This window comes from Lolium perenne, chromosome 5 (genome assembly GCF_019359855.2).
Source record: "Lolium perenne isolate Kyuss_39 chromosome 5, Kyuss_2.0, whole genome shotgun sequence".
In the NCBI taxonomy this organism is placed as follows: Eukaryota; Viridiplantae; Streptophyta; class Magnoliopsida; order Poales; family Poaceae; genus Lolium; species Lolium perenne.
Window position 1 is genome coordinate 230,594,573 of NC_067248.2, and position 288,358 is coordinate 230,882,930.

The 288,358-nt window shown below is 43.9% G+C and overlaps 10 protein-coding genes and 1 pseudogene across 14 annotated transcripts; 5 read left to right on the top strand and 6 right to left on the bottom strand.

Annotated features, from left to right (window-relative positions):
* Positions 1-6,067: 6,067 nt before the first annotated feature.
* LOC127302192 (uncharacterized) lies at positions 6,068-107,280 on the bottom strand. 4 transcript variants are annotated; one of them, XR_011745623.1, is made up of 23 exons: positions 106,969-107,280; positions 105,898-106,279; positions 105,147-105,263; positions 104,854-104,936; positions 103,811-103,957; positions 103,571-103,719; positions 103,358-103,488; positions 103,144-103,266; positions 101,373-101,446; positions 99,423-100,007; positions 99,151-99,262; positions 98,927-99,064; positions 96,202-96,498; positions 95,846-96,116; positions 94,563-95,755; positions 94,083-94,482; positions 93,067-93,986; positions 92,896-92,961; positions 92,657-92,782; positions 91,885-92,129; positions 90,288-91,800; positions 89,193-89,321; positions 88,908-89,084 (listed from the first exon to the last, which is right to left on the bottom strand). XR_011745623.1 is itself a non-coding variant. In XM_051332592.2 (22 exons), the coding sequence occupies exons 1-21, from the start codon at positions 107,094-107,096 to the stop codon at positions 90,303-90,305; spliced, it is 7,185 nt and encodes a 2,394-aa protein (XP_051188552.1). In that variant the 5' UTR covers positions 107,097-107,280; the 3' UTR covers positions 6,068-6,149; positions 90,288-90,302. The 4 variants fall into 4 exon arrangements, 3 of the variants coding, with proteins under 3 accessions (XP_051188552.1, XP_051188550.1, XP_051188553.1); XM_051332592.2 differs by lacking the exons at positions 88,908-89,084; positions 89,193-89,321 and adding an exon at positions 6,068-6,149; XM_051332590.2 differs by having other exon boundaries at positions 88,908-89,321.
* On the top strand, positions 87,525-88,204 carry LOC127302193 (uncharacterized). Its single transcript, XM_051332594.2, has 2 exons — positions 87,525-87,670; positions 87,807-88,204. Exon 2 carries the CDS (start codon positions 87,819-87,821, stop codon positions 88,038-88,040), a length of 222 nt encoding a protein of 73 aa, XP_051188554.1. The 5' UTR covers positions 87,525-87,670; positions 87,807-87,818; the 3' UTR covers positions 88,041-88,204.
* Positions 107,281-109,021: 1,741 nt separating the features above from the next.
* On the top strand, positions 109,022-112,384 carry LOC127302194 (uncharacterized). Its single transcript, XM_051332596.2, has 8 exons — positions 109,022-109,342; positions 109,536-109,629; positions 109,871-109,990; positions 110,075-110,123; positions 110,786-110,885; positions 110,988-111,049; positions 111,149-111,210; positions 112,039-112,384. Exons 1-8 carry the CDS (start codon positions 109,179-109,181, stop codon positions 112,144-112,146), a joined length of 759 nt encoding a protein of 252 aa, XP_051188556.1. The 5' UTR covers positions 109,022-109,178; the 3' UTR covers positions 112,147-112,384.
* A 296-nt stretch (positions 112,385-112,680) lies between these two features.
* On the bottom strand, positions 112,681-114,132 carry LOC127298270 (senescence-specific cysteine protease SAG12). Its single transcript, XM_051328173.2, has 3 exons — positions 113,731-114,132; positions 113,529-113,637; positions 112,681-113,437 (listed from the first exon to the last, which is right to left on the bottom strand). Exons 1-3 carry the CDS (start codon positions 114,064-114,066, stop codon positions 112,833-112,835), a joined length of 1,050 nt encoding a protein of 349 aa, XP_051184133.1. The 5' UTR covers positions 114,067-114,132; the 3' UTR covers positions 112,681-112,832.
* A 2,525-nt stretch (positions 114,133-116,657) lies between these two features.
* LOC139831763 (uncharacterized) lies at positions 116,658-117,134 on the top strand. Its single transcript, XM_071821089.1, has one exon. The coding sequence runs from the start codon at positions 116,658-116,660 to the stop codon at positions 117,132-117,134; it is 477 nt and encodes a 158-aa protein (XP_071677190.1).
* Positions 117,135-123,169: 6,035 nt separating this feature from the next.
* LOC127302195 (probable RNA-dependent RNA polymerase 1) lies at positions 123,170-126,570 on the bottom strand. Its single transcript, XM_051332597.1, has one exon. It carries the CDS (start codon positions 126,555-126,557, stop codon positions 123,246-123,248), a length of 3,312 nt encoding a protein of 1,103 aa, XP_051188557.1. The 5' UTR covers positions 126,558-126,570; the 3' UTR covers positions 123,170-123,245.
* On the top strand, positions 123,567-128,228 carry LOC127302198 (uncharacterized; annotated as a pseudogene).
* A 124-nt stretch (positions 128,229-128,352) lies between these two features.
* LOC127302196 (ruBisCO large subunit-binding protein subunit alpha) lies at positions 128,353-136,076 on the bottom strand. Of its 2 annotated transcripts, none has more exons than XM_051332598.2 (8): positions 135,575-136,076; positions 131,946-132,067; positions 131,661-131,868; positions 130,816-130,961; positions 130,367-130,673; positions 129,788-130,038; positions 129,402-129,602; positions 128,353-129,042 (listed from the first exon to the last, which is right to left on the bottom strand). In XM_051332598.2, the coding sequence occupies exons 1-8, from the start codon at positions 135,801-135,803 to the stop codon at positions 128,734-128,736; spliced, it is 1,773 nt and encodes a 590-aa protein (XP_051188558.1). In that variant the 5' UTR covers positions 135,804-136,076; the 3' UTR covers positions 128,353-128,733. The 2 variants fall into 2 exon arrangements, with proteins under 2 accessions (XP_051188558.1, XP_051188560.1); XM_051332600.2 differs by having other exon boundaries at positions 131,946-132,078; positions 135,575-135,708.
* A 2,006-nt stretch (positions 136,077-138,082) lies between these two features.
* LOC127302197 (uncharacterized) lies at positions 138,083-141,102 on the top strand. Its single transcript, XM_051332601.2, has 2 exons — positions 138,083-138,280; positions 138,694-141,102. The coding sequence occupies exons 1-2, from the start codon at positions 138,214-138,216 to the stop codon at positions 139,650-139,652; spliced, it is 1,026 nt and encodes a 341-aa protein (XP_051188561.1). The 5' UTR covers positions 138,083-138,213; the 3' UTR covers positions 139,653-141,102.
* Positions 141,103-207,518: 66,416 nt separating this feature from the next.
* LOC127304169 (uncharacterized) lies at positions 207,519-209,659 on the bottom strand. Its single transcript, XM_071821090.1, has 5 exons — positions 209,477-209,659; positions 209,015-209,383; positions 208,719-208,934; positions 208,573-208,650; positions 207,519-207,866 (listed from the first exon to the last, which is right to left on the bottom strand). The coding sequence occupies exons 1-5, from the start codon at positions 209,603-209,605 to the stop codon at positions 207,519-207,521; spliced, it is 1,140 nt and encodes a 379-aa protein (XP_071677191.1). The 5' UTR covers positions 209,606-209,659.
* A 29,551-nt stretch (positions 209,660-239,210) lies between these two features.
* LOC127304170 (uncharacterized) lies at positions 239,211-241,270 on the bottom strand. Its single transcript, XM_051334870.2, has 4 exons — positions 241,187-241,270; positions 240,149-241,000; positions 239,905-240,042; positions 239,211-239,785 (listed from the first exon to the last, which is right to left on the bottom strand). The coding sequence occupies exons 2-4, from the start codon at positions 240,971-240,973 to the stop codon at positions 239,408-239,410; spliced, it is 1,341 nt and encodes a 446-aa protein (XP_051190830.2). The 5' UTR covers positions 240,974-241,000; positions 241,187-241,270; the 3' UTR covers positions 239,211-239,407.
* Between the last annotated feature and the right edge of the window lie 47,088 nt (positions 241,271-288,358).

Genomic DNA, 288,358 nt, shown 5'->3' on the forward strand with positions numbered 1-288,358 from the left:
TGGTTTGGAATGGACAAAGCATCTCAAATATGTTTCTAGGCATTGGTTCAGACGCTCTGTTTGACCGTCCGTTTGGGGGTGATAGGAGGAGCTCATGTTCATAGTTGTCTCGGCCAGCTTGAAAAGATTTTGCCAGAAGCTGCTCACAAAATTTTTGTCTCTATCGGATATGAGTACCTTGGGCATGCTGTGCAGCCTGTAGACGTTGTCCATATACAGTTGCGCCACTGAAGCTGCTGTGAAGGGATGGCGTAGGGGAATGAAATGGCCAAACTTCGAGAATTTGTCCACGACCACTAATATAGTGTCAAACTTGCCAGATTTTGGAAGTCCCTCGATGAAGTCCAAGCCGACAGAGTGCCAAGCTTCCGGAAGAATGGGTAGGGGTTGTAGTTTGCCTGGGTACTTGTTGTGCTCACTTTTTGCCTGTTGACAAATGCTACATTGATGAACAAATTGGTACACCATCTGTTTCATTGCTGGCCATGAAAACATTTGGTTGACTTTCTGATAAGTTACTAATGGTCCAGAATGGCCACCCAACCCACTGTGGTGTAAGGCGGTAAGGACTGCCTGTTGTGCCTCCACATGGTTGCCCAGCCAAATTTTCCCTTTGTGTCTGATGATTCCATCAACTAATGAGAATCCTTGGTCATTTGTCTTGCTTATGCTGAGTTCAGTATATAGCTTTTTTGTCTTCTCATCTTTTGTGTACCACTCTGTCACCACTTCCATCCACTTGGGCGTAACTATTGAGACTGCATTCACCTCTTGTGGTCTGCGAGATAGAGAGTCTGCCGCCGTGTTTGTGATACCCTTTTTGTATATTATCTTGTACTGGAGCCCCATTAGCCTAAAAAATGCCTTCTGTTGGATCATGGTGTTGAATTTGTGCTCACCTAGTTGCGTCAAACTTTTTTGGTCAGTGTGGATCACAAATGTGCCATGTTGCAAATATGGTTTCCACTTCTCAATTGCTAGCAGTATCGCTAGACATTCCTTGTCATAAATCGACAATGCCTGATTTTTTGGCCCCAACGCCCTGCTGAGGAAAGCCAAGGGGTGGCCCTTCTGCATCAGGACGGCGCCCACTCCAGTTGCACATGCATCCGTTTCCAGGACGAATTCTTGAGAGAAATCTGGTAGCGCCAGTACCGGTGCTTGCACTAAGGCTTTCTTCAATGTGACAAAGGCATCATTGGTTAGTGGAGACCAAACGAACGCTGTGTTTTTCTTGAGCAGATTTGTCAATGGCCGTCAGATAACCCCAAACTGTCTAATGAATTTTCTGTAGTACCCCGCCAACCCCAGAAATCCACGGAGTTGTTTGATGTTGGAAGGCCGTGACCACTGTTGGACTGCTTCGATTTTGGCCGGATCCGTGGCTACCCCTGCTGCGCTGATTATGTGCCCAAGGTACTCCAATGACTTTTGTGCAAAGGAACACTTGCTGCGCTTCAAGAAAAGGTGGTTCTGTTCTAGGACTTGAAACACCTGTCTTAGGTGCTGAACATGCTCCTCTAGGTTTTTACTGTATACCAACACATCATCCACAAACACCAGTACAAATTTTCGAATAACATGCGCAAACAGAGTGTTCATGGCTGCCTGGAAGGTTGCCGGCGCTGAGGTGAGTCCGAATGGCATCACCCTGAACTCAAAATGCCCATTGTGTGTCTTAAAGGCAGTCTTCGGCTCATCAGTTTCTTTCATTCGAATCTGGTGATATCCAGAGCGTAGGTCCAGTTTGCTGAAGAATTGAGCACCAGCCAATTCATCAAGGAGTTCGTCGACGATCGGCATTGGATAGCGGTCCTTGACCGTCACTGCATTTAGTCGACGGTAGTCCACACAGAATCTCCAAGTCCCATCTTTTTTCTTTACTAGCAACACTGGGGACGCAAATGGACTCTGACTTGGTTTAATGATGCCATGTGCCATCATTTCCTTTACCTGTCGTTCGATTTCATCCTTCTGCTGAGGGGGGTACCTGTAGGGTTTCAGGTTAACAGGTTGCACCCCTTGCATGAGTTCAATGTTGTGATCGAAGGAGCGATATGGTGGCAGTTTGGTTGGTGTTGCAAAGCTGGCCTCATTGTCTTTAAGTAGCTGCTCTATTTCATCAGGCAATGCAGTAGGCTCATAAGATTCTCCCACTGGACATAGATGTATAACCTGATCCAATGCCCCTTGCGCCATCAGCTTTTCCATTTCATCAGCTGATATGATGTCGCAACTCTGGACCTTGTCTCTTATCCCCCTCAGTGTGATTCTTTTGCCTCTGTGTTTGAACCTCATTTTCTTGTTCGGCCAATCGACTCACATCTTGCCACATGCATCGAGCCAGTCCATGCCCAGTATGAGGTCATAGCATGGAACTGAAAACACACGGAAGCTGTCCAAGAAGTTGCTACCTTGACAGTTCCATTCCAGCTTCTCGACTGCTGTTGTTATCCTTGTCTTCCCGCCGTCATCCACTTGCACGGTTACTGGATCAACTTCAGTTGTGACCAAACCTAGCAGCTCGACAGTGGTGCTGTTAATGAAACTTCCACAACTACCACTGTCAACCAGGATTAACACCTGTTTCCCCTTAATGGTGCCCTGCAACCGTATACTTTTCCTGTGAGATGTGCCAGCCAAGGCAAAATGAGATATATGCATGAAGGATTCATCGCTGCTGCTTGCTGATTTGCACTCTTGGTCACTCTCTACACTGGATACCTGGAGCACCTCCATGAGTTCTTCTATCACGTGTAGTGGAACATTCTTGTTGCATTTGTGGCCCGGTGTAAACTTATCCCCACATTTGAAACACTCATTACGAGATCGCCTCTGTGCCTTCGGGGTCTGGAGTTTTTCATTCCATGGGGCTTTACTGGCAGATTGCTCTTCCTTCTTTTTGTCAGCGTCATCTGGTGCGTGTGCTAACATGCCCTTCCCTGGGAATCCTGTTTTACTGAAGCGGTTCCTGTTATCATACCGTGCTCTGGTATTGTTGTATGGTCTGTCTTCATCAAGCAGCTCCTCTTGTTTCTCTGCCAAAGCTTAAGCAGCATCCACCGTTCGAGGTTGGTGTAATTTGATGGCTCTTTTGATGTCATACCTCAACCCATTGACAAATTTGGTGACGAAGAACGCCTCATCATAGTGCTTATTATGGACTAACACTTGGTGCCGAATTGTCTCAAATTTCTGATAATACTTCTCCACTGTGTGTGTTTGCTTGCAACGTTCCAAAGCCTCCAAGTACTTGTGGTGTTTGTCTCGACCAAATTTTGTGTTTATAGCCACGCACAGTTCTTCCCATCCATCCACATCGTGTTCTGCCTCATACGTCTGCAGCCACAATGCTGCATTGCCAACAAAATGCATAGTGGCAAAGCTCGCCCACGTCTCATGATCCACTGAGTACAGGTCGAAATATTCTTCACACACCTTCTTCCACCACTTGGGATTTTCGCCATCAAACTTGGGGAATTCTGTCTTAGGGGGTCGCGATCGATAGCTACCTCCCCTCGAACTCGGGTATCCACTGTCCTCCAACGTTCCCATGTCGTCTCCCAGGTCAAAGTTCACAGGCGTCTGCGGAAAGCCTCGTCGATGAGCTATGGTACGACTTGGAAGAACAACTTTCAGAGAGGCAACCGATTTTCCCATGTCCTGAGTCTCCATATCCACCGCCGGTGTTCGCAATTCCTCTCCTGTCTCCTTCTCCGCCTCCAACACCGTGACTCGCTGCCCTACTGCATCTAAGCTTGCTCGCAGGACCTTCAGAGAGTCATCCACTTGCGGCACCCACGCCCTGAGTTGCTTGAGCGTTTCGTTGATTGCCTTGAGTGTTGTTGTTGTCTCCGCGCTCTGCTTCTGCAATTCTTCTCCTTGCTTCTTCAGCGCCGCTAGATCCGCTTGCGCCGTCTGCATCGTCGGCTCTGGTCCCCACACCGCCGCACCAGGAACAAGAGTCAACCACCGCCGAAGACCATCGCCGCCGATGGCACACTGGTCCACCGCCAGGCTGGAATTTTACCGCTCTCGGGGATGTTCGAAAGCAACCGCCCGCCACCGTGGTACCTGTGCCCGAACAGTCTACCACCGCCAACTCGCCCTTGGATCGCCGCCAGAACACCAGATCGCGAGATCGGCGTCCAGATTTCCTCTCTCTCTCTCTCCTTTTTCGTAGTGGCCGCCGCAGATCCGAAGATCGTCGGCTCTGATACCAAGTGTGATATTACTCACCCACAGATGTTCCAGAACTCAAGGATTCGATACAATTCCAGGCGTCACGACATCGATCAGGAATCACGAGCCATGCTCGGAAGAGGGAGGAGAGAAGATCCGCTCGGGATGTGTTTAGTTCTTTACAAAATCATTCAATGCCTACCCGATGGCTGGTTCGACCCCTTGTACACGCCAGCTTCTCTTGGGTCGAGATGGCTACTGGGCCTCCATCTTTCTTGCCAGGTGGCCCAGCCTGATGGACTGACGGTGGTCAGTCCTTCTTTTCTCCTTCAACGGGCAAATCCTATTCTCCGCTTATAGCGGGACGGATCCGGCGCTCCGCACAGGGAAAGTTTTTTCTGGGCCGGCCCATTTAGCGAAGGCAGTGCTTTTCTCCGGTTTTTATTCTGTTTAGGTGGGTTTCTCTGTTTTTTCTTCCGGTTTTCGCTGGTTTTTCGATTTTTGTCAGTTTTTAAAACTTTTTTCAAATTTGAATTTTACAACTTTTTGAAGTTTTTAAATCCGAACATATTTCAATTTTCGAACATTTTCGAATTTTGAACATTTTTGAAATTGGAACATTTTTTGTTTAGAACAATTTTTAGATTTGAACATTTTTTAAATTCGAATATTTTCCAGTTTCAAATTTTGTAATGTTCGAATATTTTTTAAGATTTGAACAATTATGGTGGGCACGAATCTCGAGGAATAAATGAACGGTGACGGAAACACCCACACCCATGCGTGGGTGTACAAAAGTATTTCCGCAATTTTAAAATCTGAACAATTTTTTAAATCAAACCAAATTTTAAATTTGAATATTTTCAAAAATTTTGAACGTTTTTCAGAACTGAACATTTTTATTATTTTTTTTCTAGTTTGATATTTTCAAGTTTGAACAATTTTCAAACTTGAACAATTTTAAAAATAAACATTTTTCGAATTTGAACATTTTTGGTTCTGAACAATTTTCTAGTTTGAACATTTTTTGAATTTGATATTTTTCGAAATCTGAATATTTTTTCGAATTTGTACAGTTTTCAAATTTAAACATGTATTTAAAATAGAAACCAGAAAGGAAACCGACGGACCAGCATCCCAGCGATCGAGTCACGAAACAGGTTCTGCTGGTGCGATCACGTATGTAATGGGCCTAGCCCAGATCAAGTTGGCTTTAGCGATATGGTCGGATCGCATCGCTTAAAGCGATGTATAGGAGCTCCCCCTTCAACGCCATCTCCAGGTGTGTAGTCGTGACAAAAATGAGCATAGTAAGCTCTCGTGCAAGGGACCACCTTTACACGTGCTCCTAAGCAAATACTTCGTACGAGTATAATATATGTGAATAAAGAGATAGAGAGAAGGTTGTAAAAAGTAAGTTTTTGCATATAAGTGACTAAAGATGATGGCAGGTTCATATAGCCATCAAGTGGCTAGTACTAAGTATTCTCTGCCTACGGACGCCACGCTATGCTAGCCAACCGAACACTACAAAATGATGATGGGATTCCAAGATGGTAACTATGCAAGACATGTGATACCCATTTCATTTCTTGGATCATTTCTAAGGACACCAACCCATGTAGTTCTGTCATTGTAAAAATATTTACAGGGCAAAATCAATTTGCACTTCTACGAGTAGTATCTTCAAAGCTAGACCAAAATAATCTGATCACCTCCTAGACGGTCCTTCAACTTCCTGTATCCAAATCGATGCTCAGGGAAGATCCAAAATACCTACCTATGTCACAGTAGTTCCTAGCTCGCAAAATCAGTTGATGTGTCGCTTAATTTGGAGACTCGCAGTTCAAGTATCGCTACTGCTTTGCAGCACATAACAACAGTCATATACTATTCATGAGATCAGCCAATCAGCATGTTAAAAGCTGCCAAGGATATGTTGGGCAGAAAAAATTGTCTGCTGCCACCTGTACGGTTAACAATATTAGCTTCAGTAAAAGTCAATAGCATCTAGTATGTCTCTATTATAGTAAAATGAGTATGTGACTATACACAATCATGACTGTACACAATAGATGATGGGAGTGCAAATATGTTATGCCGAACAGAACTAGAAGCATCTATTGGCACTGTCATTATGAAAAACTCCTATACACCGACAAAACAAAGGAACAAGATTTTAAGACTAACTAAACTGCAACAGTCTATAAGATCACTCAAGCCTTCAATTAATGTACATCACCCGAGACTACTATGCATACACTGCACAGGGTTTACATGAATGCAACCAAAAAATAATGTTTTTTTAAGTATGTACACAAAATCATGATTCAATCTTCAGCATTCAAGCCAGTATCAGACGTTCAGGGTTTATGTCACACTAACACAGATGTACAGACCATTGCCAGAAAGGCAATGCGTAAGCAATTAAACTATTAAGAAAGCCTTAATAGCCATTATGTGACAGTGTGACATACTGAGGCCTGAAGGTTAGTGGACCCAGTACGTAAGCAATATCCAACTAAGCAGGAGCTTGAAAAGCTAGTGTTGCTACATGTGATGTAGTTTTGAACTATTTATACAGCACAGAATACTTTGATGGACACCCTTCTAGATTAAAGTAGTATGTACTCGCAAACAAATAACCACTGTTGTGTTTTTTTGTTATGGAAAACAAAAGGCGGTAAGAACTTGCCTTTGCTACATGGTCTCATTTTTGTTTCTTCTTAGGACACTTTGAGGAAGGCTTACTTGATATGATATAAGAGCTGAAGAAAGTAAGGATTCAACGTCCTCCCTTTGACGCTTCCTTGCAGCAACTTGATGATTTTGACTAGTTACAGTTAGGTTCGGAGCTTGGCTTTTCGTGAGATCCCGTATATGGCTACTTGCTTCATCAAAATGTGATGTAACTGAGGGATCAACTTGATTAGAATTCCCAGATCTTAGTTGCTCCGTAAACTTCCTTGTCCCTTAGACCTTACTAGTCATTTTCTTCATATCAGGGACTGTTGGTGGACGGGTACCACTGTTCTTATTCGCTAATTCTGAAAGTGCATCATGTTTAACCAAGGAATTCTCTTGATTTGAATTACCGAGTCTTGCTTTTTTCAGAAAACTTCCTTGCTCCTTTACCCTTTTGTATCAACTTCTGCATATCCTGGTGTGCTGATGGAGAATCACCATCCTTCTTGGCCACTGATTTAAAGTTGGAATCATGTTTTGATGAACCCTTAATGGTTCCCATATCACTGCTTTGGTTGATGATCTTTTTGTCTTTATTATGTACTCTCACCTTGGAATTCTCGGGTGCACCTTGCTTAAATAAGGCCTTATCAGTTTCCATACCAACATTCTCCTTAACATGCTTATGTGATTCGATCCCTTTGCCATCTGACATCAGAACCATCATGAGGATCCCCTGCTGCCAACCTTTTAGCAAGCGACTTCTTTTCTACTCCTTGCTTTCTCATCACTGAGTCTTGACCAATATCTTGTTTCAATGAGCCCTTTGTAGCTTTCATATCTTCACTCTGCATTGCTGGTTCATTATCTTTGCTGGATTTTCGCATGGTGGAGTCTTGAGCTTTAGGATTCTTTCGATCCAAGCGTGATGCTTGTTTTGAATGATCCTCGCGTGAATGTTTACCTTCCTTTTATGTAGTCCTGTCAGCATGTCCCACATGTTCTTTACGGAGCTGTGCATGGAATGCCTGTGAGTTTGCCATACCAGCCTTTTCATTTTCCTTCTGCTGCTGAAGGTGACTATTATGGTAGCTATGAGTGGTACCGTGAACTTTTTCAAAGATCAGACCATAGGGCCTCTGAACTGAGATGAACATATTCCGTTCTTTAGCATTCTGTATTAAGGAAGCCCAATGTGAATTGGTCTGCAATGTTCTTGCATTTCCAACTATCCATAGAGAGAACCTGGCACGTGTTACCGCAACATTCATATGCCTAACATCTGCAACAAACCCAATGCTACGAGCTTCACCAGTGTGATGTCTATCACCTGAGGAGTTGGACGCTCTAACAGTTGACAACAGCAAGATGTCAACTTCCCTACCTTGAAATCCATCCACGGTATTGATTTCCATGTCAGCAACAATCTCAGGCCCAAAGAAAGGAGTGAACCTCGAACGCAGCAAGGAGATTCTACTCCTGTATGGAGTTATGATCCCTATCTTTCTACAGGAGAATTCTGCTAGATACCTTCACAAAGCAAGTACAAAGCGTCAGATACCTGCAAAATAAGATCACTAAAGTAGGTGGTGAAAGTAAAGATAATACTCTTACTTGTTCTTTAAATATGACAGTATTTCAAGAGCTGCATCAGCTTCAAACTGATTACAGAGTGATTGTGCAGCAGCGTTTGTTCCACCACGCTCACGACCATCAGTAATATCAAAGAACATGTATGGACCAAGACAACTGTGATATGGAACGGAGCAGATTTTTCAGCCTTTTGAGCACCATCGAGCAATTTATTTTCATAGAAATGCAAGCATGGGAATCTGCTAATGTCAGGGTGCATCCGGTACTGCAGGCAACAAAAATAAATAAGGAGAAATTAGCATACAGCCTACACAGTTCAGAGCTTTTCTAGCATGCAAATCTACTAATCCATTAAGCAATACATATTGCATAAAACCCACAGAGATTGTTCCTTGTAATCTCTTTTAGGCATTACTTTTCACGCAAAAAATCATAAACCATCACCGATTTCTTGTAGCCATTACTTTTCACGCAAAAACTAGATTTCGGTGAATGCATTATTTATCACCCCTTTAACAATTATCAACTCTCTTTAGCATTCCTTTTCTTTTAGGAAATATAGTTCGGGATATAGTTTTGGTAATTTGAAACGGCCCAAAAGTGGTATAATTTGTTGGAGATATGCCCAAGAGGCAATATAAAATGGTTATTATAATATCTTTGTGTTTATGATAAATGTTTGCATACCATGCTATAATTTTATTAACCGAAACATTGATACATGTGTGTTATGTAAACATTGATATAGCATGGTATGCAAACATTTATCATAAACACAAAGATATTATAATAACCATTTTATATTGTGTAAATGGGTGGTTATAAAGATGGGATTAAGTATGCAAGATTAAGTTAGCCTCTTCTTGGAATTTGGATCACAATATAACAAACTCCACCTTGAGACAAATTCCTTGTAGCATGAACTTCAACAATCACCTGAATCAACAAAGAAAACACTTGCTGGCGCCAATAGCCACTTGGACTAAACAGTTATACCAACCAAGTTTGAGCAAAGCTCAAACTTGGACACAGGGACAGGCTTAGTCACATATCAGCATGATTATCATGAGTACTAATCTTGCATACCTTCACTTTACCTTTCGCTCGGCCCAAGCCTACCGGCGACGGGCCTCGCTCCGCTCTTCAGAAGTTAGCGTCTTCTTGGAATTTGGATCACAATATAACAATAACTAGCTTGTTGATTAATAGATGATCATGGTTTCGTGATCATGACCATTGGATGTTATTAATAACAAGGTTATGTCATTGGATGAATGATATAATGGACACATACCCAAATAAGCGTAGCATAAGATCAAGTCATTAAGTTCAATTTGCTATAAGCTTTCGATACATAGTTACCTAGTCCTTCGACCATGAGATCATGTAAATCACTTACACCTGAAGGATTCTTTGATTACATCAAACTTCATTGCGTAAATGGGTGGTTATAAAGATGGGATTAAGTGTTCGGAAAGTGTGAGTTGAGGCATATGGATCAATAGTGGGATTTGTCGATCCCGATGACGGATCGATACACTCTGGGCCCTCTCGGTGGAATGTCGTCTAATTAGCTTGCAAGAATGTGACTGGTTCACAAGAGATGACATACCACGGAACGAGTAAAGAGTACTTGTCGGAAACGGGGTTGAACTAGGTATGGAGATACCGATGATCGAACCTCGAACAAGTAAAGTATCGTGTGACAAAGGGAATCGGTATCGTATGTAAATGGTTCAATCGATCACTAAGTTATCGTTGAATGTGTGGGAGCCATTATGGATCTCTAGATCCCGCTATTGGTTATTGGTCGGAGAGGAGCCTCGACCATGTCTGCATAGTTCACGAACCGTAGGGTGACGCGCTTAATGTTCGATGTCGCACAAATAGATTCGGAATATGAGATGGAGACCGAAGTTTGTTCGGAGTCTCGGATGGGATCCAGGACATCACGAGGAGGTCCGGAATGGTCCGGAGAATAAGATTCATATAAGGGAAGTTGATTTCTAGGTTTCGGAAAAGTTCGAGATTTTTCCGGTGATAGACCGGAAGGTTCTAGAAGGTTCCGGAGGGGTCCACCATGGGGCCCACGACCTAAGGGGGCCCACATGGGCCAAGGGCGTGCTGCCAAGCCCTAATGGGCCAGGCGCACCAAGCCTCAAAGGCTCGGGCCGGCCACCCCTAGGGTTTCCCCAAAAACCCTAGGGGGGTCAACTTGGGGGGGAAGTTTTCCTCCCTTTCCCCATCTTGGCCGCCGGCCAAGGGCTTGGAGGAGGGGCCAAGCCACCCCTGGCCGCACCCCCCTATATAAAGAGGGGAGGGGGCAGGCGCGCATCCCTCCCTCATCCCTTGTGCTCTGGCACCTCTCTCTCCCACCGATACGTTGCTCCGGTTAGGCGAAGCCCTGCAGCTTTTCTCCTCCACCACGACCACCATGCCGTCGTGCTGCTGGGATTCCGAGGAGATCTACCACACCTCCGTTGCCTGCTGGAACGGGGAGAGGATGGGCTTCATCGACACCGTACGCACGACCGAGTACGGAAGTGCTGCCGGATTGTACCACGAACGATCGACTACATCAACAACGAGATTAATCTCGTAGGTTTTGGAATCTTCGAGGGTTAGTCTCGTGTATCTTCTCGTTTCTTCGATCTTGGTAGATTAGATCTTGCTTCTTCCTAGATTGGATCTTGGTTTTTTTCATGTTCACGGTAGAAATTTTTTGTTTTCCATGCAACGAACCCATCTAACAATTGTCAACTTTCTTTAGCATATTTGGGGGATTTTGGTGAATGCATTATTTGTGGGATTTTGGTGAATGCATTATTTGTCATGGCCCAAAAGTGGTATATTTGGCATATTTGGGGGATTCGGTGAATGGATTATTTATCACCCACAAATATGGTGAATGCATTGGATCTTTGGTAATTGAGGCATACATATTTGTGGGATTTTGGTGAATGCATTATTTGTCACCCATCTAACAATTGTCAACTACCTTTAGCATTTATTTTCTTTTAGAGAATATAGTTTTGGTAATTTGAAATGGCCCAAAAGTGGTATAATTTTAGTACAAACATGAGACATACATATTTGGCATATTTGGGGGATTTCGATGAATGGATTATTTATCACCCCTCTAAGAATTATCAACTTTCTTTATCATTCGTTTTCTTTTAGGGAATATAGTTTGGGATATAGTTTTGGTTATTTGAAACGTCCCAAAAGTGGTATAATTTCTTCAGGATCTGAAAACAACAACGTGAACCCTAAATCCCAAATTCAAAGGAATACCAAGAAAATTGAGAGAAAATTGAGCAATTGGATCGAGATCTAATCTTATCCTCCTCTCTATATGGCAAGCTCTCGCATGCAAGGAACTCACGTCCACGGTTGCCGTTGTCATCCGTCTTGAAGATCGACCGCTTCAGAGGCTCCTGGCGTGGTGATACGTCTCAAACGTATCTATAATTTCTTATGTTACATGCTACTTTTATGATGATACTCACATGTTTTATACACACTTTATGTCATTATTATGCATTTTCCGGCACTAACCTATTAACGAGATGCCGAAGAGCCAGTTGTTGTTTTCTGCTGTTTTTGGTTTCAGAAATCCTACAAAGGAAATATTCTCGCAATTGGACGAAATCAACGCCCAGAGTCTTATTTTTCCACAGAGCTTCCAGAAGACCGAAGAGGATAAAAAGTGGGGCCACGAGGTGGCGACACACCAAGGCGGCGCTGCCAAGGAGGGGCCCGCGCCGCCCTAGTGTGTGGGCCCCTCGTGACTCCTCCAACCCTACCCTTCCACCTACTTATACCCTCTGTCGCGAAAACCCCTGTACCGAGAGCCACGATACGGAAAACCTTCCACAGACGCAGCCGCCGCCAATCCCATCTCGGGGGATTCAGGAGATCACCTCCGACACCCTGCCGGAGAGGGGAATCATCTCCCGGAGGACTCTTCATCACCATGATCGCCTCCGGATTGATGTGTGAGTAGTTCATCCTTGGACTATGGGTCCATAGCAGTAGCTAGATGGTTGTCTTCTCCTAATTGTGCTATCATGTTAGATCTTGTGAGCTGCCTATCATGATCAAGATCATCTATTTGTAATGCTACATGTTGTGTTTGTTGGGATCCAATGAATATGGAATACTATGTCAAGTTGATTATCAAACTATCATATATGTGTTGTTTATGTTCTTGCATGCTCTCCGTTGCTAGTAGAGGCTCTGGCCAAGTTGATACTTGTGACTCCAAGAGGGAGTATTTATGCTCGATAGTGGGTTCATGCCTCCATTGAATCTGGGACAGTGACAGAAAGTTCTAAGGTTGTGGATGTGATGTTGCCACTAGGGATAAAACATCGATGCTTTGTCTAAGGATATTTGTGTTGATTACATTACGCACCATTGATACGCGTACAGCACGCGTCCGTTGGGAACCCCAAGAGGAAGGTGTGATGCGTACAGCGGCAAGTTTTCCCTCAGTAAGAAACCAAGGTTTATCGAACCAATAGGAGCCAAGAAGCACGCTGAAGGTTGATGGCGGCGGAGTGTAGTGCGGCGCAACACCAGGGATTCCGGCGCCAACGTGGAACCTGCACAACACAACCAAATTACTTTGCCCCAACGTGACAGTGAGGTTGTCAATCTCACCGGCTTGTTGTAACAAAGGATTAGATGTATAGTGTGGATGATGATGTTTGCAGAAAACAGTAGAACGAGTATTGCAGTTGATTGTATTCGATGTAAAAGAATGGACCGGGGTCCACAGTTCACTAGAGGTGTCTCTCCCATAAGATAAATAGCATGTTGGGTGGAAATTGACAAATAAAGAGGGCATGACCATGCACATACATGTTATGATGAGTATTGTGAGATTTAATTAGGCATTACGACAAAGTACATAGACCGCTATCCAGTATGCATCTATACCTATAAAGTCCACCTTCAGGTTATCATCCGAACCCCCTCCAGTATTAAGTTGCAAACAACAGACAGTTGCATTAAGTATGGTGCGTAATGTAATCAACAAATATATCCTTAGACATAGCATTGATGTTTTATCCCTAGTGGCAACAGCACATCCACAACCTTAGAACTTTCTGTCACTGTCCCAGATTTAATGGAGGCATGAACCCACTATCGAGCATAAATACTCCCTCTTGGAGTTACAAGCAAAAACTTGGCCAGAGCCTCTACTAGCAACGGAGAGCATGCAAGATCATAAACAACACATAGATGATAGATTGATAATCAACATAGCATAGTATTTATTATTCATCGGATCCCAACAAACGCAACATGTAGCATTACAGATAGATGATCTTGATCATGTTAGGCAGCTCACAAGATCCAACAATGATAGCACAATTAGCAGAAGACGACCATCTAGCTACTGCTATGGACCCATAGTCCAGGGGTGAACTACTCACACATCACTCCGGAGGCGACCATGGCGGTGAAGAGTCCTACGGGAGATGATTCCCCTCTCCGGCAGGGTGCCGGAGGCGATCTCCTGAATCCCCCGAGATGGGATTGGCGGCGGCGGCGTCTCTGGAAGGTTTCCGTATCGTGGCTCTCGGTACTGGAACTATTATCGACGAAGGCTTAAGTAGGCGGAAGGGTAGGTCAGGGGCGCCACGAGGGGCCCACACAACAGGCCGGCGCGGCCAGGGCTTGGGCCGCGCCGCCCTAGTGTGGCGTCGCCTCGTCGCCCCACTTCGTATCTCCCCCAGTGTTCTGGAAGCTTCGTGGAAAAATAAGATCCTGGGCGTTGATTTCGTCCAATTCCGAGAATATTTCCTTACTAGGATTTCTGAAACCAAAAACAGCAGAAAACAGCAACTGGCTCTTCGGCATCTTGTTAATAGGTTAGTGCCGGAAAATGCATAAATATGACATAAAATATGTATAAAACATGTGAGTATCATCATAAAAGTAGCATGGAACATAAGAAATTATCGATACGTTGGAGACATATCAGCATCCCCAAGCTTAGTTCCTACTCGTCCCGAGTAGGTAAACGATAACAAAGATAATTTCTGAAGTGACATGCCATCATAATCTTGATCATACTATTGTAAGCACATGTAATGAATGTAGCGATTCGAAGCAATGGTAAATATAATGAGTAAACAGTTGAATCATATAGCAAAGACTTTTCATGAATAGTACTTTCAAGACAAGCATCAATAAGTCTTGCATAAGAGTTAACTCATAAAACAATAAATTCAAAGTAAAGGTATTGAAGCAACACAAAGGAAGATTAAGTTTCAGCGGTTGCTTTCAACTTGTAACATGTATATCTCATGGATAGTTGTCAATGCAAAGTAATATAATAAGTGCAATATGCAAGTATGTAAGAATCAATGCACAGTTCACACAAGTGTTTGCTTCTTAAGATGGAGAGAAATGGGTAAACTGACTCAACACAAAAGTAGAAGAAAGGCCCTTCGCGGAGGGAAGCATCGATTGCTATGTTTGTGCTAGAGCTTTTATTTTGAAAACAAGAAACAATTTTGTCAACGGTAGTAATAAAGCATATGTGTTATGTAAATTATATCCTACAAGTTGCAAGCCTCATGTATAGTATACCAATAGTGCCCGCACCTTGTCCTAATTAGCTCGGATTACCTGCATTATCACCGCAATACATATGTTTTAACCAAGTATCACAAAGGGGTACCTCTATGCCGCCTGTACAAAGGTCTAAGGAGAAAGCTCGCATTGGATTTCTCGCTTTTGATTATTCTCAACTTAGACATCCATACCGGGACAACATAGACAACAGATAATGGACTCCTCTTTAATGCTTAAGCATTCAACAATAATTAATATTCTCATATGAGATTGAGGATATTTGTCCAAAACTGAAACTTCCACCATGGATCATGGCTTTAGTTAGCGGCCCAATGTTCTTCTCTAACAATATGCATGCTCAAACCATTCAACTCATGGTAAATCGCCCTTACTTCAGACAAGACGAACATGCATAGCAACTCACATGATATTCAACAAAGGGTAGTTGATGGCGTCCCCAGGAACATGGTTATCGCTCAACAAGCAACTTATAAGAGATAAGATGCATAAGTACATATTCAATACCACAATAGTTTTTAGGCTATTTGTCCCATGAGCTATATATTGCAAAGATAAAGAATAGAAACTTTAAAGGTAGCACTCAAGCAATTTACTTTGAAATGGCGGATAAATACCATGTAGTAGGTAGGTATGGTGGACACAAGTGGCATAGTGTTTGGCTCAAGGATTTTGGATGCATGAAAAGTATTCCCTCTCGATACAAGGCTTAGGCTAGCAAGGTTGTTTGAAACAAACACAAGTATGAACCGGTACAGCAAAACTCACATAAAAGACATATTGTAAGCATTATAAGACTCTACACCGTCTTCCTTGTTGTTCGCCCCTTACTAGAAAATATCTAGACCTTAGAGAGACCAATCATGCAAACCAAATTTTAGCAAGCTCTATGTATTTCTTCACTAATAGGTGCAAAGTATATGATGCAAGAGCTTAAACATTTGCACAACAATTGCAAAGTATCAAATTATTCAAGACATTATACCAATTACCACATGTAGCATTTCCCGTTTCCAACCATATAACAATTTAACGAAGCAGTTCAACCTTCGCCATGAACATTATGAGTAAAGCCTAAGGACATATTTGTCCATATGCAACAGCGGAGCGTGTCTCTCTCCCACACAATGAATGCTAGGATCCAACTTTATTAAAAAAAACAAAAACAAAAACATACAGACGCTCCAAGCAAAGTACATAAGATGTGATGGAATAAAAATATAGTTTCACTAGAGGAACCTGATAATGTTGTCGATGAAGAAGGAGATGCCTTGGGCATCCCCAAGCTTAGACGCTTGAGTTTTCTTGAAATATGCAGGGATGAACCACCGGGGCATCCCCAAGCTTAGAGCTTTCACTCTCCTTGATCATATTGTATCATCCTCCTCTCTTGATCCTTGAAAACTTCCTCCACACCAAACTCAAAACAACTCATTAGAGGATTAGTGCATAATCAAAATCCACATGTTCAGAGGTGACATAATCATTCTTAACACTTCTGGACATTGCACAAAGCTACTGAAAGTTAATGGAATAGAAAAATCCATCAAGCATAGAAAAACAGGCAATGCGAAATAAAAGGCAGAATCTGTCAAAACAGAACAGTCCGTAAAGACGAATTTCTAAGAGGCAACAGACTTTCTCAAATTAAAATGCTAAAATTGAATGAAAGTTGCGTACATATCTGAGGATCACTCACGTAAATTTGCAGAATTTTCGAAGTTACCTACAGAGAATTCAGCCCAGATTCATGACAGCAAGAAATCTGTTTCTGCGCAGTAATCCAAATCTAGTATGAACCTTACTATCAAAGACTTTACTTGGCACAATAATGCAACAAAACTAAGATAAGGAGAGGTTGCTACAGTAGTAACAACTTCCAAGACTCAAATATAAAACAAAAGTGCTATAGTAAAATCGTGGGTTGTCTCCCATAAGCGCTTTTCTTTAACGCCTTTCAGCTAGGCGCAGAAAGTGTGTATCAAGTAACATCAAGCGACGAAGCATCAACATCATAATTTTTTCTAATGATAGAATCAAAAGGTAACTTCATTCTCTTTCTAGAGAAGTGTTCCATACCTTTCTTGAGAGGAAATTGATATTTAATATTACCTTCCTTCATATCAATAATAGCACCAACAGTTCGAAGACAAGGTCTTCCCAATATAATGGGACAAGATGCATTGCATTCAATATCCAAGACAACAAAATCAACGGGGACAAGGTTATTGTTAATAGTAATGCGAACATTATCAACTCTCCCCAAAGGTTTCTTTGTAGAGTTATCAGCAAGATTAACATCCAAATAACAATTTTCAATGGTGGCAAGTCAAGCATATTATAGATTTTTCTAGGCATAACGGAAATACTTGCACCAAGATCACATAAAGCATTACAATCAAAGTCATTGACCTTCATCTTAATGATGGGCTCCCAACCATCCTCTAACTTCCTAGGAATAGAAGCTTCACGTTCTAATTTCTCTTCTCTAGCTTTTATGAGAGCATTTGTAATATGTTTTGTAAAGGCCAAATTTATAGCACTAGCATTAGGACTCTTAGCAAGTTTTTGTAAGAACTTTATAACTTCAGAGATGTGGCAATCATCAAAGTCCAAACCATTATAATCTAAAGCAATGGGATCATTATCCCCAACATTAGAAAAAATTTCAGCACAGTTTCAATAGTTTTAGAAGTTTCAGGCAGTTTTTCACGCTTTGCATTAGAAGTGGAAACATTGCCAACACCAATTCTTTTACCATTAATAGTAGGAGGTGCAGCAACATGTGGAGCATTAGCATTACTAGTGGTGGTAATAGTCCAAACTTTAGCTATATTGTCTTCTTTAGCATTTTCTTCTTTTTCCCACCTAGCACGCAATTCGGCATCAATCTTATATTCTCATTAATTCTAACTTGGATGGCGTTTGCTGTAGCAAATGACTTAATATCATTATTTTCATTAGGCATAACTTTCGATTTCAAAAGATCAACATCAGCAGCAAGACTATCGACTTTAGAAGCAAGTATATCAATTTTCCCAAGCTTTTCTTCAACAGATTTGTTAAAAGCAGTTTGTGTACTAATAAATTCTTTAAGCATGGCTTCAAGTCCAGGGGGTGTATTCCTATTATTGTTGTAAGAATTTCCATAAGAATTACCATAACCGTTACCATTATTATAAGGATATGGCCTATAGTTGTTACTAGAATTGTTCCAATAAGCATTGTTGTTGAAATTATTATTTTTAATGAAGTTCACATCAACATGTTCTTCTTGAACAACCAATGAAGCTAACGGAACATTATTAGGATCAACATTAGTCCTACCATTCACAAGCATAGACATAATAGCATCAATCTTATCACTCAAGGAGGAGGTTTCTTCGACAGAATTTACCTTCTTACCTTGTGGAGCTCTTTCTGTGTGCCATTCAGAGTAATTAATCATCATATTATCAAGAAGCTTTGTTGTGTCGCCTAGAGTGATGGACATAAAGGTACCTCCAGCAGCTGAATCCAATAAGTTCCGCGAAGAAAAATTCAGTCCTGCATAAAAGGTTTGGATGATCATCCAAGTAGTCAGTCCATGGGTTGGGCAATTTTTAACCAAAGATTTCATTCTTTCCCATGCTTGGGCAACATGCTCAGTATCCAATTGCTTAAAATTCATTATGCTACTTCTCAAAGATATAATTTTAGCAGGAGGATAATATCTACCAATAAAAGCATCCTTGCATTTAATCCATGAATCAATACTATTCTTAGGCATAGATAGCAACCAATCTTTAGCTCTTCCTCTTAATGAGAAAGGAAATAATTTTAATTTTATAATGTCACCATCTACATCCTTATACTTTTGCATTTCACATAGTTCAACAAAATTATTAAGATGAGCAGCAGCATCATCAGAACTAACACCAGAAAATTGCTCTCTCATAACAAGATTCAGTAAAGCAGGTTTAATTTCAAAGAATTTTGCTGTAGTAGCAGGTGGAGCAATAGGTGTGCATAAGAAATCATTATTATTTGTGGTTGTGAAGTCACACAACTTAGTATTTTCAGGAGTACCCATTTTAGCAACAGTAAATAAAGCAAACTAGATAAAGTAAATGCAAGTAACTAAATTTTTTGTGTTTTTAATATGGCAAACAAGATAGCAAATAAAGTAAAACTAGCAACTAATTTTTTTATATTTTGATATAATGCAGCAAACAAAGTACTAAATAAAATAAAGTAAGACAAAAAAAAAGTAAAGAGATTGGAGGTGGAGACTCCCCTTGCAGCGTGTCTTGATCTCCCCGGCAACGGCGCCAGAAAAAGAGCTTGATACGCGTACAGCACGCGTCCGTTGGGAACCCCAAGAGGAAGGTGTGATGCGTACAGCGGCAAGTTTTCCCTCAGTAAGAAACCAAGGTTTATCGAACCAGTAGGAGCCAAGAAGCACGTTGAAGGTTGATGGCGGCGGAGTGTAGTGCGGCGCAACACCAGGGATTCCGGCGCCAACGTGGAACCTGCACAACACAACCAAATTACTTTGCCCCAACGTGACAGTGAGGTTGTCAATCTCACCAGCTTGCTGTAACAAAGGATTAGATGTATAGTGTGGATGATGATGTTTGCAGAAAACAGTAGAACGAGTATTGCAGTTGATTGTATTCGATATAAAAGAATGGACAGGGTCCACAGTTCACTAGAGGTGTCTCTCCCATAAGATAAATAGCATGTTGGGTGAACAAATTACAGTTGGGCAATTGACAAATAAAGAGGGCATGACCATGCACATACATGTTATGATGAGTATTGTGAGATTTAATTGGGCATTACGACAAAGTACATAGACCGCTATCCAGCATGCATCTATGCCTAAAAAGTCCACCTTCAGGTTATCATCCGAACCCCCTCCAGTATTAAGTTGCAAACAACAGACAATTGCATTAAGTATGGTGTGTAATGTAATCAACAAATATATCCTTAGACATAGCATTGATATTGTATCCCTAGTGGCAACAGCACATCCACAATCTTAGAACTTTCTGTCACTGTCCCAGATTTAATGGAGGCATGAACCCACTATCGAGCATAAATACTCCCTCTTGGAGTTACAAGCAAAAACTTGGCCAGAGCCTCTACTAGCAACGGAGAGCATGCAAGATCATAAACAACACATAGATGATAGATTGATAATCAACATAGCATAGTATTCATTATTCATCGGATCCCAACAAACGCAACATGTAGCATTACAGATAGATGATCTTGATCATGTTAGGCAGCTCACAAGATCCAACAATGATAGCACAATTAGGAGAAGACAACCATCTAGCTACTGCTATGGACCCATAGTCCAGGGGTGAACTACTCACACATCACTCCGGAGGCGACCATGGCGGTGAAGAGTCCTCCGGGAGATGATTCCCCTCTCCGGCAGGGTGCCGGAGGCGATCTCCTGAATCCCCCGAGATGGGATTGGCGGCGGCGGCGTCTCTGGAAGGTTTTCCGTATCGTGGCTCTCGGTACTGGAACTATTATCGACGAAGGCTTAAGTAGGCGGAAGGGTAGGTCAGGGGGCGCCACGAGGGGCCCACACAACAGGCCGGCGCGGCCAGGGCTTGGGCCGCGCCGCCCTAGTGTGGCGTCGCCTCGTCGCCCCACTTCGTATCTCCCCCGGTGTTCTGGAAGCTTCGTGGAAAAATAAGATCCTGGGCGTTGATTTCGTCCAATTCCGAGAATATTTCCTTACTAGGATTTCTGAAACCAAAAACAGCAGAAAACAGCAACTGGCTCTTCGGCATCTTGTTAATAGGTTAGTGCCGGAAAATGCATAAATATGACATAAAATATGTATAAAACATGTGAGTATCATCATAAAAGTAGCATGGAACATAAGAAATTATCGATACGTTGGAGACGTATCAACCATATAATGCAATTGTCTGTTGTTTGCAACTTAATACTGGAAGGGGTGCGGATGCTAACCTGAAGGTGGACTTTTTAGGCATAGATGCATGCTAGATAGCGGTCTATGTACTTTGTCGTAATGCCCTGATTAAATCTCATAGTAGTCATCGTGATATGTATGTGCATTGTTATGCCCTCTCTATTTGTCAATTGCCCAACTGTAATTTGTTCACCCAACATGCTATTTCTTATTGGAGAGACACCACTAGTGAACTGTGGACCCCAGTCCATTCTTTTACATCTGAATACAATCTACTGAAAACATTGTTCTTTACTGTTCTTCGCAAACAAACATCATCTTCCACACTATACATTTAATCATTTGTTTACAGCAAGCCGGTGAGATTGACAACCTCACTGTTACATTGGGGCAAAGTATTTTGGTTGTGTTGTGCAGGTTCCACGTTGGCGCCGGAATCTCTGGTGTTGCGCCGCACTACACTCCGTCACCAACGACCTTCATGTGATCCTTGACTCCTACTGGTTCGATAAACCTTGGTTTCTTACTGAGGGAAAACTTGCTGCTGTACGCATCACACCTTCCTCTTGGGGTTCTCAACGGACGTGTGATTTACGCGTATCAATCTCTTTTTCTGGCGCCGTTGCCGGGGAGATCAAGATACGCTGCAAGGGGAGTCTCTCCCACATCCAATCTCTTTACTTTGTTTTTGTCTTGCTTTACTTTATTTTATTTACTATCTTGTTTGTGTTCTCCATATTAAAAATACAAAAAAATAGTTACTTGCTTTACTTTATTTACTGTCTTGTTTGCGTTCACCGCATTAAAAAACACAAAAAAAAAATTACTTGCATTTACCTTATTTACCTTTTGCTTATTTCATCATGTTTCCTCCTAAGTTCACTCTGAAAGATATACCGGTAGGACGAGGGTCTATCATTGGAAGAGATAATATAGAAGATTTTTTCACTCATGTTAGTACGGTTGAAGATTTTGAAGATAGACACTTGGTAGAACTTGCTCCTACTTATCAAATTGCTGCTGCTTCTTTAGTACACATGTTAGAAGCTAGATTTGTTAATCTTAACCCCGTAATGCAACATATGTTTCTTACACTCTGTGATATGGAAGAAGGAGAAAAGAAAGATTTTGTCTTAGAAACCCTCCTTAAAGAATTTGGTGACGTAGCAAGAGAAGCTAGAAAATTCTTTATTAAATATAAGATGCTTGGCTTATATACCAACTTTGCTAGTACTCTTGAAAAAATGGAAAAAGATAGATTAAAGTACACTAATAAAATTAATTATGAGGGGGAGATTAAAACATCAATACCATGCAAGCTCTTAGGAATGTGCGAGGCACTAGAAAAGAATTTTGATTGGATTATTCCTGAAAATTTGTTTGATGAGAATAGAAATCCTAAGAGTAATGAAAAAGGAGCTTCTGAAACTTACATAGATAGGATACAATGCATAGTTGATAAAACTCCGAACCCCTCTGTTAATGCTTCATCTCTTGATAATACTTGATTCACACTTTCTGCGCCTAGCTGAAAGGCGTTAAAGAAATGCGCTTATGGGAGACAACCCATTATTTTACTTCTGCACTTTTGTTTTATATTTGAGTCTTGGAAGTTGTTACTACTGTAGAAACCTCTCCTTATCTTTATTTTAATGCATTGTTGTGCCAAGTAAAGTCTTTGATAGTAGGGTTGATACTAGATTTGGATTACTGCGCAGAAACAGATTTCTTACTATCACGAAATTGAGCAGCCCCGTCTGTAGATAATTTAGACAAATCTACCTATTTACGTGTGTGATCCTCAGATATGTACGCAACTTTCATTCAATTTGAGCTTTTCATCTGAGCAAGTTAAGTGCCCCAGAAAAATTCGTCTTTACGGACTGTTCTGTTTTGACAGATTCTGCCTTTTATTTCGCATTGCCTGTTTTGCTATGTTTGATGGATTTCTTTGTTCCATTAACTTTCAGTAGCTTTGTGCAATGTCCAGAAGTGTTAAGAATGATTATGTCACCTCTGAATATGTGAATTTTTGATTATGCACTAACCCTCTAATGAGTTTGTTTTGAGTTTGGTGTGGAGGAAGTTTTCAAGGGTCAAGAGAGGAGGATGATACAATATGATCAAGAAGAGTGAAAATTCTAAGCTTGGGGATGCCCCCGTGGTTCATCCCTGCATATTTTAAGAAGACTCAAGCATATAAGCTTGGGGATGCCCAAGGCATCCCTTCTTCATCGACAACTTATCAGGTCACCTCTAGTGAAACTATATTTTTATTCCGTCACATCTTATGTGCTTTACTTGGAGCATCTGTATGTTTTTGTTTTTGTTTTTGTTTGAATAAAATCGGATCCTAGCCTTCTTTGTGTGGGAGAGAGACACGCTCCGCTGTTGCATATGAACACAGGTGTTCTTAGCTTTACTTTTAATGTTCATGGCGAAGGTTGAAACTGCTTCGTTCATCATTATATGGTTGGAAACAGAAAATGCTTCATGTGGTAATTGGTATAATGTCTCGAATAATTTGATACTTGGCAATTGTTGTGCTCATATAGATCATGTTTAAGCTCTTGCATCATGTACTTTGCACCTATTAATGAAGAACTACATAGAGCTTGTTAAAATTTGGTTTGCATGATTGGTCTCTCTAGAGTCTAGATATTTTCTGGTGAGGTGTTTGAACAACAAGGAAGACAATGTAGAGTCTTATAATGCTTGCAATATGTTCTTATGTAAGTTTTGATGTACCGGTTCATACTTGTGTTTGCTTCAAACAACCTTGCTAGCCTAAGCCTTGTATTGAGAAGGAATACTTCTCGTGCATCCAAAATCCTTGAGCCAAAAACTATGCCATTTGTGTCCACCATACCTACCTACTACATGGTATTTCTCTGCCATTCCAAAGTAAATTACTTGAGTGCTACCTTTAAAATTCCATTCTTTGTCTTTGCAATATATAGCTCATGGGAAACTAGCTTATAAACTATTGTGGTATTGAATATGTACTTATGTATCTTATTTCTTATAAGTTGCTTTGTTGAGCGGTAATCATGTTTCTGGGGACGCCATCAACTATTACACCTTTGTTGAATATCATGTGAGTTGCTATGCATGTTCGTCTTGTCTGAAGTAAGGGTGATTTATCATGATCAAATGGTTTGAGTATGCATATTGTTAGAGAAGAACATTGGGCCGCTAACTAAAGCCATGATCCATGGTGGAAGTTTCAGTTTGGACAACAATCCTCAATCTCTTATGAGAATATTATATGTTGTTGAATGCTTATGCATTAAAGAGGAGTCCATTATCTGTTGTCTATGTTGTCCCGGTATGGATGTCTAAGTTGAGAATAATCAAAAGCGAGAAATCCAATGCGAACTTTCTCCTTAGACCTTTGTACAGGCGGCATAGAGGTACCCCTTTGTGACACTTGGTTGAAACATATATTATGCAATGATAATCCATGTAAATCCAAGCTAATTAGGACAAGGTGCGGGCACTATTGGTAATCTATGCATGAGGCTTGCAACTTATAGGATGTCTTATACATAACACATATGCTTTATTACTACCGTTGACAAAATTGTTTCTATGTTTTCAAAATAAAAGCTCTAGCACAAATATAGTAATCCATGCTTCCCTCTGCGAAGGGCCTTTCTTTTACCTTTATGTTGAGTCAGTCTACCTACTTCTTTCTATCTTAGAAGCAAACACTTGTGCCAACTGTGTGCATTGATTCCTACATACTTGCTTATTTGCATTCATCATATTACTTTGTGTTGACAATTATCCATGAGATATACATGTTGAAGTTGAAAGCAACTGCTAAAACTTATATCTTCCTTTGTGTTGCTTCAAAGCTTTCTACTATGAATCTATTGCTTTATGAGTTAACTCTTATGCAAGTCTTATTGATGCTTGTCTTGAAAGTACTATTCATGAAAAGTCTTTGTTATATGGTTCAGTTGTTTACTCATTGTCTTTACCATTGCTTCGAATCACTGCATTCATCTCATATGCTTTACAATAGTATTGATCAAGATTATGATAGCATGTCACTTCAGAAATTATCTTTGTTATCGTTTACCTACTCGAGGGCGAGTAGGAACTAAGCTTGGGGATGCTTGATACGTCTCAAACGTATCTATAATTTCTTATGTTCCATGCTACTTTTATGATGATACTCACATGTTTTATACACACTTTATGTCATTATTATGCATTTTCCGGCACTAACCTATTGATGAGATGCCGAAGAGCCAGTTGTTGTTTTCTGCTGTTTTTGGTTTCAGAAATCCTACAAAGGAAATATTCTCGGAATTGGACGAAATCAACGCCCAGAGTCTTATTTTTCCACGGAGCTTCCAGAAGACCGAAGAGGATACGAAGTGGGGCCACGAGGTGGCGACACACCAAGGCGGCGCGGCCAAGGAGGGGCACGCGCCGCCCTAGTGTGTGGGCCCCTCGTGACTCCTCCAACCCTACCCTTCCGCCTACTTATAGCCTCCGTCGCGAAAACCCCTGTACCGAGAGCCACGATACGGAAAACCTTCTAGAGACGCAGCCGCCGCCAATCCCATCTCGGGGGATTCAGGAGATCACCTCCGGCACCCTGCCGGAGAGGGGAATCATCTCCCAGAGGACTCTTCATCACCATGATCGCCTCCGGATTGATGTGTGAGTAGTTCATCCTTGGACTATGGGTCCATAGTAGTAGCTAGATGGTTGTCTTCTCCTAATTGTGCTATCATGTTAGATCTTGTGAGCTGCCTATCATGATCAAGATCATCTATTTGTAATGCTACATGTTGTGTTTGTTGGGATCCGATGAATATGAAATACTATGTCAAGTTGATTATCAATCTATCATATATGTGTTGTTTATGTTCTTGCATGCTCTCCGTTGCTAGTAGAGGCTCTGGCCAAGTTGATACTTGTGACTCCAAGAGGGAGTATTTATGCTCGATAGTGGGTTCATGCCTCCATTGAATCTGGGACAGTGACAGAAAGTTCTAAGATTGTGATGTGCTGTTGCCACTAGGGATAAAACATCGATGCTTTGTCTAAGGATATTTGTGTTGATTACATTACGCACCATACTTAATGAAATTGTCTGTTGTTTGCAACTTAATACTGGAAGGGGTGCGGATGCTAACCCGAAGGTGGACTTTTTAGGCATAGATGCATGCTGGATAGCGGTCTATGTACTTTGTCGTAATGCCCTGATTAAATCTCATAGTAGTCATCGTGATATGTATGTGCATTGTTATGCCATCTCTATTTGTCAATTGCCCAACTATAATTTGTTCACCCAACATGCTATTTCTTATTGGAGAGACACCACTAGTGAACTGTGGACCCCAGTCCATTCTTTTACATCTGAATACAATCTACTGCAAATATTGTTCTTTACTGTTCTTCGCAAACAAACATCATCTTCCACACTATACATTTAATCCTTTGTTTACAGCAAGCCGGTGAGATTTACAACCTCACTATTACGTTGGGGCAAAGTATTTTGATTGTGTTGTGCAGGTTCCACGTTGGCGCCGGAATCCCTGGTGTTGCGCCGCACTACACTCCGTCACCAACGACCTTCACGTGATCCTTGACTCCTACTGGTTCGATAAACCTTGGTTTCTTACTGAGGGAAAACTTGCTGTTGTACGCATCACACCTTCCTCTTGGGGTTCCCAACGGACGTGTGCTTTACGCGTATCACGTGGGTAGTTAGGGCATCTTGTCAAAGGCACAGGTCTATACTGCGGCCATGAAGAACGGAAGGTCGAAGAGAAACTAGACATCACCCGCCTGCCAGAGAAGGGCTACCGCTGGCGGAGAAGAAGAACAATGGGGCGCGGGAAAAGAAAGGGGAAGCAATGGCACGGGCACGGACTTGGGGCTGGTTCGGGCTCCCATTTTGCAACGAAAACCTGGGAGGAGTCCCAAGTGGACTCCCCCTATGGGGGCCGGCCACCCCCCCCCCCCCCCCCCACATGGAAGGGGGGAATCCCACCCCAAGTGGGATTCCCACCTTGGGTAGGTTTCCCTATCACATGGAAGGTTTTGGGTTCGGGTCTTATTCGGAGACTTGTAGTCCAACACTTGGGGCTTCCACCTATATGATGAGGGGCCAAGGGGAGGGGGCCGGCCACCCAAGAACCACCAAGGTGGCCGCACCCCTTAGTGGCCGGCGCCCCCCTCTCCCAAACCCTAGCGGCCTCTCTCCTCCACCACATCCCGCACGCTTAGCGAAGCTCCGCCGGATTTCTCCACCACCACCGACACCACGCCGTCGTGCTGTCGGATTCAAGAGGAGCTACTACTTCCGCTGCCCGCTGGAACGGGAGGTGGACGTCGTCTTCATCAACAACCGAACGTGTGACCGAGTACGGAGGTGCTGCCCGTTCGTGGCGCCGTGATCAAGATCTTCTACGCGCTTTTGCAAGCGGCAAGTGAACGTCTACCGCAGCAACAAGAGCCTCATCTTGTAGGCTTTGGAATCTCTTCAAGGGTGAGACTCGATAATCCCCTCGTTGCTACCGTCTTCTAGATTGCATCTTGGCTTGGATTGCGTGTTCGCGGTAGGAAATTTTTTGTTTTCTATGCAACGTTATCCTACAGTGGTATCAGAGCCGTGTCTATGCATAGATGGTTGCACGAGTAGAACACAATGGTCTTGTGGGCGTTGATGCTCTTGTTATCTTTAGTTTGAGTACTTTGCATCTTTGTGGCATAGTGGGATGAAGCGGCTCGGACTAACTTTACATGACCGCGTTCATGAGACTTGTTCCTCGTTCGACATGCAACTTGTATTGCATAAGAGGCTTTGCGGGTGTCTGTCTCTCCTACTATAGTGAAGATTCAATTTACTCTTCTATTGAAAACATTAGTATCAACGTTGTGGTTCATGTTCGTAGGTAGATTAGATCTCTCTCGAAAACCCTAAACCACGTAAAATATGCAAACCAAATTAGAGACGTCTAACTTGTTTTTGCAGGGTTTGGTGATGTGATATGGCCATAATGTGATGATGAATATGTATGAGATGATCATTATTGTATTGTGGCAACCGGCAGGAGCCTTATGGTTGTCTTTAAATTTCATGTTGAGTAGTATTTCAAAGTAGTTGTAATAGTTGCTACATGGAGGACAATCATGAAGACGGCGCCATTGACCTTGACGCTACGCCGACAATGATGGAGATCATGCCCGAAGATGATGGAGATCATGTCCGTGCTTTGGAGATGAAGATCAAAGGCGCAAAGACAAAAGGGCCATATCATATCACATATGAACTGCATGTGATGTTAATCCTTTTATGCATCTTATTTTGCTTAGATCGCGACGGTAGCATTATAAGATGATCCCTCACTAAAATCTCAAGATAATAAAGTGTTCATCCTTAGTAGCACCGTTGCCAAGACTTGTCGTTTCGAAGCATCTCGTGATGATCGGGTGTGATAGAATCAACAAGTGCATACAACGGGTGCAAGACAGTTTTGCACATGCGGATACTAAGGTGGCCTTGACGAGCCTAGCATGTACAGACATGGTCTCGGAACACGTGATACCGAAAGGTAGAGCATGAATCATATGGTTGATATGATGAACACTTTGAGTGTTCGCCATTGAAATCACACCTTGTCTCGTGATGATCGGACTTAGGTGCGGTGGATTTGGTTCGTGTGATCACTAAGACAATGCGAGGGATATTGTTTTGAGTGGGAGTTCACCTAGATTTTTAATTATGTTGAATTAAAATTTGAACTCAATTTGTCATAAACTTAGTCTAAACTTTTGCAAATATATGTTGTAGAGATGGCGTCCCCAATCAATTTTAACCAGTTCCTAGAGAAAGAAAAACTTAAGAGCAACGGTAGCAACTTCACCGACTGGTTCCGTCATGTGAGGATCTTCCTCTCTGGCGGAAATCTGCAATATGTGCTTGATGCACCGCTAGGTGACCCTCCTGCAGAAACTGAAACCGATGAAGTAAAAGCTGTTTACGAGACTCGGAAAACTCGGTACTCTCAAGTTCAGTGTGCCATCCTGTGCATTATGGAATCCGATCTTAAAAAAAGTTTTGAGCACCACGATCCTCATGAGTTGATGAAAGAGCTGAAAGCTATTTTTGAGACTCATGCGGCCGTGGAGTGCTATGAAGCATCGAAACATTTCTTCAGCTGTATGATGGAAGAAGGCAGCTCCGTTAGTGAGCACATGCTCGCCATGACCGGGCATGCGAAGAAACTCAGTGACTTGGGAATAGTGATTCCTAACGGCATCGAGGATTAATCGTGTCCTTCAATCACTGCCACCAAGTTACAAGAACTTTGTGATGAACTACAATATGCAGAACATGAACAAGGAGTTACCTGAACTCTTTGGCATGCTAAAAGCTGCTGAGATTGAGATCAAGAAAGAGCACCAAGTGTTGATGGTCAACAAGACCACCAGTTTCAAGAAACAGGGCAAGTCTAAGGGGAAATTCAAGAAGGGTGGCAAGAAAGGTGCCACGCCTCCTATGAAACCTAAGAACGGCCCTAAGCCTGATGCTGAGTGCTATTACTGCAAGGAGAAGGGACACTGGAAGCGTAATTGCTCCAAGTATCTGGCTGATCTGAAGAGCGGCCTTGTCAAGAAGAAGAAAGAAGGTATATCTGATATACATGTTATAGATGTTTATCTCACTGGTTCTCGTTCTAGTACCTGGGTATTTGATACTGGTTCGGTTGCTCATATTTGTAACTCGAAACAGGAACTAAAGAATAAACGAAGACTACTGAAAGATGAAGTGACGATGCGCGTTGGAAACGGATCCAAAGTCGATGTGATCGCTGTCGGCACACTTCCTCTACATCTACCTTCGGGATTAGTTTTAAGCCTAAATAATTGTTATTTTGTACCCGCGTTGAGCATGAACATTATATCTGGATCTTGTTTGATGCAAGACGGTTATTCATTCAAGTCTGAGAATAATGGTTGTTCTATTTTTATGAATAATATCTTTTATGGTCGAGCACCTGAAAAGAATGGCTTATTTCTGTTAGATCTCGATAGTAGTGATACGCATATACATAACATTGATGCTAAGCGAATTAAATTGAATGATAATTCTACTTATATGTGGCACTGTCGTCTTGGTCACATTGGAGTGAAACGCATGAAGAAACTCCATACCGATGGATTACTTGAATCACTTGACTTTGAGTCACTTGATAGATGCGAAGCATGTCTAATGGGAAAAATGAATAAGACTCCATTTTTCTGGTATGATGGAGCGAGCTACTGACTTATTGGAAATCATACATACCGATGTGTGCGGACCAATGAGTGTAGCATCGCGCGGTGGTTATCGTTATGTTCTAACCTTCACAGATGATCTGAGTAGATATGGGTATATCTATTTCATGAAACATAAATCCGAAACTTTCGAGAAGTTTAAGGAACTCCAAAGTGAAGTAGAAAATCAACGTAACAAGAAGATTAAATTTCTATGATCTGATCGTGGAGGTGAATATCTGAGTTATGAGTTTGGCATGCATTTAAAGAAATGCGGAATACTTTCACAATTGACACCGCCGGGAACACCACAACGAAACGGTGTGTCCGAACGTCGTAATCGAACTCTCTTAGATATGGTTCGTTCTATGATGTCTCTAACTGATTTGCCGTTATCATTTTGGAGTTATGCATTAGAGACAGCTGCATTCACTTTAAATAGAGCACCATCAAAATCCGTAGAAACGACACCGTATGAATTATGGTTTAATAAGAAACCTAAGCTGTTGATACGTCTCCGACGTATCCATAATTTCTGTCGTTCCATGCTTGTTTTATGACAATACTTACATGTTTTGCTTGCACTTTATGATGATTTCATGCATTTTCCGGAACTAACCTATTAACAAGATGCCACAGTGCCAGTTCCTGTTTTCTGCTGTTTTTGGTTCCAGAAAGGCTGTTCGGGCAATATTCTCGGAATTGGACGAAATCAACGCCAAACCTCCTATTTTTCCCGGAAGCATCCAGAACACCAAAGAAGAGTCGGAGATGGGCCAGGGGGCCACCACACCACATGGCGGCGCGGGCCAGACCCTGGCCCTGCCGGCCTAGGGTGTGGCGCCCCCAGGTGCCCCCCTGCGCCGCCTCTTCGCCTATAAAATCCCTTTCGACCTAAAAACGCAGTACCAATTGACGAAACTCCAGAAAAGTTACTGTGGCGCCGCCGCCATCGCGAAACTCCAATTCGGGGGACAGAAGTCTCTGTCCCGGCACCCTGCCGGGACGGGGAAGTGCCCCGGAAGCCATCTCCATCAACGCCATCGCCTCCGCCATGCTCCGTGAGTAGTTCCCCCATGGACTACGGGTTCTAGCAGTAGCTATGTCGGTATACTCTCCCCCATGTACTTCAATACAATGGTCTCATGAGCTGCCTTACATGATTGAGATTCATCTGATGTAATCGGTGTTGTGTTTGTTGGGATCTGATGGATGATACATTATGATTAGTCTATCTATAAAGTTTGTGAAGTTATTGTTGCTGCAATCTTGTTATGCTTAATGCTTGTCACTAGGGCCCGAGTGGCATGATCTTAGATTTGAGCTCTATACTTATTGCTTAGATTGTATCTACAAGTTGTATGCACATGTCACTGTCCGGAACCAAAGGCCCCGAAGTGACAGAAATCGGGACAACCGGAGGGGATGGTAGTGATGTGAGGATCACATGTTTTCACGGTGTGTTAATGCTTTGCTCCGGTACTCTATTAAAAGGAGTACCTTAATATCCAGTAGTTTCCCTTGAGGCCTGGCTGCCACCGGCTGGTAGGACAATAGATGTTGTGCAAGTTTCTCATTGCGAGCACGTACGACTATATATGGAAAACATGCCTACATAATTAATAAGCCTGATGTTCTGTCTTAATGCTTTGATTCCTATCAATTGCCCAACTGTAATTTGTTCACCCAACACTTGTCACTTATTGGAGAGTTACCACTAGTGTAGATCGCTGGGAACCCCGATCCATCTCTCATCATTATATACTTGTTCTACATGTCATTGGAAGTAGTATCAACTATTTTCCGGTGCCATTGCTCTCATATTGCTATTACTGCTGCTGTGTTATCACATTACTGCTCTCATATTACTGCTACTTTCACATCACCCCTGTTGCTAGTGCTTTTCCAGGTGCAGTTGAATTGACAACTCAGTTGTTAAGGCTTATAAGTATTCTTTACCTCCCCTTGTGTTGAATCAATAAATTTGGGTTATACTACCCTCGAAGACTGTTGCGATCCCCTATACTTGTGGGCTCTGTTGGACAAGGCGACGCCTAGGCACCGCTTAAGCACGCTTATGCCCTAGGCGATGGACAAACGCCTCGCCTAGGGTATAAGCGGAAGTCTAGGCAGTGTAACCAAGAAATTATCTTCCACAATAAGAAATCACGTCATACTTAATGATCGAGCTAGATGAGCATTATTATAAAGGTAGTTAATACAAATTTACACATTTACATGCTGTAAATTAATGTTTATTCATATATAATAACAAATATACACACTTGATGGTATAAACTATGCCCGCCTAGGATGCGCCTAGGCCGCTTAAGCATCGCCTAGGCACTAGGCGAATGCCAAACGTCTCGCTTACGCCTAGCGCTTTTTCCAACCTTGCTTGTGGGTCATCAGCTGTCGTTCCTGAAAGTTTGGGGTTGCGAAGCCTATGTAAAAAAGTTACAACCGGACAAGCTAGAACCCAAAGCGGAGAAATGCGTCTTCATAGGATACCCTAAGGAAACTATAGGGTATACTTTCTATCACAGATCCGAAGGCAAAATCTTTGTTGCTAAGAACGGAACCTTTCTTGAGAAAGAATTTCTCACTAAAGAAGTGACTGGAAGAAAAGTAGAACTCGATGAGATTGATGAATCTATACTCGTTGATCAGAGTAGCGCAGTACCGGAAGTTGTACCTGTACCGCCTACACCGGCAACAGAGGAAGCTAATGATAATGATCATGAAACTTCGAACGAGGAAACTACTGAACCTCGCAGATCAACAAGGGAACGTACCACTCCTGATTGGTATGATCCTTGTCTAAATGTCATGATTGTGGATAACAATGATGAGGACCCTGCGACGTATGAAGAAGCGATGATGAGCCCAGATTTCAACAAATGGCAAGAAGCCATGAAATCCGAAATGAGATCCATGTATGATAACAAAGTATGGACTTTGGTAGACTTACCTGATAGCCGCAAGGCTGTCGAGAATAAATGGATCTTCAAGAGAAAAACAGATGCTGATGGTAATATTACTGTCTATAAAGCTCGACTTGTCGCAAAGGGTTTCCGACAAATTCAAGGAGTTGACTACGATGAGACTTTCTCACCTGTAGCGAAGCTAAAATCTGTGAGGATTTTGTTAGCAATAGCTGCATTTTTCGATTATGAGATTTGGCAGATGGATGTCAAAACGGCGTTCCTTAATGGAGACATTGAGGAAGAGTTGTATATGGTACAACCCAAAGGTTTTGTCGATCCTAAAAATGCTAACAAAGTATGCAAACTTCAGCGTTCAATCTATGGACTGAAGCAAGCATCAAGAAGTTGGAACCGACGCTTTGATAAGGTGATCAAAGACTTCGGGTTTATACAGTGTCATGGAGAGGCCTGTATTTACAAGAAAGTGAGTGGGAGCTCTGTAGCATTCCTGATATTATATGTAGATGACATATTATTGATCGGGAATGATATAGAACTATTAAGCAGTGTAAAAGGTTATTTGAATAATAGTTTTTCAATGAAAGACCTTGGTGAAGCATCGCATATATTAGGCATCAAGATTTATAGAGATAGATCAAGACGCCTAATAGGGCTATCACAGAGTACATACCTGGACAAGATTCTAAAGAAGTTTAGAATGGACGAAAGTAAGAAAGGGTTCTTACCTATGTTACCAGGCAAGGTCTTGAGTAAGACTCAAGGACCGGCTACGGCAGAAGAAAGAGAAAGGATGAGTAATATCCCCTATGCCTCGGCAGTAGGATCTATCATGTATGCCATGCTATGTACTAGACCGGATATAGCACATGCTGTTAGTTTGACTAGCGGATATCAAAGTGATCCAGGAATGGAACACTGGACAGCGGTCAAGAATATCCTGAAGTACTTGAAAAGAACTAAGGATATGTTTCTTTGTTATGGAGGTGACCAAGAGCTTGTTGTAAACGGTTACACCGATGCAAGTTGGAACACTGATCCTGATGACTCTAAGTCACAGTCTGGGTACGTGTTTATATTGAATGGTGCTGCAGTAAGCTGGGCAAGCTCGAAGCAGTGCACGGTGGCGAAGTCTTCAACAGAATCAGAGTACATAGCGGCTTCAGAGGCTTCATCAAAAGCGGTATGGATGAAGAGGTTCATTGTAGAGCTCGGTGTGGTTCCTAGTCAAGGAGATATGCCCTAGAGGCAATAATAAAGTGGTTATTATTTATATCTTTATGTTTATGATAAATGTTTATATATCATGCTATAATTGTATTAACCGAAACATTAGTACATGTGTGATATGTAGACAACAAGAAGTCCCTAGTATGCCTCTTAAACTAGCTTGTTGATTAATGGATGATTAGTTTCATAATCATGAACATTGGATGTTATTAATAACAAGGTTATATCATTATATGAATGATGTAATGGACACACCCAATTAAGCGTAGCATAAGATCTCGTCATTAAGTTATTTGCTATAAGCTTTCGATACATAGTTACCTAGTCCTTATGACCATGAGATCATGTAAATCACTTATACCGGAAAGGTACTTTGATTACATCAAACGCCACTGCGTAAATGGGTGGTTATAAAGGTGGGATTAAGTATCCGGAAAGTATGAGTTGAGGCATATGGATCAACAGTGGGATTTGTCCATCCCGATGACGGATAGATATACTCTGGGCCCTCTCGGTGGAATGTCGTCTAATGTCTTGCAAGCATCTGAATAAGTTCATAAGAGACCACATACCACGGTACGAGTAAAGAGTACTTGTCAGGAGACGAGGTTGAACAAGGTATAGAGTGATACCGATGATCAAACCTCGGACAAGTAAAATATTGCGTGACAAAGGGAATTGGTATCGTATGTGAATGGTTCATTCGATCACTAAAGTCATCGTTGAATATGTGGGAGCCATTATGGATCTCCAGATCCCGCTATTGGTTATTGGTCGGAGTGAGTACTCAACCATGTCCACATAGTTCACGAACCGTAGGGTGACACACTTAAAGTTGGATGTTGAAATGGTAGTACTTGAATATGGAATGGAGTTTGAATATTTGTTCGGAGTCCCGGATGAGATCCCGGACATCACGAGGAGTTCCGGAATGGTCCGGAGAATAAGATTCATATATAGGAAGTCATATTCCAAGTTTGGAAATGATCCGGTGCATTTATGGCAGGTTCTAGAAGGTTCTAGAAAAGTCCGGAAGAATGGCACTTTGGAAAGTGGAGTCCCAAAGAGACTCCACTTGCATGACCAGCCAACCCTAAAGGGGAGGAGTCCAAGGTGGACTCCCCTAGGGTGGCCGGCCAACCCACCTCAAGGAAAGGTGGGAATCCCACCTTGGGTGGGACTCCCTCCTTGAGTAGGTTTCCCACATATGGGAGGTTTTAGTGTTGGGGTCTTATTCGAAGACTTGGACTAGAACTCTTGGGGCTTCCACCTATATAATGAGGGGCATAGAGAGGGGGCTGAACACTTCAAGCCTCAGCCTTGGCCGCACCCCTTAGAGGGCCGGCGCCCAACCCCCCTCTCTCCCCAAACCCTAGCGGTCTCTCTCCTCCACCACATCCCGCACGCTTAAGCGAAGCTCCGCCGGATTTCTCCACCACCACCGACACCACGCCGTCGTGCTGTCGGATTCAAGAGGAGCTACTACTTCCGCTGCCCGCTGGAACGGGGAGGTGGACGTCGTCTTCATCAACAACCGAACGTGTGACCGAGCACGGAGGTGCTGCCCGTTCGTGGCGCTCTAAGCGATCGTGATCAAGATCTTCTACGCGCTTTTGCAAGCGGCAAGTGATCGTCTACCGCAGCAATAAGAGCCTACTCTTATAGGCTTTGGAATCTCTTCAAGGGTTAGTCTTGATCATCCCCTCGTTGCTACCGTCTTCTAGATTGCATCTTGGCTTGGATTGCGTGTTCGCGATAGGAAAATTTTTGTTTTCTATGCAACGTTTTCCTACAGTGGTATCAGAGCCGTGTCTATGCATAGATGGTTGCACGAGTAGAACACAATGGTTTTGTGGGCGTTGATGCTCTTGTTATCTTTAGTTGGAGTACTTTGCATCTTTGTGGCATAGTGGGATGAAGCGGCTCGGACTAACTTTACATGACCGCGTTCATGAGACTTGTTCCTCGTTCGACATGCAACTTGTATTGCATAAGAGGCTTTGCGGGTGTCTGTCTCTCCTACTATAGTGAAGATTCAATTTACTCTTCTATTGACAACACTAGTATCACCGTTGTGGTTCATGTTCGTAGGTAGATTAGATCTTACACGAAAACCCTAAACCACGTAAAATATGCAAACCAAATTAGAGACGTCTAACTTGTTTTTGCAGGGTTTGGTGATGTGATATGGCCATGATATGATGATGAATATGTATGAGATGATCATTATTGTATTGTGGCAACCGGCAGGAGCCTTATGGTTGTCTTTAATTTTCATGTTGAGTAGTATTTCAAAGTAGTTGTAATAGTTGCTACATGAGGTGAACAACCATGAAGACGGCGCCATGAACCTTGACGCTACGCCGACGATGATGGAAATCATGCCCGTTGATGATGGAGATCATGCCCGTGCTTTGGAGATGAAGATCAAAGGCGCAAAGACAAAAGGGCCATATCATATCACATATGAACTGCATGTGATGTTAATCCTTTATGCATCTTATTTTGCTTAGATCGCGACGGTAGCATTATAAGATGATCCCTCACATTAATATCAAGATAATAAAGTGTTCTCCCTCGTATGCACCGTTGTAACAGTTAAATCGCTTCAAAGCATCTCGTGATGATCGGATGTGATAGATTCAACGATTCACATACAACGGGTGTAAGCCATGTTGCACACGTGGAATACTTGGGTTTACTTGACGAGCCTAGCATGTACAGACATGGCCTCGGGACAACGGAAACCGAAAGGTTGAACACGAGTCATATGGATGATATGATCAACATGTTGATGTTCACCATTGAAGCTACATCATCTCACGTGATGATCGGTTTTGGTGTAGTGGATTTGGATCGTGTACCACTTAACAACTATGAGGGATGTTGTATTAAGTGGGAGTTCATTAGTAATTAGATTAAAACATGAACTAATTATCATAAACATAGTCTGAGTAGTATTTTGAATTAATTTTGTAGTATTGGCATCCGTTTTCTACCATGCGCTAGTCTTGTTATTGAGATAGAAATACTGTTAAAATCTGACAAGAAACTTTACGGATTGGTACCGTATTGTGAAAGAATCAAGAATTGATTAAGTCCTATTGCAAACTTTTAGTAAACCTCACATTGTTGATTCAAAGAGCTATGTTTTCAATTAGTACCTAAAGTTATCTTGTCTCCGTCAAACTTGAAGTTCAAATTTGTTTGAAAAGTAAGGAGCTGAAAATTTAGTTTTCAGAAATAATCAAGGTATGAGATATATGTGATATCTAAGACCTTATTACAAGATAATAGAATATAATTTGGTGAGACTACATAAACTCATAAGTTTTATGGGAATGTATGAAGGTTGAAGACGCCAAAGGCCACAATCCTCCAACTATTGGGGCACTAACAATATTCGCATATCCATGAAGTGACCATCCTTAATATGCACCGTTATTAAGACTCGTCGTTTCGAAGCATCACGTGATGATCGGGTGTGATAGATTCTACGAGTGCATACAACGGGTGCAAGCTAGATTTGCACATGCAAATACCAAGGTTAAAACTTTACGAGCCTAGCATGTACAGACATGGTCTCGGAAAGTCGTCATGATATGATGGATAAAATTATGAGTGAAATTGTTCATCATATTACAAAGTTACTAATAGTGAAATCTGGAACACTTGTCATATGATGATCAACTTCAAAGTAAGAACCTCAAGGTTATTGGTATTTGACCAACAAACCGAGAAGTTATTGAAGTTGATATGTTTCTCTGAATAATGAGGAAAGCTAAAAGAGAAACTGCAAAAGATATTTTGGCAAAAAGAAAAAGAAAAGACTAGAAAGTCTAGCTCAGGTGTATATAAATGATATACATGTTATGGTTGTATTTCTAGTTAAGTCACACTATGAAATTCTTGGGTATTAGTACTATATTGGTTGGTATGAAGTGTCATACAAAACAACGCAATACAAGAATACAATGGCCTAAGTGACTGACAAGGAATATGATAAGAATGTTCGCCTGGAACAAAATAAAGTGTTATTATGTTCGTCGTTAGCATTCTATCTAGCCCTTAGAATTTATAATAAAAAACTTAATAATTGTTATTTTGCTCTGGTCAAATGAAAACAATGAGTTGTTCAAATTATGACATTACTCCATATACGATGGATAAGTTATTATAAATCTTAATGGTGAAACACACATACATAACACTGACGCTAAAATGCCATAAGGCAAATGATTTGAATTCCACTTATTTGTGGAACCGCCATTTAGGTCATGTTAGAAAGGAACGCATGAAGGAACTCCATGCAAATGGATTTTTGGAGTCATTTGATTTTTGAATCATTTGGCGCTTGCAAATCTTTTCTAAAGAGAATGATTAAAATACCGTTCATAGGCCAAAAGTAGAACGGACAACTAACTTAGTGGAAAAATACATGATGATGTATGTGGTTCACTGGGCATAGTTGTGTGCGGGAGATTCTTCTACTTCATGAAAACTTTCAACAATGAATTGAGTATATATATGTGGATATATTCAATAAGGAAGAAGTTTGAAACATTTGAATGGATTCAAATAAATTTCAGTATGAAGTGGAAATCATCGTAATAGAAATCAAATATCTATGATTGGATCATGGTGGAAATATTTGAATTACGAGTTTTAGCGAGCATCTAAGAGAGTTATGAAATTGTTCTACAACTTACGTTTCTTGGAGTATCATAGTGATGATGAAGTATCCAAGAGATATATCCAAATTTTGTTGGATCAATGATGAGATAAAATATTGATGCCATTATATTTTTGTGGATTATGCTTTAGTGACTACCGCTTTTACACTGAATAGAGCATCATCATGATCCGTTGAATTGACACCATACAAGTTATGGCATGGGTATAAACCCTAATAGTCAACCAAAATCGGATGAATGTCTTTGTTGGTTATCCCAGAGATTTAATTGGGAATTCTTCCCACGAGACAAAGACAAAAGTGTTTGTCAATGTTTCTTATTTCCGAGAAATTGTTTCGAGTGAAGTATTTGAGTGGGAGGACAATATAATTTGATAAGGTTTATGAACCTAAGCATAATGATCAGAGTAGCGCAGCATCGGAATTGGTTTCGGAAGCGGCCACGACGATCATGGCTCTCATGACTACAAAGTGTTTTAGCCATGGAGATCGAAGTACATATTGAACCTTGTAGGTATGGTTTACTTTGTGATCAAATAAATGATTTGTGGACAAAGGATTGATTTTGAACAATGATAAACCAACTACAAACAAAGAAGTTATGATGGGCCCTGACTTCGTTAAAATGGCTATACGCCATAAAATCCAAGATAGATGAATACTTTTTAAAAGTAAATGGATCTATGAAATTGATGGACTTGGATGAAATATCCTTGAAGAAGCTCAACTTATTGAAAAGTTGTTTACGACAAAGTTCAAAGAGTTGACTACGATAAGATTAGATCTTCCGTAGCAATGCTTACAGTCTATGTGGATTATTCTAGTAATCACTACATATTTCTTTTATGAGATATGTTAGTAGGATGGCAAAATACACTACTTAACAGAAGTGTATATTAAAGGTGTATACTAGATACAAACCAAGAGTTTTGCTGGTCCGTGAAATACTAGATAGGTATATGAACTTCAATTGGATGAAGTGAGTATTACGGAGTTGGAATCTTCACCAGATGAAATAGTCAAAGAGTTTTTGATTTCATCAGAGACGATGAAGAGGCTTGCGTTTGCAAGAAATTAAGTGGGAGCGCTGAGACATATTTATAATACTTATGTAGATGACATATAGTTGGTTATAAATGATGAAATTATATACTTGATTAAAAGGTTTCATTGAAAATTAAACTTCAATGAAAGGATATGGACTGAAACAAATTTAGTGTCAAGATCTATGAAGATAGATTGAAACACATAAATAAGTTTAAGTCAAAGTACATAGAATAGATATTGAAATGGTTCAATATAGAAATATTAAGAAAATATTCTTGTCATGTTAAAGTTTTAACAAGACTTGAGTGTATCTGACACTCAATGAGTAAAAACACATGAGTGATTATAGATCACGAATAATATGTACACAATCAGATATCATGTGCTATAAAGTGTTATGAGCATATACCAGAATGATTCATATGATGATCATTGGACGACAGTAAGAATTTCCTTGAGTACTTTAGAAGAACTAAGGATATATATATATTTTTGTATGAAGAAATGACAAACAAATCGCTGTAAGGTGTTACACCGATATTGGTTTTGTCACATATAAAATATAATTTCAAATCTCAAATTAGACTAAGTGTTGTTTAAAAGGTAGCACAATGAGCTAGAAGTTGTCTATGCTAGATTTAGAAGAGTTCTAAATATTGTGACGGATTCTACAAAAGAAGGCAGAATATGTCATTGTTTTGACAAATGACAAAGGATGTTAAAGTCAAGAGGTTCTTTGAGAACTTGGTGTAGTTCCGACAGAGTCAGAATTTTGAAGCTATATTGTGTGTGACAATATTAGTGACATATTTCAGACAGCGGAATTAAGGTTCCACCAGAAGATCAAACATATTTAATGCCGACTCATTTGGAAATGAGTAATGCGTTGAGACGCAAATGAATTACAAAATACATACGTTTCTGAGCGTGTCAGATCTGTTGACTAAAAACCTCTCCCATGAGCAATACATGATAAAACACCGGAAGGCCAAGGTGTTATATCTTTACAAATGTAAACTAGATTATTGACTCTAGTGCAAGTGGGAGACTGAAGGAGATATGCCCTAGAGGCAATAATAAAGTGGTTATTATTTATATCTTTATGTTTATGATAAATGTTTATATATCATGCTATAATTGTATTAACCGAAACATTAGTACATGTGTGATATGTAGACAACAAGAAGTCCCTAGTATGCCTCTTAAACTAGCTTGTTGATTAATGGATGATTAGTTTCATAATCATGAACATTGGATGTTATTAATAACAAGGTTATATCATTATATGAATGATGTAATGGACACACCCAATTAAGCGTAGCATAAGATCTCGTCATTAAGTTATTTGCTATAAGCTTTCGATACATAGTTACCTAGTCCTTATGACCATGAGATCATGTAAATCACTTATACCGGAAAGGTACTTTGATTACATCAAACGCCACTGCGTAAATGGGTGGTTATAAAGGTGGGATTAAGTATCCGGAAAGTATGAGTTGAGGCATATGGATCAACAGTGGGATTTGTCCATCCCGATGACGGATAGATATACTCTGGGCCCTCTCGGTGGAATGTCGTCTAATGTCTTGCAAGCATATGAATAAGTTCATAAGAGACCACATACCACGGTACGAGTAAAGAGTACTTGTCAGGAGACGAGGTTGAACAAGGTATAGAGTGATACCGATGATCAAACCTCGGACAAGTAAAATATCGCGTGACAAAGGGAATTGGTATCGTATGTGAATGGTTCATTCGATCACTAAAGTCATCGTTGAATATGTGGGAGCCATTATGGATCTCCAGATCCCGCTATTGGTTATTGGTCGGAGTGAGTACTCAACCATGTCCACATAGTTCACGAACCGTAGGGTGACACACTTAAAGTTGGATGTTGAAATGGTAGTACTTGAATATGGAATGGAGTTCGAATATTTGTTCGGAGTCCGGATGAGATCCCGGACATCACGAGGAGTTCCGGAATGGTCCGGAGAATAAGATTCATATATAGGAAGTCATATTCCAAGTTTGGAAATGATCCGGTGCATTTATGGCAGGTTCTAGAAGGTTCTAGAAAAGTCCGGAAGAATGGCACTTTGGAAAGTGGAGTCCCAAAGAGACTCCACTTGCATGACCAGCCAACCCTAAAGGGGAGGAGTCCAAGGTGGACTCCCCTAGGGTGGCCGGCCAACCCACCTCAAGGAAAGGTGGGAATCCCACCTTGGGTGGGACTCCTCCTTGAGTAGGTTTCCCACATATGGGAGGTTTTAGTGTTGGGGTCTTATTCGAAGACTTGGACTAGAACTCTTGGGGCTTCCACCTATATAATGAGGGGCATAGAGAGGGGGCTGAACACTTCAAGCCTCAGCCTTGGCCGCACCCCTTAGAGGGCCGGCGCCCAACCCCCTCTCTCCCCAAACCCTAGCGGTCTCTCTCCTCCACCACATCCCGCACGCTTAAGCGAAGCTCCGCCGGATTTCTCCACCACCACCGACACCACGCCGTCGTGCTGTCGGATTCAAGAGGAGCTACTACTTCCGCTGCCCGCTGGAACGGGGAGGTGGACGTCGTCTTCATCAACAACCGAACGTGTGACCGAGTACGGAGGTGCTGCCCGTTCGTGGCGCCTAAGCGATCGTGATCAAGATCTTCTACGCGCTTTTGCAAGCGGCAAGTGATCGTCTACCGCAGCAATAAGAGCCTACTCTTATAGGCTTTGGAATCTCTTCAAGGGTTAGTCTTGATCATCCCCTCGTTGCTACCGTCTTCTAGATTGCATCTTGGCTTGGATTGCGTGTTCGCGATAGGAAAATTTTTGTTTTCTATGCAACGTTTTCCTACAGTGGTATCAGAGCCGTGTCTATGCATAGATGGTTGCACGAGTAGAACACAATGGTTTTGTGGGCGTTGATGCTCTTGTTATCTTTAGTTGGAGTACTTTGCATCTTTGTGGCATAGTGGGATGAAGCGGCTCGGACTAACTTTACATGACCGCGTTCATGAGACTTGTTCCTCGTTCGACATGCAACTTGTATTGCATAAGAGGCTTTGCGGGTGTCTGTCTCTCCTACTATAGTGAAGATTCAATTTACTCTTCTATTGACAACACTAGTATCACCGTTGTGGTTCATGTTCGTAGGTAGATTAGATCTTACACGAAAACCCTAAACCACGTAAAATATGCAAACCAAATTAGAGACGTCTAACTTGTTTTTGCAGGGTTTGGTGATGTGATATGGCCATGATATGATGATGAATATGTATGAGATGATCATTATTGTATTGTGGCAACCGGCAGGAGCCTTATGGTTGTCTTTAATTTTCATGTTGAGTAGTATTTCAAAGTAGTTGTAATAGTTGCTACATGAGGTGAACAACCATGAAGACGGCGCCATGAACCTTGACGCTACGCCGACGATGATGGAGATCATGCCCGTTGATGATGGAGATCATGCCCGTGCTTTGGAGATGAAGATCAAAGGCGCAAAGACAAAAGGGCCATATCATATCACATATGAACTGCATGTGATGTTAATCCTTTATGCATCTTATTTTGCTTAGATCGCGACGATAGCATTATAAGATGATCCCTCACATTAATATCAAGATAATAAAGTGTTCTCCCCTCGTATGCACCGTTGTAACAGTTCGTCGTTTCAAAGCATCTCGTGATGATCGGATGTGATAGATTCAACGATTCACATACAACGGGTGTAAGCCATGTTGCACACGTGGAATACTTGGGTTTACTTGACGAGCCTAGCATGTACAGACATGGCCTCGGGACAACGGAAACCGAAAGGTTGAACACGAGTCATATGGATGATATGATCAACATGTTGATGTTCACCATTGAAGCTACATCATCTCACGTGATGATCGGTTTTGGTGTAGTGGATTTGGATCGTGTACCACTTAACAACTATGAGGGATGTTGTATTAAGTGGGAGTTCATTAGTAATTAGATTAAAACATGAACTAATTATCATAAACATAGTCTGAGTAGTATTTTGAATTAATTTTGTAGTATTGGCATCCGTTTTCTACCATGCGCTAGTCTTGTTATTGAGATACAAATACTGTTAAAATCTGACAAGAAACTTTACGGATTGGTACCGTATTGTGAAAGAATCAAGAATTGATTAAGTCCTATTGCAAACTTTTAGTAAACCTCACATTGTTGATTCAAAGAGCTATGTTTTCAATTAGTACCTAAAGTTATCTTGTCTCCGTCAAACTTGAAGTTCAAATTTGTTTGAAAAGTAAGGAGCTGAAAATTTAGTTTTCAGAAATAATCAAGGTATGAGATATATGTGATATCTAAGACCTTATTACAAGATAATAGAATATAATTTGGTGAGACTACATAAACTCATAAGTTTTATGGGAATGTATGAAGGTTGAAGACGCCAGGCGTCACAATCCTCCAACTATTGGGGCACTAACAATATTCGCATATCCATGAAGTGACCATCCTTAATATGCACCGTTATTAAGACTCGTCGTTTCGAAGCATCACGTGATGATCGGGTGTGATAGATTCTACGAGTGCATACAACGGGTGCAAGCTAGATTTGCACATGCAAATACCAAGGTTAAAACTTTACGAGCCTAGCATGTACAGACATGGTCTCGGAAAGTCGTCATGATATGATGGATAAAATTATGAGTGAAATTGTTCATCATATTACAAAGTTACTAATAGTGAAATCTGGAACACTTGTCATATGATGATCAACTTCAAAGTAAGAACCTCAAGGTTATTGGTATTTGACCAACAAACCGAGAAGTTATTGAAGTTGATATGTTTCTCTGAATAATGAGGAAAGCTAAAAGAGAAACTGCAAAAGATATTTTGGCAAAAAGAAAAAGAAAAGACTAGAAAGTCTAGCTCAGGTGTATATAAATGATATACATGTTATGGTTGTATTTCTAGTTAAGTCACACTATGAAATTCTTGGGTATTAGTACTATATTGGTTGGTATGAAGTGTCATACAAAACAACGCAATACAAGAATACAATGGCCTAAGTGACTGACAAGGAATATGATAAGAATGTTCGCCTGGAACAAAATAAAGTGTTATTATGTTCGTCGTTAGCATTCTATCTAGCCCTTAGAATTTATAATAAAAATCTTAATAATTGTTATTTTGCTCCAAGTGGAGTCCCAAGTGGGGGAGGAGTCCCAAGTGCACTCCCCCTATGGGGGCCGGCCACCCCCCCCCCCCCCCCCCCCCACACACATGGAAGGGGGGAATCCCACCCCAAGTGGGATTCCCACCTTGGGTAGGTTTCCCTATCACATGGAAGGTTTTGGGTTCGGGTCTTATTCGGAGACTTGTAGTCCAACACTTGGGGCTTCCACCTATATAATGAGGGGCCAAGGGGAGGGGGCCGGCCACCCAAGAACCACCAAGGTGGCCGCACCCCTTAGTGGTCGGCGCCCCCCTCTCCCAAACCCTAGCGGCCTCTCTCCTCCACCACATCCCGCACGCTTAGCGAAGCTCCGTCGGATTTCTCCACCACCACCGACACCACGCCGTCGTGCTGTCGGATTCAAGAGGAGCTACTACTTCTGCTGCCCGCTGGAACGGGAGGTGGACGTCGTCTTCATCAACAACCGAACGTGTGACCGAGTACGGAGGTGCTGCCCGTTCGTGGCGCCGTGATCAAGATCTTCTACGCGCTTTTGCAAGCGGCAAGTGAACGTCTACCGCAGCAACAAGAGCCTCATCTTGTAGGCTTTGGAATCTCTTCAAGGGTGAGACTCGATAATCCCCTCGTTGCTACCGTCTTCTAGATTGCATCTTGGCTTGGATTGCGTGTTCACGGTAGGAAAATTTTTATTTTCTATGCAACGTTATCCTACAAAGTTATCCTACAAAGAGAACATGGCAACTCAGAGGAGCCGAGATCTAGTCGAGCACTCCATGTTTGCGGTACCAGTCGCAAGTTGCTGCACGCCGACACCATCCTCTCTCAGTACGCAAGTGAAGCAGAGCGAAGTGGGATGCTGGTAACTGATGTCGCTCATCCCTGAGCCTCCTGGAAATACGCCAATAATGCTACACTTGCGGAAGAAAGTTACGAAATTCACTTACGGGCACATGCGTTGCATCAATCAATTGGGTAGATACAACGTGGTGGATCCAAGAGAATTCAGCGCAAAGAAAAAACTGCAGGCCACGTATGTCCGTAAGAAAATTTCCATAACCATCGTCCCTCCTCTACCTCCCATTTTCCTCTGTTCTTCCTCACCGAGCCCACCACCGAGAGAGTTCGCCGGAGAGGACCGAGACGGCCCCGACGATCCACGCCACCACAGCCTCGACCGGCGCGCCAGGAGCGTCGCCTAGGTCGACTCCTTGCTTGACTGTACGGTACACGGAGCCGAAGCAGCTAGATTGACGCCACGGACGACGGCCACGACGACCGCGCGCCACGGTGACCGCCGCGCTTTGCTTCCTCTCCCGGCGCCGTCAACCGTCCCCGGTGTTAGCCAAATAAACCTGATCAGCTCCATGACAAAGTGTGTGTGTGCGTCCGGGCGCGGAGGCATGCGTGTGTTCGTGAATTCAGTTAGCTGTTAGGGAGTTAGAGCATCCCCACTCGTTGGCGCTCCCCACGCCCAAATCCGGCGAAATTTTCGTCCGGATTGGATGAAGTTTTGGCGTGGGGAGCGCTAGTTTCCCAGCCGCGTGCCCAGGCGAAGTCGACGATGCGAATTTAAAAAACGGAAACTTGACAAACTTCGGCTAAAATTCGGGTGAATATAGACTAAATTTAATGATATTTAGACTAAAACGGGCGGAGTTCATACATAGAGGCCGAATTCGACTATATTTCGAATTCGGCTAGGGGAATTCAAACGCTAATTTTAAAACACGGCGCTCTACATGCCCATACGGCGGTAGAACACCGTGTAGTCGTCGCCGCCGTCGTCGGAGCCGTCGTCCTCGACCTTCGGCACCTTCGGCTGCGCGGCCTGGCTGCTGCTGCCCTGGCCGGCGTCTCCCCACCCCGGGGATGGCTTGTACCAGTCGTCGTCGGAGGACTCGAGGTCGACGACGGGGACAGCGACGCCGGATGGAGGTGTCGCAGGACGGCGGTACCGCGCGACATCGTCGTTGGCGGTTGGAGCGGCGCGGGCGGCGAGTTGGCGTGCGGCGGCCAGGTCCAGCAGCCGCCGCTGCTGCTCCGCCTCCTGGCGCTGCCGCCGCGCCGGCGGCCCAGTGCGGCGTCGTCCGCGCGCTTCTCCTCCTCCATGTCGGCAAGCGACCTGGCGATCGCCTCCGCCATCGCGGCCTCCTCCGCGCGCTTCGCCTCCTCCTCGGCGAGCTGGCTTGCGGCGGCCTCTTTCTTCGTCTTCTTCCGGCCGCTCTGCGGCGCGGAAGGCTGTTCTCGGATGACGAGGGCGCCGCTGCTGCGCCCTCTGGTCGCCGGCGGAGACGCCGGCTCCTTCTTGACGCGCACCGGCGTCGAAGGCGACGTCGCCTCCTCCCTCTTCACCGGCGCCAAGGATGACCTTGACGCCGATCCGGAAGACGACGAGCTGGCAGCCATGCGCCGTGGCTGCCAGACGCTTCCCCGACGGCGGCTCGCCGATGCCCTCGATGCCGATAGAGGGGGCATCGTGAGCACCGGGGAGTTGCCGCCCTCGATGTGCTCGATGACGGCCTCGAGTGTCCGGCCCGGCGCGCCCCACCACCGTCGGCGGCCCGCGGCGTTGTTGCGCGCAGGCGGAGGCGGCGGGCCGTCGTAGGCCGCCAGATCCCGCTCCCTCGGCTGGTGGTAGTAGGAGTTCCACCGCGTGTAGTTGTCGGGGTGGTGGCGCGGGTCGGCGCGCTCCTCGTCGGTCATCGTCATCCTCGCCTCCTCGATGGCGACGTCGAGGGCATGGCCCCGCGGCGGCGGCGGGATTGGAACGCCGCCAGCACTTAGCCGCCAGCCGCCTCCGGGAGGCCTCGTGTCCGGCGGGCAGGGGTACCCCGCCTGGTGGAGGAGGTGCCCCTCCCACGCGTGGAGAGACCGGCGGGCGAAGCCGTTGTTGGCTGCGCCGTCGTCGTCGTAGAACGCCATCTTGAGAGTAGAGGGAGAATGGAGGGAGAGTGGAGCACGGGGTACGCCTCGCGGCGAGCGGACCGGCGTATATAGGCGTGGCTGGCGCGGGGATTAAATGCCGCGTGGATCGCGGCGAGCTGACCGGCGGCAGCCTTTAGTGCGCGCGGAAGACGATGCGTGCGCGGAAGACGAAGACATTAACTCGCCGCGTGGCCGGCGAATGCATGCCGGCGGCAGGCTTTTACAGCGCGCGGAAGACGACGACATTAACTCGCCGCGTGGCCGGCGAATGCAGACCGGCGGCAGGCTTTTACAGCGCGCGGAAGACGATGCGATGAGGACGACGATCGGTTTCTCTCGCCGACAAGTTGGGGCCACCAGACGCGCGGGAAGTTTCCTCGCCGTTTCGCGCGCTGCTTTCGTCCGAGTCCTCGAGCGCCCCCGGGGGCCGCGGGCGTGGGATCGCCGGATGAATTTAGGCCCAAATCCGGACGAAAACGAGGAACCGGGGGCGCGACTGGACCGAATTTCGCCGTCCGGATGGAAAAAACGCTCGCCGGGGGCCTGTTCGGGGGGACGAGTGGAGATGCTCTTAGTCAGCTGCTGCCGTCCTTCGCGTTAGAGCGCGTCGTGCGCGCGGCCCGGCCAAGCGGATCGTGGGCGTGTTGATGCGCGTCCTGGGCGAGCGGATCACGTACAGAGAAGGTGGGCAGTGTGCGTGCGTGTGCCCAGCGGAAAAAAATCCTATGAGACCGGGTCTATTTTCTCACCATGGTAGACCCATCTTAGAAGCTGACAGCTGTTTCGTCCGAATCTCGATGCAACTTGAAACCTTTCTTCCTGGAGACGCCTGGAGACCTTCGTCTCCACCACCAGTTTCAGACGAGGAAGAGGTCTGAGACCAAACCGGCACAAGGGACGATGGCCCATGACTGGGTCAAAACAACTTGCTTCTCCCTTGGGAACATCGTGTAGGATGTTAGACAAGAAAAGACATGGAGGAATCGCGTCACGGTAATAGCAACGGGGATTAGATGTAGATGGGAGTCAATTTGATAAATCTCTAATCTTAATCGAAAAAGGGAATTCATGTGTTTGGTCATCTGGGTAAAATCAAAGAGCATAAGAATTAATTTTCACTGCTGCCCTCGCATCTGGAGGAAGCACGTAAGTGCAGCCGGCCATCGGTTCTCCGCTCATGTAGGCTCTCTCCGGCAGTTAGGTGATCGCGACCTAGCTGTGATGGAGCTTTGCAGGACTGCAAAGACAGAGATCTGCGCTCACATCTTTCGTGATGGGTCACTTCAGAGCATGCCGGCCGCGGCTGCTCCAAGATGGGTCGAACCACGATAAGATTGATTTAGTTTAGGCGTTGCGAGGAAGAAGGTACCAGTTACTCCAAGATTAATTAGTGTGCACACGTGTCGTTGGCTTAGGTGGGTCTATCCTGATGAGAAAATAGACCCGGTCTCATAGGATTTTTTTCCGTGCCCAGCTGGGTATAAAAGCCTGATCAATTGTAATCGTTGATGTAGCTGCTGGTACGAGCCAGCTGAATAAAAGAAATAGTAGGGTGTTGGTGCGCCCGTGGCGGCGTTCATCGCCGGCCGGAGAAAAACTTTTGTGTTCATCTCTTTCTTCGATCCACCTCCGTCTGTGCGAGAGAGAGCACCGGCGTTTGTCGCCGGAGGGCTGGTTCGGTGTGTGTCGCCGAGGCCAGCCCCAACACCCGGGCCCTTCCGCTGCGCCACCAACCTCGCGGTGATCTCAGCATCCGTCGTGGATCTTCTTGTTTCCGTTTCCGTCGCCGTAGCATCGCCCCCGTCCCCGTCCGAGCGCACGCGTCTGGCATGGCCACGTCATGCTCGAGCTCGACCACGCGCACGAGCCCGCTTGCTTCCTCAACCGCGCCCTTACGTGCGTTCTGCCGCACCGCGGGAACGCCGGCGCTCCGCTTCTAGATACTCGCCGTAGCAGTTTTGCTCCTCCGCTGTACCACGTCGCCATGGCCGGCGACGCACCAAGCTAGCGCGTGCAGGCAGTCGCTCCGGCTGCTCAGGTTGCCGCGCGCAGGCCCCTACGCCGCATCCGCGCGACACCCGCACATCAAGACCACGAAGTGCCGCCGACCTTTGTCACCGGTGCTGTCCGTCGGCGCCGTTCGCTGCGTCGGTCGTGACTCTCTGTCGTCGCGCCTGGAAATACCTCAACTGGCCGCGTGACTGATCGATATCATAAGTCGATGGTAGCCTCGCTTGTTAGCCGCTTGATTCACTTCCAGTAAACAGAAGATCAAATCCCAGGGGATTCGTACGCCCATCTTTTCCTTTTTCTTTTTCTTCCAGTCTCTTGTTTCAGTGTTCAGAACACTGTCCTCTGTTTCAGTTTCAGAAAAACTTGCAATCGGCTTCTGCTGTTCAAAAGCCGGTGCACCCATTTCCTAGCATCAAACATGCAGCAGCACCACTGGTTGGATTGGAATCGCTCTCCTTTCCCCAGCTAGACTCTAGCTCAAACCCCAACTCACCAGCCGTCTCCTAGTTTAACTGTAGCTAAAATATGCTCAACACAAATTTATTTTGAACAAATAATCTGTGTTTTGAATTTAAAAAAAATCTGTGGAACTTTAACGCACCGTCTTTTCCATTTTTGTCAAATAAAAATTGGACCAAATAATTAAGCCTAAACCCTAGCTCAAACCCCACCTGTACCTTTTATTGTTTCTCTGTTTTAAATTTCAAGAAAGTCACCCACTTTTTCCTAGTTTAGTTTTATCTAAAATATGCTCAACACAAATTTATTTTGAACCAATAATATGTGTTTTTAATTCAGGAAATGTGTGGAACTATAACGCAATATATGTTAAACTTTCGTTAAAAAAATTGGACCAAATAATTAACCCTAAAACCTAGCTCAAACCCAACCCGACCCATAAGTTGTAGCTTTTGTTGTTTCTCTGTTTTAAATTTCAAGGAACTCACCAGCCTTCTTCTATTTTAGTTTTAGCTAAAATATGCTCAACACAAATTTAGTTTGAACAAATTATTTGTGTTTTGAATTCAGGAAAATGAGTGGAACACACCATCTGGTGCACTTTTGTCAAATAAAATTGGACTAAATAATTATCACTACAAATAATTTGCGTTTTGAATTCAAGAAAATGTGTGGAACTTTAATGCACCGTCTTTGGACCAAATAATTAACCCCAAACCTAGCTCAAACCCCACCCGAGGCAGAAGTTGTACCTTTTGTTATTTCTCTGCTTTAAATTTCAAGAAAAACTCACCATCCTTCTACTAGTTTAATTTTACTAAATGTCTACTCAACAAAAATTATTTTGAACAAATTATCTGTGTTTTGAGTTCGGGAAAATGTGTGGAACTATAACACACCGTCTATTCCACTTTTGTCAAATAACATTAGATTCAATAGTTAACCCTCAACCCTAGCTCAAACCCCACCCGAGATAGAAGTTTTACCTTTTGTTGTTCATCTGTTTTAAATTTCAAGAAACTTGCCTGCATTCTTCTAGTTTAGTTTTAGGTAAAATATGCTAAACACAATTTTTTTTTTGAGCGGGAGAACATCATATATTACTCAAAGGCAGAGATACAAAGTCTTTTACAGCTATCTCCTGAATATCAGGTGGGATGGGATCCATCCACACTTTGCTTTCACCAGATTTCCTAGCTAGAGCTGCAATATCATGTGCTACTCTGTTGGCCGTTCTCCCTATTTTAACTACCTTACAAGCAGGGATCAAAAGAGACACGCTCTCTATGTTATTGTAGACAACACAGGCTCTGGAATGTTTCCCTCTATTTCTGTGAACATGATGAGGACATCCCTACCACACTACTACCTCCATCATTACAAAATGAAGATGAACCTGCTGTGAAGTTCAAGTCCAATGAAGTTAGGATTGGACCTATTACAAGGGCTCGTGCGAAGCTACTTAAACAACAGGTGAACTTGTTCTAAACGATACTTTGATTGATGAGAACTTTATACTACCTAAGTCCTGTTACTTATGTATAATCAGGTACGAAGAGGAGACAAGCATTGCACGAGGAGGAGAGGAGCAGCTGGACGTGAAGATGGACGTGAAGTTGGACATGAAGATACCCCATGGACGCGCGAGGGAGGAGCGGGAGGCATGCGCGAGAGAGGAAGACGAAGTCCAGGCCGGCCCAGCATCCGGTCAGACCGGCCCCCACGCCGGCGCGCCCGGTCTCTGGCCCGATCCAACCGGGCGGTCCGCCGGATCCACCCCGGCGCCAACCGGGCGATCCACTGATGCCAACCGGGCGGGGTACTGAGCCACACGTCCCGCACCCGGTTGCCACCCGGTCACAGGCCCGGTTTGAACCGGCCTGCCCGGTCCCAGGCCCGGTCGACCGGCCCCCAGACCGGCCGTGTCCGAGTCTGTGTCGACCAGATCTATTCTGGGTCGGTTATTTTCGTACTTTTTCGACCTGAGATCGTCCCGAACGCCTATATAAGTGCCCAGGACGCCCCCAAAGTTGCTTTAGACCACGTTTAAGATAAACTCTAGTGCTTAGTTGTTTGCTCTGCAAAACTATTGAATCCCCTACACCATATTGCTTGATTTGGTGTAGATCTGAAAGTCTTGTGTAATCTGTTGTTCAATTGGGAATTAGAAGGTTGCAACTTACCGCTTCGTGGTCGGCGGCTACGTGCGCAAGTGTGTAGAGTTGCGAATATCTTGCAGGGTTGAGAGCTGTTGCATTGGCGACAGGGACCAATCGAGAGATCTCGTTGCGTCATACAAGTTATCATCCACTTCATCAAGTTATCTCCGCTGTGTTCATCGCGTGACCATCATCACCACCGTTGCTTACTGAGAAGATCGGCCACCCCTTATCAGAACATTTGACACTGCATTGGCGCAGTCCGACTCCACCGAATTTGGCTCCAAATTGTTGTCAATCGCAAGCATCAGGCCCTCCAAGATAGCGCAAGCTTTTTCTTCCTCAGGGTCTTGGCATTTCTCAATCACTTTTCTAGATGCCACAACAATCTGGCCCTAGTGGTTCCTCACCACTGCTCCCACAGCAGCCTCCCCAGAAACATGGCAGTACGAGGCATCAACATTCACCTTTATAGCACCCATCGGAGGAGGTTGCCACCTGATGATCTCCTTTACAAAAGTCATGTCATTGATAACACTAACATCATTAGTTTTGATAAAATAATCATCAGTACGGTTACCTTTTTCCTTGTCATTGTCCACCTCATTGTGTACAATATCACAATAGCTTTGGAGAAAAGCCACAGAGTTGGCAATAGTTTCATCTCCTTTGCCATGAGTGATATTGCATCTCAGGTGCCACGAACGCCAGAGCAACAGCAACTCCCTATCTCTTTGCTTCAGGTTACATTTAGACAGTAGAACTTGCAACCAATCAGGACCAGAATAAAGAAAATTGTACTCCCCCGGAAGGTCCCAATAGCTCCTCATGGCATATCTAAGGGTCCGTGGTTTTGAGCAGTCCACGATAGCATGATGGCTATTTTCCTCCGCTCTTCCGCAAATGCTGCAAGTGCTGTCAGTTTGTAGAGTTCTTCTAAATTTGTTCTTTTTGGTTGGAAGATTATCACAGGCAGCCCGCCAGCCAAAGATTTTGACTTTGCTAGGAACTTTAGCATTCCGTATAGGTTTCCAAGATAGTCTGGTGTTGTCTGGTCTGGTACTGCTTCCTGCCCTCCACCTCACGCCATGGTTTGAATTATATGCTAGCATGTATGCACTTTTTACAGAGAAGATCCCCGTTCTCTCATAGTGCGACGCAAAGAAGTCGTCACACTTCTCCTTTGGAAGTTTCAAGTTTAAGATCCAATCTGCGTCCCTGGGAAAGCAAACTCTCTTAACACAAATTTGTTTTGAAGAAATAATATGTGTTTAAGATCCAATATGCTGCAAGTGCTCAACACAAATTTGTTTTGAAGAAATAATATGTTTTGAATTCAGAAAAATGTGTGGAACTTCAATGCACCGTATACTCCACTTTTGTCAAATAAAAATAACACTAAATAATTAACCACAAACCCTAGGTCAAACCCCACATGAGGCAGAAGTTGTACCTTTTTATGATTTAATTTGAAGAAACTCACCAGCATTCTCCTAGTTTAGTTTTCGCTAAGTTATCCTGAACATAAATTTGTCTTGTGCGCCGCTGCTTCCCTCCTCTGCCTCCATTTTTCCTCTGTTCTTCCTCGCCCAGAGGGTTCGCCGGAGAAGACCGTGACGGCTCTGACGATCCACGCCACCACAGCCTCGTCCGGCACGCTAGGAGCTTCGCCTAGGTCGACTCCTTCCTCTACTTCACGGTAAACGGATCCGGAGCGGCTAGATTGACGCCACGGACGACGGCTACGACGCCCGCGCGCCACAGTGACCACCGCGCTCTGCTTCCCCGACCCCGAGCCCTTACGCTGCGCCACCAACCTCGCGGTGGCCTCGCGGTGGCTACGCCAATCATTTCATTTTCCTTTTCTTTCAGTGTTCAGAACACTGTCCTCTGTTTCAGTTTCAGTATAACTTGCAATCGGCTTCTGCTGTTTAAAAGCATGTGCACCACATCTTCTAACATGAACACGCAGCAACACCACTGCCCCTTTTCCTAGTCGACCCTAGCTAAAACCCCATTTGAGGCAGAAGGTGCAACCTTCTGTTGTTTCTCTGTTTTAAATTTCAAGAAGCTCACGAGCCTTCTCCCAGTTTAGTTTCGGCTAAAATTTGCTCAACACAAATTCGTTTTGAACAAATAATCTGTGTTTCCAATTCAGGAAAATGAGTGGAACTTCAACCGACCATCTGTTCCACTTTTGTCAGACAAAAATTGGACTGAATAATTAAATGGTTTTCTACATTAGCAAAACTTGCAAATTTCATAACACCTTTTCTAAAAATCCAAATGCAAGAAATAATATATCATGTTCGATCATAAAATGCGAGGAACCCAAATATTAAATTGTCATGCATCATGGATCACTTCTCTGTCCTGTACAAATCGATTTACCACTTGAATTAAAATGTTATGTGAGAGCATTTTTTGTATTCTTGCTATTTTAAATGCCCCGCTTAATTTTGTTAAGCATGGACCCTCTTGCACATCACATGTCATGCATCATATTGTGGCATTTCAGTATCTTGTATTGATTGGGCACTTTCAATTCTTGTATATGTGTTTTTTCTTCTTGTATATGTGTTTTTTTCTTCCCGATGGACGCTGGTTTTGAGAAGAGCGAGCCGGAGTATGACCACCTACCCTTCGAAGGATTGTCTCAGCATGTAAGTAAAGCAGAGTGAGGGTCATTGAAGCCTCTCCTCTGAACCTCTACCCTCGCCGTGCAGACAGGGAAGAGGGCGAGTTCCAGCCTCCTCCCGCTGCCTAAAGATGGCTACGTCCTTACTTTCTCCTTCTTAATACATAACATGCAGCTCTCCTGCATGATTCTCGAAGATAAAAAAACAACAAAAAAAACAGGGGACATTTGCCTGTTCATCCAGGACCCCGCGGCAAACACACAAGGGATAAAAAAAGATGGAACAAGGTGCAATCCACATTACGGACCAACACGGATATAAGAAGTTACTCGCCAGTATGTGGCGAGGAACAGGCAGAGAGAGACACCTATCAGAGACACAAAAAGAATGGCTCGTGCTAGCAGTAAAATAAGCTAAACAAAAAAATCGAATTGAGGAGCTCCAAGCTCCCGATTTCATTTAAATGAGACCAAAATGTCAGAGTTATAGCTACATCCACTTTTTTTTCCAGAATCTTCCAGTACCTACACCTTGGAGCTATATCGTCTCCCAATAGTGGCAATGTTCTTCTAAATCCCAATTGTACTGTGTTTCGCAAAAAAAAAAAACAAAAAAAAAAAAAGAAGGCACCGAATTGCGGGAATTCCCCCCTTTGCAAAAGGGTGTTGAAATTGGTGAATCACCTCTTTATAAATTGTAGGGATACCATCCGGCTTTGAGGTTTCATAGTATCTTCCTGAACCATGGTGTTTATCTTACATGTATGAAGTTAGCTGAAGCGATGGCCGCCGGCGGCGTTGAGGTTGTGAAGAAGAACAAGATTATTATTTTCTGCGCTCTGGCAGTTGTGGTGGCCCTATTGATGGCCACACAAGCAGCGGCAACAGCGGGCAACCGAGGCACAGCACGCCGACTCTATAGCTTCGTGTCGTGTCATTATTAGTTCATAGTATCTCCCTAAACCATGTGTTCATACCTTACATATATGAAGTCAGCTGAAGCGATAGGCGGCGTTGAGCTTGTGAAGAAGATCAAGATTATTATTTTATGTGCTCTCGCGGTCGTGGTAGCCCTGCTGATGGCCACGCAAGCAACGGCAACGGAGGGCAACCGAGACGCAGCACACCGACTCCCGCAGATCTGGAAGTGCCAGTATCCCAACTGCAACTGTCGTACTTGCTCGATACGGGCCCAAAAAGACAGCTGCACCGAATGTCAAATGGGGGACACGAGGGTAGATGGTCTAACACCCGAGGCAAGCTGGACTTGCAGGAAGTAATGTCAGGAATATCGTTGGCCATGTTCTGAGAACTTCGCTATTATGCTCTCATCAGCTAAATAGTCTTTTAAGATCTCCTAAATTTCTCTATCCTCTCCTCTTCAAATAGGAAAACCAATTTCTAAAAAAGTTCTTACGGTAATGATCAGAAAACCCTTGAAAGCGATAATGTACACCTAGTGGCCTTTGTCACACACATCTAAATTGTTTTCATTGTTGGGAATTTCTTAACAATAGTCATTTCTTTGCTGGAAAATATAAAAAGTACTATTCATTGGCACTTCATTGAATACCTCATATCCATAAAGGCAACACCACATCCCCTTGATGTACTATCGGAGGAGTTGGAGGGAGTACGACTTCACTGAGGGGTGAGTAGTAGCATCGCTCGGGTCCATCTTTGTCACCAAGAAGCGATAATGTTTGTCAAATACACTTGTCAGAAGTCTACTAGATGACAACGCAAACCACCGTGGGAGAGTGGCACTAGTAGTGCGGTTTCAAAACATCTTCATCGACCCAACTCGCGAGGTGCGGATCCTCATTACTCATCCATCGACCTTTCAAACCTCGGATCCATATGAAACCCCCATAGAGTGTCATGCCAATAGTTCAATTTAAACTCAAGAAACTTCTATAAACTATTTTACATAATGATACAAGGGAAATCTCTATTAAGATACTTTCTAGAACATACACATTAGATATCGTATTTATGACTATTAAAATTATGATTTAATAGCCAAAAAGATTACACGAGGCGTGCAATTTTTGCACATTTACTGACATTTGGTTCCAAGATATTCTTAAGGACTAAAGTCTATGAAAGATACAACTAACCATAATTCTGGTTACAAAATCATTCGATTTTTCCTGCAACATAAATCTATCTTCAAAACGCTACAATTAATATTGTGACACTTTGTATGTTGTTTAGTATACTAACGTAGTACTATGGAAAATATGATTGTTAAGAATGTAGTAAGATAAAAATATGTTAGAAAGAAGTATAAAAGTTCAAAGTGTAACTCCTCCGACCTCCGCCACCGCCGTGGCTGCGGAGGTGGGGACCCACGAGCGGCTGCCATTGGCTCCGGGAAAAATGGAGGTTGATGGGTAGCTGAGAATATTTTCCTTCGAAATGCGCGATTCAGGTGTCCAGCGGCGTTGGTTGTGGATGAAAATTGTTTCATTTTATTTTACCAGAATTGGAGCCTCTATCCATTTATTCACTTGACCCAGAAAAGTAAATCCTAACTTTTATTCCATAAAAAAGAAATTGATTTTTTTACGAGATGCTATTTTTTCCATTCACCCAGGTTAGGTGGGCCATTGAGATGGGCCCGGTCAGGGAAGGCTGGGCTCTGGCCCATTCGTGTATCACTGCATGAGGGTTAACTGTGTTGTTTGGAAAAAGTTAACCGTGTGCAACTATCATCACTGCATTAGCGCTAACAATAGGAAGGCTGCACGGACGATCACTTGTATTATTGTGAAATCTTCAATGGTGTACAATGCACGCATGGCTAGAGGCTGGTGAAGTCACTCACCGCTCGAGGATTGCAATACCAGCCATCCATTTTGCCGTCTTTGCAGTCAAGAACCTCAAACGGCACGGTATGTCATGATCATTTGTCTGTATGCAAGAGAAATATGATGTTCTACACTAGCAACTGAAGATCAGGAATAGTGTACTTTTGGGGTGTGCCTTGATCCCCAAAAGAAAAAGAAAGACCAACGGTCAGCATGCCAATGACACTGGGATTTCGACACCTCTGGCTTGAGCGTAAAGGCAGGATCTTCGGCAACGTTGCACATCAATCTAGTGTGGTAAGCAGGCGAATCAAAGAAGAGGCACAACTTGTCGAGAAGACACACGGTAGAAGCGGGAACCGAGAGAGTGATCACCTACCGCAATCCTTTGTACATATTAAACAAGAAGGCTTGAGATGAGATCGACTTTGAATTAATGAAGAAATCAATCTGCTAGGAGGAATACATTACAATGAAAGCACACAGATAGCAACACAAGGGCACAAAAGATGCAAGCAAAACTACACTGTGAAGTTCGCTTGCATCCATAAGAGAGTTATGTCTTTTGTTGCGCGAGAGCAGCACCGAGATTATCTAGAACCAACAGTCCTCATTTGCACCGCAAGCTGATGCCACTGGGTCCCATATTGCCTTGAGGGGAGGGATGCATCTGCTGATAGAAGTTCGATAATTACAAGTAAGATTTGGTGTAAGTAAAATCTATTTACACGATTTAATTTCATTGTCGTGACTATTCACACAATAAGTTGTTCCATTGAGATTACATGTCTTAACCTTTAATCCAAAATAGCGGACGTAGGTTGTACTAGAGACTAATGGAAATTGCTCTTCCACATGCGTGCTCAGCGCCTTGTGAGCATAGGATTATTTATAGCTTTTGGAACTGCCAAGACTTCTACATATTGGTTACTTGGCCGTGCGTTTTGTCTGAGTTAGATTGCTAATTCGTGTTAATTAATTCGTAAAGTGAAAGAATCTGTATTTATTCAACCCCACCTTGTGAACTCCACTTCGACCCTACACTTTTCAGTACTAATACTTTTTTGCACCATTCAACGAGAAATTAAATATGGATCTTGTAATAATTTGTTGACTGGGCTAGGAAACTAAGGTTATCTCCTATGTTTAGGTGTACTTATTTAGAGCATCTCATAAAACCTCACTCCTAAAAACATGTAATTGGAAGAAGTGAGAAAATGTATCGGTATTCCAGATAACTATGAACGTATAGCACAAAGAGAAAACTGTAGTTTCTATGTTGCCCAACTGACTATGAATCTATGAACTCAATGTTCTATCTATGAAGCAAACCATACATAATTAAAATAACTATTGCAATTGAATAATAAATAAATTTATCAAACAAATAACATAGTTCATCACCATATAACCATTAAATAGATAAGTTCAACAAACAAATTAATTGTTGCCATGTTGATGACGGCTACTAGCAACGCCAAAAAGATCTTGATACGTTGGGACTCCAAGTGCAGAGTGTTGTATCAAGGGAGTATCTTCCCCACAAGGGTGACTCGAGGGTTTATATCGAACTCTTGGGGAACTGGATGGAAGAGTATCCTCTTCTCTCTTCTTCAAGCAATCCTGCAAGTAAATGACTTGTGTCCACAACTCCACCGTGTGGTTGTCAAGCACAAAGTTTCGCGTAAGTAAATAACACAAGTAGTAATAAAACAAGTAGAAACTAAACTAGATAAAATAAGTAAGTAAATTTTTTAAAGAGATTGATTATTTTTGGTGTTTTGGATGCAAATAAGAAAAGTAAATATTTTGTATGTTTGGATTAAAATAGTGTTGCAAATAGAAAACAATGTAAAAGCAATATAAAGGTGTTTCTTATGATAAAAAGTGGACCGGGGTTCATGTATTCACTTGACTATTATCTCGTAAAGTTATGGTGCACAAAAAGCAATTCATCAATGAGATATGAAGGTACAGATAATATTACATGTAAGATCATAATTAAATGGGCATCACGTCCTAACATAAAAATGATGCAACGCACCTCTTTTATGCTCCACAAGAAAGAAACTTCATCAATCCTATATTAAGAATTAACAGAGCTTAGCAATAATTACTTTTGACATGAAGTTTGAATATCAAATATGCTACCTTGAACAAACAAGGTCATCATTGTTGTCACATAATGAACATAGCATATGCATTCACTTTATCCCTAGTGAGGTAGCAAAAGAAAGGCAAAGCCATAATAGATCATGAACATATTGTCACTATCCAATCACTAAAACCATGATACTCCATCTAACAGACACATCACCCCACACACGCTCTTGCATAGATGTTGGATCAGAACATAAACTTAAGAACGAGGTACATAATATGCATCTATCAATACATCTCACAATATAATAAGATCAAATCTCATAAAATAATATCATAGAACAAGGATCCACCACATAGGTATTACAAATATGACTATAATCATGATAGGCAGCTCATATGGCACTAAGTACTATGAAGAACATGAGAGAAATAGATCAATCTACTACCACAACGCCGTAGTACAGAGGTGGACTAATCCCTCTTGGTCATGGTGATGATGATGAAGACGTTGGAAAAGGTGGAGATCCCTCCGGCGATGATCCTGGTGTAAGAGCAAAATTCACACCCCAAGTTTTGTGTGTTTGATGACAACAGTTGAGTAATCTCACCGTGTGCCTTGAGTATCATTGTTAGATTTGCAAGTACACGGTGACCTTGCCGGACGCGTCAAGATCGGAAGACTGAAGCGTAGTTGATAGGTTTTCTGGTTTTGTGTGTGTTTAGCGAGGTAACAAAGTTGGAGAGAAAAAGGGAAGAAAACCAGATTTAGCCAGGCCGGTACTACCGGTATCTGTAGCGGTAGTACCGCTACCCCTATAGGTACCGCTGTCGGTACCGCTCTGAGTCTGCGCTGATTCGCCCTCCAGAAACACGCTGCGGTACCCCTGCAGTACCTGGAGCGGTAGTACCGCTCACGAGCGGTAGTACCGCTCAAGGTACCGCTTAGGTACCGTAACCGAGTTACGGTCGTACCGCTCAGGTACCGCCCTGGTACCGCTCTGGATCCAGTAAGGTCTGGACCCTATTGCAGTACCTCAAGCGGTACCTCGTGCGGTAGTACCGCTCTGTGTCCTTTGACCAGATCTGGATCGAATTCGAACTCAGAGCGGTAGTACCGCTTACCCCAAAGCGGTAGTACCGCTTAGGCCAAATCTGGACATAACGGTTGGATTTGGAGGAGCCTATTTAAGGGCCCCTTCTTCCCCAACACGATTTTATCTCTTCCCCCTCTCTCTCCTCCATTGTTGCTGAGCTTAATCCTTGAGGATCTCCTTCCCCATCCAACCAATCTTGCCCAAACTTTGAGGATAGGTGGAGGAGACCCCGATCTATAGTTCTACCAAGAGAGATTTCACAAATATTAGCTATTCCTTAGTGGATCTTGGTGGTAGGGTTCCTTTGGTGGATCTTGGAGAAGAGTTCCTTTGGTGGAGCATTGGAGAGTTCCTTTGGTGGAGCATTGGAGAGTTCCTTTGGTGGAGCATTGGAAGAGTTCCTATGGTGGAGCATTGGTGATGGGTTCCTATGGTGGAGCATTGGAGATGTGCAGCTATGGAGTCTAGCTTGGTGATGTACTAGATCCATAGGGTGTTGGGAGCATCCTTGTGTGTGGAGCTCGTCCCAACCTTGTGAAGGAATCACCGCCTCGACCGGTGCCTTAGTGGAAGAGGGAGAGAACCTCCGTGGAGCTCTCTCGAGGAAGAAGGTGAGGCATTCCTTCGTGGTGTGGCCGCCTAGTCTCTTGTGTGAGACTAGCACCTCCTCAACGCAGACGTACTTCCTTTAGTGGAAGGAACTGCGGGAAACAAACCTCGACTCGCCTCGCGCCCCCCGGTTGTCTCGCTCCTTACTCTCGTTATCTTATTGATTCCTTTACTTGTTGCACTCGTCCGATATTCATTGTAGGATCACCCACATTGCTAAAAGTCACACCTTTACCTTCCGTTGCATAAAACTTGAAAAAGACTAAAACTTGCCGTAGCGCCATTCACCCCCCCCCCCCCCTCTTGTTCGCTACGATCCATTCAAGTGGTATCAGAGCAAGGTTTTCTTGCTCGGGCTTTACCGCCTAAGAAATGGCCGAACAAGAGGCGGGTAAGAATGGGTCACCTTCCCTTGTGCCACCCGCTCCATCATCGCCCATCGATTCCACGACGGCTACGTTGGATGACCTCAAGAAATTGGAGTCATCCATCGTTGCCCAAATGAAGGCGATGATGATGGAGTTGGTTGTACAAGAACCAAACCCTCCACCAAAAGCAAGTGCCGAGGATCCGCCACCAAAATCTAACCCCTTCCTCTTGTTGATTTTGTCGCGGAAGCGACAAAAGATCCACAAAAGGAAGGGCTTGGGGATACCAGCACTTCAACAAAAGGGAAGGATGATGACACACCGGTTGAGGAACGTCAAGGGAGTTATCATGCGGTGCCACCACCAAATGATTACACCATCAACGTTCCAATACCGATGCCGCATATCTTGTCGCATGGTTCACCACCGTCTCTTCAGTCAAACAACTTTGAGAATTGGCAATTTTTAATGCGTTCACATGTGCGCAGCGCTTCTACCGAGCTTTGGCGTATCATTGAGGAGGGCTATTCACCACGAGATCCCAAGAAATTGACGAGGAGAGATGTGGTGGATGACCAACTCAACGCCACCGCCATCAACATGATTCATATGGCCATCACCCCCAAGGACCACGCTCATATCCGCTCGCTCAAGACCGCCAAGGAAGCATGGGACAAACTTGAGAAGCTCTTCCTCGGCAATGCAAGCATCCAAAGCTCTCGTTTTGATGAAGTGAACAACATGGCCGACAATTTCGTCATGATTGAAGGAGAGACCCCCGAAGAAATGTATCGGCGCCTCATCGCTCTTGCCGTACAAATGCAAGATCTTGGAGCAACGTTCGTGGATGACCATTGGATCAAGCGCAAGTTCTACAACGCTCTCCTCCCTTATGAGGAAGTGAAGTTGACGGCCATCCGCCAAAATGCCTCCTTCCGTGCTATGACATCCGATGAAGTCCTTAGCGAAGTCATCGCTTTGGACATCTCCAAGAAGAATGCGGAGGATCTTGTTGCTCGCGCCCACAACTCCCGCAAGCCCAACCTTGCATTGAAGATGAAGGTGCATGAAGCTAGTGAAAGTGATGAGGATCCCGTTGAGTGGGGTTCGGATGATCTCAAGCTCAACTACCATGAGCACATGGCTCTCGCCGCCAAGAAGTTTTGGGATGGAAACATGTCCCGAAACACAAGACCAAGAAGATCACGTGATTCTCCAAGTAGACTCTCCAAGAGCCCAAGAGAAGGGACAAAGGGAAGAACATGCTACAATCGCGGTGACAAGAATCATTTTGTCGCGGATTGTATGTTTGAGAGAAGAGAAGATCATGGTGGAAGGCTTATCCCAAAGGATAGGTACAAGCCACTCTCCAAAGGATTCTCCAAGTTCTCCCCAAGATCCGATGACGACAAGGTCTCCTCCAACAAGAAGCCTAAAGCCTTCATCATTCAAGAAGAGTACTCCTCCGATGAAGATGGAGAGCATGAGGACAAGCGCTCCAACAAGGAAGGAGAGGGAGTGGCCGCCATCGCCATTTCCACTCCCTCTACCTCCCTCTTTGACTCTCCTAATGAGAACCTTGTCACCAACAATGCACGTTGCCTCATGGCAAAGGTATCCACAGAGGTAAAATCCCCTTCCAAACCATCATCTTCGACTAATGCCTCACATTTTGATGATGCCACTAGTCTCACCGTTAAACGTGAGATTATGGGTTTGGATTCCTTGGATTCTTTTCTCACTAACATGAAGGGGGGCACCAAGATTCATGTTGGGGCTCTCTTAGCCCAACTTGGTGCGGCACAAGATCTTATTGAGAAGAGGGAGAAGTTGGAAAGGGAAGCGGCCTTTGAGCTTGCCAATCTCAAGGAGGAGCTTGATGATGAACGGAATCTTCGCATGTCTCTTGAAGCTTGTGTCATTGTTCTTGAAGACAAGAATGAAGCTATTGTTTCACGTCTCACCAAGGATCGAGACCATGCTCTTGAGTTGGTTGGTGACCTCAAGAAGAAGATGCTCTCGCTCGAAGAAGCCAACAAAGGAAAAGATGATGAAGACCCCGATTCTTCCCATGATGAGCTTGTGGATCAAGTTACTTCCTTGAGGAGGCACAATGCTCTCCTCTTGGAAGTCAATGCTCTTCAAGAAGAATCATTGGATGAGTACTATCGCTTGTTCAAAGAGAAGACCTGATGTTGCAACCATGAAGAAGAAATTTCCGCTCTTGAGATCACCAAGGCCAAGCTATTGAGTTTGAGTAGAAAGCAAGAAGAGTAGTTGGTGGAGTATATCCGTATGAGCATGGAGAAGGATACGTGTTGTGATCATGAGGAGCAAATAGCCGCCTTGAAGAGAAGGGAAGCCAAGCTCATGGAGATCAACTCCATGCAAGAAGAAACCTTGAAGGAGTACTTTCCTTTGAGCAAGGACTGTGCATGTTGCACTCATGAAAGTGACATTGCCAAGATGGAGAATGACAAGCGCATGCTCATGAAGATGAACGCTCTCCAAGAAGAAGCTTTGATGGAACACTTCCGGGTGAACAAGGCAAAGGAGGTCCAAGTGTTTGATAGTTGCCATCCACACCCGGAGCATGAAGATGAAGTCAATCGCTTGAAGGCCAAGGTTGATAGACTCCAAGTTCAAGCCAAGTACTTGGAAGGAATCATTGAAGCAAAAGATGGAGCCAAAGAAGGCTCGTGCAATGAAGGAGGAGTAGCTACCAAGCCAAAGAGAAAGAGGAAGAGGAGGACCAAGAAGAAGATGAACAAGAAGAACATGGAGACCAACCGCGAAGGGAGCAATGCTAGCTCAAGAAGGGATGGAGTACCCAACTCCGCCTCGACGGGTTTCGCCGGCTCTAACAACCCTTCTCATGTTCTTTTTGTTGATTACTATGGACATATTCGTGCTCGCTTTATTGGTCCTCAAAAGGACAATGTTGATTGGACTATTTGGGTTCCCAAACCCCTTGTTACTAACATGCTAGGACCCATTGAAAAATGGGTACCTAAATCCAAGACTTGATTCCTTGTAGGACTATGCTTCCGGTGGCGCTAAATGGGTGGTTGATAGTGGAGCCACAAGTCATATGACCGGAAGCAAGGATATTGTTGTCGACCTCGTGCCTTCTCTCTCTACCGTTTCATATGGCGACAACACGTGCTCTAAGGTATTGGGTCTTGGCAAGGTGGTGGTAACACCCGACATCTCACTTGTGAATGTCCTCCTTGTCGAGACCCTTGGTTACAACTTACTCTCCGTTCATCAAATTGCTCGTATGGGACTATGCACATTCTTTGATGAACATATGGTGGTCCTCTTGTGGAGCAAGACACTCAATGTAGCTTTTGTTGGATATGTAGAGAACGGTTTGTATGTTGTTGATTTCTCCGGAAAGACAACGTCTTCCGCTCTTTGCCTATTCGCCAAAGGTGACAAGGGTTGGTTATGGCATCGCCGACTAGCCCATGTCAACATGAGGACTTTGCAAAGTCTCCACAAGGGTGGCCACATTCTCGGACTAAAAGAAGATGTCTCTTTTTGCAAGGATCGTGTTTGTAGGGCTTGCGTACAAGGAAAAATGCATGGAGCTCCTCACAAGGCCAAGACTATCATCTCTACCACAAGATGCTTGGAGCTCCTATATGTTGATCTCTTTGGTCCACCATCTCATGAAAGTCTTGGAGGAAAGAAGTATTGCCTCGTCATCGTTGATGACTATTCACGCTATTGTTGGGTATTCTTCTTCAAGTACAAGAGTGAGACTCAACGGACCATGATGGAGTTTGCCAACCAAGTTCAACGCAAGTACGACAACAAGATTCTCGCAATAAGGAGCGACAATGGAACGGAGTTCAAGAACTACACATTGGATGACTTTCTCGGCGAGGAAGGAATCGAACACCAATACTCCACGCCATATACTCCCCAACAAAATGGGGTCGCCAAAAGGAAGAATCGAACCTTGATCGAAGCCGCTCGAACCATGATGATGGAATACAAGTCCAACTACAATTTTTGGGCGGAAGCTATCTCTACCGCTTGCCATGCTACTAATCGCCTCTACTTTCGCAAAGGTCTTGAGAAGACACCATATGAGATCCTCACCGGCAACAAGCCTAATGTGTCATACTTCAAGGTCTTCGGATGAAAATGCTACATACTTGTCAAGGACACGCGCCTATCCAAGTTTGATTCAAGAGCTCAAGAAGGAATTTTCGTTGGCTATGCTATGGATTCTCACGCCTATAGAGTCTTCAACAAGTCAAGTGGACGTGTTGTAGAATCTTGTGATGTGACGTTCGATGAAGATGAAAGATCTTTGGAGGAGCGAAGTGCTTCTTGTGAGAAAGGAGATGCAATTCCCCCGGATACCATAGGAAGGATGGGTGTTGGCATTCGCTTACCTCAAACGCTACCTTCTATGAGTACCGGGGAAGGACCAAGTTCCACCCAAGTGGAGCCATCTACACCACAAGTCCAAGCTTCTTCCGTTGATCTAACAAATGCAAGTCAACCTCTACAACAACCTCAAGTTCAACCTCAACCTCAAGATCAACCTCGACATCTACAACAATAATCAAGTCCAAGTTCACCTCAACAAGTTCAAGAACAACATACACCGCAAGCTCGTCTACCTCAACACCCAACATCAAGTGACCAAGGTCAAGCTTCAAGTTCTTCTCCGAGTGGTTCGGGGATAGTCTTCATGGACAATAATATTCCATATACCCCCGAGCCATCCGGATCTCATGACAAAGTTGCCTATTTCAACGACAATGGAGGTCAAGGCGAGGACCTAAACCGTGATGAAGGCCAAGAGGACTCTCAAGAACCATCTCCTCAAGCCGTCACTCGCCGTGAAGATCCTACTACAAGACACTTGCGTCTCAAGTCTCATTCCTTGCATAACATCATTGGTGATCTAAAGCGAAATGTTACCACTCGGAGGCAACTTGCAAACTTTTGTGCACACCACGCCTTTGTCTCTAAAGTGGAACCACTCAAAGTTGATGATGCTCTCAAAGATCCCGATTGGTTGAATGCAATGCAAGAGGAACTCAACAACTTCACAAGGAATGATGTATGGACTCTCATGAAGCGACCCGATCATTGCCGCAATGTTATCGGCACCAAGTGGATCTTCAAGAACAAGCAAGATGAAAGTGGCACGGTCATCCACAACAAAGCAAGATTGGTGGCACAAGGCTATTCTCAAGTCGAAGGCGTGGACTTTGGTGAAACCTTTGCACCCGTTGCAAGGCTCAAGTCCATCCGTATCCTTTTGGCCTTTGCCTCACATCATGGCTTTAAGTTGCAACAAATGGATGTTAAGAGTGCTTTTCTTAATGGTCCTCTACATGAGGAAGTATATGTGAAGCAACCCCCGGGGTTCGAGGACCCCCATTTCCCGGACCATGTCTTCAAGCTCAAAAAGGCCCTATATGGTCTCAAACAAGCTCCTAGAGCTTGGTATGAGCATCTCAAGGAGTTGCTTGAAGACCGTGGTTTCGAAGTGGGGAAAATCGATTCCACTCTTTTTACTAAGAAGGTCAATGGGGAGCTTTTCGTATGCCAACTCTATGTAGATGACATCATATTTGGCTCTACTAACACAAAATTCAATGATGAGTTTGCTATGTTGATGACAAATAGGTTTGAAATGTCAATGATGGGTGAACTCAAGTACTTTCTTGGGTTCGAGATCAAGCAAATGCAACACGGCACCTTCATCAATCAAGCGAAGTATCTCCAAGACATGCTCAAGCGCTTTGATATGAAGGGTGCCAAGGGGATTGGAACTCCGATGCAACTCAAGTGTCAACTCACTCTTGACGAGGCCGACAAGGCGGTGGATACCAAGCTCTACCGTTCGATGATAGGCACGCATGGACATAGGGGGAGTGCGGTTTGAATCCATTGAGCTATCACTCCCCCCATAATGCATAAAGAAATCCAAAACATTTGCTATTTGTCAATTAAGTGACTTATGAGCTTCATGTTGAGTTGTAGTCCGTGAGTCCTAGATACATCTACGCGACCTCACAACTACTATACTCTTACACGGTGGTTTCGGCCACCAACACCCCCTCTTTGAGGGTTTTTCGGTTCTTCTTGACCTTGTTTTGTCTTTCTTCTTTGCTTTCTTCTTCGTGTTTTAAGAACCTCTATCAAGCTTGTTTTCTCGTGATTTTTGCAAGCTTGGTTGTATGTTCTTTTTCTCCATCTCTCTAGTTTCGTTACCCTCCTTTTTGGTGTTCCGATGCCAAAGGGGGAGAAGTTCCTAGGTGGATGGAGACCTTTGTTGTTTGTAGCCGTTTGGTGCTAGTTGCTTATCTTGTCTTATGGCTACATCAACAACCCTATGGAGGCATCTTATTGTGAGTTTGGGTATTCTCAAGGCTATGGTATGATAACTTCACCCAAATCTCCGTATATGATCTTATGTTGCCTCCATATTGTGCATATGCCTCTTGAACATGTCATCTATCTATGTTGCATATGTGCTTGGTTTGTAAAAACTAGGGGGAGTGATGTCTCTATAACATGTGTATTTGTATTCAAATACATATTCATAATATGCACATGTGTAGGGGAAGCTCCGTCGAGTTTTTGCAAATCTAATGTTCTCATCATAATATCATATGTTATTGTCTACTCTTGTGTTGTCATCAAACACCGAAAAGGGGGAGATTGTAAGAGCAAAATTCACACCCCAAGTTTTGTGTGTTTGACGACAACACTTGAGTAATCTCACTGTGTGCCTTGAGTATCATTGTTAGATTTGCAAGTACACGGTGACCTCGCCGGACGCGTCAAGATCGGAAGACTGAAGCATAGTTGATAGGTTTTCTGGTTTTGTGTGTGTTTAGCGAGGTAACAAAGTTGGAGAGAAAAAAGGGAAGAAAACCAGATTTAGCCAGGCCGGTACTACTGGTATCTGTAGCGGTAGTACCGCTACCCCTATAGGTACCGCGGTCGGTACCGCTCTGAGTCTGCGCTGATTCGCCCTCCAGAAACACGCTGTGGTACCCCTGCAGTACCTGGAGCGGTAGTACCGCTCACGAGCGGTAGTACCGCTCAAGGTACCGCTTAGGTACCGTAACCGAGTTACGGTCGTACCGCTCAGGTACCGCCCTGGTACCGCTCTGGATCCAGTAAGGTCTGGACCCTATTGCGGTACCTCGAGCGGTACCTCGTGCGGTAGTACCGCTCTGTGTCCTTTGACCAGATCTGGATCGAATTCGAACTCAAAGCGGTAGTACCGCTTACCCCAAAGCGGTAGTACCGCTTAGGCCAAATCTGGACATAACGGTTGGATTTGGAGGAGCCTATTTAAGGGCCCCTTCTTCCCCAACACGATTTTATCTCTTCCCCCTCTCTCTCCTCCATTGTTGCTGAGCTTAATCCTTGAGGATCTCCTTCCCCATCCAACCAATCTTGCCCAAACTTTGAGGATAGGTGGAGGAGACCCCGATCTATAGTTCTACCAAGAGAGATTTCACAAATACTAGCTATTCCTTAGTGGGTCTTGGTGGTAGGGTTCCTTTGGTGGATCTTGGAGAAGAGTTCCTTTGGTGGAGCATTGGAGAGTTCCTTTGGTGGAGCATTGGAGAGTTCCTTTGGTGGAGCATTGGAAGAGTTCATATGGTGGAGCATTGGTGATGGGTTCCTATGGTGGAGCATTGGAGATGTGCAGCTATGGAGTCTAGCTTGGTGATGTACTAGATCCATAGGGTGTTGGGAGCATCCTTGTGTGTGGAGCTCGCCCCAACCTTGTGAAGGAATCACCGCCTCGACCGGTGTCTTAGTGGAAGAGGGAGAGCACCTCCCTGGAGCTCTCTCGAGGAAGAAGGTGAGGCCTTCCTTCGTGGTGTGGCCGCCTAGTCTCTTGTGTGAGACTAGCACCTCCTCAACGCAGACGTACTTCCCTTAGTGGAAGGAACTGCGGGAAACAAACCTCGACTCGCCTCGCGCCCCCCGGTTGTCTCGCTCCTTACTCTCGTTATCTTGTTGATTCCTTTACTTGTTGCACTCGTCCGATATTCATTGTAGGATCACCCCCATTGCTAAAATTCACACCTTTACCTTCCGTTGCATAAAACTTGAAAAAGACTAAAACTTGCCGTAGCGCCATTCACCCCCCCCCCCCCCCCCCCCCTCTTGTTCGCTACGATCCATTCACCTGGTGGAGTTTACCCCTCCATTCTTCTCTGCAGCAGCCTTCGTTTTGGTGTTTCTGTCTTTCTGCGGCACTCTCCTCCCGAGATCTCTTCGGGATCATATATATAGTGGTTTTTAGGAAAAAAAAAATACGTCGGTTCGCGAAAGAATTGGAGCAAAAGGGCAATCGACGGCTGGAAGAGGGTGGGTGGCGCGGCCAGACTTCCAGGCCGCGTCACCTGGTCTCTTTTTGCCGTCAGGCCTCTCCAGGTGAGCTTCCAGAGCCCATGTTGTTCTCCCCGATGAAAAAATGATGCTCCAAAAACCTCAGGTCCATTTGACTCCGTATAGGTCTCTGAAGGTGAAAAATACGCGAAATAGGGTTTTCCTGTTCTGCAGGGTTATAAACTAAATAAAGAGAATTATTGGTAAATGCTCATAAATCAATGTAAAACATGGTATTATCATCATATATGTTGTAAATATGTGGAAATTCAATATGATAAAGGATAAAATTTATGTATGCATTTTACATGCATCACATGTATCTTCCAAATCTCCTGAATCAAGTAATCTTGGAGTCCACTATGCATCTCATGGTTCTCGATCTCTTGGTCGCCTGGAGAAACTTATGGGTTCTAGCTTCATCAGTTCATTTTAGCTAAATTCTTCTCCCATAACTCGTAAACATATGGAAATTGTTGGCCACACTCATCTTCTATAATCATGTTATGTGATTATAGCGTCTATCATCCTTCCCAAAGTTTTCTCATCCCAGAATTTAGCTGATCCTAGCACAACGACAAACCGAGATTGTAAAACCCCAAAGGCTTGATCCACATCTGCCCTACATGTAGCTTGCGTTGTAGTGAAGTGAACATTCTTTGTATGCAGTTGTGGTTGATCACTTGACGACCTAACCTCGAGCCATCGTGTTTCTTCTTCGTTGTTTCCGCTTGGATCAATGCAATTACTGCAAGACCCTCCTCATCATCAAACTCCTCATCCGATGATGAATCATCGAAAAATTATTACCAAAGCAAATTCATGTACACAAAGAAACAAAAAATTAACTTGGAGGCAGCAAATCAAACACACTATGGGTGACGGAGGTGACGCGACGTGCCGATGATATAGCAAGCAGAACAGGGCTGCGCTTACCTCTAGCATTCCCCTAAAGAAGTCATGGATTACTTCTGCGGCCAGACAATGCCTTTGAGCACCGGCGAAGTACCGGGGGGTGGCATCCCGGTGATGAGATAGAGAGATGGTAACCAAGAGGAAGGAGTGAATAGTTTGTCAACGCGGTGCCCAGCACGTACGCACATACAAACCCACGCGTACTCATCGACCGTAGCCCACACTTAGGACGACCTGCGCGCGTACGTACTCAGCTAGCTAATACGGAGGTGATCGACCAAGGCCAATCGATTGGAAATGCGTGTACATACTCAGCTAGCTGACCAAGACCAATGCCAATCTATCGGAAATAGCTAACTAGCTTAGTGATCAACTAGCTATCGGCACCACGCGTTAACTCGAATAAAAGCAGTTACACACAGAAACACGACTACAGTAAAGTACGAGTACAACTTAGGGAACGTCTAATTCCAGTTGCGTACAAAGTATAAGTACAGTTATAGAGTTGCGTATGAAGCATAAATACAGTTACATACACAAGCGAGTACAAACATAGTTGCACACGCAAGCGAGTACATATACAAAAATACAGTTGCACAAACGAGCGAGTACACGTATGCACACACGAGCAACTACATGTACATAATTACAGTCGCGCACACGAGAAAGTACTCGTACAGAAGTACAGTCACGCCACGAGCAGATACAGGTATAGAAATACGATCGTGCACACGAGCAAATAAAGGTACAATCGCACACACGAGCAAGTACAGTAACCGTGTAAAAGAGAAAAACTGCACCAAATACACTAAAACAGAATTAATTACCAGTTTAAGCACGAGTACAGTTAGTTACGCACCACGAGTACAACCATACTAGTATTAGAAGTACGAAAAAATATCTCAAAACCTATCAACATGGGATCTAGTTTGAATTAAGATCTCAAACGTGAGGGTTTTAAAATTGAAGAATATTCGTAATTTGGACTTATGTTTCTCAGGATCATATTTCTTTTTGAAAAAAAAACGAATCTAAAAAATATAGGAAAAACTGAGACAGCCCACCCTCCACCTATACTTCTCTCTCCTTCCTCATCCTCTCATTGCTTCCCCTTACGACACGTGACGGACAAGGAGACCACTTCCAGGAAATTTTCTAGCACCATAGCGCGCCACTTGTCGTGTGCGGACCGAGTTCCTTTCCTTTCGTGAAGGTCGCCTTTTTTGTAGAAAATTCATTTTTCTAAAATATTTTTGAGCAAAACATTATTTGAATAGAAAATTTTGTGAGCAAAAAAAATTTGAACAAAAAACAATTGAGCAAAAAGAATTGAACAATTTTTTTTGCTGAATACTTTTTGAACAAAAATAATTTTGAGAGAAAAAATTTGAACAACTTTTTTCACATTTTAAATTTTGTTAAGTTCCATTTTATGTTCAAATTCAAGAAGAAAAATTGAACTTGGGAACATGGGGGTTTGAACTCAAATCTAAAATGGAGGAAGGCATAGGCAATGAACCTAGGCCAACCCAACAGACCATGGTGGCAAGGGCGGGCGAAGCGACGTTCGCTCCCGCACCGAAGCGATGAGTAGGGATCCCCATGTTTCTTCCCCGAAAATAAAAACTCCCGCTTCCATTATGGAAGGTTCGGGACATGGAGCGACGCCCGAGTCGTCACCGTGATGATGATATCCGGACTCGCCATCCCTGACGCGATGGCCAGGGATCTCACGATGGCGGAGGGCGCCACTCCCCGCCTCGCTGTTGTGCACTGCACACTCCGCGCCAGCAGGACTCCCGATGCACGCTGCACACTACGCGCCAGCGCGGCTCCCCACCTCGTCGTTGTGCCCTACCCGCTGACGATGGGTGTATCACGACACAGCTCTAGGTATGCTCTCCCCTAAAACCTTCTTTAATTACTTCTTCCTGTTGTAATTCGGGTTATGCCCTATGTATTTTTGTCGAGATGCAAGCGTTGCCCAGTTGGTTGTTGCTGGAAATAGGATTTGCAGTAGATTATTGTTAACAAATAAAATCTCATACCGAGGTGAACCTGTAATTTTTATACTTCTTTCTAACATATTATTAACTTCCCACATTTTTAACTATTATATCTTTCACATAACTTTGTTAGCATACTTAACAATATACAAATTGTCACAATATTAATTGCATTGCTTTGAAGATACATTTTATGTTGTAAAAAATTGAATGTACTTTGTAACCAAAATTACATTAGTTTCATATCTTTCATATACATTGGTCATTAAAAATATCATATCTCGAACGAAATTTCATAATTTTAAAAAAAAATGCCTGCTAATTTTTTTTGGATATTGAATTGTCATTTTAATATTTATAAATAATATATCTAATGTGTATGTTGTAACAAGTATCTTAATAGAGGTTTGCAGTGTATCATTATATAAAATAGTTTATCGAATCTTCTTGAGTTTAAGTTGAACGGTTGGCAAATTCTTTTCTTGCCTTGCGCTTCAAAATAGGCTTTAGACGTAGAATCATTCCGAGCCGAGGAGGTGGATACATTGTTGTTTGTGCCCTATTTGCAAGAGAAGTACAGAAGGCCTCCGACCTCTATGTGAGTTGTTCCTTACACCACTCGATTATGGGCTCTCATCAAGGATTGGTTGGGTTTTCACATGCTTCACACCACTCATATCGCACCGGGACATGCACGGGTTCTTCTTCCTCCTCTCTCTTTCTCTCTTTCTTCCTCCACAGACGCTACTCGAGTTTATCAGCTCCTCACACCCGATTTTTCCCAGATTTGAGCCGTTTTTTCCAGCAAAACTTCACCATTTAGCTAGTAGGAGATAGGGGGGTTTAGTGTTTGTAGGCGATTTGGTGGTGTTGTTTTGTAGAAATGGTGTTGAAATGGTGGAGCTTGGTGATGGTGTAAGCTTAGATGTGTGGTGGTGGTGGCGGTGTTGCTGACGTTTGGAAGATTCTAGGTCATTCTACAGAGAGGCTCCTCACGCTTCAATGGTAAACCCTAATCCTCACCTATTACTGTTAATTGTGTATGGTTATGCAGGCACATGGAGTTGGTTAGTTAGGTTTTTGTATACTCGTGCGGTGTATTAGTTATAATTTTAAGTTAATATGTTAGTTGTTGACGCGTACCAAGTTTTTTAGGCCAGCAGAGATGTCTAATATAGTGAAGTTTTTTTTTTAATTTGGGTACTGTCAGATCAAATGAGATGGGAGTTGACCTGAGTGAGTTTAAGTTCGTAGAGATGGATTTGAATGCCCCTAAAATATGGATGATGTAGCATTTGAATGACTGGTTGCCAGCATGCTTCCGGCTTAATCCTGAAGTATACATTGTGGGTGTGCATGCATTGTGGATTAAGTCAACGGCAAACATTTATTGGTATATGAGGCAAGTGGATGAGACCTCTCTAAGTTAGTGAACTGGTAAAAAGGGTGTGAGAAGAGAGGAACTCACCTTGTTGCCTTAGTGCTTCCCATGGTGAAGGAGGTCACTTCTCCTGAAGAAGTTCATGGTCGAGGAGGTGGTTACGAATCAGGGCAGAGCAGTCAGGCACATGCTGGCGGTGGTGGTTACGAGTCAGGATAATGGATTCAGGCACACGGTGGAGGCGTTGGTGGCTTCAACGGCTTGGGTCGTACGTTGATGAGTGGGGTAGTGCGACAACACAAGTCTAGCCTCATCATGAGAAATTTGATCTAGTAGAGGTACATGATAGCCACACAACTGAGCATCATCCTGGCGTGTGACCCGGAGGAGTTTTGTGCACGGACTATGCATGAAATGTATCCGAGTCAGTCCACAACGGCCTCTCGACAGCATGCGATACTTACTTTCTATTTATCCAATATACCGAGCACTTACATCATAATAAATAATAACATGATTTTGCACGCTCACTTGACAGCCGATCTTCATGAATACCTTGGTAGATACTTGCTTTCCCTATCCACCGGGCATTTTCTGCCACGGGAGAACATGTGTCCTGGGTGAGGCGTTTGGATAAGAATCTATGAGGAATCTACGCGGCTATCATGTGTAACCGTACTTTGGACGTCGTTGATGCATGTAAAATACATACATGAAATTTGTCCTATATCATATTGGATTTTCACATATTTGCAACATATATGATGATAATACCATGTTTTACATTGATTTATGGGGATTTACCAATTATCCTCTTTATTTGGTTTATAATCATGCAGAATAGGAAAATCATGTTTTGTGTATTTTTCGCTTTCAGAGACCTATACGGAGTCAAATTGACCTGGGATTTTTGGAGTGTCACTTATTCATCGCGAGAAGCACCCTAGAGCTTTGGAGGTTGCCTGGATGGGCCTGAGGCCCGAAAGACCTCAGGTGGCACGCCCAGCAAGGTAGGGCACGCCACCCAAGGTCTTTCGACCGTCGATCATCCAATTGCCCTGATTCTTTCGCCCACCGATGTATTTTGACCTAAAATCTCTATATGTATATGGTCCCGAAGAGTTCTCGGGAGGAGAGCGCCGCACAAACTTAGAAACACGAAAACGGAGGCTGCTGTAGAGAAGATTGGAGGGGGAAACTCCACCGAGATCACCGCCGGAGGGATCTCTACCTTCTCCAATGTCTTCATCATAATCACCATGATCAAGGGATAGTAGTCCACTGATGTCTACGCAAACTTCTATTCTTGTAGACAGTGTTGGGCTTCCAAGTGCTAAGGTTGGTAGAACAGCAACAAGTTTCCCTTAAGTGGATCACCTAAGGTTTATTGAACTCAGGGAGGTAGAGGTCAGAGGTATACCTCTCAAGCAACTCTGCAATTAAGATACAAGAAGTATCTTGTGTCCCCAACACACCCAATACACTTGTCAGATGTATAGGTGCACTAGTTTAGCGAAGAGATAGTAAAATGCAAGTGATATGGATGAATATGAGTGGTAATAACAATCCGAAATAAATATGGAAGCAAGTAAACATGCAGTAAATAGTAAATAAACGGTGAATCGATGTTTGGAAACAAGGTCTAGATATCATACTTTCACTAGTGGCCACTCTCAACAATGATATCATAAAGGAATATAAATATAAGCACTTCACTGTGCTACTCTGAACTACTCTCCGGTTCGATAACGAACACTAATTCACCGCGTAAGGCTACAAAAGCAAACCTTAAAGATGTATTCCCAAGTACTAATCAACACCTCACGTTGTCACTTTGAGAATTCATAGGAGGTACTAACACACCGCAATTTGATAGAGACATCCAACTCAAATCATAATTCAGTGAACAAGTATTCTGTGAAATATAGCCTAAGAGACCCACATGGTGCACACACTGTCACCTTTACACACGTGGGATAAGGAGTCTCCGGAGATCACATAAGTAAAATTCACTTAACTAGCATAACGACATCTAGATTACAAAGCTCGTGATCACATAAAGATCACATCATGGGAGACAGAGATAAACCACAAATCTACCGGTAGAGCCCTCGGCCCGGGGGAGAACTCCTCCCTCCTCATCATGGGAGTCAGCAACGGTGATGGAAATGGTGGTGGAGTCGATGGAGATGGCTCCGGGGGAAATTCCCCATCCTGATAGGGTGCCGGAACAGAGAGTTCTCTCCCTCGGATCTTTTCTGCGATGGCGGCGGAGCTACGGAACTTTTCGTGGATGGAGGCCGATTGATTTAGGGTTTTTGCATCGGGAGCTTTATATAGGCGGAAGGGCGAGGTCAGTGGAGGCCTGGTGGCCCCAGACCACCCCTAGGCGTGGGCTAGGGCCAGGCCGCGCCTAGGCATGGTCTGGCCACCCTGTGGCCCCCCTTCGTCTCTCCTCCAGACTTCGTCTTCGTTACAGAAAAATAAGATCTTTGGCTTTTGTTTCGTCCAATTCCGAGAATATTTCCTGTGCAACTTTTCTGAAATACAAAACAAGAGAAAACAGGAAAATGGCACTATGGCATCTTTTTAATAGGTTAGTTCTGGAAAATACATGAAAGTGCCACAAAGTGTGAACAAAACATATAGCAATTAGTGTAAAATAAGCATGGAGCATCAAAAATTATAGATACCTTTGTGACGTATTAAGCATCCTCAAGCTTAACTCCTGCTCGTCCTCGAGTAGGTAAGTGATAACAAAACAATTTTTGATGTGACATGAAGCCAACACAATCTTGATCAAGCATGTAATTGTAAGCTGGAATCAAAGTACTCTAAACATAGGCATGATAGATATAATTCTTAACAATAGAACTTAGCAACTATGTTATAATCATGAGAAGTAACTCAAACAAAGGATCATGAATAATAGTGCATTGAAAGCAATTGTTTGTTTAGGAGCATAGAGTAAACAAAACAAAGTGGTACTCAACATGTCCTTTATTGAATAGCAAAACATAAATGCTAGGACACCTTTAAAGTTAAAATGGTGACTAGATACAAGTAATTGAAGAACAAGCAATAGCACAATCATGAATCAATCAATAATAATTTTGGGACTATGCACATTGCACTAAGAACGACAACTATGCACTCTTAATTGGTGCATAAAGTAGAAGATGAAGACTCAACATAAAAGTAAAAGAGAGACTCTTTGCAGAGTAAGCAAGATTAACAACAAGTTTTACAAACCTTCCAAAAAAGTATGGTATTCATTAGCTTTTACCTCTCATTGCCCCTATCATAAGCATCTTGAATGGTTAAAGTTAATGTGAGGCAATATGAGATATATGCTTGACAAATCACAAGTTGAAAATCTCATGCCCCTTGAATACGAGTACCTAAACCTCATGCTACTCAACTTAGGTCCCAAATAAGTTCTTGTCATTATAAGTATATACATGTATCTTTGAGAACCGCCAACGGGGTACCTCTTGCCCAAAGATATGGAAGCATAACAATACCAAAATGACAGGACAAACAGACAATGAGCATCTCGGCAATTTATTATTTACTATGGGTATAGCTTTTTATTGAAAATGCTTCATAGAATGCTCACTATGGTTCACTGTAAATTTCCACCATGAATGATGCATGGTTTAGATTAGCGGCCCAGGCGTTTCTCTAACTCATATACAAACTCCATGAACTTACAAGTTTCTATTTTATTTCTCACCGCTAGGCATCCATAAGCAAAAGAACATGACATCAATTAAATATGAATAAGTGCAATGTCAAAAGCATTCCCCATGAAAGCATGGTTATGCTAACTCCCAACTTGCAATTTGCAAACATATAAACTTCATAAGATAGTCACAATGATAAAATTTATTAAGTGCAAGAAAGTAAATATGCCATCAAGTTCGTGAGAGCTTAGCTGACAAATTTTCTCATGCCAAAATTTAATTTTGAAGATAAAAGCATGATGAATATACTTGAAATAGAAATAATGCTACTAGGTAGATATGGTGGACACAATTGGTAAACTTTGATTTATGGTGGTTGGATGCACGAGTAGAGTTCATACTCAATACAGGCGAAAGCTAGCAAAAGACTGGGAGCAACCAACTAAGAGAGCAATAATGGTCATAATCATGCAACGTGACAAAACATTATCAATCAAAGCATAAAGTGATATTATAAGTCAAAAGCTAACTGATCATAGAGGCTTTAGTTGACTGGTTATAGTCATAACATTGTATAAGCATGCGCCAAGTCAACCCAATAAAGCATCAAAGGAGAATACCACAATATTATGCTTTTATGATAGAAACAACACATGATTCTTTCAATGACACATTATGCACTCTCAGCTATTTGAGACAATTCATGCTACAAAAATAAATACTAAGCATATGACAAGAATAACATTCAACATGACATGCCAAAGTCTATGCCACAGTCTAGACAAACTTCATTTTGCATCATTATAGTCATGAAATATTTTACTCGTATCCAACACCAATCAACTTATTTGAAATAGCACTCAGAGATGAAAAACAATATGGACCATAGATCTAATCATACATAAATAAATAATACTAACGAGCTCTGAACAAAATTCGAGTGAAAGAACAAGAGCTAAACGCAGTACTAGAAAACTCGCATAACAATAACAGCGAAAACTAGAGCGTCCTATGCAATTAAAACGGAGTGTGTCTCTCTCCGAAATAAATATGCATGGATCCAACCATATGATACAGAAAACAAGACAAAACTAAACTAAAAACAAAAAATAAAGACTCTCCAAGAATAACACATATCATATGAAACAATAAAAATATAGCGCATAGAAAGATGAGTTGTTGCTTTGTTGATGAAGAGGGGATGCCTTGGGCATCCCCAAGCTTTAACGCTTGTACCTCTTGAATGTTTCTTGGGGTGCAGGGGCATCCCCAAGCTTGAGCTTTTGTCCATTCTTCATCTCATCACATCATTGTTCTCTCCCTACACTTGAAAACTTCCTTCATACAAAACTTCACACCATTCTTATTAACAGCATTAGTACAATCAAAATAATAAATCCACTTGGGTTCAGTTCTAACATATATCAAACACATATCAAAGAATTATCTACTGTAGCAATCTCTTAAAAAAGCTCTTTGGTCAAAAGAACTCAAAAAGAAAGAGATTAAGATATAAATGCAAATAGTGCCAGATATCTGTCAAAACAAAACAGCGGGTAAAGATCAATTTTTCCGAAAATCCTCTGTTGCTCATCTCGAAAAGTGGTCAACTAAAGAAAGTTATATAATATCCCGGGCATATGCATAAAAATGGCAGCTCAAAATTACGGTCTGGCTATTTATACGAATTTTTATGGTGACAGCACAGAATCTGTTTTCAGGACAGCAACTTCCCCAAATCTTACTTTCTTCCTATTAGAGACTATTCTTGGCACAAAAACGAAGTAAAACTGGTAAGGAGAGGTTATTATAGAGGTAATAACTTCCAAGACTCAATAAAAAGGAAAATTACAGTAATAAACATGGGTTATCTCCCAAGAGTGCTTTTATTTATGTAGGGATTCGTAGCATAGAAAACAAAAAAAAATCCTACCGCGAGAACGCAATCCAAGCCAAGAACTAGAAGATGGTAGCAACGAGGGGATAAATGAGACTAACCCTTGAAGATTTCCAAAGCCTACGAGATTAGATCTCGTTGTTGCAGAAGACGATCACTTGCCGCTTTCAAAAGCGCGTAGAAGATCTTGACGGTGCCACAATCGGGCAGCACCTCCGTACTCGGTCACACGTTCGGTGTTGATGAAGACGACGTCCTTCTCCCCGTTGCAGCAGGCAGCGGAAGTAGTAGATCCTCCTTGAATCCCGGAAGCACGACGGCGTGGTGGCGGTGTCGATGGAGATCTCCGGCGGAGCTTCGCTAAGCGTATGTGGGAGAAGTGGAGGAGGAGGGGCGGCTAGGGTTTGGGGAGAGGAGGTGGCCGACCACTATGGGGTGCGGCCAAGCTATGGCTTGAGGTGGCCGGCCCCCTCCCCTTGCTCCTCATTATATAGGTGGAACCCCCAAGTGTTGGACTACAAGTCTTCGAATAAGACCCAAACCCAAAACCTTCCATGTGTAGGGAAACCTACCCAAGGTGGGATTCCCACTTGAGATGGGATTCCCACCTTTCCATGAGGGGGGGTGGCCGGCCACCTTTGGTGGAGTCCACCTGGGACTCCACCCCCTAGGGCTGGCCGGCCATGGGACTCCGCCTTCCATAGTGATTTCTTCCGGACTTTTCTAGAACCTTCTAGAACCTTCCATAAATGCACCGGATCATTTTCAAACTTATAAAATGACTTCCTATATATGAATCTTATTCTCCGGACCATTCCGGAACTCCTCGTGATGTCCTGGATCTCATCCGAGACTCCGAATAAAACTTCGAACTCCATTCCATATTCAATGTCTACTAATACGACATCAAACCTTAAGTGTGTCACCCTACGGTTCGCGGACTATGTAGACATGGTTGAGACCTCTCTCCGACCAATAACCAATAGCGGGATCTGGAGATCCATAATGGCTCCCACATATTCAACGATGACTTAGTGATCGAATGAACCATTCACATACGATACCGATTCCCTTTGTCACGCGATATTTTACTTGTCCGAGGTTTGATCATCGGTATCTATACCTTGTTCAACCTCGTCTCCTGACAAGTACTCTTTACTCGTACTGTGGTATGTGGTCTCTTATGAACCATTCATATGCTTGCAAGCTATTTAGACGACATTCCACCGAGAGGGCCCAGAGTATATCTATCCGTCATCGGGATGGACAAATCCCACTGTTGATCCATATGCATCAACTCATACTTTCCGGATACTTAATCCCACCTTTATAACCACTCATTTACGAAATGGTGTTTGATGTAATCAAAGTACCTTTCCGGTATAAGTGATTTACATGATCTCATGGTCGAAAGGACTAGGTAACTATGTATCGAAAGCTTATAGCAAATAATTTAATGACGTGATCTTATGCTACGCTTAATTGGGTGTGTCCATTACATCATTCATATAATGACATAACCTTGTTATTAATAACATCCAATGTTCATGATCATGAAACTATGATCATCTATTAATCAACAAGCTAGTTATACAAGAGGCTTACTAGGGACTCATTGTTGTTTACATAACACACATGTATCAATGTTTCGGTTAATACAATTATAGCATGGTATATAAACATTTATCATAAACACAAAGATATATAATAACCACTTTTATTACTGCTTCTTGGGCATATCTCCAACAATTTAACGCCTTTCAGCTAGGCTCAGTAATCTGAGAAGATGCTCACATAAGAAATATGAATTAAAGCTAAAGAGAGCATCAAGGAGCAAACATGAAACTCATTTAAGTCTAACTCACTTCATATGCATAGGAATCTTTTACACAAATAAACCCACAAGAAACAAAGTGACAAGCATAGGAAGATAAACAAGAGTAACTTCAAAACTTTCAGCATATAGAAGGTCTTTTAGTAACATAAAAACTTCTACAACCATATTTTCCTCTCTCATAATAACTTTCAGTAGCATCATGAATAAACTCAACAATATAACTATCACATAAAACATTCTTATCATGAGTTGCATGCACAAAATAATTATCACTCCCCACATAAGCATAGTCATTCTTATTAATTGTAGTGGAAGAAAATTCAATAAAATAGCTATCATTACTATTCTCATCGTCATAATCATCAAATATAGGAGGCATATAGTAATCATAATTAATTTTCTCCTCAATAGTAGGTGGACTGAAAATAACAGAATCATCATTGTAATCATAATATATTGGAGGCATAGTATCATCATAGCTAATTTCCTTCTACAAAGCTGGGAACTAAAAAGAGCATTATCATAAAAACTAGCTTCCTCAAGCTTAGACTTTTCCATAGCATTGGAAATAATGGTGTTCAAAGAATTCATACTAATAAAATTGCTACTAGCATGCAAGTAAAGTTCCATATGTTTTTTAATTTTCTCTTCAAACACCTCATGTCCTAACTCAAGATAAATACTATAAAGCTCTCTAATTTTTTGTTGTTTTCCATTAAGCCCAACTAGTGAAAATAAAAACAAGAAATAAAAAGATATAATTGCAGAATCAAAAGAAAATAACTTCGAGAACTCACCAGCAACTAAAACACTTAGAAGCCAGAGGATGTGAGTACCTTTTACCTTACCTCCCTGGTAACGGCGCCAGAAAAGAGCTTGATGTCTACGCACGCATCTATTCTTGTAGAAAGTGTTAGGCCTCCAAGTGCAGAGGTTTGTAGAACAGCAGCAAGTTTCCCTTAAGTGGATCACCCAAGGTTTATCGAACTCAGGGAGGTAGAGGTCCAAGGTATTCCTCTCAAGCAACCCTGCAATTAAGATACAAGAAGTCTCTTGTGTTCCCAACACACCCAATACACTTGTCAGATGTATAGGTGCACTAGTTCGGCGAAGAGATAGTAATATGCAAGTGATATGGATGAATATGAGCAGTAATAATAATCTGAAATAAATATGGCAGCAAGTAAACATGCAGCAAAACTGTAAATAAACGGTGATTTGATGTTTGGAAGTAAGACCTAGGGATCATTTGACTAGACCGGTGAGCACCAGCCCGTCCGGCGGTGGAACCGTTTGATTAGACCTGGCGCTGGTTTGGCAGAAAAGCCCTCAAACAACAAGTTTCACCAAACTCTATACTCTATCCACTTTTGTGTGATGGCATTATGAGGTGGTAGAATGTGCATGTCGTGTAGGCAACAACCACATCGAGCTCATCGAGATTATTCCTCCTAATAGTGTGGTGTTTCGCATGAGACACAAGCATAACAGAGAGAAACTAAACCAAAACGAAACACTGACACTTCTCTTCTTTGTCGAATCAAGGGTCTCCTTTCACCTTTCAACAAGGTCGGGGAACTAGAACTTGTTTATACACTCGATGAATAGCATCAGTCCACAACTTAGCTATTGTGTCATCATTAGCCAAAATATAGGATAAGGGTAAAATACCCTTACAATATATCCTTTTTGGTTTCTTGGTAGGTGCTTCACAAAAAAACACTTTTAGCGCTCCAAAATTTTAAAAAATGGTTTTCTTCTGCCAAGACGATGAAAACCCCCAACATTAACATTGTTTGCCATACCAAGAGGCACACATGTGCATAATATGGGGTCACTTGAACAAACGATGCCATAGTTTAGGTCATGACCTAGTTCATTTGGCTTGAAAGCCATGAAACTTCGTACATGGTAGCTCATTTCTTAGAAGGTTTTTCTCTAATATTTTAGATACTCCAAGTTTGCTATTTTCCTAGCAACTAGGTCACATAAGATGATAGGGGTTGAATGTTTAAAAACTCTTTATGTATCTATGATAAATTAGATATTCGTGAACCTAAAAGTAATTTTAAAAAAAATATCGTGAGCAAACTAGAAAGTACATGTAGTTCAAATTTGACCCACTTCCAACTAAATCGGCAACTATTTGTCTTTTTGGTGAGAGGTACATAAAAATCTTTTAAGGTGCAACCAGTTGGTGATTTGTACATACAATATGGTCTAGTATTCTTTCAAATTTGGGTGGTCCAATTTTGGAATGGTTTCTTGGTAGGTGCTTCACAAAAAAACGATTTTTTGGTGCTTAGAAAACAAATAAAAAAATTGTGCAAAGATAATAGAAACCCCAAAATTAACATTGCTTGCCATCCCAACAAGCACACGTGTGCCCAATATGGAGTCAGTTCGACAAATTATGTCATGGTTTAGGTCATGACCTAGCTAATTTGGCTTGAAACCCATATAAGTACATGGTAGCTCATTTTTTAGAAGATTTTTCTAGAATATTTTCGATACTCCATGTTTTATTTTTTCCTAGCAACTAGATCACATAAGATGACACCATGTGAAGGTTGTACTTTTTTTGAATTACTTGTGCTTGATACAAAATATGGCCAAAAAGGCCGACATGAACTTTCTTACCATGGTTGAATTTTTAAAAACTCTGTGTGTATCTATACACCTGCTCCTCCAAATTTTGAGAGCATTGGCTACCTGAGAGTTTTGATGTGCACCTTCTTAATGTGGTTAGTCGATCTCCTTGGATGGTTCCACCCCATCAACGCAATTTCCTTGAATCTCTTTATAGCTCTGTTTGAGCAGCTGGATGGTGGAAGCAAGAGGTGGAGTGGTAAGTATCTACCGCATCGACGATGATGAGTCTCGGCGGCGTAGCACAGCGGGGCCTCGGTGACGGACACGGCGTGATGGGCTCGCGCACGGTGGGGGTGTTCTCTGGCACCATGGCGGCATCCAAGGCATTCCTAGAAAATTCTATGTTGATCTTTGCTTTGAAGATGGACTAGCGGCTGATAACAGTGACGGTTTCGGAAGAGGGTGCATGAGGTGCTCGTCGAGAGTGTGCTAGGCCGGTTGTGTGCTTTTGTTTTCACCATAGGGCGACCTGTTGATGCCCCCGGTAATTAGCTGGTGGGGCGTTGTTTGTGTTTTTAGGGCATAAGACCCTGACGGTATGTTCTTCACCATTGCCAGGTTTGTAAATGTTGAATTCTGGCTTTGGACTTTGCGATGCATGCTTTTGGTAGATCTTTATTGAGTAAAATCTAAATATAAGTCGTATGCATCTATTTGATGCAGAGACCAAGGGCTAACCTCCTTTCCAAAATAAAAAAAATCTATACAATATATGCATATTTAGATAAATTTGGGACAAGTAATTTAAGAGAGGGAGTAGTTCCGTTGAACCGGAAACTAAACATTGATCTTGTAATTTCGTTGATTGGGTGAGGAGACGATGGACAGCCCTATAAGAGCATCTTCGGCAGTGGCTCTAATATTTGACGGTGTAAAAGTCGTTTGCGGCACGCTTATTTTGGATACAGCGCGCGGCGTCGGTGCTAGCTTCGCCGGGTGCTGTAAACCGCCCCGCCAAAATACAGCGCTAAAGTCATCCTTTTGCAGATGCGCTAAAATGCCGCGCCAAAAACAACATTTTCAGAGAATTGCATAATGTAATAGATCAAACACAATGTAAAAATAAACTAGAAATATAAATATATTGCAAAGTTGAACTCACATTTGCTACAACCAAATTTATTAAAAAACTAGACTATTCTATTTTGAATCCCAGTCGAAGTCGGAGGACTCCGGTGTTGTCGATGACACCGGAGTCGACGTCCAATTGAAGGAGGAGGACGAAGACTGGACGGTGACCGTCGACGGGCTGGCGCCATTCTTCTTATCCTCTTCCTCCTGGTGGCCTTCTCCTCCTTTTCCTTCATCGCCGCCTGCTTCGCCCTCCTCTCCTCCCGGTCTGCCTTCTTCGTCGCCTTCTGCGCCTCCTTGGCCTCTTCCTTCTCGGCGTAGAAGGCTTCCATCGCGGCGACGTCCTCCGGGAATTGGCGCGCTCGTCGCGCTCCGCGATGACGAGGCACTGCTCGAGCTCGCGCTGGCACTGCCTCGCCTCGCGCGTGATGGCCGGCGGCGCGGCGCGAGGGCTTCCGCCTGCTATCGTGTCCACTCGTCGTCAAAGTTCATCGAACGGCGGGAACGGCCGAGGTGCCAGGCGACCGCGTCGTACGCGCGCACCGCCTCGTGCGTGTATGTCCCGAGCCCGATGCGCTCGTCGCCGCTCCGGATCTCGGCGTAGAAGGTGTCGTTCGGCCGTGCACGGACGCCGCGGTAGCCGAAGCTCGAGCGGCGGCGGGGAGGCATCGTCGGCAGGGAGGCGGAGCGTGGCGGGAGCGCCGCACGGAGCGAGGTGAAGCGACGCACGGCTGAAAGTTCCGGACGGTTGGGTGCGTACGCCGCATTTTATAGCGCGCGCTGGAAGGGGTGCAGGAGATTAAATATAGCGCGCATGCTCCCGCGCTGCATTTCGACGGTTTTTTTAGCGTGCGTGTTGGAGATGCTCTAGTAGGAAAAGGTGGTGCGATGTGTAGGTGGTGACTAGGCCTACCTCTCGCTCTGTTTTACGAACGAGAATATGAGATCCAAGGCCAAGTTGATGGTTCGTACTATGATTGGATACACACAAAAGGTATTATGTCGGTACTAGGCGCGCGACTGCAGGTCCTGCGGCTCGAGTCCCATTCACACGAGGAACACGTCGGATGCCATGGAATTATCAGGCTAACAAACGCACTATGAATTGGATCCAGTGTCCGGTGCGTGAATCTATACAGCATATATCGTGGACTGGTTTTCCGGCCAATGGTTTTCCCCTCCATCGGTCTTCTATAAATAAGAGCCCTCCCTTCTTCTTATGGCACCAGCAGCAAAGGAGAGCTACCGCCAATCATCGATCAGTTGCGCTAGTAAACAGTCTGATTGGTAAGGCATTGCTGCTTATCTTTTATCATGTGCCATTCATCATACGTTTTGAGGGCAACATATCCTACAGCTTCGTGTCATTGTTAGTTCATAGTATCTCCCTAAACCACGATGTTCATATCTTATGTGCATGTAGCCAGCTGAAGCGATGGCTACCGGCGGCGTGGAGCTTGTGAAGAAGAACAAGATGGCTATTTTCTGCGCTCTGGCAGTCGTGATGGCCCTGCTGATGGCCACACAAGCAGCGGCAACGGCAGGCAACCAAGGCGCAGCACGCCGACTCCTGCAGATCTGGAAGTGCCAGTATCGCAACTGCAACTGCCGTACCTGCTCGATATTTAATTGGGCGTGTTGCAGCGCCTGCTGCTGATAAGAAGAAAAGGTTACATGTGGTTGCTACGTTGTTTTAGCAGTCGTCGTCTTCATCCCACGTCGTACGTTCTGATGACAATAATTCAGATTTCCTATCAACCCTCAGTGTACTGTACGTACTCATGCTTGAATAATAACCGTTTCCTGTGCCGTTTTTGTGGACGTTCCATTGTCCTTATTAATAGAACGAATCACGCGTTTACCACTAAACTATACCCGCTACATGTAGATTATGATATAAACAGTACCCTTTGTCAAGCATATCCAAAGGTTAATGACACTGAGCCGTTGTTATTTCTACTTGGATCGCTGGCCTTTACTTTAGATTTAGATAGCCCCTCCCCTCTGGTATATAAAATACTTACATCTTTTCTTACCATGCCAATAGCTTCTGAATCAAATGTATGTATTTCAATTAGGATCCTGCCGTTTCTTCTTTCTGGCCGCTGTTGTTGTTGGTATCTTTTTTTCTCATGCTGGATCTTATACTCAGTCAGGGCGGTTTGTTCCATGAGATGAGAAGTCTCGCTCAGTTGTAGACTTGTAGTTGACCTATTTTTTGACTTCGTAGTCTGATAGTTTCCATGAGATTCGTAGGATAGACGTGAAAAAGTGAGCATAGTAAGCTCCCGTGCAAGCGACCACCTTTACACGTGCTCCTAAGCAAATACGAGTACAATATATGTGAATAAAGAGATAGAGAGAAGGTCGTAAAAATAAGTTTTTGCATTTAAGTGACTAGAGATGATGGCAGGTTCAAAGAGCCATCAAGTGGCTAGTACTAAGTATTCTCTGCCTACGGACGCCAACGCTATACTAGCCAACCGAAGACTACAAAATGATGATGGGATTCCAAGCTGGTCACTATGCAAGACACGTGATACCCATTTCATTTCTTGGACAATTTCTAAGGACACCAACCCATGTAGTTCTGTCATTGTACAAATATTTACAGGGCAAAATCAATTTGCACTTCTACGAGTAGTATCTTCAAAGCTAGACCAAAATAATCTGATCACCTCCTAGACGGTCCTTCAACTTCCTGTATCCAAATCGATGGTCAGGGAAGAAGATCCAAAATACCTACATATATCACAGTAGTTCCTATCTCGCAAAATCAGTTGATGTGTCGCTTAATTTGGAGACTCACAGTTCAAGTATCGCTACTGCTTTGCAGCACATCACAACAGTCAATAGCATATACTATTCATGAGATCAGCCAATCAGCATGTTAAAGCTGCCAAGGATATGTTGGGCAGAAAAAATTGTCTCCTGCCACCTGTACAGTTAACAATATTAGCTTCAGTAAAAGTCAATAGCATCTAGTATAACATCTCTATTATAGTAAAATGAGGATGGGGAAATACACAATCATGACTGTACACAATAGATGATGGGAGTGCAAATATGTTATGCCGAACAGAACTAGAAGCATCTATTGGCACTGTCATTATGAAAAACTCCTATACACCGACAAAACAAAGGAACAAGATTTTAAGACTAACTAAACTGCAACAGTCTACAAGATCACTCAAGCCTTCAATTAAAGTATATCACCCAAGACTACTATGCATACACTGCACAGGGTTTACATGAATGCAACCAAAAATAATGTTCTTTTTAAGTATGTACACAAAATCATGATTCAATCTTCAGTATTCAAGCCAGTATCAGACGTTCAGGGTAAATCACACTAACACGGAGGTACAGACCATTGCCAGAAAGGCAATGCGTAAGCAATTAAACTACTACCTCCATACCGGTTTACAGGGCAATTACGCATTTCGAGAAAAAAGTTTTACTACAAATTTAATCAACAAAATATAAGATATATGCTTAAAAAATTATATCATTGGATTCATATTCAAAAGAAGTTTCCAATGGTATAATTTTTTAATATATATCTTATATTTAATTGACCAAATTATTAGTCAAAGTTTTTTCTCGAAAAGCGTAATTGCCCTCTAATCCGGTATGGAGGGAGTATTAAGAAAGCCTTAATAGTCATTATGTGACAGTGTGACATACTGAGGCCTGAAGGTTAGTGGACCCAGTACGTAAGCAATATCCAACTAAGCAGGAGCTTGCAAAGCTAATGTTGCGACAGGTGATGTAGTTTTGAACTATTTATACAGCACAGAATACGTTGATGGATACCCTTCTAGATTAAAGTAGTATGTACTTGCAAGAAAATAACCACTGTTGTGTTTTTTGTTATGGAAAACAAAAGGCGGTAAGAACTTGCCTTTGCTACATGGTCTCATTTTTGTTTCTTCTTAGGACACTTTGAGGAAGGCTTATTTGATGATATAAGAGCTGAAGAAAGTAAGGATTCAACGTCCTCCCTTTGACGCTTCCTTGCAGCAATTTGATGATTTTGACTAGTTACAGTTAGGTTCGGAGCTTGGCTTTTCGTGAGATCCCGTATATGGCTACCTGCTTCATCAAAATATGATGTAACTGAGGGGTCAACTTGATTAGAGTTCCCAGATCTTGGTTGCTCCGTAAACTTCCTTGTCCCTTTGACCTTACTAGTCATTTTCTTCATACCAGGGATTGTTGGTGGACAGGTACCACTGTTCTTATTCGCTAATTCCAAAAGTGCATCATGTTTAACCAAGGAATTCTCTTGATTTGAATTACAGAGTCTTGGTTTTTCAGAAAACTTCATTGTTCCTTTAGCCTTTTGTATCAACTTCTGCATATCCTGGTGTGCTGATGGAGAATCACCATCCTTCTTGGCCACTGATTTAAAGTTGGAATCATGTTTTGATGAACCCTTGATGGTTCCCATATCACTGCTTTGGTTGATGATCTTTTTGTCTTTATTATGTACTCTCACCTTGGAATTCTCGGGTGCACCTTGCTTAAATAAGGCCTTATCAGTTTCCATACCAACAGTCTCCTTAACATGCTTATGTGATTCCCTTTGCCATCTGACATCAGAACCATCATGAGGATCCTCTGCTGCCAACCTTTTAGCAAGCGACTTCTTTTCTACTCCTTGCTTTCTCATCACTGAGTCCTGACCACTATCTTGTTTCAATGAACCCTTTGTAGCTTTCATATCTTCACTCTGCATTGCCGGTTCATTATCTTGGCTGGGTTTTCGCATGGTGGAATCTTGAAATTTAGGATTCTTTCGATCCCAGCGTGATGCTCGTTTTGAATGATCCTCGCGTAAATGTTTACCTTCCTTTTCTGTAGTCCTGTCAGCATGTCCCACATGTTCTTTACGGAGTTGTGCATGGAATGCCTGTGAGTTTGCCGTACCAGCCTTTTCATTTTCCTTCTGTTGCTGAAGGTGACTATTATGGTAGCTATGAGTGGTACCATGGACTTTTTCAAAGATCAGACCATAGGGCCTCTGAACTGAGATGAACATATTCCGTTCTTTAGCATTCTGTATTAAGGAAGCCCAATGTGAATTGGTCTGCAATGTTCTTGCATTTCCAACTATCCATAGAGAGAACCTGGCACGTGTTAGCGCAACATTCATACGCCTAACATCTGCAACAAACCCAATGCTACGAGCTTCACCAGTGTGATGTCTATCACCTGAGGAGTTGGACGCTCTAACAGTTGACAACAGCAAAATGTCAACTTCCCGACCTTGAAATCCATCCACGGTATTGATTTCCATCTCAGCAACAATCTCAGGCCCAAAGAAAGAAGTGAACCTCGAACGCAGCAAGGAGAGTTGACTCCTGTATGGAGTTATGATCCCTATCTTTCTACAGGAGAATTCTGCTGGATACCTTCACAAAGCAAGTACAAAGCATCAGATACCTGCAAAATAAGATCACTAAAGTAGGTGGCGAAAGTAAAGATAATACTCTTACCTGTTCTTTAAATATGACAGTATTTCAAGAGCTGCATCAGCTTCAAACTGATTACAGAGTGATTGTGCAGCAGCGTTTGTTCCACCACGCTCACGACCATCAGTAATATCAAAGAACATGTATGGACCAAGACAACTGTGATTATGGAACGGAGCAGATTTTTCAGCCTTTTGAGCACCATCGAGCAATTTATTTTCATAGAAATGCAAGGATGGGAATCTGCTAATGTCAGGGTGCATCCGGTACTGCAGACAACAAAAATAAATAAGGAGAAATTAGCATGCAGCCTACACAGTTCAGAGCTCTTCTAGCATGCAAATCTACTAATCCATTAAGCAGTACATATTGCAGAAAACCCAAAGAAATTGTTATTGTAATCATGTTAATAAGCTTGCTACCATTCTCGTATAATTACATAACTGGAAACAGACCATTTTTATCCCATAAAACTAATAAAATGATGGGAAACAAAAAAAAAAATCAGGAAGTACAACATAGTTTGCCATATCCAGGGAACTAATAACATGGTCTACTTCAGTGCCAGTGAGACAAAATAATGAAGTTATGAATCTCAATAGCAGAAGTAATCCTGAAGTTCTGAGAACCAAAATGCTAAAGATCCAAACAACATATAAACAAATTTGAACAGATTATGATTGACTTCTAAATTTTAACATCTTTAACTCCACTGTCACTTTCTACAGTTTCCTTTGAACAACCAAACCAACTGCCAAAAGATTATAGAGACAGCATATGCATGACTTATGCTAACCTGTTTAGTGAGCATAATAACTGGGTAACCAGCTCTTTGAAGGCGTTCAAACATGCTGCACTCATAAAGAAACTTACTAGCCAATCCAGACATCACAGTAGCAGGTAGCTGCTTTGGGTCACCAACCTTCAAAAGAGACATTACTAAGTATACTGTATACGAGCTAGCACCAAAATGTTGCTTCGAGGTGTTGCTCAAAAATATTGTGTAATCAGATATATTAAAAGAGAGCACGCTACCATTATGCACTTGGTTCCTTTCGACTTGAGTAACTGAAGTGGAATCAAAGTTGCAGGCTCAAGAGCCTGTAGAGGAGTAAACCAAAGCTTATTGTTCAGCAAATAAAAATGAAATACAAAATTAGCTTGATTTCAAATATAACAGTTAGTACTTATAGAGGGAGACCATACCTGTGCAGCTTCATCAATAACAACAACATCAAACAAAGCTTGCTCAGAGAAATTCCCATATTTTTTAGCTGAAGCAGTTTCCGAGCAAACTCCATAAATATCACCTCCGCACCCACTGAGTGTTGTCACAACAATTTCTGCTTCTCCGAGAATTGACTTCCTTACCTTGTGCTTAAGAGACTTGTTTTCATCAGCTATTTTTTTTTCACGTGCATGTGCAGTGGCAAGTTCTGCCGAAACTGCCCTTTTCTGTGTATATAAGATATTGAGCTTTGCACCAATTGCTTCATCAGAAACTTCATCCGCCTCATCTTCATCAGGCACAGAAGAGCAGTTTTCTGTTTCATCACCCTCAACTAGTTTTCGCCTTGACTCATAATATCTAATTTTGTCTACAACCTTCTCCAATCTAGCCCTAAGTGAGCCAGACGATTCGGCATCAGATGAAATGTTGGCTTCATTCTTGGCCATTAACTCATCTGACAACCTTTGTTCAACAAGTGTGTCAATAAAGTAAGGGATTGAATTAGAATGAACTGTCTTTGCATTACCGACCCTCACTATATATGGTCTATACAGCTTTCCTTCAGCATCATACAATCCATCACTAAGTCTTGACAAAAGTTCATCAACTGCCGCATTTGACTGCGCACATACTAGAGCTCTTCCTCTTGAAAGGCTTCCTTTTGATAGCCGTTCTGTCCTAGGGTTTTCTCTCTGTGAATCATTTATCTGTTGTTTAGCAAGGGCAGCATCCTGCCAAGCTCTAGCTATTGCAGCAGTTTGACTAATCTTTGTTCTTGGCTTGGTAAACTCAGCACTAGCTAGGGATTCATTTCTTGGTAAGTTGTAAGAGTTGTCGGCATGTACAGAAAGCAATGCACTCACTATCGCAACAATGGTTTTGGTTTTACCCGTACCTGCAGGGAACACAAGCATAAAATTTCATTTCTTTTGTTCTGGTGGCTAGACTTGCTACAATATAAGGACAAAGATCAGGATCGGGAAGAACAAACCTGGAGGGCCCTGAATAAGAGACAGATCACATTTTGTTTTAGAGCCTGTTGATCCAATGGCAATACTTACAGCTTGGAGCTGGCTTTCATTGTATGATGACTTCAATACTTTCCGCATGGGGAGTGTAAGTTTGTCGAGATACACTTTTCCACATTCATGATTGGTTGCAGCACGTGAAACAGGATTCAAAATTACTGCAAGCACTGGGATATCACTTAATGATGAGAGAGCGCTGAACTCTCGGATTTGAGGAGTCATGCTCATAACCCGATTCAAGAACCATTTACTTCTTTCAACAAGAAGGCGTCTCACTTTATTTAGACGTGGATTATCATTAGAGAGAAAGAACTTTATTACAATAATTAATGCCTTGTTTTTATCAAACTCACGCCGATCCACCTAAAAACAGTAAATACATTAGGAAAGACTTACAGAGTTAGATTATGAGATCACTGGAGCATCATGGGCAACAGTATTACCTTTCCAAGCACATGCACCTGCTGTCCCGTGCTTTTCAATGGATCCTTGGTAAGCAGTATCAAATCATTCTCTGTACACCCTTTAGATTTGACAGATGCTGTGTTCTCAGCGCGGCCACGAACAACAAGAAATTCATCAACTCTCTCAACTGAGAGTATAGATATAGAACCGCATGTCATATCTTCAGCAGGGGTTTCTACATAAGCATTCTGCAACTGAGCTTTGAACTCCTCTATAACAAGTGGCTGGAAAATCTCAACATACTGAGCTTGTGAATCAAAGCATACAGGTATTTCTTTTAAAGCAGGTTTCTTTATCTCAGAAGATGATAGCCCAACAACAGCAAAGTAATCCATTTCCAAGATATTCTTAAACCAGCTGTCCAATTTAGGAGGGTTAAATCGTCGAATATTAGTATCCGGTCTGCCATACGCCTGTCTCCTTTCCGCAGGTAACTGAAGTTGAACTACTTGCCTTTTAGGAAGTACTATGGTAGACTTTGTTACACGAATTTGTGGCCTTCTGTAATTATCAAGCGCATGCTCCAAGGGGTCATCTTCATCATCAGATATATCTCTGAAAATTGACTTAAACTTGCATGTACTCGATGACGGATTCGGACGCGGTGGTTGAGAAGTGGCACTAACAGATGATTTCTTATTTGGTAAAAAGGAAGCATTATTTGTATTGACTGCAACATTTGGCGTCTTCGTTCCACCTAATCCTTTTGAGGCAGCAAGTGTGCTTCTGTTTTCCATCAATACAGGTCTAGAGGAGGCACTAATATCACTATGTATCTGATGTTTTGAAGACACATGTCTATCTTCAAATGGCATTCTTTGTTCAGAAGGATTTTTCAACAGTTCTGAAGCCGTGAATCTGTCATTCTCCTTTACTGACGATAAAACCTCCTCACCAATCACATCACCTGTAGGCAAATTGTCTTCGCTGTCTGAAAGGACAATTATGTGTTCAACGTCTGACCCATGAGAGGGCTTCATGATCTCAAGATTGTCACGGCCAGTATGTCTCTTGAAATCTGTGTGACCAATCAGAGAAGGGATACTAGCAGTAGAATTTGTGGGGGTTTGTAGACTGACGGCAACCCTCCTTTCAGCTACTGTGGGAGCCTTGAATACCGCAAGATTAAGATTTGAAATTCTCCCTCTAAGATCATCCATATCAATTACATCTGAAAGGAAGATATATAAGTTATTAGCAAACATTTTGTGGAACTTCTAAAATATGTGCAGAATTCAATTTAAAAAATTGAAGTTCTAACCATGTGAAACGATATCACTAAGATCTTCAATGTAGCGTTGAATGGTGCCACTATGTGAATCCTTCAGTATTTTAAACAAAGATAGCATGCACTGTTTCCAGTGTCTGCTGATCACAAGCAGAGATGATTTCCCCCAGTTAATCAAGTGAAAAAGCCATGTGATGTCATTAGGGTCGGGAACCATTGTCGTCATACTGAATGGTTGAGTGCAATATGAATTGACTCTCTCATAGACTAGGGGAAGCAACTCAAGCACTCGAACGCAGGATATCTGAAACAAAACTGCAGATATGAAGTGGGAAGAAACAAAGATACGACTACTGATGCTGAAAGAAATTACAGCAGTACAGATGTACCTGACATTGTTTGGTATTTATTAGCTCCTCTCCCTTTCTCAGGCAAGTGGAAACAAAAGGCCAGAGAGTTACAGAAAGCAAAGTGCTGAATTTCTCCCAGGAAATAATGTCTACAGCATGTACTGATGGGGCTACTGGTAAATTTGAAAATGGTTGACGCAAGAAACCACCTTCAGAAGGTTTTGTTGGCTGTTGAACTGAAGGCTGTTGAGCAATATCCTCCTTTACTAATTTACATATGACAAAAAACAAGTGATGTAGACTATGAAAATCTGCCAAAAGTGACTGCCTTTGAACCTGGAATCCCAAAGAAGGCATATTGTGACTATTTTCAATTATGACAGAAAATATCGAGAGAATAGAGTGAACGGCTTAAGGGAAAAGTTAACATGTTCCCTCAATCATCAAAAATGAAAAACTATATCCCTTCAGAACTTTGAAAAATTAAGACACTTTAAAACATCAAGTAAATGTTAGCATGTACTTCAAACTAAGGTTCGGTTTCCTGCCGCAGTATTCACCAATCACCATTACTTTTACAGCTTTTTTTTCCATGCTTTTTCTCGAACACGCACCTAAATGTGTGTTGTTTTGTATTACAAGAAAATGTCAAAGATGACGCCAAATTTCCCTGGGATTTCAAATGTTCATATAATTAAGTTTATTTTAAATTCAAAAGTAAATGTTTGTATTTCACTAGTAGTTTACTCAAGTTCTATGTCATACTAATTCACTCTGAAGCTTTCGTTCATTGGTAGCTTGCTGTCATGCTCGTAGGTTTGCATGATCCAACTTGTCAGGCTGAGACAAAAAAAAAGGCTAGAAAAGGAGTGTACGGACAACCACCAACTTATAAGTAGGGAAAAAATTAAGTATTCTGTAGCAGTGCCCAGAACTGCCTCATCTTTTGGTCCAGCAAGAAACGGTCTTCTGCAAATTAAGGATAAGAGATACTAGAATACAGGGACACTTTGGGGACATCTGATACTAGAGTACAGGTTTTGGCATGGTAAAAAGGTACAGGTTTTGTGAATATGTAGTGCGACATTAAGTTCCATAACCCACACCATGTGATCTCTTTGTCGTGTCTTGCAAGACTTTGTTCTTGTAAATGGTGGCCATATGGATGTGTGCATCTGAAGTTGGCTGCTGTTTTGACTTTTGACAGCCATGACGAGTTGGAGCACAAAAGTTAGTTACCAATCTCCAGTTTTCACAGAGATCTGTACTACAATGACATCCCTTCCTGAACTATTTGATCAAACTATTCAAATCAGCAAAGATCTGACTGGAGTTTCCCTCAGGTCTCCTGAGACGTTCCTTTGGGCGACTCAAAAGCCGACGGAACTATCTAAAAGATCCTCAACCACAGCGCCCCAATCCGCAGTGCCGCCGGCGGGGCCTCCCACCACAGCCTCAGCACCTGTCTATTGTTCTAGAGATCAGCTTATCATCTCTCAGTCTCATATTCATCGGTGACTGGAAATGGTGGCTCCCATCCCCTACATGGAAGCTTGTGACTCTTGCCAGCCTGCCTCTCCATAGCTGCCAAGGTCAGATTCCCCTTGGATCCACACCCCCTTCTTGGTGGCTTGGGACTAGGTCAGTAATCCAGCTTTGGTGTCCTGGAGGCCACAAGGTGCTGTTGTTTGCTCTCTCCCTATGTGTTGTTGGCTTTCAGGGGGCGTGATGACTTCGTTAAAAGAACGTTCTACACAACGTCTCCTGCCCATATCCAGTTGATCCTTCCTGTTTCTCATCTACCTAGGGCTAGGTCTGCTTCCGAATCTCCCCGCCTCTCCTTAGGGGTATGTTTAGAGGTTGGCCCAGGCTGACATGGAGTTGTGGACATGGTATAGGGGTGCTGGCCAGCCATCATGAAGCGACCACCTACCCTATGCTCGGCCTCCTTTAAAGTTCTTCGTGAAGTCCTTGTTGTGCTGTTTGGGCGCGCGCCGTGGGTCAGGTTGAACAGACCGAACGTCAAGGACGGAGGTGCCGTGAGCAGGCTGAGCTACTTCATCCTCTTAAGTGTGGTCCTACTAGCAGTACAGACTTCTCCTAGGTCCTTTCGTGCTGGTGGCTATCGCCCCTGTGATACTCATGCAGTCATCATGGTAATGGTAAGAGCTCACATTGAGCTATGGTGTTGTAGCTGATGGCGAGCATTTGTGGTGGATGGCTGAACTCTATGCCTGCATTTGTGTGTTTACTATTCTAGGTCTTAACTAGCCAGCGCTTCGATGTCAGTTCCTTGGTGATAGTGAGGATGGTCTTGGTGAGGATAACGATGGTCGCTTATTCACCTTTGGCATGCTCTTTGGTATGGTTGCTGTTGAGTTGTAAGTCTTTCTTTGGTCGTCTTTTTTTGTTGATGTCACCGCTGGTGGCATTGTAATTGTGGTGCTATCTTGCAGTTTATTCTTCTAATACAAAATGATGCACTTAGGTGCATCATTCAAGAAAAAAATATCAAAGATGATGCGTATGAGAACCATAAATATGAAATATGCGTAAAATCTACGCAGTCGTTTACAGAAAAAACAATAGGTTTGTAGAATATATGCTGTTTATGGTTGCTACCGTGTGGCAACTCATAATATTCAATACAAATTTGAAATTTAATCAATAGCTACTAAAAGCCAGGAACAGCCGGGAAGCAACCATGCAAAATATGAACTAATTCCAGTGACTAACAAATAACATAATGAAATAAAAACCTTACCAGTTGCACTGCATATCTTAAACCCACGAAAACAGCAGACAGTGAAGATGCACTCGAGCACAGAAATTGAAGTCCAGAAGTCAAACCCCGAGCTTGGGATACATGTTCCATGACAGCCCTCCCAGCTTGCCGTACACTCTACATCAATTACAGTGATGAGTAATACACTAATGGTAAATGCTTATGTGTAGGGATAGGATGGAAAACAATGGAAATACTCATACATCATTGTGATCTACTAGTGCCAAAATCAAGCTTTCTGACATCATTGGTTCCCATGTCCATTGCTTTTGAAGACCACATTGCTCAATTTGCATGATGACATGAATTGCAAATCTATAAGATATTAATTTAATGTAAGTATGATATACAGGAGAAATTTTGGACATAAGGTTTGCAATCAGTAAAGATATGGCATGGCGAGATCTTGACATAGTTCAAGAACAAAAACTCAGATCGCAAGGGATGAAACAGTGAACAATCAAATGGAACGAACCTTTTAAATATTCTCATTAGCAGGGTACCAAATTTTGACACCTTGAGAGTATTGATGCAATCCTTCCCACCACCACCATCATCAGCACCATTTGGAACTTGCCATGAAAACGTTGAAGAGATTTCTCCAGCATGGGATGATAACCAATCATTCACAGGCACTGAGGGCTCCATAGCTAACCCGGGCTCTAAAACAGAAATATGAGATAGAGCCCAAAACACTGCTTTCGAAAAAGCTATAGGCAGTTTAGAGGGTTCCAACTGAACCATCACAAGATACCATAATAAAGGGACACATGTCCAATCCTTGCATCCCTGGAACGTCAACTTGTTCAGGACACTGAAATCATTCCAACAACCATACTCCTTTTCCACAGTATCATCAACAAAAGGCAATTCATCATCATCGTCGATGAATATGACAGAGCTTCTTGCATCACCTTTTGAGGTGGACTCATACTTCAGTTTGAAGGAAATCAAGGCAGAAGCGTCAGAAACTATGAGAATATTGATGAGATCAAATGCAGGTTGCCGCAGAGAACTATGCAAGGATGTATCCTTCAATGAACATATCAAAGATGGTCCCCTGTTCAAAAAAAATGAAGATCAGAGGCAACAAATGGAAAAATAAAACTGACCTTAAAATAGGTAAATAAAGAGCAGAAATCAGAAGCAGCCTGCTAGAAATAAGCTAATGATACTTCTCCTATTTTATTAATTAGAGAGAGCAATGACATTGAGGAAGTGCACACAATTTCAAACAGCAATTTTTTACCAGCAAGTAAAATTCCATGGTTCTGAATTCTGCTAACATATAAAATGTCATGCCCAACAGAACCAATTAAAATCGTAAGGACCAGCTTAACTGTAGTCCGTGAAAAAAGAATTGTTAAGACCAAAATACAGTGCAACCATGCAATCTATAGCCAACGGGCAAACAAGCCATCCACATCAGTCTAGAACTTAAGGCACCAGTTTAATCTGACCAGTCACAGATCCTGGAAGACAGAGAGCGTCATTCACTTGGCAACAGTAGTGCTGAGAGTGAAGTCTAGGGGATTGGGGTAGTTACCCATCTAGGCCCTGTTCGGATTGGGGGCAATTTTTGTGTGGTATTTGGTATTTAATTGGGTTTTGACCTAAATACCGAGGCCTGCATAAATATTACCCCTAACCCAAACAGGAACTAAGAGAGTTTTGACAAATTTGTGGTATCTGAGGCTAAATTAGAGAAGAGCTTTTCCAGACTAGCATTACATTCATGTTTGTAGGAATTGCCAGCAAGGTCACTGTCTTTAACTATTGATTAACAATAATCTTCAATGCATACTGGTGGCGATAGTGTGCTCACCTTCAGGCGTCACGACTCTGCCAAACGATTTGGATAAGTACAGGTATGGGTGGATTGATATGGGCACAAATATGATATTTTTGAACATGTGGTACAATTGCTTTTATTCTGTAACAAGTTACAACGTGTGGGCATTCTGCTATTTATTTGAGATTTGGCAGACCGCAGATGTAGGAAAGATTTTTATAAGCTTAACTGCCATCAGTACATGATATGTTAGAACCAAGGTTAGCTATGATAGAACAATACATGAACATAATACTCAGCACAGCAGAAACATACTTCAAAGCACAAGAAATTCTATAAACAACCGGTGCATAGCAGAGGCATATATGCACATATACTTACAAAATATTCTAGTTCTATAGCAACAATTAAGGTGAACTCTTATACATGGTATCACGCCCTCAACCTCATAATAAGCAATCTAATGAGCAAGGATACCGACTCATGGACTAGTCATGACTAGTCGACGTTTTGGGTTGGAACACAGGTACCGACTCATAGACTAGTCGAGCGACTAATCTTGGCTAGTCAAGCGACTCTTAATCCTTGCTAATGAGTATAATATTGTCAAGATAAACAACATTTGGTCATTACCACATATGGGCGCATTCCGAGGCTGGGCAAGGAGGGCTCATTGTGTAGCCTCTTTGCACAATAAGAAGAGCAATCTGGACAGAAATAGGCAAAAGGTATCAATAGTGTTGCACTAACAATAACCAAAATTACGTCCAATCAATGAAATTCAGAACTGTTAAGAAATGTAGTTATTGGCTTGATTTTCTTTTCATATGGCTATTGATGATACAGCTAACAGCTAAACACTATAAGCCTATAAGGGTATTATATCAAAATCCTGTAGCAGCATGGCATCACCATTTCTCAGAATCCCAAAAATATGTGTACAGCTGTAAATGCATAGCATAAAAGCTCTATGTTCTATTTGGTGGCCTATTCTGACATTAATCGATGTTGTTTCTACTATGATTTGTTCTAGGCACTGAAAGCAGCGTTTTCTTCTATGTTAGAATGTATTGCTGGTAATCTCAAAAATACATTCCAAAAATCATGCATGAATTTGTATGAAGATCTCATGTAAATGGAGATTGATTTAATTACAAAGTTTACAAAATAAACGGCACGCATTCTGGTACTATGTATAGCATGTACACATTATCTACAATTAACTCAGCGAACCACAACTAAGAAGCACTAAATCAATTTAGAAAACAGTAAACTTGCCAGCATAGGTAGCATGGCCTGCACAAATCTGAAAACGACTTAGATGGCTCCTACAACTATCAGTTTACCATGACACAAGAAATTGTAGAACTGTTTTGAGGGGAAAACTGTAGGGAAGACCCCGACAATATAATGTGAGGCGCGAACACATCCCAAGGTTTATGTTTGACCAGCAATTAGACCAATCTAATGCAAATTATGTGATACAAAAGTGATGTCATCGGAAAATGCTTCTGAATGCAAGTCTGATGATATGGTTTTCACATAAGCCCGCATTTCATCAGTCTAATTGTTGGTCAAAAGCCTGTCTCTTACATTTTGCAAGAGGGGGTAATATTATAAGAAGATAAGAAAGTGCATATAAGGTGAAGGGACAGTGGATGTACAAAGAAAATACATGCAAGTGATGAGCACCATTGAGGAGTGTTGCAGACTCCTTAAGTCTAAGAGATTGAATATGAATCTCTTTTCTAGATGGTGCAACCAAGATCTAATACTAGCAGGAATATTGTTTAAGATATGTGCACTCCTTAGGATCCAAATATAAATCTAAGCACATTTCCTGGATTATCACTTGGTCTCCATTGAATGCCAATCTGATCCAGCAATTGTAGAACTACTGAAAATGGTTTGTCGCTAGGATTCTAAGCAAACATGTCATATCTAGTTCATGTGGAATAGTTCTTCCTATGGTGGATGGGTAGGGGTCACTAAGCCCATCAAAAATAAAATAAAAAAGGCTACAAAGACACTTCTAATGATCCTTTTGACCACGTGCTTCACTACTAAATGCAGTGAATTCTACAAAATGTGGTGAATTCCATGGACCCAACAGGCTCAGTTACAAATATGACCAGCTGTAAATCATACTTCACTTGTATCCAAAATCACTCACTCTAGGTCTTCCAAAAGAAAAGAATGAATTATCTAGCTGTTTGTTCCATTTTTACAGATTAGTACTACGAGTTTAAAACAAATACAATATCACGAATAGCCAAAAGTCTCAAACAGGCGATACTTGATAGCCAGCAAAATAATTTGGTGATACATGAAGATAAGTTTGTGAGAGCGTTTACATGGTATTTTGAATAACTAAAAAGGTAAGGAGACACCAAAATAACCTAACCTTCGTAGCATTTTTTCTCATCAGAGCACTGAAGTTACTACTCCGAGTTACTTGATGAAGAAGAAAATACAGTATGTTCCTCCGTTGCTTTTCATGTTCACCATCTTGTAGCGCTTCAAGGGACTGCATAGTGCACATAAGAATTAACTTCCATAGTTCATTAAGATTTGGAAGATGAGAGGGTCGCTTCATAGAAAAAGGGCATCAGACATGCCTGAAGAAATGGGAGGAAGAGATCGAATATTTCTTTGTGACTTTTCTCAACTCGAGTGTGAAAACACTGACCCAATAATGTGTTCCGCATAACACTAGGTGATAGTGTTGTTCTCAACCAAAGTTTGCAGCCTAAAACAAAAAGTGTGTAAGTATGCAGATATGAAAGCTAATCATACTCATAGGACATCAGAAACTCAATGATCACACTCACCAAGCATTTCAAAAGATGCTTTGAGACAACTAACAGCACATGATAGATCAGATCCGTCATCACTGACATTGTTAAGCACAATATTCAGGAAGATAGAGTATTTCTCCAAGATTCCATCTTCAAAAGCCGGCGCCTCAAGAAACCCAAGGCTGCAAAGACAGGCAACATATTAACAGGTGTGATGTCTCTGATATATGAAAACATAAGAAGTCATGCAATTCATGTGTTAAACTTACATACAATGATTTAAATCCAAGCCATACATCTGCCCTTTTGAGCTGCACCCTAGGTCTTGAAGATTCTGAAGTAGATGGAAGAGCTTCAGCATCCAAGAACTCGATATATTTTTGCAGCAAGGGTTGCAATGGTTCCAAGTCAACCGCTTTCCTGCAAATGATCAGTTAAACAATTAAATGTGATAGTTTATAGTTATTATTTTACTGAAACTGGACAAGGTTATACCAAACCCAATATGCTTATCCTGAAAGAATAATTAGAGCACTTGGTCAAAGCCCACTACTCGTGTTGAGTTAAGCTGGTGAGGACATGTCCTACTACCGATTTCATCAAACGAATCTTAATTAGATTAATAGAATTAAACTTGCTAGGCTGTTGAAGGCTTGAGCAACAGAGATGAAAGTAGGAATGGTCAAATGGATGTGATATTTTTTTTAGTGTTAACGCGGGAAAGTGTATGTCCAAATTCCAAAAGATAGTAAGCATTGGGATTTTGGAGAACAGAAGACAGCTCGAAATCTAATGATATATCATCTAATATATGATATATAATACATATGGTCGTACCAAGATATCCTGAAAAAACAACATTTGGTCGCTCTACGCCTCTACCATTTGTCTTAAATATTCTGACGAGCTAAGAATATACAATTAACATGAAACAAGGAGATTAGCTTTATGTAGCTTAGTTTTACTGTTAGCCCGTTAGGTAACCAGCACTTTTTAGAATAGAATTCGAGTTTAGACAGTAAATAGAAGATATGTATCAACAAAGGCACTTGTACAAGATACTCACCTTAATATGGCCAATACATTGCTTTGGCATGTTACAATATTCATATAGAGATGGCTGGTACCACTTGAGGGATACAGATTTCAAGACTATAAGTGTAAGGTTTATTAACTATGACAAAGCCAAAAAGGATTGTCAACCACAGGCTTCATAGCTCTCCATACAGTCTATTACTTTGCTTAGTTAAACCGTACATTGCACAGTTTGTAACTTAAGTGATTCAAAATGAACAGGAAAGTGGAAGGTAAATTACCTTAGTTTTCCCATGGATCGGGCTAAGCGAAGCCCAATTGCTCGAGCTTTACAACTTTTGAAGAAAAGTAATGCATAAACACCCTAGATTTGTAAGTTTAAACATGTAGTGAGATACTATATTTTCAGCAATAAACTAAAATTAACTGGTGATAAACAGAATCCTCATGCGCTACTTGATTATTCATTATTTTGAATGATAGTTCTTTATCTATCTCTGTAGGACCAAGTAGTCACATGACTAAGACATTAAGTAGTGTTATGAGCATTTACAAACAGAAAGAAGTGACTTACAGGATATTGCTGATTAGTTGAAAGGCTCACTTCATATGATTCATCAATTGTTTCAATGAATATCTGGAACTGATTAGCCAATGATTGGTCATCTAAAAGAACAGGATACATCATAACCTGTAAATAGATTTAAAAAAACAATTTATGGTGGTCGCCATGAAACTTAAGACCTTGAAACCTATATGGCTGTTGAAAATGAAATATGACTCATCAGATATTTACTTTGATCACTTTGCATATAAAATATCAGCTTGCTTTGGTAAGTGCAGAACTTTCTAAAGAAAACGAAAAAATTAGGTGCACAGTTACAGGTCGACCCAATACGCATGGCCTGATATCGTGGGTGAAGTTTTGACTAATTCATGGAATGGACATGAACGCGGTGGATTTCAAAGTTCCTACTAATCATAAATATGCTCAACTGGATAGATGTTATATTGGTGGATAAAAACAACCATTTGTATGGCATGCCACTAAGAGCATTTGATGAAATGCACTTTTGATGTGCATCTTCTATATCTCCTAGGAGAAAGATATTATCCTAGGGAGGAAGACATTAGTGAATAATACTAGTATGGGTGGATGTCCTCTAATATTGGTGTGACAAGTGTCTGGCTATAAATCATACTTCATGCTGATATTTGTCAAAAATGAATAGCCCCGCAATAGAAGTTTCAGTTTCACAGGGAAATTGGTAATGTAATGTTGCATAAGGAAAGAACTAAAAAAGTATCGCATAGATGGAACATACTTCAAACATTATGCAAACAACTTGTGCACCATGACAGGAAGGGTCATATTCCTTAAGCTGAATCATTGCATTGATCTGTTCAAGATGCTTTGTAATCCTGTCTTCATCAAGATGCCGTAAAACTTTCTGAAGGGGGTCGATACTACCAGACCCACATTCAGAATCAAGAGATTCCTGTGCCTGGTGGTGCTCACATACACAGTGTGTGCACGTGCCCAGTTCTTGAGAAACCCGTGACCATACTGTTCTAACAAGTGAGTTTTCCTGTTCATCAAAGTAACCATGGAACATTTCTAAAAATGGTCCCATGATATCAGCATGTCCACACCAGATGTGCTCTTCTTTTGGCAGACTTTCCAGAAAATCGAAACAATGTGAAAACCTGCAGGTGATCGACAACTGAATTCAGATTTTGTTCAGATCATTAGAGGAATAGAGAAACAAGAGTCGCGGTAGATGGGATAGAGTTGACAAGCTGAATCTAACCCTCAAGCAACATGCCAAACAGTGGTTCTATCTTTGGAGTAATCACCAGCTATAACATTTCAAATTTTGAAATAATATCCCTATGAGAATTTTCGTTGTCTGACTGGAGTCTAAACTGGGGTGCCCACGGGTCTACTGAACAATGTGCTGCCCGAAGTCCAAAGTTCCCAATCCCTATCAACCAGAAACAGTACCAGTGGGATTTCCAAAGCACGAATCCCACAGTATCAATGCTCGTACTGGCATAGTCAATGAACCCTAGCTAAAGCCTGCAGAAGCAACTCACAGTATCTCAACCCACCTACATGACAAAAAATGGTCGCACGGAGAGGGGGTGCTATACTATAGCCAACTCTACTCGCCTTGATTAAACCAACCACCAACAAAAAAAAAAAATCCGAGGCCTACCAGCATGCAGCTAGGCAACCCTAACCCCCATTCGCGCAAGCAAGCATTGCGGCATTGCTCGTCGTTCCAATCGGCGGTACCCTGAACCTAGGCTAACAATACTGAACCCGTGCGATTCGTTCGTGTAGTGGAGCGAGGGCGGAGAGGGGATAGGGGGCGGGTATTTCGGAGTTGTACCACTCCTCCTTGGCCTGGTTGAGGCGGCGGCGGTTGGCCGCGGACGGCTCGCCGCCCTCGTACGCCTCCTCGTCCTCCTGAATCCGGCGCCACCGGTCGAGCAGCAGGCCCCGCTGCGCCGCCCCCATCGCCGCGCGCGGCGGCGGGGACCGCGATCGGCGGCCGGGTGGCCGGGGGTGTCTCGTAGGGTTCCGGTGGCGGCGGCGGCGGCGGCGATGGTGAGCGCGCGAGTCACGAGACGGAAACGGCGTAGTGGGCTTCGAAGCCGAGACAGGGGCAAGGGGCCAAGTGGGGAAAACGATAATGGAAAAAAGTTTAGAGAGAGAGAGAATCAGAGGCGGTGCGCCTCGCCGATTTGCTGCAATTTGGGGGAAGTTTACGTCAGGAGGCGCACGAGACGAATTTGTATGACGGTCTCGTGCGTCGGGTTCGGTCGTTCGGAACAACAAATGAACATGAAGTCACTTGGGCCTTTATTTTCTTCTGAGGGCTCGTTTGGCTGCTGGGACCGAAATTCCCCGGGAAAATATTCCCGACCGGGAATAGACTGAAACAGGAGCAAAACTCCGGGATTTTATTCCCGACCTCCGGACTAGGGGAAAAATCTCCCCGGGAAAAGGCTGGGAACCCGCCGGGATTCGACTAACCAAACGAGCCCTGAGATGGAACGCTCGCATTCCATTAACTTTCGTTAGCATAGTCGCCGGTCAGGGGATGGTTATCTAAAGAACATCTCCACCGGTACTCAAAAATGCGCCGGCATGCATACTGGCAGTAGACTCGCCGGCAATTAGTATTTTGGGACCGCATCTCACATTAATTAGTCCAATAAAGACGTTGATATCATGCATGCACATGCAAGTGGGGACAGAAAAAGTAGGAGGAGAATCTTTAGAGGGCTGTTGAAAGGACACAGATGTCGCCTAGAGGGTAAATAGACGATTTAAAACTTTTACGAGATGGGCTTAACAAATGCGGAATAAAACTAGCGTTTACTTTGTCAAGCCCAAAGCCTATATACTATAGTTCACCTATGTGCACCAACAACTTATGCTAAGCAATACAAGCAACTATGTGATAGTAAGATATATAACTTCAAGCACGAAGGCTATCACAAAGTAAAGTGCATAAGTAAAGAGCTCGGTATAGAGATAACCGAGGCACGCAGGAGACGATTATTTATCCCGAAGTTCACACTCTTGCGAGTGCTAATCTCCGTTGGAGAGGTGCGGTGGCTTAGTGCTCCTGAATGCCACAAGAGGCTCACCTCGAGGTGTGGTACTCGTACCACACACCGAACGCCACGAAGGCGCCTCACCTTGTTCTCCGGTGACCCTCGCCACAAAGGCCTAGGTCACGGTTCCACTAAGGGATTTTCTTCGAGACGGAAACCGGGCCTTACACAAAATTTAGGGCACGCATCCACAACTTAATTGGAGGCTCCAAGAAATCGCCACAAAGGCCTAGAATCCATCTAGGGTTCCAAGAACCCAAGATTAACAATCTTCTTGCTTTCACTCCCACGAATCACCGCGGAGAACTCAAACCGATGCACCAAATGCAATGGCAAGAACACCACAAAGATGTTCAAGTCCTTCTCTCTCAAATTCCAATAAAAGCTACAAAAGCTATTAGGAGAATAAGAGAGGAAGAACAAAGAGGTCCAAGTAGGGGTCGGATTCCGGCCCCCGGAAATTCCGGCTGCTGGAAAAATCCAGGCAAAAGTCCGCCCTCAATCCAGGGGACTACTGAGGAGCTCGTCAGAAAGTCCTTAGCCAAATTTCAGGGGCCGGATATTTGATATTTTGCAAATATCCAGCCCGGAAAATCCGGTCTGCTGATATAGACCTGCTACCTTGTAAAATCCAAAACTTAAGACTTTGTGGTCAACTCCAACTAATGGGCCAAGGGCTTATGTGGGCAAGCCCGAAAGGTAACGCTCCAAATATTCCATCAACATGGCTTGGACCATGTGGATTGCGGATCTGGCCCAACAAAGAAAAACAATCGAACCCGACCCAGTAACCGCCGTCAACTAGAGCTAGCGCTTCCTCGCTTCCTCCGCCTCGGCCCATCCACCCACGTCGACGTCGACGACGAGCTCTCCCCTCTCGTCTCGTCTCCTCCCCACGCGACGCCACCGCCGGTCGCCGGCCCGCCGCCTCCCAGGCAGGAGTAGGACCTAAGCTAGCCCACCCCGCCCGCCCCCGATGGCCGAGGAGCTGGTGCTGGACACGGCGATCCGGGACTGGGTCCTCATCCCGCTCTCCGTGGTCATGGTGCTCATCGGCGTGCTCCGCTACTTCGTCTCCAAGCTCATGCGCTCCCCGCCGTCCGCCTCCCCGTCCCCCGACCCCAAGGCCGTCAAGGAAGGGTGCGTGCGTCCGCTCCCGCCCGCCCTCTCTCCCCAATCCCGTCCCGATCTGGTCCCCGACTCGCTCGATCCGACCGATCTGGATCGAGGAACTACCCCGGGGAACTTTGCCCTCTCGATAGTTTTAATAATGAGATCAATTAGCTGCGGTTGAGCCGATGTAGCTGATGCGAGATTTTTTTTGCTTCTGCAGGCAGCTGGTCATAAGGGCGAGGAACCTGAGGACCAGCTCGCAGTTCATCCCGGCCAAGGCTTTCAAGGCTCGCAAGCTTTACTACACCGAGGGGGTAATTCCACTTACAACATCACTGTTTACCGAATTTTAGTTTAGGAGAGATCAGTAGAGATTAGCCCTTGATAGCTAGGACCCTGAAGAGGGCGCACGAAATCACTATTGCGAAACAGAGTTGTTTAACTGATGGGTTAACTTGATGATGCTTACTTGACTCTCGCGTGTTAATTCTTCCCAAGCTGTTGGAACGTTATGGTTGAGTGTATACCACTCTGACATTCTCGAGTGCGTTGTAGGAACGAGGATTGCTTCATGTTCCTAAAGAGGATGCCCAGAAGGCTCAGGCGGCCATGTTTTCAGACCCAAACATGGCCATGGACATGATGAAGAAGAATCTCTCCATGATTGTTCCCCAGGTTCAGCAACGTGCATATTGGTTTATCTCTTACCTTGATTACCACTTTACCTTCTATTAACGGATCAGCTCGTCCTTTTTGCAGACACTTACATTTGCATGGGTGAACTTCTTCTTTTCAGGTTTTGTTGCAGGTATGTGCATTACTTTCTATACTACTGTGATACTCGTTCTTTTTCTTATGCCGTTTCCGTGTTCTGCGTTTACTTCATGCTGTTGTAAGATCGCCATTATTAACAGCTAATTACAAAGGACATCAACAAAGTTATTGAAAATCACAAATGCATATAATGTTCATCAAACATTTTGATAGAGGGCATGAGTAGATCCACACATACTTCCCTCTCGCTCACAGTAAGAGAGTTGAACTATTGCATGGAAAAACTGGGACTGGTTTTTGCCTTCAGTGGTGAACCTGTTACTTATCATCAATGACATAACTTTCATATGAAGTTTTAAGAAGTATTTTGTGTGGTGCTCGTCAACTGGCACAGTAATAAATGGAAGATGATTTGATCTTCTTGTAGGTTATCAGCTTAAGTTATCTCTTCCTGTATACATTTCGAAACCTGTAATTCAACTATTCAGGAACATTTTGGGATTATGTATGTTTCACAGTCTTTTAGACGATTATAGGTTTTTTTGTACTAAAATTCTAGAAAGGACATGTTATTTTAAGACTTCAAAGTTAATGTTAAGATGGAAAGGACTGGTTGCTGATATATAGCCATATGCATTATCCTTTTCTGTTCTGATGATCTTACCCTTGGACTCACATATCTGCATCTCTTTTCAGCTAAGATTCCCTTTCCGTTGACCCAAAGATTCAGGGGAATGCTGCAAAATGGGATAGACCTCAGTACTGTTGATGTGAGCTATGTTAGCAGCCGTTCATGGTGTGTATAATTTATTACCTTACTGTGTGAAGGAAGGAATGATCTAGGTTTCATAACAACTCACATGATCTAAATGCCTTAACTGTTTGCTGTTATGATCAGGTACTTCCTCAATTTATTCGGCTTGAGGGGTCTTTTCAGTCTGATCCTCGGGGAAGAAAATGGTTAGTTCTACTTGCAATCAAAGCTATTGAAGTATCTATGGGGTTGTTTTGACAGCTGTATCTTGTCTTGGAGCCTTATGATTTCTGCATAACCTGCAGCTACTGATGATGCAACAAAGATGATGCAGATGGGCGGTGGAATGGGCTTCAACCCAGCAATGGTGTGGCACTCTTTTCTTTTAAATGAATTTGTGTTTCGTACCCCCATCTGATATTATACATGCACATCGCAGCAGTTGCAGTTTCACATGCATTAGATACCACACATTTTTTGTGCACTGCAGTTAATTCTACTTTGCAATCAAATTCATTTAATTGTTTTTAAAAATCTGTATAGCTCAAAGAATCGTGTAGGATGTTTGAAACTTTGAATAGTGTCCAGTTTTGCATATTTGTAAAGATGAATTGCATAGTGAGATTACGTGTGATTGCTGTTCATTAGAGACCATCTGATGGCCTGTTGTTCAGCTTGTATATGTATGTTATCACATCTCATTACATGCCACCTCAGTTTTCAGCTGCTTTTCATGAGTTGTGTTGTGCAGTGCAAATATCTGCTTTCCTGTGGTTATGCTGTGCCCTTAGATGTAGGAAAATTATAGCAGTTGAGCAATACTACAATACACTTGGTTGTACCCTAGTTATTTTGGTTCTCAATTTGTTGGTTTTCAAGAAAGGAATGACCAAATAGCAGTTAAGGCACTTAGATCACATGGGTTGTGATTTTTTTTTTTTTTTGTGATGTATGTTATGATGTTAGTTGTTATGCAACCTAGATCAAAACACAGCAGTTTGAGGAAATATCAGTTTTTCTGTTTTTGTTCTCAAAGAATCACAATCTTCTTGATGTTTGACAATATTCGGGCTGTTTCTCTTATTGTTGGTTTCTTTCACCGAGTGCATTTATATGTCTATGTTTCAGTGAGTGATCTTTACAGACTTGATTATAGCACATAAAGATCTCACCATGTGCATTTGACCATTTGCAGAGTTTGGGAGCTGAGAAAGACAGCCTTGATATCATTCAGCATGACTGGGCTTTACCGAAGATGGAACATCACGCCGAAGAGGTGTTGAGGAAACTACTGAAGAAATGACCTGAACAACACTTGGGCTGCTTCAAAGCTGTACTACGCCTCACAAGTTTTGTTGTTAGCTTCTTGACTGATCAGACAGTTATACATCTGTAATTGTATTATTTATTGTTTACAAGAGGTACTGATTATGAAGCAGTCTTCTCTGGGAGCACTCGTAGGAAAGAGTTGTATTTCATGACAGTTTCCTCCGTACCAGGCTGCTTTGTTAATCATGTTATAGTTTGTGCTACTGATTAAATTTGTCATCGGCATGCTGGTCTGTTGTCTGACGTTTAGCAAGAATTTGTGGTGCTAAATATTGCTGTCGTAACACACTGATGCAAATACTCAAAAACTTCATGTCTCAACAGAACTAACCATGGTACATCTGTCTACTTACATGATTAAATCACATCGTCAATGTATTTTACGCCAACAGTTTCCTGCATATTGCACTGCTTTCGTTATAGTTCGTGCTGGGAGACGTGTCAGTTATCACTCTGTTCCATAATACAAACCGTTTTGGCAAACGAAATTATAAGATGCATGCTATACTGTTCTGCTCAATATTGCCATGGTGTAAATTCAATATGGTCACGTACATACATATTTACATACTGATACAATTACTTTTTTTTAATACTGCATCATCAGTCTACTTACATGCTACTACATCACAGTACCAGATAAACCGTCCAGAGTGTTCATCACATAACAGGGTAGCTGGCGAGCAGCGCGATGCCGCACAAGCCGGTGGGCACGCCGGCGTCGCGCTGCAGGCGGATGTAGCCGGCCTCGCCCCACTCCGCCCCCCACGAATTCTTAACGATCCAGTACTTCTCCGGCGGCTTGTCAGCTCCGGTAGAGTTGGTCTCGCCGTATCCCACCACGGTGACGCCGTGGTTCACCTGGGCGGTGCACGGCCCTCCGAAGACCCCGCCGCCGTAGAGCTGCCACACGAAGCCGCCGGCGTCGACTGCCACCGACACGGGCTGCTTCGCGGCAGCCTTCAGCAGGTCGGCCTCGCTGTTGACCGTGACGTTCTTGTACCCGGTGATGCTCACCGTGGTCTCGTTCAGCTTCGCCTTGTTGCAGACGCCGTTGACGCCCAGGTACGGGTAGCTGGCCTCGGTGGTGAGGCCGTGGTTGTCCATGACGAACTCGAACGCCCAGCTCATGAACCCACCGGCGCACCCCACGGCCTCGGCGTCGCAGTCCACCAGCTCCTGCTCCGACAGCGACACCAGCTTCCCGTTCTTGATCTGGTTCAGCCCCTCGATGGCCGCCACCGCCGAGAACGCCCAGCAAGAACCTGCATACGTAGAATTGCACCATCAAATCCACATATAAATCATCAGCCTATCTAGGTAGATTCTTAGTTGAACACTAAGGCCAACTCGCACCACAACTCCCTTGGTTCTTCACCACCACCACCGCCCCTTTCTTCCTCCAATCCACCTCCTTCGGCAGATCACTATCATCACTGTCGCTCTCCTTTTCAGAGATTGTTACCTATGAAAATGATCATCCAAGACGAGAACATTTGTGTCAGAAGAACCAAACCTATGAAACAAGCAAATAATCATATAGGGAGAGGAAACTAACAGGGAGAACGCTTTCTATTCTCGGGGCGTGCCGGCCGGTTCTTCCTGGTGCTCCTAAGCCGAGCACCTTGGCCCTGTACTCCTCGTTCGTCAGGTCGGCGAACTTGGTATCTGTCAGCGTGTAGCTATTGCTGCCTGAGTTGAACTCCTCAATGAGCTCGACGTTCTTCCTGTACACCTCGAACCTTCTCTGCTTCTCGCCGGCGTCCGTGTAGGCACGGCCGTGCTTGGTCATCCAGCGATCGAACCTGCTGATCATCGCCGGATCATGGTCGGCGATCGTGAGAGCTGCAGAGGACGCGGCGAGCAGCAGGAGAAGCATGGATGGCCTGGCCATTGCTGGAGCTGTTTTCTTTTTCCAAGAGAATTATTAAGGTCGGCAAAGCAATGCTGCGCCGAGGTAGAGTAGGATGCATGAGCAGGTCGTTATGGCCTGTTTTATACCAACTTTGTTTCATTTCGTTTTTGGTGTTTGTTCCGTTTATCATTCTATATGTGTGATTTAGAGGTGATCTGGTGTGCAAGCATGCACAACTGCACGAGATCTGTGCTGGAAAGAGCGAGAGGCTGGCCAATCTATTACTGTACCAATTTACTGCACATTCGTCTGACACCTCAGAAAGATTACACCACATGTTAGAGCATGTCTAGCAGGCCCCTTATTTTTCCCCGTATTTCGCCGCTTTTTCGCCCCGTATAAAAAAATTGCTCGTAGATACACCGCTCCGTCTAGCAGACCCCGTATTTGACCCCGTATATTTGTAAATTTAAAACCCCGGGAAACTAGTTCATTCATAGTTTGTCGATCATACATAGGAATCGACATACCTACGTACAAAATGCGCGATCATGGATCGCGACTTCTAGTCGGAGAGGTCGATGATGAACCCGTCGGCCTCCGCCTCCGCCTCCCGCGCCTCCGCCTCCGCCTCCTTCACGGCGGCGATGGCCGCCGCCCTATCTTCCTCCTCCGCCCTCTTCCTCTCGTCGGCGTCCTTGAGGGACTCTTCAATCGCCTTCAAGAAGGCGGGGTCCTGGTCCTCGTCTTCCTCCTCCTCCTCCTCGCCGGCAAGCGGAGCACCTCCGCCGCTGGTACTCCCGATGGTCGCCCTCCATGCCTCGGCCACCCGGCGTTGGCGCTCCCACTCGGCGCGCCATGCCTCGAACTTGGGGCCGCTCATCGGTTTGAGCGGCGGGTCCTCGTGGTACCAGCGGCCGCCCCGCGTGAAGTCACGGAGCTTCTGCGGGACGAACGTGCCGCCGTCGTACTTGCAGGCCGCACGACGGCTCCCGGCGGTGGATCTTTTGCATTGAAGCCGCCAGGCATCCTCCACGTTGTCCGGCGAGCGGGATCGCTTCGATCCGCTCGCCGGCGAGGCGGTACTGCGGCGGCGGGAGTCCATGCCGGAGATGGGGTGGAATACGGCGCGGGGTAGTGAGGAATTGCTCGCCGGAGCTAACTAAGGAGGTGGCGGCGCACGGCGGAGCTAGGGTTGCGAGTGAGGGGTTAACCCCTCACTCGCACCTGCGCCCAGTATAAGTAGGGGGCGGCGGGGCCGATTTCCTGGGCCCCGTATTCCGCCGAAATGGGGCGGCCCGAATACGGGGCCTGCTAGACGGCCCAAACCGCGCCTGCCCGTATCTCGCCGGAATTTTATGGGGTGGACGGGTTATAAGGGGCCTGTTAGACATGCTCTTAGAGAACGGCGTGGAGTCTGCATCGTCCGGCAACCTTCAAGGAGATCGGAGACAACCGTTTCGTGGTACGTTTTTCATCTGAAGGAGACTGGAAGCATGTTCTACGTAATGGACCTTGGCAGTTTGACTTTAATGTTATGCTGGTCAAGAACTTTGATGGAGCTATTCGACCCTCTGAGATGCAATTTGATTCTTTGGAGTTGTGGGTCAGAGTGTTAGATCTGCCGATGGATTTCATGAATAGAGTATATGGGGAGATGATTGGCGATTGGATTGGGAAGTTTGTATCAGTGGATGTCGATGAGGAAGGACTGGCGTGGGGAAAGGATTTACGGATCAGGGTGTCTGCTAAGGTCGATCAACCATTGCTGCGAGGGGTGTGGCTTAAAGATGATGATAACGCAGATGGGGTGGACCAGAGAACGGACAAGGAGAAAACCTGGTTTGATCTTAAGTATGAAAAGTGCCTCACTTCTGTTTTAACTGTGGGTGCCTTGTTCACGGAACTGAGGGCTGCCAGGCAGAAAAGGAGGAAACTCCTCAATGGGGTGAATGGCTGCGAGCTTCGCCAAGGAGGAATACCTCTTCGTTCTCCTCCTCTCGGCCAGCGTGGTCCTCAGGCAGCAGGGGCAGTTGGTCAGAGGGGTCTGTGCAAAGGTTTGGAGGGGGAGGTGGCGGCTTTGTTCGTGACCTGCCTCCGAAACGTCACCTGCACTTCTCACCGTCGGAGTCTAACTCGTCCCGCACTGGTGGGTATGATGTGAGAAGAGACAGCAGGGAAGTGACGAGTCATGGGAAGAACAAGGAGAAGGTAGTAGAGGAGGATCGCGACCAAGTCTTGGGACCTCAGAAAAAGAAGGGGATAAAAGGGACCTACACTCGCCGACCTAGAGCTCAGCAGGAACACCAAGGAAGTTCATTACCGCAGAAGCAGGAAGGGAACAGAAATAGGAAGAGGAGTACAAAACAGGTGTGGCTGCCGGTTCCTGTTCAAGTGGTTGGTGAAGGCAGCAATGAATCGGCTGGGAAAAGGCAGAGGACGGCCTCTGTCTTCGACAGGATAGAAGAACCAGCTGATGTCCAAGGAGAGCGTCGAGGAGGATCTGTTTTTGAGAGGATTGAAGAACCAGCGGCGGACTCTGCGATGCAGGGCCGCCGAGATCAATGAATTGTTTAAGCCTAAACTGTCGTGGTTTGGGGGCTGACGCGGCGGTAGGCGAGTTAAGGGACATGTGCAGGTCCTACAACCCCTCAGTTCTGTTCCTCTGTGAGACAAAAAAGAGATCAAAAGAGATGGACAAACTGAAATGGAGTCTTGGTTTCCCCAACGGTGTGTCTGTTGACTGTGATGGTAGGAGTGGTGGTCTAGCGCTATGGTGGAAGGAAGGTGTTGAGGTATCCGTGCGACCCTGGTGCCAGATGTATATCGATGCCAAGATTACGTATGAAGGAAAAACCTGGAGGTTCACTGGCATCTATGGGGAGCCAAGAACCGAGTTAAGATCACAGACGTGGGAGGCTCTAAGGTATCTCCGGATGCAAGATGACTTACCTTGGCTGTGTGTGGGAGATTTTAATGAGATCCTTGTTGCTACTGAACAATGTGGAGGTAATCCAAGAAGTCATGCACAGATGGAAGCGTTTCGGCACTGCCTGGAATTCTGTGGCCTCCAAGACATGGGCTATAAGGGTTATGATTTTACATGAAGTAACAGACGGTTGGGTGTAGATAATATCCAGGTAAGGCTGGATCGAGGAACGGCGTCAGCGTCCTTCCTCGATATATACCCACTGTCCTCGATTGAACATATTTGTACGGAGGAATCTGACCACATGGCGGTTTTGGTGAAGCTGAGAGCGGATGATGTGGTGTCTAGACCCACTGTCTGCCGAGGTTTCCAATTTGAAGAGATGTGGACGAAGCATGAGGGCTACGATAATATGATCAAGGAGACGTGGGATAGGAGGAATATGGGCGTCACGGACATAAAGGGCCTATGGAGACAGCTCCAGGAGGTTTCCTCGGATATATAGAAATGGAGTTTCGAGACGTTTGGGTCCGTGAAAGCTGAAATTAAGAGGCTTCAAGCTCAACTAGACCTTGCTAGGGCGGAGGCAAGGGAGCTGGGGCCGAATCAACATATACAGAGCATTGAAGCACAACTGCATAGCATGTACGAGAAAGAGGAGATCATGTACAAACAGAGGTCTCGGCAAGACTAGCTGCGTGCGGGTGACAAGAACACCAAGTATTTCCAGAACCGTGCGACACATAGGAGGCGCAAGAACACGGTACGCGGTCTGTGGAGAGAGGATGGCACCCTCTGTACAACGAATGATGAGATGTGCGCACTGGCGCGGTGTTTCTATGATCATCTGTACAAAACTGAGGGTTCTAGTGGCGGGGATGAGGTTCTGAACTTAATCGAACCTTTGGTATCTGCTGAGATGAATGCCGATCTGACTGCGGATTGGTCTGACGATGAAATATCTGCGGCACTGTTCCAAATGGGTCCCACAAAAGCTCTAGGTCTGGATGGCCTACCTGCTTTATTTTACCAAAGACACTGGTCTTTGCTAAAACCCCATGTGTGCAAGGCTGTTAGGGACTTCCTAACAGGGCGAGAGTGCCCGGATGATTTTAATGACACGATCATTGTGCTTATTCCAAAGATCATCGCTCCTGATCTTCTCAGTCAGTTCAGACCGATCAGCTTGTGTAATGTCCTGTATAAGATTGCGGCGAAGGTTCTGGCTAATAGACTGAAACAAATTCTTCCAATTTTGATATCTGAGGAGCAAAGTGCCTTTGTGTCTGGCAGGTTGATCACAGACAATGTCTTAGTGGCGTATGAATGTGTCCAGGCTATTCGGACCAGGAAGCGTAAAAAACCTCTTTGTGCTGTCAAATTGGATATGATGAAGGCGTACGACCGAGTTGAATGGGTCTTCCTGGAGAGGATGATGAGGAGGATGGGCTTTGAGGAGGCATGGATCAGTATGGTCATGAGGTGTGTGCGCTCGGTCAGATTTTCGGTAAAACTGAATGGACAAGTTTCAGAGGGCTCAGGCAGGGAGATCCCCTCTCCCCCTATCTCTTCCTCTTTTGTGTGGAAGGTTTCTCATCGCTACTCAAACGTGCACAGGCTGAAAAGGAGTTGGCAGGGGTGGGATTTGGCGGTGGAGGTCCGACAGTCACACATCTTTTATTCGCTGATGATAGTGTGGTGTTCCTCGAGGCTAGCACTGGCAACCTTGAGGCTCTGCGGACAGTTCTTCGGAAATACGAGCTATGCTCCGGGCAGAGGGTGAACCTACAAAAATCCTCCATTTACTTTGGAAAGGGATGTGCGGAAGGGCTTAAGAATTCACTGAAAACCCTTCTTGGGGTTCAAGCGGAAGCACTTTCGGAGAGATACTTAGGACTTCCCACTGTGGTGGGAAAATCAAAACATGGTGCTTTCAAGTATATCCAAGACAGAGCCCGAGGGAAGGTGGCGGGGATGAAAGGTCAAGGATTATCAAAAAAAGGCAAAGAAGTACTGATTAAGTCGGTTGTACAATCCGTCTCAACCTATCCGATGGGCTGCTTCAAGATGTCTCAAAGTCAATGCAAGGAGCTTTCTTCGATCTCATCAGGGTTCTGGTGGGGAGACTCCATGGGACAGAGGAAGGTAAGATGGATCAGCTAGGAGAGGATGTGTGTGGGGAAGAAAGATGGAGGCATGGGGTTCAGGCATCATGATGATTTTAACCAAGCTCTACTTGCCAAGCAAGCATGGAGGTTGGTCACCTCCCCAGAATCTCTATGTGCCAAGGTCCTGCGGGCTAGGTACTATAAGCAGGGGAGTATTATGGATGCGAAATGCCCAAAGAGAGGCTCATACACTTGGAGGAGCATCTTATATGGGCGGGATCTGTTAAAGGAGGGCCTCATCTGGCGTGTTGGGGATGGGAAGAATATCGATATTTGGAAGGACAATTGGATACCTAGATCATCTCTCCAGCGACCACTGGGTCATAAACCGAATGTTGATATTTAGAAGGTCAGTGAGCTGCTGTTGCCTGATGGCAATGGGTGGAATCTCAGTAAATTAAATGAATGTTTGTTTGAGGTGGATGTAGAAGACATCCTGAAGTTGCCTGTGGGTTGCGCTGGATCTGAAGACTATGTTGCATGGAATTACACCAAGAATGGGCAATTCAGTGTCAAGTTTGCATATCATCTCAAACAACAAATGAAGAAACAGAGAGCGGATAGGGCTGGTACCTCTTCTACCGTGGATGAACATAAGGGCTGGTTAGCCCTTTGGGCTGCGGATGTTCCTGGCAAAACGAAGATTCATTGCTGGCGGCTGGCACAGAACGGCCTTGCGGTGGGAGGAGAGTTACAAAGGAGGAAAATAAAGGACGGGGTCAGGTGTATTGCATGCAATAGGGAGGAGACGTTGCATCACCGTTTCTGGAGCTGTCCGCACTCCAGTCGGACGTGGGAGCTGCTTCGAGAACAGTCTCGTCTAGCTCTAGCTACTCCTCCCGCAGATTGCCGGTCTCATGCTGAGTTTAGGTTGTGGATGCTCGAATGGATAGCACGCCTAAAACATGCGGAACTGGAGCTTGTTATGACGGCCCTGTATCAGATATGGCTCACACGCAATGATGCACGGGACGAATTGATCATTGAAGACCCACAACGGACGGCTAGACGTATTCTGGTTCTGATGGAAGAATGGCGTGCGGTAACTGGTTCTGTCAAGACGCCTGGGGTGAAGGAAAAAGTGCGCTGGCGTCCTCCTGAGGCGGCGTGGCACAAGGTGAACGCCGATGGCGCATGGACGGCGGAAGGGAACGCTGGTGGCAGTGGCGTGATCGTTCGCGATCACAATGGCAGGGCACTTGCCTGTGCCTGCTATTTTTTTCCCCAGTGCCAAGGACCCTGAAGCCGCCGAGCTTTTGGCGTGTCGGCGGGCGCTAATGCTGGCGAAGGACATGAACGTCGAGCGTGTGATGCTGGAGACGGATTGCATGAGCGCGGTGAACAAGTTAAGGGACAAAGGTCTAGACAGATCGGCTCAAGGACCTCTGGTGGAAGAAATCAAGAAACTGATGAAGGGTTTCGCGATGGCTTCGGTATCTCATGTGCATCACTCGGGTAGTGAGGTAGCACATAGCTTAGCTCAGGATGGCTGCAAAAATAAACTTTGTAAGACCTGGTTGGATCAGGTTCCAGACTTTGTAGGAGCAAGGGTGACGGCTGAGGCCGAGTTCTAATAAAGTGCAGCCAATTTGATCTCAAAAAAAGAAAAGAGAACTACAGTACATACACACATTATAATCCGACCATCTCGATCTCCGAAAGCCTGTAAGTTCCATCCTCCAGCTCTTCCATTCTCCACTGCGAATGAAGAGCTATCGTGCGGTACCGCCTGTTTTCTAAATCAGAAAACTCTAAAGTTTTAGACCTACCACGGCTATACCATTTATAGGTTAAATAAGAAAAAACTGCTAATAGCCGGCTATAGCCATATTTAGCCCATAATTAGCCTCAAATTTAGCCGCTAAACTTCATGTATTTTGAATTTCTCTTTTTTTTTTCTTTTTTTTTTCTAAATTTTCCGTTCAATATGATTAGATAAACTTGCGAGTTGAATAATTCAATACTTGTTTGTTTTGAATAGTTCAATAAGTTTTATCACGAATTGTGTTTGAATCATAGTTTTTCTTTTTAGTAAGATATTACTTAAATATTCCAAAAAAAACTAAAAATGCCAAATGAAATAACCCGCTATAGCCTTTCATAGCCTCAAAAAATGTCACAGTTAAATAAGATAGCCGGCTATTTTAAACTATGAAAAACTTCAGGCTAACTGCACTACCGCTTGCAGGGAAGATTACTGCTAATTTGTGATACTTTCTGATATTTAGGGGTTAAGTGCACTTTGGTCCTTCAAGTCTTGCAAAAATCTAATTTTGGTCCCTCATCTCTATTTTGTCTAAAACTACCATTAAACTCTTAGTTGAGTCCAATTTTAGTCCCTAGCAGCGGTTTAATGATGGTTGATTGGTTTTCGACTCTATTTTTTGCCACCGTGGATACAATTGGCCGGTTTTAATCTACCTGGGATCATTTGTTCTCAGTCAACAAATCCCCTTGCTCGAACACACATGTGCGCCGCCTCCAACTTTCTTGTTTGGTGCAGCTGTCCTTGGCACTTTAGCCGCCTCCGCCTTTCCTCCCTATGCAAAGGCCCTCGCATGTCCGCCGCTTCTGCCTTTTGCGCATGGCTTATTCGCACTCCTAGTGTTAGGCCCCGTCCGTAGGTGTTGGGGAGGGTTACTACCACAAAATGGATAATGATCACGATCTCATCAGCAAACGTTCGTAATGCTAATTGCATAACTGATCTCGAGGGGAGATGGTCCTACGTGGTCTAAACCTGTCCAAATCTGTCCATGGTGGCATAAAAAAAGAGTCAAAACCCGGTCAACCATCGTTAAACCGCTTTCAGGGACCAAAATTGGACTTAATTAAATGTTTGAGGGCAGATTTAGACCAAAATAAAGTTAAAGCACCAAAGTTAGACTTTCGCAAGACACGAGGGACCAACAATGCACTTAATCCTTTTTAATTCCTAATTTGTGAAAGTTGCAATTCTAGTACTATCTTATAGGAATTAATAGCTTTGATGTTAATTTGAAAAGATGAGACGGCGTTGTAAAAACTAAAGTTTTTTTTAGTTTGCGCTAGGCTGCCACCAGTCCAAAGTCCAAACACACCGCCCCGGCGCCCCCTGCCGGCGAGAACGACCAAGATGCGGCTGACGCCCAGACCGTTCTCCCCTCTCCTCCTCGGCCTGCCGACGTGCCGACGACACGCCCGCCGGCGCTCCGCAACGCCCCGCTAGCGCGCTCGCTTCCTGCGGCCCAACTTTCGCCATCAGCTGCCTGCTCCCTAATCCCTCCGCCACATAGCCATATCCAAACGCCGCGCCGACAGCGCACGGCCGAGCTCCGAGCGCGAGCTCGAACTTCTCCATTCGTGGGCCGGGCTCACGGCGGCGCATCAGAAACTGGTTCCTGTAGGGCGCCAACGTTGCAGCACCCACCCACAATCCCACTCACTCAATTCGGATATTCAGAATTTCGGTTCAGAGTTTGAGACCATGAGAAGTGAGTGCTTCAATCTTAACTTTTTTTCTTTCTGATTTTACCCAATTGAGATTAGATGATTGAATATGTGAAGAATAATTTAGAAGACAAGATTGGGGGGGTTCTTAGTTAGTGTTCTTAAGCGCCGATTCTTCTCGCAAGTGAAGGACGATGGCATTATTCCTACCTTTCATAAGGGAAATGGTGGTAGAGTAAATATGGGGTAATACTTTTTCTCTTTGTTTTCTGCCAAGTAATTTAACTACTGGAGATGTTGTCACTCCCACAAATAATTGGTACTCTTTCTAGTTATTGATCCGTATCTCATATTGTTGTGCTGGAAAAAGGACTTCCAATACCCAATATGAAAATCCTGACCCCATCGCTGCGCCATTCGACAGAAACTGTGTCCACTATGTTTCGATAGAACTGCCATGCGCGTGAGCTGTGCGATCGCCATCACGCGATCACGCCTACAATACTATACAAAAGAGAATAAGGCCGGTGGAGAATTAGAATTTGCGTTCAAAGAAATGTACTCTACTTGTTTTAGCTTTAACCTATTTGCTGGGAAAAGTTGTTTTAGACAAAAATCAGCCTACATTAACCAATGTATCATGCTCCCAAGTTTACTGCCCGTTTGTTGCGGTGGTAGCATTCACCCGAACCTCATGTTTTGGTCCTCTTTCTTCGCATCCTCCTATGCTTGATGTTCAGCAGCATATCACAGACACACCACGGAAAGCTGATGAGGTGTGGCCGCTCACATTCTTGGTTGTAACGACCCCAGTACTCCTGGTGATAGGTCACATGGTACCAAGCGGACGCCTTGGCTTCCTGAACACTACGCCAATCCTCGTCCTCATCCTCCGTCTCGCCGAACCATGACCTCGCTTCTCTCCGCAGAGATCTCACCGCACCCGCAACAGCCTCGTTGTCGCTTCTCCTGCTGAAATTCTTGGCCATCATGAGAACACATCCGCTGATGATCTCAGCCTCGGTTTTTATCCCGTAGTGGTCCATCAGGTTGCCCAGCTTGACGTCGTAGTCTTCCTTGAACTGCTCAGCTTCTTCGATGTGATATTGGTAGCCATCAACGATCAGATCAGTGTCATAGGAACGTTTCGCCACGTCCTTTGTGAAGTGGTCGACACGAGGGTTCTGCCACTTGATTTCCCTGTAGAGCTTCCCGATCACTCCATTGGATACATAGGTCTCTTTGTCGTGCTTCTCCATGAAATCAGGGTACTCCTTCACGTGAAGGTGAGGTGGGATCTGAGCCGGCACTCCTGTCTTTGGGAAGTCGACCGCGACTGAGAAGAGCTTGGCAAGCTCAATGCAGGGTTTGCTCTCGGCCTTGAGAGGATCCTTGTCCGCAAAGACTACGTGCGCGTTGGCGATCATCCCCAGACTCTCGTTAACTATGTAGTTTGCAAAATATTCATGTACTTCCTCCATCCGGACATCATGGTCTAGTTCTTCTGTTGGTGCTGGAGTATAGTCCATAGGGGCCACCACACGAGTTGGAATGAGATCTGGGTCCCAAGAAACAAAATATACGTCCCCATCTAGATCGCTCCCTGAACATTCATTAGGATGAGGCCTTGGCCCCTGCTGCGGGAACACAACGCAGTTGACCATGTGGTGAAGAGCAGGAACATCAACAGCCTGGAGAATACGGATATCGCCCGGGTGGAGGCAGGGGTTTTTGGCAACCACAACTTTTCCTGTCACAACTTTCTTCTCACTGTCTTTTTTTGCAGTACAAGAGGCTTGCACAAATACCTCTCCATACCTCAATGTGCGGGTTTCATCCAAGCATCCCATCATGGCCCGACCTTGTGGGATGAATATCCTTGACTTCATTTTCAGTTCTAGCAACTTAAAAGCTCTCATGGTTTGCAGTAGCATAGATAGAAATGGCTCAAGATCAGGCTGGTACCCGCCGCAAAGCAATCCTTTAATGGTATTGCTTATTTCTCCCATGGGCGTAAGTTCAACCGCTTCAATAGCAGCTTGGGGTTCAGTGATCATTCTGTTCAACCGCTCCACAGCTTCGCGTTGCTTCAGTTCAAAGATGCTATCTCTCACTCCAAGGGTCGAAAGAAGGCTGATTAACTGCCGGTTCAGGAAGCATGGCTGGTACTTGCTATAGGAGAGGACATCCAGTGTGATATTTTCTGACTCAAACTTCAACATGCTTTTTCTTAACGAAAGTTTCCATTGCGATCCTGGGCCAACAGCAACGACGCCTTTATAACCTCCATACCTTATCTGGAAAGCAGAAGGAGTAAACCAGTTGAGTTTGCACTTCATGGCCACTTGTCTTGCACAATCAGCTGAAATCTTTCCAATCCCATCAGAGAAATCGTATTTCGTACTGTTCTTTATATCTGGAATTTCTTCCACCTCATACTTTTCTACCTTCAAGGTTTCTGTTGAGGCGCTAAAAGACTGACCAAGCCTTGCAGCATACTTTGCAACGTTTCTGATGCCAGCGAAGTTCCCCATCCACTGTCTGATTCCACTGGCAGATAACCCTGGGCGAGAAGCAAACATCCATGCAGAATTATCCCGGAGTTGGCTTGAAGAAAATGCTAGAAACTCAAACTTCTTGTCCCCGATGGTGATGCCATCTGAAAGGACCGACATAATTCTATCATATAGAGCAGTTCTCCGGGAAGCAGAGCGAGGTGATATGTCAGCCGAGCGAAGCTTCTCAAAGTCCTCATCAACAAATGAAATCCGAAGGAAGTTATCCAAGTCAGCAGCATAATGCCGTATAACACGATTGGAGACATTAATCTCAGGACCATAAAAGTACATTTTGGCAGGAGTAACTTGCGCCCTGTAGACCCGAACCAGCCCATCATCATCATCCAGAGATATGCAAGGTAATGTTATCCTGGAGCGTGATCTCCGATATTTTGAGTATTGTTCAGATAACCAGCTTGTTGGATTCAAGCAGGTCTTTTTACGGTATAGCAGCCTTTCAAGTGCAAGCTTTATATGGTCAATACATTGAATTGATGGGCTGACCGAACGGAAGAAGCTCTCATCAAGTGTTGGCCCACTGAGTATCCCATTCTGAACCATGTGGTTGATCTTGAAGAGTATCTCATAGGGGATATCAGTGTAATAATAAGATTTCACAATGGGAACAAAGCGACTATGGCAAGAATACGGATACCCTCTCCGGCGATGGAAGTCAGAATCGTGCGTTGTATAGTAAGCAAAGTACTCATCAATATTTGGGAGATCACACAGATATGGCACCTCTAGACACATGATGTATGATTGCCCAATGCTAGCTGATGGAGTGAAATCAGTTGTTCTGGTCCATTCGTCATCTTTTCCATCCCTAAAATAGTTGAAGAAGTCTGGAGCAGAAGAGCATGGCATGGATCTTTCAAATATTTTTGGAGCAGCCTGTACCTGAATCACTAGGAACTTTGTTTGCGACCAAAGGGATGGTGGAAGGTAAAGCTGGATCTCCCATATGCTCTCATAGGAAAGCTCAAGCTTGTATTTCTTCAAGTTGTGTAAGAGGTAGAAGTAAATCTTCTTCATGCCAAATCCGAACTCAACCGAGACTCCTCTTCCGGTACTCCACAAGACAGACATCTCTCCTTGGCTCAGTAGGCAACCAAAATGCAGTACTGCTGCATCGTCCCGTAGAGTAAAGATGGCAGTTCTTGGTCTTGGAACAATGTCATGCTCTGCAGGCCGGACTTTCAGATAATAACCTCCGATGCGAAGCACGTTTTTTTGAGTGGAACGCAGCAGCAGCAAAGAAGCATGTGCCTCGGTCTGAAACTGAACAATAGCATAAGGTCTTGAAGTTCCAGAGGTATTCCTTGGGTGCCTGAGCTTGGCTGCGTAGACCGTGCCGGCACCAGCAACTCGTTCCAACAAATCCTTAACCTTTTCGGCGCTGTCAGTTCGACGGAAACCTGATACCTGAATGGTCTTGCCACCCATGGTGATGTTTTCTTTCGTATCAAAACTACAGCAGCACGTAGACATTGTTAAGCCGACATGGATGCGTGTAAAACATCTCTGAAGAAACTACGTACTGATATCCTCCTTTTATTTGGACATGAAAGCATATATATGTAACAACATGTCATCGATCGGAGACTCTCTTTGCTCCAAAAGTATATAATGGATTGAACAAAAATTGGCAACCTAATCTAACTAATCTATATTAATAAAACAATGACTGGAACCATGGATGCACCATGTGCGGATCGGTGCGTACCTGAAACTGAAGCAAATAAATCACATCTATCGATCTGAGCGCGACAATGATTTTGATGAAAGGAAGAAGTGTCAAGAAAAAACGGAGGTCGAAACCTACGCAGCAGCAGTAGACCAGCAGGGGAGGCTTGTTGCAACGCGAGGAAGAAGAGAGGAGCAACGAAAAGGGTAATGACATGAGGATTTCGATATCTGTATCCGTTTCTATCTCTGCCCTTTAATCGCTCCGACCTGTTTGGATACGGATTACTGTTTAGCAAAACAGGTTTTACTCTCTATATATAACCAATCAAAATCGGTTGGGGTGAGGCATCAATCAAGAAACACGAATAAGGAAAATTTTGTTTCAAAGGAAAACTCTTAATATTAGATGGAAACGAATCCCTACGGTGGAATCACAAACTTCCACAAACCAATTTTTTTTTTTGAAAGTTACTAAAATCCGGCCAGACATGTATAGTGTTAAGGCCCATGTATAGTGTTATTCCCCGACCATCCCGTGGTTGCGCCGATGGGCCCCTCCATGGCTGCTCTGCTCTCATGGCGGCGGCGGCGCTGCTGATGCTGCTGGCGTCTCTGGCGACCACGGACAGGTACGACCAGGAGACCCGCCGGGTCTTCGCAGAGTGGAAGGCCAAGAACGGGCAGACCTACGAAGACGCCGGCGAGGAGGCGTGCCGGTACGCGGTGTTCAAGGACACCCGCCGCCGCGTCAGCCTGGTCAATGCCGCCGGGATAGCCTCAACGGCCTCAGCGGCCGCAGCAGGGAGGAGATTCCTCGCGGGAAAGGGGTCCGGACGGGGGAGGCGTCCTACGAGGAGGAGACCCGCCTGGTGTTCGCGGGGTGGAAGGCCAGGTACGGGAAGGCCTACAGAGACGCCGGGGAGGAGGAGTGCCGGTACAGGTTGTTCAAGGGCAACCGGCGCGTCGTCGTCCAGCTCAACGCCGCCGCCGCCGGGGACGGGGAAGCCGCGTACGGCCTCAACCAGTTGGGCGACCGAACCAACGACGAGGTCCGCGCGTGCTGCGACCTGGAGATGGAGGGAGAGCTCGGCGCCAGGTGCCTGGCCGCCGCCGCTGATCATCCGGACACCTACCTTCGACTTGTTCGGTCCCAGGTAATCATCTTTGCTCTTTTTAGCTTCTTTCTTATTAATTATTATTATCATTGTTATACGGAGTACTTCAATGTATATATTCTCACTCGTTACTTTTTTACAGAGTCTGGAGGTAGCGCCATTCCTAGAGATGGAGCACACATGTGGATCTGAACATCACTTCTGTTTGTTGTAGGATAATTTTATTTGTAAAATTAAAATGTTGCTAATGTAAGATGGTAAATTTGCGATGAAAATATATGCATTTCCAACCTGCGATAAAGATTGTTTCTCATGTGTGTTTTCGGGTATTTGCTATGTCAAACTTGTGGGCCTCCTAGGCCAGCCGTGCCATCTATGTCAATGAGCATGTCAAATGTATGTAACTCATAAAAGTTGACTTCTTAACCCCAAGGAAATCAACATAACTGTGCAGTCATTGTATTATAGGTCATGTTACAAAATTGTGCAGATATGATAACACTGCACCTAAGACAACTACAAAGAGGGAACATGAAATACACAACTACATAGAGACAGAGCAGAGCTAGCCTATTACAGTTACGTACCCAACCAAACCCACCCTGACAACCTTGGACCTACCCTTCAGAACCATAAGAACAAAAATACATTCGCTAGTGTTACTCACGAGAGAAGTTGTCGCCAATGATGTACTTAAAGGGCCCACTGCCCACTGTCTGTTCTTAGCTCAGCTCATCCAAACATCCACAGTGGGACCAGAATGAACTTCGCATCATGGAACATTCTTTGGTAACATGATAACAATTGTGCGGACCTAATTAAGCATTTTGGTTTATCTGTAAGGGTGGGAGGCCTGGAATCTCAGGAATGGGCGACTTTTTCTTCTTTACTTTGTCAAACATCATAGCCTGGGTCATCAGAATCAACCCAGCAATAGAAGCAGAGTTCTGGAGCACGCATCTTGCAACCTTGCATGGATCAACCACACCAGCATCAACGAGGTCTTCGAACCTGTCCGTCATCGCATTGTACCCAACTCGAAACTCGCTTTCTAGAATCTTCTCTACAATGGCCGAACCATCTGCACCAGCATTGCGAGCTATCGTCATAGCAGGGACAAGGAGTGCCTGGAACAGCAATTCAAAGATCTCAAAGATTTGCCTTAATTCATTAACTAAGGAGAAGTTATAAATATAGTTTTAGTCTTACAACCACGCCGAGGCAAAAGCCTACTCTCCGGACTAAATGTACTTTTTGCAGACATAGAAAAAAAACTTCGAATGCTATGATGCATCTTCATTTGCACTTGCATAAATGATTATTCATGCTGGTCGGTTAACATAACAGATCGGTTTAGCAAATTATCCAAGTTATGTGATGCGTAGGTTGGCAGAAGTGGCCACCTTACTATCAGCAGCGAATGCAAAGATTGAGCAACAGACCATCTGCCAAGAAGATGTAGGAGTAAAATGCATGGATAGCCTACCTTGCCCACAATATTAACACCAATCTTCTCTTCTGGGTCATCCACAAGATCCATGATACTGGGAATATGCTTTGATAATCGAACATATGTTACTCCACCACCAGGTGTTATGCCTTCGCTAATGGCTGCAAAAGTTGCATTCTTTGCATCCTCCGCTCTCAATTTCCTATCCTCAAGTTCAGCTTCCGTGGCTGCTCCGACCTGAATAATAGTCAAAAACTCAAAATTCTTTCAAAATGAGGAACTTTATACCACAACTAAAATGATTTCTGCGTTACGAAATTTATTATCCTAAAACCTATGTAAGGCTACTGGGATGATTTCTGCAAGTTCAAATCCATCATTCAGTATGAAGAGCCATTGGGATGAGGTTTACTGAGACACACCTTGATAACTGCAACACCTCTTGAAAGCTTAGCAATTCTTGCAGAAAACCTTTCTTTTAGATAGGAACTTGTTGTCTCCTGTACATCTTTCTTTAATTGCATGATCCTGGCCTCAATCTCTGGTCTCATAGAGGGATGTGCAATTATAGTTGTAGATTCACTCGTGATAGTTATCTTCTGAGCCATACCAAGCTGATCAGAAGTAATTGCTTGAAGCCCCCAACCAAGATCACTGACAAAGAAATCTGCACCTGCTTAATTGAAGAAAAATACTTAGGCTGTAGTCAGACACTAATAGAGCTGGACAATATCAAAACAATACACCACACAAAATGGAAAACGAAGCATAGTCCTTATGAAGCCACACAACAGTACTGTAAGATGTAAAGAACATCTACGTCCATGAAAAGGCTCATCTTAACATTTCATTAGAGGGGGATGCCATAACAGTGCAACTGATGAAAAGTTGATGGAAATTGCTTTTCAGAAACAATACGAAATCTGAAATTTAATGAAATAACGCTAGCAGCATACTACTTCAAGGTACAAAGTTTTGCAATACCAAGTCTACAAGTTCACCTGTCATAATGGCTATATCTTGCAGAATAGCCTTCTTTTCATCTCCCAGACCAGGACATTTGACAACCGCAACATTTAGCAAACCATTCAGTTTGTTAAGAACCAGAGTCGAGTAGACAGTATGTGAAACATCCTCGGCAATAATCAACAAAGGGACACTCAATTGGGTGGTTTTCTCCAGCAAAGGAAGTATCTCTTGGATTTCGTTCACCCGTTGATCAGTTAAAAGCACTCTAGCATTTTCAAATTCAACAATTGCTTTGTCTGGATTTGTGATAAAATGAGGTGAGATATAACCCTTGTCTATCTGCAGGATCAGAAAGATAAACATTAAATGGTTATGTTCTTCTGAGCTTGCCACTATATTTATTCTGTCGTGTAACAGGCTGTCAGACACTTTAACACTGTTACTTTGTTGGGAAAGTGAACTAAATTGAATATAGATGTACCTTCATTCCTTCTTGCACCTCAACTGTAGTATATATCGAAGATGAGGACTCGATTTTGATTATTCCATCAGGACCTATCTTCTCCAATGCATCAGCAATTAGATCACCAACATATTCATCATTGCCAGCTGATATTGAAGCTACGGCTGAAAATAGAAATTCAAACAACATGACTAATCTCACCAGAGGAAATCAACACATATGCTCAGTTAAAAAAAATGCCAGGAACAGACAGAGGAAACCCAACTGCACTTGTTCTGGAACAGCTTTTTGCCCAAGATTATTGGCACATTATTGCACTTGGAAAAATGTGTGATATTTCTTTCATAGATGAGACTACCGAGTTTGCTAAATGTGCCATTGAAAAACCTTTTGCCATGGACATCATTATCATGAGTTGTTGGCATATAAGGATGTCAAAAAATAATCTGAATTTAAAAAAATTTATGCCTTCCATACAAAGGTGGAAGCAGAATGCCAAAGATCTTAACATGATTATCCATAGGGCAAAGAAGAAACGCTCACAAGCTTTTAAGGACTGGATACAACATCATCTATAATCCTGTTGTTTTTCTTTTTACTTTTCCTTTATGTACAGCTTATACCTATAAATAATTTTGCATTATAAAATTACGCAGTAGGATAATTGTCTATTGTTTTAAGACCACTTGTTGATTTCAGTTATCACTTTATTACTTAGTTCCATCTCAATATGCATAACATTTAGCCTAGCTATCCTAAACTGATTTGCAGATGCCAGACAAAGACCAGGAGTCGCTTATTCATTCTTATTCTTTGGCATTTTTCCATCGAAGATATGGGACTTCCCAGGAGATGAAGATTACCTTTTATGTCCTCCTTTGTAATCACAGGGATACATTTTTCCTTCAAGATCACAATCAGTTCATGAACAGCTTTGTCAATGCCCTTTCTCAAAGCAACTGGGTTAGCACCGTTGGCAACAGCCAATAACCCAAGGCTCATTATTTCGCGAGCCAAAATAATCGCTGTTGTGGTTCCATCGCCGACAGTACTGTTTGTCTTGGATGCGATCTGCTTGACAAGTTTCCAGTGAATTATAACAAGCTATATTAACAAATGAACGATCATAAGACTATTGAAGACCTTGCCTCTTGTAGTAGCATTGCGCCTGCATTCTCAATTGCATTTGGTAATTCTATAGCCTTGGCGATCGTGACACCATCATTAATTACTTTAGGAACATCATCTTGGTCAATCACGACATTCCTCCCTGCAGCAAACCTTTATGTTTTCAACAATCAATAGCACTACAAGACAATCAAACAAAATTTTCAGGCACATATGATCCAAACAGCATGAAAAGCATCTATGCCAATGAACAAAAACAGATTTAACAAGAGCAAGAAGGCCAAGGCGATTTCCCGCGAGCTCATCTCCCGCTTCGACAAGGCGCAGGAGAGCAGACACCTGACTGCCCATGAAAGCCAACTGCGCAAGCAGCTCAAGGTCTCCTACCTCGGCCTAGCCTCCCTTGATCGCACCATTGCCCGCCAACGCGCTCGGATCGCCAACCTAAAGGACGGAGACGCGAACACATCGTTCTATCACCGCCAGTGCACATATAGGAGGCAGAAAAACAGGATCTTCAGCATCGCCACGGACGATCGAGTCCTGACCGACCACACCGACATGGCCGAGGCCGCGTTCCAGCACTTTGACGCCCTCCTTGGCACCGCAGTCGCTAGAGAACACACCCTGGATCTCTCCCAGCTTATCGAGGCACATGATCTGCAGGAGCTTGAGGCGCCCTTTGGCACGGACGAAATCTGGAACGCGATTAAAAGACTGCCGGCCAGAAAAGCACCCGGCCCGGACGGCTTCACTGCCGAGTTCGTCCGAGCCTGTTGGCCCACGGTCAGGGAGGATTTTGTCGCTGTCTTTCAGCAGCTCTTCGATCAGCGAGGCCGGGGTTTCAGCAAGCTCAACCAGGCGCTCTTGACCCTCCTTGCTAAGCGTCCTGACGCTAGCCGCTTGTCGGACTACAGGCCTATAAGTCTCATCCACCTAGTCGCGAAAATCTTCGCCAAGGTCTTGTCGCTCAGATTGGCCCCACGCCTTGACACCCTGGTTAGCAACAACCAGAATGCCTTCATCACGGGTCGGAGCCTCCACGACAACTTCGTGTTAGTAAGACAGTCAGCAAAGCTCCTGCACCAGCTTGGAGAACCGCGTGTCCTGCTCAAGCTCGATCTAGCAAAGGCTTTCGACTCGCTCTCATGGTCCTTCCTCTTCGAGGCCCTGCGATGTTATGGCTTCGGGAATAGGTTCCTCGAGTGGCTGTCGATTTTGCTGTCTTCCGCGAGCACGCGCATCCTTCTCAACGGCGAGCCCGGCCCCCCCATCTGGCATCACCGAGGGCTACGGCAGGGCGACCCCTTGTCGCCTCAGCTCTTCGTCCTTGCCGTCGATGTGTTAGGCCGGCTCTTCAAGCACGCTGTCCAGCTGGGCATCCTACAACGGCTTCACCCAAGAAGGGACATACCGCCCATATCTCTACATGCCGACGACGTCGTCCTATTCTGTCATCCCACGGCCAGCGACCTTGGCGCCGTCCGGGAAATCCTACACCTCTTTGGTCGCGCCTCCGGCCTCAACGTCAACTTCTCCAAGAGCTCTGCAAGTCTTCTTCGCTGCAGCCAAGAGCTGGCCACGCCGCTGCTCACACAGCTTGGCTGCCCTGTCGTGGACCTTCCGATCACCTACCTTGGCATCCCGCTAACTCTACGAAGGCCCACTGTAGCGCAGCTCCAGCCCGTCATTGACAAAATCGCCGGGCGCCTTCCAACCTGGAAAGCCGGTCTCATGAGCAAACCCGGGCGGCTGGCAATGGTGAAATCTGTCCTATGCGCCATCCCCATCCACCAATTACTTGCATTCGCCCCACCAAAGAAAGCCCTTCAGATGGTCGAGAAGATCAAACGTGGGTTCCTCTGGGCTGGTCGCGCCGCCGCCAACGGAGGACACTGCCACGTTAACTGGAAGCGTGTCTGCCGCCCCCTCTCCCTCGGCGGCCTTGGTGTCCAGGACATCGAGCGCGCCGGCCTCGCGCTCAGACTGCGCTGGCTTTGGCTCTCCCGCACCGACGACAGTCGGGCATGGAGTGGCCTTGACATGCAGTTCTCTGCTGACGAGCATGCGCTCTTTTTCGCCTCGACCACCATGCGTATCGGTAACGGCCAACGGGCACTTTTTTGGGAGGACAGGTGGATCCAGGGCAGGGCCATCAAAGAGCTCATGCCGCAACTATACAATTGTGTCTCAAAAAGACGCCGCAAGGCCAGATCAGTCGCAGACGGTCTTCTCGGCAATGCCTGGGCACGAGACATTCAGGGGCTGCTTGGAGTCCATGAGATTGGACAGTACCTCATGCTTTGGCGCATGATCCAAGACACCGCGCTCAACGACCAACCTGACCAGCTGGTCTGGAAGTGGACGGACTCCGGCATCTACACGGCCAACTCATGCTACCTAGCCACCTTCCACGGATCGACGACTTGCTGCTCCTGGAAATTGGTTTGGAAGACATGGGCACCACCCAAAGTCAAATTCTTCCATTGGCTGGCAAGCATGGACAGATGTTGGACTGCGGAGCGCCTAGCCCGTCATGGCCTCCCTCACCACCAACGTTGCCTCCTCTGCGACCAGGCGACGGAGTCGATGCACCACCTGATGCTGGAGTGCCCCTTCACCCGACAGACGTGGCATGAGGTCCTGGCCTGGCTGCGGATGACGGCGAGACCACCTGACGGCGAGCCCAGCCTCATAGACTGGTGGCACCACGCCAGACAGGACACGCCAGCGCCCCTCCGCAAAGGGCTTGCATCCGCCACTCTCCTGATCCCATGGATGATTTGGAAACACAGAAACTCTTGCGTCTTCGATGGAGCTCAACCTTCCCTGCAACTCTTGCTGCAAAACATCAAGGATGAGCTTAGGGCTTGGGCTAGGGCAGGGGCTCAGGGCCTACGGGTCGTGCTGCCACAAACCTGGGATGTACACTGATGTTCATGTGTTTGTACCATACTCTGCCTCCTAGGAGGATGTAAATAACTTCTACCTTTTCAATGAAATGAAACGCAAAGGTCCTTTGCGTTTTCTCGAAAAAAAAAAGAAGGCCAAACACAATTACTTCCTACGTGTAAGGAAACAGTGCATTAGGTCAATCTGACAAGAGCAGAATCTGGATTGAAGGCTAACAACATCAGCAGGTTTATATGTTATACAGAGATGAAATACAGTCCATCGCGCTGAGTTTCAATATCGAGTTGGCAAAAGAGCATAGCAGTTGCGTGATAGTAGTTACGGTCCTAAGATAACAGTTTCAGATTTAGGAACAGACACAATTCCTTCGAAGGCAGGAATTAGGAAGTCATCTTTGGATATTTCAACAAAACTGGGGAGTATGTAAACAAGTCCAAACTATATCACTACCGGACTAAACAGCTCCAAAAGAACCAACAGTAACTGAATATCGAAACAATTACACCTGGTGAAATATCCTGAGCCTGATAACTGAAATTAACACTAAATTCAAAACTCTACATGAATTCTGCCACAAAATGGAACCAATCTGTGACAATTTGCTACCTCGCCATATTCCTAAATTACAGAATATAGCAAACATTACCCAAATAAGAACTACAGCAAAAACTTTTATGAAAAACTAAACTAAGTGACACATCTGACTCGGAACGAAGCAACCAAAGAAACACCATACCTTTGGGGCCGAGGGTGACCGCGACGGCGTCAGCGAGCTTGTGGATGCCTGCGGCGAGCCCGCGGCGGCAGGCGTCGCCTGAAGAGATCACCTTGACGTCCGCCCGCACTGCCAGGCGGCGGGAGACCCTCCCCGGCCTAAGTATCCGCCACGGCCGTCTGGGTAGCAGCGGCAGTGAGGAGGAGGAGGAAGAGGGAGGCGCGGCGAAGGAAGCTGCGGTAATAGACATGGCGGAAAGACAAATTTACTGCGCCAGGGTTGAGGTGCGGGCTCCGGCTGCCGGAGACAGTAGGGGCGGCAGAACTGAAGGCGGCGGCGCTAGGGGCGGTGGGGAGGCGGGGAGAGGATTAGCTAGGGCCGCGGGGTATTCGCGATTGGGGAGCGCGGCGAGGGGAGGCGGGCCTGCGGCGGCGCGGCGCGGTGTGGGAGGCGACGGCGGCGCCGGCGGTCTGGACGAGGCGGCGTGTGTGAAGGGAAGAGAAGACAAGGGGGAGTGGGGAGCGTGTGAGGGGTTTTAGCAAAGAGGTTTTATCTACTTGCCCATTTTTCTTTTTCTTGTAAAAATAGTTTAATTTGAAGAATCTGAATTTCTACAAAATAAACTACGCATTTGTAGTAAAAAATATTTCTCGGTTTCATTCACAAATTTTCTAGTGTAATATTCAGCAACTATTTTTGAAAGTGTTCTTGGTTTCATATTTCACAAGGATTTTCAGAAACATACCAGCAAAAAAAAAAATTCAGAAACATGGCGCTCTTTTTCTGTACACGGTACAAACGCACACAATACACACGTATACATCCACCCTTATGGACGCGCGCCACACCCTATCCCAATTTACATGCATCAAATTAAGGTGATTTTTTTAAAAATTTACAAACTTAACACCTCCTACTTTTACAATTTTTTACTCGGTAAGCATGTTGCGAAGGTAGTTGAAAACCTGTAATTATCTAGAAAAGTGTGAGCACATGTGTCAAGTCTTGAATTTAGGTAGGCACAGGGAAATTACGTATTTCGAGAAAAAAAGTTTGATTACAAATTTAATCAATAAAATACGTGCCACAAAAATTATACCATTGTATTTATATTTAAAATAAGATTCCAATAGTATAATTTGTGTTATATATATCTTATATTGTTAGTGATATATATTTTATATTTTATTAACCAAATTAGTAGTAATTTTTTTCTCAAAATAAGTAATAGCCATGTAAATCGGTATAGAGAGAGTATGATGGTTTTTTTTTCTTTTGAAACGTGGGCAAAAGATCTGTTTCAATCTACTAATTAAGTAAAAGTTTTACAAGAAAGTAAAAGTTTGCAACTTATTACAAGGCTACTCTCTCAACATCAAATAACCTAAAATTTTCGCACCCGCTAACACCCATAAGGGCATGTACAGTGGGGTGACGTCAGCCTTTTTTTACGGCTGCCACATAGGGTTTTTGCTTAGTTGATGGAGAGAAATTGAAAAAAGGAATGGCTGTTTTCGCTTAGCTAAGGAATGATCTCTTATATATAATAAGAGAAGGCTATTTTCTCCATTGTACTATTTGCCTTCCCTTAAATTTAATGTCTTTCTAAAATTTAACTAATTCTCATTTATTGCTAGGGATAACAATAAGATATAATGCCATTTTACCATTTATATTTAGTGTCTTCTCTAGATGATGTTGCCGGCTAAGAGAAGACCAGTCTTCCCTACCATTGTACATGTCCTAACCTAGCTTATTTTCTAATCTTGTCGAAATAACTTGTAAAGACACCATGATTGCTGTTGAACACCTTAGCATTGTATTTGTTCTAAATCTTCCATTAGATGAGCATAACGAGGTAGCCTACTAAGAGCAATTCCAATAGTGTAACCAGCTGCTGGCTATAAGTCAAGTGCCATGTCATTTATATCCAATTTAGAGCTAACATATACAGTATAATAGTGAGCTATGAAAATGTACCACTTTATCAATGTATGGCCCACCTTTCACTCTCACAAAGTGCCTAGGAGCACGTGCTAGAGCTGGCTCTTGCATAAGAGCTCACTCTCCTTCTCTCTCATCCCCTCTCTCCTCCAACTAAGCAATAATATACTATTTTAATCCTTATAGCCAGCTGACTAAAACTTATTGTACTTGCTCCAATGATAATGACCACGTCAGCAAACCCTGCCTAGAATGAGCTCACGCTAGAAACGACCAGGATTTGTGAGTTGAGGGTGCTGATTTTCGGGATTTTTGGATATGGAGTTTGAGGTTTGATCTCGACCACCTCTACCAGTTCAAGATTCTTTTTCAGACTTTACTCATGAAGCCTGGTATTGAAATCCCTGTTTTTCTAAAGAAAAGATAGCAGGTCCCTAAAAAAAAGCAGGGCAATTGTTGGGGAAAAAAGCAAACACACTCCAAATTCCCCCAAGGTCAATCCACTCCCCGCCCACCGCCATCTCCTTCTACGGCTCTCCTTCCTGTGCCGCCTCTCCTGTCAAACTCGACTCGTCATCGCTCTCCTCTACGAGATGAACGCCGTCGGCCATCCTCCCCTGCCCCTTCCCCTCCTGGCTTCCCTGCTCCATCCCTAGGTCGTAGGTGATCCCTAGGCCACTGCAGAGACGGACGACAAGCCAAGGAGAAGGGGTCTCATGGGGAGGACATGTTCAGAACACCCAGATTCCTACATCCACGGCTCGCATCAGTCCAAAGACCAAGGTACTTTTGTGCTCTCCTTTGATTTTTCCATCTCCGGTTCCTGAATTAGAATGATCACTCCACCCCGCCTTTTGAATGGAATTGGCACGCAAGGATGCCCTTGCAGCCAAATATCTGTTTCAGAAAATGATATGCCTATACTGGGTTTGGGTCACTGTCGTTCATGGTCTACTGATGCTAGATTCTTCTACCCGTGCAATGACCTTTCCGATTCAATTTAATAGTTCAGCATGTGTTCTTAGTTTACACAGCGCTAGGAATTATCCAGCTAGCTCTGGATTTTAGGTGATCCATTTCTGAATTATTCACTGTCAATGTTGGGCAAAAAAATTCAGAGAAGAGCAAATGATTATCTGGGCCAAACAAAATACTAAATCCTACTAACCACAGCTCTGCACTGAAAACAATCCCAGGGGAGGAGATCCCGATGATTGATGGGAAGCCTGGATGGAAGAAGGGCACAAAGATCAGTGATCAGCCGTATATGATTGTGGTGGACTTGGTGTTAAGGATTGATGGCAACGATCTGGTGGCGACGGGGGAGGATGTGTCTGACGAGGCGAAGGGTGCCCTTGCAGGGCGACGCGAAGGGCGACGGCCGTGGCTCCTCGCGGGGCACTGGGGACGGGGAGAGGGCTCCCTCTCCGCGCCTCCGCCGCTTCCGGCGACGCACCCGGGGAGGAAGAAGACGGTCCACGATCCGGAGGCCTTATCCTGGGCGACGGCGACATCGGATTGTGGTGAAGGCTCGGAGGCGGGGAACTCCTGCGAGCTAGATTTGGTGGTGCCGGCGTCTGCTCGTGCTGAGGGCTGGCCGCAGCAGCCGTCGGAAGGGGCCCGAGGTCTTGCTGTGAGTTGGGAGGACACGGGGCCATCCGCACCGATGTTGGCTCGCGGCTCACCGGCGGCGGGCTCTGCTCCACCCAGCCTGGATTCCGTCCTGGAGTTTCCTCCTCTCCCAGTGGGTGGGAGGGGAAGAGACGACGACGGATCTAGGGTGCTGGCGGCACAACGCTCCGTGAGCCCGGCGTCAATCCTCGTGGGAGAGGTGGCGGTGGTGCTCCCGCCGGCGGGGGCGGTGGCGCGGACCGAGGAGAGGGACAGGTTCCTAGGGTTTCCCGACGTGTGTGTGGGGCAGGAACTTGGTGGGCCGACGGGCCCAGCGGTGGGACGGCCTGCTAGGCAGGGCCTGGCTGACATCTTGGGCTCTCCTGCGGGAGTCAGTTTCGGAGGGCCGCTGGATGCGTGCCACGTACGTGAGGGGCAAATGTCCAGGGTCCAGATCGAGCAAGGGGAGTTGCCAGTAGTTTCGGACGGTTCTGCCCTTGGCTCCACCACTTATAAGTGGCTCGGGTTCCGGTCGGAACCCTAGATCCCACTCTAGGGTTTCCTGGCGGCCGCCGCTAGAGACCTCCACAAGCTCCGGGTTTCCAAAGGCAAGCAGAGGAAGCACAACGCCAGAGACATCGTCGGCGTGCGTGGATGGATAAAGAGCGTCAAGGCAAGCGGTCCTTCGCGGACATGGGCTATCCCGGGACTGGCGGCACGACCAGGATCTCCGCCAGAAGCTCGACCGTGAGCAGGAGGAGCAGAGGAGGCAGCAACGAGAGCGCGAGCGGGAGTACCAGAGGCAGTGAGATGGGGAGTAGCGCTTCCGGGAAGGGAGCGGAAGAGAGCAGCGACGTCAGCAGCCTGCTCCGTCGTCTTTGCGAGGGCGCGAAGCGGCGCGTGCTCAGGCGGGCCATTCTTAGGGCACCGGCAGTGAGTGTGGGGCTCCATCGACTGCTGGTCAGGGTGGAAAGGAGATGGTGGCCGAGGAGGGGTCACACATCATCTGCTACAACTACGGTAAATCTGGGCACATCCAGGCCGATTGCAAAGATGAACCTTTCTGCATCTAATGCAACAAGGTGGGGCACTTGTCTGCGATGTGCGCGACCTTCTCCAAGATGGTGGAGCCGTACTGGGCAGGGTATGGATGTGATGGCGTGGGCTTCATGGTCTGTGATGTTCCGGAGGAGGAATTACTCCCTCCAGCTCCTAATGCTGCTCTGCTGATTCTGGAGAAGGGCTCCCTCTCAGAAGAACAGATGGAAGCAGAGCGGAAGGATCTTGTGGAGGAAGACTGGGCGTGGAGGGTTCAGAAGCTCAACAACACTGACTTCGCCGTGTTCTTCCCGTCCAAGGAGAGCTTAAGGATGGCAATCCGAGGTGGTGGCTGATACGTCTCAAACGTATCTATAATTTCTTATGTTCCATGCTACTTTTATGACAATACTCACATGTTTTATACACACTTTATGTCATTATTATGCATTTTCCGGCACTAACCTATTGACAAGATGCCGAAGCGCCAGTTCCTGTTTTCTGTTGTTTTTGGTTTCAGAAATCCTACAAAGGAAATGTTCTCGGAATTGGACGAAATCAACGCCCAGGGTCTTATTTTTCCACGGAGCTTCCAGAAGACCGAAGAGCATACGAAGTGGGGCCACGAGGTGGCCAGACCATAGGGCGGCGCGGCCAGGGAGGGGCCCGCGCCGGCCTATGGTGTGGACCCCTCGTCAGCCCTCCGAATCTGCCCTTCCGCCTACTTAAACTCTCCGTCGCGAAAACCCTATTACCGAGAGCCACGATACGGAAAAAGTTCCAGAGACACCGCCGCCTCCAATCCCATCTCGGGGGAATTCAGGAGATCGCCTCCGGTACCCTGCTGGAGAGGGGAATCATCTCCCGGAGGACTCTTCATCACTATGATCGCCTCCGGACTGATGTGTGAGTAGTTCATCCTTGGACTTTGGGTCCATAGCAGTAGCTAGATGGTTGTCTTCTCCTCATTGTGCTATCATGTTAGATCTTGTGAGCTGCCTATCATGATCAAGATCATCTATTTGTAATGCTACATGTTGTGTTTGTTGGGATCCGATGAATATGGAATACTATGTCAAGTTGATTATCAATCTATCATATATGTGTTGTTTATGATCTTGCATGCTCTCCGTTGCTAGTAGAGGCTCTGGCCAAGTTGATACTTGTGACTCCAAGAGGGAGTATTTATGCTCGATAGTGGGTTCATGCCTCCATTGAATCTGGGACAGTGACAGAAGGTTCTAATGTTGTGGATGTGCTGTTGCCACTAGGGATAAAACATCGATGCTTTGTCTAAGGATATTTGTGTTGATTACATTACGCACCATACTTAATGCAATCGTCTGTTGTTTGCAACTTAATACTGGAAGGGGTGCGGATGCTATCCCGAAGGTGGACTTTTTAGGCATAGATGCATGCTGGATAGCGGTCTATGTACTTTGTCGTAATGCCCTAAGTAAATCTCATAGTAGTCATCATGATATGTATGTGCATTGTTATGCCCTCTCTATTTGTCAATTGCCCAACTGTAATTTGTTCACCTAACATGCTATTTCTTATTGGAGAGACACCACTAGTGAACTGTGGACCCCAGTTTCTTTTACATCTGAATACAATCTACTGCAATAATTGTTCTCTACTGTTCTTCGCAAACAAACATCATTTTCCACACCATACGTTTAATCCTTTGTTTACAGCAAGCCGGTGAGATTGACAACCTCACTGTTAAGTTGGGGCAAAGTATTTTGATTGTGTTGTGCAGGTTCCACGTTGGCGCCGGAATCCCTGGTGTTGCGCCGCACTACACTCTTCCGCCAACAACCTTCACGTGGCCCTTGACTCCTACTGGTTCAATAACCTTGGTTTATTACTGAGGGAAAACTTGCTGATGTACGCATCACATCTTCCTCTTGGGGTTCCCAACGGACATGTGCTTCACGCGTATCAAGACTGTTTTCTGGCGCCGTTGCCGGGGAGATCAAGACACGCTGCAAGGGGAGTCTCCCACATCCAATCTCTTTACTTTGTTTTTGTCTTGCTTTACTTCACTTTATTTTCTGCTTTGTTTGTTTTCTCTATATCAAAAATACAAAAAAAAAATAGTTACTTGCTTTACTTTATTTACTGTCTTGTTTGCGTTCTCTATGTCAAAAACACAAAAAATTAGTTACTTGCATTTACTTTATTTTATTTCATCATGTTTCCTCCTAAGTTCACTCTGAAAGATATACCGGTAGGACAAGGGTCTATCAATGGAAGAGATAGAATTTTTCACTCATGTTAGTACGGTTGAAGATTTTGAAGATAGACACTTGGTAGAACTTGCTCCTACTTATGAAATTGCTACTGCCTCTTTAGTACACATGTTGGAAGCTAGATTTGTTAATCTCAACCCTGTAATGCAACATATGTTTCTTACCCTCTGTGATATGGAAGAAGGAGAAAATAAAGATTTTGTCTTAGAAACCCTTCTTAAAGAATTTGGTGATATAGCTAAAGAAGCTAGAAAAGTTTTTATTAAGCATAAGAGGCTTGGTCTTTTCACCGATTTTGCAAAAACACTTGAAAAGATGGACATGGATAGAATAAAGTATACTAATAACGTCAATGATGAAGGGGATATTAAAGTACCGATACCTAGTAAGCTCCTAGGAATGCATGAAGCTCTAGAAAATAACTATGCTTGGCTTGTTCCTGAAAATTTGTTTGATGAGAATAGTAAGCCTAAGAGTAACGAAAGAGGAGTTCCTTACATAGACAAGATACAATGCATAGTTGAGAAAACTCCAAACCCCTCTGTTGATGCTTCATCTCTTGATAATACTTGATTCACACTTTCTGCGCCTAGCTGAAAGGCGTTAAAAAAAGCGCTTATGGGAGACAACCCATTATTTTACTTCTGCACTTTTATTTTATATTTGAGTCTTGGAAGTTGTTACTACTGTAGCAACCTCTCCTTATCTTTATTTTATTGCATTGTTGTGCCAAGTAAAGTCTTTGATAGTAAGGTTGATACTAGATTTGGATTACTGCGCAGAAACAGATTTCTTGCTGTCACGAAATTGAGTAGCCTCGTCTGTAGGTAATTCAGCAAAATCTGCCAATTTACGTGCGTGATCCTCAGATATGTACGCAACTTTCATTCAATTTGAGTTTTTTCATCTGAGCAAGTTAAGTGCCCCAGAAAAATTCGTCTTTACGGACTGTTCTGTTTTGACAGATTCTGCCTTTTATTTCGCATTGCCTGTTTTGCTATGTTGGATGGATTTCTTTGTTCCATTAACTTTCAGTAGCTTTGTGCAATGTCCAGAAGTGTTAAGAATGATTATGTCACCTCTGAATATGTGAATTTTTGATTATGCACTAACCCTCTAATGAGTTTGTTTTGAGTTTGGTGTGGAGGAAGTTTTCAAGGGTCAAGAGAGGAGGATGATACAACATGATCAAGAAGAGTGAAAAGTCTAAGCTTGGGGATGCCCCCGTGGTTCATCCCTGCATATTTCAAGAAGACTCAAGCATCTAAGCTTGGGGATGCCCAAGGCATCCCCTTCTTCATCGACAACTTATCAGGTCACCTCTAGTGAAACTATATTTTATTCCGTCACATCTTATGTGCTTTACTTGGAGCGTCTGTATATTTTTATTTTTGTTTGTGTTTGAATAAAATCGGATCCTAGCATTCTTTGTTTGGGATAGAGACACGCTCCACTGTTTCATATGAACACAGGTGTTCTTAGCCTTACTTTTAATGTTCATGGCGAAGGTTAAAACTGCTTCGTTCATTGTTATTTGGTTGGAAACAGAAAATGCTTCATGTGGTAATTGGTATAATGTCTTGAATAATTTGATACTTGGTAATTGTTGTGCTCAAATAGATCATGTTTAAGCTCTTGCATCATGTACTTTGCACCTATTAATGAAGAACTACCATAGAACTTGTTGACATTTGGTTTGCATGATTGGTCTCTCTAGAGTCTAGATATTTTCTGGTGAGGTGTTTGAACAACAAGGAAGACAATGTAGAGTCTTATAATGCTTGCAATATGTTCTTATGTAAGTTTTGCCGTACCGGTTCATACTTGTGTTTGCTTCAAACAACCTTGCTAGCCAAAGCCTTATATTGAGAGGGAATTCTTCTCGTGCATCCAAATCCTTGAGCCAAAACCTATGCTATTTGTGTCCACCATACCTACCTACTACATGGTATTTCTCTGCCATTCCAAAGTAAATTACTTGAGTGCTACCTTTAAAATTTCATTCCTTGTCTTTGCAATATATAGCTCATGGGAAAACAGCCTTAAAAACTATTGTGGTAAAGAATATGTAGCTTATGTATCTTATTTCTTATAAGTTGCTTGTTGAGCGGTAACCATGTTTCTGGGGACACCATCAACTATTACACCTTTGTTGAATATCATGTGAGTTGCTATGCATGTTTGTCTTGTCTGAAGTAAGGGTGATTTATCATGATCAAATGGTTTGAGTATGCATATTGTTAGAGAAGAACATTGGGCCGCTAACTAAAGCCATGTATCATGGTGGAAGTTTCAGTTTGGACATTAATCATCAATCTATTATGAGAATATTATCTGTTGTTGAATGCTTATGCATTAAAGAGGAGTCCATTATCTGTTTTCTATGTTGTCCCGATATGGATGTCTAAGTTGAGAATAATCAAAAGTGAGAAATCCAATGCGAACGTTCTCCTTAGACCTTTGTACAGGCGACATAGAGGTACCCCTTTGTGACACTTGGTTGAAACATATGTTATGCAATGATAATCCATGTAAATCCAAGCTAATTAGGACAAGGTGCGAGCACTATTGGTATTCTATGCATGAGGCTTGCAACTTATAGGATGTCTTATGCATAACACATATGAATTATTGCTACCGTTGAAAAAATTGTTTCTATGTTTTCAAAATAAAAGCTCTAGCACAAAAATAGTAATCCATGCTTCCCTCTGTGAAGGGCCTTTCTTTTACTTTATGTTGAGTCAGTTTACCTACTTCTTTCTATCTTAGAAGCAAACACTTGTGTCAACTGTGTCCATTGATTTCTACATACTTGCTTATTTGCATTCATCATATTACTTTGTGTTGACAATTATCCATGAGATATACATGTTGAAGTTGAAAGTAACTGCTGAAACTTATATCTTCCTTTGTGTTGCTTCAAAACTTTCTACTAAGAATCTATTGCTTTATGAGTTAACTCCTATGCAAGTCTTATTGATGCTTGTCTTGAAAGTACTATTCATGAAAAGTCTTTGTTATATGATTCAGGTGTTTAATCATTGCCTTTACCATTGCTTCGAATCACTTCATTCATCTCATATGCTTTACAATAGTATTGATCAAGATTATGATAGCATGTCACTTCAGAAATTATCCTTGTTATCGTTTACCTACTCGAGAGTGAGTAGGAACTAAGCTTGGGGATGCTTGATACGTCTCAAACGTATCTATAATTTCTTATGTTCCATGCTACTTTTATGATAATACTCACATGTTTTATACACACTTTATGTCATTATTATGCATTTTCCGGCACTAACCTATTAACAAGATGCCGAAGCGCAAGTTCCTGTTTTCTGCTGTTTTTGGTTTCAGAAATCCTACAAAGGAAATATTCTCGGAATTGGATGAAATCAACGCCCAGGGTCTTATTTTTCCACGGAGCTTCCAGAAGACCGAAGAGCATACGAAGTGGGGCCACGAGGTGGCCAGACCATAGGGCGGCGCGGCCAGGGAGGGGCCCGCGCCGGCCTATGGTGTGGGCCCCTCGTCAGCCCTCCGACTCTGCCCTTCCGCCTACTTAAACTCTCCGTCGCGAAAACCCTATTACCGAGAGCCACGATACGGAAAAAGTTCCAGAGACGCCACCGCCGCCAATCCCATCTCGGGGGATTCAGGAGATCGCCTCCGGCACCCTGCCGGAGAGGGGAATCATCTCTCGGAGGACTCTTCATCACCATGATCGCCTCCGGACTGATGTGTGAGTAGTTCATCCTTGGACTAAGGGTCCATAGCAGTAGCTAGATGGTTGTCTTCTCCTCATTGTGCTATCATGTTAGATCTTGTGAGCTGCCTATCATGATCAAGATCATCTATTTGTAATGCTACATGTTGTGTTTGTTGGGATCCGATGAATATGGAATACTATGTCAAGTTGATTATCAATCTATCATATATGTGTTGTTTATGATCTTGCATGCTCTCTGTTGCTAGTAGAGGCTCTGGCCAAGTTGATACTTGTGACTCCAAGAGGGAGTATTTATGCTCGATAGTGGGTTCATGCCTCCATTGAATCTAGGACAGTGACAGAAAGTTCTAAGGTTGTGGATATGCTGTTGCCACTAGGGATAAAACATCGATGCTTTGTCTAAGGATATTTGTGTTGATTACATTACGCACCATACTTAATGCAATTGTCTGTTGTTTGCAACTTAATACTGGAAGGGGTGCGGATGCTAACCCGAAGGTGGACTTTTTAGGCATAGATGCATGCTGGATAGCGGTCTATGTACTTTGTCGTAATGCCCTAAGTAAATCTCATAGTAGTCATCATGATATGTATGTGCATTGTTATGCCCTCTCTATTTGTCAATTGCCCAACTGTAATTTGTTCACCCAACATGCTATTTCTTATTGGAGAGACACCACTAGTGAACTGTGGACCCCGGTTTCTTTTACATCTGAATACAATCTACTGCAATAATTGTTCTCTACTGTTCTTCGCAAACAAACATCATTTTCCACACCATACATTTAATCCTTTGTTTACAGCAAGCCGGTGAGATTGACAACCTCACTGTTAAGTTGCGGCAAAGTATTTTGATTGTGTTGTGCAGGTTCCACGTTGGCGCCGGAATCCCTGGTGTTGCGCCGCACTACACTCTTCCGCCAACAACCTTCACGTGGCCCTTGACTCCTACTGGTTCGATAACCTTGGTTTATTACTGAGGGAAAACTTGCTGATGTACGCATCACATCTTCCTCTTGGGGTTCCCAACGGACATGTGCTTCACGCGTATCAAGACTGTTTTCTGGCGCCGTTGCCGGGGAGATCAAGACACGCTGCAAGGGGAGTCTCCCACATCCAATCTCTTTACTTTGTTTTTGTCTTGCTTTACTTCACTTTATTTTCTGCTTTGTTTGTTTTCTCTATATCAAAAATATAAAAAAAAATAGTTACTTGCTTTACTTTATTTACTGTCTTGTTTGCGTTCTCTATGTCAAAAACACAAAAAATTAGTTACTTGCATTTACTTTATTTTATTTCATCATGTTTCCTCCTAAGTTCACTCTGAAAGATATACCGGTAGGACAAGGGTCTATCAATGGAAGAGATAGAATTTTTCACTCATGTTAGTACGGTTGAAGATTTTGAAGATAGACACTTGGTAGAACTTGCTCCTACTTATGAAATTGCTACTGCCTCTTTAGTACACATGTTGGAAGCTAGATTTGTTAATCTCAACCCTGTAATGCAACATATGTTTCTTACCCTCTGTGATATGGAAGAAGGAGAAAATAAAGATTTTGTCTTAGAAACCCTTCTTAAAGAATTTGGTGATATAGCTAAAGAAGCTAGAAAAGTTTTTATTAAGCATAAGAGGCTTGGTCTTTTCACCGATTTTGCAAAAACACTTGAAAAGATGGACATGGATAGAATAAAGTATACTAATAACGTCAATGATGAAGGGGATATTAAAGTACCGATTCCTAGTAAGCTCCTAGGAATGCATGAAGCTCTAGAAAATAACTATGCTTGGCTTGTTCCTGAAAATTTGTTTGATGAGAATAGTAAGCCTAAGAGTAACGAAAGAGGAGTTCCTTACATAGACAAGATACAATGCATAGTTGAGAAAACTCCAAACCCCTCTGTTGATGCTTCATCTCTTGATAATACTTGATTCACACTTTCTGCGCCTAGCTGAAAGGCGTTAAAAAAAGCGCTTATGGGAGACAACCCATTATTTTACTTCTGCACTTTTATTTTATATTTGAGTCTTGGAAGTTGTTACTACTGTAGCAACCTCTCCTTATCTTTATTTTATTGCATTGTTGTGCCAAGTAAAGTCTTTGATAGTAAGGTTGATACTAGATTTGGATTACTGCGCAGAAACAGATTTCTTGCTGTCACGAAATTGAGTAGCCTCGTCTGTAGGTAATTCAGCAAAATCTGCCAATTTACGTGCGTGATCCTCAGATATGTACGCAACTTTCATTCAATTTGAGTTTTTTCATCTGAGCAAGTTAAGTGCCCCAGAAAAATTCGTCTTTACGGACTGTTCTGTTTTGACAGATTCTGCCTTTTATTTCGCATTGCCTGTTTTGCTATGTTGGATGGATTTCTTTGTTCCATTAACTTTCAGTAGCTTTGTGCAATGTCCAGAAGTGTTAAGAATGATTATGTCACCTCTGAATATGTGAATTTTTGATTACGCACTAACCCTCTAATGAGTTTGTTTTGAGTTTGGTGTGGAGGAAGTTTTCAAGGGTCAAGAGAGGAGGATGATACAACATGATCAAGAAGAGTGAAAAGTAATAAGCTTGGGGATACCCCCGTGGTTCATCCCTGCATATTTCAAGAAGACTCAAGCATCTAAGCTTGGGGATGCCCAAGGCATCCCCTTCTTCATCGACAACTTATCAGGTCACCTCTAGTGAAACTATATTTTATTCCGTCACATCTTATGTGCTTTACTTGGAGCGTCTGTATATTTTTATTTTTGTTTGTGTTTGAATAAAATCGGATCCTAGCATTCTTTGTTTGGGATAGAGACACGCTCCGCTGTTTCATATGAACACAGGTGTTCTTAGCCTTACTTTTAATGTTCATGGCGAAGGTTAAAACTGCTTCGTTCATTGTTATTTGGTTGGAAACAGAAAATGCTTCATGTGGTAATTGGTATAATGTCTTGAATAATTTGATACTTGGTAATTGTTGTGCTCAAATAGATCATGTTTAAGCTCTTGCATCATGTACTTTGCACCTATTAATGAAGAACTACCATAGAACTTGTTGACATTTGGTTTGCATGATTGGTCTCTCTAGAGTCTAGATATTTTCTGGTGAGGTGTTTGAACAACAAGGAAGACAATGTAGAGTCTTATAATGCTTGCAATATGTTCTTATGTAAGTTTTGCCGTACCGGTTCATACTTGTGTTTGCTTCAAACAACCTTGCTAGCCAAAGCCTTATATTGAGAGGGAATTCTTCTCGTGCATCCAAATCCTTGAGCCAAAACCTATGCTATTTGTGTCCACCATACCTACCTACTACATGGTATTTCTCTGCCATTCCAAAGTAAATTACTTGAGTGCTACCTTTAAAATTTCATTCCTTGTCTTTGCAATATATAGCTCATGGGAAAACAGCCTTAAAAACTATTGTGGTAAAGAATATGTAGCTTATGTATCTTATTTCTTATAAGTTGCTTGTTGAGCGGTAACCATGTTTCTGGGGACGCCATCAACTATTACACCTTTGTTGAATATCATGTGAGTTGCTATGCATGTTTGTCTTATCTGAAGTAAGGGTGATTTATCATGATCAAATGGTTTGAGTATGCATATTGTTAGAGAAGAACATTGGGCCGCTAACTAAAGCCATGTATCATGGTGGAAGTTTCAGTTTGGACATTAATCATCAATCTCTTATGAGAATATTATCTGTTGTTGAATGCTTATGCATTAAAGAGGAGTCCATTATCTGTTTTCTATGTTGTCCCGATATGGATGTCTAAGTTGAGAATAATCAAAAGTGAGAAATCCAATGCGAACTTTCTCCTTAGACCTTTGTACAGGCGACATAGAGGTACCCCTTTGTGACACTTGGTTGAAACATATGTTATGCAATGATAATCCATGTAAATCCAAGCTAATTAGGACAAGGTGCGAGCACTATTGGTATTCTATGCATGAGGCTTGCAACTTATAGGATGTCTTATGCATAACACATATGAATTATTGCTACCGTTGAAAAAATTGTTTCTATGTTTTCAAAATAAAAGCTCTAGCACAAAAATAGTAATCCATGCTTCCCTCTGTGAAGGGCCTTTCTTTTACTTTATGTTGAGTCAGTTTACCTACTTCTTTCTATCTTAGAAGCAAACACTTGTGTCAACTGTGTCCATTGATTTCTACATACTTGCTTATTTGCATTCATCATATTACTTTGTGTTGACAATTATCCATGAGATATACATGTTGAAGTTGAAAGCAACTGCTGAAACTTATATCTTCCTTTGTGTTGCTTCAAAACTTTCTACTAAGAATCTATTGCTTTATGAGTTAACTCCTATGCAAGTCTTATTGATGCTTGTCTTGAAAGTACTATTCATGAAAAGTCTTTGTTATATGATTCAGGTGTTTAATCATTGCCTTTACCATTGCTTCGAATCACTTCATTCATCTCATATGCTTTACAATAGTATTGATCAAGATTATGATAGCATGTCACTTCAGAAATTATCCTTGTTATCGTTTACCTACTCGAGAGTGAGTAGGAACTAAGCTTGGGGATGCTTGATACGTCTCAAACGTATCTATAATTTCTTATGTTCCATGCTACTTTTATGATAATACTCACATGTTTTATACACACTTTATGTCATTATTATGCATTTTCCGGCACTAACCTATTAACAAGATGCCGAAGCGCAAGTTCCTGTTTTCTGCTGTTTTTGGTTTCAGAAATCCTACAAAGGAAATATTCTCGGAATTGGACGAAATCAACGCCCAGGGTCTTATTTTTCCACGGAGCTTCCAGAAGACCGAAGAGCATACGAAGTGGGGCCACGAGGTGGCCAGACCATAGGGCGGCGCGGCCAGGGAGGGGCCCGCGCCGGCCTATGGTGTGGGCCCCTCGTCAGCCCTCCGACTCTGCCCTTCCGCCTACTTAAACTCTCCGTCACGAAAACCCTATTACCGAGAGCCACGATACGGAAAAAGTTCCAGAGACGCCACCGCCGCCAATCCCATCTCGGGGGATTCAGGAGATCGCCTCCGGCACCCTGCCGGAGAGGGGAATCATCTCTCGGAGGACTCTTCATCACCATGATCGCCTCCGGACTGATGTGTGAGTAGTTCATCCTTGGACTAAGGGTCCATAGCAGTAGCTAGATGGTTGTCTTCTCCTCATTGTGCTATCATGTTAGATCTTGTGAGCTGCCTATCATGATCAAGATCATCTATTTGTAATGCTACATGTTGTGTTTGTTGGGATCCGATGAATATGGAATACTATGTCAAGTTGATTATCAATCTATCATATATGTGTTGTTTATGATCTTGCATGCTCTCTGTTGCTAGTAGAGGCTCTGGCCAAGTTGATACTTGTGACTCCAAGAGGGAGTATTTATGCTCGATAGTGGGTTCATGCCTCCATTGAATGCAGGACGGTGACGAAAGTTCTAAGGTTGTGGATATGCTGTTGCCACTAGGGATAAAACATCGATGCTTTGTCTAAGGATATTTGTGTTGATTACATTACGCACCATACTTAATGCAATTGTCTGTTGTTTGCAACTTAATACTGGAAGGGGTGCGGATGCTAACCCGAAGGTGGACTTTTTAGGCATAGATGCATGCTGGATAGCGGTCTATGTACTTTGTCGTAATGCCCTAAGTAAATCTCATAGTAGTCATCATGATATGTATGTGCATTGTTATGCCCTCTCTATTTGTCAATTGCCCAACTGTAATTTGTTCACCCAACATGCTATTTTTTATTGGAGAGACACCACTAGTGAACTGTGGACCCCGGTCCATTCTTTAACATCTGAATACAATCTACTGCGATAATTGTTCTCTACTATTCTTCGCAAACAAACATCATTTTCCACACCATACGTTTAATCCTTTGTTTACAGCAAGCCGGTGAGATTGACAACCTCACTGTTAAGTTGGGGCAAAGTATTTTGATTGTGTTGTGCAGGTTACACGTTGGCGCCGGAATCCCTGGTGTTGCGCCGCACTACACTCCTCCGCCAACAACCTTCACGTGGCCCTTGACTCCTACTGGTTCGATAACCTTGGTTTCTTACTGAGGGAAAACTTGCTGTTGTACGCATCACACCTTCCTCTTGGGGTTCCCAACGGACGTGTGCTTCACGCGTATCAGTGGCCTTACTCTCCCTTCGAGCAAGCTACGTGTGATAGTGACTATGTCGTCGGGGATCCGACAGCGGCCGAAAAATTGCTGGAGGTCTGGGTAAAGCTGTTTGATGTCCCTCCACCTTATAGGTAGGCGGTGAGGATCTTGGTGGTGGCACGTGAACTGGGTCGGCCTATAGCGGTTGACGAAGAATTTCTTGACTCACCCTTGGACCCGGTGCGTTTGCTGTTGGGACGCAAGCAACCCCTCCATCTCCCATTCTTCTTCACTCTGTTTGTCAACTCTCAAGGTTTTAGGGTGAGGGTGGTGCCTGAGTTGGTGCATGCTAGGGAAGCCCGCGCCCCACCTCCACTACCGCCAAAGTCGACCGATGATCAAGAGGAGGACCTGGATGAATCTGAAGAGGATGGCTAGGACGGGAGAAGAGGCAAACACAACAGGAAAGACAAAGCGGCGGAGCCCAAGCCCCCATCCGCGGCAGTGGGGCCGAAACACAAATCGGTTCAATCGGCACAGACAGAGGCTCAACCACCAACTACGGGGATCAAGTTACCAGCAACGGCGTTCAGCCAATACGGCTCAAACTTGTGCAAATCTAGAGATATCTTCCCGGCCCTCGCCAAGCTCATGTCTCCCTCCAGGCTTTCGACAGGCGAAACAGGGGATACTGATGGAGGACAACCCCCCTTTCTCCTTCCCTGATCACGGACTCTGCAACACCGGAAGGGGTGGTGGCTTCGGGACAAAGCCGCCCCTCTCTCTAGAAAGCCCAACCACTCTCGGAAGAAGATCGGGTGGAGCTAGGCCTCCCCAGCCCCAGTCTAGACTCTGCTCCTGAAGCTTTGAGGGCCAGGGAGCGCCGCAGCAAGAACAACAATGATCGCCCCTCCAAGGTTCATAGCCCTGTGATTCATGAGGTGGCCATGCAGTTGGATTTTTCGGGAGACTCTGAGCAAGGGAAGGTGGCGAAGGCACCGAGTGAGCAGCTCCTGGAGGGGGCGGTCATTGCGGAGCTGGCAGCCCCTATTGCCAGGGCTCCAAGGAGCAGGGCTTCACCAGTCAACTCTACACGGAAGAGCTTGCGCGGGGTGGGGTCAGCGTCTGTACCGGTCTTGGATAAGGCTATTCGGATGGCGGAGGAGAAAGATCCAGGTAACCATTCCAAATCCCTATCTGGCTTTGCCATTCTCCAGAACTCCTCTGATGACCACCTTCTAGCGGTTGCTGCCGGTAGTTCCATTATTTTTCCCTCGGGGGCAGGCAACCCTGCTCCTATACTCTCTTTACTTCGCGCAAAAGAACTCGCTCAAGCAGAATTGGCACTTGCCCGGGACAAAATAGAGGCCGAACAACAGAGAGACAAAGAGCAATCTCAACAGGAGACGAGGGAGGAGCCGCAACCAAGCCCACCTGGGCCTTCCTCACCAGTAGGGTCTGGTGCTGGGAGGCGTAGGCCACACAAACCGGCCCTGCGTAAGAAAATTTAGAAGAAGGTCCCATCCAGGGAAGGAAGGATGCTAACCCGCCAAGCACGGGATCGGGGATTGGGTTCCCAATGAGAGCCTTATTCTAGAACATTCACAGGTTCGGTCGAAGGGTTCGCCGAACGCTGCTAAAGGATTACCTCCGTTCCCATAGAATCGGCATTGTTTGCCTCCAAGAAACTATCAAGCAGGATTTCACTAATCAAGAGCTCGAGAGTCTAGAAGTGGGAGAAAAATTCTTATGGTGCTGGTTACAGGCCAATGGGCATTCTGGGGGAATGCTCTTGGGTCTGCGGGATAGCGTGTTCGAAGTGGAAGCTTTCAGTTCGGGTAGATACTTTGTTAGTGCATCGGTGATGATCAAGGCTGACAGGACAAGTTGCTGGTGATGGGCATATACGGGCCGGCGGACCACACTTTCTCGGCAGCGTTTCTCGAAGAAGTGTCCAGCAAGGTGGCTAACACAGAATTTCCCATAATCATGGGGGGAGACTTCAATCTGTTGTGGAGAGCACAAGACAAAAATAATGACAGAGTGAACTGGGCTAGGCTGGAGCTGTTTAATGATCACATTGGGCACTGGGGCCTTAGGGAAATACCTCGCACTGGGGCGAGATATACTTGGACGAACAAATAGCTCAATCTGGTGCGCTGTGTGCTTGATAGAATTTTCATATCTTCGGCGCTGGAACCTCGATTCCCGTTCTACTCCCTGGTTGCGGAAACTAGCCTGGGATTCGACCACACACCCCTGATCTTTGACTCAGGGGATGGGGACTGTAACATCCCAAATTTTCAAACAAAGAAGAAAATAAATTTTCCTTTTTCCAAAAATTGGAGCCAACAAAAAACTTTATTTGAGTTCTATCATGTGCATATTGCTCATGCCCAATTGTTGTGAGTTTTGCCTTGATGCTTGTGTGAAGTATTTTTGAAATGCTCTAAACCCTAAATCCTACCCTTCTCAAAACCAAAGAGGAACTTTTAAAAAGAAAATAAAATAAAAGGGTGAGGCATATGTGGGCTTATGGCTATTTCTCCAATAATGGCCCATGCCCTATTTACTTTACCCAAATGGTGAAACCCTCCCTCAACCCAACCAACAACATTTGAACCCAAAACAATGATCCTTTGGATCAAAGAGAGAGAAAGAAAAAGAATTGAGAAATTGCAAAAACCCTCACATATGGGCCTGTGGCCATTTTTGAAAATATTTAACCTAGGCCATATTAACTTGTGCCAATGGTTTGGAAACTCTTTTAAACTCAAAAGAATCCCTTTTGCATCAAAGAAACCAAAATCAAATCAAAAGAAAAATCAAAAACTAGTTACATGTGATAATGGTCACATGTGACATTTTTAATATCTTACCCACTTTGAGCCCCTGTGTTAAGAGATTATTAAACCAAAATCTCCCAACTCTTTGCACCTCATCCAAGACCTTATCAAGGTGAACAACTTTTGTGTTGACTACCTTGTCTAATTCTTTCTCCATTTCTTATTGTGATCAAGCAAAGTGGTGACATTGAATCAGATTATAGATTATGCCCACTTTGGATTTTCACAAATCAATTCCATTTTGCACCCCACCACCACCAACATGTGCCAAATCATATATGAATCACACCCATAAAAGGATTTGGCAAAATTCAAAAACTTTTCTCTTTCGGCCATTAACACAAACACCTTGTGTGCTTTGATCTACCAACTCCCCACACTCCAATATCCAGAGGTTTTAAACCTACACTCTCCCCTCTCTGGTCAACATTAGCACCCTCTTGCACCCAGAAGACAATGCCAGGCCCAGAGACACACCACACTGCACAAATTATTCAAGGACAAGGCCATGCCGTGCATGACATGCTCACCACCATGCCAACTCCCCTCCATCCCTCTCTGGTCCCTCTCATCGTGTCAAATGCACTCACCACACTCCACTAAGCACGCCTATACCTTCCATTGCCCAAGCTGACGCACGCACCGGCTGCACCGTACGCGCCCAGACACGCCCAGAGCATGCCATGATCGGCATGAGCACGCCCTGGACGTGACAGTGCATGCACGCGCCCCGCTGACTCTGACCACCTCGCGACCTCTCCTCTCTCCCATAGCTCCGCCACGATGCTACCAACCTCCCAGACATCCTCATTGGCTCGCTCGAGCGCTGTAGTCGACGCCACCATCGCCGTCCTCCGCCACGGGTACGCCAGTACACGACATCGCCTGCCTGCTCCCGTCCACCCCGTCCTCTCCATGACGCGTGTTAGGTCCACGGTGACATCGCCAACATGACACGCCCCTTACCAGCCCCTCTGCGCCCTGTAGCCGTGACGCCATGGACGACCTGAGCCGCCCCCTCGGCCTCGCCCAGCCGCTATAAAAGGTGGCACTCCCGCGCCTCAAATCCTCACACAACCTTGCTCCCCTCCTCTCACTCGATCTCCTCGACCACCTCCCCTCTTCTATTTCCCACCGTAACTCGCCAATCGCTCGCCGGAGTCCGTGAAGCCGCCGCAGACGCCGCCGTTGATTGAGGCCACCTTAGGCGACGCCATCTGCACCAGGAGCTTCGCCACCCTCGACAACGCCGCCACGCCCCCTCACCGATGACCACCGGCCACCGGTGAGCTCGCCGGACACCAACCCTCGCCGCGCCAGTAGCCCTCTCTCGCCGGAGATGATGACGGCCATGCGTCGTTCGATCCGATTCTAATCGTGCGTTCCAGAAATAAGCATACTGTTTCGGGCGTAATGAACCGCTGACAGTGGAGCCCACTGTCAGGCAGCCCACTCAAGCGAGACGTGCAGTTGGGCCGGCCCGTTTACTTTTTCCTTCGCTGGGCTGTTAACTCTCCCGCGCAAGCCCGTAAATTCAAATTCAAATGATTTGATTTAGCCAGATTTGCTCACAGATGCTTTGTTCAAATTTAAATAACTTCAAATCCACTGAGCCAAATTTGATGAACTTTATATGGTTGGAAAGCCTATAAAGTTCTCCATCAAACCCCACTGGTCTCAAACCCTAATTCATCTTAGATCATCTACACCAAAAATAACAAATCAGTAACTTTGCAGATTTCAAACAATTATTAAAAATCAACCATAAGGGATTTTGAGTTGATTCCAACTCTCATAAATCACATTTCATATTGTCTAATTGTTTATGCAAAAAATGACATTTCTGCTTCATATGATCATGAGCTAGATCCAAATAATGACTATGTAGTCATTTCTAGCTCATTTAAATCATTTCAAAATTGCAATTTCAAATCTATGAGATATAGCATCTCATTTAAATCATCTTCCAAAGTAATGTGAAGTAAAGTGATGACCTTAGTTGCATGGTCTCATCATTTCTTACTTGAGGATATGAAATCAAAGTAGGATTTAAATTGCATGAGGTATAGTACCTCATTTAAATCATGTTTCTCAAATGATAAGTGTGAAGTGTTGACCTTGGTCAACATGTGTTTATAACTTGTTATTTGAGGAGATTAAATCTTAACAAGATTCAATGAGAGGAAATTATTTCTCCAAAGGAAATAAATAGAAACCCTAATCCCTATTTCAATAAGAGGAGTTTGTCTTCCAAACACTAAAGAAGAGAACCCTCGTGTTGTGTGAGTAATGCTTGGGATGATGCTAGATCATCTTGTGTGAGCCATTAAGGCTAATAAGTTTACTTAAGTATTGTTTGGTGATTGTATCCTCGTATTCATATATAGACGCTAGAACCGGAGACTACCAGGAGGAGGAGGTATTCTACGAGGAAGAAGAAGAACACTTTGACAACTGCACCAATCAAGGCAAGCTATACTCTTGCAAGTTACCCAAGTGCAAGCTCTATTTGAGCAAAGCACCAATACCATACTACTTTGTGCTTTACTTCCAAGTCCCAATTTTTATCTCTCAAGCTTTTACTTTGATTTGCAAGTCTTACTTTTATAGTTAACTTGAGTCTAGATAAGAAGTAGTGCAAGAATATCAAAGTTAGCCTAGAGAGCTACAAGCTAGTTAGCACCCCTCATGACTAGTTGCTAGTGCTAAACTTAAAGTTGACTACTCTAGCTGGGAACAGGGAATCTTTGATTTTGAAAACCTTGGAATGATGAGTCATTCTATTGAAAGAGTTTGAAGGTGAAGGTGACTTGGATGAAATGGTGAACTTTACAAAAACTGATGGTTGGGTTCGGATGCGATACCATTCCAATTTCAAGTACCCCCACAATACCTGAATCTGGGTAAGGCTTAGCTGGAAATTTATGTGTCTTAGTATGGGTTCCCTCTGAACAAGTGTCATAGGGGTTATGCCGAGGCTGCCTCCGTTGAAAGTGAAATGACGTGAAATGAGGTGAATATCAGACCCCAGCCCTGTGCAGTTCCCAGGTTGACGGTTTGTCTTCACTGGGAGGCCAAGCTCATGGGAAGAGGTGCCTATACTAGGGTATGTAAATGAAAGGTTATGATTGGTAGTCCGCGCACTGAGTGTGATAAATCAGGGCCAGCTACCCCTGACGGATTATTGCAATTGTTGTGGCAAAAGTGTGCGACCTCTGCAGAGTGTAAACCTATTCGAATAGCCGCGTCCGCGGTCATGGACAGTTGGAAAGGCCATACTATTCCGTCATCAAAACTTTTCCAAAATATGAATGGTGACTTGTGACTTGAGTTTGAAAGGTGACTTTGACTTTGAATCACAACAGAGTTGTGGGAATGAAACTAATGTTCCCACTTGAGTTAAGTTAGGTGATACGCATGAAGCACACGTCCGTTGGGAACCCCAAGAGGAAGGTGTGATGTGTACAACAGCAAGTTTTCCCTCAGTAAGAAACCAAGGTTATCGAACCAGTAGGAGTGATGTCTACGCACACTCCTTTTCCTGTAGACAGTGTTGGGCCTCCAAGAGCAGAGGTTTGTAGAACAGCAGCATGTTTTCCCTTAAGTGGATCACCCAAGGTTTATCGAACTCAGGGAGGAAGAGGTCAAAGATATCCCTCTCAAGCAACCCTGCAACCACAATACAAGAAGTCTCTTGTGTCCCCAACACACCCAATACACTTGTCAGATGTATAGGTGCACTAGTTCGACGAAGAGATAGTGAAATACAAGTGGTATGAATGAATATGCGCAGTAGTAACGGCACCAGAAAATAGCTTGCTGCTACAACTGGCGTGTGGTTGATGGTGGTAATATTGCAGGAAGTACAGATGCAGTAGAACAGTAAACAAGCGATGATTGCAGTATTTGGAAACAAGGCCTAGGGATCATACTTTCACTAGTGGACACTCTCAACATCGATCACATAATAAAACCACTCTACACTCTATTGTTGGATGATGAACACCATTAATTGTGTAGGGCTACAAGAGCACCTCAATGCCGGAGTTAACAAGCTCCACAACATTCGATATTCATATTTAGAGTGCATGATAGATCAACACAATTATACCAAGTACTAACATAGCATGCACACTGTCACCATCACACTATGAAAGGAGGAATAGATCATATCAATACCATCATAGTAATAGTTAACTTCATAATCTACAAGAGATCACAATCATAAACTACGCCAAGTACTACATGATGCACACACTGTCACCATTACATCATGGAGGAGGAATAGAGTACTTTAATAACATCACTAGAGTAGCACATAGATTAATAGTGATACAAAGCTCATTGCAATCATAAAGGAATATAAATAAGCACTTCACTATGCTATTCTGAATTACTCTCTGGCAAGATAACATCCAACTCAAATCATAACTCAGTGAATAAGTATTCTGTGAAATATAGCCTAAGAGACCCACACGGTGCACACACTGTCACCTTTACACACGTGGGACAAGGAGTCTCCGGAGATCACATAAGTAAAATCCACTTGAATAGCATAACGACATCTAGATTACAAAGCTCATCATATGGATCTCAATCATGTAAAGCAGCTCATGAGATCATTGTATTGAAGTACATAGGAGAGAGATTAACCACATAGCTACCGGTACAGCCCTTAGCCTCGATGGAGAACAACTCCCTCCTCATGGGAGACAGCAGCGGTGATGAAAATGGCGGTGGTGTCGATGGAGATTCCTTCTGGGGGCACTTCCCCGTCCCGGCGGCGTGTCGGAACAGAGACTCCTGTCCCCCTGATGCTCGCACGCAGTTAACGAGTCCGTTGGGAACCCCAAGAGGAAGGTGTGATGCGTACAACGGCAAATTTTCCCTCAGTAAGAAACCAAGGTTTATCGAACCAGTAGGAGCCAAGAAGCACGTTGAAGGTTGATGGCGGCGGAGTGTAGTGCGGCGCAACACCAGGGATTCCGGCGCCAGCGTGGAACCTGCACAACACAACCAAAGTACTTTGTCCCAACGTAATAGCGAGGTTGTCAATCTCACCGGCTTGCTGTAACAAAGGATTAGATGTATAGTGTGGATGATGATTGTTTGCAGAGAACAGTAGAACGAGTATTGAAGTAGATTGTATTCGATGTAAAAGAATGGACCGGGGTCCACAGTTCACTAGAGGTGTCTCTCCCATAAGAATAAGCATGTTGGGTGAACAAATTACAGTTGGGCAATTGACAAATAAAGAGGGCATGACCATGCACATACATGTTATGATGAGTAGTGTGAGATTTAATTGGGCATTACGACAAAGTACATAGACCGCTATCCAACATGCATCTATGCCTAAAAAGTCCACCTTCAGGTTATCATCCGAACCCCCTCCAGTATTAAGTTGCAAACAACAGACAATTGCATTAAGTATGGTGCGTAATGTAATCAACAAATATATCCTTAGACATAGCATTGATGTTTTATCCCTAGTGGCAACAGCACACCCACAACCTTAGGGGTTGCTGTCACTCCCCAGATTTAATGGAGACATGAACCCACTATCGAGCATAAATACTCCCTCTTGGAGTTACAAGTATCAACTTGGCCAGAGCCTCTACTAGCAACGGAGAGCATGCAAGATCATAAACAACACATAGATGATAGATTGATAATCAACATAACATAGCATTCACTATTCATCAGATCCCAACAAACGCAACATGTAGCATTACAGATAGATGATCTTGATCATGTTAGGCAGCTCACAAGATCCAACAATGATAGCACAATTAGGAGAAGACAACCATCTAGCTACTGCTATGGACCCATAGTCCAGGGGTGAACTACTCGCACATCACTCCGGAGGCGACCATGGCGGTGAAGAGTCCTCCGGGAGATGATTCCCCTCTCCGGCATGGTGCCGGAGGCGATCTCCTGAATCCCCCGAGATGGGATTGGCGGCGGCGGCGTCTTTGGAAGGTTTTCCGTATCGTGGCTCTCGGTACTGGAGTTATTATCGACGAAGGCTTAAGTAGGCGGAAGAGGTAGGTTTAGGGGCGACGCGAGGGGCCCACACAACAGGGCCGCGCGGCCAGGAGGTGGGCCGCGCCACCCTGGCGTGTCGCCGCCTCGTCGCCCCACTTCGTATCTCCCCCGGTGTTCTGGAAGCTTCGTGGAAAAATAAGATCCTGGGCGTTGATTTCGTCCAATTCCGAGAATATTTCCTTACTAGGATTTCTGAAACCAAAAACAACAGAAAACAACAACTGGCTCTTCGGCAACTTGTTAATAGGTTAGTGCCAGAAAATGCATAAATATGACATAAAGTGTGCATAAAACATGTAGGTATCATCAATAAAGTAGCATGGAACATAAGAAATTATCGATACGTTGGAGACGTATCAGCATCCCCAAGCTTAGTTCCTACTCGTCCCGAGTAGGTAAACGATAACAAAGATAATTTCTGAAGTGACATGCCATCATAATCTTGATCAATACTATTGTAAGCACATGTAATGAATGCAGCGATTCGAAGCAATGTTAATGCAATGAGTAAACAATTGAATCATATAGCAAAGACTTTTCATGAATAGTACTTTCAAGACAAGCATCAATAAGTCTTGCATAAGAGTTAACTCATAAAGCAATAAATTCATAGTAAAGGTATTGAAGCAACACAAAGGAAGATTAAGTTTCAGCGGTTGCTTTCAACTTATAACATGTATATCTCATGGATATTGTCAATGTAAAGTAATATAATAAGTGCAATATGCAAGTATGTAGGAATCAATGCACAGTTAATACAAGTGTTTGCTTCTTGAGATGGGAGAGAAATAGGTGAACTGACTCAACATAAAAAGTAAAAGAATGGCCCTTCGCAGAGGGAAGCATTGATTGCTATGTTTGTGCTAGAGCTTTGACTTTAAAAACAAGAAACAATTTTGTCAACAGTAGTAATAAAGCATATGCATCATGTAAATTATTTCCTACAAGTTGCAAGCCTCATGCATAGTATACCAATAGTGCCCGCACCTTGTCCTAATTAGCTCGGATTACCTGGATTATCATCGCAATACATATGTTTTAACCAAGTGTCACAAAGGGGTACCTCTATGCCGCCTGTACAAAGGTCTAAGGAGAAAGCTCGCATTGGATTTCTCGCTTTTGATTATTCTCAACTTAGACATCCATACCAGGACAACATAGACAACAGATAATGGATTCCTCTTTAATGCATAAGCATTTAGCAACAAATAATATTATCATATGAGGTTGAGGATATTTGTCCAAAACTGAAACTTCCACCATGAATCATGGCTTTAGTTAGCGGCCCAATGTTCTTCTCTAACAATATGCATGCTCTAACCATTCAACTCATGGTAAATCGCCCTTACTTCAGACAAGACAAACATGCATAGCAACTCACATGATATTCAACAAAGTGTTGATGGCGTCCCCAGGAACATGGTTATCGCACAACAAGCAACTTAATAAGAGATAAAGTGCATAAGTACATATTCAATACCACAATAGTTTTTAGGCTATTTGTCCCATGAGCTATATAATGCAAAGATAAAGGATAGAAATTTTAAAGGTAGCACTCAAGCAATTTACTTTGGAATGGCGGAGAAATACCATGTAGTAGGTAGGTATGGTGGACACAAGTGGCATGGTGTTTGGCTCAAGGATTTTGGATGCATGAGAAGTATTCCCTCTCGATACAAGGTTTAGGCTAGCAAGGTTGTTTAAAGCAAACACAAGTATGAACCGGTAGAGCAAAACTCACATAAAAGACATATTGTAAGCATTATAAGACTCTACACCGTCTTCCTTGTTGTTCGACCCTTACTAGAAATTATCTAGACCTTAGAGAGACCAATCATGCAAACCAAATTTTAGCAAGCTCTATGTATTTCTTCATTAATAGGTGCAAAGTATATGATGCAAGAGCTTAGACATGAGCACAACAATTTCCAAGTATCACATTATTCAAGTTATTATACCAATTACCACATGTAGCATTTTCCGTTTCCAACCATATAACAATTTAACGAAGCAATTCAACCTTCGCCATGAATATTATGAGTAAAGCCTAAGGACATATTTGTCCATATGCAACAGCGGAGCGTGTCTCTCTCCCACAAAATGAATGCTAGGATCCAACTTTATTCAAACAAAAACATACAGACGCTCCAAGCAAAGTGCATAAGATGTGACGGAATAAAAATATAGTTTCACTAGAGGAATCTGATAATGTTGTCGATGAAGAAGGGGATGCCTTGGGCATCCCCAAGCTTAAACGCTTGAGTATTCTTGAAATATGCAGGGATGAACCACCAGGGCATCCCCAAGCTTAGAGCTTTCACTCTCCTTGATCATATTGTATCATCCTCCTCTCTTGATCCTTGAAAACTTCCTCCACACCAAACTCAAAACAACTCATTAGAGGGTTAGTGCATAATCAAAATTCACATGTTCAGAGGTGAAATAATCATTCTTAACACTTCTGGACATTGCACAAAGCTACTGAAAGTTAATGGAATAGAAAAATCCATCAAGCAAAACAAAACAGGCAATGCGAAATAAAAGGCAGAATCTGTCAAAACAGAAGAGTCCGTAAAGACGAATTTCTAAGAGTCATCTGACTTGCTCAAATGAAAATGCTCAAATTGAATGAAAGTTGCGTACATATCTGAGGATCACTCACGTAAATTTTCAGAATTTTCTGAGTTACCTACAGAGAATTCTGCCCAAATTCGTGACAGAAGAAATCTGTTTCTGCGCAGTAATCCAAATCTAGTATGAACCTTACTATCAAAGACTTTACTTGGCACAACAATGCAAAAAACTAAGATAATGAGAGATTGCTACAGTAGTAACAACTTCCAAGACTCAAATATAAAATAAAAGTGCTGTAGTAAAATCATGGGTTGTCTCCCATAAGCGCTTTTCTTTAACGCCTTTCAGCTAGGCGCAGAAAGTGTGTATCAAGTATTATCAAGAGACGAAGCATCAACATCATAATTTGTTCTAATGATAGAATCAAAAGGTAACTTCATTCTCTTTCTAGGGAAGTGTTCCATACCTTTCTTGAGAGGAAATTGATATTTAATATTGCCTTCCTTCATATCAATAATAGCACCAACAGTTCGAAGAAAAGGTCTTCCCAATATAATGGGACAAGATGCATTGCATTCAATATCCAAGACAACAAAATCAACGGGGACAAGGTTATTGTTAACCGTAATGCGAACATTATCAATTCTCCCCAAAGGTTTCTTTGTAGAGTTATCAGCAAGATTAACATCCAAATAACAATTTTTCAATGGTGGCAAGTCAAGCATATTATAGATTTTCCTAGGCATAACGGAAATACTTGCACCAAGATCACATAAAGCATTACAATCAAAGTCATTGACCTTCATCTTAATGATGGGCTCCCAACCATCCTCTAACTTCCTAGAAATAGAAGCTTCACGATTTAATTTCTCTTCTCTAGCTTTTATGAGAGCATTTGTAATATGTTTTGTAAATGCCAAATTTATAGCACTAGCATTAGGACTTTTAGCAAGTTTTTGTAAGAACTTTATAACTTCAGAGATGTGGCAATCATCAAAATCTAAACCATTATGATCTAAAGCAATGGGATCATTGTCCCCAATGTTGGAAAAAATTTCAGCAGTTTTATCACAGGCAGTTTCAGCAGTTTTAGCAGTTTCAGGCAGTTTTGCAGGCTTTGCATTAGAAGTAGAAACATTGCCAACACCAATTATTTTACCATTGATAGTAGGAGGTGCATCAACATGTGGAGCATTAGCATTACTAGTGGTGGTAATAGTCCAAACTTTAGCTATATTATCTTCTTTAGCATTTTCTTCTTTTTCCCACCTAGCACGCAATTCGGCCATCAATCTTATATTCTCATTAATTCTAACTTGGATGGCGTTTGCTGTTGTAACAATTTTATTATCAATATCCTCAGGTTTAGCAGCCATTTTATTAATTAAGGAAGATTGTGACGCAGACATGTATGAGATTCGGTTTTCAGCATTTGCAAGTTTAGTTTGCAACCCAGAGATCTCCATTTTTAGATTTTCAAGTTGACTTCCTATATTTTTCAACAAGGTGGATTGTTCATTCATAGTTTTAGTAAACAATTTATTTTGCTCATATTGGGATTGTATAAAGCTCTTAGTAGATCTTTCAATTTCTAACATCTTTTCCTCATTAGGTGAAACATATCTATCATAAGAGTTACCATTAGCAGGATATGGCCTAGAATTATTGTAATTGTTATTTTTAATGAAGTTCACATCAACATGTTCTTCTTGGGCAACCAATGAAGCTAACAGAACATTATTACGATCAACATTAGTCCTACCATTCACAAGCATAGACATAATAGCATCAATCTTCACTCAAGGAAGAGGTTTCTTCAACAGAATTTACCTTCTTACATTGTGGAGCTCTTTCCGTGTGCCATTCAGAGTAATTAATCATCATATTATCAAGAAGCTTTGTTGCGTCGCCTAGAGTGATGGACATAAAGGTACCTCCAGTAGCTGAATTCAATAAGTTCCGCGAAGAGAAATTCAGTCCTGCATAAAAGGTTTGGATGATCATCCAAGTAGTCAGTCCATGGGTTGGGCAGTTTTTAACCAAAGATTTCATTCTTTCCCATGCTTGGGCAACATGCTCATTATCCAATTGTTTAAAATTCATTATGCTACTTCTCAAAGATATAATTTTAGCAGGAGGATAATATCTACCAATAAAAGCATCCTTGCATTTAGTCCATGAATCAATACTATTCTTAGGCAGAGATAGCAACCAATCTTTAGCTCTTCCTCTTAATGAGAAAGGAAACAATTATAATTTTATAATGTCACCATCTACATCCTTATACTTTTGTATTTCACATAATTCAACAAAATTATTAAGATGGACAGCAGCATCATCAGAACTAACACCGGAAAATTGCTCTCTCATAACAAGATTCAGTAAAGCAGGTTTAATTTCAAAAAATTCTGCTGTAGTAGCAGGTGGAGCAATAGGTGTGCATAAGAAATCATTATTATTTGTGGTTGTGAAGTCACACAACTTAGTATTTTCAGGAGTACCCATTTTAGCAACAGTAAATAAAGCAAACTAGATAAAGTAAATGCAAGTAACTAATTTTTTTGTGTTTTTTTAATATGGAGAACAAGGCAGTAAATAAAGTAAAACTAGCAACTAATTTTTTTGTGTTTTTGTTTTAGTGCAGCAAACAAAGTAGTAAATAAAATAAAGTAAGACAAAAACAAAGTAAAGAGATTGGAGGTGGAGACTCCCCTTGCAGCGTGTCTTGATCTCCCCGGCAACGGCGCCAGAAAATTGTCTTGATGCTCGCACGCAGTTAACGAGTCCGTTGGGAACCCCAAGAGGAAGGTGTGATGCGTACAACGGCAAATTTTCCCTCAGTAAGAAACCAAGGTTTATCGAACCAGTAGGAGCCAAGAAGCACGTTGAAGGTTGATGGCGGCGGAGTGTAGTGCGGCGCAACACCAGGGATTCCGGCGCCAACGTGGAACCTGCACAACACAACCAAAGTAATTTGTCCCAACGTAACAGCGAGGTTGTCAATCTCACCGGCTTGCTGTAACAAAGGATTAGATGTATAGTGTGGATGATGATTGTTTGCAGAGAACAGTAGAACGAGTATTGCAGTAGATTGTATTCGATGTAAAAGAATGGACCGGGGTCCACAATTCACTAGAGGTGTCTCTCCCATAAGAATAAGCATGTTGGGTGAACAAATTACAGTTGGGCAATTGACAAATAAAGAGGGCATGACCATGCACATACATGTTATGATGAGTAGTGTGAGATTTAATTGGGCATTACGACAAAGTACATAGACCGCTATCCAGCATGCATCTATGCCTAAAAAGTCCACCTTCAGGTTATCATCCGAATCCCCTCCAGTATTAAGTTGCAAACAACAGACAATTGCATTAAGTATGTTGCGTAATGTAATAAAAAAAAATATCCTTAGACATAGCATTGATGTTTTATCCCTAGTGGCAACAGCACATCCACAACCTTAGGGGTTGATGTCACTCCCCCAGATTTAATGGAGACATGAACCCACTATCGAGCATAAATACTCCCTCTTGGAGTTACAAGTATCAACTTGGCCAGAACCTCTACTAGCAACGGAGAGCATGCAAGATCATAAACAACACATAGATGATAGATTGATAATCAACATAACATAGCATTCACTATTCATCAGATCCCAACAAACGCAACATGTAGCATTACAGATAGATGATCTTGATCATGTTAGGCAGCTCACAAGATCCAACAATGATAGCACAATTAGGAGAAGACAACCATCTAGCTACTGCTATGGACCCATAGTCCAGGGGTGAACTACTCACACATCACTCCGGAGGCGACCATGGCGGTGAAGAGTCCTCCGGGAGATGATTCCCCTCTCCGGCAGGGTGCCGGAGGCGATCTCCTGAATCCCCCGAGATGGGATTGGCGGCGGCGGCGTCTCTGGAAGGTTTTCCGTATCGTGGCTCTCGGTACTGGAGTTATTATCGACGAAGGCTTAAGTAGGCGGAAGAGGTAGGTTTAGGGGCGACGCGAGGGCCCACACAACAGGGCCGCGTGGCCAGGAGGTGGGCCGCGCCGCCCTGGCGTGTCACCGCCTTGTCGCCCCACTTCGTATCTCCCCTGGTGTTCTGGAAGCTTCGTGGAAAAATTAGATCCTGGGCGTTGATTTCATCCAATTCCGAGAATAATTCCTTACTAGGATTTCTGAAACCAAAAACAGCAGAAAACAGCAACTGGCTATTCGGCAACTTGTTAATAGGTTAGTGCCAGAAAATGCATAAATATGACATAAAGTGTGCATAAAACATGTAGGTATCATCAATAAAGTAACATGGAACATAAGAAATTATCGATACGTTGGAGACGTATCACCCCCAGATCTTGGCTTCGCGATGGCGGCGGCTCTGGAAGGTTTCTCGTCCGTGGCTTATTCGTATCGAAGATTTAGGTCAGGGGGCTTCTTATAGGCGAAGAGGCGGAGTCGGAGGGGTTACGAAGCCACCACACAACAGGGCGGCGCGCCCCCCTCCTGGGCCGCGCCAGCCACATGTGTGGGCCCCCTGTGGCCCTCCTCTGGCCCCTCTCGGGTGTTCTGGAAGCTTCGTGGAATTATAAGATGCTGGGCGTTGATTTTGTCCAATTCCGAGAATATTTCCTTACTAGGATTTCTGAAACCAAAAACAGCAGAAAACAGGAACTGGCACTTCGGCATCTCGTCAATAGGTTAGTTCCGGAAAACGCATAAAATCATCATAAAGTGTGAACAAAACATGTAGGTATTGTCATAAAACAAGCATGGAACATCAGAAATTATAGATACGTTGGAGATATATCAGCATCCCCAAGCTTAGTTCCTACTCGTCCTCGAGTAGGTAAACGATAAAAGAATAATTTCTGAAGTGACATGCTACCAACATAATCTTGATCATACTATTGTAAAGCATATGAGATGAATGAAGTGATTCAAAGCAATGATAAAGACAATGATTAAACAATTGAATCATATAGCAAAGACTTTTCATGAATAGTACTTTCAAGACAAGCATCAATAAGTCTTGCATAAGAGTTAACTCATAAAGCAATAAATTCAAAGTAAAGGCATTGAAGCAACACAAAGGAAGATTAAGTTTCAGCGGTTGCTTTCAACTTGTAACATGTATATCTCATGGATATTGTCAACATAAAGTAATATAACAAGTGCAATATGCAAGTATGTAGGAATCAATGCACAGTTAACACAAGTGTTTGCTTCTAAGACAGAAGGAAGTAGGTAAACTGACTCAACATAAAGTAAAAGAATGGCCCTTCGCAGAGGGAAGCATGGATTGCTATATTTGTGCTAGAGCTTTTATTTTAAAAACATAAAGAGAGCATAAAAGTAAAGTTTTGAGAGGTGTTTGTTGTTGTCAACGAATGGTAGTGGGCACTCTAACCCCCTTGCCATACAGACTTACAAAGAGCGGCTCCCATGAAATATTTTTATTTTTGGGTGGCATGATAACCCACAAGTATAGGGGATCGCAACAGTCTTCGCGGGAAGTAAAACCCAATTTATTGATTCGACACAAGGGGAGACAAAGAATACTTGAAAGCCTTAACAGCGGAGTTGTCAATTCAGCTGCACCTGGAAACAGACTTGCTCGTAAGAGTTTATCAAGAGTAATGATTTTATAAACGGTAGCAGTAGTGAAATAACAGCAGCAGAGTAACAAAGACAGCAGTAGTGATTTTAGTAAACAACAGGATTAAAATACTGTAGGCACAGGGATGGATGACGGGCGTTGATGGATGAGAGAAACTCATGTAACAATCAAAGCAGGGCATTTGCAGATAATAATAAAACGGTGTCCAAGTACAAAGCAATCCATAGGCATGTGTTCCGTATATAGTCGTACGTGCTCGCAATGAGAAACTTGCACAACATCTTTTGTCCTACCAGCCGGTGGCAGCCGGGTGATACGTCTCCGACGTATCGACAATTTCTTGTGTTCCATGCCACATTATTGATGTTATCTACATGTTTTATGCACACTTTATGTCATATTCGTGCATTTTCTGGAACTAACCTATTAACAAGATGCCGAAGTGCCAGTTGCTGTTTTCTGCTGTTTTTGGTTTCAGAAATCCTAGTAACGAAATATTCTCGGAATTGGACGAAATCAACGCCCAGGGTCCTATTTTGCCACGAAGCTTCCAGAAGACCGAAGAGGAGACGAAGTGGGGCCACGAGGTGGCCAGACTACAGGGCGGCGCGGCCCAAGCCCTGGCCGCGCCGGCCTGTAGTGTGGGCCCCTCGTGCCGCCTCTTGACCTGCCCTTCCGCCTACTTAAAGCCTCCGTCGCGAAACCCCCAGGACCAAGAGCCACGATACGGAAAACCTTCCAGAGACGCCGCCACCGCCAATCCCATCTCGGGGGATTCAGGAGATCGCCTCCGGCACCCTGCCGGAGAGGGGAATCATCTCCCGGAGGACTCTACGCCGCCATGGTCGCCTCCGGAGTGATGTGTGAGTAGTCTACCCCTGGACTATGGGTCCATAGCAGTAGCTAGATGGTTGTCTTCTCCCCATTGTGCTTAATTGTCGGGTCTTGTGAGCTGCCGAACATGATCAAGATCATCTATCTGTAATTCTATATGTTGCGTTTGTTGGGATCCGATGAATAGAGAATACTTGTTATGTTGATTATCAATTTATGTCTATGTGTTGTTTATGATCTTGCATGCTCTCCGTTACTAGTAGATGCTCTGGCCAAGTAGATGCTTGTAACTCCAAGAGGGAGTATTTATGCTCGATAGTGGGTTCATGTCTCCGTGAATCTGGGAAGTGACAGAAATCTCTAAGATTATGGATGTGCTGTTGCCACTAGGGATAAAACATTGGTGCTATGTTCGAGGATGTAGTTACTGATTACATTACGCGCAATACTTAATGCAATTGTCTGTTGTTAGCAACTTAATACTGGAGGGGGTTCGGATGATAACCTGAAGGTGGACTTTTTAGGCATAGATGCATGCTGGATAGCGGTCTATGTACTTTGTCGTAATGCCCAATTAAATCTCACTATACTCATCATAATATGTATGTGCATGGTCATGCCCTCTTTATTTGTCAATTGCCCAACTGTAATTTGTTCACCCAACATGCTGTTTATCTTATGGGAGAGACACCTCTAGTGAACTGTGGACCCCGGTCCAATTCTCTATACTGAAATACAATCTACTGCAATACTGTTCTACTGTTTTCTGCAAACAATCATCATCCACACTATACATCTAATCCTTTGTTACAGCAAGCCGGTGAGATTGACAACCTCGCTGTTTCGTTGGGGCAAAGTACTTTGGTTGTGTTGTGCAGGTTCCACGTTGGCGCCGGAATCCCTGGTGTTGCGCCGCTCTACATCCCGCCGCCATCAACCTTCAACGTGCTTCTTGGCTCCTACTGGTTCGATAAACCTTGGTTTCTTACTGAGGGAAAACTTGCTGTTGTACGCATCACACCTTCCTCTTGGGGTTCCCAACGGACGCGTGCTGTACGCGTATCAAGCTCTTTTTCTGGCGCCGTTGCCGGGGAGATCAAGACACGCTGCAAGGGGAGTCTCCACTTCCCAATCTCTTTACTTTGTTTTTGTCTTGCTTAGTTTTATTTACTACTTTGTTTGCTGCACTATATCAAAATACAAAAAAATTAGTTGCTAGTTTTACTTTATTTGCTATCTCGTTTGTTATATCAAAAACACAAAAAAATTAGTTACTTGCATTTACTTTATCTAGTTTGCTTTATTTACTCCTGCTAAAATGGCCACTCCTGAAAATACTAAGTTGTGTGACTTCACAACCACAAATAATAATGATTTCTTATGCACACCTATTGCTCCACCTGCTACTACAGCAGAATTCTTTGAAATGAAACCTGCTTTACTAAATCTTGTTATGCGAGAGCAATTTTCTGGTGTTAGTTCTGATGATGCTGCTGCCCATCTTAATAATTTTGTTGAACTATGTGAAATGCAAAAGTATAAAGATGTAGATGGTGACATTATAAAATTAAAATTGTTCCCTTTCTCATTAAGAGGAAGAGCTAAAGATTGGTTGCTATCTCTGCCTAAGAATAGTATTGATTCCTGGACTAAATGCAAGGATGCTTTTATTGGTAGATACTATCCCCCTGCTAAAATTATATCTTTGAGGAGTAGCATAATGAATTTTAAAAAATTAGATACTGAGCATGTTGCACAAGCATGGGAAAGATTGAAATCTTTGGTTAAAAATTGCCCAACCCATGGACTGACTACTTGGATGATCATCCAAACCTTCTATGCAGGACTAAATTTTTCTTCATGGAATTTATTGGATTCAGCTGCTGGAGGTACCTTTATGTCCATCACTCTTGGTGAAGCAACAAAGCTTCTTGATAATATGATGATCAACTACTCTGAATGGCACACGGAAAGAGCTCCACAAGGTAAGAAGGTAAATTCTGTCGAAGAAACCTCTTCCTTGAGTGATAAGATTGATGCTATTATGTCTATGCTTGTGAATGATAGGACAAATGTTGATCCTAATAATGTTCCGTTAGCTTCATTGGTTGCACAAGAAGAACATATTGATGTGAACTTCATTAAAAATAATAATTTCAACAACAATGCTTACCGGAACAATTCTAGTAACAACTATAGGCCATATCCTTATAATAATGGCAACGACTATGGTAATTCTTATGGGAATTCTTACAACAATAATAGGAATTCACCCCCTGGACTTGAAGCCATGCTTAAAGAATTTATTAGTACACAAACTGCTTTTAACAAATCTGTTGAAGAAAAAAGCTTGGGAAAATTGATATACTTGCTTCTAAAGTCGATAGTCTTGCTGCTGATGTTGATCTTTTGAAATCGAAAGTTATGCCTAATAGGGATATTGAAAATAAAATTGTTACTACAGAAAATGCCATCCAAGTTAGAATTAATGAGAATATAAGATTAATGGCTGAACTGCGTGCTAGGTGGGATAGAGAAGAAAATGAAAAACTAGCTAAAGAGAAGAATGTAGCTAAAGTTTGGACTGTTACCACGACTAGTAATGCTAATGCTACACATGTTGCTGCACCTCCTACTATTAATAATAAAATAATTGGTGTTAGCAATGTTTCCACTTCTAATGCAAAGCGCGAGAAACTGCCTGAAATTGCTAAAACTGCTGAAACTGCCTGTGATAAAACTGCTGAAATTTTTTCCAACATTGGGGATGATGATCCCATTGCTTTAGATTATAATTGTTTGAATTTTGATGATTGCCACATCTCTGAAGTTATAAAGTTCTTGCAAAAACTTGCTAAAAGTCCTAATGCTAGTGCTATAAATTTGGCTTTCACGCAACATATTACAAATGCTCTCATAAAAGCTAGAGAAGAGAAATTAGAGCGCGAAGCCTCTATTCCTAGAAAGCTAGAGGATGGTTGGGAGCCCATCATTAAGATGAAGGTTAAAGATTTTGATTGTAATGCTTTATGTGATCTTGGTGCAAGTATTTCTGTTATGCCTAAGAAAATTTATAATATGCTTGACTTGCCACCGCTGAAAAATTGTTATTTGGATGTTAATCTTGCTGATCATTCTACGAAGAAACCTTTGGGGAAAGTTGATAATGTTCGCATTACCATTAACAATAACCTTGTCCCCGTTGATTTTGTTGTCTTGGATATTGAATGCAATGCATCTTGTCCCATTATATTGGGAAGACCCTTTCTTCGAACTGTTGGTGCTATCATTGATATGAAGGAAGGTAATATAAAATATCAATTTCCTCTCAAGAAAGGTATGGAACACTTCCCTAGAAAGAGAATGAAGTTACCTTTTGATTCTATTATTAGAACAAATTATGATGTTGACACTTCGTCTCTTGATAATACTTGATACACACTTTCTGCGCCTAGCTGAAAGGCGTTAAAGAAAAGCGCTTATGGGAGACAACCCATGTTTTTACTACAGTACTTTGTTTTTATTTTGTGTCTTGGAAGTTGTTTACTACTGTAGCAACCTCTCCCTATCTTAGTTTAGTGTTTTGTTGTGCCAAGTAAAGTCGTTGATAGTAAAGTTCATACTAGATTTGGATTACTGCGCAGAAACAGATTTCTTTGCTGTCACAAATCTGGTCTGTTTTCTCTGTAGGTAACTCAGAAAATTATGCCAATTTACGTGAGTGATCCTCATATATGTACGCAACTTTCATTCAATTTGAGAATTTTCATTTGAGCAAGTCTGGTGCCTCGATAAAATTCGTCAATACGAACTGTTCTGTTTTGACAGATTCTGCCCTTTATTTCGCATTGCCTCTTTTGCTATGTTGGATGAATTTCTTTGATCCATTAATGTCCAGTAGCTTTATGCAATGTCCAGAAGTGTTAAGAATGATTGTGTCACCTCTGAACATGTTAATTTTTATTGTCCACTAATCCTCTAATGAGTTGTTCTAAGTTTGGTGTGGAGGAAGTTTTCAAGGATCAAGAGAGGAGTATGATGCAATATGATCAAGGAGAGTGAAAGCTCTAAGCTTGGGGATGCCCCGGTGGTTCACCCCTGCATATTCTAAGAAGACTCAAGCGTCTAAGCTTGGGGATGCCCAAGGCATCCCCTTCTTCATCGACAACATTATCAGGTTCCTCCCCTGAAACTATATTTTTATTCCATCACATCTTATGTGCTTTGCTTGGAGCGTCGGTTTGTTTTTGTTTTTTGTTTTGTTTGAATAAAATGGATCCTAGCATTCACTGTATGGGAGAGAGACACGCTCCGCTGTAGCATATGGACAAGTATGTCCTTAGTTTCTACTCATAGTATTCATGGCGAAGTTTCCTCTTCGTTAAATTGTTATATGGTTGGAATTGGAAAATGATACATGTAGTAATTGCTATAAATGTCTTGGGTAATGTGATACTTGGCAATTGTTGTGCTCATGTTAAGCTCTTGCATCATATGCTTTGCACCCATTAATGAAGAAATACATAGAGCATGCTAAAATTTGGTTTGCATATTTGGTTTCTCTAAGGTCTAGATAATTTCTAGTATTGAGTTTGAACAACAAGGAAGACGGTGTAGAGTCTTATAATGTTTACAATATGTCTTTTATGTGAGTTTTGCTGCGCCGTTCATCCTTGTGTTTGTTTCAAATAACCTTGCTAGCCTAAACCTTGTATCGAGAGGGAATACTTCTCATGCATCCAAAATCCTTGAGCCAACCACTATGCCATTTGTGTCCACTATACCTACCTACTACATGGTATTTCTCCGCCATTCCAAAGTAAATTGCTTGAGTGCTACCTTTAAAATTCCATCATTCACCTTTGCAATATATAGCTCATGGGACAAATAGCTTAAAAACTATTGTGGTATTGAATATGTACTTATGCACTTTATCTCTTATTAAGTTGCTTGTTGTGCGATAACCATGTTTCTGGGGACGCCATCAACTATTCTTTGTTGAATATCATGTGAGTTGCTATGCATGTTCGTCTTGTCTGAAGTAAGAGAGATCTACCACCTTATGGTTAAGCATGCATATTGTTAGAGAAGAACATTGGGCCGCTAACTAAAGCCATGATCCATGGTGGAAGTTTCAGTTTTGGACATATATCCTCAATCTCATATGAGAAAAATAATTGTTGTTACATGCTTATGCATAAAAGAGGAGTCCATTATCTGTTGTCTATGTTGTCCCGGTATGGATGTCTAAGTTGAGAATAATCAATAGCGAGAAATCCAATGCGAGCTTTCTCCTTAGACCTTTGTACAGGCGGCATAGAGGTACCCCTTTGTGACACTTGGTTAAAACATGTGCATTGCGATGATCCGGTAGTCCAAGCTAATTAGGACAAGGTGCGGGCACTATTAGTATACTATGCATGAGGCTTGCAACTTGTAAGATATAATTTACATGATACATATGCTTTATTACTACCGTTGACAAAATTGTTTCATGTTTTCAAAATCAAAGCTCTAGCACAAATATAGCAATCGATGCTTTTCCTCTATGGAGGACCATTCTTTTTTTACTTTCATTGTTGAGTCAGTTCACCTATTTCTCTCCACCTCAAGAAGCAAACACTTGTGTGAACTGTGCATTGATTCCTACATACTTGCATATTGCACTTATTATATTACTCTATGTTGACAATATCCATGAGATATACATGTTACAAGTTGAAAGCAACCGCTGAAACTTAATCTTCCTTTGTGTTGCTTCAATGCTTTTACTTTGAATTATTGCTTTATGAGTTAACTCTTATGCAAGACTTATTGATGCTTGTCTTGAAGTACTATTCATGAAAAGTCTTTGCTATATGATTCACTTGTTTACTCATGTCATATACATTGTTTTGATCGCTGCATTCACTACATATGCTTTACAAATAGTATGATCAAGGTTATGATGGCATGTCACTCCAGAAATTATCTTTGTTATCGTTTTACCTGCTCGGGACGAGCAGAACTAAGCTTGGGGATGCTGATACGTCTCCGACGTATCGATAATTTCTTGTGTTCCATGCCACATTATTGATGTTATCTACATGTTTTATGCACACTTTATGTCATATTCGTGCATTTTCTGGAACTAACCTATTAACAAGATGCCGAAGTGCCGATTCTTTGTTTTCTGCTGTTTTTGGTTTCAGAAATCCTAGTAAGGAAATATTCTCGGAATTGGACGAAATCAACGCCCAGGGTCCTATTTTGCCACGAAGCTTCCAGAAGACCGAAGAGGAGACGAAGTGGGGCCATGAGGTGGCTAGACTACAGGGTGGCGCGGCCCAAGCCCTGGCCGCGCCGGCCTATAGTGTGGGCCTCTCGTGCCGCCTCTTGACCTGCCCTTCCGCCTACTTAAAGCCTCCGTCGCGAAACCCCCAGGACCGAGAGCCACGATACGGAAAACCTTCCAGAGACGCCGCCGCCGCCAATCCCATCTCGGGGGATTCAGGAGATCGCCTCCGGCACCCTGCCGGAGAGGGGAATCATCTCCCGGAGGACTCTACGCCGCCATGGTCACCTCCGGAGTGATGTGTGAGTAGTCTACCCCTGGACTATGGGTCCATAGCAGTAGCTAGATGGTTGTCTTCTCCCCATTGTGCTTAATTGTCGGGTCTTGTGAGCTGCCGAACATGATCAAGATCATCTATCTGTAATTCTATATGTTGCGTTTGTTGGGATCCGATGAATAGAGAATACTTGTTATGTTGATTATCAATTTATGTCTATGTGTTGTTTATGATCTTGCATGCTCTCCGTTACTAGTAGATGCTCTGGCCAAGTAGATGCTTGTAACTCCAAGAGGGAGTATTTATGCTCGATAGTGGGTTCATGTCTCCGTGAATCTGGGAAGTGAGAAATCTCTAAGATTATGGATGTGCTGTTGCCACTAGGGATAAAACATTGGTGCTATGTTCGAGGATGTAGTTACTGATTACATTACGCGCAATACTTAATGCAATTGTCTGTTGTTAGCAACTTAATACTGGAGGGGGTTCGGATGATAACCTGAAGGTGGACTTTTTAGGCATAGATGCATGCTGGATAGCGGTCTATGTACTTTGTCGTAATGCCCAATTAAATCTCACTATACTCATCATAATATGTATGTGCATGGTCATGCCCTCTTTATTTGTCAATTGCCCAACTGTAATTTGTTCACCCAACATGCTGTTTATCTTATGGGAGAGACACCTCTAGTGAACTGTGGACCCCGGTCCAATTCTCTATACTGAAATACAATCCCATGCAATATCGTTTCTACTGTTTTCTGCAAACAATCATCATCCACACTATACATCTAATCCTTTGTTACAGCAAGCTGGTGAGATTGACAACCTCGCTGTTTCGTTGGGGCAAAGTACTTTGGTTGTGTTGTGCAGGTTCCACGTTGGCGCCGGAATCCCTGGTGTTGCGCCGCACTACATCCCGCTGCCATCAACCTTCAACGTGCTTCTTGGCTCCTACTGGTTCGATAAACCTTGGTTTCATACTGAGGGAAAACTTGCCGATGTACGCATCACACCTTCCTCTTGGGGTTCCCAACGGACGCGTGCTGTACGCGTATCACCGGGCCTCTAGGGAATCTACTGGATATTAAGGTACTCCTTTTAATAAAGTACCGGAGCAAAACATTAACACTCCGTGAACACATGTGATCCTCACATCACTGCCATCCCCTCCGGTTGTCCCAATTTCTATCACTTCGGGGCCTCGGGTTCCGGACAGCGACATGCGTATACAACTTGCAGGTAAGATCATAAAACAATGCATATCATGATGAAGCAATAACATGTTCAGATCTGAGATCATGGTAATCGGGCCCTAGTGACAAGCATTAAGCATAACAAGTTGCAACAATATCATCAAAGTACCAATTACGGACACTAGGCACTATGCCCTAACAATCTTATGCTATTACATGACCAATCTCATCCAATCCCTACCATCCCCTTCAACCTACAGCGGGGGAATTACTCACACATGGATGGGGGAAACATTGCTGGTCGATGGAGAGGCGTCGGTGGTGATGATGGCGATGATCTCCTCCAATTCCCCGTCCCGGCGGAGTGCCAGAACAGAGTTTCTGGTCCCGAGATGGAGTTTCGTGACGGTGGCGGCGTACTGGGAGGTTTCTGGCGACTTCGACTTCTCGTCTCGCGTTTTTAGATCTAAACCTTTAAGTAGTCCAGAGGAGGGCGTCAGAGGGCAGCCGAGGGGGCCACACGCTAGGGCGGCGCGCCCCCCCTCCAGGCCGCGCCGGCCTAGCGTCTGGGGGGCCTGGGCCTCCTCCAGGCCTGCCCTTCTGGCTCCGTGATTCTTCTGGTAAAATAGGCCCTTTGATATAAATTCCGAGGATTTTCCCGAAAGTTGAATTTCTGCACAAAAACGAGACACCAGGGCAATTCTGCTGAAAACAGCGTTAGTCCATGTTAGTTGTATCCAAAGTACACAAATTAGAGGCAAAACAATAGCAAAAGTGTTCGGGAAAGTAGATACGTTTTGGACGTATCATGGCACTCCTTCCAACCTTGCTTTCACAAACCATGGCTAACCGAATCCTCGGGTGCCTGCCAACAATCTCATACCATGAAGGAGTGCCTTTTATTTTAGTTTTATTTAAATGACACTCCTCCCCACCTTTGCTTTCTCAAGCCATGGCTAACCGAATCCTCGGGTGCCGTCCAACAATCACATACCATGGAGGAGTGTCTATTTGTAAATTTATGAAAGTTAATTAATTCGGGGCTAGGAACCCCATTGCCAGCTCTTTTTGCAAAATTATTGGATAAGCGGATGAAGCCACTAGTCCATTGGTGAAAGTTGCCCAACAAGATTGAAAGATAAACACCACATACTTCCTCATGAGCTATAAAACATTGACACAAATAAGAGATAATAACTTTTGAAGTGTTTAAAGATAGCACTCAAGCAATTTACTTTGGAATGGCAGAGAAATACCATGTAGTAGGTAGGTATGGTGGACACAAGTGGCATAGTTTTTGGCTCAAGGATTTGGATGCATGAGAAGTAATCCCTCTCAATACAAGGCTTAGGCTAGCAAGGTTGTTTGAAACAAACACAAGTATGAACCGGTACAGCAAAACTCACATAAAAGACATATTGTAAGCATTATAAGACTCTACACCATCTTCCTTGTTGTTCGACCCTTACTAGAAAATATCTAGACCTTAGAGAGACCAATCATGAAAACCAAATTTTAGCAAGCTCTATGTATTTCTTCACTAATAAGTGAAAAGTATATGATGCAAGAGCTTAAACATGAGCACAACAATTGCCAAGTAACACATTATTCAAGACATTATACCAATTACCACATGTAGCATTTCCCGTTTCCAACCATATAACAATTAACGAAGCAGTTTCAACCTTCGCCATGAACATTATGAGTAAAGCTAAGGACATATTTGTCCATATGCAACATCGGAGCGTGTCTCTCTCCCACACAATGAATGATAGGATCGAATTTATTCAAATAAAAACAAAAACAAAAGCAAACAGACGATCCAAGCAAAGCACATAAGATGTGACCGAATAAAAATATAGTTTCAAGAGAAGAAACCTGATAATTTGTTGATGAAGAAGGGGGTGCCTTGGGCATCCCCAAGATTAGATGCTTGAGTCTTCTTGAAATATGCAGGGATGAACCACGGGGGCATCCCCAAGCTTAGACTTTTCACTCTTCTTAATCATATATCATCCTCCTCTCTTGACCCTTGAAAACTTCCTCCACACCAAACTCGAAACAAACTCATTAGAGGGTTAGTGCATAATCAAAAATTCACATGTTCAGAGGTGACACAATCATTCTTAACACTTCTGGACATTGCTCAAAGCTACTGAAAGTTAATGGAACAAAGAAATCCATCCAACACAGCAAAAGAAGCAATGCGAAATAAAAGGCAGAATCTGTCAAAACAGAACAGTCCGTAAAGACGAATTTTTTAGAGGCACCAGACTTGCTCAAATGAAAATGCTCAAATTTAACGAAAGTTGCGTACATATCTGAGGATCACGCACGTAAATTGGCAGATTTTTTTGAGTTACCTACAGAGAAGCCCGCCCAAATTCGTGACAGACAGAAATCTGTTTCTGCGCAGTAATTCAAATCTAGTATCAACCTTTCTATCAAAGACTTCACTTGGCACAACAATGCAACAAAATAAAGATAAGTAGAGGTTGCTACAGTAGTAACAACTTCCAAGACTCAAATATAAAACAAAGTTGCTGTAGTAAAATAAACGCATGGGTTATCTCCCAAGAAGTGCTTTCTTTATAGCCATTAAGATGGGCTCAGCAGTTTTAATGATGCACTCGCAAGAAATAGTATTTGAAGCAAAAGAGAGCATCAAGAGGAAAATTCAAAACAAATTTAAGCCTAACATGCTTCCTATGAAAAGGAATCTTGTAAATAAACAAGTTATGTAGGCATAATGCAATAAGCATAGGAAAACTAGACAAGCTCAACTTCAAAATTTTAAGCATATAAAGAGGTGTTTTAGTAACATGAAAACTTCTACAACCATATTTTCCTCTCTCATAAAGATTTTCAGTAGCATCATGAGCAAACTCAACAATATAACTATCACATAAAGCATTCTTATCATGAGTCTCATGCATAAAATTATTACTCTCCACATAAGCATAATCAATTTTATTAGTAATAGTGGGAGCAAATTGAACAAAGTAGCTATCATCAAATATAGGAGGCATAGTATAATCATAACAAAATTTACTCTCCATAGTAGGTGGCACCAAAAGACCACTATCATTATAGTCATCATAAATAGGAGGCAAAGTATCATCAAAGAAAATTTTCTCCTCAATGCTTGGGGGACTAAAAATATCATGCTCATCAAAACCAGCTTCCCCAAGCTTAGAATTTTCCATATCATTAGCAACAGTGGTGTTCAAAGCATTCATACTAATAACATTGCCATTAGCATGCAAATAAGGTTCCATAGGTTTTTCAATTTTTGCAACACACCATTTATGTCTTAACTCAGGAAATAGATTAAAAAGCTCACAGTTGTTTTCCATTATGCCTTACTAGTGTAAAACAAGAAACAAAAAGATGCAATTGCAGGATCTAAAGGAAATAGCTTTGAGCACTCACCCAGAAAATAGCTTAGTAGCCGAGATCTGGAGTGTGAGTACCTTTTACCTTTCCTCCCCGGCAACGGCGCCAGAAAATAGCTTGATGTCTACGCACACTCCTTTTCCTGTAGACAGTGTTGGGCCTCCAAGAGCAGAGGTTTGTAGAACAGCAGCAAGTTTTCCCTTAAGTGGATCACCCAAGGTTTATCGAACTCAGGGAGGAAGAGGTCAAAGATATCCCTCTCAAGCAACCCTGCAACCACAATACAAGAAGTCTCTTGTGTCCCCAACACACCCAATACACTTGTCAGATGTATAGGTGCACTAGTTCGGCGAAGAGATAGTGAAATACAAGTGGTATGAATGAATATGCGCAGTAGTAACGGCACCAGAAAATAGCTTGCTGCTACAACTGGCGTGTGGTTGATGGTGGTAATATTGCAGGAAGTACAGATGCAGTAGAACAGTAAACAAGCGATGATTGCAGTATTTGGAAACAAGGCCTAGGGATCATACTTTCACTAGTGGACACTCTCAACATTGATCACATAAATAAATAACTTCTCTTCACTTGTGCTACTTTCTCACACTCTCTTGTTGGATAACAAACACCATTCATTGTGTAGGGCTATAAAAGCACACCTCAAGCTGGAGTAAACAAGCTCCACAACATCGGGAGTTCATATTTAAGCACACCTCAAAACAGCAGAAAACAGGAACTGACACTTCGGCATCTCGTCAATAGGTTAGTTCCGGAAAACGCATTAAATCATCATAAAGTGTGAACAAAACATGTAGGTATTGTCATAAAACAAGCATGGAACATCAGAAATTATAGATACGTTGGAGACGTATCAAGGAGTCAAGGACCACGTGAAGGTTGTTGGTGGCGGAGTGTAGTGCAGCGCAACACCAGGGATTCCGGCGCTAACGTGGAACCTGCACAACACAATCAAAATACTTTGCCCCAACTTAACAGTGAGGTTGTCAATCTCACCGGCTTGCTGTAAACAAAGGATTAAATGTATAGTGTGGAAGATGATGTTTGTTTGCGAAGAACAGTAAAGAACAATGTTTGCAGTAGATTGTATTCAGATGTAAAGAATGGACCGGGGTCCACAGTTCACTAGTGGTGTCTCTCCAATAAGAAATAACATGTTGGGTGAACAAATTACAGTTGGGCAATTGACAAATAGAGAGGGCATAACAATGCACATACATATCATGATGACTACTATGAGATTTAATCAGGGCACTACGACAAAGTACATAGACCGCTATCCAGCATGCATCTATGCCTAAAAAGTCCACCTTCGGGTTAGCATCCGCACCCCTTCCAGTATTAAGTTGCAAACAACAGACAATTGCATTAAGTATGGTGCGTAATGTAATCAACACAAATATCCTTAGACAAAGCATTGATGTTTTATCCCTAGTGGCAACAACACATCCACAACCTTAGAACTTTCTCACATCGTCCTGCATTCAATGGAGGCATGAACCCACTATCGAGCATAAATACTCCCCCTTGGAGTCACAAGTATCAACTTGGCCAGAGCCTCTACTAGCAACGGAGAGCATGCAAGAACATAAACAACACATATATGATAGATTGATAATCAACTTGACATAGTATTCCATATTCATCGGATCCCAACAAACACAACATGTAGAATTACAAATAGATGATCTTGATCATGATAGGAAGCTCACAAGATCTAACATGATAGCACAACTAGGAGAAGACAACCATCTAGCTACTGCTATGGACCAATAGTCCAAGGATGAACTACTCACACATCAATCCGGAGGCGATCATGGTGATGAAGAGTCCTCCGGGAGATGATTCCCCTCTCCGGCAGGGTGCCGGAGGCGATCTCCTGAATCCCCCGAGATGGGATTGGCGGCAGCTGCGTCTCTGGAAGTATTTCCGTATCGTGGCTCTCGGTAATAGGGTTTTCGCGACGGAGGGAATAAATAGCCGGAAGGGCAGCGTCGGTGGAGGCACGAGGGCCCCACACCATAGGGCGGCACGGGCCCACCCTTGGCTGCGCGGCCCTGTGGTCTGGGCGCCGCGTCGCCCCACTTCGTATCCCCTTCGGTCTTCTGGAAGCTCCGTGGAAAAATAAGACCCTGGGCGTTGATTTTGTCCAATTCCAAGAATATTTCCTTTGTAGGATTTCTGAAACCAAAAACAGCAGAAAACAACAACTGGCTCTTCGACATCTCGTCAATAGGTTAGTGCCGGAAATGCATATAAATGATGTAAAGTGTGTATAAAACATGTGAGTATCATCATAAAAGTAGCATGGAAAATAAGAAATTATAGATACGTTTGAGACGTATCAAGCACCCCCAAGTTTAGTTCCTACTCGCCCTCGAGTAGGTAAACGATAACAAGGATAATTTCTGAAGTGACATGCTATCATAATCTTGATCAATACTATTGCATATGAGATGAATGCAGTGATTCGAAGCAATGGTAAAGACAATGATTAAACAACTAAATCATATAACAAAGACTTTTCATGAATAGTACTTTCAAGACAAGCATCAATAAGACTTGCATAAGAGTTAACTCATAAAGCAATAAATTCTAAGTAGAAAGCTTTGAAACAACACAAAGGAAGATATAAGTTTCAGCGGTTGCTTTCAACTTCAACATGTATATCTCATGGATAATTGTCAACGCAAAGTAATATGATGAATGCAAATAAGCAAGTATGTAGGAATCAATGCACACAGTTGACACAAGTGTTTGCTTCTCAGATAGAAAGAAGTAGGTAAACTGACTCAACATAAAGTAGAAGAAAGGCCCTTCGCAGAGGGAAGCATGGACTACTATTTTTGTGCTAGAGCTTTTATTTTGAAAACATAGAAACAATTTTGTCAACGGTAGTAATAAATCATATGTGTTATGCATAAGACATCCTATAAGTTGCAAGCCTCATGCATAGAATACCAATAGTGCTCGCACCTTGTCCTAATTAGCTTGGATTTACATGGATTATCATTGCATAACATATGTTTCAACCAAGTGTCACAAAGGGTACCTCTATGCCGCCTGTACAAAGGTCTAAGGAGAAAGTTCGCATTGGATTTCTCGCTTTTGATTATTCTCAACTTAGACATCCATACCGGGACAACATAGAAAACAGATAATGGACTCCTCTTTAATGCATAAGCATTCAACAACAGATAATATTCTCACAAGAGATTGAGGATTAGTGTCCAAACTGAAACTTCCACCATGATACATGGCTTTAGTTAGCGGCCCAATGTTCTTCTCTAACAATATGCATACTCAAACCATTTGATCATGATAAATCACCCTTACTTCAGACAAGACGAACATGCATAGCAACTCACATGATATTCAACAAAGGTGTAATAGTTGATGGCGTCCCCAGAAACATGGTTACCGCTCAACAAGCAACTTATAAGAAATAATATACATAAGCTACATATTCTTTACCACAATAGTTTTTAAGCTATTTTCCCATGAGCTATATATTGCAAAGACAAGGAATGGAATTTTAAAGGTAGCACTCAAGTAATTTACTTTGGAATGGCAGAGAAATACCATGTAGTAGGTAGGTATGGTGGACACAAATGGCATAGTTTTTGGCTCAAGGATTTGGATGCACGAGAAGAATTCCCTCTCAATACATGGCTTAGGCTAGCAAGGTTGTTTGAAGCAAACACAAGTATGAACCGGTATAGCAAAACTTACATAAGAACATATTGCAAGCATTATAAGACTCTACATTGTCTTCCTTATTATTCAAACACCTCACCAGAAAATATCTAGACTCTAGAGAGACCAATCATGCAAACCAAATTTTAACAAGCTCTATGTAGTTCTTCATTAATAGGTGCAAAGTACATGATGCAAGAGCTTAAACATGATCTATTTGAGCACAACAATTGCCAAGTATCAAATTATTCAAGACATTATACCAATTACCACATGAAGCATTTTCTGTTTCCAACCATATAATGATGAACGAAGCAGTTTCAACCTTCGCCATGAACATTAAAAGTAAAGCTGAGAACACATGTGTTCATATGCAACAGCGGAGCGTGTCTCTCTCCCAAACAAAGAAGGCTAGGATCTGATTTTATTCAAACAAAAATAAAAATATACAGACGCTCCAAGTAAAGCACATAAGATGTGACGGAATAAAAATATAGTTTCACTAGAGGTGACCTGATAAGTTGTCGATGAAGAAGGGATGCCTTGGGAATCCCCAAGCTTAGATGCTTGAGTCTTCTTAAAATATACAGGGATGGACCAAGCTTAGAATTTTCACTCTTCTTGATCATATTGTATCATCCTCCTCTCTTGACCCTTGAAAACTTCCTCCACACCAAACTCAAAACAAACTCATTAGAGGGTTAGTGCATAATCAAAAATTCACATGTTCAGAGGTGACACAATCATTCTTAACACTTCTGGACATTGCACAAAGCTATTGGAAGTTAATGGAATAAAGAAATCCATCCAACACAGCAAAAGAGGCAATGCGAAATAAAAGGCAGAATCTGTCAAAACAGAACAGTCCGTAAAGACGAATTTTTCTGGGGCACTTAACTTGTTCAGATGAAAAATCTCAAATTGAATGAAAGTTGCGTACATATCTGAGGATCACGCACGTAAATTGGCAGATTTTTCTGAGTTACCTACAGACGGGGCTGCTCAATTTCGTGACAGTAAGAAATCTGTTTCTGCGCAGTAATCCAAATCTAGTATCAACCCTACTATCAAAGACTTTACTTGGCACAACAATGCAATAAAATAAAGATAAGGAGAGGTTGTTACAGTAGTAACAACTTCCAAGACTCAAATATAAAACAAAAGTGCAGAAGTAAAATAATGGGTCATCTCCCATAAGCACTTTTCTTTAACGCCTTTCAGCTAGGCGCAGAAAGTGTGAATCAAGTATTATCGAGAGATGAAGCATCAACATCATAATTTGTTCTAATAATAGAATCATAAGGTAACTTCATTCTCTTTCTAGGGAAGTGTTCCATACCTTTCTTGATAGGAAATTGATACTTAATATTACCTTCCTTCATATCAATAATAGCACCAACAGTTCGAAGAAAAGGTCTTCCCAATATAATGGGACAAGATGCATTGCATTCAATATCCAAGACAACAAAATCAACGGGGACAAGGTTATTGTTAACCATAATGCGAACATTATCAATCCTCCCTAAAGGTTTCTTTGTAGCATTATCAGCAAGATTAACATCCAAATAACAATTTTTCAATGGTGGCAAGTCAAGCATATCATAGATTTTCTTAGGCATAACAGAAATACTTGCACCAAGATCACGTAAAGCATTACAATTAAAATCATTGACTTTCATCTTAATGATGGGCTCCCAACCATCTTCTAACTTCCTAGGAATAGAAGTTTCAAGTTTTAATTTATCTTCTCTAGCTTTTATGAGAGCATTTGTAATATGTTTTGTAAAGGCCAAATTTATAGCACTAGCATTGGGACTTCTAGCAAGTTTTTGTAAGAACTTTATAACTTCAGAGATATGACAATCATCAAAATCTAAACCATTATGATCTACAGCAATGGGATCATTGTCCCCAATATTTTGAAAAATTTCAGCAGTTTTATCACAAGCAGTTTCAACAGTTTTAGCAGTTTCAGACAGTTTTGCACGCTTTGCATTAGGAGTAGAAACATTGCTAACACCAATAATTTTACCATTGATAGTAGGAGGTTTAGCAACATGTGAAGCATCAACATTACTAGTGGTGGTAATAGTCCAAACTTTAGCTACATTATTTTCTTTAGCAAATTTTTCTTCTTTTTCCCACCTAGCATGCAATTCAGCCATCAATCTAATATTTTCATTAATTCTAACTTGGATAACGTTTGCTGTAGAAAATGAATTAATATCTTTAGTTTCGTTAGGCATAACTTTCAATTTTAAAAGATCAACATCAGCAGCAAGACTATCAACTTTAGAAGCAAGAATATCAATTTTACCAAGCTTTTCTTCAACAAATTTGTTAAAAGCAGTTTGTGTACTAATAAATTCTTTAAGCATGGATTCAAGACCAGGGGGTACATTCCTATTATTGTTGTAAGAATTACCATAAGAATTACCATAACCATTACCATTATTAGAAGGATATGGCCTATAGTTGTTACCAGAATTATTCCTATAAGCATTGTTGTTGAAATTATTATTTTTAATGAAGTTCACATCAACATGCTCCTCTTGAGCAACCAATGAAGCTAAAGGAACATTATTAGGATCAACATTAGATCTACCATTCACAAGCATAGACATAATAACATCAATCTTATCATTCAAGGAGGAGGTTTCTTCAACAGAATTTACCTTCTTACCTTGTGGAGCTCTTTTTGTGTGCCATTCAGAGTAATTTATCATCATATCATCAAGAAGCTTTGTTGCAGCGCCTAAGGTGATGGACATAAAAGTACCTCCAGCAGCTGAATCCAATAGGTTTCGAGAAGAAAAATTCAATCCTGCATAAAAGGTTTGGATGATCATCCAAGTAGTCAGTCCATGGGTAGGGCAATTCTTGACCAAAGATTTCATTCTTTCCCATGCTTGGGCAACATGCTCATTATCCAATTGCTTAAAATTCATTATGCTACTTCTTAAAGATATAATTTTAGCAGGAGGATAATATGTACCAATGAAAGCATCTTTACATTTAGTCCATGAATCAATAATATTTTTAGGCAAAGATAGCAACCAATCTTTAGCTCTTCCTCTTAAGGAGAAAGGAAACAATTTTAATTTTATAATGTCACCATCTACATCCTTATACTTTTGCATTTCACAAAGTTCAACAAAATTATTAAGATGGGCAGCAACATCATCAGAACTAACACCAGAAAATTGCTCTCTCATAACAAAATTTAATAAAGCAGGTTTAATTTAAAAAAATTCTGCTGTAGTAGCAGGTGGAGCAATAGGTGTGCATAGGAAATCATTATTATTTGTGCTAGTGAAGTCACACAACTTAGTATTCTCAGGAGTACCCATTTTAGCAGTAGTAAATAAAGAAAACTAAATAAAGTAAATGCAAGTAACTAATTTTTTTGTGTTTTTAATATAGAGAACGCAAACAAGATAGTAAATAAAGTAAAACAAGTAACTAATTTTTTTTGTATTTTTAATATAGAAAGCAAACAAAGCAGTAAATAAAATAAAGTAAAGCAAGACAAAAACAAAGTAAAGAGATTGGATGTGGGAGAATCCCCAGCGTGTCTTGATCTCCCCGGCAACGGCGCCAGAAAACAGTCTTGATACGCGTGAAGCACACATCCGTTGGGAACCCCAAGAGGAAGGTGTGATGCGTACAGCAGCAAGTTTTCCCTCAGTAAGAAACCAATGTTATCGAACCAGTAGGAGTCAAGGACCACGTGAAGGTTGTTGGTGGCGGAGTGTAGTGCGGCGCAACACCAGGGATTCCGGCGCCAACGTGGAACCTGCACAACACAATCAAAATACTTTGCCCCAACTTAACAGTGAGGTTGTCAATCTCACCGGCTTGCTGTGAACAAAGGATTAAATGTATAGTGTGGAAGATGATGTTTGTTTGCGAAGAACAGTAAAGAAAAATGTTTGCAGTAGATTGTATTCAGATGTAAAGAATGGACCGGGGTCCACAGTTTACTAGTGGTGTCTCTCCAATAAGAAATAGCATGTTGGGTGAACAAATTACAGTTGGGCAATTGACAAATAGAGAGGGCATAACAATGCACATACATATCATGATGACTACTATGAGATTTAATCATGGCATTACGACAAAGTACATAGACCGCTATCCAGCATGCATTTATGCCTAAAAATTCCACCTTCGGGTTAGCATCCGCACCCCTTCCAGTATTAAGTTGCAAACAACAGACAATTGCATTAAATATGGTGCGTAATGTAATCAACACAAATACCCTTAGACAAATCATTGATGTTTTATCCCTAGTGGCAACAACACATCCACAACCTTAGAACTTTCTGTCACTGTCCCAGATTCAATCGAGGCATGAACCCACTATCGAGCATAAAAACTCCCTCTTGGAGTCACAAGTATCAACTTGGCCAGAGCCTCTACTGGCAACAGAGAGCATGCAAGAACATAAACAACACAGATAAGATAGATTGATAATCAACTTGACATAGTATTCCATATTCATTGGATCCCAACAAACACAACATGTAGCATTACAAATAGATGATCTTGATCATGATAGGCAGCTCACAAGATCTAACATGATAGCACAATTAGGAGAAGACAACCATCTAGCTACTGCTATGGATCCATAGTCCAAGGATGAACTACTCACACATCAATCCGGAGGCGATCATGGTGATGAAGAGTCCTCTGGGAGATGATTCCCCGCTCCGGCAGGGTGCCGGAGGCGATCTCCTGAATCCCCCGAGATGGGATTGGTGGCGGCTGCGTCTCTGGAAGTATTCCGTATCGTGGCTCTCGATAATAGGGTTTTCGCGACGTAGGGAATAAATAGGCGGAAGGCAGCGTCGGTGGAGGCACGAGGGCCCCACACCATAGGGCGGCGTGGGCCCACCCTTGGCCGCGAGACCCTGTGGTCTGGGCGCCTCGTCGCCCCACTTCGTATCCCCTTCGGTCTTCTGGAAGCTCCGTGGAAAAATAAGACCCTGGGCGTTGATTTCGTCCAATTCCGAGAATATTTCCTTTGTAGGATTTCTGAAACCAAAAACAGCAGAAAACAACAACTGACTCTTCGGAATCTCGTCAATAGGTTAGTGCCGGAAAATGCATATAAATGATGTAAAGTGTGTATAAAACATGTGAGTATCATCATAAAAGTAGCATGGAACATAAGAAATTATAGATACGTTTGAGACGTATCATTAGGCAAATGAGAGTTCTTTGTTTATTAAATGGTTATGAAATAAAACTGGCTTTATGCAAATGAACCTAGAGCTTAGTTTTCCATTGATATAGTTGATAGTGCTTACACTAGTTTTAGCTTGCGAGTACTTTAAAGTACTCATGGCTGTGTCCCTAGCTATTCAAATGGCCAGACTATGAAGAGGAGAATCTGTACCATGAAGATGGACAGCAGGACATCTACGATAACTAGGACCACTCCTGACGTCAACAGTTGCATGTGGAACAGATGGATCACAACCACTACTTCGCTTCCGCTATGTGTTTTGTAATAGGATCTTTAGATCCTCTATGTTGTATTAAGACTGGATCATGTGATCCTTTGTTGTAAGACGATTATGGTATGTAATGAATGATGTGCTGTGATATCAATCTATTATGTCTCGCAAAAACAATATTCCTGGGATTGCGATGTACGACATAATAGGCATCTGGACTTAAAAATCCGGGTGTTTACCGGGACCCTCCTAGAAGCAACAGGTTCTTTTTTGAGACCAGCTGGTTGGAGTTGGAAGGATTCTAGCCCACCATGCACAAGTTCTGGACCTCCCTTGCCTCCAGGATCGGAGGGAGTGATATTGTGGATTGGTGGAAGTTTATGAGCGGAGGCCTGCGTCAGCACCTTAAGGGTTGGAATGCTAATAGAGGCAGGGAAGCTAGGTTGCACAAGGATTCGGTTCTCGCTCAAATTCAATCCTTGGACGCTAGGGCAGATTCTAACGGGTTGGATAGCGAGGGATGGGCCTTCCGCTATCACTTGGAAGAACAGTTACTTGAAATCTACCGAGTCGAAGAGGATCATTGGAGGAAAAGAGGCCGGGTGAGATGGATGCTCTAGGGGGACGCCAACACGGCCTACTTTCATGCCGTAGCAAATGGTTGGCGCATAAAGTGCAACATTGCGATGCTGCAAGCTGAGACAGGACCAATTACGGACAAGAGGCTTATCCAGGAGCATATATACGACTTTTACCACCAGCTTCTGGGGACAGAGGCCACTAGGGTATGTGGACTAGTTCCTAACTCATGGAGAGAGGAGGCTAGGGTCTCCGAGGCTGAGAATCAGGATCTCCTGCGCACATTTTCTGAACAAGAGCTTGAGAGTTTGGTCATGGAGATAAAATCTGACACCGCGCCAGGCTCGGATGGCTTTCCGGTGTCCTTCTTCAAGAAATTCTGGCCTTTGGTCAAGCATGGGGTGCTTCATATCCTCAATGACTTTATCCTTGGTTGTATCAATATTGTGAGACTGAATTTTGGGGTTCTTTTTCTCATTCCAAAAGTTCCAGGGGCGGACTTGATCACACAATTCAGACCAATTGCCCTCATCAATGTGATTTTCAAGATCGTCTCCAAAGCAATGGCAACAAAACTTGACCCGATTGCTCACCGTATAATCTGCCCCAACCAGACAGCTTTCATCAAGGGTAGATTCATCTTGGATGGGGTCCTTGCGCTGCACGAGATCATCCATGAAGTGAAGTGTCAGAAATCCCCTTGCATGCTGCTGAAGCTTGATTTTGAAAAAGCTTACGATCGTGTGAACTGGTAGTTCCTCACCGAGGTCCTCATATGCAAGGGCTTTGATCCTAGGGTGGTTCATCGCATTAATCAACTAGTGAGAGGGGGACAGACAACTATTTCCATCAACGGGGAGGTTGGCCCGTTCTTTCGCAACAAACGAGGAGTGAGGCAGGGTGACCCACTTTCTCCCCTCCTTTTCAACTTCATGGCAGAAGCAATGTCTATTATCCTCACTAAAGCGTGTGAGGCGGGACACATTGCTGGGGTAGTGCCACATTTGATCCCAGGAGGTATCTCACATATACAATAGTCAGGCCTCAAAATCAACTATCACAAGTCTGAGGTTATCGTAATGGGGCGCCCCAAACATAGACATCAAAGGGTTGCTGATCAACTTAATTGCAAACTGGGAAAGTTCCCGTTCATCTATCTTGGTCTACCGATTGCGGACAGGAAAATGACTATGGAAAAATGGATGTTCTTAGTTCAAAAGATGGCTGCTCGTATAGAACCCTAGTGGGGTAAGTTGCTTTCGTTTGGGGGACGACTGATCTTATCCAATTCTTGCCTGGCTAGCATCCCTATGTTTGCCGTGGGGTTGTTTCTCCTTCAGGACGGGGTACACGCCAAGTTCGACTCGCACCGGGCTCGTTTCTTTTGGGAAGGAGCGGGCCCGAAACGCAAACTACATCTTCTAAACTGTCCGTCCGTGTGCATACCCAAGGAGTGTGGGGGCCTAGGCATCCTCAACTCAAGAAAGATGAATGCTGCTCTTATGCTTAAGTGGGTGTGGAAGTTGTACCAGAACGACAATCCAACTTGGAAACAAATCCTAAGGGCAAAGTACAATTCGGTGGATGATATTTTTGCCGACTCGGGCCGAGGGGGCTCGCAGTTTTGGCGTAGCCTCCATAAAATCAAACACTTGTTTAAGCTGGGTTCTAAGAATGTGATTATGAATGGTCGCCGCACGCAATTTTGGATGAATTCTTGGACGGGAGACAGAGCTATGAAAGATAGATTCCCGCTGTTGTTCAACATTTGCTCCTCCCAAATGGCATCTATTGCTCAGGTATGCGGCCAGCCCGAGCATCTGTGCTTTAGAAGACCACTGGATCAGGCATGGCTGAGTGGTTCGAGCTCAGGGAGATTATTGACAATACTAAACTGGTGGAGTGGAGGGGGGAGATACGGTTGTTTGGGCCTTGGACCCATCAGGATGTTCCATGTATGCCAAGCTTGCTCAGGGCGCAACTTTGGCTCATTTCAAGGAGGTCTGGGTGGCACGGGTTCCTCTCAAAACAAGAATCTTCTCGTGGCAACTCATCCTTGATCGTCTACCGTCTAGTGCAAACGTGGCGGCACGCCACGGCCCAGGGATGGGCTGCTGCGCTTTGTGTGGTGCAGTCAAGGATGCCAAGCATATTTTCTTTCAATGCTCTCCGGCGAAGTTTGCGTGGAGTGCTCTCCGCCAACTGCTGGGATGCAGTTGGTGCCTGGCTAACTTTTCGCAGTTCTTCGCTGTTTTATCGAATTTCGCTGGCAGATTTGGCAGGGTTGTCTGGATCCTGTTTGTGGCGCAATCCTGGGCTCTTTGGCTCATTAGGAACAAGTTGACTATGGAGTCTAAGCTTATTAATCATTCTGCTGATATTGTTTTCAAAACCATGCTATTTGTACAACTCTGGTCTCTCCTGGCGAAGCCACAGGATCGTCCATGCCTAAGTGGGGTGGCAAGCGCGCTCAAGCAGTTGCACGCGGCGGTCGTGGCAAGTGATTGAGGAGGAGCTCCGTCTTCCTGCACCCTTTGCATCTTCCTGCTCTAGCTCCCGTTTGTGTTCGGCTTGTCGTGGGGAGGCCGACCCCTGTTTCATCTCTTTTACTTCGATTTTAATGTTTGTTATTCATGAATTTCACTAATAATAAATTTGCTATGGTGTTCTTTTAATGTTGTTGAAAATCTCTATGGTGTTCTTTTAATGTTCGTTATTCATGAATTTTAGATTGGGCATAAAGGACTAAAGTTTGAGGGAATTTTTTTTTGTGTTTGTTGCAAGTAATCAAGATTTGCGACGAAATTATACTCAGGAGACCAACTTTGATGGTTGTTATTGTTTTTGCATGTGTGAAGTTTCTTGCCGCTACTATATGCTACCGTGCAATTATACAGGATATATGTATGTGTAGTCACCATTGTGTAGTACATGGATCATATGCTTATGCCTTATGCCCATGTGTGCAATTTGGCAGGGAGGCAAAAAGAACTTTATAGTCAATAAAATCTACAATAAGCTACGGTGCATTTGAGAGTACGGGATCTTTTTGTCCAGATAAAATTACCTTGCAGCTATATCTTCTCATATTTCATTTGTTTTACGCATTGGAGATACACCTTTATGCTTGTGCAGAGCATATGCTTTAGTTTTCTTGTACACTACACATTTTGCATTTGAGTCCGTTACAATACGGAAAAAAATGCAGATTTATGGACAACATCTGGCGTGTCCGATTGCGTCCCCGGAAATGGACCACATCCGTAAGGCGGGAGGTTAGAACGTTCCATGCTTGCTTACCTTTCTAGATGTGCTTTGCTTGCATAGTTATGAGTTTCAAATCTTAAGGGGATTGAAACTACAAATGGATAGCCCAAAATGCAAAGCCCATTTAAGTTTGAGTTAATAAATTGGCTCTCATGTTAAAAAAAACATGCTCTGGCGTGTTACAACATTAGATTTATTCAGGATGTTCTTGGAAAGTAATTTTTGAAAATATGTGGTTTCCCGTCTTTTTGTTCATGATGTGTCTTGACATATATGCTTACCATATGTAACCTCTCTTCGAATTTCTAGATATGTACCTGTTATTGTTGGTTCAAATGCTATTATTGGTACTGTATTAAAACTTCCTTGTGTTTGAATAGGTCTCATAATTTTGCATTTATCAGTTGCACAATTTCTTTTATACATTTGATTATGCTTTCTCCGAACGTCTAGGAAAAGTGTGTAAAACTGGATGACTTAACCTATGTAACTTACAAACCAAACAATTGAGAATCTCAGATTTGGATATCAAAAAGCTTCATCTTACACCACAAGAGTAAAATTTATAGCTTCCAGCAACAAAGATTATGCAATCCAGGAGATGCAAAAACCTTGCTTAGCTTACAATGGCTACAGTAACCAGTCATAAGATATACATGCCTAATGGCAGATGCAAGTTTTCCAACAATTCTGACGTTTCGATGATCTATATCTTGGGAAACCCTAGGGCGGGGACCCCGCAGATCTACCCCTAGGGTTAGGGTTAGGGTTAGAGTTAGGGTTAGCAATGTATGTGGAAACCCTAGGGTTAGGGTTAGGGTTAGAGTTAGGGTTAGGGTTAGAGCTAGGGTTAGAGTTAGGGTTAGGGAAACCGTAGGGCGGGGACCCCGCACATCTACCCATATGTACATCGATAGCAAATGTTGGGCCTAGTGGCTCCGGTTGACCCGTCTGCGAAGAGCGTCACTCGTGCGAAGAGCGTCACTCGTGGGGACCATGCAAATCTACCCCTAGGGTTAGGGTTAGGGTTAGCAATGGACTTTTTTCCTTTTTGGAGGACATATGTACATCGATAGAAGATGTTGAGCCTACTGGCTCTAGTCGACCCGTCTGCGAAGTGCGTCACTCGTGAGACCTAGCTACATATGGCATCTACCATTTTTCCCATAAAAAAAGAACCATTTTTACATAACTCATACTACTACATAAATAAATATAAACATAATATAAAGTAAAGGAGAGAGAAGAAAATAGAAAAAAAAAACTAAGCCGAGGGTGGCCGTCGGCATAGGTAGGTCATGCACTATGCCGAGGGGCACCCTCGGCGCCTCGCTGACGCCGTAACCGGGCCGTCACACGCGGAGCAGCTGTGCAGTAGACGCAGGCACTACGCCGACGGCCGTTTGTACGCCGAGGGTGGCCGTCGGCGTATGGTGCTCTACGCCGAGGGTACGACTACGCCGAGGGGCTCGTTGGGCCGCTGCCCTGGACCGGACGTACGCCGACGGCCCCGACATTTGGCCGTCGGCGCAGCGCGCCATTCCCGTAGTGCTAGCTGGATTAGTTAGTATCTCTCCGTGAACTATGCATTAGTATGCCCTGAAATAAGAGAAAAACCATTGTGCTAGCCCTTGCCAGTTGCTACACTGTCTACCAAACAAATTATCTTATATTTCTTCCATTAGATTATGGCAGGTTACACTGCCGCAGTGGCTAGCTACTGTTACTTCCATTCTCTTTGTTCACTATCCAGCTACGTAATAAGTATACACGATGCTTGTATTGTACTGACCATAGTGACAGGTTCATTTCTTGATTATTACCTTTTTCGGTGTGCACATGTCCTCATATATACTCTGCTTTAATTATCTTACACATTTTTCTTTTACAAGACTGCTATTCTATTAATATCTGGCATGAGCCAAAAAGGGAACCCACAGGTTACTGCACTGGCTTATCTGGCATGAGCGTGGCATATACACTTTCGAAAATTGGTACACAAGGTCTTGGTTGTTAGAGGAATATGCGTGTTGTATTACCAGAGGGCCAAAGGCCACAATATATAGTACATGTACAGGTGCAAATATGCAGGAAGCCCCCTAACATATGGGGAAACTACAATATACAGATATATACTCTAACACCCCCCCCGCAAACTCATGGTGGATCCACAACACTGAGTTTGGAGAGTAAAAAGTCATGCTGCGCTTGAGTTTGTGCCTTTGTAAAGAAATCCGCCAACTGCAAATCTGAAGGCACATAATGAACCGCAACAACCTCATCCTGCACCTGAGCACGTGTATAAAAAGCATCAACACCAATATACTTGGTCAGCTCATGCTTGACCGGATCACGTGCAATACTGATAGCACCTGTACTGTCAGACAAAAGTGGAGTGGGTGTCGTAACAGAGACCCCAAAATCTGCAAGCAACCACCGTAACCAGGTCACCTCAGCAATCAACAAAGCCATAGCCCGTAGCTCAGCCTCAACACTCGAACGAGAAACCGCTACCTGTTTCTTCGTCTTCCAAGCAACAAGCGAACCACCAAGAAACACACAGTAAGCAGAAAGTGAACGACGATCCGTAGGATCACTCGCCCACGTAGCATCCGAGTAGCACTGGAGCTGGAGAGAGCTAGAACGAGGAAAGAAAAGGCGACGAGTGATCGTGCCACGAAGGTAACGAAGAACACGGAGGAGATGACTGTAGTGAACAGTGGTAGGAGCTGAGACAAACTGACTCAGAATATGAACAGGATAAGAAATATCAGGACGAGTGACAGCAAGATAAACAAGACTCCCAACAAGATGACGATAACGTGTGGGATCAGGAAGAGGATCACCATCAGTAGGACGAAGCTTAACATTAAGCTCCATAGGAGTATCAACCGTGCGCTCATCCCCAAGAGCAGCACGAGCAAGAAGATCCTGAATGTACTTCTCCTGAGAGATAGAAAAGCCATCAGAAGTGGAGGAAACCTCAATCCCAAGAAAATAGCGAAGAGGACCAAGATCAGTCATGAGAAACTGATCACGAAGACGAGCCTTTACAAAGGCAATATACTCAGGATCATCACCAGTAATGATCATATCATCAACATAGAGAAGGAGAAGGGTGCGTCCACGAGGAGAAGTGTGAACGAAAAGTGCTGGATCATGAAGACTAGGAGAGAAACCAGCAGCAGTCACCACAGAGGCAAAGCGCTCAAACCAGGCACGAGAGGCCTGTTTGAGACCATAGAGAGAACGTCGAAGACGACAAACCATCCCATCGGGAACAGAATACCCAGGAGGAGGCTGCATGTAAACCTCCTCACTCAACTCGCCATTAAGAAAAGCATTCTGAACATCAAGCTGGGAGACAGACCAGCGGCGAACAGAGGCAACAGCAAGAAGGGTACGCACAGTAGTCATATGAGCCACAGGGGCAAAAGTCTCATCATAGTCACGGCCGTGCTCCTGCTGAAAACCACGAGCCACAAGACGCGCTTTATAGCGCTCAAGAGATCCATCAGAGCGAGTCTTAATTTTATAGACCCACTTACACGTGATGGGACGAACACCAGAAGGGGGAGAAACAAGATCCCAAGTGCCAGTGCGCTCAAGCGCAGCGATCTCCTCAGCCATGGCAAGCTGCCATTCAGGATGACGCTCGGCATCCCGATAAGAAGTCGGCTCGGAAACGACAGAGAGACCATACTGACTAGGAGAGTAACGAACTGGAGCACGACGCTGACGAACAGGCCGAGAAGGGGGAAGGTCATCTGCAGAAGACAAGTCATCAGAAGAAGAGGAAGAAGGGATAGAATCGGAAGGAGCCGAAGCCGGAGAACGAGGAGTACTAGGTGGACTAGACGAACGAGAGGATGGCGTCGAAGGGGGCGCATTAGAAGTAGGAGGGAGGGGAGGAGGGACAGCAGGGGGTGCATCTGGAAAAAGAAGAAAAGAGATATCATCCACCGGGTAAGTACCCGAGGTGGGGCGAGGATAGAAGGGACGCGTCTCATCAAATGTGACGTCACGAGAGATGCGCATCCGACGACCAACGGGGTCCCAACAGCGATAGCCCTTATGCTCATCACTGTATCCGAGAAAAACACACTCAACAGACTGAGCGGTCAGTTTGGTGCGTTCGCGAGGAGGCAGAAGGACATAGCAGACGCAACCAAATGAACGGAGAGTCGAGTAGTCTGGAGAAACACCAGAGAGACGCTCGAGAGGAATGCCACCCTGTAGAGCAGCGGAAGGTTGAATGTTAATAAGGTGGGCCGACGTAGCGACAGCCTCAGCCCAGAAATGTGGCGGAAGAGAAGAGGCAATCATCATAGCACGGGTGGTCTCAAGAAGATGACGATGCTTACGCTTGGCGACGCCATTTTGAGCATGCGCGACGGGACAAGAAAACTGAGCGAGGGTGCCCTCCTCAGCAAGGACACCACGAAGGTGCTGAGAGATATACTCACCAGCAGAATCAGCACGGAACACACGAATGGGTGAGGAATACTGAGTGCGGACCATGGCCGCAAAACGCTGATAAATAGAGAGCACCTCACTGCGAGAGTGCATGAAAAACACCCAGGTGTACCGTGAAAAATCATCAATGAATAAGATATAGTATCGATGGCCCCCTTTCGAAGCGAAGGGAGCCGGACCCCAAACATCTGAATGGACTAAATCGAACGGTCGCTGAGAGACAGACACACTAGTAGGATAGGGAAGCTGAATCTGTTTGCCTAACCTACAAGTAACGACCCATCTCCAGAGACAGACCCCAGAAGGCCACGATGAACCAAAGACGACAGGCGAGAGTCACAAAGGTGACCAAGACGATGATGCCACTGCTGAAAAGAGCCGGTGACAGAGGCAACAACCGGAGGAGAACTGGCAGATGAAGTGGCAGCGGAAGGAACACGAAGCCAGTCTAACTCCCAAAGCCCCGGAGACTGACGGCTACGAGGGCCAGCTCCAACCAGGGCCTGTGTGCGACGATCCTGAACCGCACAAGACTCAGCGTCAAGAATGACGCGACAACCAGAATCGGTGAGCTGGCTAGCAGAGAAAAGGTTCATCTGAAGGCGAGGAACATGAGAAACATCAGGGACATAGAAAGAGGGAGTAGAAAGGGTGCCTGTACTAGAAACGGGAATAGAGGTACCATCAGCCGTGACAACACGGACAGGAGAAATAAGAGACCGAAGAGCAGACAGGATAGAAGACTCAGAGGTCATATGAAAGGAAGCTCCAGAATCCAGATACCACGGGGACGTACCTGACTGTGTAGAAAGTGGTGGTCGCGCAGTGCCAGAAGAGCCAGTCACAGAACCAGCAGCGCTCGGCGAGGAAGAGTCTGGAGTAGCGAGCAGACCACGAAGACCCCTGAGAATGTCCTGATCAGAGAGTGCAACAGCAGAAGATTCTGAAGAGCCAGCCTGCTGACGATCCTGGAACTGCTGACGTAAACTGGGATCCCGCGTCCAGCATGTGGAGGAAGTGTGGCCAACCTTGCCACAATAGGTGCAATGAGGACGAGGGCGGAGACTCGGACCGCGAGGCTGCTGACGTAAACTGGAATCCCAAGCATCAAGCAGGCAGTGAAGCTGCGCTATCTCATGCGCAGAGAGGGGTGCGACTGGAGAGGTCGAAGTACAATCAGGTGCCGACGAGGAGCTATCATCCACACGCACAGAGGCCACCAAAGGGGGTGACGGAGAGCAACACGCCGATGAAGACAGAGTCCGCAAAGCGCGGTCATAACCACGTGAAGAGGCCGCGAAAGTCGATGTAGAGCGGCATGCCGACGCAGACGGAGTCGACGAAGCGCGGCCATAACCGTGGGAAGAGGCCGCGAAAGTCGATGTAGAGCGGCAGGCCGATATAGAGGAAGTCGGCGAAGCGCGGGCAGAGCCGCGTGAAGAGGCCGCAAAAGTCGATGTAGAGCAGCAGGCCGACATAGACGAAGTCGGCGAAGCGCGGGCAGAGCCGCGTGAAGAGGCCGCAAAAGTCGATGTAGAGCGGCAGGCCGAGGGAGACAAAATCGGCGAAGCACGGCCAGAGCCGCGGGAAGAGGCCACGAAAGTCGGTGAAGAGCGGCGAGCCGACGTAGACGGAGTCGGTGAAGCGCGGGCAGAGCCGCGTGAAGAGGCCGCAAACGGCGGCGAAGAATAGCTAGCAGTCATGCACGGAGGCAGCGGACAAAGACCAAGTACCGAAGGTGGGCCCAAAGAAGGGACGGGATGAGCGGAAGACATAGTTCTTTTTTTTTTCTCTTTTTTTTTTGCTTTTTTTTTTTTTTTTTTTTGCTTCAGACGGAAGTCAACTCAGGAGGCAGAAGGGAGATCTCAGGAGGCAGAAGCGGGAGCAGGGCGGGACAAGTAGCTAGCCAAGAATATTAGCCAAGATACTGAGGAGCAGGGCGGGACAAGTAGCTAGCTAAGAATACTAGGCAGTAGCGATCGATCAAGTTGCATCCGGCCGGCCGGTTACTGGGGAGAATCGCCGGGGTCGGGCGGATCCACGTGCGGGAGTCTCTGCGGACGAAGAAGATCGGGTCAGGGGCGATCGCCACACGCGGCCACACGCGGGACGGAGAGCAGTTCGCGTGAGGCGGAATCGGTCCAGCCTCCCGAGCGGAATCGACGAGCAGGAGCGATCGGGAATCGATGCAGGTGGCCGGGCGGCCGGCAGCGGGAGGCGGCCGGAGGAGGGGCGACGGCCGGCGGGGGAGGCGGGCGGCCGGTGGCCACGCACGGAGAAGATCGGGCAGCACGGCCGGAACACGTACTAGACTAGAGGATCAATTATTTTGCTCTGATACCATGTTAGAGGAATATGCGTGTTGTATTACCAGAGGGCCAAAGGCCACAATATATAGTACATGTACAGGTGCAAATATGCAGGAAGCCCCCTAACATATGGGGAAACTACAATATACAGATATATACTCTAACATTGGTGACATGATTACCAAATACTTTATTAGGAATGCATGTTTTCTGAAATGTAAGGCTTTACCATATCAGATTACGTGACTTCCTTTCTGTTTCCTTTTGTACGGACAGATTCTTTGTTTACTCGAGCTATGTTTCTAGAAAATCGGTACTTGATGCTAAGAAACTTTTCCCCTGTTTTTGGAAAAAAGAGTATAGATCAATATGATGGATATCTCTTCTCAGTTTCTCCCTTTGGCTGATAGCTTCAAGATGTTCAACCCATGGTTTTGATGCGTGGGGTAACTATTTTGTTAGTTGGTGTGAAGTGTGAACAGTAAACGTATGGATTCCATATAGATCATTTATCTTCTTCTGGTTTACAGCTTCATAGTGTATGCTATCCGGTTTAAGTTTCTATAGCAAGTGTTCATCCAGTCCAGTTATTAGTTTTCCTTTTGAAGGTTCCCTTTTTTGCTGCTGCCCCGTGTTATGTTGGTCTGGTTATACCTTCTTGTAGGTTTCTGATATTTGCATTGAAAATAGTTTCCTCCTGCCGAGATTATCCCTTAGACTCCGTCATCGGTTGTAAAACGCGATGGACCTAGGTGCGTTTAACTAATCGAATGATACGATGTTGTTTGGTTTATTATCATGAGCCTTTTCTATCTTCCTATTGTCTGATATATGTGATCACCATTTTCTTCAGCAACAAGGATCTTCAGAATTCATCTGTGTAGAGATTTCTATTCCAGCATTCCCGTCCTCAGGTTGTGGTTGAAGAGTTAATTACTTACTTGGTAGACATTTTATGCTTGGCTGCCGTGTCAGGTTCCTCCGTTTGTGGCTGATGATCCAAAGGTGCCATTGACACCATCCATCGCATCTGCAACGGATAAGAGGTATCCTCTCCTTTGTGCAAGCAGCTTATGGATATAGGCATGTATTGTGTCTCTATGTATCCCTTCGCTCGCCCAGGTTCTGTTTGAAATGGTTTGAGGTGAAGGAAACTATCGCAGAAAGCCCTGATGGATACTCATCTACAGCTTTTATTCTCAGTTTGTTCTAGCCTGGACTGAGTGATAAAAATTTCACCTACTAATAAAGCACAAGAGCCCTTTCATGCCCTCTTTTGGCTCCGCATGTTTCCTGGCATCGCAGTGCAGGCACTCTGCACATCGTCTTGGGGTGCACCCTGGGAGGAAGCATCCCCATAAAGTAAAGAAACGGCCTTTACCAGTGCACATGGTGAGGGCCTAGATCTCCAAAATATTTTAGGCCTAGCAACGAGATGCACGATTTAAGCTTGTGCCAGAACATGCGGAATCTGGTATGATTATATTCAAAATCAATCAAGTAGATAGCTATGTTTACAGTTTACCTCGACGTCGACATATAGTTATCTAATCTCCACCTGATAAACTTTTTTTTTTAATTCACGTCAGCCTCAATGTTTTCCATTGTCTTTGTGATGAAGCACTGATATATCCAGCAGTAGGAAATTTGGACTGTATGTTCAGAGGGCAATCTCTTGGCCTAAGACATTAATGTGACCACCATGTAGCTATCCTGATCAGCTAAAAGAGAAATCACATATAAAGTTGTGATTTTGTTGCGTCCAGGTTTCATGCAGATCAGGTTAGCAGTACCCTCTGTTGGCGCTAGTATTCACCGCTAACGAAAATAAAGCAATCCACATTTTGAATGGCAGCTGTTCGAAGCAACAGTTTCTGCTCACAAAATATAAGTCACATGCAATAATCTGGAGGCGGTACACTGTTCTATACTACAACAAGGAAGCAAAACATGAAGTGAACATATATATTCATGAACTCAAGTCTAACGGCTCCTTCTGACGAAAATCCACACGCAAATATTACGGAGAGTAAATTGTGCTGCTTACTACAAAAGCCAATCCATGGAAGTTCATCAAATAAAAAACAAACAACTATATCTCCAAGCTGACGTCTACTTTCTCCTTTGGTCCTTTCTTCTCCTTATTGTAAGGTGATTTTATGAGCGGGACAGCCAACTTGGGTCAAAATTGCTCGACAATGACCTGCACTGTAGAAAGTTAATGGTGTTGTACATAAGTTTAACATAAATTTGTTACATAACCTACAATTACCTAGTCATACTGTTCTATGAGCCATCTTCCGTTCCATATCAGTATATTCAATATTAAGTACCGTCCGCACGAGTTGCTGAGAAAACAAATTGAGTGGTCAGTACCATATTTAAAAACTTGTGAGATCACGAATAATTAATTTGGTTTGTCCACATACCTATCTCTCTGTTGAGGTACTGATCTAATGATTTTGATGGCCCAAGACGTCACATGGTAGTTTCTTTTTGGGTGCTGCGTCCATGTGCATATGTTATGGCCATGCTGATTTAGTGCATACTCAGGGCTCCTTTGATTCATAGGATAGGAGAATTGTAGGAATAGGAAAAACATAGGATTAGTATGTCATGCCTAGTAGAATCCTATAAGACGATGAATTCTCTTTGATTGTGCCAAAGGAATTTTTCCATGAGGTATGACCTCATGTTCTTTTCCTATAGGATTTGCACTACAAGATTCCTATAGGATTATTTCCTATAGGATATGTTCCTATGAATCAAACAAGTAGTGTAGGAAAAAATCCCATAGGATCTATATCCTACATAGTTCCTACACAATTACTATGAATCAAAGGAGCCCTCAATGTGGCTCTCCATACCCCATAGCTAGCTGCAAGTACAAATCAGGTAGTTACATGCGAATAAAATCTCAATAAAAGATGGAATAGTTAGTATAGAGAGCAACACACCGTGTTCCGTAGGTATGTGAGAGTTGCTTCATCTTTAGTTATGTCTTGATATATTGAGTTCAATACTTAGATAAATCGTGTCCTAGTATTAACCGACACCAAGAACCAGTGCTCTTTAGTTTTCATATTGATAGACAGGAGGATCTGTAGCGGAAATATATCAGTAGTTTATCATCTCATATTATCGTAAGTAAATTTTGTAAAATATGACAGTATGTACTACTTACCAGTTGATTGGTTACGTAATCTAGACCCTTTAGTCCTCACTTCTGAAGGTCTTGCTAAACGACATGATACTCTTCACACTCCTCTCCGGCACCCTTGACCATCCATGTCTAAAAACCACACTGGTAAAAATAAGATTCATGTTACTAGTCAAGTAAATCATGTCTTACAAAGGAAGATGGCATTGTGGATAAAAAGCAGTCAGTAAAATGGATATGTTGTTGCAAGTGATAGGTCCAGCAACTATGAGCATTCAGAAGTCATGACAGTTCATAATGAAAATAAATTTTCAAATAACCATACAATATAAACACAATTGTTGATATATTAGTCATGTTATGCTAGTTTCAAACATTTCTTTTTAGGAATAAACAATAGTAAACCGTGCAGAAGTAGAAATGGCAGATTCAAGCATAGTTGTGTTGACTTTATGGACAAGCTGAACGCTTTATAAAAATTAAGAAGATTATATTATGGAATTCTGCAATTCTAGATGCTGCAGGTTCTATATAGAATGTAAAACTGGTAAAGCAGTTTGGACTATTATACGAGAAGATTATGCATATTCTGCATGCAAACCAGCCCATTCACACAACTGGTTTATGCGTGTTACATACGTTATTGCAATATCAAATATAATGTCTCCATGTAAATTTCAGAGAGTAACTGTTGACTTGCCCTTTCAGCTAAGACTAATTCAGTCAGCACACCCTACATGCATCACTATTAGTATGGAAGAAGAAACTGAATTAACAAAAGCATTTGCATGTTAGACCTTAAGAGCTGATGCATTTATTAATGATTACCTTCAGACCATAAGAGCTGATGCATTAAGATTTAAGATGGCTATATGAAAAAGAGAACAAAAAAACTACAACACAATTAAAAGGAAACAGACCGATCGTGTTATGGACTATGACAATTTCCATTATGTGAAGGTACAATCATCCCATCGAGAAAACAAGAGCGACCATACATGAACCAGTGATTTCTTCAGGGCCGGTGTACCTGGCAATATTGGTGGCGCCGTCGACCTGGTTGCGGCATCGGTTGCCTGGGATGCAGGACAAGGCTGACCTGGTGGCACCCTCAGTCGCCCGCGATCCAGGACGTGACCGACCTGGTGGTGGCGTCGCTCGTCGGCGATCCGATCAGGTGGTGGTGGCGGGCTGACCGGGTGGTGGTGTCGCTAGATCTGGCGGCGGCGTTTCTGGCTGCTGGGTCGCGTGCTTGGTCTTGAAGAACTTTACGATTATCCAATTGTTCTTGTTTACATGAAAGGAAAAATTTGCTACAGGACACCGTTAATTTCTGCCATTTGCTAAAACACACCACCCGATTGTGTCTTTGTCCTATAACAAATTTTCTCTACATGTAAATACTGCTGGTTTCATCCCCCCCCCCCCCTAATGAATCTCTTATTGGGCTGACGGGCCTAATTTAACTCGCTAAATCCTAGCCCTTGACTGTTATCATACCTCTCCCTTTTCAGGCGTGTTAAAAGGTACTGTAAATCCTAGCCCTTGTTATCATACCTCTCCCTTTTCGCTAGATTTTCTGGATCTTTGGATGGAAGAAAATGGAAGGCTATTATTTATTTAGGGGTACCACAAAAGAACCCCTGCTTTTACAGGAGTGTTATGTTTTGGTGTTGTTGATTCCTGGCAGATGCTTCTCATATGCTGTTGCCGTGTCCAACACTATGAAGGCTGTTATGTTACTTTTGTGATCGTCATGTACATATGAACTAGGAATCCTGGTACATGTGGTGTTATCCAGTTATTTGTAAGGCTGTTTGTAGATATGTTTTCTGACACAGCTTTTGCTTACTAAGAGATCATTTTCATGGGTTTATGTGTTGAACTAATTAGCGAAAAGCAAGATGCGTTCCAAATCTAATGTTTGTAAAAGCCTATGTCTGGTTCCGAGGCATTCTAGCTTGTGCTTGTGCATGATTAATGTACATCAACCACCTCAAGCGAGGGCTCAACAATTGATAGAGCAAGGAAATGAATTAGAAAGGAAGAAAACTGCAATATATCTAAGGTTTGCCAAATGTGGCAATGCTCGGAGTCAAATGTACCGAAGGCAATCCTCGCAAGTAGATGAAGTACCGAACCCGATCTAGTTCTAGGCGTTTGCTCCGGTACAACCCCCTCCCCTAAACTCAAAGCAAACTTAAATATAAGGACGGCTGAGATCGCTTGATACCCTTCGTTTAATATTAAACGGGTATACGTTAGCCCTGTACAAAACCCGTATGATCCAACTAAATTGTATACCGCATACGTATGTATATAATTATGTATGTACGTGGATTATTGTGGCGATTCGTCAGCGCGGTGGCGGTCGTGGCCATCGGGCGGGAGGAGCAACAAGGTGGTGATGGGCAGCCACGAGGCACTGTGAGGCGAAGCTGGACGACACGAGTCTCGGCAATGTCTCGTAGGTCTGTACCGGTATGGTTGGGGCGGCGTGCAGGCTAGACGGCGGCGTGACGGCGCGACGAACGGCTGGATAGTCCGCCCCGGACAGTCCGGTGCAATTCGGCCGGACTGTCCATCGCGTTGGGAACGAGATTAACCAGACTGTCTTGCGGTGCTTGCGTTGGACTGTCTTGTGGCGCCGGACTGTCTTGTGGTGTTCACGCTGGATAGTCTTGCGGCGCCGGACTGCCTTGCGGTGCCCGTCGGACTGCCTTGCGGCGACTGTATGCCTATACGTGGGAATACTGAGTTTTGGATTAGGGCTTGGATAAGGGCCTAAATAATACCGGTTGGATTTTGTTTAGTTTGGGGAGGGGGTTGTACTGGAGCAAGCCTCCTAGTTCTAAGTGAAAGTACTACTGCGAACATTAATATTTGCAAAATTTCGAGAATTTGCTTGCATACAACATAAATTCGGATTAGTGCTCCAGTATGGGAACTTCTTGAGTACATCATTTCACTTTGCGTACAAGAATCATTTATATATGCACAGAAAAGAAGATGGATTGAAGACACTCACTACGGCACAACAGTGCTTTGCCGTGCAGCCGAAACGCACGGCAAAGGCCAAAATCTGCTCGGCAACGCCTTTGCCGTGCGGGCTTGCACGGCAAAGACTGCACGGCAACGAGCCGCCCGGCAAAGAGGACTTTGCCGTGCGCCGCGGGCAAGTGGCACGGCAAAGGCCTTTGCCGTGCAACCATGCTTTGCCGTGCGCTATCCCTACTTTGCCGTGCAGATTTCTTTGCCGTGCGTCTGAAATTGTTGCCGTGCGGCGTTCTTTGCCGTGCGCTCCGCCTCCAACCCGCACGGCACAGGGTCGGCTTTGCCGTGTGCTTCGCCAACACCCCGCACGGCAAAGAAACAGACCAGCACACAGGGCGCAGCGCAGTGCACAGCTGGAGGCTCTTTGCCGTGTGTGTGTGCACGGCAAAGAAGGCCTTTGCCGTGTGCCGTGTGTGTGTGCACGGCAAAGAAGGCCTTTGCCGTGTGCTTTTTTCTTTGCCGTGTGCATATGCACGGCAAAGATGCTGCCAAAATTCCAGAATTTCCCTGCTTCCCCATTAATCCCTGCATATGCAATTCACAAATAGCAATAATCATCCAGATACACATATAGCACAATATATAGAGTATTTGCATCATCAACAACAAAGTTCATACAAGAGTAGTCCAACAAAGTCCATACAATAGTTCCAAATCACATAATTAGTTCATACAACAAGTAGTCCAACATCAACAACAAAGTCTCCAACATAGAATGCGGCAAGTCGCACAACAAGTTCATACACAAGCAACATCAACCTTCGCCACTTCCTTGTCCTTCTCCACTTCCTTGTCCTTCTCCACCTCCTTGTCCTCCTACAAGTTCATAGATGCATAAGTGGCATGGAATGGCTAAAATTGACATGTAAGAACTAGGATTGACATGGAAGAAGTAGAATTGACATGGAATGGCTAAAATTGACATGGAAGAACTAGAATTGACATGGAATGGCTAAAATTGACATGGAAGAACTAGAATTGACATGGAATGGCTAAAATTGAACATAATCGCTAGAATTTGGATGAAATGGCTAAAATTCAACACAATGGCTAAGGATGACATGGAATGGCTAAAATTAACATGGAATAGGTAAAATTGAACATACTGGCTAAAATTGACATGGTTGAATGGCTAAAATTCACAAGTGACATGGTATGGAAGAATTAGAAGTGTAGGAGAACTCACCTAGAAAGCTGCTGCCGAGCTCCGGATGATGCCCGTATTGTTGACGGTCAAGCCAGGTGTCGGCGGGCTCGACTTGGCGCTTCTTTGGAGGAGCGCCATCACAGCCGGATCGGGCGTGGGGATCTGCAATATCCAAAGTTCGGTTAGACAACAAACAAGATTGAGACGGAGATATTAAGTTAACCACTTACAAAATGTGGGAACATAGGAGGACACGACGTGCTAGGACCACTACTCCCCGGTGGTGAAGTCAGCACGGTCTGGTTCATGAACATCTGCTGGAACATCTGCTGCTGTTGTTGCATCTGCTGCAACATCTGCTGCTGCATCTGCATGTTCTCCCTAAGCTGCTGCTGCATCTGCATCTGCTCCTCTTGGTGCCTCCGTTCCCTTTCTTCCATCTCCGCCTACGTTGTGTTGCCGCGATGTCAGTAACATTGCAATGGAAAACATGTAATGAAGCGTAGAGGATCGACGAAGAACTTACCCGTAACTTCTCGATAGCTAGGTCCGAAGCCCGTGGGCGGGTCTCTACCCGAGGCTGCTCGCTCGTACGCCCACGACGGATCTGGCGTAGAGATGGAATGGTACTTGGGTCGACTAACCCGTCAGCAATCCATAGGCGGCCACCCTTCTTGCCTTGTCCCGCAAGCACCGCAACCTCAACGTCAAACTCTTCGGTGGTTGGGTCGGCGTCTTCGCCGTGCTTGTCCTTGAACTTCGAGCGGTACGCGCCACACTGGCCCTCCGCTAGGTCGTTGACCCACAAGGACCCCGTTTCAGGATGCGGCTCCTTCCTGGTCTTCGACTTTTGGAAAAAGCCAAACAAGTTTGGTGCCACGCCTGTCTTCACTTCCTGCAAAAGAGTACATGCAATTAAGTGAAGAGGGAGACACTTGCGGGGCTAGCAATAACATAAAACGAAAGAATGAAGAAACCACTTGCTCACCTCATCCTGCAAGGTAAGGGCCAAGTTCTTGCTGCCCAGGACATGTGATCCACCTCCCATCTCTGAACGCTTCTGCTTGCCCTCCTCGTGCTTCCGGGCGTACTCGCGGGATGTCCACCATATGACCATCGCAAGAAAGCACGCCCTGTCTTCCCCGACGTACTGAGGAGGGTGCTACATACACAAGATAGACCCATTATTAGAACATAAACTACAAGAAGTTCGGATCCCGCGATCTTCCCACCCAAGAAGCAAGTCATCAATCAGTGGTTCCAGATACACGTTCATGTTCTTACCCGGGTATTTCGGTCCTGGGATTATCATCGACACAAACATGTACTCTGATCTCGTGCAGACGCCAGGGGGTAGGTTCAGGGGAATAACAAACACTGGCCAACAACTGTATACCGCAGCCGACATACCATATGGATTGAACCCATCGGTTGATATCGCAATTGCTACGCTCCTCGGGTCACCGGCTTTCAGGGGATATTTCTTGACAAAGTTCTTCCATGCAGTACCATCCGACGGATGTATCATCTTGCCAGCATGCAGTCTGATCCCTTCTACAGCCCACCTCATCTGCTGGGCAGTATCCTCGGTCATGAAGAGCCGCTGGATCCTCGGTAGGACTGGAAGATAGCGGAGGATATTCTTGGCAACCGTGGTCTGCCTCTTCTGACCATCACCATTGGTGTCAACCTCAAAGTACCTAGAGCTATTGCAATGGATGCAATAGTTTGTGTTAGCATGCTCCTCTCTGAATAGCATGCATCCCTTTGGACAAGCGTGTATCTGCTGAGATGACATCTTGAGGTCACTGAGCAATTTTTTCGAATAGTAGAAGTTTTGCGGCAAGAGGTGCCCTTTCGGCAGAATGCTGCCAACGAGGACCAGAAGTTCATCGAACCCATCTCTGCACAGATTCCTGTGGCACTTAAAGGCCAAAAGGCGAGCGATGGCATCTAGTTGGGTAACATCTGTATTTACGTGTAGGGGTTTCTGCGAAGCAAACAAAGCCTCGTAATACTTCTTTGTGTTTTCCTCCGGCTCCTCACTTGTCTCCGCATCCCTAGATGTCTCCGCCTCTACATGAGGGCTTTCAGGCACATTACCATTAGCCAAGTTCTCTAGGCACCTATCAAACCCAGTATCATATTCTCTCGTAGGCTGAATCTGCCGCACCTCCTTCCTAGCACGTTTCTTCGCCTTTTCTCCATGAAAAGTCCAAATCTTGTAGGACGGTTTGAACCCAGACTTGATCAGGTGAAGACTCATAGTTTCCTTGTCCTGTGTTTTTTGGTTGTTGCACTTACTACAAGGGCAAAAAACTGTCCTGGGTCTGCTAGGGATGTCAAACGCTCTGTCCACGAACTGCTTGGTCTTTTCTCCCCATTCCTCAGTATATTTCCACGGACCAATTCTGCCATCGTACATCCAGTCACGATTATCCATCCTCTAACCAGCACCAAAACAGACAAACTTAGAATTTTTATCAAACATGATCCGCATTTTAATTTTTCCTTTTTTACGCATGCATCAACCTGAATCTCTACTAGGTGGGCTCCTAGCAGCCGCCGGATCCGTAGATTGAGTACGTTCTCCCTGCTCTACCCTGATCCGAGACAGAATTTCGGCAGCACCTCCCCGCTGCTCTCCCGATACACGTCTCGCCAAAAAGCCGAGAGGGGTGTGCATCCGGAGAACAACGGGGAGGCGCTGCCGAAATCCTGACTCGGATCGGGGTAGAGCAGGGAGAACGTACCCAACTACGAATCCGCCGACTGTCCCGATAAATGCCGTAAGAGTTACGCTTCATAATATGCGAGACCACTAATGCATATTTATCCGCGTAACCCTTACGGTCGGGAAGAGACGCCTAGGTAACGCGACATACTTGGTGATCTAGACCCAAAAAAAAAACCTAGGTACATAGGGGCGAGATTTTTACCCTTGACGCGTGAGCGAGTCGGCGAACAAGATCCGGGACGGCCCCTCAAAGACCACCGCGACGCCGCCCCCCGTGACCACCTCGAAGAAGATCCGGGACGCCCCCTCACAGACCCTCGCGGCGCCGCCCCCCGTGTCCTCCTGTAAGCATCGCCTGCATAGCGACAAAATGAATTACTAATTATTGCAAGCGAACACAATTTATTTGATATGCTAGATTATTTCAAGAATAAGAATCAGATTAATATGAGTCGTGCATCCTACACATCACTGGCGGAGCTTCCTTGGGGCAAAACCGGGCCATGGCCCGCCCAGCCCAGGTGAGAAAAAATGTATATCTATGCATCCCCGTGTAAAGCCCACTAAAGCACTAATTAACTCAACCCAGTACGAGAGAGATTCATCTGTTTCCGATACATTCGTCGCATCCTTTTTCTCCTTGATTCTTCTCGAGGGCATCAATGGCGCTAGGCCGCTAGCTAGGGCAACTGCCGACCTAACATGAACCGGTGCGTGAGCGGCTGAGGTAGCAGGCGGACTGCCGGAGAGACTTGATCCGACAACTGTACAGCAGAAAGTAGCGCGTGCGGGCGCCCGCCGCCCAGACCCCGTCCCAAATCTGCAATTCCTGGGCAAACAGCAGACGCAGGCCGGCAAGAGGCCAGAAAAGTTGCAGCGGCGACTCGGAAACTCAGTCTAGAATTCCTCATCTCCTCTAGCCCTCTATTTCTTTAATTTTTCTACTGCAGCTCGGCAGCTGCTCTAATTCTTCCCAATGCGCATGACACAAGTGACAGGTTACTCACTTTCCCCAAATCACTTCACGGCAATATCATTGCAACTTGATCTGTACCAATATCAAATTCCCTAGGCTGTAGCAACTAAACTATCTGTTAACAATTTGGTAGCACAAATTTGGAGTTGCTCCTCACCTTGCCGCCCAGGAAGTGAAGGGCGAAAAGGAGCTCAGCAGCAGCGGTGGCAGTGCAGGGCGGCGTGGCCGGCGGGCATGGGAAGAACGCCGGAGGAGGAGATCTGCGTGTCGGCGGCAGTGCAGGGCGGCGGCGGCCACGCAAGAAGAACTTGGGGCGGGAGCTACGGCGGCCTTGGAGAGGCGCGCGCCGCCGGTGCGCGCGTGCGTGCGGGGCGAGGGCGAAGCGAGGAGGGCACGGCGAGGCGGCGCGAGGTGGCGGCGCGAGGTGGCGGCGCGTCGGCAGGGGGCGCGATGGGCACGGCGAGGTGGCGGCGCGTCGGGAGGGCCGGGGGCGCGATGTGGGTGTTGGCGAATGGGTAAGGTAGCGCTGGTCGGATCCGGCCCGACCTAAAAGTGCACGCCTTTGCCGAGTGCACGCCTTTGCCGTGCGCCACGTCGGCTTTGCCGAGCAAAAGTCTTTGCCGAGCGCCACGTCGGCTTTGCCGAGCGCAATCGGCCTTTGCCGTGTGCCCCTGCACGGCAACGACGCCTTTGCCGTGTGTGGCAACCCTTTGCCGTGCGTTTTTGCACGGCACAGAGGGCAGTTTCATTTCTTTTCCTTCTTTTGTAGTATTCATATTTATATTAATACTTATATTTGTTGTAAAATTAGTTTTTACTTTTTGTAGACTATTTGTTAGTGTTACTTAATATAATCTGTATACCGATAAAACAAGTAATCTACATCTTCATCGACCCCTCCCCCCACATATTTGGTGCAATTTCTTACAGCTTTACACCTTACACGACACTTCCAAACATATTCTTGGTCCACATGAAAGTTTGGCTGAGATTCAATGCTCCGGAGGTCTTCCCCCCCCCCCCAACACAGCGGTCTATATATGGGCCCCGGGGGTCTACCCCCCTAGATTTCTCCGCGCGAGGTTCCACCAACATACTTTTTGATAGGTTTAGTTTTGTTTAGTCCATACACACATGGAAAGCTAGGTTTGACACACTTTGGCACACTATAGCCACCGGTATACCCGCGGCGGGACACTTCAGCCTACAAGTCGAGGAATCTTCCAAGTGTATCGCCCGAAAGAGAGGAATCTCACACATGGGAGCTATGCCTTGCACCATTTGGTGAATCACACCTTCCAACACACTTTCACACATATCCTAGGTCCACTTGCAAGTTTTGGTGGCATTCCGGTGCCCCGGCGGTCGTCCCCCCCGATAAAGGCGGTCTGTGTGCCTCCGGCGGTCTACCGGTGGCTATAGTACGTGTGCCAAAGTGTGTCAAACCTAGCTTTCCATGTGTGTATGGACTAAACAAAACTAAACCTATCAAAAAGTATGTTGGTGGAACCTCGCGCGGAGAAATCTAGGGGGGTAGACCGCGGGAGGCACACAGACCGCCTTTATCGGGGGGGACGACCGCCGGGGCACCGGAATGCCACCAAAACTTGCAAGTGGACCTAGGATATGTGTGAAAGTGTGTTGGAAGGTGTGATTCACCAAATGGTGCAAGGCATAGCTCCCATGTGTGAGATTCCTCTCTTTCGGGCGATACACTTGGAAGATTCCTCGACTTGTAGGCTGAAGTGTCCCGCCGCGGGTATACCGGTGGCTATAGTGTGCCAAAGTGTGTCAAACCTAGCTTTCCATGTGTGTATGGACTAAACAAAACTAAACCTATCAAAAAGTATGTTGGTGGAACCTCGCGCGGAGAAATCTAGGGGGGTAGACCGCCGGAGGCACAGACCGCCTTTATCGGGGGGGACGACCGCCGGGGCACCGGAATGCCACCAAAACTTGCAAGTGGACCTAGGATATGTGTGAAAGTGTGTTGGAAGGTGTGATTCACCAAATGGTGCAAGGCATAGCTCCCATGTGTGAGATTCCTCTCTTTCGGGCGATACACTTGGAAGATTCCTCGACTTGTAGGCTGAAGTGTCCCGCCGCGGGTATACCGGTGGCTATAGTGTGCCAAAGTGTGTCAAACCTAGCTTTCCATGTGTGTATGGACTAAACAAAACTAAACCTATCAAAAAGTATGTTGGTGGAACCTCGCGCGGAGAAATCTAGGGGGGTAGACCGCCGGAGGCACTGACCGCCTTTATCGGGGGGGACGACCGCCGGGGCACCGGAATGCCACCAAAACTTGCAAGTGGACCTAGGATATGTGTGAAAGTGTGTTGGAAGGTGTGATTCACCAAATGGTGCAAGGCATAGCTCCCATGTGTGAGATTCCTCTCTTTCGGGCGATACACTTGGAAGATTCCTCGACTTGTAGGCTGAAGTGTCCCGCCGCGGGTATATACCGGTGGCTATAGTGTGCCAAAGTGTGTCAAACCTAGCTTTCCATGTGTGTATGGACTAAACAAAACTAAACCTATCAAAAAGTATGTTGGTGAAACCTCGCGCGGAGAAATCTAGGGGGGTAGACCCCCGAGGCACACATACCGCCTTTATCGGGGGGAACGACCGCCGGGGCACCGGAATGCCACCAAAACTTGCAAGTGGACCTAGGATATGTGTGAAAGTGTGTTGGAAGGTGTGATTCACCAAATGGTGCAAGGCATAGCTCCCATGTGTGAGATTCCTCTCTTTCGGGCGATACACTTGGAAGATTCCTCGACTTGTAGGCTGAAGTGTCCCGCCGCGGGTATACCGGTGGCTATAGTGTGCCAAAGTGTGTCAAACCTAGCTTTCCATGTGTGTATGGACTAAACAAAACTAAACCTATCAAAAAGTATGTTGGTGGAACCTCGCGCGGAGAAATCTAGGGGGGTAGACCGCCGGAGGCACAGTGACCGCCTTTATCGGGGGGTACGACCGCCGGGGCACCGGAATGCCACCAAAACTTGCAAGTGGACCTAGGATATGTGTGAAAGTGTGTTGGAAGGTGTGATTCACCAAATGGTGCAAGGCATAGCTCCCATGTGTGAGATTCCTCTCTTTCGGGCGATACACTTGGAAGATTCCTCGACTTGTAGGCTGAAGTGTCCCGCCGCGGGTATACCGGTGGCTATAGTGTGCCAAAGTGTGTCAAACCTAGCTTTCCATGTGTGTATGGACTAAACAAAACTAAACCTATCAAAAAGTATGTTGGTGGAACCTCGCGCGGAGAAATCTAGGGGGGTAGACCGCCGGAGGCACACAGACCGCCTTTATCGGGGGGGACGACCGCCGGGGCACCGGAATGCCACCAAAACTTGCAAGTGGACCTAGGATATGTGTGAAAGTGTGTTGGAAGGTGTGATTCACCAAATGGTGCAAGGCATAGCTCCCATGTGTGAGATTCCTCTCTTTCGGGCGATACACTTGGAAGATTCCTCGACTTGTAGGCTGAAGTGTCCCGCCGCGGGTATACCGGTGGCTATAGTGTGCCAAAGTGTGTCAAACCTAGCTTTCCATGTGTGTATGGACTAAACAAAACTAAACCTATCAAAAAGTATGTTGGTGGAACCTCGCGCGGAGAAATCTAGGGGGGTAGACCGCCGGAGGCACACAGACCGCCTTTATCGGGGGGGACGACCGCCGGGGCACCGGAATGCCACCAAAACTTGCAAGTGGACCTAGGATATGTGTGAAAGTGTGTTGGAAGGTGTGATTCACCAAATGGTGCAAGGCATAGCTCCCATGTGTGAGATTCCTCTCTTTCGGGCGATACACTTGGAAGATTCCTCGACTTGTTGGATTATTTGTCCCGCCGCGGGTATATACCGGTGGCTATAGTGTGCCAAAGTGTGTCAAACCTAGCTTTCCATGTGTGTATGGACTAAACAAAACTAAACCTATCAAAAAGTATGTTGGTGGAACCTCGCGCGGAGAAATCTAGGGGGGTAGACCCCCCGAGGCACACAAACCGCCTTTATCGGGGAACGACCGCCGGGCACCGGAATGCCACCAAAACTTGCAAGTGGACCTAGGATATGTGTGAAAGTGTGTTGGAAGGTGTGATTCACCAAATGGTGCAAGGCATAGCTCCCATGTGTGAGATTCCTCTCTTTCGGGCGATACACTTGGAAGATTCCTCGACTTGTAGGCTGAAGTGTCCCGCCGCGGGTATACCGGTGGCTATAGTGTGCCAAAGTGTGTCAAACCTAGTTTTCCATGTGTGTATGGACTAAACAAAACTAAACCTATCAAAAAGTATGTTGGTGGAACCTCGCGGAGAAATCTAGGGGGGTAGACCCCCCGAGGCACACAGACCGCCTTTATCGGGGGGGACGACCGCCGGGGCACCGGAATGCCACCAAAACTTGCAAGTGGACCTAGGATATGTGTGAAAGTGTGTTGGAAGGTGTGATTCACCAAATGGTGCAAGGCATAGCTCCCATGTGTGAGATTCCTCTCTTTCGGGCGATACACTTGGAAGATTCCTCGACTTGTAGGCTGAAGTGTCCCGCCGCGGGTATACCGGTGGCTATAGTGTGCCAAAGTGTGTCAAACCTAGCTTTCCATGTGTGTATGGACTAAACAAAACTAAACCTATCAAAAAGTATGTTGGTGGAACCTCGCGCGGAGAAATCTAGGGGGGTAGACCCCCCGAGGCACCTGACCGCCTTTTATCGGGGACGACCGCCGGGGCACCGGAATGCCACCAAAACTTGCAAGTGGACCTAGGATATGTGTGAAAGTGTGTTGGAAGGTGTGATTCACCAAATGGTGCAAGGCATAGCTCCCATGTGTGAGATTCCTCTCTTTCGGGCGATACACTTGGAAGATTCCTCGACTTGTAGGCTGAAGTGTCCCGCCGCGGGTATACCGGTGGCTATAGTGTGCCAAAGTGTGTCAAACCTAGCTTTCCATGTGTGTATGAACTAAACAAAACTAAACCTATCAAAAAGTATGTTGGTGGAACCTCGCGCGGAGAAATCTAGGGGGGTAGACCCCCGGGGCCCATATATAGACCGCTGTGTTGGGGGGGGGGGGGAAGACCTCCGGAGCATTGAATCTCAGCCAAACTTTCATGTGGACCAAGAATATGTTTGGAAGTGTCGTGTAAGGTGTAAAGCTGTAAGAAATTGCACCAAATATGTGGGGGCGATAACACTTAGCAGACACCGAACCCCCGTTAATTTGCTCTGAAACCCTGATATGTTGGGTCGATGAAGATGTAGATTACTTGTTTTATCGGTATACAGATTATATTAAGTAACACTAACAAATAGTCTACAAAAAGTAAAAACTAATTTTACAACAAATATAAGTATTAATATAAATATGAATACTACAAAAGAAGGAAAAGAAATGAAACTGCCCTCTGTGCCGTGCAAAAACGCACGGCAAAGGGTTGCCACGCACGGCAAAGGCATCGTTGCCGTGCCCACGGCTTTGCCGTGCGCCTTGGCTCCCTCGTTGCCGTGCATGTTTCTTTGCCGTGAGCTTTTGCTTTGTTTGCCGTGCATTGCTTACTTTGCCGAGCGCTGACCTGGCTCTTTGCCGTGCGCTGTTTGTTTGCCGTGCGTCGCCCCGGAGCCACACGGCAAAGAATTCATTGCCGTGCGCGAGGCGCACGGCAAAGAACTTCCGCACAGCAAAGGGCTCTGCAAGCACACGGCAAAGACCCGTGCACGGCACTGAGCTTTTTTCCCGTAGTGACTATACATGAAGAAAATAAAGAAAAAGCCATGGGTGATAACCACTGTACACAAACAACTCACAACGCTATTATCATTTATCAATCAGAACGATCAACAGGTTATATTGGGATCCAAAAAAACAAAAAATCGGATACAGCAATCTAAGAGACATGAGCATTGTCTTCGATCTTTGGGGATCCAATATGCATGTACAGCAGAATGAATTAGGAAGAAAGAAAACTAGCTAGTACTAGTTCCAAGCACGATTAGCAAAATGGAACCCTGTAACAGCATCTCCACCGGCGCCCCCCCCCCCCCCCCCCCCCACACACACACCCCCATAGCAGCCCCGATAGTGATTTGGGGACCGGGAGCGAAAATGAGCTAAAAAGGCGCATCCCAAATGGCGCCGGTGCTTTCCCGAGGCCAATAGAAGCGCCGGCAACCCCGTGCCGGCCCCTTGGCCAAGGGCGCGAATCGGGCGCACCGGCGCCTCGCGAGGTGAAATTTTTTAGGCGTGGGAGCCGCCTGTCAGCCACACATCCCAAAAGTCGACGCCAGCGGGGAGTGACGGGGCCGACGTGTCAGCGGCATATTCAATTTTAACCTAACCGTCGCCTACCTCGCGATGGGAGTTATTGGGGCGCAGCGGCGGTGCAGTTTCCGCAGACGTGCAGCGAACCGTCCCATCGCGCCTTGCTCTTCGTGCCGGCGTTAATGAGCGCTACCGCTCCCCCGCCTCCCTCTGGCCTATAAAAAGAGCCGCCTCTCATCGTTCCTCTCACACACAAATGAAATCTTTGACCAGAGTGCCGACATGCTACAGTTGAAACTATGCCGGTTCTCCGGTACCTTTACTTTAGAGGTCCGGCATCTTTGCCTAACTCACATGCTTACCAAACTCCGGCATACCCCTCCTGGTATACCGGTTCGTAGTTACTCAACCTTAAGCATCCGGTTTGATCATTAATCCGGTAGATCACAGCTTAAATATGCTAACTTGCCATAGTCTTGGCCTACCGGGGGCCATCCCCCGACAACTAGCGCCTCTCTCCCCAACCCTACCCGCCACCATCTGAAGAGACCGCACCATGTCTGGTCGAGGCCGAGGTCGCGGCCGTGGTCGTGGTCGTGGCCGCGGCAGAGCTGCACGCTCGCCGTCGCCTGCGACGCCATCGTCTTCATCGTCGGATCTGCAGAAGGACGAGCGGCCGGTGGTGTTCGAGTTTGTCGTCATCCTCAAGGGCGACTCACATGGCATCCAGAGGCTGCCGGACACCTTCATCGCCGGCGACGGGCGCTCGGGCTCGCTGCTTCTGCGGGAAGCTGCCTGCGGCTACTGCCGGTGGATCGTGGACGTGATCTACGACGCGTGCGGTAAGATGTACCTCCATGTTGGCTAGGAGAAGTTCGCGCGCTACCACCGCCTCGAAGCCGGCTTCGTGCTCATGTTCTCCTACCTTGGCAGGAGGGACATGAGCGTCAAGGTGTTCGACGGGACGCGCTGCCGCCGTCACTACCACGGCGAAAGCCGAGGAGAACGACGACTGAGTGTTGTTTCTTCGCTGCGAAAATAGGCATGCATGTTTTTGGATGTTCTTCCTCGAAAGAACCAACAGGGGCACCCTCACGAGCTGGATTTTCCAGTTTGGGTGACTGGGTGTGCCCTCGAGTGTTCTTTCTTGGCAGCGAACACAGGAAACCTGCGATGACCGGTCTAGTTAGGTTTAGTTATTTTGCAATGTTTTATATTTGTGTCAACCATGGTTCAAACTATGTATTAGTTTGTGGAAAACCATGTTTCAAACTATATCTTCGTGTAAACCACATTCCCAATTATGTATTAGTTTGTGGAATGGAATGTTTCTTCTCTTTATTTGATTTTCTATGCTTTTATATATGTTTTTGATTCAAAACATCTATCGGGGTCACCGGTTTGGGGGCACCGGTGTGGGAACAACTCTCCTAAATAGAGGATGCAGCGCCGATGTCCACCATACGGAGGTGCCGGCGCCTCTTGCCGCTGGAGATGCTCTAAGCAGTCGAATTCATCGCGGTATGGAAGTGAAGTGGATGGACGCGCATGATCTAGGCCAACTGAATCCTGGCTGACTGGAACCTGTCGATGTCGCGACGGAGTGTATCGAGGCGCTGGAAGAGTACCGTCCTCTTGTCCTCGGATGCGTTGAACCCGACGAGGAAGGTCTTGGTCCAGGTGCAGCGAGAGTGACGCCGCGAGCTCCCGGCCCACGTCTTCTCCAGCGACGCCAAGCCATCTGCGAACTCGCGTAGGAGGAGTCGCACCGCCTTCATGTCATGGGAGACCGCTCCGTCACCACCCTGAGGCGCCGCGGAGCGGGTCGTCCTCAACTTCTCCTCCGCCTCGCGCAGATCGTCGATGTGCATATTCGTTGATCGTTGGCTGGTTGTTGCGTGTGGAGAAGGCGGTTACATCCCCGGCTGGCTCCTGCCGGCTATACTTATACTGCCGGCGATGTGGGACCCAAGATCATCTCGACATCTGGTGTGCAATGGAGGACGGACCAAGCTCTCTCACAGGTGGGTCCGCATCCATTTCATTTTTGTTTTCTTTTTCTCTCTCCGGAAATACAACCCACTCATCCTGCTCAAGGGTATTATTCCTTTTCTTTTTCTTAACTGAAAATGGGTGATGTGATATTTTACCCCGAAGCTTTCACATGCTTGCGCACGGGCCAACTCGTATATTTACTATTATTTTTAGATAAATTTACTGTTATATTATACAAGCTCGAACCCTGCAACCCCTTCTGCCGCCTCCCCGCTCGATGCGGGTGCCGGTCTTTGCCTCAGACAAAAATGAATCGTGCGGGAGCCTTCCGCCGATTCACTGCCACCACGCCACCAGCTCAAACCCCGCCGCCGATTCACCCACCAGGAGGACCGCCCCGGAGCTTCCACACAGTCCGCTCGCCGCCGACGAGGCTGATTTATCGAGGAGATCGAGGGTTAAGAGAAAGTGGAATTTTTTTTTTTGACGTAAGAGAAAGTAGACTTGGATGAAGAGAGAGGGGAGTTTGGGACTGAAATTGAGTAAACGCTGGACTAGCCCACACGAGTATTCACGCACCGTCCAATCGCTGAGAGCCCAGGGAATGCAACAGCCTTAATCTGTTTAGTAATTAGTTTCAAGCCAACTCGGAGGCAAATTAGCTTACATACCCTGACGGCACACCCAACCAGGTCTTAACTAATTCGGCTGCGAGGGTATATGTCTCAGTCCTATCCATTCCAGCAAAAATATGTGTCTCATGATTTGTAGGCAGGTGTGACTTGGAACTTTTATACTTCTTTCTGACATATTATTATCTTCCCACATTCTTAATGATTATATCTTCCATATTAATTTGTTAGCATACTTAACAATATACAATGTGTCACAATATTACTTGCAGTGTTTTGAATATACGTTTTATGTTGCAAAAAAATTAAATGTATTTTGTAACCAAATTATATTAGTTGTATGTCCTTCATAGACATTGATCATTAATAATATCATATCTTGAACAAAATTTCATGATTTCAAAATTACAAAAAATGGACGCCTCCTGATTTTTTTGGATATTGAATTATTGTGTCAATATTTATAAACAATAACCTAATGTGTATCTTCTAACAAGTACCTTAATAGAGGTTTCCAGCATATCATTTTACAAAATAGTTTATAGAAACTTCTTGAGTTTAAATTGAACTGTTCGCACCACATTCTAAGGGTTTGTGTTCAATTTGCGAGCAAACTAGGAAAGGCATCCTTCCTCTATGTGAGTTGACGTACTTACACCACTCGATTATGGGGTCTCATCAAGGATTGGTTGGGTTTTCACATGCTTCACACCACTCAATAGACGGGTCTCTTCATCTCGCCTTGTATTATGGGACGTTTATATGGCCTCGTTCATGTTGGTTCGTCTGCTTACACTTCTTTGATCCGGCGCCTTGAACACACATAATGATTTAGATTAGGTAAATAATGATGCAAACGACTAAAGACTACACGAGTACCACTGTCATTACATCGATAAATCCACGGACACGACACATCACGACTGAGAAAACACGGGAAATAAAATCAACATGATGAAACTAAAAACTGAAGAAACATGACAAGCTTGACGAACAACTATGGGCTCCAGATATAAAAAAACTCTAGTCTCGCTTCATGAACATCTTCATCTTGAACATTCCACCTTTGACGCGCCCTTCGCCACCGCCATCTTCAACTTCAATGCTAGTAGGGGAGGGAGTGCATCTGGTTTGCGGTGGGGAAGATGGACTCATAATTGGTGAAGATGTTGTAGGTCGTGCAGAAGATTGACTCACAGCCGCACCAAAACACTTGGCCGAGGACGTCGTACGCGTCGAATGGGTTGGTGAAGGTGACCGTGAGCAACTTCAGGGTGATGTTGTCACAAACTTCGTCGAGGTGAAACATCACCTGCGAGCCCGATGGGAGGTGGGCGAAGCCGGCAGTGAGGAAGGCCTCGGCGAGCTCGACGGGCCCTCTCCACCTGGACTGCGCCCACACACGGAGCGTGGTCTCCACGAGGACGCCCGCTGGGTAGAGCAGCTCTGGTACGATAGGAGGCTGCTGGAAGGTACGTCCGTAGTACTGCATCTTCGGGTGGTGGTGCTTGGGGTTCTCGGAGAGAGGCGTTTGATCTGGCTTGGGGTTCTCGGAGGAAGTGGATACTTTTCATCTGGCTTGGGTGGTGCGTGGGAGAGGAAGGGAGGCGTTTAAATAGGCAAGAAACGAGGGGTTAGGGTTAGGGTTGTGAATGAAACGAGGAGGTGGTGCGTGTGTGTATCCTTTGTCGTTTCACACCGGATCGAGGAGCTGGTGCGTGCGTAATTGAGTCACTGCGGCGAGGAGCGCATCTGAATCGACGTGCCACTGTGTCGAGGCGCGCATGCAAGCAAATGTCGTTGCTTCACGTGCACCGTAATTGAGATTTAAGGCTCTGGTGCGTACAATCATGGCAACGTCGTCACTTCCCGCGCATGCCTAGAAAGGCTAAGACGGTGCATGGCACAAAGGACACGAGCCCGGACCGAGACACTGCCCAACGGTCCACCTAGCGTGACTGCTCAGAACACCTATCTGTGTTGAAAAAAAAAGAGTCCAGCCAATCAGAGCGCACAATGAGCATGCCGTGGATCACCCAACGCCTGCCCTTGGATTCCTTCTAGAAGAACGATCGGACGACTGCAGTTCAGTGCTAGGGTTACATCGATGATCATTGTTCACTGCTAGGGTTAGATCGTTTAGGGTTCGGAAGATAGGTTGACTAGGGTTTGACCAATATTCAAATGAGCAAAAATTCATAAAAAAACAAAAATGGAAAGCATGCGCACATAGTATTCTTATGTCATATACTCACGATTTAAATTGATAAATAAGGTGTACACATAGTCAAACAAAAAATTCATGCATCCAATGTGATAACACAAACTCTGTCGTACGAAGTCAAGGGTGAAGAGAAGTGGATTAGGCTTTGAAACATGAAAAGTTTCAAAAACCTCACCAAAGGTTCATTTTGGAGTGACTAAGAAGGATCCAGGCTTAGTTTTTTATTTTAATGTTTAAAACTTGTTTAAATGTTGGTCAAAGTTAGGTTTGACCAATATTCAAACGACCATAATTTTTTTAGAAAAAATCAAAATAATGGAAAACATACGCACATAGTGTTCTTATGTCATATACTAACGATTCAAGTTGATAAACAAGGTCTAGATACATTCATACGAAAAATTCATGCATCCAATGTGACATTTCAAACTCTGTCGATACGACGTCAAGGGTTTAGGGTTAGGGTTTAGGTTTAGGAACATGAAAAGTTTCAAAACCCACACAAAGCTTCATTTTGAAGTAATTAAGAAGGATCCAAGCTTAGTTTTTCATTTTCATGTTTAAAAAATTATTAAAATGTCGTTCAAAGTTAGGTTTGACCAATATTCAAATGAGCATAAAAAATTAAAAAAAATGCGCATATAGTCTTCTTATGTCATACACTAAGTGCACGAAAGTTATTTAGCCGATTTAGTCAAGGTCGAAAGAAACCTTGCTTAGAAATGAGGTCGTTTACCCATACCTTTGGAGCTCCTTTTTAGCACATTTTTCATTAATGTTAGTGTACTTTGCAAAATGGGCTCCGATGACCAAGTTACAACAAACAAGTCCTCCATAGTTTGGAAAGCATTTCAACATCCAAATAGCATGTCAAACTTGAAGTTTCATTCAAATTTGATTTTTGGTTTAAATTTGAATTTCGGTACCCATTTGGAGAGCATTTTGACATGACTTGCTCAAAATATGAACCATCAGCATTCCAACATCATTCAAACATACTTCTAACATAGGTCCAACATCATTCAACACAAATACAACAACATTCATAATGTTTCATAAATTCTACTTGTTTCCCACTCAATCATCTCCAAAGCGTATGGCTTCTTTTTGATCCTTGTGCTTCTTGCCACCATTTTGCTCCTTGTGATCCTTGTGCTCGTTGCCACCACTTTGCTCCTTGTGCTTATTGTGGTCTTCTCTTCTACTCTTCTCTTATTGGTTGTTGGTACCTCAAGTACCTCAGAGCTCACTGCCACCACTTTGTTTGAACCTACCACATAGCTGTACAACAAAAAAACATAAAGGGTTGTGAGATCATGTCAAATGATAAATGTGAAGTAGTATTGGCAAGATTTACATACCAAGCATCATTTGGAGCCTCAGTTGGAGCATCATTTTGCTCAATATTTTGGTCACCATCCTTTGGAGCCTCAACTGGAGCATCATTTTTCTCAACATTTTGGTCACCATTAGTTGGACTCTCAATTTGAGCATCATTTTACTGATCATTTTTGTCACCATCGGTTGGAGCCTCAACTTGATCATTGTCAGAATCATCATTTGGATCATTGGCAAAATCATGCGGCTGGTGAGCATCATTTTTATCATCCGGTGCAACTCGCGGCCGACCCTCATTTTCATCGTCGAAGCACTCTCCGAACGCTGGATCTACTGCATTATCAAAACACCTTGTGCACTTACGCTTCCTTTCTCCAAGTCCAGCTCCTTCGCTGCGAGGTCTTATTCGACACTTCATCGATCTACCTGTTGGTCTCTTCAGAATTGGAGCGCAAAGCTTAAAAGCAGGGTCCACTATGTCCCATTGTTGTTTTCCCTTGAGAGCATGTAAGGCATGTGCAAATGTGGCTTTGAACCTTGCAACAAAGTAGTGATAAAAAAAAGCATGAATGAATGGCAACCCAGTTATTCCATTGCCTACAACTGCAACTTCTAGCTTCTAAATCCACTGAATATCTCCATTCCCTCTTCTCTTTATCGAAAAATGGTACCTCTGCTGTGGTGGCCGAGCAAAGAGCCATGTCCATTTCCAAGCCTCTTGTTTTCTGCTTCAATTCATTGATCACGGAAGGGATCGATGATAATGTGGCCCATGAATTTTGCCGTGGCTATTCCTACACGCACATGAAACTTCTTAATGTATTCTATCCTTATCTTGTCAAGCAAATCCACCAAATAAAGAACCTTTATTTTTCTGATCATTGAGTTGAAAGATTCTGCAAGATTACTGTGCACATTATCAACTTTGCTCAGGTCACTGAATTGGCTTCTAGCCCATATCTTGGAGTGGTATGTTTTCAAGTATTCCTTCACTTTGTCATTCTTGTATAACTGCCTCATGTGGTAGTTATGCTTCTTCACACTGCAAGTCAAAGATGATGGCCACAAATTATCGGCATACACCTTTCCTTTGAATTTCTTCCCAAAACTTGCAGCAATGTGACGCATGCTTTCCCTATGTTCTACTAAAGGGAACACATTGTCCACGGCCACTTCTAAACCCTTGCAGGCATCTGTATGAATTACCAAAATATTGGAATGTGTAATAGCCCGACCTAGATTCTGCAAAAACCAAGTCCAGCTCTCCTCAGACTCTGTCTCCAGCACACCGTACGCAACTGGAAATACAAAATTACGTCCATCAACTGCACAAGCTGCTACTAACTGTCCTTTAAACCTCCCTGGGAGAAAAGTTGCATCAATAGCTAAATAGGGCCTCCAGCCTTCGAAGAAACCCCAGTGACAAGCCTCAAAACAAACAAAAACCCTCCTGAAGTATTCCTCACTCATTGTCCCTCCGCTCAATGTGTACTCCACGTAGTGGTGGTCAATATCTACAATACTATCTGGACTTGTCCTCCCCACTCCACCTTTGAATGGATACAACAATATAAAACTTCCCTGCCAATTACCATAAAAAGATTCCATAGCATGTTGTTTACCATTGAACACCCTCATGTATGGTAACTCTATCTTGAACTTTTCTTAGAGGTTCTTCTGCAACTCCTTTGTACCACCTTGATGGTTTTGTGTCACCCACCGGTTTACTTTTTCAGCCACCTATTTTGACTTGGCTCTACTGATTGTTTCCTTTCTAAGGGTTGATTTCAGGCATGTGTGCCTAAAATGGTTCAGTTTGACCTCAAAATTCGTGCTATTTCGCATTTGAGATGCGTGCATCCTCCATGGACAATCATCAGTCGGATAGTGCGCTATGTAACGAACAATGTCGCTCTTGTCAATTCGAATGTACGTTCTGCCTTGATGCAGTACGTCACAAGTGCATTTCTAACTCACTCATGCATGCAAAGATGGAACCTTCTTCCATCTCAGGGTTCTCAAGGTCCCATTGAACAAGTGAAAGGTTTTCATCCTCACCCTCCTCGTCATCAATCACAGAAGCGTTAATGTTAGCCTCATCTTGGTCTTGGTTTTCAACACGACATGCCCGTCGTAAATTCTAAAAAACATCAGAATACAACCTCTCTTCATCATCTACATAGTCAGGCTCCACTTATCGGTGGACCCTACTACTGGTGCCCACGCTTGTCAAGCCACCACGTTGCCGTGCACTAACTAAATGTTCCCCGACTGAACTGTTCTGGCTAGAGCTGCCATTATGATGACATGATTCTGCCCGAGAAGGTCCAAGTGCCGGCACAACCACGTCATTTTGCAGCCTCACTTGAAATTGCACGTTCTCCTTATGCTTAGCAAACATGGTAGCGAGCATTGCATCATTACTAACTTTCACCCATTCAGTTCCTCCATCGTAGTATCTGAATTCCACTTGATCATGCAAACCCCAAGAATATGGACTGCAAATTACCTCTCCAAATTGTCTAAAAGTCCAATTACAATCATTGGGATTTCTTCTTTTTCTTTGCATCCACGATGTACCGGTCCCTTCTAATGTTCACCAACAATGCAAACCGCAACTCCATCCCAACCCACGAAAAATAGAAACACAATTAGCACACCAAAATCAACCGCAAATGGAACCGCAAAATCAACCAAAATGCAATGCACAATAAAGCTCAAGGGTAACAACACTTACCCATCAGGAACCCAGTCGTGGACCGCAGGGTCTCCGGCCCGACACCTGCCTCACCAAGGTCGTCGCTACCGCTCGCCATTTCGTCAAGCAGGTGGTAGGCGCACTGGCGGAACGAGTGCCCCGCCGGTGGCGGCGCAAGACGGTGGCGGCAAAGCAGGTGACGGCAGAGCAGGTGGCGACATAACAGGTGGCAGCGGAGCAGGTGGCTTCAGAGGAGGGGGCGGTGGAGCAGGTGGCCACGCGGGACGACCGCGGCGGCACAGGTGGTAGCGGAAGCAGGTGGTGGCAAACGTGCTCTGTCCGACTTGGCAAAGTTGCACGATCCCGCCTGTAATATCCGGACCCACCCTACCACTAACGTCGCGGGACGGAATCGGGCCAAACCTGACCGTTTGACCTCGCCATAGCAGCTGCGCCGAAGCAATGGCAAAACTGAGCACCATTCCACGCTAGTGGCAAAACTGAGCATATGGCGGCATCTAGTGACAAATGAATAATTAACCTAATTTTAATAGGCTATTTTTAAACTACAATTCAGGTGTGAACGTGACTGAACAGAATTTCCATAGCAAGACATAAGCACTCAGCTAGTGGATATAAGGTAGAAGACCTAAACAAATGGCAGGTATGTTAACTTAATTAAAACACAGATGCAAATACCACTTATTCGTGCCCATGTAGCATTACATAAAGATGGAGCAAGGAAAGACAAATTACAACTCCAGACATACAGCTTGCTTAAAACATCATTTCTTCTTGCCCAGCCAACTAAAGTTTTAAAGATGGCAACGCTTTGCCTAGAGCTCCACGAGCTGGACCGCAAACAAGCTCTAAATTTTAAGAGGATTGCATCGGTTGCAAGGCTTTAACTCGACAGAAGAGGGAATTTTCTCCAAAATGTATCTTTCGACGACCAAGAGGGCCTTATGGGCTTCCATGATCATATCCGTCCTCATCTTAGAGCATTTACCGTATTTGCCACTTGAACACCTAAATTTACTGTTCAGTGTGAGCCACTCAAGCGACGTTGCATCCTCAAGAATATGGCATGTCAGCTCAACTATAGTCCTTGCAGAACAGAAGCCAAAGATCTGCACATCCTTGATATTCCTATGCAAGTGTCCTGGCAACTGCCTTAGATCACGAGAAGAATCTACTAAAACTGATTCTTGCTCCACACGCTCCGGATCTACCTGCGTTGGATATATGTCAATGTTAATAATACCAGTGAAAAGACAAGCATATACTTGAACACATACATTAGCCTCCGTAGATATATATCTCTCTCTCGGGCAAGATGAACATGCCTTACATTCAATACGAAAGTCTCCAACGAAGGACAGGACAAGCGTCAAGCAAAGAAATCAGAGAGAAATAATCGTAGTCAGGCATAAAATACCAAATACACAGTAACTGAAGGTTGAGGAATTTGTTAGGTATCACCAGTGTATCCTTCTGCATAGAAATACTTCAGATTAGTTATCCAAGGAAAATGCAGGTCACTACTGTTTGCTGCCTAATGCTGTTAATCTGAAGTTCAAGAGTATACCACATAACGTGAAGATATGTCAAAGAGCTTGAAGATTTGGCAGCATGCACGGAAGATTTTCACAAGCATAGTGAACAAAGTCCGAACTTGAAGCACAGATTTCGAAGTCTCGCAGTGAATCACCGAGTGATAGTCGTACCAGGTCACCATCATATCTAAAACTGTAGAGATTAGGGGCTTTGCTCTCTATCACCTCTAGATTTTTTGTTCGAAATGGGGTATGCCCCGGCCTCTGCATCGGTTGATGCACACAACTATTTATTAAAACATTTCAAATTCCAGTTTACAACTCATGGATCAGCGAGGGTCAATACAAAAATTAACCATCGAAAAAATAAAAAAGTACTAAGCAAACTAAGCATCATGTAATCTCTTAACATGCCGCCAAGTAGTCTGGTTGAAAATATCCTGGGCTACCAAACGAAGGCGGTTGCATCCAGAAACCATGCATTCCCGCTGATCCTCCGGAAGCAAGAAACGCCAAAGCTGGATCCAGTGGACCATAGTGTGGATAACCTGCAAAAAATTGGTAGAGTCTTTTTTGTTAAAAACCATATCATTCCTGCAATTCCAAATTGACCAACATAAAGCCGAAACGCCAATACGAATTCTAGCTTTATCATCTTTGTCAACTCCATTAAGCCAATTTCCAAACATATTTGTTATATTGGATGGAGGTGGAATATTATAATCACCTCTAGATTTTCGCAGCAATTTACAATCAGTTAGCTAAGCCGCTGCAGAAGGCTAGGTATCTTCAGGAAAACTAACTCGTGGCAAAACACGAGTCTCAGTTTATCCAAAGCAACTGAATTGGCAAGAAGGTACCCTAACTCATCACCAGTAATACGCACATCAAAAAGGTCCAGACTAGTCAGGCTTCTTAAGCAGACAAGTCCATCCGTGGGACGGAGGGCACAATTGGTGAGATGAAGATACCGAATCGACTTGCCACTCCCATTATGTAAAAGGGAGCACGGGAAGTCGTACACAGCTGCATCACGCGAGTGCACCTTCAGCCATAGGTCTAGCTCTTCAATCCCTGGTTTAATAGCGATACGAAGCCAACGATTGGTAGTGGTGGATTTTTGATCTATCATCGCCAGCCGGCGGTGAGATGGAGGTGCATGGAAGCCGGCGATGGTGTCGCCGGTGGAGGGTTGGGTTGGCCAGCCCGGGATGGTCGCCGACGTGGGGGTCCGGCCTGAATAAAGGCGGCGGTCCTAGGGCCTCTCTTGCGTGAAGAGGAGGACCTACCGGAGGCCTGGACTCGTGATCTGGTCGGAGGGTTGAGTTCCGGAAGGCTCAACCGGCGAATGTAACAGTGCTTTGCCTGGAGTTTGCTGGATCAGAGGTATTCGGTCGTGCGCACCCATGCGTTTATTCCGACCGTTTGGTTCTGGAGGGAGCGGCGCGAAGCTCTTTTTCTGTGTTGACATCAAGTGACTATGGATCCATGATGAAAGTCGAAAGAAGAGAATTTCATGAAGGCCGGAGGGGAGGACTAGCTAAGGGAGGTTCAAGTCTCCGCGCTGTTGAGGGGCTTGCTTGGTGTCCGGGCTTCACAGCAGCGGTATGAAAGTGGGGGCGACAACACATGTGAAGCGCAGAGTCCTACCTTTCAGGGTGAAAACCCAAGGTCTGGCCTTAACTGGTTGTGCCTGGCAGTGACCTTGGTGGAGGCATTGTTTTGAGAGTGGGGACTATCTTCAGGGTGAAAACCTAAGATCTTTGATCGGGCGACGACGGTGTTGGAGCACTGTTCCCTTCTTGGAGGCGTCGTTTTTTGGAGAGTCTGCAATTCAGGTGTTGTCATGGTGGTGGATGTATTGCTGTTGTTAGGTCCGTGATACTGTAGCGGGACTTTTGTTTCTTAGTTTTCTTTTCGTTTTTTTGGCTGTGTGCATCCGTAGTGCCATTAGGACGGTGCGTTGTTGCAGAGGCTGGGTGTAATTGGTATCTCTCGATATTAATATATTCCCTTTATCAAAAAAAAAAAAAAACGAAGCCAACGATTGAGATCACAGGAGGTGCTGAATTTGGGAAAGTCATTTATTTGGAGCTTCAGCACCTTCACGCCCTTGCCTGAGTGTTTTTGCAGAATGCTGTTGGTGTTTCTTGCAATATCTCTCGATATTTTTAATGACATTCCGTATTCTGTGCCTTTCAAATACAGTGTTTCCTTAGTTATGATGAGATTGGGATAAGATTTCCAAGAATGTAGAAATGAACGAGAGACGGAGGAAGCACGTGCAGCATCTCGTAGTCCCATCAGAGAATGGATATGGTGCCATATGTCCTGCATGCATAAGCATTGGAGGAAAGTTCAGGTAAATGCAAAAGACCGCTTGAAATTTGAAAGACTTCATCAGATGATTGTTTTATTCAGAAAACATCGATCCGCCAATTTGGGCAGCAACCTTCACAATGATATTTTAGTTGCAATATATAAGTTTTCCGTTATCAGCAATTAATCGCGAAAATCAGGCAGGGTTGGTCCTGAATATCTCAACTTTTTATCACTCCGAGAATGGTCATCTTGTGGGCAGAGTGAGTCCTTCCTTTTAGTAGCTGAAGTCACCGATCCATCTGCAGTAGATGGTTCATTGGTTAGAAGAGGGGGATGATAGAAGAAAACAACAAGTCCAACACATGCACAATCACAGATACAACCGATTCTTCAGCATTGCCCAACTTCTTTCCAAGAACACCAACTCAAAAAGGAACCAAAATTGTTATACCACAAGCAATAGAAATTCAAGTAACCATAAGGTTGCAATTTAGTAGCCCGTCGAAACAGTTTTTCTAGGAAGCATGCTATGTTCACTGGCTCCTTCACGCAAACAACAACTTGTTTTCTCCAGGAAAAAGATAAACTGCATAAAAAAATCTTAACAAGAAACATGTAGAGATCAACCGCGGAGTTCTATTCATAAAACCGTCAAACAGGTTACAGGTTCATGGCAAAAAAAAAAAGGATTATAGGTCGATGGCAAAAGGTAAAGGTTGTAGATTTTTTCGATAAAGGATGCTTTATTATTTTTGGGAAAGCAATTACATCCAGCCTCTGCATAACCAGGATGCACACAGCCGTTTATGAATGTCAAGTCCAAAAAAGATGCCAAACTAAAAATAACTAGGCGAAATACATATCGGAACGATGAATTGTAAAACGCCTAAGGTGTGGGTGGGGCTTCAATCCGTAGACTATGCTGCCACCCATGTAGGGAAAAAGTATCCCTCGCCGTAGCCTCCAATCGTGTACAGACCTCCGTAAATAGGTCTCGATTCTCCATACGCTGAAGAGGTAACCATGAACGAAGAATACCTGTACATCTGTAGATGACCTGCAACAAAGAGGAGTTAATGTCATTAAAAATCTTGTCATTTCTACTCAGCCATAGCGCCCAGATAACTGCTAGCGCCCCCACCCTAAGAAGCAACTTGAACCTTGAATCTACACCATGAAGCCAATTACCGAAGACATTGGCCACACTAGTGGGAGGATGCAAGGTAGACGCTACTTGGATGACAGACCAAATAGATCTCGCAAACTGGCACTGGAAGAAGAGGTGTTTAATAGTTTCATCATGATGACAAAAAACACATCTAGAACTTCCTTGCCAATTCCGCTTAAAAAGATTGTCTTTGGTGAGGATGACTCCTCGACGAAGATACCATCCAAATATTTTTATTTTTAATGGTATCTTCATCTTCCAAATTTTCTTATTATTATCAACCGGTAAATCAGAATGAATTATGGCGCTGTATAAGGATTTTACCGAAAAAGAGCCATCTACATGTAAATTCCACCTAAATTCATCTGGTTCAGGCGATAGGTTAACATCCCCCAACCTATGAATTAAAGTGTTCCATGCCACTAGCCTTTGTCCAAGCAAAACACGTCGGAACGTCACATTCGGTGGAGAGGTAGCCATTACTGTGGCAATGGTATCTCCTTTGCGACGAACGATACTATACAACGCAAGATACTGTTCACTTAGAGGTGCATTGTCTAACCAAGCATCTTCCCAGAAACGTATCTGTGCCCCATTCTTAATTGAGAAAGTACCATGACGAAAAAAGACAGTTTTTGACGCCATTAGACCAGCCCAGAAGTGTGAATCTCCAGGTTTCCAAACCACCTGAGATAACGTCTTGGAGCCGATATACTTTCTCCGGAGAATAGTTTGCCAAATCCCATCCTCGGTAAGGAGCTTAAAAAGCCATTTACCCAGCAGGGCTGTATTCTTGACTTCCAGGTCATGAACACCAAGCCCGCCTTGATCTTTGGGACTACAAACTACACTCCATTTAACCAGTCGATATTTCTTCTTCTCGCTATCACCTTGCCAAAAGAATCTGGATCGATAATAATCGAGTTTATGCAGAACTCCTTTTGGCAAAAGGAAGAATGATAACATATACAGTACCATATTTGTCAGTACCGAATTAATGAGTACCAATATTCCTCCCAGGGATAGCAATTTGCCTTTCCAGCTACTAAGGCGCTTCTGTAATCTTTCTTCTACTATTTTCCATTCAGCGATCGTGAGTCTCCGGTAGTGAATCGGAATACCCAAATAGCGAATAGGAAATTGGCCTTGCCCGCAACCGAACAACTCTGTATAGAGAGCTGTATCATCTTGGACAACGCCGAAACAGAACAATTCACTTTTATGGAAATTGATTTTCAATCCCGACAGCTGCTCAAAAGCCACCAAAATTAATTTCAGGTTTTGAGCTTTTTCGAGATTATGATCCATAAACAGAATTGTATCATCGGCATACTGAAGGATAGATAAACCACCATCAACCAGATGAGGAATCACCCCTTCAATTTGACCATCAGACTTGGCCCACTCTATGAGTATAGCCAGCATATCCGCCACAATGTTAAATAACATCGGTGATAACGGATCCCCTTGGCGTAACCCTTTTCGTGTTTGGAAATAATGGCCGGTGTCATCATTAACCCGAATTGCCACACTACCTCCATACACAAAATCATTTATTAAAGCACGCCATTCAGGAGAAAAACCTTTCATCCTGAGTGTCTGTTGTAGGAAAGACCACTTGACCTTGTCATAAGCCTTTAAAAAATCTAATTTTAAAATAACCCCATTTAATTTCTTAGTATGCATCTCATGTACCGTTTCATGCAAAACCGCCACTCCATCAAGGATATTTCTTCCTTGCATGAAAGCGGTTTGAGATGGCCGAACTACATGATCCGCAACCGTATTAAGTCTAATGGTGGCCACTTTCGTGAAAATCTTGAAACTTACGTTTAAAAGGCAAATAGGTCTATATTGTTGAATCCTTTCTGCCTCATTAACTTTTGGTAACAAGATTACTTCACCAAAATTTAGACGAAATAATTCTAGTTGTCCAATATGCAAAGCACTGAACAAATCTAGAAGATCCACTTTAATAGTATCCCAGAAGGTTTGGTAAAACTCCGCTGGAAAACCATCAGGACCCGGTGCTTTGTTGCATTCCATTTGGAAAATAGCCTTCTGCACCTCTTCCTCAGAATAAGGTGCAGTAAGTAAGCCATTTTCTTCAATAGAAACTTGGGGTATGTCGGCTGTTAAGTCCTCATCTAGAGAAAAAGAGCTTTCATCTGGAGGACCAAACAAGCCTTTATAATAATTAGTAATGTAAGATTTGAGTTGCTCATGGCCTTCAATCAACCCTTCATCTTGAATAAGAGAGTGAATACGTTTTTTCAGATGTCTCCCATTGGCTATACCATGGAAGTATCGCGTATTTGAGTCTCCTTCCAAAATGAATTGGGCCTTAGAACGTTGGTACCATTTGAGTTCCTCCTCGCGAAGTAGACTCGCCATCTGCGCATTGGACTGATTCTTAATTTCAATCTCGTGCGCAGTCAACGGTCTTACCTCAGCAAAAACCTCAAGCTCGTCAATCAAGGTTGATAAGCGAGCCTTTTCCTTCTTAAGAATGCCCGTCATATGGGTAGCCCAACCAGAGAGATATCTGCGCATTGCACGCATCTTATTATTCCATCTCAAGATTGGAGTACTACCACCAACTGGCCTTTCCCAAACCGTCTTAACCATCTCATGAAACCCTTCTCTCTGTAACCAGCCAAGTTCAAATTTGAAAGGCCGCTTACAAACAGGTCTAGGGTTCCCAGTAGTTAAGAGGATAGGAGCATGGTCAGACAATTTTTCAATACGTTCTAGTGCACGGACAGACACCATAGGGTATTTATTTTCTCATTCGGTATCCATCAACACGCGATCTAGTTTTTCGTATGTGGGCTCAGGCAAGCTATTGGCCCAAGTAAACTGTCGACCGGACATAAACACCTCTCTTAAGTCAAGACTATCAATGACAACATTAAACAAGAAAGGCCAATGTCCAACAAAAAGACCTTTACTCTTTTCATGAGGAAATCTTAGTAAATTAAAATCACCACCGATCAAAATCGGGTATGGATTATCTTTAGTAAGATTTACCAACTCACGTAAAAAGTCAGCCTTAAAAGCATCTTGAGCAGCACCATACACAGCAACCAGACTCCACATGAACCCATCAGCCTTATTCTGAATGTCGAGCTTAATGTGATACTCGCCATCAGAACTAGCTAGAACAGTCATGGTGTCTATACGGACGCCAAGTAAAATGCCCCTAGACCTACCTCGAGGTGGGCGAGAAAACCACTGAAAGTTAATCCCGCCCGATAAACGGTCGAGAAAACTTTGTGAGAAATTCCGCCTACCCGTCTCCGATATTGCAATAAAATCTAAATCATAATCTCTACAACCATCGGCAATGTGAGAATGCTTAGCCAAGTCACCAAGACCTCTGCTATTTCGAAACATGCCATTCATTGAGAATCTATTTTAGATTTAGACCTCTTGCAATATCTACGAGACTTCTTACCAGGTGAAGACCTAGAACCTCGTGATGAAGCTTTTAGGTCATAAACTGAACTAAGCTCCGAGTGTTCTAAGTCGACCTCTGAAATATTACCAATGATAGCCGAGAGAAGCTGACCATCTAGGATGTCATCATCTTCATTATCGGCTATGATGGAGGTTTCAGGCCCAGTGGAAACGTTCGAAACAACCGTTAAACGGTCAAGTTCCGTCTGTCTCAACACATTAGCCGAAACCGAGATCTCATCGGATGTAGTACCCAATGAGACCCCAAGACTACTCAAATTAGACGAAATACGTGAATCTGAAAAAGAAGTAAAAGACTTGGAAGGTTGTTTCATAACAGCCGTATCAAGGTTCATCTCCGCCTTGCGTCGCATGGCTCGATGCATGACGTCCTCGTCCGTCGCCCCCGATCCTTCCTCCGCAAGCGCATGCCTCCCACTCCGTCTCACCATCGGCTGAACGACAGGAGGAGGGACTGCGGGAGGAGGCTGCTGCAAGGTAGAGACCGGCGAAGGTGAAGCCGAACGCGGTGGCGACTCCGGCGAAGTAGACGTGTAGTCCGACGCTACAGGGGGAAAGGTCGGTGAAGCCCCCTGTAACGAAACAGATCGTGGCGAGCCCCTGTTCATAGGCGAAGACTGCTTGTACGTAGGAACCTCCTCCGCCCGTGAAGGCGGTACGCCCGGCGAGACCGGCCGCTGCGCTGACGAGGCCGGTTGCTGCCCCGGTGAGGCCGACCGTAGCACTGGTGAAGCCAGCCGTAGCACCGGCGAGGCCGGCCGCTGCGCTGGCGAGTCCGGCTGCAAGCCGGGTGAGTCCGCCCGAAGCACCGGTGAGGACGGCCATAGCACCGACGAGGCAGGCTCCTGCCCCGGCTCGTCCGGCCGCTGCACCGGCGTGGCCGGCTGCTGCAGCTGTGCCCCCGGCGAGTCCAGCTGCTGCACCGGTGTGACCAGCCTGGTCTGGAGCTGCTGCTGCTCCATCGGTGCGGAGAGTTCCAAGGCTGACGTGGCCCCCTGCAGCCCTACCGCGGACGCCGCCGTGGCGGTCGCAGCCACCTGCTGCCCTGCCGAAGCTGCCACCGTGTGCATCGGTAGCACGTGCTCTGATCCCGTCTGAGGCGAAGTAGAAGACGGAACCAGTGCACCCTGACGCGTAGAGAGAGAAGCAGCCCGCGGAGATATAGGTATAGTGCGGCCTTGCATGAAGGTACGCACTAGCGACGGAGACGATGACCTCGAAGACGCCGGAGGAAAGGCCACCAAGTGAGGTGACACCATCCTAGCACGAGCCACAATCTCCCGCCCTCTGTCTGTCCGCGGTGAGTGGTTGAAAGGGGTCAAAGCCACCTGAGCAACCGGCACCGCCGAACCACCAGAAGAGTGTGAAGGTGCGTGTCCATCAACGTCCATATTGGCAGTCTCTGGCGCCGCATCCGCTGTAGCATCATCATGCTTCTCCTCCTCAAATCCATGAGAACCATCATCACCACCATCATCCTTCCAAAAAAAAGGGCGAAACCGAGAATCTGGCTTGTACCCTTCCGCCTCACGACGAAAACGAAACCTATAGCCATTAAGCTGTAACAAAGCTATCACTTGAAGACAACCCTTATCCTTCTCCAAAACTGTAGGATCTCGCATGGCTACCAGTACTCGAACAATCCCGTGGCTCCGGAGGGCAAACAAATCAACATCAAGAGTAGTACCAATGAGGGAACCAACAGCCCAAAGACCCAAAAAGTGTCGCACGGAGTCTGGAACACCATCTACATGCACCCAAACTGGCTTCATCACAAACTCCGGAAGAACATCCTGATAAACCCAAGAAGAAACGAGAGCCTGTGCATTTATTTTGGGCCCACTCATCTGCATACCATCAATCCGCGACAAATCCTCAGCCGTGGGAATCCCAACAAGAAAGGAATCAGACCCATGAGGCACAGCTGCCCACTTCCAATTAGGATTTCTTGGACACATACGGGCCATGAGATTCTGTATATCCTCCGCTGTGACAGCCCCCTCCCCAGACACCTGAACCAAAGCTGTAGGTGCTCCAGAAGCTATGGACTGAGGCTTGTACACTGAGTCTGGAAGCTGAAGATCAAGTGTGGCGTCATTCCCACAACCAACAAAATAGCTGGTGGGTCTCGGAAGCTTCAGAATTGGGCACCGAACAGTTGGGTGTGCCCCAGAATCACAAACCAAACAATAGTGGGTAACCTTACAGTTCTTCGTAGCATGAGTATTGACATCGCATTTCCAGCATCGTCCCACCTTCTTCTGCTTGACCACCGGTGCATCATCAAAAGGGACAGTCAACGGCGCCTGCACAGGAATCAGAGTAGGCTCAGAATTTGCCACTAAGGGCTGTTGCCCCATAGTCATCGGCGCGGTCTGCCCCATGGGTGGCACTGACTGCCCCGCAGGCGGCGCAGGTTGCCCCATAGGATCAACCGCCTGCCCCACAACATTGGCAGTCTTCTTCTTCCTTCTCTTTTTAACCTGTCCAGGCTGTTGTGGTGGCTGTTGATGTACAACCTGCTGCATAGGCGGCTGTACCATAAACTGCTGTCCGGGCATCGGATACTGGTAAGGACCCTGGTATTGTTGATATTGCTGCTGCGGCAAGAACTGCATAGAAGGCGGCGGCATACGAATGGGCGGATGAAACCCCCCTGGCGGCCTTGCGGGCGGCGCTGCCGGCCTAGGCGCCGTAGGCGCGGCTTGAGGCAAAGGTTGTAGATGTCCAAACAAACTTCCATATTGATCTATCTCAACAACACATGACTCCATTTACTGCGCTTGACAATACATTTGGAGCCAAGTATAAAGTATTAAAGTCCGATGCATTTAAGGTACAAGACCAATAAAAATCGACAACTGTGGCAAGTTAATAACAAAAAGGAGGATGCAAAGCGGACAAATATTTTTGGCTCCTTGGCACCAGTGCTCCTGTCATTTAAAAAAAATAAAAAATCACACTTATGTGTTTCAAAAAAAAATTAGAAAACAAATCATGATGTAGCCAATGAATTATCCCATAAACATGCAAAATTTCAATTTTAAATACAAAATATTCTGGGCTACACAAAAATGACAAACATGTGGATCTGGGTATCCATATTTTAAATCTCCAAATCTCAACAGATTTTGTCTTTTTTGTGTAGCCTAAAATATAAAGAATTTCATATTAAAATTTTACATGCTTGTAGGTTACATCATTTACTATGTTCAGATTTATTTTTAGATTTTTTTGAAACAAATATGTATGATTTTCTCTTTTTTTTTTAAATAGCGGGAGCACTAGTGCCCAAGAGCCAAAGACACTTTTTAAATGCAAAGATCACTTATTCTTACCCATGTAGAATTACATTAAAATAAAATGGCAGAAGGAGAGAGAAATTACAACTTCAAGCATGCAATTGGCTTTGAAGATAATTTGTTCTTATACGTAGTGAGCTCAAATTCTAGAGCTCAAAAAGCTTTGCCTGGAGCTCCACCAGCTTCTAATTAAGAGTTGGGGCGAGGCCAACCATGCAGTAAATTTATAGAGCATTGCACCGATTGCAGGGCTCGACAATTTTAAACTCAACATAAGAGGGAACTTTCTCCACAATGTATCTTTCCACGACCAAGAGTGCCTTATGGGCTTCCATGATCATATCCCTGCTCATCTGGAAGCATTTATCATATTTACCATTCGAACACTTAAGTTCACCAAGGTATAAGGTGCTCAGTGTAAGCCACTCAAGCGACATTGCATTCTCAAGAATATGGCATGTAAGCTCAACTATAGTCCTTGCAGAACAGAATCCATAGATCTGCACATCATTGATGTTCCTATGTAAGTGCCCTGGCATCTGCCTTAGATCACGAGAAGAATCTACTAAAATCGATTCTTGCTCCACGCGATCTGGCTCTACCTGCATTGGATAGATGTCAATGTCAATAATAACGGTAAAAGACACGGTATATAGTTGAACTAATGCAATTGCCACTGTAGATAGGTATTTCTCACTTAGGCAAGACGAACATGACTTACGTATAGTACGAAAGTCTCCAAGGAAGGACAAGCGTCAAGCAAAGAAACCAGAGAGAAATAGTCATAGTCTGGCGTAAAATACCCAATACAGAGTCGCTGAAGGTGGAGATATTTGTCAAGTATCACCGGTATTTCCCTCTGAATAGAAACGTTTCAGATTAATTATCAAAGGAAATTAAATGCAGGTTGCTGCTGTATTGTTGCATAATGCTGGTATCTAGTAACTTAAAGTTTAAGAGTATACCACATAACGTGAAGATATGTCAAGAGTTTCAAGATTTGGCAGGAAGCGCGGAAGATATTCACAAGCACCATGAACGAAGTCCCAACCTGAAGCATGAATTCCGAAGTTCCGCAATGAATCACCAAGTGATAATTGTACGAGGTCACCGACATATCTAAAACTGTAGAGATTAGGTGCTTTGCTCTCTATCACTTCTAGATTTTCGCATTCATTGACAATCAGGTGGCTAAGCCGCTGCAGAAGGCTAGGTATCTTCAGAAAAACTAACTCATTGCAAGACACGAGTCTCAGTTTATCCAAAGCAACTGAATTGGCCAGAAGGTGTCCTAACTCATCCCCAGTAATACGCACATCACAAAAGTCCAGACTAGTAAGGCTTCTTAAGCAGCCAAGTCCATCCGTGGGACGGAAGGCACAATTGCTGAGATGAAGATGCCGAATTGACTTGCCACTCCCATTAAGTAAAAGTGAGCAGGGGAAGTCGTACACAGCTGCATCACGTGAGTGCAGCTCCAGCCATAGGTCTAGCTCTTCAATCCCTGGTTTAACAGTGATACGAAGCCAACGATTGAGATCATAGGAGGTGCTGAACATGGGAAAGTCATTTATTTGGAGCTTGAGCACCTTCACGCCCTTGCCCGAGTGTTTTTCCAGAATGTCATTGGTTTTTTCTGCAAGACCACTCGATATTTTTAGTGATCTTCCGTATTCACTGCCTTTCAAACACAGTGTTTCCCTAGTTATGATGAGATTGGGAAAAGATTTCCAAGAACGTAGAAATGAACGAGAGACCAAGGAAACACGTGCAGCATCTCGTAGTCCCATCAGAGAATGGATACGATGCCATATGTCCTGCATGCATAAGCATTGGAGAAAAGTTCAGGTAAATGCGAAAGACTGCTTGAAAATGGAAAGACTCTTTATCAGATGATAGTTTTATTCAGAAAGCATTGATCCGCCAATTTACGCAGCTAGAACCGTCACAATGATATTTTAGTTGCAATATAAGTTATTCGTTATCAGCAATTCATTGCGAACCTCTGGTAGGGTTGGTCCTGAATATCTCAACTTTTTACCCCTCCGAGAATGGTCATCTTGTGGGCATAGTGAGGCCTTCCTTTTAGCAGCTGAAGTCACCGATCCATCTGCAGCAGATGGTGCATTGGTTAGATGAACAGAGGGACTGATAGAAGAACAAAACAAGTAAAACACATGCACAATCACAGATACACCGGATTCTTCTTCATTGTCCAACTTCTGCCCAAGAACAGCAACTCAAGAAGGAACCAAAGTTGCTTTAATATAAGCAATAGAAGTTCAAGTAACCATAAGGTTGCAATTAATAGCCCATCGACACAGTTTTTCTAGGAAGCATGCTATGTTCACTCCTCGACACAACAGACAACACACAGAAACACCAAATTGTTAACTGTATACAAAAAACTTCTCCCAACAAGAAACATCTAGAGATCAACCGTGGAGTTCTGTTCATAAGACCGTCGAACAGGTTATAAGTTCACCTTGAAATAAAAATAAAAATTAAAAGACGGGTTAAAGGTCGATGGCACAAGGCAAAGGTTGTAGATGTCAGGACACAGCAGAGATGAATAAACAGAGCTGACGAGGGAGCTCAGAAGTGGTGGCTTACTACGGCCTTGAATTGGCCGGCGACGCCGATCCCGCCGCACGGACCTGGGACGATTGATTGCCAGCAGCCCCATGATGCGACGATACACGGTCATACACATACACGGGGCGAGAGATGCTCTATTTATTTTCAGGCAGGAGGAAGCCGAGTTAAATCGGAATTCCGAGTTGTAACAAACAAGGCAGTGCCGGAGATCGCGTCGGCGCCGCGGCCGAGGAGAAGCCTAATCCTAGCACCCGGCGCACAGGACCCGCATGCATATCTGTCTCAGACTGTCTGACGGAAGGAAGCAGTGTCAGAAGGCCCTGAGGAAAAAAAAAAACCTTTGCTCCCAACGACGTGCACGCATCGCACCGTGCCTCTGTCAAACACGATCAGAGCCGAAGCAAAAGAAAACATACTGACTCGTCCCACCCTCCAGACTACAGGCGATCCGGCGACGCGACGTACGTACTCCGTGAGCAGCTTCTTAGTTTGGCCACGGCCGGGGTCGACGACACCACCACCCCAGGCCTCCTTGTGCCTGGAAGGAGTACACGCGCCGGGAGCAGCTCGATGGTCGACGATCCGGCAAGCGCCCTCGGGGATGGCCAGGGCGCCACGCAGAGCGTGCCGGTGATGGGTCGTGTCGCGACACCTGAACACCATGACCTCGCGTGATGTGTCGGCAGAGGAGACTACCACCACGAGGAGCCCGCAAAGGCGGAGGTGCACTGGCGGCCGTGGCGTGGCGACCCCTGCGCGTTGCCGTCTCCTGAAGCAGAGGAACGAGACGATGGCTGGGAGAGGAAGTAGGAGCAAGCTAAGAACATCACATCTCCAGTGTGTTAAAGCACATTTTTGTTTTCGCTAAAAGAAGTTGGACCAGAAGTTGTTCTCCTTTTATTGTAGAGATTATTACCAGCTGCCTCTGTATGTCCCTCTTTCTTATAAAAATTGGCCTTTCTACTAGACTGCTACCATTGACCTTTTATGAAATAATGATCAATGACTTCAGCCGTTCTTTTATGGAAGTGGTTACTTTGGGTTAGATTCATTTGGAGTGTTCCTTGCTTACTACTCACGATCCCTAGATATTTTGTATTCGCATCAAAAACCTCAAATGTAGCATGTGCTATATGTAGCCGGGTATTGTTTTTCTTTTTTCAAACTTCAAAACTTTTGATTTAAAAGTTTCAGAAATTTTTGAAAAAAATACATAGACGTAGAGAATGTTGTAATCTATCAGTGTGTAAATTTCCAGGTACATTATATTTTGCCCTCAGTAAAAATGACAAAATCTCATAAAATGACAAAATCAAGATTTCATTGTACTCTTCATTACTGTTCACCAAGAATGGAATCAAGATTTGTTATTTTTGCTAAGCCTAAAATACAACATATTTCATTCTAAAAGATTTACACACTTGTAGATTATAATATTGTATATATCATAGCATTTTTTTCGAAAAAATTAACTTGTTTGAAATGAAATTTTCATAAGTTAAAAAAAGGCCTACATGTATGCCCAGCTACAAAAGTCCATTCTCGTTTTCGCATGTATTGCATTTTCTCGGATAGTTAATGTGCCAAAGCATTGAAGAGGTAATACATCTGATTGTTGATGAAACCATGCCCAGGAATCACCGAAATATCCACCAATTTGTTATCCGCACATCTAAGTCAAAATTTCAATACCATCGACGTTGATAACAATGAGAAGAAGTGTCAATACGGAACGTTTGCTGAAGAATTTGAGTATTTGTTTCTCCTGGTGTAACGCACGTGCGTTTTGCTAATCTATATCTATATTTGTACCTATGGCTAATAATAAAGGGAAAAGGATTTCCTTGGTTCGTTCTGTTTGTTTTGTCCATGTTGAGTTGGTTCAGATTAATCGCTAAAAGGACAAGGCATCGTCCGATTTTGATCATCTGATGATGTGGGGTGACCACGACAATGCCCGTACCTAATGGACGTGGGTTTAGATAAAGAGGTGTGATGGTGATTTCAACGGTGTACAAACTTAAGACACAGGAGACAACGAGGTTTTACCCAATCCAAAAGAGAAACCCTACCGGTTGTTTGTTGCTTGTATTGATGATGAGATTACAGTGTCGCCAATATCAGCTATATGGTCTAGTGAAAGTAGGGTTTGTGTTGCGTATGGTTGGTGTTTCTGAATTGCATAGCTTTGCTCAGAGGCCCCTCATGGCCTTTATATAGTCGGGTACCACGTTATTCGAGTCGTATATAGATTAGCTTCTTCCTTGCAGCTGACGAGGTGAGTTAAATTTATCAAATTTTAGGCAACTTAGAATTAGTAAAACCGTAAAAATATAAAATATCAAATGACACTATTTACATAGCAATTTGTTTTTTTTGTTTTTCTTCGTGTATTTTAAATTTGGTTCTGAAAATTCTAGGAGATTTAAACACACATATGAACATGAACAAATTTGTTTCGAGATTTATTGACACTTGAAATTGAATTTTAGTGATATCATGGTATTATGTACCGTCGATAGTACTGCATAATTAGCAAAGTATAACTGTCAATTAATCTTGTCCAACTATGGTTATTACCTCTGTCACAGTTCATAGAGCTTGCACATATTCTGCATTCTCAACTTGTCAAACATAATACTAACTGTACAACACAAAAATTATATCATTAGAAAGTAGAACATCTAAGCTTTCTAACGACATATAGTTTGTAATATATATCTTATATTATAGTTTCCAAATTTATGACCTAGTCATACGCCCAAACCCTATGAACCGGGATAGAGGGAGTATCACTAGTCGACCACACCCGCTCCGCCGCTCACCCAGGATGTGAAGAGCAGCATCATGATGCTCATCCAATGAGGAAGGTGTGCCATTGGAAGTGAAATTATGTCATAGCTCCAGCCTTCGCCTGTCGTGCCCTACGCCGCCGGTAGCCAGCATGTGATTTTACACTAGTGAGGGACATGACACTATACGAGGCCGAAAGGGGGGCGGCTGCGAAGGCGACTAGAGCAACGTAGGTAGCGGCAGACAGAGACCATCGGAACACCGTTCGAGAGGCAGGCGCGTCGCCAACTGGAGGACATAGTCGCCACTAGTTCCTCCGTGTTGTGGGCCATGCACATCGGGAGGCCTACGTTGCCTACCATGATGGTCGTCGGTGCGCAAGGCTCACGCCTCGCCGATGAGATCTGACGGCACAGGGCTGCTAGGGCACATCGAAGGCCGCACGACTGCGAGTAACCCAGCCGTAGTGGGGCGCGTGACAATATGTTGATACGGCCGTCGCAGTTGAGGTTAACTCATCTCTAATCATCTCTGCAAAGATGGTATTTTTGGTCAACTAATATTAATGGAAAACATTTTTTGCTTAGCTGAGTTACTGCCTGGAATCCAGCCACACGGTCGCGTCTTGTCCGCGCTGACGCATTCGCTGCCAAAATTTGGGCTAGGAATGCATCTCCGCGGCAACCCGATCACTTTGTGTTGGTCCGTTGAGTTGGAAGCAGACCCATTTTTTGTCCGCGCAACGCAGACATCCCAAGTTTCAACAATATTAATCAAGAAAGAAAATTTCCCCAAACTCAAATTTTGCAATTAACAAAAACTTTTTCTATGCATATAGTGCCACATATAGTTTCATACATTTAAGTGATTTTCTTGTGTGCAATTGCCATGATGAGTGTTAGTATGTTGATCAATTGCTATTGAACCCTAAACTAAGATCATCTAACCCTAAATTAAGAAGAAATGAAGAAAATGAGAAAAACCTATTTCTCACTCACATACACATTATGCCAAATTGCAAATCTTCATCAAAGGCCATAATTGTTTGCTCCCTTGCTTGTAGAATACTAAGATATGATAAACAAACACAATTGTATCAAAGAATCAAGAATCAAAACCAAGGAAATCTCAAATTCTTCACACATATGATAATGGTCACATGTCACCAAAATAATTTCTTCACCACTTTACCCCTCTGGTTTTCTCTATTCCAAATCTAAACTTGGTCAACCAAAGCCATGTCATCCAAGACCATGTCAAGGTGAGTAACTTTCATGTTGACCACCATGGCTAGAGTTGACCAGGTTGACCAGTAGGGATTTGACAAATTGTGTATGTGAAGCAAAGTGAAGATCAACCTCAATTTTGAAACTTTGCAAAACAACTCCAAATTGAACCCAACCACCACCATTCCAACCCATTAATTATATGAAGGAGTTGTACCAAAAAGATTTCCAAAATTCATCCAAAATGTTCATGCGGCCATATGATCGAACACTTGGCAGGCATAGTTTCATATTTGTGTTACACCCCTTTGTCCACTGGTTTTTAGCCTAAACCCACTTTAACCTGTGATCATTTGCTCCCTCTGCCTCCCCTGCATCGAGCTTGGTACTTTCTAGGGTTGGGTAGAGTGGAAAAGTAAGGAGAAAGCCACCATGCCATGCACACCCGGCCACCTTTGGCATCTCTCCCTCTGGCCACCATCTCAACCTTTCTCCTTGTCCTGGAGCATCTATGCAGCTCAAGGACGCTGACGGTACACGCCCCAGCAACGCCAAGCCACGGCATTGGCCAGACGAGCCGCGTCCAAAACGTGCCAGGACATGCCAGCCCACGCGGTGACCGCGCTCTGGCCGCGCCAGGACGCCAAGCGCTCGAGCACCCCCGTCCTTCCCCTGCATCCCTATGCCTGCGTCGAGCATCGCCTCCTCGCCCTCTACACGCTAGACAAGCGCCCAAGCCTGCCCCTGCTCCGTCGCCGTCGTCCTCATCAACTTTCGGCCGCGCGCCCCGTGACAGACATTGCATGCGCTCGAGACATCCTTTCACGCTTTGGCCGCGCCAGCTACTCCTTGAGCATCGCCAGGATGCTGCCTACACCTAGCCGTCCTCGCCTTGCCCCTTCGCTCGCCAGAAGCGCCACGCCACGGCCGCTCCTCCACAGCACCCCACGGCCACCTCCCTCCCGCTATAAATAGAGCACCTCAGCCCTCCATCTCTTCACACACCTTGCTCCCCTCTCCTCACTGATCAATCTCCCCCAGTCAATTTCACCTCCCACCGCCGGAGTAGCTCGAATCGCGAGCTCGAAGCCGCCGGAGCCCGCGGAAGCTCTGCATCGCCTGGAGCCTCGCCGAGCTCCGCCGCTGCACCCGGCGCTTCCTCATCGACTTCCACTTCTCCGAGTAGCTTGCCCACCATCTCCAACGGCCTGGTACTCCCTCCGACCCCCTAGGCTCGCCGCCAGTGAGCTCGTCGCTCGTCGGAGATGACGACGATCACTGCCCGTTGGATTCTGTTCTAATCCTACGGTCTAGATCACGCGTACCGTTTCGCTGTTTTAAAGCCCACTGACGGGTGGCCCCCACTCGTCAGCGCAGCCCAAACGCACCAGTTGCTAGATGGGCTGCGCAGTGTAATTCAAACCCGTTTCGGCCCAGTAGTGTTTCCCGCCAAGCCCACGAATTCAAAAATGGACTTAATAATTATTCAAATGTGCTGCAGATGCTTTAGTAAAATTTGAATAGTTTGAAATCTACCAAACCAAATCTAGCAAACTTTATACCGTTGGAAAGCCCATGAAATTATCTAACTAATGCCACTGGTCCCACCTCCAAATTCAAAGTAGAATTAATCTGATAAAAATAACAAGACAGGGACTTTAATACATTCAAACTTTATTTAAAATTCAACCATAATTGATTTTGAGTTGATTCCAACTCTCATAATTCACAATTGATGTCCTCTAATTAATTATGCAATAATATAGATAGGTTATTTGTATGATCCTGGACTAGATCAAAATAGTGGCTATGTAGCCATTACTAGTGCATTAAATCTTGAAAATTCAAATTCAACAAATAGTATGAGAGCTACTCTCTCATTTAAATCTTGATCCTAAGTAATATAACCAGAGGGAATGACCTTAGGCTAATGAACCTCTGATAATTATTACTTAGAGATTTTAATTCATTTAAATGTTAGTATTAAACTATGTGAAGTGTAGCACTTCAATTAAATTATACTCACATATAATAGATATGGAATGTTGACTTTGGTCAACCTATATTTCATACCTGATTATTATATGAAGAGATTAAATCTTAATAAGATGTAATGAGAAGAAATTAATTTCTCTAAGGATCTAAATACCAAATTAAAGAAATAAGAATAATGAGAGGAAATTATTTATCTCTTAAATAAGAATCAATCAAGTAATCCACCATGCCATGTTTGATATGATGATAGGATTAGTGTGTGAACTATGTTGAGTGCTCAAGATTAGTATGAGAGTTTGGGTTAGTATTTATACCTCGTATTCGTATATAGACGCTAGTAATGAGGAATATCAAGAGGAGGAAGTCTACTCCCAAGAAGAAGAGGAGAACTTTGACAACTACTCAGCTCAAGGCAAGCTAACCCTTGCTAAACACCAAGTGCATAGCTCTAAAAGAGGAAGGCACCATCACACTTTACTTAATGTCTTACCTATCCCCTGTTTTTACTTACAATTATTTTGCTTATTTACTTTCAAAGTACTTTTTGATTCATGATTCACTTGGTCTAGAGTAGAACAATACCTGGAGTTAGCTTAGAACAAATCAAAGCTAGATAGCACCCCTCATGAAATAGTTGCTAGTGCTAATCAAATAAAATTGACTACTCTAGATGGGAACATGGTGAAGTGAAATAACTTTGAAAGAATGTAAAGTGGAGGTGGATATGAACAAGAGAAGATGGTGATTTTTGATAAAACTGATGATTGGGTCTGAATGCGATACCCTTCCAATTATACAAGTACCCCCACAATATCTGATTATGGGTAGGGCTTAACTAGAAACTTGTGTATTTTAGTATGGGTTCCCTCTACACAAGCATCATAGGGGTTACGCCGAGGCTGCCTCCGTTAAGGGGGAATGATGTTAATATGAGGTGAATATACGGCCCAAGCCCTGTGCAGTTCCCGGGTTAACTGCGGTTTTCACCGGGAGGCCAAGCTCATGGGGAGAGGTGCTCATACTAGCATATATAAGTGAAAGGTTATGGTTGATGATCCGCGTACTGTGTTACGATGATTCGGGGTTATCCTCGACGGATGTAATCAAAAGTTGTGGCACAAGAGTACAACCTCTGCAGAGTGTTAAAACCTATTCAAATAGCCGTGTCCAAGGTTACAGACGATTGGAAAGGCCATACTAGCTCCGTTATCAGAATTTGATCTTAAAAAGGAATGATGAATTGAAAGGTGATATTGAGGTGAATTATAATGAGTTGTGGGAATGACACTAATGTTCCCACTTGAGTTAGTCTAGCACACGATAAGGCTTTACTAAATGTTTTATCAAACTAAAACTTGGCTTTATGCAAATAAACCTAGAGCTTAGCATCCATTACTATACTTAATAAGTATTTCCTTTAGTGTTAGTTTGCGAGTACTTTAAAAGTACTCATGGCTTTGCCCTGGCTATTCAAATGCCAGACTTTGAAGGAGAACAACAGTATCAGGATGACGGACAGCAGGACGTCTACGATAACTAGGATCGTCTTCTAACGTCAAGCGTTGCCTGTGGAATAGATAGTCCACTACTACTTCGTTTCCGCTACTATTTGTGATGTTGAACAATATATTTGTGTAAATTTGGATCATGTGATCTATGGTTGTAAGACAAGTATGTGTTGTATTTAAATAATGACTCTATGCTACTTACTATTATGTCTCGCAAAAACATTATTCCTGGGATTGCGATGTACGGCATAATAGGCATCTGGACTTAAAAAGCCGGGTGTTAACAAGTTGGTATCAGAGCCATTGTTTGACCTTAGGAGACCCTAGTTAGAATGGACGTTCAAAAACTTAGTTTCAAATTCCATGAATTGACTAGCTATGAAAAATTTATTCACCCTCTTACCTTGAAGAGACTTTGGCAAACTTTAAATTCATGCTCTTTCTTACGAGTAAATTAAAATTTGGAACACTTGCACTTCTCTAACTTACTCATCTAATCCCTCTACAGATGGAGCCCATCATCCCCGCGCAGCCTTTCCTCCAGACTGAGTTCTATCAGTTGGGGAATGGTGGAGAGATCATTTTCGAGAGGGATCTCTTCTCCCTCTCGGAATTCCTCGGACGCCCACCACCGGAGATCTTTGGTGGAATGGTGAATGACCAGCCAGGTGGTCAACTCCAATGGGTCATCATGGTGGACCTCCGTGGAAGGTTCACGCTCCCAATGAGCCAGAGGATCCAGTTCTCCTTCCGGGAGAACAACTGGGCGGACGGTCTCGCCCGTGGACTTCAGGAGGGGCTCACACGTCTGTGCTGGCAAAACTTCATGGACCTCGAGGGTAGTCGCTTTGTGCACTATGCAAGGCACAACTCTCTTGGGGTGCCCATGAACCTGCCATCGCACCCTCAACTGCGCCACCATGTGGATCATCTCGACTTTATGTTGAATGAGACCCGCATCGACTTGGACAACTCCCGCGAGTATGCCAACCACACTCACCTTCAGCTGGCCCAGCAGGCGGAGACCATCAAGGTCATCGCCGGGGAGCGCAGGGCTCTCCGCCGCGCCAACCAGAAGAAGGACTACGCCATCAACCGCCTCAAGGCCAGGATCGCCACACTGAAGGCGACCATCGCCACCCAAGCAGAGCAGATCCAGGAGCTGGAGGGTGAAGGTGAAGGGGAGAACATCCAGGGGGACGGCTACTCCTACGTCAGCAACGACGACGACTATGAGGAGGAGGAAGACGACGACCTGGAGTTCCACCCTTACAAGGATGGCCACGAGCACCTTGCTGCTGGAGTAGACAACGTCTACCCGATCAACGTCGATGGCGAGTAGTCCCGTCTGAGCACTTGCGTCCCGTGATATGTATCGGTCCTTTGTATCCACCCCATGTATCGTAGATTGTTGAAAGGGTTCTTCAAACCCTCCGGATTTGTTGGCTTGTAATATTTGCTACCTCCATGACTATGTTTGTGTGTGTGTAATATTATTATTATTATTTATGAATCAAGTTTTAAACTTTGTGAATTTTCATCCAAAATGAGCCATAGAAATTTCCCTCTCGTCTCATGATCCCTATCCCTATTCAGATGGCACCCCCAACCCGCAACATGACTCAGGAAGCAATGCTACAAATGCTGCAACAGATGTTGGCTGATAGAGAAGTTGAGAGAGCTGAACGGCAAGCCAATTTAGCTGCACTTCAACAGATTGCTCAGGGCAATCAAGGCCACGGAAACCACGACCACCCAGGGTCGAAGCAGAAGAACTTCCAAAACACCAACCCACCGGTGTTCAGCAAGACGGAGGAACCCCTCGATGCTGATGATTGGCTCCAAACCATGGAGAACAATCTCGAGGTTGCCGGAGTTGAGGACAACGAGAAGGTGTTGTTCGCCACCCACTATCTGGCTGGACCTGCACGTGCCTGGTGGACAAGTACTCGCGCATTGAATGCGGGGCAAATGATGACTTGGGAGGATTTCAAACTCAAGTTTAGCAAGTATCATGTGCCCCCGGGCCTGATCAAGAAGATGAGAGATGAGTTCAGGGAACTGAAGCAAGGCCGGATGACCGTGGTGGAATACCGCGACAAGTTCCTCACTTTGTCAAGGTACGCCCCGGATGAGACGGATACCGTCGAGAAGAGGAAGGAGAGGTTTCTGAATGGACTGCATGATGAGATGCAGACTGTACTGATCAATATCCCCTTTGCTGACTTAGAAGCCCTCGTTGACTCCGCCATTCAGATGGAGGGGAAGATACACCAAGCCAATGAGAACCGCAAGCGCCGCATGATGAATCAGAGTGGGCCCAGCAATACCCACAGGTATCGCCCCAGCTCAAGTGGAGGGTTCGCCCCAAGAAACAACAAGCCCCTGATACGTCTCCGACGTATCGATAATTTCTTATGTTCCATGACACATTATTGATGATATCTACATGTTTTATGCATACTTTATGTCATATTTATGCATTTTCTGGAACTAACCTATTAACAAGATGCCGAAGAGCCAGTTGATGTTTTCTGCTGTTTTTGGTTTCCGAAATCCTAATAAGGAAATATTCTCGGAATTGGACGAAATCAACGCCCAGGGGCCTATTTTCACACGAAGCTTCCAGAAGACCGGAGAGCTAACGAAGTGGGGCCACGAGGTGGCGACACCATAGGGCGGCGCGGCCCAAGCCCTGGCCGCGCCGACCTACGGTGTGGGCCCCTCGTGACGCCCCTTGACCTACCCTTCCGCCTACAAATAGCCTTCGTCGCGAAACCCCCAGTACCGAGAGCCACGATACGGAAAACCTTCCAGAGACGCCGCCGCCGCCAATCCCATCTCGGGGGATTCAGGAGATCGCCTCCGGCACCCTGCCGGAGAGGGGATTCATCTCCCGGAGGACTCTACACCGCCATGGTTGCCTCCGGAGTGATGAGTGAGTAGTCTACCCCTGGACTATGGGTCCATAGCAGTAGCTAGATGGTTGTCTTCTCCTCATTATGCTTCATTGTCGGATCTTGTGAGCTGCCGAACATGATCAAGATCATCTATCTGTAATGCTATATGTTGTGTTTGTTGGGATCCGATGGATAGAGAATACTATGTTATGTTGATTATCAATTTATATCTATGTGTTGTTTATGATCTTGCATGCTCTCCGTTATTAGTAGAGGCTCTGGCCAAGTTGATGCTAGTAACTCCAAGAGGGAGTATTTATGCTCGATAGTGGGTTCATGTCTCCGTGAATCTGGGGGAGTGAGAGAAACCTCTAAGATTATGGATGTGATGTTGCCACTAGGGATAAAACATTGATGCTATGTCCGAGGATGTAGTTATTGATTACATTACGCACCATACTTAATGCAATTGTCTGTTGTTAGCAACTTAATACTGGAAGGGGTTCGGATGATAACCTGAAGGTGGACTTTTTAGGCATAGATGCATGCTGGATAGCGGTCTATGTACTTTGTCGTAATGCCCAATTAAATCTCACTATACTCATCATATCATGTATGTGCATGGTCATGCCCTCTCTATTTGTCAATTGCCCAACTGTAATTTGTTCACCCAACATGCTATTTATCTTATGGGAGAGACACCTCTAGTGAACTGTGGACCCCGGTCCTATTCTTTACATCTGAAATACAATCTACTGCAATTGTTCTACTGTTCTCTGCAAACAATCATCATCCACACTATACATCTAATCCTTTGTTACAGCAAGCCGGTGAGATTGACAACCTCGCTGTTTCGTTGGGGCAAAGTACTTTGGTTGTGTTGTGCAGGTTCCACGTTGGCGCCGGAATCCCTGGTGTTGCGCCGCACTACATCTCGCCGCCATCAACCTTCAACGTGCTTCTTGGCTCCTACTGGTTCGATAAGCCTTGGTTTCATACTGAGGGAAAACTTGCCGCTGTACGCATCACACCTTCCTCTTGGGGTTCCCAACGGTCGCGTGCTGTACGCGTATCAAGACTGTTTTCTGGCGCCGTTGCCAGGGAGTGATGACCCACAAGTATAGGGGGTGTATCGTAGTATCTTCGATAAGTAAGAGTGTCGAACCCAACGAGGAGCAGAAGGTGTTGACAAGCAGTTTCGATGAAGGATTCACTGTAAATGCTCACAGACAAGTATTCAGGGGGTTTTGATGTAGCAGTTGAATAAAGTACGAGTAAGTAAAGTGCGAGAGTAACAATTGCAGCGAGTGGCCCAATCCGTTTTAGCACAAAGGACAAGCCGGTTTGTTTACTTATAATGACCAAACGTTCTCGAGGACACACGGGATTTTAGTCTAGTGCTTTCGCTACATACGGCTAATTAATCTTCATTGTTGTGATAAGTGTTGTGTGGGTGAACCTGTGCTAATGTACCGCCCTTCCTAGGACTAATACATACTTGTGATTATACCCCTTGCAAGCATCCGCAACTACAAGAAAGTAATTAAGATAAATCTAACCACAGCCTTAAACTCGAGATCCCGCTTATCCCTCCTGCATCGATATACCAACGGGGGCTTAGGTTTCTGTCACTCCGGCAACCCCGCAATTGGCAAACGAGTACAAGATGCATTCCCCTAGGCCCATAAAGGTGAAGTGTCGTGTAGTCGACGTTCACACGACACCACTAGAAGAATAACACCACAACTTAAATATCATAACATTGAATATTACTCAACCATACTTCACTACTAACATTTAGACTTCACCCATGTCCTCAAGAACTAAACGAACTACTCACGAGACATCATATGGAACATGATCAGAGGTGATATGATGATGAATAACAATCTGAACATAAACCTTGGTTCAACGGTTTCACTCAATAGCATCAATAACAAGTAGAAATCAATACCGGGAGAGTTTCCCCTATCAAACAATCAAGATCAAACCCAAATTGCTACAGCGGTGACGATGGCCAGCGGTGGAGACGGCGGTGATGATGGTGAAGATGATGATGATGGTGATGGAGATGATGTCCAGCTCGATGACGGTGACGATGGTGTCGATTTCCCCCTCCTGGAGGGAATTTCCCCGGCGGATCTCAGCCCGCCGGAGAGCTCTTTTCTCTCTGGTGTTCTCCGCCCCGCAGAGGCGGCTGTAACTCTTCGTGAGGTACCCTCTGGAGCTTAGGTCTTCGGGACGAAGGATTTCGCGAAGAAAAGGAGGCGAGAGGGGCTGTGGGCCCCCCTCCTCATAGGGCGGCGCGGCCAGGCCTTGGGCCGCGCCGGCCTATGGGGTGGGCCCACCTCGGGTCCCCTCAGCTCCCCCTTCTAGCTCACTTCGTCATCTGGAAAAATAGGATTTTTGGTATAATTTCCGTCAACTGTTGATCTTCCGAAATATTGCATTCTGATGGTGCTTTTTCCAGCAGAATCCTGGCTCCGGTGCTCGATCCTCCAATAATCATGAAACATGCAAAATAGATGAAATAACATAAGTATTATGTCCAAATATGAAATATATCAATGAATAGCAGCAAATTATGATATAAAATAGTGATGCAAATTGGACGTATCAACTCCCCCCAAGCTTAGACTTCGCTTGTCCCCAAGCGAAACTGAACTCGGTAAACAGGACCACATGTTTATGGAGTGAAGAGTCGATAAATAAAATACGGACAAGAAGCATCATATTCATTCACACAAGACATTCTAGTAAACAACTCCTTCATATAATTCAACTTGAAACAAGTATAAGGTAATCACAAATAAAAGGTGCATAAGAAATCATAGTTGGTGATGGCAAACTTTGTTCTTGGTCAGAGAATAATTAACAATTATACTTATCTTATTGAGCAGCGCTCTCATGCTAAAGTTTATATGGCACAACTTGCATACTCAATCATAATGGTCTCCTCATGATCATTGATAACTTGCAAAGCTATATTCATTCAGATAAAACTTGTATTAAACAAGGAAGAATAAATGACATGATGAAGCAAATCACAATATAATGGTTTGATCACAACAACTCAAATGCTTGCTTAAGATGGAGGGAAATAGGTTTACTGACTCAACATAAAGTAAAAGACAGGCCCTTCGCAGAGGGAAGCAGGGATTAAATCATGTGCTAGAGCTTTTTCAGTTTTGAAATCATATAAAGAGAATAAAAGTAATATTTTGAGAGGTGTTTGTTGTTGTCAACGACTGGTAGCGGGTACTCTAACCCCCTTGCCAGACAAACCTTCAAAGAGCGGCTCCCATTTTATTTTTATTTTGTATGGCACTCCTTCCAACCTTTCTTTCACAAACCATGGCTAACCGAATCCTCGGGTGCCTGCCAACAATCTCATACCATGAAGGAGTGCCTTTTTATTTTAGTTTTATTATGATGACACTCCTCCCAACCTTTGCTTACACAAGCCATGGCTAACCGAATCCTTCGGGTGCCGTCCATCAATCACATACCATGGAGGAGTGTCTATTTAGATTAATTAATATGGGACTGGGAATCCCATTGCCAGCTCTTTTTGCAAAATTATTGGATAAGCGGATGAAGCCACTAGTCCATTGGTGAAAGTTGCCCAACAAGATTGAAAGATAAAACACCACATACTTCCTCATGAGCTATAAAACATTGACACAAATGAGAGATAGTAAATTTTGAATTGTTTAAAGGTAGCACACGAAGTATTTACTTGGAATGGCAGGAAATACCATGTAGTAGGTAGTTATGGCGGACAGAAATGGCATAGGTTTGGGTTTAGGTTTGGATGCACGAGAAGTATTCCCTCTCAATACAGGTCTTTGGCTAGCAAGGTTAATTAGCAAGCATAAGAGTTGAAGGAAACAAACAAATATACATGTGATAGAAACAATCATGCATCTTCCTTGTAAGCACAAACAATTTTAACTTCAGAATAATAAGCTATGAGCTAACAAGAAAGAAAGACAATGAAACAACTACATGTATTTCTCTTTTCTATTTAAACCTGTTGCGGTCAGAAACCCACCGGCGAGCAGCGACGGGCAACACAGTAGAGCCGGGAGGCTCCCAGGACTGCGGCTGGCCCTGGTCCCTCCGAGCGACGGCCCGCAAAGACTCGGCACGCACGTCCGATGCTGGTGCAAGGGCGTGCCACCTGACCTATACCTGGTCAGGAAGGTGATGGATGTGCCTCGCTTAGTTTCCTGCATGGCATACACGTAAACATTAAATACGAGCCTCGATCGGCTCTCAGGTTGTCCTGTGAATCGGCTCAAAGAGCCGATCCACCCATGATCCGTACGAGGTGTACGAATATATGGTGGTCCTGCTTGATCAAAATAAAGCTAAAACGACCTACTACGATTTAGGGTTTTCACCACATAATCGGAACATCCTACTCGTGATTGAGCCTGGCGGGTACGCACGGTGATCGTAAACCGACCCTAGACAGGGCCTAAAAACCAACACGAGGTTGATCCCCGGAACATCCTGTCTAGGGCTAGCAAACTACACCCTACGTGCCACTGGATCCTTCAATCCGTTTGTAAGGCCTAACTATGCAGATATTAAACTAATCCTTGGGGAACAAGGAGCAATCATAACGGATCGGATCTACTAAATAATGATCAAGCGGGGTGCCGCCCTTACACCTAAGATAGGCGTAAGGGCGGCTAGACGTTTCAGGGTTGCACGACGACAGCATATGATACGAGGAACAATGCTAACCCTAACACGTCTAAGATAACTACGTTGCTCGCCATCAAAAAGGCTTCAGTACGAGCAACGCATGAACAGCGAATAAACGTGTACTGCCTAGATCGCAAGATGCGATCTAGGCAGCATGATGCTTACCCGGAAGAAACCCTCGAGACAAGGGAGTTGGCGATGCGCCTAGATTGGTTTGTGGTGAACGTGATTGTTGTTTATTTCATAAACCCTAGGTACATATTTATAGTCCGTAGACTTTCTAACGTGGGAATAATCCCAACCGTGCACGAGCCAAACTCTAACTAACCAACACATATCCTACTATATTACAGATACACGGGCGAACTAGCCCAAACTTTGCATATAAGGCCGATTCACGTATATTCTTCCATGTATATTCTTCAAGCCCATCTTGATCGCGGCCCACCTCTGACTCGGTCAAATTCTGGTGATAACACATGCCCCCCTGGTTTTGGAATTGATAATTCCAAAATCACTCTGCTTTTCTTCGTCGGGTCATGTCGTGGCAGAGCAGAACCGTCGCAGCATCCTTCATCATGATGCCTTGCCTTCCCAACTTCTCCACGTGACTTGGCAGTTTTTTTTTTCTTTGGGCACCACCTCCTCGGAAACTGCTGCGGCATTGAATCTCCACTATATCCCCTTTTATTTAACCGCTCCAAACAGTTTGCTTTTTTATCCCCTTCGCATTAGCACTCCAAAAGCCCTCCTGCACCACCATGTCTTCTTCCTCCTCTGCCTCATCGGGTCTTTTCACCCAATCCTCCTCCTCCCGCGAGCCGACGCCGGAGTTGAACCCGGAGGAGGCCCATGCGGCCAACATCCGCCGCGCCATCGAAGCCGGGGAGGAATCCAGTCACGATTTCTCCGTCTGATCTGAGGACGACAAGTCCTCGACCGACGGGGAAAGTGACCTCCGCTTCCTCGCCGACGGGGAAACGGAGGAGGAGAGCGATGACGATCGCTTCTCCTGTGACGACTTCACCTCCCCCGAGGAGGAGGAGGAGGAGAAGGAGGAGGAGGAGGACGACACCTCCTCCGACGAACCGCCGGCCAAGCGCTTCTGCCCCTAGCCGGGGAACCTCAGCGACTTCGACAGCGACGACGACGAAGCTAACGAGGAGGACGAGGATAACGAGGGCCCGGCCGGCGGCCGCTGCAGCAGCGACGATGAGCCCGCCGGGAGTAGCGCCGACAGCGGCGACGACGGCGACGACGAGGGCAGCGACGGCCCGTAGATAGGACCCTTAGCATAGGATCAGCAGTAGTAGATGGGGCAATGTACCCCCTAGTATTTCCTTTTGAGAGCAATCAGCTCTTTATGTAAGAAATCCTATTTATCAATGAAGAATTTCCCCTAGTTTGATTTTGCCGATTTCCTTTAAGCTAATTTAGCCGATTCCCCTTCATACTGACTTTGCCGATTGTTCACTTAGCCAATGCTCAATGAGCCGATAGCAACGCATCGGTTCTTCACAATCTATCCTTTAATTCTTCAACTGATGACTTTGAGATCTGGTGGATAATGTGGAGTCTTCAAGAGAGCCCTTAAATTCCTCCCACCAGGTCCAGTGATCCTCTTCTGCAAGAACTCACCATTTTTGAAGAAGGTTGCGACGAAGGATCAGCCGATGACACCCCAATCGGCTTCTAAAACAGAGCATCTACCAGGCCAGCTGCCCCCCGAGCCTCAGTCAAGGCGAGAATATCGATGAGGATGCACAGATCAGTCAAAGGGCTTTGAACTCAGGTAATTCTGAGACAGCCACCATGCCGAGCCAGCCAAACTTGCCCCCATCGATCGCCTCTTCTTCCGTTGAAAGCCGATATTGTAGACGAAACACCAATGGCTTAATGAGCAAAAGGCTGCCTTGCGTGCCAAAACTGACGCTTCTGACAGTACTGCTGAACTGGCGCAAAGGGTTGGAAGTCCTCGAAGAGAAAATTCGGGCACCAAAATCGACTCATCGCGGCTGAGGAAGCTCTCATTGTTCACCCCCTCAAGGAAGCAGAAGGCCTTGAAGCTGAACTGAAGACTGTCTTGGCGAAAATCCGCGTCTTGAACACGCAGCTGGTAGATCTTGTGTAATTTGTACTAGAGTCGATGGCTGTGCATCGGCTTTGTTTCTTAGCTCTAAAGTCGATGTCCGTGCATCGGCTGTATACCATGAAATTTTTTTTTTACTGGCCGATTTTTCTATCGGCCCCCAATATTTCACTGCACACATGTTCATCTGCACATGTTCATCTGATTAGGTGCCCCCCGAGCCGAATCTGTCAGGTAACTGCGGATATCGGCTCTGTAGTTAGCCAAGGCATTGTATTTGAACGTCGGCTCCGGTAGGACCAATGTTGATTTTTTAGCTCATCAGCCGACGTAAAACCGCTGCCCATTAGATCGACGTTGAACACAGGCAGAATGTGTGGTGAGGATAATTTTGGCCGATTGCTGGAATCGGCCTCCACGTTGATTGAATCGCTCAATGAAGGTTTTGCAATGTTCCTCCATAGATCTTTGGGGCCGATCCCAAGGATCGGCCTTGCCACGTTTGTCCATAGGTTTGTTCTTGCTAGACGGTCAGGCCGGTGGATAAGACCAGCCTAACCCCGTCCTTCGTCACGTCGATGCGCTCGCAGTCGTCCAAATTGATGCCTGAGAGTGGCTCTTGGCCTGTTGTCTCCCAAGCGTTCATGCCAGCCGTTGAAATCTCGGCTGAGTCATCTGCATGGACGACTTCTACTTCATCTCCATCCCACTGTATTACGCATTGGTGCATCGTGGATGGAATGCAACAGTTGGCGTGGATCCAATCTCTTCCTAGCAGGACAGCATAGGTACTCTTGCTATCGACAATAAAGAACGTCGTAGGGATGGTTTTCCTTCCTACGGTCAGATCCACGTTCAGAACACCTTGTGCGTCAGACGCTTGGCCGTTGAAATCGCTCAATGTCACGTTGGTCTTGATCAGATCCGAGCTAGAGCGTCCCAATCGACGTAGCATGGAGTATGGCATAATGTTGACTGCCGCTCCGGTGTCCACCAGCATCTTGTTGACAGGCTGCCCATTGATATAACCTCGCAAGTACAGGGCCTTCAGATGTCTGTAGCTTCTTTCTCGTGGCTTCTCAAAGATAACTGGCCGTGGGCCGCAGTCAAGTTGTGCCACAGGTACTTCGTCTAATCCTGGAGCACTAAACTCCGTCGGAAGGATGAACACCATGTTTGTGCCAGCCGATGTTTCATCATCGGCTTTCTTTTGTCTGGGGCGCCACTCTTTCCTTTGTGGCTGACCCTCTTCGTCCAGGGTTCGCTGAATTTTGGCGGCCAGATCAGGCCGCGCCTTCCTCAACGTGTGCAGGTATAACCTTTCGGCTTCCTCCAAACCACGTAGTCGCTGAACCCTACGCTTTTGGGAACGGCTGAGTCCATCAGGGCACCACCTTGGTCGGTGGTACTTATCTTCTTCTTCTTCGTCGTCTTCCAATTCCTCGAGATCTTCCACCCGAGAGGACTCAGCGTGCTTGTTCCGAGGCGGGAGAGGCCCTAGACGTTTGAACACGGACACGTTAGCTGCATCCTTCCTCTTCTGTCTACATTCTGGGCAGTTGCCGATTGTAGGCAATCGGCTCATTCCTGAATCCCAGCAGTGTCTGAAGAAGGGGCAGTCCCAGTGCCTATCCTCGTCGTCTTGCTCTCTTGACTTTTCCTTGGCGTGGCGCTCATATCTCTCCTCGTCGCGATCATGCCGACGACGTCTCCTGGCGTCCCTAGCCAGACAATCTCTTTCATCATCGTCGTTGGGTCGTCGGCGTTGGTCATATTGACTCACATACTTGTTGAGGAGGTGATCAGAGAGAGGTCGCTGATATCTCACGTTCCTCACTTCTCCCTCTGTGATGTAGCGCTTGCCATCGTGACGAAGCCGATCGCGTGGAACGGCTTCCTCTGTGTCCTTGCTACGAGAGCAGCTGCCCTCGTCCCCGTCCTTACCAGAGTGGTGTCCAGGTGCTACCATGTTGATGTTGAATGAGAATCCTGGCTGGCACCCTCCAGGGTAAGTGCACTCCACCATGTTGACGGCGGGGAAGGGGTGTGTGTCGACTTTCATGGCGTACTGGCTGAAAATTAGACGTCCTTGTTCTATCGCCATTTGGATCTGCTGACGCCACACCCTGCAGTCGTTGGTGGTATGGGAGAACGAGTTATGCCATTTGCAGTATGGCTTTCCGTTCAGCTCCTGTACCGTGGGGATTTTGAGGCCTTCGGGTAACTTCAGCTGCTTCTCCTTAAGTAAGAGGTCAAAAATTTGCTCAGTTTTAGTTACGTCGAAATCAAACCCTCTGGGCGGACCTGGTGGCTTCACCCATTTGCAGGACACGGGGGTTGCCCCCCGAGTCCATTCAGCTACTGCTACCTCTTGATCTCCCGCGGACCCTTCATCTTCTTCTGTCTCAACCAGGACCACCGCACACTTGAATTTATCCTGGTATACATCTGGGTGGCGCTGTTCATATACTGACAGCTTCTGCACCATGTGCGCCAGTGAAGGGTAGTCTGCTTGGGAGGCCACGTCCTTGATCGGTGATGCGAGACCCACCACCGCCAACTCGACTGCTTCTTTTTCAGTCACACGAGCCGAATAACATCGGTTCCTAACCGTTCTGAAGCGCTGGACGTATTCTGACACTGTTTCTCCGCGCTTCTGACGTACTTGTGCTAGATCGGCAATGCCAGCCTCGGAAGCCTCTGAGTGATACTGCATGTGGAACTGCTCCTCCAACTGCTTCCAAGTCCGGATTGAGTCTGGTGGCAGCGATGTGTACCACCCGAAAGCCGATCCTGTGAGGGACTGTGCGAAGAACCTCACACGCAGCTCATCTGCTGCCGAGATCGCACCCAGCTGTGCCAAATATCGGCTCACATGCTCGATGGAGCTGGAACCATCTGATCCATTAAACTTGGAGAAATCAGGGAGCCGATATTTGGGTGGTAGCGGGATCAACTCGTACTCGTTGGGGTACAGCTTGGAATAGCTGATTGTCCTCCTTTTCGGCACCATGCCGAACTGGTCTCTCAGGATTGTACTGATCTGATCCGCGGTGCTGGCTGCAGGAGTCGAACTCTGAAGATTCGCCGGAGTGGCATACTTAGCCAGCCATGCTTGCTTTTCCAGCTCTGAGCCAACTGCAGGAGCTGAGCTCTGGAGGTTTGTCGGAGTGGCATACTTAGCTAGCCACGTCTGCTTCTCAGGATCTGTTCCCGAAGTTCCTCCCGTTGTTCCGTAAGTCCCTGCTGTTGTAGTCCGGTTTGTGAGTGCCCGATCGCGATCCGGCACGTATGTGCACGTGTATCCATGAGGGATCTCCTTAGGCGCCTCATGCAAGAACTGGTAGTCACTAGGGTCACCACCGATCTTGTAGACGACGTATGCCGGTGAATTCGGCACTTCTGGTGCTGCCAACGCGAATGGCAGCGGTGGACGGGACTGGAGTGGCATCTCTCCTTGGTAAGTCCCGAGAGCTGGTCCTGACGGAGAGTACTGATGCCTCATGATTTCCTGGATCACCCGAAGAGCGACACGCTCCAAAGTGTTCACCAGGCTCTCAGAATGGCGGTGTAGCGAATGAGCTACCATGAAGTTAACCTACTGACGCAGGGACCTGGTGCGTTCTTCTGACGGGGCGGACAGGTCCACTCCATCGAGCGCGCCTTCAGGTGAGAACCCTTTCCACCTGATGCCATGTGAGCGGGTTCTGTGAAAAGAGCCGATGAGGTCGGCTTCGAGGATAGCTTTGACCTCGTCATACTTCTTCTTGAGCTCCTCGGTCAGATCCTCGTACGTGACTGGAGTGCCGTCCGCCATCTCAGATGTAGATGGCGATGTGGTTGATGTCGCAGATGGTCCCACCGGGCGTGCCAGAATGTGTTACGGTCAGAAACCCACCGGCGAGTAGCGACGGGCAACACAGTAGAGCCGGGAGGCTCCCAGGACTGCGGCTGGCCCTGGTCCCTCCGAGCGACGGCCCGCAAAGACTCGGCACGCACGTCCGATGCTGGTGCAAGGGCGTGCCACCTGACCTATACCTGGTCAGGAAGGTGATGGATGTGCCTCGCTTAGTTTCCTGCATGGCATACACGTAAACATTAAATACGAGCCTCGATCGGCTCTCAGGTTGTCCTGTGAATCGGCTCAAAGAGCCGATCCACCCATGATCCGTACGAGGTGTACGAATATATGGTGGTCCTGCTTGATCAAAATAAAGCTAAAACGACCTACTACGATTTAGGGTTTTCACCACATAATCGGAACATCCTACTCGTGATTGAGCCTGGCGGCCACGCACGGTGATCGTAAACCGACCCTAGACAGGGCCTAAAAACCAACACGAGGTTGATCCCCGGAACATCCTGTCTAGGGCTAGCAAACTACACCCTACGTGCCACTGGATCCTTCAATCCGTTTGTAAGGCCTAACTATGCAGATATTAAACTAATCCTTGGGGAACAAGGAGCAATCATAACGGATCGGATCTACTAAATAATGATCAAGCGGGGTGCCGCCCTTATACCTAAGATAGGCGTAAGGGCGGCTAGACGTTTCAGGGTTGCACGACGACAGCATATGATACGAGGAACAATGCTAACCCTAACACGTCTAAGATAACTACGTTGCTCGCCATCAAAAAGGCTTCAGTACGAGCAACGCATGAACAGCGAATAAACGTGTACTGCCTAGATCGCAAGATGCGATCTAGGCAGCATGATGCTTACCCAGAAGAAACCCTTGAGACAAGGGAGTTGGCGATGCGCCTAGATTGGTTTGTGGTGAACGTGATTGTTGTTTATTTCATAAACCCTAGATACATATTTATAGTCCGTAGACTTTCTAACGTGGGAATAATCCCAACCGTGCACGAGCCAAACTCTAACTAACCGACACATATCCTACTATATTACAGATACACGGGCGAACTAGCCCAAACTTTGCATATAAGGCCGATTCACGTATATTCTTCCATGTATATTCTTCAAGCCCATCTTGATCGCGGCCCACCTCTGACTCGGTCAAATTCTGGTGATAACAAAACCTCAAAGTGTTGTTGCTATTGACCAATGCTAAGTTTGCCAAAACCAAATAGATTTATTTAATGCTCCCAAAGTGATACCGATACTAATAACAAGATCAATCATATAGTAGAGATTGCAAACTAAAATAAGATGTGCAATATGTAAATGATAAGACTTCTCATTAATATTCCATAACGATAACTCACACCAAGGGATACATAGACAACCAACTAAAGGAGAGATACTTTCAAACTGCAACCCATCTTATAAGATAACTTCCCTACTCATGATATGACACTACTTGACAGTAAAAAGTAAAAGGTAGTGATAATGTGATACCGCGGCACTCCCCCAAGCTTGGAACAAACCAAGGGGATGCCAATACCGATGATGAATTACTCCTTCGGCAATGGTGGTGATGAATTCCCGTCATCAGACTTCCAAGGAAGAGGCTCTCCATCAACAAACAACATCTTGGTCTCGGGAATCCTGAAACTAGCAGCATGGCTTATGTGTTTAAACCTGATTTCATACTCACAGTTCTGATTCTGAACGTCATAGAGTTGAGCTTGGAGTTTGTTGGTGGTGTCGTGAAGTGAGAGGATGTCGCCCCATAGCTTTGCAGTTTCCTTCTCATGTTCTGCAATGAGTTCAGACACAATCTTGTGGAAGATATCCACCTCACGCTCAGCCATCTTCTTGTACTTGAAGACCTCTTGTTCTAGCTTCTCCATCCTGTCTTCCAAGCTTCCTTCTCCTTTACGACCCTGGACATCCTTGATCTGCAGTTCTCCCTCAACGAGCAGCAACTCCTTGGGGTGCGTCCTTAGCTCCTCCATGTACAAGTTGTCAACGTCCCTGCAAGAGCTGTCCTTCGGAGTTTCCGACGAAGACATGACGGCTCTAGATCCGAAGCAAATCCTGGCAGAAACAGCCCGAAACAAAACACATCGAGAAAACGATATACGGACCTCCAGGGGTCCGGGGGATTATATAGCAAAAAATTTCACGACAAAAGGAAAGTACCAGGTCGAACCAGAGTCGGAAAGGGGCGACGAGGCAGCCAGCTCATAGGGCGGCGCGGCCTGGCTGGGGCCCGCGCCGGCCTATGGGGGCACGCCCTCGTGCGTCTCCTCCACTCCGTTTCGATCTCGTAATTTTTCATATTTTCCAAAAACAGCAAAAATATTGTTCGGAAAGTAAATTGCGAACTTTTCATTACCAGTACTGTTACCTATTCAAAGTCGAGTTCTGGCGGACTGTCAATTTGTCCTTTGATGAAAGCCTCCGGTGTTTCCACTCGAATAACATCAACATCTACATTATAAGAATCACCTGAGATATAATGCTTGAGTCTTTGTCCATTCACCACTTGTGTGGCATTGCCTTGGAGAGAGCTAATTTTAATTGCTCCTGAGCGATACACCTCCTCAACAACATATGGTCCTTCCCATTTCGAGAGTAATTTCCCTGCAAAGAATCTGAGACGAGGCCGATACAATAGGACTTTATCCCCAATATTAAATTCTCTTTTGATAATCCTTCTATCATGCCATTTTTTAACTTTCTCTTTAAAGAGTTTAGCATTTTCATAAGCTTCACTTCTCCATTCATCTAGAGAACTCAATTGCAGCAACCTCTTATTACCGGCAAGTTTAGGATCTTTATTTAATTCTCTAACTACCCAATAAGCTTTGTGCTCTAGTTCTAAAGGTAAATGACAAGCTTTCCCATAAACCATTTTATAAGGTGACATTCCCATGGGGTTTTTATAAGCAGTTCTATAAGCCCATAGTGCATCCTTTAATTTACTAGCCCAATTCTTTCTAGTTTTATTAACAGTCTTTTGCAAGATAGATTTAATTTCTCTATTTGATAGTTCTACTTGCCCACTAGTTTGAGGATGATAAGCGGAAGCAATTCTATGATTAATACCATATTTAGCAAGAGTTTTTCTAAAACCACCATGAATAAAATGAGAACCTCCATCAGTCATAATATATCTAGGAACTCCAAATCTAGGAAAAATAATATCTAAAAGCATTCTTAAAGAGGTCTCACCATCAGCACTTTTTGTAGGTATGGCTTCCACCCATTTAGTAACATAATCAACAGCAACAAGTATATGAGTGTTACCTTCTGAAGAGGGAAAAGGTCCCATGAAGTCAAATCCCCAACAATCGAACGGTTCAATAACAAGAGTATAATTCATAGGCATCTCATTGCTTCTAGAGATATTACCAACCCTTTGGCATTCATCACAAGATAAAATAAACTTCCTTGCATCTTTGAAGAGAGTTGGCCAATAAAAACCTGACTGTAGAACCTTTTGCGCGGTTCTATCTCCGGCGTGATGTCCTCCATAAGCACTACCATGACATTTACTCAATATCTCTTGTTGTTCATATTCGGGGACACATGTTCGCAGAATACCATCCACTCCCTCTTTATATAAGTGTGGGTCATCCCAGAAATAATGCCTCAAGTCATAAAAGAATTTCCTCCTTTGCTGAGCTGAAAAGGTTGGAGGCAAGTACTTGGAAACAATAAAGTTAGCATAATCAGCATACCAAGGACTGTCTCGCGAGCTCACCTTTATTACAGCCAATTGTTCATTTGGAAAACTATCATTAACAGGAACATGATCATAAGCAATATTTTCCAATCTAGACAAATTATCAGCAACAGGATTATCAGCACCTTTCCTATCTACAATATGTAAATCAAATTCTTGCAACAGAAGTACCCATCTAATAAGCCTTGGCTTAGCATCTTTCTTTTGCTTAAGGTATCTGATTGCAGCATGATCAGTATGTATAGTAACTTTTGAATCAACAATATAAGATCTAAACTTATCACAAGCAAAGACTACAGCTAACAATTCTTTTTCAGTAGTAGCATAATTTCTTTGAGCAGCATCAACAGTTTTACTAGCATAATGAATAACATTCAATTTTCTATTTACTCGCTGTCCAAGAACAGCGCCTACAGCAAAATCACTAGCATCACACATAATTTCAAATGGTAAGTTCCAATCAGGAGGTTCAACTATAGGAGCAGTTGTTAAGGCTTTCTTTAGAGTTTCAAAAGCTTCCTTACAATCATCATCAAAAACAAAAGGTACATCTTTTTGAAGAAGATTAGTAAGAGGTTTTGAAATCTTGGAGAAGTCTTTAATAAACCTCCTATAAAACCCAGCATGACCAAGAACACTACGAATACCTTTAACATCCCTAGGATCGGGCATCTTCTCAATTGCTTCAACTTTAGCTCTGTCAACTTCAATACCTCTCTCGGAAATTTTATGTCCCAATACAATTCCTTCATTAACCATAAAGTGGCATTTCTCCCAATTAAGAACAAGGTTAGTTTCTTCACATCTCTGCAAAACTTTATCAAGGTTCCGCAAGCAATTATCAAAAGAATTCCCATAGACAGAAAAATCATCCATGAATACCTCTACAATACTCTCGCAAAAGCCATGAAAAATAGCAGACATGCATCTTTGAAAAGTAGCAGGAGCATTACATAAACCAAAAGGCATACGTCTATAAGCATAAGTTCCATAGGGACAAGTGAAAGTGGTTTTCTCTTGATCCTTAGTTTTAACAGCAATTTGTGAAAACCCAGAATAACCATCAAGAAAACAAAAGTGAGTATTTTTAGATAACCTTTCTAACATTTGATCAATAAAAGGCAAAGGGTAATGATCTTTTTTAGTAACCTTATTAACTTTTTGATAATCAATGCACATTCTATATCCTACAACTACTCTTTGAGGTATGAGCTCATCATTATCATTAGGCACAACAGTCATTCCTCCTTTCTTAGGAACACAATGCACAAGACTAACCCATCTACTATCAGCAATAGGATATATAATACCAGCTTCAAGAAGTCTTAATACCTCATTTCTTACCACATCCTTCATCTTAGGAATTAGACGACGCTGAGGTTCAACAACAGGCTTCGCATCATCTTCCATATTAATGGCGTGTTGGCAAATAGAGGGAGAAATCCCCTTCAAGTCATCAAGAGTGTAGCCAATAGCACCTCGGTGTTTCTTCAATATTTCCAATAGCCTTTCTTCTTCAAACTCTGAAAGCTTAGAACTAATAATAACAGGATATATTTTCTTGTCATCAATATGAGCATATTTAAGATTATCAGGCAAAGGTTTTAAATCAAAGACAGGGTCTTCCTTTGGTGGCGGTGTTGTACCCAGATCTTCCACCGGTAGATCATGCTTAAGAATAGGTTGGCGAAGAAAATTTTCATCAAGCTCATCTCTTTCTTGCCTAAAAACTTCACTCTCGCTATTCTCCAAATGTTGCTGCAAAGGATTATTAGGAACAAGAACAATAGATGCACACTGTTCCATTTTAAAATCATCATTAGGCGGATCAATTTTATAAGGAGTTTTGGTAAATTTAGAAAAGTTAAACTCATAAGATTCACCAACAAATTTAGTCAAAATTTTCTCTTTCTTGCAATCTATAATAGCTCCACAAGTATTTAGAAAAGGTCTACCAAAAATGATAGGACAATATTCACTAGCAATGAGAACCAAGTACCAAAAAGTCAGCAGGATATTTAATCTTACCACATAGAACTTCCACATCTCGAACAATACCAATTGGAGAGATAGTTTCTCTATTAGCCAGCTGAATAACCACATCAATATCTTCAAGTTCACAAGAACCAATTTCGTGCATAATCTCCGTGTAAAGCTCATAAGGAATAGCACTAATACTTGCACCAATATCACATAAACCATAATAACAATGATCACTAATTCTAACAGATAGCATAGGAACACTAGCTTTCTTGGCCTTATTAGGATGTGAAACAATATTAGAAGCATCTTCACAGAAAATAATATGACCATCCTCCACATTTTCAGTCACAAGATCTTTAACTATTGCAACAGCAGGTTCAACTTTTAATTGTTCTTCAGGTTCTATAGGTTTCTTTTCACTTTTATGAACCGCACTATTTATAACAGAGCACTCCTTCATTTTAGCAGGGAAAGGAGTTTTTTCAATATAAGCTTCAGGAATAACATGATCAACAGTTTCAACTACAATGCATTTATTAATAGATGAATCAATTTTATCTTTATACGGTTCATGATACTTATCAAAATTCTTCTTAGGCAATTCATAATGAGAGGCAAAAGCTTTATAAAGATTTGCAGCAACTTGAGAATCAAGACCATAAGTAGCACTCATATTACGAAATTTATCAGTATCCATAAAAGCTTCAATGCATTTATAATCATAATTTATACCTGATTCTCTATCTTTGTCGTTCTCCCATCCTTCGGTATTTTCCTGGATCCGATTGAGAAGGTCCCTTTTAAACTCTTCTTTGTTGCGCGTAAATGATCCAGAACAAGAAGTATCCAGCAAGGTCTTGTCTTCAAAAGAAAGTCTTGCATAGAAATTATCAATAATAACATTACCAGGAAGCTCATGAATGGGGCATTTGAGCATTAAAGACTTCAATCTCCCCCACGCTTGGGCAATACTCTCTCCATCATGAGGCCAAAAATTATATATGCGGCTCCGATCCTTGTGAATTTCACTTGGAGGATAGAACTTAGAATAAAACCGGGGCACAATATCATTCCATTCAAGAGAATCCCCATTATCCAGTAATTTATACCAATGCGCCGCTTTACCAGACAGCGATATAGAGAATAGTTTCTTCCTCACTTCATCCATAGCAATACCTGCACACTTGAATAAACCGCATAATTCATGTAAGAACAGTAAATGATCTCCAGGGTGGACAGTTCCATCCCCTGTATAACGGTTACCCACTATGCGTTCAATAATTTTCTTAGGTATTTTGTATGGTATCTCTTCCTTACCTGGCGCCTCATCCACTACCTTTGCAGTAGTAGCAGATTTCCCAAATAAACATTCAAAAGGAGATCTCTCCATAATGAATTATGGCAGCAGGCAGAAATAAAATCAGCACAAACAGTAGAAGTTTCCCTTACCAATTCCACTTACCAATAGCGCTTCACTCCCCGGCAACGGCACCAGAAAATAGTCTTGATGACCCACAAGTATAGGGGGTGTATCGTAGTATCTTCGATAAGTAAGAGTGTCGAACCCAACGAGGAGCAGAAGGTGTTGACAAGCAGTTTCGATGAAGGATTCACTGTAAATGCTCACAGACAAGTATTCAGGGGGTTTTGATGTAGCAGTTGAATAAAGTACGAGTAAGTAAAGTGCGAGAGTAACAATTGCAGCGAGTGGCCCAATCCTTTTTAGCACAAAGGACAAGCCGGTTTGTTTACTTATAATGACCAAACGTTCTCGAGTACACACGGGATTTTAGTCTAGTGCTTTCGCTACATACGGCTAATTAATCTTCATTGTTGTGATAAGTGTTGTGTGGGTGAACCTGTGCTAATGTACCGCCCTTCCTAGGACTAATACATACTTGTGATTATACCCCTTGCAAGCATCCGCAACTACAAGAAAGTAATTAAGATAAATCTAACCACAGCCTTAAACTCTGAGATCCTGCTATCCCTCCTGCATCGATATACCAACGGGGGCTTAGGTTTCTGTCACTCCGGCAACCCCGCAATTGGCAAACGAGTACAAGATGCATTCCCCTAGGCCCATAAAGGTGAAGTGTCGTGTAGTCGATGTTCACACGACACCACTAGAAGAATAACACCACAACTTAAATATCATAACATTGAATATTACTCAACCATACTTCACTACTAACATTTAGACTTCACCCATGTCCTCAAGAACTAAACGAACTACTCATGAGACATCATATGGAACATGATCAGAGGTGATATGATGATGAATAACAATCTGAACATAAACCTTGGTTCAACGGTTTCACTCAATAGCATCAATAACAAGTAGAAATCAATACCGGGAGAGTTTCCCCTATCAAACAATCAAGATCAAACCCAAATTTCTACAGCGGTGACGATGGCCAGCGGTGGAGACGGCGGTGATGATGGTGAAGATGATGATGATGGTGATGGAGATGATGTCCACCTCGATGATGGTGACGATGGCGTCGATTTCCCCCTCCCGGAGGTAATTTCCCCGGCGGATCTCAGCCCGCCGGAGAGCTCTTTTCTCTCTGGTGTTCTCCGCCCCGCAGAGGCGGCTGTAACTCTTCGTGAGGTACCCTCTGGAGCTTAGGTCTTCGGGACGAAGGATTTCGCGAAGAAAAGGAGGCGAGAGGGGCTGTGGGCCCCCCTCCTCATAGGGCAGCGCGGCCAGGCCTTGGGCCGCGCCGGCCTATGGGGTGGGCCCACCTCGGGTCCCCTCAGCTCCCCCTTCTGGCTCACTTCGTCATCTGGAAAAATAGGATTTTTGGTATAATTTCCGTCAACTGTTGATCTTCCGAAATATTGCATTCTGACGGTGCTTTTTCCAGCAGAATCCTGGCTCCGGTGCTCGATCCTCCAATAATCATGAAACATGCAAAATAGATGAAATAACATAAGTATTATGTCCAAATATGAAATATATCAATGAATAGCAGCAAATTATGATATAAAATAGTGATGCAAATTGGACGTATCAGGGAGATCAAGACACGCTGCAAGGGGAGTCTCCACATCCCAATCTCTTTACTTTGTTTTTGTCTTGCTTTACTTTATTTACTACTTTGTTTGCTGCACTAAATCAAAATACAAAAAAATTAGTTGCTAGTTTTACTTTATTTGCTATCTTGTTTGCTATATTAAAAACACAAAAAAAATTAGTTACTTGCATTTGCTTTACTTATTTCAACATGTTTCCTTTTAGTTTTACTGTAAAAGATATCCCTGTGGGACAAGGGTCTATAATTGGGAGAGATAATATAGAAGAATTTTTTACCCACGTTAGTATGCATGAAGATCTTAAAGATATACCTCTTGCAAAAGCTATCCCTACTTATGAAGATGCCTCTATTTGTTTGGTACGCATGTGATACGTCTCCGACGTATCGATAATTTCTTATGTTCCATGCCACATTATTGATGATATCTACATGTTTTATGCACACTTTATGTCATATTCGTGCATTTTCTGGAACTAACCTATTAACAAGATGCCGAAGTGCCAGTTGCTGTTTTCTGCTGTTTTTGGTTTCAGAAATCCTAGTAAGGAAATATTCTCGGAATCGGACGAAATCAACGCCCATCATCCTATTTTTACACGAAGCTTCCAGAACACCCGAGAATCGCCAGAGGGGGGGCCACATGGGCCCAGGAGGGTGGCCGGCGCGGCCCAGGCCCTGGCCGCGCCGCCTTACCCCCTCGCCGCCTCTTCGACCCTCTGACGCCGCCTCTTCGCCTATATAAAGGTCCCAGACCTAAAACCTCAAGACGAAAAAGCCACGGTACGAGAAACCATCCAGAGCCGCCGCCATCGCGAAGCCAAGATCTGGGGGACAGGAGTCTCTGTTCCGGCACGCCGCCGGGACGGGGAAGTGCCCCCGGAAGGCTCCTCCATCGACACCACCGCCATCTTCATCAACGCTGCTGTCTCCCATGAGGAGGGAGTAGTTCTCCATCGAGGCTCGGGGCTGTACCGGTAGCTATGTGGTTAATCTCTCTCCTATGTACTTCAATACAATAATCTCATGAGCTGCCTTACATGATTGAGATTCATATGATGATGCTTGTAATCTAGATGTCGTTATGCTAGTCAAGTGAATTTTACTTATGTGATCTCCGGAGACTCCTTGTCCCACGTGTGTAAAGGTGACAGTGTGTGCACCGTGTGGGTCTCTTAGGCTATATTTCACAGAATACTTATTCACTGTTATGAATGGCATAGTGAAGTGCTTATTTATATCTCTTTATGATTGCAACGTGTTTTGTATCACAATTTATCTATGTGCTACTCTAGTGATGTTATTAAAGTAGTTTTATTCCTCCTGCACGGTGTAATGGTGACAGTGTGTGCATCCGTGTTAGTACTTGGCGTAGGCTATGATTGTGATCTCTTGTAGATTATGAAGTTAACTATTGCTATGATGGTATTGATGTGATCTATGCCTCCTATTGTAGCGTGAAGGTGATAGTGTGCATGCTACGTTAGTACTTGGTTTAGTTGTGTTGATCTGTCGTGCACTCTAAGGTTATTTAAATATGAACATTGAATATTGTGGAGCTTGTTAACTTCGGCATTGAGGGTTCGTGTAATCCTACGCAATGGTGTTCATCATCCAACAAGAGAGTGTAGAGTATGCATTTATCTATTCTGTTATGTGATCAATGTTGAGAGTGTCCACTAGTGAAAGTATGATCCCTAGGCCTTGTTCCTAAATACTGCTATCGCTGCTTGTTTACCGTTTTACTGTATCTGTACTGTCCGCAATATCATCACCATCAACTACACGCTAGCAAGCACTTTTCTGGCACTGTTACTACTGCTCATACTTATTCATACCACCTGTATTTCACTATCTCTTCGCCGAACTAGTGCACCTATTAGGTGTGTTGGGGACACAAGAGACTTTTTGCTTTGTGGTTGCAGGGTTGCATGAGAGGGATATCTTTGACCTCTTCCTCCCTGAGATCGATAAACCTTGGGTGATCCACTTAAGGGAAACTTGCTGCTGTTCTACAAACCTCTGCTCTTGGAGGCCCAACACTGTCTACAAGAATAGAAGCTCCCGTAGACATCAAGCACTTTTCTGGCGCCGTTGCCGGGGAGGAAAGGTAAACGGCACACACACAACGGACCCCGGCAACTAGCCACTTTTCTGGCGCCGTTGCCGGGGAGGAAAGGTAAAAGGCACTCATACTTCGGTTCCAGGTAACAGTACTTTTCTGGCTCCATTGTGTTTGTGCTCGAAGCTATTTCCTTTAGATCCTGCAATTGCATCTTTTTGTTTCTTGTTCACACTAGTTAGGCATAATGGAAAACAACAAAAATATGAGAGATCTTTATGAACTTTATCTTGAATTAGGACATGATGTGTTTGAAGAGAGAATTAAAAAACCCATGGAACTTTATATGCATGCTAATGGGAATGTTATTAATATGAATGCTTTGAACACTATTGTTGCTAATGCTATGGAAAATTCTAAGCTTGGGGAAGCTGGTTTTGATGAGCATGATCTTTTTAGTCCCCCAAGCATTGAGGAGGAAATTTACTTTGATGATACTTTGCCTCCTATTTATGATGATTATAATGATAGTAGTCTTTTGGTACCGCCTATTATGGAGGATGAATTTGATTATGATTACAATATGCCTCCTATATTTGATGATGAGAATAATAATGATAGCTACTTTGTTGAATTTGCTCCCACTACAACTAATAAAATTGATTATGCTTATGTGGAGAGTAATAATTTTATGCATGAGACTCATGATAAGAATGCTTTATGTGATAGTTATATTGTTGAGTTTGCTCATGATGCTACTGAAAGTTATTATGAGAGAGGAAAATATGGTTGTAGAAATTTTCATGTTACTAAAATACCTCTCTATGTGCTGAAATTTTTGAAGCTACACTTGTTTTATCTTCCTATGCTTGTTACTTTGCTATTCATGAACTTGTTTATTTACAAGATTCCTATGCATAGGAAGCATGTTAGGCTTAAATGTGTTTTGAATTTGCCTCTTGATGCTCTCTTTTGCTTCAAATACTATTTCTTGCGAGTGCATCATTAAAATTGTTGAGCCCATCTTAATGGCTATAAAGAAAGAACTTCTTGGGAGATAACCCATGTGTTATTTTGCTACAGTACTTTGTTTTATATTTGTGTCTTGGAAGTTGTTTACTACTGTAGCAACCTCTCCTTATCTTAGTTTTGTGTTTTGTTGTGCCAAGTAAAGTCTTTGATAGCAAGGTTGATACTAGATTTGGATTACTGCGCAGAAACAGATTTCTTTGCTGTAACGAATCTGGGCAAAATTCTCTGTAAGTAACTCAGAAAATTATGCCAATTTACGTGAGTGATCCTCAGATATGTATGCAACTTTCATTCAATTTGAGAATTTTCATTTGAGCAAGTCTGGTGCCCCAATAAAATTCTTCTTTACGGACTGTTCTGTTTTGACAGATTCTGCCTTTTATTTCGCATTGCTTCTTTTGCTATGTGGGATGGATTTCTTTGTTCCATTAACTTCCAGTAGCTTTGAGAAATGTCTAGAAGTGTTAAGAATGATTGTGTCACCTCTGAACATGTGAGTTTTTGATTGTGCACTAACCCTCTAATGAGTTTGTTTCGAGTTTGGTGTGGAGGAAGTTTTCAAGGGTCAAGAGAGGAGGATGATATATTACGATCAAGAAGAGTGAAAAGTCTAAGCTTGGGGATGCCCCGGTGGTTCATCCCTGCATATTTCAAGAAGACTCAAGCATCTAAGCTTGGGGATGCCCAAGGCATCCCCTTCTTCATCGACAAATTATCAGGTTCCTTCTCTTGAAACTATATTTTTATTCGGTCACATCTTATGTACTTTACTTGGAGCGTCTGTGTGTTTTTTTTTTTTGTTTTGTTTGAATAAAATGGATCCTAGAATTCTTTGTGTGGGAGAGAGACACACTCCTCTGTAGCATATGGACAAGTATGTCCTTAGGCTCTACTCATAATATTCATGGCGAAGTTTCTTCTTCGTTAAATTGTTATATGGTTGGAATTGGAAAATGATACATGTAGTAATTGCTATAATATCTTGGATAATGTGATACTTGGCAATTGTTGTGCTCATGTTTAAGCTCTTGCATCATATACTTTGCACCTATTAATGAAGAAATACATAGAGCATGCTAAAATTTGGTTTTCATATTTGGTCTCTCTAAAGTCTAGATAATTTCTAGTATTGAGTTTGAACAACAAGGAAGACGGTGTAGAGTCTTATAATGTTTACAATATGTCTTTTATGTGAGTTTTGCTGCACCGGTTCATCCTTGTGTTTGTTTCAAATAGCCTTGCTAGCCTAAACCTTGTATCGAGAGGGAATACTTCTCATGCATCCAAAATACTTGAGCCAACCACTATGCCATTTGTGTCCACCATACCTACCTACTACATGGTATTTCTCCGCCATTCCAAAGTAAATTGCTTGAGTGCTACCTTTAAATTTCCATTCTTCACCTTTACAATATATAGCTCATGGGACAAATAGCCTAAAAACTATTGTGGTATTGAATATGTACTTATGCACTTTATCTCTTATTAAGTTGCTTGTTGTGCGATAACCATGTTCCTGGGGACGCCATCAACTACTCTTTGTTGAATATCATGTGAGTTGCTATGCATGTTCGTCTTGTCTGAAGTAAGGGAGATTTACCACCTTTATGGTTAGAGCGTGCATATTGTTAGAGAAGAACATTGGGCCGCTAACTAAAGCCATGATCCATGGTGGAAGTTTCAGTTTTGGACATATATCCTCAATCTCATATGAGAAAATTAATTGTTGCTACATGCTTATGCATAAAAGAGGAGTCCATTATCTGTTGTCTATGTTGTCCCGGTATGGATGTCTAAGTTGAGAATAATCAATAGCGAGAAATCCGATGCGAGCTTTCTCCTTAGACCTTTGTACAGGCGGCATAGAGGTACCCCTTTGTGACACTTGGTTAAAACATGTGCATTGCGATAATCCCGGTAATCCAAGCTAATTAGGACAAGGTGCGGGCACTATTAGTATACTATGCATGAGGCTGGCAACTTGTGGGATATAATTTACATGATGCATATGCTTTATTACTACCGTTGACAAAATTGTTTCTTGTTTTCAAAACCAAAGCTCTAGCACAAATATACCAATCGATGCTTTCCTCTTTGAAGGACCATTCTTTTACTTTTATGTTGAGTCAGTTCACCTATCTCTCTCCACCTCAAGAAGCAAACACTTGTGTGAACTTTGCATTGATTCCTACATACTTGCATATTGCACTTGTTATATTACTCTATGTTGACAATATCCATGAGATATACATGTTACAAGTTGAAAGCAACCGCTGAAACTTCATCTTCCTTTGTGTTGCTTCAATACCTTTACTTTGAATTATTGCTTTATGAGTTAACTCTTATGCAAGACTTATTGATGCTTGTCTTGAAGTACTATTCATGAAAAGTCTTTGCTATATGATTCATTTGTTTACTCATGTCATTTACATTGTTTTGATCGCTGCATTCACTACATATGCTTACAAATAGTATGATCAAGGTTATGATGGCATGTCACTCCAGAAATTATCTTTGTTTATCGTTTACCTGCTCGGGACGAGCAGAAACTAAGCTTGGGGATGCTGATATGTCTCCGACGTATCGATAATTTCTTATGTTCCATGCCACATTATTGATGATATCTACATGTTTTATGCACACTTTATGTCATATTCGTGCATTTTCTGGAACTAACCTATTAACAAGATGCCGAAGTGCCAGTTACTGTTTTCTGCTGTTTTTGGTTTCAGAAATCCTAGTAAGGAAATATTCTCGGAATCGGACGAAATCAACGCCCAGCATCCTATTTTTACACGAAGCTTCCAGAACACCCGAGAATCGCCAGAGGGGGGGCCACATGGGCCCAGGAGGGTGGCCGGTGCGGCCCAGGCCCTGGCCGCGCCGCCTTACCCCCTCGCCGCCTCTTCGACCCTCTGACGCCGCCTCTTCACCTATATAAAGGTCCCAGACCTAAAACCTCGAGACGAAAAAGCCACGGTACGAGAAACCATCCAGAGCCGCCGCCATGGCGAAGCCAAGATCTGGGGGACAGGAGTCTCTGTTCCGGCACGCCACCGGGACGGGGAAGTGCCCCCGGAAGGCTCCTCCATCGACACCACCGCCATCTTCATCAACGCTGCTGTCTCCCATGAGGAGGGAGTAGTTCTCCATCGAGGTTCGGGGCTGTACCGGTAGCTATGTGGTTAATCTCTCTCCTATGTACTTCAATACAATAATCTCATGAGCTGCCTTACATTATTGAGATTCATATGATGATGCTTGTAATCTAGATGTCGTTATGCTAGTCAAGTGAATTTTACTTATGTGATCTCCGGAGACTCCTTGTCCCACATGTGTAAAGGTGACAGTGTGTGCACCGTGTGGGTCTCTTAGGCTATATTTCACAGAATACTTATTCACTGTTATGAATGGCATAGTGAAGTGCTTATTTATAACTCTTTATGATTGCAACGTGTTTTGTATCACAATTTATCTATGTGCTACTCTAGTGATGTTATTAAAGTAGTTTTATTCCTCCTACACGGTGTAATGGTGACAGTGTGTGCATCCGTGTTAGTACTTGGCGTAGGCTATGATTGTGATCTCTTGTAGATTATGAAGTTAACTATTGCTATGATGGTATTGATGTGATCTATGCCTCCTTTCGTAGCGTGAAGGTGACAGTGTGCATGCTACGTTAGTACTTGGTTTAGTTGTGTTGATCTGTCGTGCACTCTAAGGTTATTTAAATATGAACATTGAATATTGTGGAGCTTGTTAACACCGACATTGAGGGTTCGTGTAATCCTACGCAATGGTGTTCATCATCCAACAAGAGAGTGTAAAGTATGCATTTATCTATTCTGTTATGTGATCAATGTTGAGAGTGTCCACTAGTGAAAGTATGATCCCTAGGTCTTGTTCCTAAATACTGCTATCGCTGCTTGTTTACTGTTTTACTATAATCGTACTGTCCGCAATATCATCACCATCAACTACACGCTAGCAAGCACTTTTCTGGCACTGTTACTACTGCTCATACTTATTCATACCACCTGTATTTCACTATCTCTTCGCCGAACTAGTGCACCTATTAGGTGTGTTGGGGACACAAGAGACTTTTTGCTTTGTGGTTGCAGGGTTGCATGAGAGGGATATCTTTGACCTCTTCCTCCCTGAGATCGATAAACCTTGGGTGATCCACTTAAGGGAAACTTGCTGCTGTTCTACAAACCTCTGCTCTTGGAGGCCCAACACTGTCTACAAGAATAGAAGCTCCCGTAGACATCAAGCACTTTTCTGGCGCCGTTGCCGGGGAGGAAAGGTAAACGGCACACACACAACGGACCCCGGCAACTAGCCACTTTTCTGGCGCCGTTGCCGGGGAGGAAAGGTAAAAGGCACTCATACTTCGGTTCCAGGTAACAGTACTTTTCTGGCTCCATTGTGTTTGTGCTCGAAGCTATTTCCTTTAGATCCTGCAATTGCATCTTTTTGTTTCTTGTTCACACTAGTTAGGCATAATGGAAAACAACAAAAATATGAGAGATCTTTATGAACTTTATCTTGAATTAGGACATGATGTGTTTGAAGAGAGAATTAAAAAACCCATGGAACTTTATATGCATGCTAATGGGAATGTTATTAATATGAATGCTTTGAACACTATTGTTGCTAATGCTATGGAAAATTCTAAGCTTGGGGAAGCTGGTTTTGATGAGCATGATCTTTTTAGTCCCCCAAGCATTGAGGAGGAAATTTACTTTGATGATACTTTGCCTCCTATTTATGATGATTATAATGATAGTAGTCTTTTGGTACCGCCTGTTATGGAGGATGAATTTGATTATGATTACAATATGCCTCCTATATTTGATGATGAGAATAATAATGATAGCTACTTTGTTGAATTTGCTCCCACTACAACTAATAAAATTGATTATGCTTATGTGGAGAGTAATAATTTTATGCATGAGACTCATGATAAGAATGCTTTATGTGATAGTTATATTGTTGAGTTTGCTCATGATGCTACTGAAAGTTATTATGAGAGAGGAAAATATGGTTGTAGAAATTTTCATGTTACTAAAATACCTCTCTATGTGCTGAAATTTTTGAAGCTACACTTGTTTTATCTTCCTATGCTTGTTACTTTGCTATTCATGAACTTGTTTATTTACAAGATTCCTATGCATAGGAAGCATGTTAGGCTTAAATGTGTTTTGAATTTGCCTCTTGATGCTCTCTTTTGCTTCAAATACTATTTCTTGCGAGTGCATCATTAAAATTGTTGAGCCCATCTTAATGGCTATAAAGAAAGAACTTCTTGGGAGATAACCCATGTGTTATTTTGCTACAGTACTTTGTTTTATATTTGTGTCTTGGAAGTTGTTTACTACTGTAGCAACCTCTCCTTATCTTAGTTTTGTGTTTTGTTGTGCCAAGTAAAGTCTTTGATAGCAAGGTTGATACTAGATTTGGATTACTGCACAGAAACAGATTTCTTTGCTGTAACGAATCTGGGCAAAATTCTCTGTACGTAACTCAGAAAATTATGCCAATTTACATGAGTGATCCTCAGATGTGTACGCAACTTTCATTCAATTTGAGCATTTTCATTTGAGCAAGTCTGGTGCCCCAATAAAATTCTTCTTTACGGACTGTTCTGTTTTGACAGATTCTGCCTTTTATTTCGCATTGCTTCTTTTGCTATGTGGGATGGATTTCTTTGTTCCATTAACTTCCAGTAGCTTTGAGCAATGTCTAGAAGTGTTAAGAATGATTGTGTCACCTCTGAACATGTGAGTTTTTGATTGTGCACTAACCCTCTAATGAGTTTGTTTCGAGTTTGGTGTGGAGGAAGTTTTCAAGGGTCAAGAGAGGAGGATGATATATTACGATCAAGAAGAGTGAAAAGTCTAAGCTTGGGGATGCCCCGGTGGTTCATCCCTGCATATTTCAAGAAGACTCAAGCATCTAAGCTTGGGGATGCCCAAGGCATCCCCTTCTTCATCGACAAATTATCAGGTTCCTTCTCTTGAAACTATATTTTTATTCGGTCACATCTTATGTACTTTACTTGGAGCGTCTGTGTGTTTTTGTTTTTTGTTTTGTTTGAATAAAATGGATCCTAGAATTCTTTGTGTGGGTGAGAGACACGCTCCGCTGTAGCATATGGACAAGTATGTCCTTAGGCTCTACTCATAATATTCATGGCGAAGTTTCTTCTTTGTTAAATTGTTATATGGTTGGAATTGGAAAATGATACATGTAGTAATTGCTATAATGTCTTGGATAATGTGATACTTGGCAATTGTTATGCTCATGTTTAAGCTCTTGCATCATATACTTTGCACCTATTAATGAAGAAATACATAGAGCATGCTAAAATTTGGTTTGCATATTTGGTCTCTCTAAAGTCTAGATAATTTCTAGTATTGAGTTTAAACAACAAGGAAGACGGTGTAGAGTCTTATAATGTTTACAATATGTCTTTTATGTGAGTTTTGCTGCACCGGTTCATCCTTGTGTTTGTTTCAAATAGCCTTGCTAGCCTAAACCTTGTATCGAGAGGGAATACTTCTCATGCATCCAAAATACTTGAGCCAACCACTATGCCATTTGTGTCCACCATACCTACCTACTACATGGTATTTCTCCACCATTCCAAAGTAAATTGCTTGAGTGCTACCTTTAAATTTCCATTCTTCACCTTTACAATATATAGCTCATGGGACAAATAGCCTAAAAACTATTGTGGTATTGAATATGTACTTATGCACTTTATCTCTTATTAAGTTGCTTGTTGTGCGATAACCATGTTCCTGGGGACGCCATCAACTACTCTTTGTTGAATATCATGTGAGTTGCTATGCATGTTCGTCTTGTCTGAAGTAAGGGAGATTTACCACCTTTATGGTTAGAGCGTGCATATTGTTAGAGAAGAACATTGGGCCGCTAACTAAAGCCATGATCCATGGTGGAAGTTTCAGTTTTGGACATATATCCTCAATCTCATATGAGAAAATTAATTGTTGCTACATGCTTATGCATAAAAGGGAGTCCATTATCTGTTGTCTATGTTGTCCCGGTATGGATGTCTAAGTTGAGAATAATCAATAGCGAGAAATCCGATGCGAGCTTTCTCCTTAGACCTTTGTACAGGCGGCATAGAGGTACCCCTTTGTGACACTTGGTTAAAACATGTGCATTGCGATAATCCCGGTAATCCAAGCTAATTAGGACAAGGTGCGGGCACTATTAGTATACTATGCATGAAGCTTGCAACTTGTGGGATATAATTTACATGATGCATATGCTTTATTACTACCGTTGACAAAATTGTTTCTTGTTTTCAAAACCAAAGCTCTAGCACAAATATACCAATCGATGCTTTCCTCTTTGAAGGACCATTCTTTTACTTTTATGTTGAGTCAGTTCACCTATCTCTCTCCACCTCAAGAAGCAAACACTTGTGTGAACTTTGCATTGATTCCTACATACTTGCATATTGCACTTGTTATATTACTCTATGTTGACAATATCCATGAGATATACATGTTACAAGTTGAAAGCAACCGCTGAAACTTCATCTTCCTTTGTGTTGCTTCAATATCTTTACTTTGAATTATTGCTTTATGAGTTAACTCTTATGCAAGACTTATTGATGCTTGTCTTGAAGTACTATTCATGAAAAGTCTTTGCTATATGATTCATTTGTTTACTCATGTCATTTACATTGTTTTGATCGCTGCATTCACTACATATGCTTACAAATAGTATGATCAAGGTTATGATGGCATATCACTACAGAAATTATCTTTGTTTATCGTTTACCTGCTCGGGACGAGCAGAAACTAAGCTTGGGGATGCTGATATGTCTCCGACGTATCGATAATTTCTTATGTTCCATGCCACATTATTGATGATATCTACATGTTTTATGCACACTTTATGTCATATTCGAGCATTTTCTGGCACTAACCTATTAACAAGATGCCGAAGTGCCAGTTGCTGTTTTCTGCTGTTTTTGGTTTCAGAAATCCTAGTAAGGAAATATTCTCGGAATCGGACGAAATCAACCCCAGCATCCTATTTTTACACGAAGCTTCCAGAACACCCGAGAATCGCCAGAGGGGGGGGCACATGGGCCCAGGAGGGTGGCCGGTGCGGCCCAGGCCCTGGCCGCGCCGCCTTACCCCCTCGCCGCCTCTTCGACCCTCTGACGCCGCCTCTTCGCCTATATAAAGGTCCCCGACCTAAAACCTCGAGACGAAAAAGCCACGGTACGAGAAACCATCCAGAGCCGCCGCCATCGCGAAGCCAAGATCTGGGGGACAGGAGTCTCTGTTACGACACGCCGCCGGGACGGGGAAGTGCCCCCGGAAGGCTCCTCCATCGACACCACCGCCATCTTCATCAATGCTGCTGTCTCCCATGAGGAGGGAGTAGTTCTCCATCGAGGCTCGGGGCTGTACCGGTAGCTATGTGGTTAATCTCTCTCCTATGTACTTCAATACAATAATCTCATGAGCTGCCTTACATGATTGAGATTCATATGATGATGCTTGTAATCTAGATGTCGTTATGCTAGTCAAGTGAATTTTACTTATGTGATCTCCGGAGACTCCTTGTCCCACGTGTGTAAAGGTGACAGTGTGTGCACCGTGTGGGTCTCTTAGGCTATATTTCACAGAATACTTATTCACTGTTATGAATGGCATAGTGAAGTGCTTATTTATATCTCTTTATAATTGCAACGTGTTTTGTATCACAATTTATCTATGTGCTACTCTAGTGATGTTATTAAAGTAGTTTTATTCCTCCTACACGGTGTAATGGTGACAGTGTGTGCATCCGTGTTAGTACTTGGCGTAGGCTATGATTGTGATCTCTTGTAGATTATGAAGTTAACTATTGCTAAGATGGTATTGATGTGATCTATGCCTCCTTTCGTAGCGTGAAGGTGACAGTGTGCATGCTACGTTAGTACTTGGTTTAGTTGTGTTGATCTGTCGTGCACTCTAAGGTTATTTAAATATGAACATTGAATATTGTGGAGCTTGTTAACTCCGGCATTGAGGGTTCGTGTAATCCTACGCAATGGTGTTCATCATCCAACAAGAGAGTGTAGAGTATGCATTTATCTATTCTGTTATGTGATCAATGTTGAGAGTGTCCACTAGTGAAAGTATGATCCCTAGGCCTTGTTCCTAAATACTGCTATCGCTGCTTGTTTACTGTTTTACTGTACCTGTACTGTCCGCAATATCATCACCATCAACTACACGCCAGCAAGCACTTTTCTGGCACTGTTACTACTGCTCATACTTATTCATACCACCTGTATTTCACTATCTCTTTGCCGAACTAGTGCACCTATTAGGTGTGTTGGGGACACAAGAGACTTTTTGCTTTGTGGTTGCATGGTTGCATGAGAGGGATATCTTTGACCTCTTCCTCCCTGAGATCGATAAACCTTGGGTGATCCACTTAAGGGAAACTTGCTGCTGTTCTACAAACCTCTGCTCTTGGAGGCCCAACACTGTCTACAAGAATAGAAGCTCCCGTAGACATCAGCATGATGGAAGCAAGGTTTATTAGTCTCAACCCCATGATACAACACATGTTTCTTACACTTCCTGATATGGAGAGGGGAGAGAAGAGAGATTTTGTTCTAAAAGTCTTAGTGCGAGAATTTGCGGATATAGCTAAAGAAGCTAGAAAAGTTTTTAGTAAGCATGATAGGCTTGGTATGATCACCGATTTTAAAAGAACACTTGAAAAGATGGATATGGATAGAATTAAGTATACTAATAATGTTAATAATGGTGGGGAGATTAAAGCACCAATACCATGTAAGCTCCTAGCAATGTATGAGGCACTAGAAAATAACTATGCTTGGCTTGTTCCTGAAATTTTGTTTGATGAGAGTAGCAAGCCCAAGACTAATGAAAAGGGAGCCGCTGAAACTTATGTATCCAATATACTATGCATGGTTGAGAAAACTCCACACCCCGCTCTAGATGCTCCATCTTTTGATAATACTTGATATACACTTTCTGCGCCTAGCTGAAAGACGTTAAAGAAAAGCGCTTATGGGAGACAACCCATGTTTTTACTACAGTACCTTTATTTTTATTTTGAGTATTGGAAGTTGTTTACTACTGTAGCAACCTCTCCTTATCTTAGTTTTGTACTTTGTTGTGCCAAGTAAAGTCGTTGATAGTAAGGTTCATACTAGATTTGGATTACTGCGCAGAAACAGATTTCTTTGCTGTCACGAATCTGGGCCAAATTCTCTGTAGGTAACTCAGAAAATTATGCCAATTTACGTGAGTGATCCTCAGATATGTACGCAACTTTAATTCAATTTGAGAATTTTCATTTGAGCAAGTCTGGTGCCTCAATAAAATTCGTATTTACGAACTGTTCTGTTTTGACAGATTCTGCCTTTTATTTCGCATTGCCTGTTTTGATATGCTCGATGGATATTTCGATTCCATTGACTTTCAGTAGCTTTGTGCAATGTCCAGAAGTGTTAAGAATGATTATGTCACCTCTGAACATGTATATTTTGATTGTGCACTAACTCTCTAATGAGTTGTTTTGAGTTTGGTGTGGAGGAAGTTTTCAAGGATCAAGAGAGGGAGATGATACAACATGATCAAGGAGAGTGAAAGCTCTAAGCTTGGGGATGCCCCGGTGGTTCACCCCTGCATATATCAAGAAGACTCAAGCGTCTAAGCTTGGGGATGCCCAAGGCATCCCCTTCTTCATCGACAACATTATCAGGTTCCTCCCCTGAAACTATATTTTTATTCCATCACATCTTATGTGCTTTGCTTGGAGCGTCGGTTTGTTTTTGTTTTTGTTTTGTTTGAATAAAATGGATCCTAGCATTCTTTGTGTGGGAGAGAGACACGCTCCGGTGTTGCATATCCATATGGACAAATATGTCCTTAGGCTTTACTCATAATATTCATGGCGAAGTTTCTTCTTCGTTAAATTGTTATATGGTTGGAATTGGAAAATGGTACATGTAGTAATTTGCTATAATGTCTTGGATAATGTGATACTTGGCAATTGTTGTGCTCATGTTTAAGATCTTGCATCATATACTTTGCACCCATTAATGAAGAAATACATAGAGCATGCTAAAATTTGGTTTGCATATTTGGTCTCTCTAAAAGTCTAGATAATTTCTAGTATTGAGTTTGAACAACAAGGAAGACGGTGTAGAGTCTTATAATGTTTACAATATGTCTTTTATGTGAGTTTTGCTGCACCGGTTCATCCTTGTGTTTGTTTCAAATAGCCTTGCTAGCCTAAAACCTTGTATCGAGAGGGAATACTTCTCATGCATCCAAATCCTTGAGCCAACCACTATGCCATTTGTGTCCACCATATCTACCTACTACATGGTATTTCTCCGCCATTCCAAAGTAAATTGCTAGAGTGCTACCTTTAAACAATTCAAAATTTATCACCTCTGATTTGTGTTAATGTTTTATAGCTCATGAGGAAGTATGTGGTGTTTATCTTTCAATCTTGTTGGGCAACTTTCACCAATGGACTAGTGGCTTCATCCGCCTATCCAATAATTTTGCAAAAAGAGCTGGCAATGGGGTTCCCAGTCCCAAATTAATTAACAAAAATAGACACTCCTCCATGGTATGTGATTGTTGGACGGCACCCGAAGGATTTGGTTAGCCATGGCTTGAGAAAGCAAAGGTGGGGAGGAGTGTCATCACAATAAAACTAAAATAAAAAGGCACTCCTTCATGGTATGAGATTGTTAAGTGTGCACCCGAGGATTCGGTTAGCCATGGTTTGTGAAAGAAAGGTTGGAAGGAGTGCCACACAAAAATAAAATAAAATGGGAGCCGCTCTTTGAAGGTTTGTCTGGCAAGGGGGTTAGAGTGCCCACTACCATTCGCTGACAACAACAAACACCTCTCAAAACTTTACTTTTATGCTCTCTATATGTTTTCAAAAATCAAAGCTCTAGCACAAATATAGCAATCGATGCTTTCCTCTTTGAAGGACCTTTCTTTTATTTTTATTGTTGAGTCAGTTCACCTATCTCTCTCCACCTCAAGAAGCAAACACTTGTGTAAACTGTGCATTGATTCCTACATATTTGCATATTGCACTTGTTATATTACTCTATGTTGACAACTATCCATGAGATATACATGTTATAAGTTGAAAGCAACCGCTGAAACTTAATCTTCCTTTGTGTTGCTTCAATACCTCTACTTTGAATTATTGCTTTATGAGTTAACTCTTATGCAAGACTTATTGATGCTTGTCTTGAAGTACTATTCATGAAAAGTCTTTGCTATATGATTCATTTGTTTACTCATGTCATTTACATTGTTTGGATCGCTGCATTCATTACATATGCTTACAATAGTATGATCAAGGTTATGATGGCATGTCACTCCAGAAATTATCTTTGTTATCGTTTACCTGCTCGGGACGAGCAGAAACTAAGCTTGGGGATGCTGATACGTCTCCGACGTATCGATAATTTCTTATGTTCCATGCCACATTATTGATGATATCTACATGTTTTATGCATACTTTATGTCATATTTATGCATTTTCTGGAACTAACCTATTAACAAGATGCCGAAGAGCCAGTTGCTGTTTTCTGCTGTTTTTGGTTTCAGAAATCCTAGTAAGGAAATATTCTCGGAATTGGACGAAATCAACGCCCAGGGGCCTATTTTCACACGAAGCTTCCAGAAGACCGGAGAGCTAACGAAGTGGGGCCACGAGGTGGCGACACCATAGGGCGGCGCGGCCCAAGCCCTGGCCGCGCCGACCTACGGTGTGGGCCCCTCGTGACGCCCCTTGACCTGCCCTTCCGCCTACAAATAGCCTTCGTCGCGAAACCCCCACTACCGAGAGCCACGATATGGAAAACCTTCCAGAGACGCCGCCGCCGCCAATCCCATCTCGGGGGATTCAGGAGATCGCCTCCGGCACCCTGCCGGAGAGGGGATTCATCTCCCGGAGGACTCTACACCGCCATGGTCGCCTCCGGAGTGATGAGTGAGTAGTCTACCCCTGGACTATGGGTCCATAGCAGTAGCTAGATGGTTGTCTTCTCCTCATTATGCTTCATTGTCGGATCTTGTGAGCTGCCGAACATGATCAAGATCATCTATCTGTAATGCTATATGTTGTGTTTGTTGGGATCCGATGGATAGAGAATACTATGTTATGTTGATTATCAATTTATATCTATGTGTTGTTTATGATCTTGCATGCTCTCCGTTATTAGTAGAGGCTCTGGCCAAGTTGATGCTAGTAACTCCAAGAGGGAGTATTTATGCTCGATAGTGGGTTCATGTCTCCGTGAATCTGGGGGAGTGAGAGAAACCTCTAAGATTACGGATGTGATGTTGCCACTAGGGATAAAACATTGATGCTATGTCCGAGGATGTAGTTATTGATTACATTACGCACCATACTTAATGCAATTGTCTGTTGTTAGCAACTTAATACTGGAAGGGGTTCGGATGATAACCTGAAGGTGGACTTTTTAGGCATAGATGCATGCTGGATAGCGGTCTATGTACTTTGTCGTAATGCCCAATTAAATCTCACTATACTCATCATATCATGTATGTGCATGGTCATGCC

Bases quoted from the DNA above. Each gene is read 5' to 3' on its own strand.
- LOC127304170 (XM_051334870.2), bottom strand. From the start codon at position 240,973: ATGGGACTACGAGATGCTGCACGTGTTTCCTTGGTCTCTCGTTCATTT. The intron at 240,043-240,148 runs GTATACTCTTAA...GTTTCTATTCAG, and splicing joins ACATATCTTCACGTTATGTG to AGGGAAATACCGGTGATACT. The intron at 239,786-239,904 runs GTAAGTCATGTT...TATCCAATGCAG, and splicing joins TGGAGACTTTCGTACTATAC to GTAGAGCCAGATCGCGTGGA.
- LOC127298270 (XM_051328173.2), bottom strand. From the start codon at position 114,066: ATGGCCAGGCCATCCATGCTTCTCCTGCTGCTCGCCGCGTCCTCTGCA. The intron at 113,638-113,730 runs GTTAGTTTCCTC...TCATTTTCATAG, and splicing joins GAATAGAAAGCGTTCTCCCT to GTAACAATCTCTGAAAAGGA. The intron at 113,438-113,528 runs GTGCGAGTTGGC...CTACGTATGCAG, and splicing joins GAAGAACCAAGGGAGTTGTG to GTTCTTGCTGGGCGTTCTCG.
- LOC127302195 (XM_051332597.1), bottom strand. From the start codon at position 126,557: ATGGGTGGCAAGACCATTCAGGTATCAGGTTTCCGTCGAACTGACAGC.
- LOC127302194 (XM_051332596.2), top strand. From the start codon at position 109,179: ATGGCCGAGGAGCTGGTGCTGGACACGGCGATCCGGGACTGGGTCCTC. The intron at 111,050-111,148 runs GTTAGTTCTACT...CATAACCTGCAG, and splicing joins GATCCTCGGGGAAGAAAATG to CTACTGATGATGCAACAAAG. The intron at 111,211-112,038 runs GTGTGGCACTCT...GACCATTTGCAG, and splicing joins TGGGCTTCAACCCAGCAATG to AGTTTGGGAGCTGAGAAAGA.
- LOC127302196 (XM_051332598.2), bottom strand. From the start codon at position 135,803: ATGTCTATTACCGCAGCTTCCTTCGCCGCGCCTCCCTCTTCCTCCTCC. The intron at 130,039-130,366 runs GTGAACTTGTAG...TCAATTAAGCAG, and splicing joins AGATATAGCCATTATGACAG to GTGCAGATTTCTTTGTCAGT. The intron at 129,603-129,787 runs GTGTGTCTCAGT...ACTATTATTCAG, and splicing joins GAGGTGTTGCAGTTATCAAG to GTCGGAGCAGCCACGGAAGC.
- LOC139831763 (XM_071821089.1), top strand. From the start codon at position 116,658: ATGTGCAGGTCCTACAACCCCTCAGTTCTGTTCCTCTGTGAGACAAAA.
- LOC127302193 (XM_051332594.2), top strand. From the start codon at position 87,819: ATGGCTACCGGCGGCGTGGAGCTTGTGAAGAAGAACAAGATGGCTATT.
- LOC127302197 (XM_051332601.2), top strand. From the start codon at position 138,214: ATGGGGAGGACATGTTCAGAACACCCAGATTCCTACATCCACGGCTCG. The intron at 138,281-138,693 runs GTACTTTTGTGC...AAACAATCCCAG, and splicing joins GCATCAGTCCAAAGACCAAG to GGGAGGAGATCCCGATGATT.
- LOC127304169 (XM_071821090.1), bottom strand. From the start codon at position 209,605: ATGGTCATATGGTGGACATCCCGCGAGTACGCCCGGAAGCACGAGGAG. The intron at 208,651-208,718 runs GTAAGTGGTTAA...TGGATATTGCAG, and splicing joins CTCCTATGTTCCCACATTTT to ATCCCCACGCCCGATCCGGC. The intron at 207,867-208,572 runs GTCAACAATACG...TTGCATATGCAG, and splicing joins CGCCGACACCTGGCTTGACC to GGATTAATGGGGAAGCAGGG.
- LOC127302192 (XM_051332592.2), bottom strand. From the start codon at position 107,096: ATGGGGGCGGCGCAGCGGGGCCTGCTGCTCGACCGGTGGCGCCGGATT. The intron at 100,008-101,372 runs GTAATGACCAAA...TTTTTTGAACAG, and splicing joins TCGGAATGCGCCCATATGTG to GGGACCATCTTTGATATGTT. The intron at 96,499-98,926 runs GTAAGGTTTTTA...TTGGGATTCCAG, and splicing joins TAAGATATGCAGTGCAACTG to GTTCAAAGGCAGTCACTTTT.